General features: G+C 39.3%; 15 protein-coding genes and 2 long non-coding RNA genes across 32 annotated transcripts; 4 read left to right on the forward strand and 13 right to left on the reverse strand.

The window, feature by feature from the left end:
• Nucleotides 1–4,970: 4,970 nt before the first annotated feature.
• Nucleotides 4,971–49,361, forward strand: LOC109988237 (voltage-dependent T-type calcium channel subunit alpha-1H-like). Its single transcript, XM_065956261.1, has 35 exons — nt 4,971–5,264; nt 7,383–7,668; nt 14,180–14,274; nt 14,560–14,693; nt 15,062–15,159; nt 16,956–17,115; nt 20,418–20,730; nt 20,842–20,934; nt 21,039–21,621; nt 24,846–25,222; nt 26,816–26,967; nt 27,484–27,669; nt 27,963–28,080; nt 28,931–29,086; nt 29,877–29,964; nt 31,663–31,853; nt 33,558–33,869; nt 34,373–34,473; nt 34,836–34,959; nt 35,590–35,658; nt 35,844–36,028; nt 36,680–36,806; nt 37,614–37,739; nt 37,882–37,971; nt 38,401–38,593; nt 40,271–40,422; nt 40,551–40,660; nt 40,752–40,885; nt 40,964–41,034; nt 43,122–43,200; nt 43,544–43,665; nt 44,038–44,358; nt 44,444–44,594; nt 45,178–45,731; nt 46,758–49,361. The coding sequence occupies exons 1-35, from the start codon at nt 5,232–5,234 to the stop codon at nt 47,451–47,453; spliced, it is 6,780 nt and encodes a 2,259-aa protein (XP_065812333.1). The 5' UTR covers nt 4,971–5,231; the 3' UTR covers nt 47,454–49,361.
• A 316-nt stretch (nt 49,362–49,677) lies between these two features.
• Nucleotides 49,678–58,302, reverse strand: LOC109988238 (synaptogyrin-3). Its single transcript, XM_020639662.3, has 4 exons — nt 57,331–58,302; nt 55,250–55,484; nt 53,238–53,383; nt 49,678–50,647 (listed from the first exon to the last, which is right to left on the reverse strand). The coding sequence occupies exons 1-4, from the start codon at nt 57,433–57,435 to the stop codon at nt 50,420–50,422; spliced, it is 714 nt and encodes a 237-aa protein (XP_020495318.1). The 5' UTR covers nt 57,436–58,302; the 3' UTR covers nt 49,678–50,419.
• Nucleotides 58,303–58,671: 369 nt separating this feature from the next.
• zgc:136472 (uncharacterized protein LOC678514 homolog) lies at nt 58,672–65,477 on the reverse strand. Its single transcript, XM_020639665.3, has 11 exons — nt 65,180–65,477; nt 64,817–65,014; nt 63,709–63,833; nt 63,469–63,606; nt 63,059–63,166; nt 61,511–61,636; nt 61,182–61,379; nt 60,963–61,083; nt 59,460–59,641; nt 59,045–59,134; nt 58,672–58,919 (listed from the first exon to the last, which is right to left on the reverse strand). The coding sequence occupies exons 1-11, from the start codon at nt 65,358–65,360 to the stop codon at nt 58,836–58,838; spliced, it is 1,551 nt and encodes a 516-aa protein (XP_020495321.1). The 5' UTR covers nt 65,361–65,477; the 3' UTR covers nt 58,672–58,835.
• Nucleotides 65,478–65,741: 264 nt separating this feature from the next.
• Nucleotides 65,742–71,136, reverse strand: si:dkeyp-75b4.8 (lipopolysaccharide-induced tumor necrosis factor-alpha factor homolog). Of its 4 annotated transcripts, none has more exons than XM_065956307.1 (5): nt 71,029–71,136; nt 69,012–69,177; nt 67,918–68,025; nt 67,588–67,786; nt 65,742–67,465 (listed from the first exon to the last, which is right to left on the reverse strand). In XM_065956307.1, exons 2-5 carry the CDS (start codon nt 69,148–69,150, stop codon nt 67,360–67,362), a joined length of 552 nt encoding a protein of 183 aa, XP_065812379.1. In that variant the 5' UTR covers nt 69,151–69,177; nt 71,029–71,136; the 3' UTR covers nt 65,742–67,359. The 4 variants fall into 4 exon arrangements, with proteins under 4 accessions (XP_065812379.1, XP_065812386.1, XP_020495348.1 ...); XM_065956314.1 differs by having other exon boundaries at nt 67,918–68,022; nt 71,029–71,135; XM_020639692.3 differs by having other exon boundaries at nt 67,588–67,789; nt 71,029–71,134.
• A 1,088-nt stretch (nt 71,137–72,224) lies between these two features.
• On the reverse strand, nt 72,225–79,892 carry pdia2 (protein disulfide isomerase family A, member 2). Its single transcript, XM_020639727.3, has 11 exons — nt 79,555–79,892; nt 78,718–78,924; nt 77,084–77,217; nt 76,864–77,001; nt 76,145–76,261; nt 75,927–76,052; nt 75,603–75,797; nt 74,358–74,478; nt 73,759–73,940; nt 73,469–73,654; nt 72,225–73,382 (listed from the first exon to the last, which is right to left on the reverse strand). Exons 1-11 carry the CDS (start codon nt 79,841–79,843, stop codon nt 73,326–73,328), a joined length of 1,752 nt encoding a protein of 583 aa, XP_020495383.2. The 5' UTR covers nt 79,844–79,892; the 3' UTR covers nt 72,225–73,325.
• Nucleotides 79,893–81,110: 1,218 nt separating this feature from the next.
• On the reverse strand, nt 81,111–82,254 carry LOC109988239 (protein PERCC1). The gene is made up of 2 exons (XM_020639663.3): nt 82,141–82,254; nt 81,111–82,035 (listed from the first exon to the last, which is right to left on the reverse strand). The coding sequence occupies exon 2, from the start codon at nt 82,015–82,017 to the stop codon at nt 81,184–81,186; it is 834 nt and encodes a 277-aa protein (XP_020495319.2). The 5' UTR covers nt 82,018–82,035; nt 82,141–82,254; the 3' UTR covers nt 81,111–81,183.
• A 1,690-nt stretch (nt 82,255–83,944) lies between these two features.
• Nucleotides 83,945–87,797, reverse strand: LOC109988243 (toll-like receptor 2). The gene is made up of 2 exons (XM_020639666.3): nt 87,481–87,797; nt 83,945–87,298 (listed from the first exon to the last, which is right to left on the reverse strand). Exon 2 carries the CDS (start codon nt 87,287–87,289, stop codon nt 84,923–84,925), a length of 2,367 nt encoding a protein of 788 aa, XP_020495322.2. The 5' UTR covers nt 87,290–87,298; nt 87,481–87,797; the 3' UTR covers nt 83,945–84,922.
• Nucleotides 87,798–88,280: 483 nt separating this feature from the next.
• Nucleotides 88,281–113,860, reverse strand: tmem131l (transmembrane 131 like). Of its 2 annotated transcripts, none has more exons than XM_065956339.1 (34): nt 113,635–113,860; nt 112,837–112,910; nt 108,909–108,952; nt 106,295–106,366; nt 104,591–104,714; nt 104,379–104,495; nt 103,108–103,212; nt 101,282–101,359; nt 99,318–99,459; nt 98,927–98,985; nt 98,735–98,840; nt 98,516–98,618; nt 98,228–98,372; nt 97,927–98,097; nt 97,393–97,459; nt 97,186–97,309; nt 97,017–97,086; nt 96,808–96,917; nt 95,955–96,024; nt 95,638–95,771; nt 95,203–95,345; nt 94,668–94,854; nt 94,213–94,398; nt 93,633–93,782; nt 92,976–93,522; nt 92,749–92,861; nt 92,361–92,530; nt 92,053–92,259; nt 91,824–91,902; nt 91,231–91,337; nt 90,981–91,113; nt 90,320–90,390; nt 90,035–90,168; nt 88,281–88,841 (listed from the first exon to the last, which is right to left on the reverse strand). In XM_065956339.1, exons 1-34 carry the CDS (start codon nt 113,756–113,758, stop codon nt 88,530–88,532), a joined length of 4,578 nt encoding a protein of 1,525 aa, XP_065812411.1. In that variant the 5' UTR covers nt 113,759–113,860; the 3' UTR covers nt 88,281–88,529. The 2 variants fall into 2 exon arrangements, with proteins under 2 accessions (XP_065812411.1, XP_020495363.2); XM_020639707.3 differs by having other exon boundaries at nt 97,393–97,462.
• Nucleotides 113,861–116,022: 2,162 nt separating this feature from the next.
• Nucleotides 116,023–136,639, reverse strand: mnd1 (meiotic nuclear divisions 1 homolog (S. cerevisiae)). The gene is made up of 8 exons (XM_020639690.3): nt 136,478–136,639; nt 135,549–135,614; nt 133,656–133,713; nt 130,455–130,603; nt 128,455–128,529; nt 128,215–128,329; nt 120,019–120,063; nt 116,023–116,841 (listed from the first exon to the last, which is right to left on the reverse strand). The coding sequence occupies exons 1-8, from the start codon at nt 136,478–136,480 to the stop codon at nt 116,735–116,737; spliced, it is 618 nt and encodes a 205-aa protein (XP_020495346.2). The 5' UTR covers nt 136,481–136,639; the 3' UTR covers nt 116,023–116,734.
• A 410-nt stretch (nt 136,640–137,049) lies between these two features.
• Nucleotides 137,050–166,117, reverse strand: trim2a (tripartite motif containing 2a). Of its 6 annotated transcripts, none has more exons than XM_020639687.3 (12): nt 165,926–166,117; nt 147,933–148,111; nt 145,864–146,101; nt 144,682–144,833; nt 144,364–144,544; nt 141,127–141,850; nt 140,833–140,936; nt 140,440–140,607; nt 139,882–140,062; nt 139,419–139,489; nt 139,087–139,227; nt 137,050–138,752 (listed from the first exon to the last, which is right to left on the reverse strand). In XM_020639687.3, exons 2-12 carry the CDS (start codon nt 148,064–148,066, stop codon nt 138,600–138,602), a joined length of 2,247 nt encoding a protein of 748 aa, XP_020495343.1. In that variant the 5' UTR covers nt 148,067–148,111; nt 165,926–166,117; the 3' UTR covers nt 137,050–138,599. The 6 variants fall into 6 exon arrangements, with proteins under 6 accessions (XP_020495343.1, XP_020495339.1, XP_020495337.1 ...); XM_020639683.3 differs by having other exon boundaries at nt 165,877–166,117; XM_020639681.3 differs by lacking the exon at nt 165,926–166,117 and adding an exon at nt 158,782–158,962.
• A 7,848-nt stretch (nt 166,118–173,965) lies between these two features.
• fhdc1 (FH2 domain containing 1) lies at nt 173,966–206,945 on the reverse strand. Its single transcript, XM_020639668.3, has 12 exons — nt 206,797–206,945; nt 190,496–191,318; nt 188,914–188,975; nt 185,479–185,581; nt 185,284–185,369; nt 184,519–184,619; nt 183,703–183,773; nt 182,845–182,952; nt 182,003–182,073; nt 180,512–180,629; nt 180,191–180,355; nt 173,966–180,074 (listed from the first exon to the last, which is right to left on the reverse strand). Exons 2-12 carry the CDS (start codon nt 191,003–191,005, stop codon nt 177,903–177,905), a joined length of 3,567 nt encoding a protein of 1,188 aa, XP_020495324.2. The 5' UTR covers nt 191,006–191,318; nt 206,797–206,945; the 3' UTR covers nt 173,966–177,902.
• Nucleotides 206,946–208,057: 1,112 nt separating this feature from the next.
• Nucleotides 208,058–221,682, reverse strand: arfip1 (ADP-ribosylation factor interacting protein 1 (arfaptin 1)). 3 transcript variants are annotated; one of them, XM_020639695.3, is made up of 10 exons: nt 221,433–221,682; nt 220,307–220,692; nt 216,398–216,499; nt 214,449–214,557; nt 213,786–213,887; nt 212,162–212,253; nt 211,619–211,840; nt 211,057–211,214; nt 210,367–210,541; nt 208,058–210,281 (listed from the first exon to the last, which is right to left on the reverse strand). In XM_020639695.3, the coding sequence occupies exons 2-10, from the start codon at nt 220,688–220,690 to the stop codon at nt 210,126–210,128; spliced, it is 1,500 nt and encodes a 499-aa protein (XP_020495351.2). In that variant the 5' UTR covers nt 220,691–220,692; nt 221,433–221,682; the 3' UTR covers nt 208,058–210,125. The 3 variants fall into 3 exon arrangements, with proteins under 3 accessions (XP_020495351.2, XP_020495353.2, XP_020495352.2); XM_020639697.3 differs by lacking the exon at nt 220,307–220,692 and having other exon boundaries at nt 221,433–221,681; XM_020639696.3 differs by lacking the exon at nt 213,786–213,887 and having other exon boundaries at nt 221,433–221,681.
• Nucleotides 221,683–222,218: 536 nt separating this feature from the next.
• On the forward strand, nt 222,219–245,149 carry fam193a (family with sequence similarity 193 member A). 4 transcript variants are annotated; one of them, XM_065956405.1, is made up of 23 exons: nt 222,219–222,641; nt 224,287–224,361; nt 226,072–226,314; nt 231,644–231,819; nt 231,919–232,086; nt 232,433–232,679; nt 232,782–232,906; nt 233,097–233,244; nt 233,347–233,421; nt 233,539–233,613; nt 233,706–233,818; nt 233,933–234,175; nt 235,902–236,058; nt 236,211–236,357; nt 236,893–237,171; nt 237,462–237,684; nt 239,130–239,435; nt 240,665–240,947; nt 241,091–241,277; nt 241,387–241,626; nt 241,793–242,675; nt 243,536–243,617; nt 244,139–245,149. In XM_065956405.1, exons 1-23 carry the CDS (start codon nt 222,420–222,422, stop codon nt 244,230–244,232), a joined length of 4,791 nt encoding a protein of 1,596 aa, XP_065812477.1. In that variant the 5' UTR covers nt 222,219–222,419; the 3' UTR covers nt 244,233–245,149. The 4 variants fall into 4 exon arrangements, with proteins under 4 accessions (XP_065812477.1, XP_020495354.2, XP_065812491.1 ...); XM_020639698.3 differs by having other exon boundaries at nt 222,220–222,641; nt 239,130–239,483; XM_065956419.1 differs by lacking the exon at nt 236,211–236,357 and having other exon boundaries at nt 222,220–222,641; nt 239,130–239,483.
• Nucleotides 245,150–250,510: 5,361 nt separating this feature from the next.
• On the reverse strand, nt 250,511–253,931 carry tnip2 (TNFAIP3 interacting protein 2). Of its 2 annotated transcripts, none has more exons than XM_020639728.3 (6): nt 253,273–253,931; nt 252,547–252,849; nt 252,328–252,417; nt 251,949–252,212; nt 251,679–251,795; nt 250,511–251,572 (listed from the first exon to the last, which is right to left on the reverse strand). In XM_020639728.3, exons 1-6 carry the CDS (start codon nt 253,582–253,584, stop codon nt 251,291–251,293), a joined length of 1,368 nt encoding a protein of 455 aa, XP_020495384.1. In that variant the 5' UTR covers nt 253,585–253,931; the 3' UTR covers nt 250,511–251,290. The 2 variants fall into 2 exon arrangements, with proteins under 2 accessions (XP_020495384.1, XP_020495385.1); XM_020639729.3 differs by having other exon boundaries at nt 250,511–251,569; nt 253,273–253,930.
• A 2,154-nt stretch (nt 253,932–256,085) lies between these two features.
• LOC109988246 (uncharacterized) lies at nt 256,086–262,154 on the forward strand. Its single transcript, XR_002278141.3, has 3 exons — nt 256,086–256,409; nt 259,430–259,542; nt 262,005–262,154. It is a non-coding gene; the product is annotated as an uncharacterized lncRNA (long non-coding RNA).
• sfrp2 (secreted frizzled-related protein 2) lies at nt 257,966–260,932 on the reverse strand. The gene is made up of 3 exons (XM_020639669.3): nt 260,373–260,932; nt 260,086–260,166; nt 257,966–259,730 (listed from the first exon to the last, which is right to left on the reverse strand). Exons 1-3 carry the CDS (start codon nt 260,872–260,874, stop codon nt 259,426–259,428), a joined length of 888 nt encoding a protein of 295 aa, XP_020495325.1. The 5' UTR covers nt 260,875–260,932; the 3' UTR covers nt 257,966–259,425.
• A 10,484-nt stretch (nt 262,155–272,638) lies between the features above and the next one.
• On the forward strand, nt 272,639–273,244 carry LOC136179412 (uncharacterized). Its single transcript, XR_010666548.1, has 2 exons — nt 272,639–272,964; nt 273,076–273,244. It is a non-coding gene; the product is annotated as an uncharacterized lncRNA (long non-coding RNA).
• The last annotated feature ends 14,329 nt before the right edge of the window (nt 273,245–287,573 follow it).

A 287,573-nucleotide genomic window follows, 5' to 3' on the forward strand; every position in this document is an offset into this window, starting at 1 on the left:
AATGGTTACACCGCATTAGTCAGGCTGTAATACACTGAGACATTGCCCACATTTTTAAAACTGTATAAGCAGACACATTAAGGTAAAGACTCCGAGGCTGAAAAAAGACAGGTCTGGAGTCAACAAAGTCGGATAATTACTAATGTTTCCTTAACCCCTGCTCGGAAAATTGACACTTCAACATGATATGACACCGCTGACCACGCCATGTGTGTGTGTGGGTGTGCGCGCTCTTTTTAACCTCTTCATGTACTCCTTCTTTAACCAGGTCATGTGAAGCAGTAAGCAGAGGCTTGGTGTCATACAGCTCATGTGTTCCTGCACATTTGTGTGGACATGCTGTATGTACTGTATGTGTGTGCATTCACACCGGGATCAGCATGTGCCCTCAGGAGGTTTTTATGGCATTTTCAATGATTGATCAGGATTATTGATCTGTAATCCAATTCTTACAGAGTGTCCGTATTTGTCACAATGACATAGAATAAAACACTTCCACATATATAATGTTATGTGATGGTCACCATGGAAACACACCCAAGGGGCGCTTAGCACACACTGATAATAATGTTTGGCCTAGATACCCATCCTCAACCGATAACACAGGGAAAAGCATTTCTGACCGTGTGTGTACATGAGTGTGTGTGAGTGTGTGTGTGTGTGTGTGTGTGCACATGCTTATTCAGTGACTAATGTAAACCATCATTTGAACATCATACTGTCAGAGCTTGAGTAAAAAATGTATGAAATTATCCTGTGGAGCAGAATGAGTCTTGCTTGAGTTACACGAGACAGTAAGTGTGAGCAGGATGAGACGAGCTGGAAGCAGAGGGGGAAAAACGGATGGGAGTGGGAGTGGAATCACACAGCCAGGGAGACCCAATAACAACCAATTACTGCCAATGCACACACACACACACACACACACACACACACACACAGAAACACACAAATACACAGCGACTTCCAACAATGCTCATCAGTTTTCTTCTCTGTGAGAGTAAGATGTTTGCAGTGGAGGTCTGTATGTGTGTGTGTTTGTGCGGCTGAACGTGTCCTAGATATCTTAAACTGTGCTGTTGAGACACACTAAATGTTTGATGTGTGCTGCTGCTGTAAGAGCTATGATAGCAGAAGGAGTCTGTCTGCTGTGGGCGTTGATGGGGTATTGCACGGTGTTTCCCTGCTCGGAGAGGAAATCTCATCTTAGTTTATAGCCACAGCAGTAGGGTCTGCAAGTCCAGCAATTTAGTGAGGAGGTTTTTTTTCCCACAGTTTAGTACAGACATTCACAGCCATTTGTCCAAAAGAGTTCATCACTAAACAATAATAAATATTAAACAAAACTTACAGGTGTATAGCAAGGTGTTGCTGTTGCATGTTAGCGTTGGCAAATTCTGAAACCCTCACCAGAGAGTACGACTGCGGGAAACATGATTTTACAGGGAAAGAGACTTTGCCTACTAGACTACTAACTGGTATTTTTCATCTTGTGTGATCATTTCTCATGTTATTCATCAGGTAGCTTAAGATACCGATCTGCACCCATTGTTTCCTCTACAGTATAGATTAGGATACATTTAGATTTAAGTATTGGCTGAAACCAAGTACTCCTCAGTTAATAGTCTGATTAACAATTAGCAACTATTTTGGTTGGAAAAAACCGGTAATGGATTATATTTGCAAACTTTGATGAACATTACACTTTCTAGCACATTCACATTACCGCATTTTAGGCAGTAACAGAGGCCAACACTTAAATCAGTATTGGTATCAACTTCACTGAATGCTTATTTACCTCTAATGTATGTGTTAATTCACATTAACCCCTAACCCTGTTTTAGAGCATGACTGACTGCTGACTTCTCAATTAATAGGTGTCTTACGTTGTTACGAATCCCGTTTCCTCTATGTTGACGTAGACTCTAACCTAAACCCCGGAGAACACAACTACGGGAAACACTATCTTACAGGGGAGCAGACTTTAACCCAACACAAGCTCCCCTGTAGTCAAGATGACTTGCCCAACTTCAGTGGATTGAAACATACCTTCAAGTTCACTGAATGAATCTGAAACTACTCCAGTCCAACCAAGACCAATTGACGATAACTTATAATGTAACATCCAAAGAGTACCAAAATACATCTGGCAGAGCAATCGGCACTCAGTGCACTTTCTAGTATCTTAAGGATTTCAATTTGTTAGCTGTCCAAGGTGTAAACTAATGACTAGCATCATTCTTAATTATATAATGTCTGTCCCCAAATTATCCCAAGGGGACGATAAAAGTTATTTTACATTAATCGAGGAATGAGTGTTTAGCATGCTAACATGCTTAAGTTAGCAGGCTAAAAGATTTAAAAGCATAAAGCTAACATAAATTGAGCTAATAACAGCTAAGGAAGAGATGCAAATTGAAGTAGCATAAAGCTTTTTTCAGCAGTGGTATATGCACCTTTTTTCTAACTTCTGAAGGGTATTTACAGTGTGTATTTATAAGCCTGCAATACCCCAAGTACCAACCGTAATGCCATAAGGTGTAGCTAACAACCCCCTTAAGTTACATATTAAACGTGTGCCTGCCAATAGGTCAAATTAAAATATTGACTAAAACTTATTGTATTTCTGTTGACTTTCTCAAGTTTCTCTTCCTTTCTCTAGACATGTTCTATCTGTCTGTACCACTCTTGATTTTTATTTGGCTCAAGTTGAGTTCATATGCAATTGCTCCTCCATTAAATTCTGATTGACGTTAAGTCTGATCACACTTAGGGAATGTAGAGTTGAGCCTGGAAGTTCAAGATGTTTGAAATTTGTCCATGAACAGAGGGTAAGACCTTTTAATTTGAGGTCACAACATGGCTTTCCTCCAGCACAGCCAGTAGGATCTAATAATAGCAAAGTTCTCTATTTTTAATCCACCCAAATTTGTTTTCTAGTGTGTATTATGGCCCCTCTGAGTCACAACCGTGGGGCTCTTGTATTCTGTCTAATGGAGTGTAAACATTAAACATCCCCAGAATATTATATGGAGGCGATATGTAGAAATTAAACAAATTAACCAGGGAACATTTCAGAACTGTAAGCTGTTTTCTTAGACCTACTGTATACTGTACTTCTTATATTAGTTCCCAAAGTGGGATCCAGAGTGTGCTAAGGGGACTTTAGGGAATTGGATATAGCGCCCTTAGGAAAAATGAGCAGTAGTTGAGTTTCAGCACTATTTAAAGACGTTAAGGATGCCTATTCTGCCTTTTTCACTCTATGCCTTGTTGGCATCAACCCAATGTCAATTACTGTAGCCTAAATAATCACCTCTTTTCCCTTATGAGGGATTCTGAAAAAAACAAACTACAAATATTTATTTTCAACACATGATTAATAATGTTCCTAAACATACGTAAAAATGTCTAAGGGCACATTTCTGAATTCACATTATATACCACTTTTTAGGCTACCACTGTTCACAACAATTAATTATTTTTTGATCTGAGCGATTCTGAATGTTGGCCGATTTTACATTAAGTAGTTGAAATGTATTGCTTCCACAGTCTTTACCAGGAGCACATATCGTCCTGTGAAATGTAGTGTGTTGCATTAGATTAAATCTTCAATTAATGCATTTCAAAATGACTAGTTATTACACATCAACATATTAGATGTCATATACATCCAACAGTAATACAATCATAAAATGAACAAACATTGTTATGAACGCAATGCAATGTATATCTTTTGGTATAGGCTATAGCTACTCTTACCTATAGGTTGAGGATCTAGACATTTCTTGCATCATCATTATGCAAATGATATTCTCTACAGAACAGTATCTGTTATAAGTAATTCCTTGTCCTCTGAAACCTGACATGGCATAAGCTGATTCAAAGGTATTGTGCTGGAGCTCTGCCACATCCTTGGTTTTATTGAATCCACATCCCTGCTGAGTGACTGTGGACTATCATCCCTTGCATGACAGCATCACCCACCCAGCGCTCACACACACGTACACACACACACACACACACACACACACACGCACACACACACACACGCACGCACACACACACACACGCACGCACACACACACACACACACTCACTGTCCGGCGTCTTAGATTGGGGAGGCAACCGCCAGAGAGAGGGATAATGGGATGGGGAACAGGCTAAATACACTGTGAGGCGGAGGAGATGGGACAAGTCACATGCTCTCTCACTTGCTCTCTTGCTCCATCACTGTCAAGTTATCTAGTATTAAGAATACGACGACCCAGTTAAAACTTTCAAAATAAAGCTGTAATATAGTAGTGCCCCACTATATGGAAGCTATGTGTATGATACCAATGGAAGTAATTCAGTCCAACAACAGCAATATAACCTAACATTACATTTTAAAGGTAAGAATAAAATGAGTGAAGTGTCCTGACTCGGAGTTAGTTTTTTACTTACCGCATATTATTGCCAGCAGTCAAGTTCTCTCTCTTTTTTTAAGACAGTGACTTCCCCTAGGATAATTTGTATAACTAACACCAATGTTAAACTATCAATGAAAGTTGGAAGGAGTGTGAAAGTTTACAGAAAAGTCGAAAGAAAGGACTTCGTCAACCAGTATCTGTCAGCTAGTAATCTTAAAGCTATAGTAAACAAAACAAAAACTACCTACACATAGAGCCAAAACATTGGTGCACAAAATACTAAGTAATGCTGAACGAAAATGTAAGCTGAAATCCGTCTGTCAATTACCATTTCAAGAAGCTGCTGTGTTTGTTCAATATCTGTGTTAAGCGACTTGTTATTGCATTTAATTTAATACAGTTTTAAGAAGCTATTTTACAAGACTGTGGAATTTAGCTTCCGGGACGAGACTGTCTTATTTTGAAGGTAAAATTCGAGTTGAGCAGTCTGCCTCATTGTGGCTCGCTTGACGCGGCTCTCCCTCTCCCCGGTGCGCCTGAACTCCGGTACCTGACACCGCAGAGCGTGTCCAGCTGAGGGGACACAGACGCACGGAGAAACGCCTGGTTCTATTTAACTTTACTTTTCCCGGGTATATAAACTTCTGCGTCTCATTCCTCCCTCATTTTGCCCCTCTTTTCTTTTTTTCATCATCCCGACTGAAGGACTGAGTTTGGATATCGGCAAGGGGGGGGGGAGGAGGCAGAGTACCAACGGGCTGCTCTCAGATGGAGCAGCAGGGCTCCGGGAGCACAGGGCGCACGGCGGACCCGGAGTGAATGACGCTGGTGAATGGACGCTGCTCCAACCAGGTAAGGAGGGCAAAGTTTTCCCTTTTATGTTTTATGATGTACTTTTTTTTATTTGCTCTTCTTTCCCAGGTTTTGCGCTGAGGCTATAACGTGGCAATAGAAAATGTCCAGAATATGCTGATGTCGCTCGTAGTCAGTGGCGGGGTGTCTTCCACGAAAATTACAAAATGAAATAATAGCCTAGGTGATTGAAGTGTAGTTTATGTGGTAGGATTACTCTATGAATAGTTTTACACCTTATCTGACTTTATGGTATATCTATTAGGGTGCTTAATTTGATATCAAAAACATTTTGAGCCTTGCTCTTTTTTTTCCATTTGATATATATCCACAGTTGATTATTGGGTGAATCACACCTTTTCTCCTTTGTGTGCTCCCACACAAGCTAGAGCCCCATATGTCATTGGTAGGCTATGATACTGGTTGGCCTTCAGAAGGGTGTCACTGTATGTTTACAGTAAAAACTAAAGGTCAAATTTTTAAAATTTAAATTTTGTGGAGGTGCATATTTTGATGTTGTTTCATTGCTTACGATTTGGAGCAATCTATGCATTTAACAGAGCTTGATAGGGTTTCAGAGATCTTATAAATGTGTGAATATATTTGGTTCTGGGTACTGGTTGTGATTAAGTAAGAAAATTACATTTCCACATGCCCCGGCTATTAACAAAGGTTCATACTGACTTTAAGAACTGTTTTAAAAGAACTTATCAGCAGGCTTTTAACTGCACAGAAGAATGCTTTATTTTCCAATGGTCAATTGATGTCTGTCCAACAGCTACTATTCAAACACAACAAAAAGCCTTAAACTGTGTGGCTCTGGACTCCTCGCTCAGTCTAGGCTATGTGCCCATAATGGAAATTCACAGGGAAAAAAAAGATACTGGCAGATTCAATCTCATTATTTTCATCAAACACACTCACACTGATACACTCCTCCCTGTGCTGAGAACTTGCATTGCCAGCTCTCCTGTTGTCCTGTCACTCTGTAGGGGAGTATGTATCCCTGCATGGACTCATGGTTGGCTAGACTTCTATTGTCCCGAGTCTTCTTTATGTTCGTCATCCAAATAATCCAGCTCTTGCTCCAACTTGATAACAAATTGGTATCTTTGGAATTAATTTGCCAGAATCTCTCTGGGGATCAATAAGCAATTGGAATGAGCAGACTGTGGACCTGTGAGGAGTGTTTGCTGTGTACTCGTGACAGTGAGGACTGTGTCACATGCTCCATCTCCCATATTTTCCTGCCAAACGCCAATGATTACTGCACAATAAAGGGAAAAAAAACACGATGGCATTCTAAAGTAAAAAGGCTCCATAGCAAGAAATGAATCCACTATCATGGTCATGCTCTTAATTTATACTGAGATTATCTTTCAATTTGACATTTCCCGCTTGATATTCCAATGCTTCAAGAAATTCAAGTTAGTACTTAACAAATTAACCATGGCTGCTGGCGCTCCACAGTCACATATTACAGCTCCTTAAAATATACAAGTAACACTTTCCATCATGGATATAAAACTGTAAATGAAAAAAAGAAATAGCTGACAGTGTCGGTATTAGACTACACACTTTATTCTCCTCATTGCAATTTGAAAAAAATGTCTAAGCTACTTTATCTGTATGTCCAGATTGTTTAAAGCCAGTCTGGATTAAAGGCATCAGCAGTAATGGCCAGTTGTCATGACTGAATTGTACAGCTGTAGGATTAGAATAAAGGGGTCTTAATGCTTCCAGTTGCCTCCTCTGACTCTTGCGTTTGCACCTTTTCCTGTGTCTATTAGTGACTTCTGTTTGGGTTTATTTAGATTTATATTTCCTGCACAGAACTACTCCCCGGCAACGATTCTTCTACTGAAGGTCGCTTTTGGTTTCAGAGAAACGTTTTATTTCTTTTTCCTGTGTTGCTTTGCTGGAGGGTGAAGGGTCTCGTGGACAGGATAGCAGGCTTGTCAGTCAGCACAGTTCCGGTTGTTTTTGCGAAGCTGCAGTGCCAGCCGAAAGGCAACGCAACAGAAACACACACACATGACCACAGATAAACACACATACATGCATCCATATGTTGCAGTGTGCCTCTATGCCACCCCTTTTTTTTTTTTTTAATTTTAGGTTCAGGCTGTTCCCAGCACGGCCATGATGGGCACCCAGGACCCAGACCTGCATGAGCAGCGCAGAGGACCAACGCAGGAGGAAGGGGATGAGGAGGAGGAGGGGGAGAGGGTGCATGTGTCGGTTGAGAGAGAGGAGCGGGATGGGGATGGGGAGGAAGAAGAGGAGGAGGAGGAAGAGGAGGAAATAGAGGATCTGCCGTACCCCTCTCTAGCACCAGTGGTTCTCTTGGCTCTGACCCAAACCAGCCCACCCCGCTCTTGGTGCCTCCGAGCTGTCTGCCACCCATATCCTTCACCACCAGGGATTACACCTGAAATACTGCAAATGTGTGTGTGTATGTGTGTGTGTGTGTGTGTATGTGTGTGTGTCTGCGAATAAGTGTCTGCTGTTGGAGAGGGATTGTGTGTTTGTGTTTCCGCTCTGTACTTTCTCAAGGCTGTTGTACTGACAAGGCACCCCGCGCCTTAATGTTTACTTTACATCTAAACACAGGGATGATCGAAAGAAGGTCAGCGCTGGGTGTCAACGTGTGTGTATATGTAGGCTTGGCTTCAGGTATTTCCTCGGACCCATTAGCTATAGAAAAGGATGGCAAACATTTTTCCCTGATTGGAGGTTTCCATAGTGACAAGCCCTAATGAATCTCCAGGGTTACAGCCGCCTGTCAGTTGCATTGTTACCAGCCTCCAGTTTTACAGCAGAAGGAGTCACAAATAATAAAAAAACTCACTTCACCTCTCGCACTTTGCTCTGGTTCTGTCTTCATCGTCTCACCTCCCATTTCCCCCCATAGCTCTCACTCTCTGTCTCAGCCACTTCTGCTGTAGAAGTGGAGGTGTTATTGTGTGTGTGTGTGTGTGTGTGATTGTGTGTGAGCGTGCGTGTGTTAGCAGCTATGAATACTCTGAGGCATGCCTCAACGTCAGCAACACCTCAGGGATTTGTCAACCCTCTCCAAATTTAATATTTTCCACTAGTTTTGACTCTATTTGTGTGCATGCGTTCCTGTGTTTCTTCGCTTGTGCAGTTGTCATTGTGCGCCTGTCTGTGCTCATCTGCTAGTATTTGCCATCGTCAGCACTCTGTGTACTCCATAAAATATAAATACATAATTGCTGAATAAATAAAAAGTACACCAAGAGGATAAGAAAGGGAATAAACTACAAATGCCATGCTGCTCTGTAGCCTGCTGGGCCGTAACCAGAACCAACTTACCGGACACACTTACTAACACACACACAGACACAAACACACACACACAAACACACACACACACACACACACACACACACACACACACACACACACACACACACGCACACACACACACGCACATGCACACACACATATACACACACACACACACACACCAGCAAGTGAATGCCCTCACACAAGCGAGGGAATCTCCCATGGAGACGCTCTTTAGAGGAATCACCTGGTTGCTTGGCAACAGCGTAGGTCTGCCCCGATGGCCACGGTTACTTCCGATTGCAGTAGTTGTTTGTTTTTGTGTGTCGTCTGTCTGTCTTCCTACAGCTGTCCATACAGAACCCCTAATGGCATATGTCCATTTTATCTGCGTGATCTTCATACTTACAGTGTGTGTGTTTGTGTGTGTGTGTGTGGTTGTTTATGGGTTTTTGTGAGTGATCTGCGGAGGACGTAATGTGGGTGGACATTGTTCGACAAGGACATTAATGTGAGCCCAGTAGGGTGGGGGCAGTCCCCAAGAGCTGAAATTCACTTTTCCCTGAGGTGACCCCTGCTTCCTTTATGTTTTTTTTTTTCTCAGTACAAAACTAATTTCCTATCTCCTTTGCTCCCATCTCCTCCCTCTCTGAAAACACACTCATTCTTCTTTTGTGCCGTGTTTACAACGTACTGTACATCTCTCCACCCTGGTGCACATCTAACAAATTTATTTGGACCAAAAACAAGATTTGCTTTTGCTATTATATAACACTCTTGTTTTCCTTCCAGGCTACATTGATGTCTGTTATTTCCGGTGTCTTCGCTGTGAGAAGCCTCCTTTGTGAAGTGCTGAGCTTTCCATGTGGAAGTCATCACGCTCCTTTTAAGTGTAACATATGACACGCACAGAAGCACGTGCATGTATGTAGTGAGGTGCGGGGGAAGACACACATACTCAAACACACACTTGCACAGGACATTACTTATTCAGCAGAGCATGAAACATTCAGAGCGTTTCCTTTTGTTTAAAGCTGAGAAAAGCTGTATCTGTCACTCCTTTACAAGTTCCTTTCTCTTCCTTCCTCTCTTCTTCTACTCTGCATCTCTTTTTATTCTGTATTTCATCCCTCTTTACGCAATATCCATCCGCTGTCCTGCTTTTTATCCCCCTCTCTCTCCTTTTTTATAAACTGCCTCTTAATTGGGCTGAGGTGTATATGTGTGTCTGTGTGTGTGTCTGTGTGTGTGTGGGGGGGGGGGAGACAACGATAGATGGGAGGAGGTCTAACTCAAACTAGGGTGAGCTGTCAGAGTCATTCCAGCCAATTAGCATGATTCCAGCAAGTGTTTCCATGGTTACCAGCTGTCACACTCGTAGTGGGAGGAGCCAGAAGACTTGACAAACTTGACAGTAACTTTACTTGGTCTCTGTCTTAGGCACTCTCTCCCTCTCTCTTGCGCCAATAACACTGAAGCACACACATACTTCTGATCAAGCTTAACTAGGTTATTGTTTAATCAAATCTGTGTGTTTGGAGTGTGTAGATCCAAGCAGCAAAAAGCAGAGACTGAGGAAACTGGCAAGCAGGTCATTTATACACTGCATTTCCTATTTGAGGATTCCAACATAGACTTTAGATTTTTGGATTAATATCATCAATACATCGGTAATTTTTTTAATGCATCACAGAACAGATTAATTCTGCAAATAAAAACAATTTCTTGCTAAAATTTGAGGCTCCTCTAGTAGTGCCCTTTTTAAGGTTTAAGTCACTGTATTTATTGGAATAACAATGCAATAACTACAGACTTGATAAATGATGCTGCAAATAAAACCATTACTTCCTGTTTGGGTTTAGCTTTTATTTTCAAAAATATATTTTTTAAAGAAATTTAGTTTCAACTCTTTTTAATTTATCTTAATTTTTTTTTTTAATCAAAAACAACAACTATACATTCATTAATATTAGTATTTAAAAGGTAAATATGCTCTGTTTTGATGATTGGATAACGACAAAGCTTATAACAAGATAAGATAAGATAATCCTTTATTTATCCCGCAACGGGGACAACTACTGCTAGCAATCCTTACAATTGTTTTTGATCCTTATTTTGATTCTTTTTTTTCATCTGTTGTTTGGGAAAGACTAGCAGCAGACAGGAAACAAGCAAATAGAGATGTGCATTAAAGATTATGCAAAACTACTCGACTGAAACAAAACCAGGGTTGTTGTCAGAATTACATTTAGCTGATAATCGAGTGAAATATATACTCTTCACTAAAAAACATCAAATCATAAGAGTTATTCTGAAATACATATCCAATGTGTTTCTACAACAGGTCATTGTATACCAAGGCCCTGTCACACCACTTGTGCACCTTAGCTGCACAAGGTAGCCTCTGTTTTCTTTCTTTCTTTCTAAATGTAAAATTGAGTCATTATAAAGACTTTGATGTTATAAGCTAGCTGTTCTGCAATCTAATGTTAGTATGTGATTTGTGTGATGTTATTTTACTCCAAGTCATCAAGTCTACAATATGTATGTGGTAATAAGCTTGTAATTAATTGATTATGTACACTCTCCGTAAAGCTCTTCCAGGCCTTAAGTGGTCAAATGGGCCACTTGAGAGGTCCTCCTTCCTGGTCAATTTAAGAGTTAAGTAATAGGACAGTGCAAGTGCCACATTGCAATGATATTAAATAGCCAAAGGGACCTTTACAACATGCCCAGAAATTCTTCTTCCTAATGGTTCTTAACTGATTTATAAATCTGTAAGACCCAACCTTTAACCTTTTATAAGGGTGCCTTTGAGGCAGAGGTACCACTCTGTAAAACCGCAGGAGAAAAAAAAAATCGTATCCTGCTTGTATCCTGACGGCCTGTGTGTCCTGAGGGATGATCCTTTTAAGTTAATGAATGTTGCATATGAAAACGTTTCCGCACGCTGTATGTGTATCAGAGCCAAGGGTGGAGGATAATGCCAGAAAGATCAGGGTGATGTTATCTGATTTGATTTACAATGTCTAGCTGACCTTTATTACCTGTGTTGGCACTCGAGGAGAGAGAGTTGTAGAGGGGGAGATCATGGGAGATGAGGATGATGATGATAATGAAGAGGAGAAGGGGGTGGAGGATTCTTGAAGATGGGAGAGTGGAGGAGAGGTCTAGAAGATGAGGCAATTCGGAGGAGAAGTAGTGTGGAGGGGTCGTAATGTTTTCAGTTGTTTACACTCAAAGCTTGAATCGCAAGGGTCTTAACCTCTCTCTTTCTGCTGCTCCTTTTCTTTGTTTTCTGCATCAAGCCAGATCTTCACCTCATCTGTAATTGCACTTGTTTCTTCTTGTTCCTATCTCTTTTTATACTCCTTCACCTCTCTGTTGTATCTGAATCTCCATCCCTCCCCCTTCCAGCTCTCTGACAATGTTCGTTATTAAATGTAGATGTAGTTTTTGTGTTGGCTGAGACTCAGGTTCCTGACCGAGACCAAAGCCAAGGTCAGTCAGATGTGGGTGATGGCAGAAAAGAAAACCTGAGAGAGCCAAGGGGCAAAGCAGCTGGGAGAGAAAGAAGAACATGGAAAATGATAAGAGAGGCAAAGAAAAAAAAAAAAAAAGGAAAAAGAAATGCGAGAAATTATATGGAATGAAGATGGGAAATTATACGGCGCTATATAAAGGAAGAGGGATAGACAGAGTGCAGTAGGAGCGGAGCAGAGTGGAGCGTGGAGAAAAATAATTGGGCCAAAGAGAGGGGGAAAAGGGTGTAGAGAAAAATGAGAGATGATAGAGGGAAAGGTTTAGTGTGAGGAGGGGAGATGAAGGAAAAGCAACAGATGGAATAAAACAGAGAGAAGGAGGAGAGGACGTCCCCTCTGTGTATTATTCTCGATGTTGAATGATGGGCCGAGCGTGGAAAACTCCCATCTCATCCATCACTCACACCTTGACCCTGCCTCGTCTCGTGTTTAACTAAGCGCGTGTGAGTTTTCAGTTTATGTGTGTTTAATGAACATTCAGGGTTCTCTAAGCTGCTGTAATTTACAACAATAAAACGGGATTAAAACAATCCTCCTCAGCATTGAAGGATGCTTCAGCAAGAATTGTGCTGAAGGGCAGCATTTTCTTTTGTGCGTGTGTTTGTGTAAGTGTGTGTGTGTGTGTGTGTTTGTGTTTGTTTGTGTCAGTGTATGAGTGTTTGTTTGTGTACGTATTAATCGGATCCAGACCAGACAGGATGCAAGCGGATCGTGAAACTCAGAAGTCAGTTCCCACGGTGAGATGGGGGTTCCCATAGCAACCACAGCAAAGGGAGGACACTAGATTACCCCTGCTCCCTCACTCTCTCTCTCTCTCTGTCTCTCTCTCTCTCTCTCTCTCGCTCTCTGTCTCAAGGGTGATAAAGGATTGTACACTCATTAATTTTTCCGCCCTCTTGAGAGCAAAGTGTCCGGGAATGGGGACTCTGTGTGTCAGCGCATAGTGTGTATACATGTGTCATTGCGTATGTGTCCGTGTACATGCTCTTGGCTTTGTTATGTATGGGTCCTTGCTTCTTGAATACATTGCTGTCAACCGTTTGGCAGTTTTCGAATTTGCAAACAAATGCAAGCGTGTGTGTGCATTTGTTTGAATCCAACACAATCATTCCTTTAACACTCTACTTCAGACTATTTTCCCCATGTTTCAAACCCAATCCAGTTCTGTCTAGTTTGACAGTTAACAAGCAACAAACACCCGCCATACTCGAGTTTACACTTAGCCTGACTTCAAATGTGTTGCAGTCTGTTTCATGGTAGCTGTCTTTCTTCTGTAGTTGTGAACATGAAACATGTCAGAATGCCCTGTCAAAAGTTGTTCTTATAAATTAAACTTGATACATTTAAGCCTATTTTTGCAAGTTGCTACCCTATTAATTTTTTTTTTCAGGTTAGTGCATTTGGTTTTCTGCTCCCAAATGTGATTTTTCAAGCAGTGAGCCAAACATTCACGCATAGATTCACGCCTCCATGCATGCTCAGATGGATAGGTTCAGTCCTGTATTGTTTTTTGCACATCAATAAAATCATGGTTTCACCTTTCACATATACCTAAGTCTCATCAGGGTCACTTCAGACATTATCATTGCCTAATGTCTTAAGACAGAGGCGAGAAGAGTCAAGGGCAAACACTGAATAAAAGAGAGAAGCATAATTCATGCAGATGGCTCCATGCAGGGCAAGAAGGGGTCACTGAATGGTTTGATGAGAATGGAAACTATGTGAATAATTTTCTTTGGTCTTTACAGTAATCATATCTCAGTGGAAGACTCCAGAAAACATTGACCATGTTTCTATCATCTATTTGCATCAGGTGGTACATTTACTATCTGGAATTTTGAACCAGAATATTAATGTTTGGACAAGGATGAAGAACTCTGGGTTAAGCTGAAGTTGGATATACAGGCAGCAATCTACTCAACTTGTTATTGGCTGAGACTCTTGTCAAGTAATTAATTGATCAACATTTGCAAACACAGCTTCATGAAACGTGCCTATCTAGAATAGTGTGAATGTAATCAATGTTTAAACCCTGCTGTGTCGTTGAGCCTTAACTGTGTGTCACATGGTTTGAGCGTGTGAGCATTTTGGCTATCCTGCTGAACTGTGTGACTCTCGGGATGTTCCAGCCCTGTGACCACACGCCCTTCCTGCTGCAGGTAAAGCACACACACGCATTCACACACACACGCATTCACACACACACACATTCACACACATTAACTCACATAATTACAAACTAATTATGTTCCGCTGTGAGACTTTATTATCAAGGGTCTGAAAAGTTTTTGCTTTAATTTTTTCATACTTAATCTGTTGACGCTAATCCTCTTGGTGTGTGTGTTTGTGTGTGTGTGTGTGTGTGTGTGTTTGTGTGTGTGTGTGTGTGTGTGTGTGTGTGTGTGTGTGTGTTTGTGTGTGTGTGTGTGTACGCGTGCACAAAGGCTCTGGATGATGGCATCTTCGTGTTTTTCGCTGGGGAAATGGTAGTGAAGATGGTGGCCCTTGGGGTCATAGGTCAAAGCGGTTACCTTGGCGACACATGGAACAGATTGGACTTCTTCATTGTTCTAGTGGGGTGAGTGTTCGATGGGCTCACACATGGCCACGCGCACACGCACATGTGACATTAAATATGAGCCAAAAATGTGTGTATGTGTGTGTTTTGTGTAAAGCTTAGACACTTGTTTAATGCCAGTTAAATGTCAAGTGTGTGTGTGAGTGCACGTGGGTGTCGTGTGTTTGTGTGTGTGCGACGGCTCTGTAGAATGACAATGGCATCATTCGGTCCTTAGAGACAGAGACCTCAGTGATTGGTAGTTAAAAGGCGATATAGCCCTGAAACGCTGCTCTGCGTTCTACTGGATTCCCTGTAGACATTTAGGGTTTGCCAAGGTCAGGCTGATCAGGATGCCACTGACACAGCACTTGCTTTCCTTCCCTCAGAATGCTGGAGTACTCCCTTGATGGACACAACGTCAGCCTATCAGCAATCCGGACGGTCCGAGTTCTCCGCCCACTGCGAGCCATCAACAGAGTCCCCAGTGAGTTTCTCTCCTCTTTCCTCCAACTTACACCCACAGTGTATTACACCTTTTTTTGTCTTTCATTGTTCTGGCTCTGTGCTCAACCTCATTGTATTTTAAATTAAACAGTTACTGTGAGGTTAGAGTGCATACTTTAATTTTCAGAAGCTTTAAAGTGTGTTCACATCCAATTTGGGAGTTAGAAGCTCTCTTGACTTGAGGACAAAGCAGGTCAGAGATTGTGAAGAGAGAAGTGAGGTGGCAAAAAAATAGATTTTTATGTTCAAAGCGTGTAATGTTCTTGACTGGACAAGTCGTTGACCTGACAGCAATCCTACTCATTGTGTGTTTGACTCACTGAGGAGCAGATTTAAGCCTCCGAAACAAACACGAAGTGAAGCAGACTGCAGCACAGGGTTGACAGAGCATAAGAACGAACATGTAAATTGTCTGTTGTAGACTGTCGGTGCAAGGCAAATCTCCCATCGGCTATTCAACTCTCACAACATAGGTGTTACTGACTACACCATACATTTCACAAGTACCTGTTAGCTTAGGGGGGCTAATGCTACATTCATGCAGCCCTTTAACTGTACTTTTGGCTGTCATCAGTGACTTAATACGCAATATGATTTTAGGCAGATCCCTGACAAGCACGGCGTGAACTTTATCATTCTAACAACCTTTGTATTCAGTTTAAATGTTTGTTTATTTTTTAGCACCTTCAACAAAGTGCTGTCCGCCTGTATCCATGTAAATGTAGTTATATTTAGAGTTCAATACTCTGTTATCGCTCTTCCGTTGGCTGTTTATTTATATGGCTCACTGTGCTCCAGTCACATGATTAGGGAAATCTTACTCCTGCTACTCTAAGCTTAGACTGCCGCCCCTGAGGCAACTGTTTTTGGACTATTGATATTGATGACGTGATTTAAATAAAGGCAAGTCATTTGACTGACATAGGCCATATGGCTGTACGTGGATTAAAACTTTTAACACCAATTACTTCTAGTCGAGGTGGTTGTAGACTTCAGAGAGCCTTTGTCTGAGGTCACTAACAAATAAAATGACTGTGCAGGATTTCTTTCATCTAATTTGAACTTGTCCAGTCAAAATATGTTCCCTTAATTAGCGAAGCATGTGTAGAATGAGATGCACTTCCACCACTGATCATCTGATGTAGAACACCCTCAGCTGAAAGTCAGCAACCTTATTAGTCACAGCCAAGATATTGAATAATGTGTCTCTGTCCTTGTGCTCTCTGACCGCACTGTAAATTCCACTTCATTTCTTTAACTTACTCTAGATGCTGAACCTTTAACTGCTGCAGCTTTCTTTTTGATGGATGCATGTGTAAACAAATCAGGGCACAGGGAACAAAGTCATGGGAATCATTGTGATGCTCGTGTTGTTCTTAACAGCTCGATGCACACACCGGCCGGCCAACTTTTTTTCTTTTTTTTTTTTTAATCACACACTGTGACCTTGGCAGAGTCCAGGCGGAGTTCTTATAACACCGTCGAGAATGTCTGAAGTAGGCAAGTCTAAGAGCAGTAGAGGAAGATTTCAGATGTGTGCTCTTCAGCAGAGTGGAGTGGAGGCCAATTATCAGTGTTTGAACTCTAATTATTGCCCATTCAATAATTTAAAGCTGCTCCAGTTTCCTGCAGAATACATTAAGGGATTTTCTCCTGGATGTCCAACACTTCTTTTGACTGACAATTAGCTTTAAATGCAGATTTTGTTAGTTTTTTGTAATTTCCAGTTAATCATGGTGTTTTTGCTTTTTTGTGTGTTTTTGTGTGTGTTGGTAGGTATGCGTATCCTGGTCACCCTTCTCCTGGACACACTCCCCATGCTGGGCAACGTGCTGGCACTGTGCTTCTTTGTCTTCTTCATCTTCGGCATCGTTGGCGTACAGCTATGGGCGGGGCTTCTAAGGAACCGCTGTTTCATGGGAGAGGAAGTCAAGATGTGAGTTGCCATAGTGACAATGAGATGTCACCTCGTAGGATGCACTGGCCTCATTACTCTGAAACACGGTGTCAGAAGTTTGCTCACGACTGATTAGCGTCTTTCACCCAGCTGTTATTTGTAAGAGGGGATCAAAATCACAGATCATCTGATCCTGTTTGCTCTCTAATCAGCCCCATCTGGGTGGATGTGAACGTGCAAATGTGTATCCTACTGGAACCTCAAGCATTGCAGATCACAAATCAGGAGATTAAGGAGGCTAAGTAAATTCTTGTTGTTGTTATTCAGACACTCAGTGGCTGTTTCGGCACCCACCTTCAGAGTTTTACTGACGCTCCTGTTCTCTCCCACATGACCCCTCCTGCCAGGCCCCATCACTGTCTGATTGACACTGTCAGACACTCTCAGTCCTCCTCACATGGTCTCAAAACCCAGTCATATAGTATCACATAACATCACCTCCTGGCCTCACATCTGGTCAACCATTCTGCTTCGATATTAATCTAGAGATAGTGGCTTATGTGAGTTTAGGCTGCATTTGGGACAGTCTTTAAATTATGGTTCTGTGTGGATTAGTTAGATTAGATTACTACTATTAATTGTTATATAATCAGGGTGCAATTCATTTTATTATGTCCAATTTCAATGTTAAGTGAATAATAGTATTTTACTTGCCAATCACTATATAGCTATTATACTTTTTTTGGTTGGCCAGTAAAGCAGTGATAACGGGCTCTTGCTTATTTTACCCTTATTTGGCTGGAAGCGAGTGAAAATGTTCTACATTGGTATATAATATTATAGATACTTCTTTTACTAATGCTCATAATAGGAAACCTTGTGTTTTTTAGTTCTTTCAAAATGAAAAGCAAAAATTAAACAGGCACCAACATAATTTATATAACAATCTTGAAACACGTCTACTATTGTCTGACGACAGTATATGCCTCTATGAGCCATGGTCAACATCTTAGTAATTCAGGTCTAGCCCGGGGTTAGCCATAAATGACTTCAAGCCGAGACTTATTTTTCCATGCACTGCACAAAATACATTTTTGCTCCATGACTGCTAAGTAAACACCATAATTTCTTGGTTTATTACAGTTCAAGTGTAAATAGTAAGTGACACAGAGGCTTCACTCAGGCACATTCACGTAAGTGGTACTATATGATACTGATTTTCTGGTGATTTATTTGCAATTACCAGTCTTTACCTGAAGAAAACCATCATGCTTTTAAAATTATTGTCTGTTGAATTGACTCTTGGATCGATAAATTCTGATGCATTTTAGATAGTGTCCCAATGGATCAGGATTCTCAGGGTTCAGATCGGATAATCAATAACAGTGTTTGTTAGCCCCTCAACTAAGGACATTGACATTAAACACAACAGAGACCATTCTGTGAAAAACACATTTGCTGTAATGTTCTTTTTATCACTGAGACAATGTTAAACACAGAAGATGCTACACACATTAGCGGATGTGTGTGTCTGTGTACGGGCTTCTCCTGCAGCATGAGTTACCTGAGTTAAAGACCAGACAGAGAGTTTGCATTTATGGTATATTTCTTCAGTTTTTAGACCAAAGTTTCCATACACAATGAAATAGCAACCCTTTACGGCCGTTTATTGTGTGAAGCAGCAGTACATTTATTTGATAATATTATTATAATACATTCTCCGTCCATCCAAGGATCACAGGTCGTCTGAGCTGTGGGGGCTGATCTGAATGGCATTGGGATGTGTTACACTACTAGTTTCAGATAATCCAAGAATCTTAACGCTGATTGGCAACATGATGTCAAGCGTTTGTTCACTAAGTGTTTTTAGCTGTTAGCTGCTCTTTTGTGCAGATATCTATTTATAGAGATAAAACCATTGTTGTCCAACTACAGCTGATGGGATCCCATTCATGACTCCATATGGTCTGTTTTCATGCATACACCAAAGCCTGCTGATTTGTGATTGTTCATGACTACTTGGTTTGCAAACAGAAACCAGAAGACTTAAAGGAAAAATCCGACTTCCAAGTACAGATTATATTTTTTTTATTATAAAGAATCTGTAAATAGAGATTACATTTTTTACCATGAAATGTCCATAATATGATCCCTAGTTAGACAATAGAGATCATATTTTGGACATTTTATTATAGTAAGGTTTATTATGACTACAGCGTAGCGATATCAATTATGTTTGGATTTTAAGATCTTATTAGTGGAAACAACTTTCTAGCACTTTGTCAAACTCTCGTCATTTTTTGATGATGTTTTTTTTAATGTGGATTAGCAGAACAAAGCTCTATGCCCAAGACACAATCCTTGTGATAACATTTCAATCATGCTACAGCTGTTAACAGGAAAGGCAATATTGTGTTGTCATATGTTCATATCTGGTCATATAAACCTGCAGTCTGCATATTGAACAGAACCTTCCCTTCCATTGATTTTGTTTTCACTCTGTCGTTTGTATTTCTTTCCGCTTCATAAACAACAGAATGACCTTTTCTAATTAGAAGTGAGGGAGTCGCGCTCCTCTGTGACCCCTCTCTACAACACACATGATTGATTGTTTATCTCTCTGCTGTACTCGCCCCTCTTTCTTTTCTTCCCTTTCCTTCATTCGTGATTCTCTCTCTGTTTTCTCATTTCCTCCTTTACCACCCTGGTTTATTTCATATTTTTCTCTCTGTTTTATTCAATAAAAATGGCGTCTTTTAGGAATAAAAGGTCAAAGAAATTATTGATATTTCAAAAACTCTGTTGAACTTAACACGAATGTATCTAGTAATTTCTGTTTGAGACTCTTTAACGTTTTGAAATTTTATTTATCAGCATTTTTTAGAAATAAATGAATTTTCTAAATTTCAACAAATCCCATGTTAGGGATTATCCAACAATTAAGTGATTCAACTAGGTATTATTTTGCAGCCAGAGCCTGAAATTCCTCTGAGCCATAGCGCTCCAGTGTTTTTCAAAACACATAAGTGGTTCACATGATCATTCTTTTAAATGAGCATGGCTGCTGTAGTTTATGTTACACATACCCTGCTGTACTAAGTACCCACACACCAAATGTTGTGGCTGAAAACAGTCCCAAAGAACCCCAATGTTTGCACCTGTCTTTAAAAAGTACTGCTATAGTATTTTGGGACCTACTTTCTTAATGACTTCCATCTTCTTTAAGAATAGTGTGGCTGTGTTTGGCTCATAGCTTTCATTTGTGTACATCAATTGATATGTTTTATGCATGTGTAATAAATAAAATACAATTAATTTATTCACCTCTCACTCTTCTCCAGGCGATATAATATATCCTTCCTGAGTGGCTACTATCAGCCAGATGGCACAGACGACCACCCCTTCATCTGCTCAACAGATAGAGAAAATGGGATGCGTAGGTGCTCCGATGTTCCTCATCGCCATGTAGCCGGGGCTTCCTGCTTCCTGGGTGCTGAGGAGGCTCCTCCTGAGATCGGACCTACAGTGGATCAACCAGTGTCATGTGTAAACTGGTACCAGTATTACAACCAGTGTCGGGCCGGGGAAGTAAATCCACACAAAGGGGCTATTAATTTTGATAATATTGGATATGCCTGGATCGCCATTTTTCAGGTGAACGGTAGCAGGATTTGTGTGCACGGATTCACTTTTAATGCTTCTGTGATACAAACATGACACACCACACTTTGCCGCTTTTCTGAGTGTGTGCTTGCTTTCATACAGGTGATTACTCTGGAAGGCTGGGTCGACATCATGTACTACGTCATGGATGCACACTCTTTTTATAACTTCATCTACTTTATCTTTCTCATTATTGTAAGTTCACACAGGCACCCACTTACACGCACATTTAAAGTTACTTGTATTACAGCTTGATGTCATGCATTGTGCTCTGCGTATGTATATGCTGTCGTCACCAGGTGGGCTCCTTCTTCATGATCAACCTGTGCCTGGTCGTCATTGCAACCCAGTTTTCTGAAACTAAGCAGAGAGAACACGCCTTAATGAAATCGGAGCAGCACGCCCGACAGCTCCACCAATCAGCTTCCACTCTGGCCAGCGACAGCCAACCGGGAAGCTGCTATGAGGAGATCATCCGCTACCTGGCTCACCTTGGCCGCAAAGCATGTCGGCGGCTGTTGCGCTGCTATGCTCAGAAACGCACACAATTTCACTGTGTGTGTGTATGCAAGAAAGACCGGGGCGTAGGATCCGCAAGAGGGAGTGGAGTCGGGGAAATGAACGGACTTGCCCACAGGCACTCAGGCCACGCCCCCAACAACCTGTCACACCTTCATCAGCTCTATCATCATCATCAGCAGCATCATCAGCAGACTCAGCAGACTCAACAGTCGGAGCCGGGAGTCAGTAATGGAGGGAAGGGTTTTAATTATCCATTCATAGCACCGCTCTTCAGTCACCTGGATGCAAAGGACCAGAACCCGAAGAGGCCGGTTGCCATGGAAACTGTCAACAGACTGCCTCAGCTGGTGGTGGAGCATGGTGAGAACAAAGGGGATATTTGTTTGTGGCTGTGCGCATGCTCTCAAGGTTATATTTTGCCTACATAAGTCTTGCAGGAGTGGATGCAAAGATGTGAGGGCCATTGGCATAAAAACAATCTAGCACATATTCTAGCAACTTTAGCACTTTTATGCCTTGATAAGAAAAAGTTTTCTCTCTTGGTGTGTCTCTGTTTGGGTTTCAGAGAAATGCAGGTTTATATATATATATATTTTTTTTTTTTTTTCATTCAGTCCTTTGAGAAAATCTTTTTGGTTCAGCTTGTAACCCAAGTTACAAAAAAGCGCTTTCCCCCTCACTTCCCCTCAGTCACATTAAGCCATGCAAATCACAGACCTCTGATGCCTCCGTCACTGCAGAGGTGAATTAAATTAAGTTTTTTTTTGTGCTCAAAGCATTATAATAAGAAAGAAGGGGAACTTCAGAAGGCTTCAGTCTGCACCGTTTTTTTCTATTTCATTGGCAAGCTTTCAGTCATAGACCTTGATCAGGTTTACATGGCAAAACAGATAGCAAGAGCACAGTGGTGTTTTTATACTTCCAGGTAATTCGCCCAGAGTCAACACATCTGTGTATCTCTTACATAAGATCCCACCAGGGAATTGTAGTCCCATGGCCTTTTTGAAGTCTGAATATGGAGAATAAGGGACTAAATGTGTAAAAGACAAAAAACAGGCATACACACATTCAGAACAGATGCATACTCCATAAAAACAATGTGACAGATGTTTTCATGCCTAGAAACACAGTTGTTTAAAGAAGAGAATACATGCATGGAATTAGAGCATAACATTTAGATTAAGTCTCCAGACAGCTGATCCCACATCAGTTCTATCTGAATGTACTTTCTAGATCTCCTCCCTGTGTAACATGCTTTGATTCCCTGAAGCCTGAGGGCAGATAAAGGACACAATGTGGAAGTCAGGAAGTAATTACTCATGAAAATGACTTGCAGATCTTTGAGGATCTTTTCTTTATTCTTTGCGTTACGTGTGATAACAACCTTGATGGAAAATCTTTGACTTGTTTGAAAAATATGAACAGGTGCCACAGAGGTTAACCAAAGCATAATTAACACTTATTTTTCACAGATTTAGCAGGAGCATCTTCTTTAATGTTACCTGTTTAAGTTACTCTGAGTAAACCGTACACCATTTTTGACCTAAGAACTTAGAAAACACCTGAAATGTCCACTCACAACTCCCAGTTGGTCTTTAAGGTTTTAAAGTTGTTGATTTCCCGGATGTGAAGGGTTTAAAGGGTGCTTGATAAAACTGCTCTTCCATCAAATTGGAGAACTTACTTACACAGAGAAAGTGAAAATGGATTTTCAGATTATAGCTGGAGACTCCCAAGATATCCTGACTTTCTTAATCCTGGGTATAGGCCAAACTCTGAAAACACAACACACTTTGCAAATTTCACAGCCCTGGTTTCCAATGCATGTCTTCCATTAATGGTTTGTAGTCTCTATGAATGAATGATGTTGTCGGGACCATTTACCCCCTTCCTGCTTACCCATGTAAGCAGGAAGCTATGGCTTCATATGTAGGACAGTGGATTGAGTTGATAAAATGATAAGATAGTGTTGGGAGTGACATGCGTGAAACGACCTGCTGATTGGAGTTGAACCCAAAAGTCTTCACACATGGGGGCTGGGACATAAATCCTGCGCTCTGATGACAATTATTAAAAGAGAAAAAATATTTTAATAAAAAAATTAAAGAAATGAAAATCACCTTTATCAATTTAAGCCTGATGATAAAAATACCGTTTTCTATCTGGATTGTGTACTGATAATTTAACAAACAGATTTATACATGAATGTTTAACGCTATAATTCATTGCTTCGATTCAGCTGTGAGGATATGCTGAATGCGCTGACAGCTATAGAGTCTGAATTTACACATTTTGCCTGAAAAATATAAAACAATCAGTCAATTCAATTGTATTCGTACGGAAGCGTATTGCATTCATGTTGAGAATTTTTTTTTTGCCTGGTTTCTTGTTATAACGAGAAAAGATCTCGTTATAATGAGAAAAGATCTCGTAATAACAAGAAACCTCGTTATAACGAGATCTTTATCTCGTAATAAGGAGATCTTTTCTCGTAATAACAAGATCTTTTCTCGTTATAACGAGATCTTTATCTCGTAATAACGAGATCTTTTCTTGTTATAACGAGATCAAGATCTTTATCTCGTAATAAAACCAGGCAAAAAATTCTCCACATGAATGCAATACGCTTTCGTATATTTGTGTAGCGCCAATTCATATCAAATATTATCTTAAGACATCACAAAAAAGCAGGTCTAAACTGTACTCTTTGGTCGGTTTTGCACTTATTTTCTCAGACTCTGAGGAGCTCCTCCGGTCTCAGAAGACATTAAACTGTTTATAATCTGAATAGTACTATCATTGATTATAAAACTATTCTTGATGTGAAAAAAATCAGTTAAATAACAGAGGAAAGACCTCATTATTTAATAAAATTCACTTAAAACATTTATTGTATCCGGGACACTTCCCATGAACAAAAAGTTGAGTAGAAATAATTCAGTATGCTGTTTCATGCACTGGGGATGCTGGGCCCAAATTCTGAAAATCACAGTGTATTTTATGCATATGTAATGCAGAGCCATTTTCTTTTCTAAAGTCTGCCTGCCGAAAGTTTCCTCACTGCCCACATTGTCTAAAGACACACACCACAGAACGGCCAGATTGGATTTACTATATCAGTGTCCAGTGAAACATGAATTTGTTGTAATTGTGATGACAAGTGAACTGCTCGTGCAAGATTTGCGTTTGTTGTTATGTCATTGGAGCGTTCCTCCCGAGCTGCTTGCTAATGAATTCCGCTGAAATGTTCACTCCAAGCTCCTTCCCCCCAACACACACACACACACACACACACACACACACACACACACACACACACACACACACACACACACACACACAAATCCTCACATCCCTGTTCTAATAAAAGAACTCCCCCTCTGCACAAAAGCATCCCAACTGCTAAGTTGCTTCCATGTTATTGAATTTTGTCTCCTAGAAATGAAATGAAGGGGCTCTCCTATATCGAGCAGCCAATATATATTGTATGACGTAATGTCAACATACAGAATTAACTATTTACAATCCTCCTGTCACTGTGCATGTATGACCTTTCTGTAACACCTCTCCTTCTGTCCATCCAGGTGGGTGTGCTGGGCATCCTGCTATAACATTGCCAGGTGAAGTCCCAGTAGACTCCCCAGCATGCCCGTACTGCATGTACTACAACCAACTGGGCGACACTGAAAATGTTCGTGAGCAGATTGAAGACCAGCAGCATGGGTACAACAACTCGTGCCCTGGCAACAGTCCTTGTCATAGTAACAGCCCCTGCCATTGTAGCAGCCCCTGTCATGGTGATGCCCAGGTGTCTGAGCCAAAGAAAAGGCTGTTGGAGCGTTGCTGGGCGGGACCCCGAACCAAACTAGATCTCATTGTTGGCAGCAGATACTTCAACAGAGGAATCATGATTGCCATCCTTATAAACACACTGTCAATGGGCATTGAGTACCACGAACAGGTATGTTTGTGTTGAGGCTGCATGCTTTTGTGTGTGTATGTGCAATTTTACATGCGTTTATGTGACTTCAGTTGATTGGAAATGGATGTGCTAATCACTGTGTGCGGAATCAATGAAGTTACTCTCCAATCAACACTTACAGCAGCAGACACATGGGATCACAGGGTGTTTTGTGTGAGTGTGTGTTTGTGTGTGTGTGTGTGTGTGTGTGTGTGTGTGTGCGTGCGTGCGCGCGCACATGTATCGGGATATGGAGAAACTCATAACCTGAAGTGTTAATTAAATCGTGACCCTGGGACGGGAGAGAGAGTGAGCTGTGTAGAGACAGGGCAGAGTGAGAAAGGCGATCAGGATAGGTTGGGGGAGGAGGAGGAGATCTGACTTTGTGATTGGCTGAAATGCAAGACTAGACTGAGGGAGATGATGAAAGATTTCATTTGGCCTATTTCCTGTGCATTATGACAGATCCGGTTGGCCTTAACTTCTTGGAAGACTAAAAAATAAGACCAGCCCTATTTAAATACTTTTTTTACGATCTAAAGAGACCCAAACTAACAATGGAAATGTATTCAGTCATAGTAGTATATGACTACATTTCCCTCATAGCCTGATATGACTTTTCTTCTCTATGCTGTAGAAATCCACAGTTAACTAAACCTATTTAGTGTAAATAAAAAGGCATGCATTTTAGTGGGCAACATTCCCTCATTTCAGTCAACATGGCCAGAACAGCTCAGTCTGAAATACCTCTGGGACTTGTTTTCTGATCTCTGGAGAGTAACTCTGTGTCAGGCAGATGTCACTGAGCATGATCCGATACACATACTACATGTTTGCAATGCTTTGTTGGTCTGATCAATTTGTGAGAAATAAATCACAACGTCTGATTTCTAGATATGAAAGGAATGCCATCCAATGCCATAGCTACTTTTATGTTTCCAAAAGTTAAAAAAAAAAAAAACAGAGTACAATATATAAGACCTTGGTTAAACAGACAACTTTTTAAAAGTTTAGTTTGCCCTTTGTCCCTCTGAATTGACTCTTTTAACTGTGAGTCATATAATGTGAATATTCCCAAGGATAAATCCAAACAATTAATGCATTATTCAACAGTGTTCAAATAATCAATGAATGCCCCTGTAACATATTCAATGGTTAAAAAAGATCATTGTGTTTGAATGTGAAAGTATAAAAAAAAAAAAACACAAGCCAAGTTTAATTTATTAATTTAGATGAATTCCTGTTTTGTAATCTGCTGTATGCTTGTAATGCCTCTATGGTCCAGAGTGGGGCCCACCCAAAAAGTTGACAACCAGTACTCTTAGCATCTTCATTAGTATAAATAATGAAAGTACATTCACTCTCTCTTCTCCAAAGGACTGTGGGAAGAAGCTAGACTGTGTTCACATCCTGGGGCTGCTTCCCTTAGAGACTTTATCCACATAAACTGTTGCCTAGAGTAGCATTTAAGAATTCATAACTTGTTTATTTTACTGCCAATCTCGCTGCTAGTCTCCTTGTTATTGTTTATTTTCTCCATGTTCTTGCTCCATATCTGTGCATCGATCTCTTGTCTTTTTCTCTGCTCTTCAGCCGCAGGAGCTGACAGATGTTTTGGAGATCAGCAACATGGTGTTCACAAGTCTGTTCAGTTTGGAGATGCTGCTGAAGGTCATGGCTCTTGGGCTCTTTGGATACCTTAAGAACCCCTACAACGGCTTCGACAGCGTCATTGTCATCATCAGGTCAGATTCTGATAAAGGATCTTTTAGGCTGTCAGTTTGTTGGAAAGTTGTTGCCATGGAAGTGCCCTGTCATTTGAAAGTCCTCGGCAACATTGCATTTGCATCATCTGAGACTGTCACAGTGATGCTGGCTTTGGCAGTGAGGCCATTTAGTTGGACTCTCCCATTCCAGAGGGTCTGTATTCACTCCATTATGTAGTACTACAAGCTAAATTATGTATCCGCACTTGAAGGCTTTGCTTGTTTACTGTGCCAGTGCACACTCTTTTCACCTTCTTTATTGGCTGGTTAGTTGTAAACAACATTGGCCCATTTCCCTTTTTCACTTGCCACAGGCCACACGGAAATAATTTGAAGCTTTTTCCACCTTGCCAGGGGGCTTTTGTGGGTACAACTAGTGCCAACTTCAGAAGAGTGGCACCTCCGTTTTAGGACACAGATATTCCCTTGGTGCTCTGTGTATGACTTTTGCTTTCTGTTTATGATCTGTTTATTATCTGTGTGTGTGTGTTTTAGTGTGTGGGAGATTGTTGGTGAGGCAGAGGGAGGCTTGTCTGTGTTGCGTACCTTCCGACTGCTGAGAGTTTTGAAGCTGGTCCGGTTCCTTCCAGCACTGAGGAGGCAGCTGGTTGTGCTGATGAAGACAATGGACAATGTGGCCACGTTCTGCATGCTGCTGATGCTCTTCATATTCATATTCAGGTACCCTCTTTTCGCTAAATGTGATGATGCATTCTGAGACTCAAAAGCCAACTGTTTGCAGCGGAAATGATTCTGATTATACTGTACCTTACGAAAGTCATTCTCATTACAACCGACCTTTTCCTTCTTTGTTACAATAGATATTAGAACATGTACGAGAACATCATTGCTCACCCAGACTGCATTATTATGCACTATTCCTAACATCCAAATTAAAATGTAATGAAAGTAATGTTTTTTTCTCTGTCTTTCTTTTTTTTTTGTTTGTATGTGTGTCTGATTGTGTTTGCCAGTATCCTTGGTATGCATCTGTTTGGCTGTAAGTTTGGTTTGCAGGAGAACAGTGGAGACACTTTACCTGATAGGAAAAACTTTGACTCTCTGCTGTGGGCGACCGTCACTGTGTTTCAGGTCAGAGAAATGTCTGTTTATGAGCTCACATACACCAATAAACAACCAACACTATTCAATTTAGAAACATCTCTATGAATTACAGTCTAATGTAGCTTTTAATTTATTTGGCATGAGAGTGATATAGCAGCTGCTGCTGTCACACGTATTAGCGCTGATGATCTTACACGTTATTTCATTTGCTCCAATTTGGGAGAGCTGCACTCCACTTTTTCTATGAAATATAAAAACTCTCCCTGTGGGCAGGTGAGATACGCAAGCTGAGGGGGGAGGAAGAGTAATAAAATATGCACTCCACAGGAGCTCATTACACACTGATGAGCATCGTTACTGTTCAGCTGACAATGAGATATTAAAGGAGAAATATATACACAGTTTTTTACATGATTACACTCACTATCGCTTCTTTTAATGATGGTTGTATTTCTGTTTCATTTCTGTGTTTCTTTTCAGGATTTCTTATTTTGCCAGCTATGAGCATACTACTTGTAATCTGCAGTTATGATAGCAATAAACAAAGTATATGTACAACAAAATGACAGAAAAACAAAACAAAACAACCTTCAACCCTGCTTCCAAAATGTGTCTGTTTTTCCTTCTGGGCACTTTTTTTGGGGCCAAACAATCATAGTAAAATGTAATAAAGTGGTTTGAAAGTGGATAGGAGGTAAAATATTGTCAGATGGAGATATAAATGAAATCAGTTCAGATCAGCTCTCACATGTCAGTCGGGGTACAGCATCTATAAATGCGTCTCTTATAATTTAAAGTAGCATCTTCATATTTAAAATGATTCTATCTGGGGTAAAGTATGAACATTGTTTCATGTATTCCCACCTCCAACCAACAGATCCTCACCCAGGAGGACTGGAACGCAGTGCTGTATAACGGGATGGCCTCCACCACACCGCTGGCTGCCCTCTACTTCGTCGCCCTCATGACCTTCGGCAACTACGTCCTCTTCAACCTGCTAGTTGCCATTTTGGTGGAGGGCTTTCAAGCCGAAGTAAGGGCAAAGATGGGGTTTTCTATTCGAGCTACTTAGAGAATGAGGCGGAGAGAAGGGGACTAATTGAGCTCTGTTGTGTTGTTGATACCAAAGCTGCTTACACCGAAATAATCTCCACCATCCTGTCTGTGTGGCTGCTCCCCTCGCTCTCTTTATCCATCACTCTTTTTTTTCTCAGTTGTCCTCTCTTTCTCTATCTATCTCTCACTCTCTTTATCTATCCCCTTCTCTCTTTCTCCCTATCTTTCTCTCTTGCTGTTAGATACACACACACATACACACACCAAATACTCTCCAGGGGTGGGATGTGTTTGATATCGCCTGCCATTCACAGCTGGTGAGCTTTTGTTGTTTAGTTTTCATCTTTTATCTCCAGCATCAGAGAACACACTCTCTCTCTCTCTCTCTCTCTCTCTGTGACTTTCTCTCTCTCTCACACACACACACATACATACAAATGCACAGATACCCTTTGCCAAAGCTGTCTGCCTCCATCTTTCTGGCGTGAATTTTAATTAAATTCAGTAAAGCTTTATTGGCGTGACTACAGGGAATCGCTGCCAAAGCCATGCACATAACTCAACTAGAGAACACTGGAGATCCCCTCCGCCCGTCCCTTTGTCTCTGAGTCTTTCACTCTGCTCAAGCTCACATTTTTCACTTTTACAACAGTCAACAGACAGCGAGAAAAGGAAGGGGATGATGATGAAGATTATGTTCATGGTGCTGATACAGTTGCTGCGTGTGTGTGTGTGTGTGTGTGTGTGTGTGTGTGTGTGTTTTTCAGGGAGATGCAAACAGATCTGAGGCAGATGAAGAGAGACAATCTCTCTCTTACGAGGATGAGGAGAAGTTGAGAGAACTCTATGCTGCAGGTACAAACTCTTGGACAGAAATATCACTCACATACAATTACCCCATGGGATCTGTTTGGCATATTACAGCTTGGCTCCTTCTGTCAATGTTTTCACCTTTGAGGCCAACTTAATTTCTGATTTTACAAACAAACAAAACCTTTTCAAACAAACAGGAATGGTAAAATGATTTCCCAGAGTGCCTATGGACCTTTGTTCACTAACAAACTTTAACATACACCAGAGATTGGCTGCTAACATTTCCCTCTGCTCTGCTCACATTTACTGAAGAAACAGAGTAGGATTTTCTGGCACAACTTCGCCAACTACCAAAGTGCACAAAGAGTGAAGGGTTTGAAGAGGTCCAAAATCTCCAGCAACACTTGTAGTATGAAGATCAACTTCTTGAACTTTATTAGACCTTTATGGATGTCTAATAAAGTTAATAAAGCTGCTCACATTTACGCTCATTTTCTGTTTCTATTTTTTATTTTAATTGTTTTACCTTTCAGCTTTATTAGATAGAACAGCTGAAGAGAGACATGAATCAAAGGGCCGAGGTCAGGAGCCCAACCTGCAGCCGATGCATTAAAGGACTTTGCCTCAGTACATGGGGCAGCTGCTCTTCTGACTGAGCTAAACCAGGGTCCTACTTGATCTTTTTATTTGGAAAAAAAAACAGAATTAAGTCTGCATTGCAGTCTACATATTAGGTGATCTTGTAATGATATTACACATGTCCAATACAGCAGCCCTGAGTTCATAATGATCAAGAGAACTGTTCGGAAAACTATTCCGCTGACCTTTTGATGACACTTGATGTCAGCCTATAACAACCAATGAGAGCCTTTATTGAAAGGAGGGGCCACCCCTCTGTTCTGACTGCCAATTGCACTTGACTGCGACAATGACTGATGTCTCTTGTAGCCAATGAAATTCTCTAAACGTGGATATGCTGCTTCTATCAATACTTAGGGGGGATTTCTTTATGCACCCACTAAGGAGATTGATATAAAGTACGAGCGGTTTTCAGAACTGCATTAGAAGTCTTTTATTTACTTATTTTTAATAACAGGCTATCTGTCAATTTGTTGGAATGTTGTTGGCTGTGAGTCATGAATTATTTGGAGAAAACAGACTAATCTATCTAAAATCAGACATTAAACATCCCCATATAGGAGGAATGGAATTATCATTGTGCTCGACTATGAGACTGGCAGTTTTGTCCAGTACTCGACTGTATGAGGTCACCCCTAGGACCATGCAATGGAAAAGCAGCTTTAGTGTAACTGTTTGTTGGCCATGAGGTCTGTAGTCTTTTCTATCCCATCACCTGTTTTTAAAGAAGACTCCAAAAGCTCCAAAAAATATTTGGATACTTTCCAACTTTTTAGTTTGCTACATTTTCTGTCAGAGAGAATTCTGCTAACTTTAAATGATTTAATTCATTTAATTATTTTCAAATGTTCATTTGATTATAAATTGAACGTAAAAAAAAGTCTTGACATTTCGTAAATAATTAGATATTTCCTTGACAGTAATGAACCCTCCAGCCCCTTGTTACCCAAAAAGGGGCAGGGGGTTTATAAAATGGATGGATGGAAGAAAGTTCCTCAAATAAAATAAACAAGGAGTCATCTCTTTGTCTTTTGTTGTAGCAACAGGTTGAAAATGAAAATGTTCACGTGAGAATGTTTGTGTGCCTGTGTGTTTCTACAGAGCTCAAAATACAAGCAATGATGTTGAGCCCCAATGGTCTCCTGAACCCAAAAGCCTCCATGCCCCCCCCTCAACAGCCTCCTCTGCCCGTCATCACTCACACTGCAGCCACGCCCACCATAAACTCCAGCCAGTCACGCCGGGCGAGCGCTGCTTCCATGGACATCAACAGCATTGAGCGGAGGTCAACGGTGAGTCTGGGTCCCGGGCTTTTATAAAAATCATTGCCAAGTTATATATCTGTAATAAAGTTGATGAAGTGAGGAACTCAAACGGAGCAAGTTAACAAAATTAAAAAGCAGACAATGATTTATATTTGTTAAGAGGTGCTTTTGCAAGAAAAACAGTTGTTAGGACTTCACTGGAAGAAAACTCAAAGACCTTGGATGAGGACCTGAATACAAATTTAGTTCAGTTTATGTCTGTGGAAAAAAAAAATACAATTGTAACAGGCTTTTTTAATTTCAATGAGGAGAAGCATAACAACCTCAAAAGTGATCTTTCAAGGTACCACCAGGCAGAATTTTGTCTCAACAAAAGAGACACACTTTTTCGGCTAGCTTTAAAACCTAGCTCATCACTAAGTGCATTTCCTTCTTCATCAAACATTTGAAAAAAGGAATATTTTGTTACCAGCATTGTATTAGCTGGCAGTCTGCTTGTCAAAGACTTTTTTTTCCTGGCACATGGTCTTCTTTTCCTTGGCACATTACTACCGCTTACTGTTTATCAGTTGAGTCATATAGCCTTCCTCTGACTGAAAGACAAATGTTGATGTAATTGAGGAAATGCCAGATTGGGTTTATCATGACTGGTGGATTATGAAATAAATACTGGATGGTGTTAGATGTCCTTAGAATAGTGGCTGACTTGGATGTCACAACTATGCCCTTGCACAGGTTGTATTGGTTTGTTTTCTGTTTTTCCTTTTTGTGTGTAATGAGGTTTTCATGGGTCCTCTTTGTTTTGTGTAGCACAGATTTGACCCATATACGCTAGTCGAGCCAGGTTCCAACAATATTTAGTCTACAGCCTAATTGAGTCTGACTGGTTATCTTTTCTATTGACTGTCTTAGTGTATGTGTGTAAATGTGTCTGTTGCACGAGTGGAACCAGGAAAGTGTCCTATCAGCTCTGATCACATGGTGAAGGAGAAGAATGTGGTTTTCGAGGCGTGACAGAGAGTGTAACCTGTGCAGTGCAGGCAAAATCACACGCATTGCTGCTCTTTTCGACTGTCGCTGCCTGTTAATTGGTGGCATGATGCTGTCAGTGTTGGTGTTCTCTCCAGCTGTGGATGTTTGAGAGCTTAGCGGTGGGGAATTTCCACTGAAGTTTTGCCTCACCTTTTTTGTGCCATTTCAAGTGATTGTACTAATTTGCAGCGTTTCCTATAAAGCACATCTTCACGTCTTCACAGTACAATCACGTTTTTTTCATTTGTTCCTCTTGACATAATTTCAGGTTTCTGTGACTTCCTTAAAAAGCTTCTCCTGTCATTGCATTTTGCTCCTCTCTCTCAAACACGTTGGATCTATTTACACTGTTAGATAAAATGAAATAATGTCCTGCCACTTCCTCCTTCAATCTGTTTGTAATTTTAAGAAATGCCTGTATGTTGTTTGTTTATGCATCTTTGGCAGAAACTAGGAGTGTTTGTTGTAATGCAACCGATCTTCCTGCTAATAATTATTTGACAGAATTGTTGTCATATGAGAAAGAGATCCCACAGATATTATTATTTAAAATCATCCCTCAAGTTTCTCCTCGTGTGCAGGCTGGTAGAGCATAAAATCCTGACAAAATCCATCGTCAATGCATTGTTCCAAATCATGGCAACATGGCAGCTTAAATCTGTCAGAAATTTGTAACTAATTGTTCCTGTTTTTCCGCAGCTGTCTTCACAGTCTCTGTGGGACAGCGGGCCTGAGAGCCGTCGCTCCAGCTGGACCAGCATAGGCCGAGCCCCCAGCCTCCACAGGAAAAGCCAGTCAGGAGAGATGGAGTCCCTGCTGTCTGACACGCACACCAGCTCCATCCCGAGCAGCAGGGAGCAGTCTCTGGACCAGCCCGAGTACCTGCAGGTTCCCATGCTCCACCAGGCTGACTGCAACGGCACCTCCTTTCACCCTTCTGACCACTGCTTTGACGACGCGCCGCAAACCACACATTACAACAGTGACCAGGAGGACGAGGAGATTGAGGAGGTGCAGCTCTTTGCATTTTTGTCATGCATTTATGTGCAAACCTGAGAAGGAAATATATCAAAGTGGTTTATGTTGAGGTCAAAACAAAAAAAAAAAACATTTTAATTGTCACGCTTTGGTTATTTTCAGTCAACACAAGTAAATAAAGAACTTGTTTAGCTGTGCGCAAAAGTTGAAAAACTGCTGCTAATTAACTTGCCAAGGCATGAATTCCAATCTCTGTGACCTTAGACACTTGCATTACTTTGAAAAATTTTAATGAGCTTATTTCAAATTAATATCAGGCTGGAATTAACATGGGTAACATTGTTTGAAAACCTAGTTTTGATTTGAATTCATGCTACAACAGATAGCCTGCTTAATTTTTGTTCTTTTTAAACATTTTGGATGAATTGAACTATGTAAGTTATTGCCATATTCCTTCCTATTGGTGCATGTAGGTGAGCTCATTTTCTTATGCAAATAAATGTGTGTGTGTGTGTTTGTTTGTTTGTTCCCTTCAGAGTTTATGTAAGAAACTGAAGAAGATTCTGGAGCCATATGAACCACAGTGGTGCCTGGAGCATGAAGAGTGGGCTCTCTATCTGTTTTCTCCAAACAACCAGTAAATACACTACACACACACACGCACACGCACGCACACACACACACACACACACACACACACACACACACACACACACACACACACACACACATAGATAGAGCCCTCGGTATTCTCCTGAGTGGTGTAAATGGCTTAAGCCTCATCATGTGTGAAAATTCACGGCCGAGGTGTGAAGGATACCGCCAAGGCTTAGTAACACTCTTTTCACTTTTATCAATAAATCTGTCCGAGTGAAAATTTGCACATTATGTTGACAAATGCACTGATGTGTAATAATTACATGTAAAAAATGATGGAGGAGAAACTGAGTATGCTTTCTTTGACCTTCTCTCTTTCTCTTTCTCTCTCTCTCTTTTAAGTTTCAGGCAGTGGTGTCAGAAGATCATAGGTCACAAGATGTTTGATCACATCATCCTCCTCTTCATCTTCCTGAATTGCATCACCATTGCTCTTGAGAGGCCCGACATACACCCCAACAGCATGGTAACACACATGCCAACACATACAGTCACATGTTTTTCTCTCTGTACTTGTGAGGTTCCCCGTTTGCGTAATGTGTCTGACCTTTAACTTAAACATTTAAGATAGTCTTGATTTTGCACTGAGTCTGTAATTATTGTGTGGCCTGGCTTGTTTTAATGTATTTTGTTGATTTTAATGTCCTCATTGTTTTCAAAAGTGTTTTTTTTAAATGCATTTTTCCCTTAGGTTAAGCTATGTTAAATACACTTGCCTCACCTAAGCAACATTTCCATCAAGTTCAAACCTCAAACAGCCTTACAAAGCAGTGTGAAGGGGCTAACATGTTCTCAGAGCAAATGTTTAAAACAGTGAATCAGTCATCACAAACAGAGAATGACACACACAAACACGCACACCAAAACAACACAATCTGTTCACTTGCTAATCTGCTTTTTGCTGATGGAAGTGGGGATCATTATAAGAACATGTGCTGCACTCAGTATGCTTTTTATTATGTTTCTACAACAGAGGTAATGGATTTATTTCAGCTCATTATGTAACACGTTGCTGTGAGTTTGAATTCATAAGCAAAGCTGAAGCCACTGTGACTCGAAGCCCTTAAATTGACAGATGTGTGTGTGTGTTTGACAGGAGCGCGTGTTCCTCAGTGTGTCCAATTACATTTTCACTGTGATCTTCGTGGGCGAAATGATGATCAAGGTAACCATAACAAGACACGTCTCACTCCAAAGTCATTTTCTCTCCTTACTTGTAAATGGCACATTTTCCTCCCTGTTGGGGATCAGAATTGCTTTTAGTCACATTTTACACCTCATATTATTGTATTATGTTCGATAATTCAGCTGGAGCTCTGTGTTTCTCCATATGTGTGTGTGCGTGTTAAGGTGGTAGCTATGGGGTTGTACTTTGGAAAGGGTGTGTACCTGCAGAGCAGCTGGAACATTTTAGATGGAGTTTTGGTGTTTGTGTCTCTTGTGGACATCCTGGTCTCCATCGCATCAGCTGGCGGCAATCGAATCCTAGGCATCCTCCGAGTGCTCCGTCTACTCCGCACACTGAGGCCACTCAGGTAGGACGACTGGGTGTTTGTGATCACTGCATTGATAAAATATTGTGTTTTTGTAGGCTGGGAATTGTGGGGGAATTTACAGTACAATACGACAAGAGCCAATCTGATACGATTTGAAATGATAGACGGCCCACGATAACAATAATATCAGGATACGGTCATTCTGCAATAATTGATCAACGGCAAGACAATCATACAATAATACATTAAGATATCTGACTAACTGAAGCATATAAAGTGCCCCTTAACGGGTATAGTGCAGAATTGATCTATTCATGAACTTCATTTTGGTGTCAGCTTCACTTCTTATCATGCTTCTATTCTGACCTTCTTTTCACCGCTGTCATACTTTATCTGCTGTCCTCTTCTTCTTTTATCCCACTGTCCACTTATGCTTGGGCCATTCTTTTCGGTTCACGTCACCCTCATTCATGTCATAAGCCACATCGTGAGGAGTCATGAAGTAGTGACGCAGTGAGTCAAAACTGCGGAGAAATCTGTTTAGGGCTTCGTTTTTTACATTTGTTTACAGTGATTTGATAATTATATCACTCAAGTCAGGGCAGCAGTATATTGCCTTATTGATGTTTTGTTCAAACCCTAGTGTGTAGTGCATTTGTGATTGTGTGTGTTTGTGTGTGTGTGTCCCAGGGTGATAAGTCGAGCTCCTGGTCTAAAACTGGTGGTGGAAACTCTGATCACATCCCTCAGACCCATCGGGAACATCGTCCTTATCTGCTGTGCTTTTTTCATCGTGTTTGGAATTCTGGGGGTTCAGGTAAACATTTAAACTGTAAAGTCCCCGTTCATCCTCTGTTGTTTGAAGATATGCCTCATTATTTTGCATGGGAAAATACTCATTTTCACCCAGGATTATGTGCCCAAACATCCAAAGCTTGTTGTCTTTTCTGCTGCACGAGGACACTGTTCAGTCGACTCTAAAATATTCGAGGCGTATCTCAGAGAAAGCTCCAGGTAATAAAAAGTGAAGGGAAAAAATTGGGAGAAAATGCTAATGAGCTGCTGATTATGCGCCAGAAATCCCTGAAAGTAATTTTAAAAAAAACCCAATGCTTTAACTTTTAGGATTGTGCTGAGAATGTTTTTCCAATTAAATTCTAATTAATTTTTGTGGATTAATGAAATATAGTCATTTTAGATAATATTGATAAGTTTAACCATTTTCAAAAACGATTGATAAATTATGTACTAAATCAAAACTGCAAGATAACATGGCCCTATGGTCCAAAGAGTCAGAAGATAAGCATGTTGTTAAACAGTGCCTCCATAAAAGATCCATTTGATTAAAGGTGTATGAAAGGCAGGAATATATTAATTCTAAAGCTACTTTTTTTTCTAGTAATTGCTTTTTTACTTTCTTTCTTGTGAAACAGTGGATAATTTCACCTCTTTTCACCTCACATTGCTGTTTTATTGTACAACAAAACATCCACCTTTCCACACTCCAGGAAGCTTTGTTTAGCTTGACGTTACAGTTTGAGTCTTTGTGCGCACATCTGTCTTTGAATGGGTGTGTGTGTGTGTGTGTGTGTGTGTGTGTGTGTGTGTGTGTGTGTGTGTGCAGCTCTTTAAAGGGAAGTTCTTCTACTGTGACGGGCTTGATGTGAGTAACATCACCAACAAAACCCAGTGCCTGGAGGAAGGACACCGCTGGGCTCGACGGAAATACAACTTTGACAACCTGGGACAGGTTTGTCTGCCGCATTTACGCACACACACACACACACACACACACACACACACACACACACACGTCAAGGACTGCTCTGACACGTTTTCTGACTAAATGATTGACAGCGTGACATTGATTAATGTGTGTCCCTCTCCCTAAGGCGCTGATGTCACTCTTTGTGCTGTCATGTAAAGATGGCTGGGTCAGCATCATGTATGATGGTCTGGATGCTGTCGGAGTGGACCAGCAGGTGAAGACGCACACATAAAAGCACACACGTACACATACAGAGGATGAAAGAGGTTGTGGGAAATGAAAAATGAATAACAGGGGGACTTTTTCAGCCAGTGTTTATTGTATTTCACAGTATTTTGTTCCTGTTTTTTGTCAGTCTCAAGCACAATTTAAGTTGTTTTTTTTCCAGCAGAGAGGAGAAATATTTCAAGAGAGAAGGGAAGTGTAGGAAAAGAAAAGGCAGACAGATAAATAGATGTGGCTTGACAGTGCTTGCTGCTTCACTGCTGACTCAGGATTTACATTGTCTCCTTGTTTATGCTCTTCTTCCTCTCCCCCCTCATCACCCCCTGTCGTCACTCTTTGGTCCTCCTTTTTTTTTTAACATTTTGTCCCCCTGCCACCTCTTCTTCTTCTCTCCCTCCTCTTAATTCTCTCTCTGCAGCCAATAAGAAACAACAACCCTTGGATGCTGCTTTTTTTCATCTCTTTCCTGCTCATTGTCAGCTTCTTTGTGCTCAACATGTTCGTGGGCGTGGTGGTGGAGAACTTTCACAAGTGTCGGCAGGAGCAGGAGGAGGAGGAGGCACGGCTGAGGGAGGAGAAACGTCAGAAGCGGTTGGAGAAAAGGAGAAGAAGTGAGAAAACAGGAGGGGAATGGGGGAGAGGGAGTGCAAGACATGTACAACATATGGCTAAAAGTTTATGGAAACCTGAACATTACGGTGACAGTATATTTTGAACTCATCATCTGAAACCATGAGCATAAATCTGATTTGTTGCTTTCGTGAGGCTCTTATAATCAGTTGTTCTGACATCTTTCAAATCAGTTCTGTTTTGGCTGGAGCAGTTCTCATTTCTATGATGTAAAATTCCCTTTATAATACACATAAATCGCATATTCTTTTTTTGTTCAAATCATGGTTTTCTTAAGTTTCTTTAGAACAATGTCTGCTACAAAATAAACCATTGCAGATAAAGCACTGTGTAAATAATATAACAGAAGACAAAAGAGAAAATGTATTTTGAATAGCTTAGTGTTAAAAAACGAAGAGAATGTTCTTTTTTTTAATATCATATAGATACAAAATCAGACGTTTGATGTTGTAAATAATTCAAGTAAATCCACTAAGTCTCTCCTGCTATGATGAAATCTAACCGCTAAATAAAATAACCCTTTAAAAACCATCCACCTCTGAAATGCTTACAATCAGCACTTGAAACATGTTGGCAGCGTGACAGAGCTGTAGTGCAACTGGAGTGTGATGCGGTTTTGTGTTCAGAAGACATCCAGGATTAGTGAGATCTGGCACTGATGTTGAGCGATAAGTTCATCCCAAACGTGTTGGATTGGTTTGAAACCAAGGCTTTAAGCAGACTCGACAAGTTTTTCCAACAACAAATAGGAAATGTATTTATGGATCTTCCTTTTTGGTGCCAGACATTGTAAAGTTGAAATAGGAAATTCTTCACAAACTGCTGTATGCTAACTCACTGGAAGCTCTTGCATTGGAAAATAAGACAGGGGTATCCACATACTTTAGCAAATGGGCTGCATGTATAAAACACTTTTTTTTATTCTTTTGACCACTGAACACTTGAAGCTATACGTCAACATACTCCCATTCTCCCAGTAATGACTCTGCCATGCGAGGCTCATCATCATCTAATTCATTTACACACCAAAGGATAGTCCTGAATGTGACAATGTGCTCTGCCTCCTGAACTACAGCTGCCACATATATTATATTTAAATACATATATGTATTTATGTAACGTTACACACATGATAAACCTCTTCTTTTCCACATACATATTGTATGAGGACATGCATAATTTCTGTTCACATATGCTCTGATACACTCTTTACACTCCTGCACACGCTCTCTCTACCGCTTGTGTGTCTCTCCATCCTCCCCTCACTGCATTGTAATCTCTAGTAGTGCTTTTCTCTTTGTCAGTTAGATGTCTGGCAGTGGACACCAAGGGTTTCTGCCCAAAGACACCTTGAGGTGCCATGAAGTGTGTGTGTGTGTGTGATGGATAGGACTGAATTCCTGAGGTGGCACTTTTAGTTTTTGTACACACACACACACACACACACACACACACACACACACACACACATGCACACTCACACACACGTAGCAGTGCGCCACTTGGCACCCTCTTCATCAGTGACTTCATAGCTGATATCATATATTTCTCTCAGAAGCATTTTAATGGCCGTGTGTATATGCATGTGTGTGTGTGTGTGTGTGTGTGTGTGTGTGTGTGTGTGTGTGTGTGTGTGTGTGCGTGTGTGTGTCTCGTAGGGGCCCAGGAGAAGCCGTACTTCGCCGACTACTCCCCACTGCGTCGGTCCATCCACACCGTGTGCACAAGCAGCTACATGGATCTCTTTATCTGCGCCATCATCTTCACAAACCTCCTCACCATGAGCATGGAGCACTACAACCAGCCTAAGGTAACCATGGCAACACCTTCCACCACCTGCCCTAGAACCATAGTAATGAAGCGGGATGCAGCGGTACAGTACAGCCACAGCGGGCCCTTTTGAAGTGTGTGAGTTTCTTTTGTCTGTGTGTCCTGCAGTACCTCGAGGAGATTCTGAAGTACTGCAATTATGTCTTCACTGTGGTTTTTGTCATCGAGGCCATTCTCAAACTCATCGCTTTTGGCCTGCGCCGCTTTTTCAAAGAGAGGTATTCACGTGCTCTCACATGAATACAAAGAAACTCTCAAATATACATTTGCATCCTTGGAAAAAGTCAAATGGATTGTGTGTATGTTTAGATGGAACCAGCTGGACCTCGCCATTGTGTTGCTGTCCATTATGGGAATCACGCTGGAGGAAATAGAAATGAATGCCTCCCTGCCCATCAACCCCACCATCATACGCATTATGAGAGTCCTAAGAATAACAAGAGGTACACACAAAAACACAATGACCCACACTAACAGGACGCTTTGTGGCTGATAAGAGCTGACACATTGTCATGTTTCAGTGCTGAAGCTGTTGAAGATGGCTACAGGAATGAGAGCTCTGTTGGACACAGTCATGCAAGCTCTGCCTCAGGTAAGAGGCAGCACTGATGCTGTAATATATAAGGTGACTCTGCCCAGTTTCCAGATCTAAAGGACCACAGACAGCTTGTTTTGTTTAGCAATTTATCAGGGCTGGCACTGACCCCCCCTCCCCCCCCATATGATTTACTAACCTCACTGAAACCCCCAAAAGACTGTTCAGTGTAAAACCAGTGTCACCAAATACACACATTCTATTTTAAGCTGAAGGCTTATTGATGGTCTTTTAACTTTCAGAGAGGCTTTGGTGTCAGTGTTTTGCTACTGGGTATCTGTGAGAAGATAAAATATGAAAGAAAGTCCAGTCTGAAAGCCTATCATACATAAAGACACCACACAGAAATGTATTTTCCTTTGAGGCAGGATTGTAAAACCCTGTCAAGTTATCACAGCAGAAATATTTTTTCATTTCTGTTTAACTCCTCACTCTGAGAGAAGATCAACACAGTGGTACGAGCTACACTCAAAACAAATAATTAACCAGGTACGGGCCATTAAACAAATCTGATTGGCCAAGAGACAAGCATAGATGTCGTGGTTCACATTTACAATCCTCAGAGGATGCATTAGTAAGGCTTTTGTGATCCCTTAACTTTCATCTAGTGCCCTCATTAGGTCAGTGCTCTAATTCTGTTTGGGTTTTGATCAGATAAAAGCAAAAAAAAGCATTACCACTATCAACAACCTCAGCTTTAATATGTGTTAAAGGTATAGTAGACATAGACTGTAAGAAGTGGAGGTGGTAACTGAAATGACGTTTTGTTTGTAGATCAATGTTTTGAAGCCTCATTAGACATTTTATCTGTCCTCATCTTTGATTTTTGGAGCCACTATTGACCAAATTTAGACAAAGGGGTTCATGCACTGTCAAAAGTCTGTACTATTTGAGCATTAGCCAAGGCAGGAGTTCAAGATTCATGACTGTATTTATTGTCACTTACACAATACGATTTCAGCATACACAGGAGCGAAATATTACTCTCCTCCGATTAGGCAAACTTCTTGAAACTTACATTTTGAAGAAACAAATCAAATAAGAAAGTAGGGACATTTTGTAACTATTGTTACAAAACTATTGTAACTATTAGCTACATTTTAGACGATGGTAATGTAGCCACCTTACATCTTATCGTGTAATAAGGTGCTCATGAGTGCTTAATAATGATGAATGAGCAGCCAGTACGCTGCAGCTCTGTCTTATTGGAAAGGTTCCTTGTGTCTGGAGAGAGTTCCTGTGGTGGAAACAGCTTTAATCTTGTGAACACTTAATGTGAAAAGTGATTGGGGAATGAGAACGCTGAATGCTCTAGGGCAGGGGAAGTCCTCAGAAAGGATCCTCCACAGCTCCTGGGCCCAGTGGACCCTCAGGGGAACCTAAGAGAAATGAGACAGTAGAGAAAGAAAGGAGGAGGAGGAAGAACGGTGCAGGGTAAGAGTGAGATCTAACAAATATTCAGCGCAGAAATATATATTTAAAGACCGTTGTTCCTGCTGATGAACTGCAGCTACATTATATCCTCTCAAATGTGCATGTGTAAGTCCAAGATCACAGAGTACTATCCCTCTAATTACCCATGTCCTTCTTCATGTGTGATCCAACATACCTCTAAGAATCTCTAGTGTAGCAACATACTCTGCCTTTCCACCCAGGAATGTCTTCAAAGTGATGGATCATTGCTGGGGATTGAAACCTGGTGTTTGCAGTGCCGCGTTTCCCCTTGCACTTCATCTTGAAATTCTCCATACCTCATGGTAGAATGCAAGCCAAGTCCCTGTGAATTGCTTTGTAATTGTAATAAACAAGACAGTTTGTGGCTCATGAGGTCTGGATCCAGGCTCGTTTGTTTCTCTTTAACTTCAAATCTACAATCTAACTGAACTCCATGCTATTAGGATGGCTTCTTGTATTTTTAAGATGAATTAAACATCAATGCAATGAGGCTTAGCAGTCTCTAGCTACAGCCTCTTTTTATCTGTTTGCATGTTTGCGTCTCAACTGGTGTATACTGTACATGTGTTTTTTTTTCTGTGTAGCATACACTGAATATATCTGTGTGTGCGTGTAACATGTCCGTCTAGGTGGGGAATCTGGGTCTGCTCTTCATGTTGCTGTTCTTCATCTATGCAGCTCTGGGAGTTGAGCTCTTTGGAAAACTGGGTTAGTGTGTGTGTGCTAGACGTGCATGCATGTGCGCGAGTGTGCGTGGGTGTGAAAATGTGTGTGCACACATAAATTGATGCTGATGTTGTGTGTGTGTGTGTGTGTGTGTGTGTGTGTGTGTGTGTGTGTGTGTATGCCACAGCTGATACTGGAGAGATACCGCTGGATTATGTAACATGCATAAATTGTGTTGTTACTTATATTAATTATGTCAGTTTAGAATCGGTGTTGTAATCACAGCTCTAATCTGCACACAATTCTCCTTCATTCTCCCCCCTCGCCTTCTTCTTGCATACTTATTGCCTCTGATACGCTTTTCTTTGTCTTCATCCTCTTTCAGAGTGTTCAGAAGAAAACCCGTGTGAGGGTCTTAGTCGCCATGCTACTTTTGACAACTTTGGCATGGCTTTCCTCACACTCTTCAGGGTGTCTACCGGGGACAACTGGAATGGGATCATGAAGGTTATTTTCTTTTCTCTCATTTGCTCTGTGGGAGATTTATTAGGCAGAGGGATGGAGGGAAAAGTCTGTGTTTGTGTCAGTGCAAATGTGTGTGTCTGGCAGCATTAGTTAGGAGACAGGCCTAGCATTCAGCAGAGAGAAGATCACTGTTTATATTACGGACTAAAAGCTGCTGACATTAGAGGGTTAGGAGAGCGATTTATTCTTCTGTGACAGGCTCAAAGTCCTTTCATACTCTGAGCAATATCCCCCCCTGTTGGAGAAGAGAGGAAGTGCAACATAGAGAATTTATAGATCACCTTAAGAACCTTCATCTTTTTGACAGTTTTTCTTTGTAATCTCAATCCTGTTTTTTAAATTTACGTTGTCCAGGACACATTACGAGAGTGTCGCCCTCAGGAGCGCCATTGCCTCACCTACCTCCCCCTGATCTCCCCTGTGTACTTCGTCACCTTCGTCCTTACGGCTCAATTCGTGCTGGTCAACGTGGTTGTTGCTGTACTGATGAAGCACCTGGAGGACAGCAACAAGGAAGCACAGCTGGAGGAGATGGAGGAGAGGGAAGAGAAGAGAGAGATGGAAGAGAAGAAGGAGAGGGAAGAGAGGAGGGAGAGAGAGGAGGCCAACCGACGGCACAGCATGGCGTCTCTGGGCGGAGACCTACAGGGCCCAAACGCAGACATACCTGCCCAGGTAACGGACAAGCTGCGTGTTGTGTGAGGGGAAAGGGAGTGGAGGCGACAAAAACTTTGACAGTAATGATGATCTCATCTGGCAGGTGCAGGTGGAGGATGAGGAGTGTTCCCATGGCAACTTGCAGAGCATGGGACGCATGCTGTCTCTCCCCAGCGACAGCTATGTTCAGCCTCTCAGATGCTCCCCCTATCCTCCCATTGGCCAGGAGTCCTACTCCATCTACAGCTACTCAGGTAGTTTGGCTTTTTTTTATATATAGTCGACTGAATTAAAGAACAGTTTTCCATCTGCTGTAACCACCAACTGATGCTGTAAAGATTATTGCCTCCAGAAATAGCACAGAAAGCAGTTTAAGTGTGATAGAGTACAACCAGAGGCAGTGTCATTATAGACCTCAGAGGGAGATTTATTTTTTTAATGTATGTGACAAATTGGTAGGATTAGTGTATGCCTTTGAAGCATGTGTTTATCCACTACTGCTTCTATCCAACCTTGAGTATTTCCACTTTTGACATCACAATGGAAGGCACTTTTGAAAGATCCATCAAATGCAAACAGTTTTGCTGAGTTTTAGGTATACTGGAGTGTACCAGGGGTAATACAGGAGTTATTTTTTCCTCCTGTCCCATTCCAATTCAATAAAAATACTTGTGTATCGTCCCAATTTAGGAAGAATGACTCCTATCCCAATCCCATTTTGTTTCATTTTTTCATCCAAACTCTGGGAAGTTCTTGTTTAATTGAAATTGTAGCTCTACATTTTTTCTTCTCTCATCACTTTTTTCTACATAACCTTTGCCACATTATTTTCTGCAGGATCCATGTCGTCTCTGGGCTCCAGCGGCGGTGGCTCACTGCTGCAGGTTCCCGGTGCTCTGCCCACCATCAGCCACGCCTCACTGGGCTCTGGACGCAGCATGAGGCCGAAGATTTTCCTCAGCACCTCTCAGAGTATCGACAGACACTCTTCACACAGGCTGAGTCCGGCCAACAGCATAGAGGGATGCAGGTTGAGCCCGGCTCACAGAATAAACAGACTCAACTCAGCACACAGTATCGATGGATACAAGTTCAGCCCGGCTCATCGGATTAACAGACAGAGACTGAGCTCGACTCGCAGTATGGACGGATACAGACTGAACCCAGACCACAACACAGACAGACCCACACTCCTCTCCAGCCACAGTATAGACAGACATTCTTCACTCAGACTAAGTCCCACGTACAGTGCCAGCAGAAGCCCTTCTCATTGGCTCAGTCCTGAAGACAGTTTGGACAGAAACATGCTTAGTCCGTCCTATGTTCCTGAAAACTCCGCCTTAAGGAGACCGCCGTCCTTCCGCTCTTCAAGCAGACAGCTACAGAGACAGGTTCGTTCTTATCCAATTTCTTCTGTTTATTTCTCACACAAGGGCTTCAACTAAAAACATTTTTATTCATCTTAATTTCTGCTAATTATTGTCAGGATTCAAATTTATATTACGTTTATAAAGGAAATGTGAAAAAAGTCTCATCAATTCACTTTTAATAGTTTTCATCCACTCGATAGTCCAAAATCAAAATATTCTTTAAATACCTTCTGATAAAGAAATAAATCCTTACTTTAAAACAAACAGTTGAATTACTGCTTTAAAAAAATGTTTATTTATTTCAATAGCAATTTTTTTTGCAGCCAACTTATCCATTAAACAAGAACATTTTATAGTGGTGCAAAGAAAGTATAAAAAAGTATATTTTAGAAATCTATAAGCAGACTCTTGAGTATGCACACTACACAACGTTTGCTAAATGTTTATCTCAATTGTAAGGAAGACATGATTTGTAGTATCTCAATGTAAATGACAGAAACATTTGAATAACTTCTTTGTTTTTTTGTAAATTGATATGATATGCAATTAGACATTCAAGTCCAACCAACACTTACATGTCTTTAAGTAAATCAAAACAGTCATTAGTTGCTGTAAATGTGTCTCCTGCTTCCTAAATGACGGTGATGATACGGTTCAACATGGGTGACTAAATTCATCCCAGTTGTTTTGTACTAGAATGCATTTTAAAGTTCAAGGTTTGGATATATTCCAAACTACAATGTTTGAGTAAAATTTCCTTTTTCCTTTGTGGTTTTCCTTTTTAAGGCTAGATAGATGAAAAACAATGTCCACTTTAAATGACTCAGCAACTTAGACTCTTTAGCTTTATATTAGCTTCAAGATTGCAAAAAGAATACAAAACAGGACTGTGTATTTGTCTCCCAGTGTTTTACAGTTTTGTTGCTTCAGAAAGGGATTGCAGTTGAGAATTTGATCCTGGCATCTGTTAGGTGTTTATTTCTTATAAAACATACAACTCATAATCACTTTAAAGTTGTGTATTTGTGGCTCTGTCTATGTCTGCAGGAGGCAGTACGCTCTGACTCTGTGGATCAGAGCGGCTCAGCTGACGATCTGGCAGAGACTCACCTTACTGTTCCAGCTGTCTCTTCCACACCACAACGCCAGCGATCTTCCAGCGTACACACACTGAAATACGCACACGCCCAGAGGGTTATCTCATGCAGGAGCCACAGCCGCAGCCACAGTGAAAGCACTGGGCAGGAACATGTACCTGAGCCGACCATCTGCGATTCTGAAACAGATGTGGAGAAGAGGCCCGTCAGCCAGCAGAGCCTGTCCAGTCAGAAGGTCCCAAGCGGCGACTCCACATTATCAGCCCCGCTCTGTAGCTCCAGGGCAGTGAGCCCCGGTCCCAGCTCAGCCCCCAGCCCCCATTTAGACGCTGCAGATGAGGAAGTGAGCAGTATAAACAGTTCTGTTCACACACACTCACACACACAAACTCCAGCAGGCTCCTCACACAAAAGCAGACACCTTTCTCCGAGCCCCGGGGAGCACCGGAGCCGCCTCAGCCAATCAGTGTCTCCGGTGTCCAGCAGGAACAAGAAGCAGAGGATGAGTCCGCCGCCAGGAGAGGAGCCTGTTACTATAGCAACCCAGCTGATGAACAGCAGTGTTGAGCTGAGAAGGCGGACTCTGTCCTTCGATGCCACAACCCTCTCTCCTAATCTACCAGAGGGAAGTTCTGTGGAGGACTGAACAAACTCAGTGGGACAGGAGAGATCATTTTCTGACATGGTGGACCCTGGTGCCACTGGCGCACATAAGTGGGGGCGGAGCCACAGTCCAAAACAGGAAAGATACCTGTTACTATTTTTTAAGGACCCGCCAGACGCCTCATCCTGCCCAATCACTAGAATTTCACAGGGTGTTTGAGCAGGACTCTTCCAGGCCGAGTGTGTAGGTGTGTAGGAGTTCAAGGACCCATTGTGAAGTTTTTACACAATATGCACACAAGAAGATATTTCCTTTTCTTCTATCATAGTCCTAGCTTTAGTTCAAACACAGTAGCCCCCTTCCCCCTTCTATATTTACTCCAACACTAACCTGCCCCTTGCTTGATCTCCTCCTTCTACTCTCACTCTTAATCTTTTTCCTCACAACTCAAGCCTTGGTGAGAGTATGAGATAAAATACCACAGAGATGCAGCATGGAGTGAGCTAGTGTGTGATCTGCTCGTGTACTCAAAGATGTGTTGAAAAAGAGAAAAACACAGCTTCTGATTGCATCTTACGATTATTTAATTATTGCTCAAACAGTTTTGTTTCTTGATAGACTAGTTGTTTATATTTTGGTTTATAAAACATCAGAAATAATAGAAAAAGGCTCATCACATTTTTTTTTCAAGAACCTTTTTGTCCTATAATGTGCTCAATATCCAAAGACCCCCTCTATTCAAATGTTGAACAAGAGAACCCAGAATCGTTGCATTTTAGAAGATAAAACATCAAATACTCAGCATGTTCAATTATCAATAATGAAAATGAATCACTGATTCATTTTCTGTTCATTGTCTAACAAGTAAACAGTGTATAAGCTTAACATGGTTTTCCATTACTTTACCTTATATCCTGCCCTGATATCTAGAAGTATAGTTGAGTTTCACAAAAGCTGACAAAGGATTTCATTAGCCATTTATAATGGCACTCTTACATAAATTGGTGCAGGCACATTTTATTAGATAATTAATTCTACAAAAATAACAAATATAGTACAGAGCATTACAGCATCTTTTAAAAGTTAAGCAACATGAGAATTCTATATATTTAACCATGTGGCATTTTGTATGTTTATTAAGACTAATCTTTACATACCTCATAATCTACAGTAAACTGCCACTGGAGCCACCACTTTTTCGATCGTTCTTAAATTCCAGCCAAATTAAACATGGATATCTTTGTGGAATTTGAGAAACTCCTGCCCTTATATACATCCTACCCTGACAGATGGAAAGAAATACATTTGCACTAAGAGCCTCTGAGTAAATAATTGTCTGACCTCGGCTTTCATACTCTCTACCTCGCTTCTTTTCCTGACCCCATCTTTTTGAACATTCGGACTGCTAAGTTTCTCACTCACTCCCTCCACTTTCCTTTTCTCTGTCCTAGTATTCTCAGGGTAGAGGTAGTTCAGATGCAGGCGAGTGTGATGAAGCATGTGATTAGAGGTATACAGATTTAGACTGCCCCCTGCTGTCTGAAGCCGGAGCTGGTTCGTCTCTCCTGATGCGTAAAGACATTAAGCTGTACGGGGTGAAGTTTAGACAGATGCAGATGTACAGAAGGGCTTATTCAGGTGATTTTAAGGTGTGTAAAACTTTGTAGAAAAAGGCAAAGAGTATATTTTATTAACACAGCAGCAATGATGTGAGAACTACAAAGGGGAATTTATACATTTTTGAATGTCAACGTATCTGCTGGAAATGATGGATGATGAGGATGATAGTGTTATAGGATGTTGATTATAATGATGATGATGATTATAATGACGACTCTGGCTGATGCAAATGTTGATAACATTGGTCCGCCAGAATGAAAGCAGGGAATAAAATGCTCACTTGCTGTAACATGATTGGAAAGTGATGGAATAAAACCACTTCCTGACTGACTTTTATTTCCCTACATTACTTTGCTAAAGATATCTTCTTTCTCCACATATAAAGATGTAAAATGTGTGATTCACTCCTCCAATGTCCAAAAATAAAGCCAACACATCTGTCGCCTGCTGCTGCTAATGAATTCAACATTCATAAGCAACATTCACACTTTCTAATTATAATCTTCCAGCTGATGTTGTTTAATATGCCTAACACATCCTTGGATCTTGGTCTCAATACATAAAAACATTTTAAACACTTTCACACATAGCAGGAAGCGAAGTAAAAAAAAATGATGTGAACAAAGGCAGACGCAAAGCTCCGGTGTAGTGTGCGGTGTGTTAAAGGACCGATTTTATTTTTTATATTTCATTTTGCCACTTCAGCATATCACAATAAAATATTGAATCACATGAATATTTCACACTGAAACACTACAGCATTCTGAATGCATTCATCTGTCCTGCCTTTATTTCCTTGCCAAGAAAATATACCAAATTTACTGCATCTCATTTACTGACATTCCTATTTGTCAAGCTGCCTGTCCGTCTTAAATTTCAGCCAATGACAAGCCCCAGGTCTGCAAGCTTGTGATTGGTCACGGGGCAACAAGAGCCTCACTCTCTGTATCTCATTCTTGAAAGACCCTTTTCTAAGGCAAATGGAGCTTCTTCACTGATCTACATCTATGTTAATCTGCACCTCACCATATGAACATGCAGTCACAATGTGCATGTGTGTGTGTGTGTGTGTGGGGGGGAGGGGGGGGGGGTTCTTCCAAGTATACACGTGTTTCCAGGTGTGTTAGAGTGAGTACAGTTGTGTTTACGTGCGCTGATTTCTGTCTGTGTGCGTGAGTGACTGTGTGTGCATGAGCAGAGGACAGTTATTCTCGACACAAGAGAGTTACAACTAACCAAGCAGAGCTAGCAGTTGCCATGGTGAAAATAGATCATACATCACGTGACCTGAAATTCCCCCCAATCCAAAGAGAGGAGCGGGTCTGTGCCCGCGTCACTCTCAGTGTTGTTCTCGTGCTTCCTCTGTCTGACTGTCTGTCCGCCTGTCTCTAGAAGGCAGGAGCCATGGGTCTCTGCTGTGTGAGCTTTTGCGGGTCTAGGGTTTCAGTGAAGGGCGGGGCCTGATAGGGGTTGGTAGTTACAATGGTAGCTCCGCTTGCGATAGGGTATGGTGTGGCTCGAGCATTGCTAGGAGCGGGTTCCAGGTGTTGCCATGTGAACAAGTTTCGGCTGCTTCCATTTAGGAAGCGACGCAGCGCACTCAGAGTCAGCACAGCCTGTTAGTAACACACAAACAAACACACGTATTAGCAGAAGCTGTTAGTTACACTCTGTGTAAATACAAAGACCACTGATGGTACATCAACATAGACCACACGTGAAACCAAAATACATGGCTATGGGCGCTGACATATTGTACTGGCAGCGTTATTTTGACCAGCAGGATTAACTTTAAAAATGTAGAGAGAACAAATTCAGTTATTTTGGAAAATTCAATGACTGTATTGTTAGTTTTTCTTTATGTTTCTTTTTTTCCTTAACTTTTCTAATTCAGACACACACCTGAAGATCATGGAAGTGCTGCATGTGTCAACAAGCTGTCTAACATGACATTACATCTGCTTTAGATTCCACTAAATTTCTCAGAAAAATTAGCACTAAATCAGTAAAAACTATCACGACAGAATCCCTGTGTGAGAAAAATGTGACGTGTCCTTTAATTAGTACTAGATTAGCATATGACCTATCCTGTAGTCAGTCACCAGGGGGAGCTGGAAGTCTTTTGGCTTCAATTCCTGACAGATTTTTTTCCATCAATCTTGATATGCAATCTATGAAATTGGTTTACTATAATGATCAGGGGGTACAGTATTTGCTGTATACTGTAAATGGAAATCAGTCCATGTGAAGTTCAATCCTGGACCCATCAGCAGTTAAGATTCCGGAAATCAGCATTCTAGTGCAGCTTACGTAACTGGTCTGGTCATACACGTTGTCTCTAAACTTTAACCTAATTCTATATTTGCTAGTCAGACTGTAAATAATTCTGCTGCATGGTGAAAGGAAATCTTGCCACAGATATATTTTATTAGTCTTTCAAAGCACAGCTGTCTACATTACCTGTTTGACAAACTAGCATTGACCAGCATGGAAATCATGCTGGTCATACCAACCCCAGTTGCCAATGTGTTGCAACAGTAACAACCATGTAAAGAAGTCCTTCAAGGCTGTGCCTAGGTAGCACAAAATCAGTGCTAATGTCAATAATGCCAATGCTTATATGCTAGGTGTTAGGTGCTAGTGTGTTAACATGCTAATTTTGGCGGATAAGCAGGAATGACAATCTAGTTAATGCTGAAAGGAGAGCCTTTAGTTTTGCAGGTATTTGGCAATGAACATCATTGGCTGAATCTTTTGATGGCTCTTTAAAAAGTCAAAGGAAAACCAAGGTTTGTTGGATTCTTCCAAACGACCAGAAACGCATGTACAAATGTAATGGTAATCATTTCACAAAGTTGTTGAGAAACTTATTTTGGATTTAGAACATTGATGCCTTCACTAAATCAAGCCATTTATTGTGGAAATAAAAACAAAATAGAATAATTCCTATAATTGATTTAGTTCTCTGTCCAAGGCTATACATCCTCCATAAAAGAAGAATGGCATTATGTCTTCATGGAACAATAAAAAATGACTTCAAAGTTTAAAATAAGATCTTTTGTAAGATATTGTACTTCTTTGACACAATTACAGGTTAACTCCTCGACATTCTCTGACAGCAAGATGAATGGCTGCTTTAGGTTTGGTGGTAAGATTGCTATATTATGCACTGTGGGTTTTCAGTTGAAGATAAATCAGTCTGACTGGTCATGTTTTCATTTATTAAAGCAGGGAAGTCTGGCTGAGAGAAGGTCCTGTTTCCACACTCTTTCCTTGAAACCTTACAAAGAGCACTGGTGGCTAATCTGAAGTGTTTCTTTTTTGTTTGGTCAAAGTCAGACTCTAGCGTGAATAAGTCTTGAAGACATGAAACTCATTTGCAGATTTTTGCAGGTTCATTGATCTTGAAATAGATTGAGTTTTTTTTTCTTTTGTTTAAGATATATTTTGGGATTTTTGAGCCTTTATTAGAGAGACAGGACAATGGATAGAGTCAGAAATCAAGTAGAGAGAGTGGGGAATGATATCCAGGAAAGGAGCCACAGGCCAGATTCATACCCGGGCTGACAGCTTGGAGGACTGTAGCCTCTGTACATGGGGCACGCGCACTAACCACTGTGCCACCCACCAAAAGGGTTTTTGGTTTCATGGCCGAAATAAGGTCTGTGGTTATTGCAAGCTAAATAGATTTTCCCATTTGTCTTAAAAACGGTGATTGTTTGCAAATGGCTAAATGAGAATCAGCCAATTCTATAGCTTAGTATTATTAAATGAAACCTGACACTACAAACAAACTTTAGCGGTTCAATCTGAAATACACAGGTTGGACTTTGTTTGTGCACGTGTTTGTGCATGTGTGTTTGTGTGTTTGTGTGTGTGTGTGTGTGTGTGTGTGTGTGTGTGTGTGTGTGTCTGTGTGTGTTAGACTAGAGAGAGGGTGGGAGGGGTCCTGGGCAGGAGCCTTTGCTTGTCCTCCATGAAGGAAATACTCTTAAATCTGCTCATTTCCAGCAGACACTGATACCCCTGGAATACACGCACACACACACACACACACACACACACACACACACACACACACACACACACACACACACACACACATGATGATGGACACAAACACACATGAATGTAGACACAGGCGTAGGACACGTTTACACAGACAAACACGAACAGGTAAAAAAAAAAAAAGCATACAATACAGACCCAGGAAAGGATGGAGAAGAAGCAAAAAGCAATGGTGGCTCTGGCAGCATCCGAGCCCTGCGCCAATGGGAGCTCATCTGGAGAGGTCGACTGCCACTGATTGGCCAGAAAACAGAAGCCAACAAACCACAGGAAGCTGGCAAGACCTGGAGGTAGGGAAAAAATGTATCATCATCATTCACCTGTATGTTGCATACGTTTTTTTGAACTGTACTTTAATGAGTGAACCAAAGACTGTATAAAACATGAGCGCAGTCTAAATGATGTCACCCAGTGGTTTCTGAGCATTTTGAAGCCAAACAATAGCAATTGCCATAATGATAATGCAGATTCCAACTAAATTTGGATCTAGAAAAGGCAAAGAGCTCCTGTTGAGGTGGACCTAAAGCCTCCAGGCAAACAGCTACAACGTGCATCCGTCAGTCAAAATAGCTATGTCTTAATTAATGAAAGTGAAAGCATAACTTTTGCCCAACATAAAAAACCAACCAGATACATGATAAATCAACTCAACAGTTGTCTACATTAAACAAAGGAGATACAATTTTTAAGTTGCTGGTCGTTGCCTTTCCCTCTGCAAAGTCTTTCTGCTAAACTAATCTAAGCGAGGCAGTTAATGGCTGTAGCTTCATATTGGCTGTACAAAAAATTATAGTTAATAACACAACTCTTGTCAACTAAATACGAATGCATATTTTCTAAATATATTAAACTAGTGTTTCAAGTCTTTGAACAGTGGAACCAATAACCCAAATTGGGTTATGTCACGTATCTTGGCCATTTTTATAATCGTGGATTAGAAGGTCATGGTTTCAGCCTGTTGTCAAGAGGATTTAAAAAAAAAACTATGAGGAAGATTTCATGAGAATTGATTGGAAGTGTAGCATTGGCTTAAGAAGTATTTATGATACTTTCTAATCATGTATTTATGATACTTTCTAATCATGAACAGGCAATAATGACTGACGTAATTCATTAAAGCAACAATATGTAACTTTGCCACCTTAAAATAGTAGTTCCGAAGGTCAATTTGATCATACAATAACTTTTAACAGAGAGAATGGCGTCTTTCCAAAGTCCAGGTTGCCTGTTTACTGCACTATGTAACTTTGGCAGCGGGCCGAGGTCATCTTGCGAGAAGCTTGTACGTAAAAAAGCAAGAAGCCGGACATAAAGAAACCATCCGATGGTAGAGTGCACCTCCTTACAGATATTATTCATAACAGACTTGGATGTAACTTTAGGCTGTGTTGTTATCAACAATGTTTGGGACCACTTGATTACTGCGTATTCGGTGTCATCGTTGACTCATGTTTGGCAGCTTTATCGGGTGCAGAAGGTCATATAACATAAGTAATGTCTCAGTAGTTCATACAAACAAATCCTTCTTAAGTCAAAAAGTTGACTCTTTCTTTGTTGATCTTCTAGTTAGCTTTTTAAGTTTAGAAACTTTCAAACAACTAGCACAATAATGACCCTCTCCAATGAAGCCATTTAGCCACAGCCTAAAGATAGCATGGTAACAGTTGAATACGCACACAGATACTCCACATGCAAATCATTTTGCAGACATCGGGGTGAAGACACTTTGAGAGTCATATCTGTGAAAAAGCCTCAAATATTATGTTTGGTTTCTAACAATGTAATGACAGTTTGCACTCTCTGCTGTTAAACAAATGCAAGTTGTCTAAAAGGTGTCGTAACAGCACTGTGTCTTATGACTGTAATTTCACTCAGAGACCGTGACACCCACCAAACCTACATATTGTTGCTTGAACAAGGCCTCAGCAGAGGTCTATGCACTCTAAGAGTCTTTCTAGTTACTTTTTATTCTTAATACTGGATATTTCTTAATGTTATTCCGTCTTCAAAATGATACAGATGTTAACATTTTGCCATTTCTTTCGGATGTTCTTGCTTTTTCATGTTGAAGCCTAACTATAAATGTTTAGATTTCACTGCATATTCATTTAATTTTCTTTCAACAGTGGTCCATTTATAATTAAGTGTACCAGAAAAGACAAGGTCCAGCAGGACAGCACGTCTTCTGTCCTTGACGCTACTGATGGAGGGAAAGTAAACATCCAGGATTAGGAAAAAGATGCTGCCAAGGAAACAGGCCACGCCGATAGTGACTCCGTAGTTACAGGCGTCTGCGTTGTTGTTGAAGACGCAAAGCAAACGCTCACTGCCGATATTGATGTAGCCCTCGTTCACAATGCAGCTGAACACCACCATGGAGAAAACCTGCAGGGAAACACACATGTGTTGATTTATTATCTAACAGGCAGAAGAGAATGAACTCACACTGGAGTATGAATGCCTATCATTCCTCATAAAGGCCACAGATGAAACTGATTTACGATACAAACACAATGAAGTTTGTAATAGTTATTTTGGGTCTACAAACAACCAAGAATGGATATCAAAACTTTAGACAGGCTGCTTTAAACAGCTCACACTGAGGAAAAAAGAGGGAATTAAAAAAAACCTAAAAAATCAGCATCAGAGAAAAGCAGATCAGGGCCCGAGCAGAAGCGATCAATGAAAATACGTTCATAAGATTGTCTACTAACTATAGATTTTCCTCCATCCAAATTGGGATGAAGAACCATTCAAGGTGTCGTTGTTTGTTCACCCATGTTGCAAAAACAACAACATAATTCCAACTTTCCCTTCCTAAAATGTTTCTAGCCAGGCAGATATGTTCTGAGCGCTTGGTTATTATTTATGTATCAAACCTGCAAATGTATTGCCCCCCGGGGGAAAATAAAGTTTTTTGAATTGAATTAAATTCAATTGAAATGTGGCTTATTGTTTGTTTAGGTAATGCATGTATTCGGAATATGTTGTTGTTTATGTATTTGTGGTCATTTTATGTCGGTCTGTAGTTCTGCCCATTCAATCCATTTTCATTTAAAAAGAACACAATATGATGGACTTTTTCTCTCACTTAACACTTTACATAAAGAGCCTGTCTAGACAGCTCTCTTTGTGATGTTATTTAGAGACCCGACATGAATAGCTTTGTCAAGTACTTGGGAACAGTGGCAAAGAAAAACTTCTTTCAACAGGCAGAAACCTTGAGATGAACCTGAGTCATTGGTGAACACTGGACGGTCATGGAGCGACGAGATTGTGATTTTGAAGCTCTTCACGTAATTAGAAGGATGCACTTTGATTTCAGCTGCTTTGTGTCACATTTATTGAAATCATTGTCTTGATGTGTATTGTAACATGATCACTAAAGCATTTAAAAGCACATGACATTAAGGCTGCGGTTAGAGTAATTAAACCCAATCTAAACAACCATTATCAGCGGCTTAAACCTTTAAAAATCATAATCATTTTGTGGGTGATACATTTAAGGGCTATTTGAATTTGAAAAGTAAATGGTAACTTTTGTAGTTGAGTACAGATGCTTTAAATGTAAATTCTTGAAAAGCATGTAGGGCCTATGTATGCTTATTTTTTTTATTATTATTGTTTAAAGTGCTGACATGTTACAATTTGTATCTGTTTTTTCTTTAGATATCTTCTTTTTGACTTGATTTTGTTTCTCCTCCCTTGTTATGTTTCACTGCTTGGTGTGCTTTGTTGCAGATGTATCATGAAATGTAATTATAAGACAGACAGGGAGAAGGTTTCTGTCCCTCTTTTGAGCTGCGCCTCCTTTAAAAAACGAATTACTTCTTATATATTCCTTCAGGGCACAAATTAAACGCTGTGTGGTGACTCACCGCTGCACTGACATTACACAGAGAGGTGTTACATTCTGGCTAGCGGGCATTTTAATCAAACACATGAGCACCATCTAGACACAAAGAGGCTCCAGATAAACATATGGTAATCAGAAGCTGCTGCTGAAGCTCGAGCAGCATCACTCACATGATTTCTGATCATCCTTATCGATCTACAACACATCAGTAGTTAGATCTTAATTTAAAATCTGGAGTATCCTATATTAATCATGAGCTGGCTGTGTATGAACAAAGCGCGAGATATACCAAGACAATGTGAATGAAACAGAGCAGGTTGCAGGTAGGCCTGTCCATTCATAGAAACCTTTACGTTGCAGAGGATGCTCACTTACCCATGACATCAGCCTGAGGATGGTGCGGGGATGCGTGAAGAAGGCGACCGGATCAAAGTTGACGCTCCCGGCCTTCCCGGCGCCGTACGCGCCCGCTGGCTGCATCCCTCCGGCTTTCTGCTTCACCGACGGTCGCTGACAAAGAAGAGGAGACGGAGAGAGAGCTGCTCGGAGCGGCGGCGTCCTCCTCCAGCCTCCGTGTGAAGTCACAGCGCGTCACCGAGAGCTGAACACGCTGCACCGCAGAATACAGACTATAGGCTACAGACTATGTCTGCTCATTATGGCATTACATAGAAATCCTTAATGTAAAACCATGGATTTTTTTTCAACTCGTTTTTATTGTGTGTAGCCTATTGTTTTGCAATTGTATTTTTATTGTTCTATCTTTCTCTTTGTCTCTATTTCAGTATCCATTTTTTTCATTAAGGGAAATGCTAATAAACTTACCAATGCCACACAATACAATAGGCTAATTCAGGGCAGGCAATATTTAAAAAATAGTGCAGTAGGCCTATCTTCTTATTATTTTATTGGATTACATTTAGCCTAATCTAAAGTTATCTTATTAACAGCGGCAGGTTAGAGCTAGGTCGGTCGACTGCACCCCTACAAAGATTTTGTTAGACCCACCAATGATCAATTAATGATCAAAAGAAGCCAACCAGTTCCGTTTTCAATTAGCCTACTTTTGAGGGCTATAGCCTACTGCTATCCATGGTCCCTAAACCTCTCCACAACACGATTCACAGTATAGTAGCATCATCACAAGACTACGTCACTCACGTAAATGTAACCCAATAATAAACAGGGAGGGTCAAATATACACCTGCATATTTCATAGTTTTTCTGGTTATTTACACAAAATTGTCTGTTTCATGTTTTTCTGAGAGTTGAATTCCTTCTTCCTTTGTTTACTTCTTTGTTATTTCTATATACTCAGTTGCATATGTTATGGGTGTCCATTGTTTTGGCTAAGTTTTATTTTTTTCACACTCTGTGTGTGGCACACAAATTTGTACAGAGCCCCTAAAGTCCCAAAAATAAAATAAAAATGACAACAAAATGAACCTTCATGATGTGTCTCTTTTGTCATACATTTTGACTAACATGTCTAGAATCTTTTTTAACATGTAACTGCTGCTGACAAAGCTTTGCCCCACCCACCCCAGCCTCCTCCTTTGTTCGCCCTTATACGGGGGTTTAGCAATGTTTTGAATATGGACTGCAGTACCCATTTTAAATGCTACGTGTCAGAATTACATATTGCTCCTTTGACATCAAATATGACAACAGAGACCCAAGAAGTGAAATAAATAAAAGATGTCTTTTAAACCTCTGTGTTTTTGATCAAAAACTTTATTGGATTTGATATGTCTGACGGCTAAATACAACTTGATTTAGTAGAAAAATCCATCTGGTTTCAGAGAGATGCAAATAAAAGGTATCAAACACACACGCGCGCACACACATACACACTTTGCACTACTCTCTTTGTTTTTGGATTAAAGCTCCTCTTTGATTTTTTGGACTTTTTTTGCCTCTTCAGCTTTCAGGGCCTTCATGTACTTCCTCCTGTCCTCATCCTCCTGCAGACACAAAAAAAACAAGTTTATTTTTATCACAGAAAGAAAAAAGGAAGCTCATACATACTCAAACCATGGTGGTTGATGTTTTCTGTTCGTGTGACAGAGAATTTAGGAAGTTAATTTACCAGAACTCTGTATTTTTTGGCTTCCTCCATCTCTTCATCAATAAACTTAATCAGGTCCTTCAGCTTCCTTTTACCAGTGTAAACCACCACCTAATAGAAACACAGATATCACACACAATATTATTCCCTCAGCAATTGTTAACCCAACAGAACAGGGATAGGATATCAAACATCAAACTTTGGATAAGTTATTTTACTAATATTTGCTTCTCTAATGGGTATGACTTAAAGGGATTTATTAAACTACTGTATGTATCTATAATTTAAACAATGTATGCTCTTAATTCATAAGGGAAATAATGTCCCCAAAATCATCCCTCTACATTTTTTATGTCTTTACTGTGTCAAATTATCATAAACAGAAAAATATTGACAATAAAGATAAATGCTGCAAAATAACCAAAGGACTGCTTACCCTTTCAGCATACAGAGCAGGGAACAAGCAGAGAGATGGGTACGAGCCCAGCATCGACATATTGATGACATTAGCCGAGGCATCGATGCGAGCGATGACCGTGTCCTCTCGGTCCTTTAAGGCCTCAGCTAACTCTTCCCACAGAGGAAACACAGCGTGGGACGCTTTACTGTAAGGAAGATCTAAAACACACATTCAGTATGGGCCTCTACGTTCAAGTGGTGTGAACAAGTGATATAATAACAGTAGTTTAGCCCAGGAAGCAAGGATTGTCAACATGTCCTCACACCTCCCCAACAGAGTTTTTTATTGTCAATAACTCCTGAAACAACTTTGGATCTTTCTCCAAAACAAACGTGTGAAACAGTTGCACATACAGTGAGTCTTGCTTTCATTTAACTTATGCACTTATAACACGATGTAACCTTCCTTTTGACCATCATAATAATACTGCCGCTTGAGATCCCCATTGAGAAATAAGGTAAATGTGAGTTGTAAGAAGCTGATGCAAACACAACTGATACCACCATTTTATCTGATGATGTCTTAGCAACCAGTCTTTCACAAATGCAGCATACCATAGCAACATTATCAATCACAGGCAGTCATATATCTGGTTAACTGATAAAGGTCAGTTAAACAGTTACACTATTTAGCTCTAATTTTGTATCTTACTGATTCTTGTTTCTGGGTGAGAAGAAGGTCCATGAGAGCTTTTTGACGACAGCAGTTGCCTGCTTTAATAGTGTTAATAGGAGCAAAACAATGACCTTAAAGGTGCTAAAATTCTCCATACTGATTGCTTCCCCCCCCCAGTTATTTTAGTTTATCAGGTTGAGGCTGGTTAGAGCTTCTATTGCAGCCATGTCCTCAGAGGCAGATTTAGTTGCAGTTTATAAGTATATAAGCTTATTTGAAGAGTCTTCAAAGTCTTCTTAAGGTTTCTGCTGGAAAGTGAGTTTCATTTTACAATTGCGCCAATGAATGCATGTTCTAGCGAGACAACCGCAACCACCCACCCCACCCACCAACCCTTCCCTCTAAAACAAGCCTGATACTCAAAACGATACTCAACTTATGTGAGCGCATGAAACCATAGAAAGATGTTTTCATAACATGAAAGTGGCTGCGTGTTCACTTCTCAGCCAAGCCATGTTAGCACATGCCTATGATTGTAAACACTGAAACCGACACAAGAAGGAGGTAGAGCCGTTTGGTCAGTGAGCGTGCGTATCAGCATCACTCTGCTCACAAAGTCAGAGCAGAAAAAGCAGAAGACAGGGGTTCAATGACATTGTTTTTGTAACAACTCACTCTGTTATGTTCATTATATTTACCAGCCACTGTTGCTAGTAAGTAGAGCAAATTCACACCACACACAAGCATTTGGTGGGTGGAGGGTGCTAGTTTCCAACCCTGGTATTAACCCAGATTTGTTTATACCTGCAAATGATAAACTCCAAGCTTCCTGGACAGTATTTAAATTAAGGAGTATTGACTTACAGAAGAGGACAAAAACAGTCTTGTTGGGGTTAAAGGCCACTTCCTCCAGTGTCATTCCCACCAGCTCCTTCACCGGCTGCTCTTCCCATCCTTCAGGTATCTCCTCGCTCTGCATCTTAGGCTGTGATGTTAACATGAGCACAAACACATCATTTATATAAGGATTCGATTTTTTCCACTTCCTGTTATGTATCACAACCAGATGACAGTGTTGGTTACCTTAGCAGTGCCCTCCAGGTAGGATTGGCAGAATGTTTTAATGGTTTCTGCGTCCAGAGTTTCAGAGGGCAGGTGGTAGGTTATATGGTCTGTCAGGTTGACCAGTCGAATGAGAGGAGCCTCAAAATCCCGAACCCGGAAATACTCCATCAACCTGCCATTACGTGGCTCCTCAACGTTCACCCAAATAAACAAAATCTGGAAACACACACATGCAGAGTTGAAGTGCTCCAATGACGAACAAGAATATCATTCTAAAATGTGTTTGAAGGATGGTGTTTGAATCATTCTTGTGTGTGTGTGTGTGTGTGTGTCGTTGAACTCTATACCTTTAGCCTGAACGCTTCTGCAGTGTTGTGAAATGCAGAGTGGATCTCTTTGAAATCAGCAGAACTTTCTTTGATGAACAGCAGAGCGTGGTTTAACACAGGTGATGTTAATATCTGAGGGGCTGACTACAAGAGAGAATGACATGAAACCATTTAAGATAAGGTTGTGTTTTCTATAAATCAACATTAATGTTCTCAGCGGTTTTCACTGTTGGCTATTCAAAGTACTGAGAAGTAAAGGAGACCTATGGCAGTCAAAACTTAAAGGGATACTTCACCCATTTGCATCAAGCTTTGTATCATTAGAAACCTGGTAGTACTTTTGAATGGTCGTGCATCCCGCCCTCATTTCCCCCTGAGATGCGAAATCTTTGTATTTCTAAGTCTGAAAAGGAGCTTCTGATGACACAAAAATCATCATTTTGCGTCACTGGAAGCTAGTGCGGTTAGCAGGGTGAAACTACAACGCTAGTTCCTCATATTTTCAACCACTGAAGCTACAGACCAATCACAGATCAGTGGGTGGGAACTCATTCCCAGAAACGAAACTTAACGTCCGCCATATTGCTTGGAAGCTATGCTAACAGGCTCTATGGAGAAAGCTGATAATGCTGATAAAAGTATGTTTCAACTTCAAACTGATATGGATGAAGGGAATTTTGTAGGTCTTGTGCTCGAATCAGATGTTTTTGGCTATCTCTACGAGATGCAAAATAAAGTCAGCTTCCTCACAGCCGCCGACAGGCAGGCCTTATGTCTCGGCTGCTGCAGCAGGGACATAAGACCAGCCTGTCGGCAGCGGTGAGGACGATGAGCGGCCTGTCGGTGCTCTCACTGTTTGCCTATGGACACAGACATAGAGTCTGTTTTCTGGAATTTCTAAGATACCAATTCCTTCTGGAAGAAATCTGGGAATCAGTTGAGGAAACGGCTGTATGTGTTGAAGTAAATGTCTGTAAATAGAGAACCTTAGTGGGAGTGGCCTGCGGTGCTGTGCATTCTGGGATTTGGTGTCTTTCATCCACATGAGCCAAAAAGACACTTTCTGCCTTTTCTCGGTCAAGAAGGCCCCAACTTCAAAATTGATTTCACATTTCTACTCCATATATGACCCAATGTCAATACAGATTCATGTTTCAACAGGTATCACTGTAACTATTAAAATATGACACCATGCAAATCTAACAAACAGCTTGTTTTGTTATAGAAAGACAACTCCCCTTACTTAATCTGTTTAAGTAACACACAGTGCTCAGAAGGTGTAGACTTGAAACCTCAGTCGATAATAATAATAATCATTAACTGTGTCTATTTGCCAGATAGGCTGCCCTCCCTGGGTGCAGATTTTAAATGTGAGGGGGAAAATTTAAAAATCTGGTGAAAAAGCTTATATTTGTGATACTCATCACATTTACATGAAAAAGGGGGTACGACAAAGATCACACAAATTATTAATGTATAGATATCGAGAAGTATTCTATCTCGGTTAATTGATTACAAAAGAAGGCCACATAACATTTCCACATGTGAATCCATACTCTACTGTACCTTTCCAGTGTACTCAGTGACGGGATCCATCTGGTAGACGGTGATAAAAACGATGAGCTCCTCTTTAGCCGTCTGAGGCAACATTTTATAAGCCTGGGTGAGCTTAGACTGCAGCAGCCAAACATAGAAACGGTAACACACACACACACACACACACACACACACACACACACACACACACACACACACACACACACACAGATAAGAAGTGATGAACCTCCAGTTCTGAACTATCTAATACATTTCCTCTTCTTGATTTGATGGTTTTATGATTTAAATCCAGTCCTATTCCTCGTCATTTCATAAAAAAATTTAAAGGTATTGAGGAACGAGGCAACATTCACAGTACTCAGAAACATACATACCATTTCATCAGAGACGTGTTTGTGCCTGGCATGTATTCAAATTACCTTTTTAAGCAGAAATATAGTGTCATATGTGAGACCATATTTGCTGATAACTTCAATGTTCTGTGTCACAGCAAAATGAACATCAGGAAGGTCAGTTGCTGCAGCGTAGAACACTTGGATGTACTCCTGGTTCAGCTCCTACACACATATTTAAAAAAAAAAAAAAAAAAACTGATGTTCAGACAATTTGATGACAATTGCAACACCAATGAGGAGCTGAGGAAAACTGTTCTTACTCACCTTGAAGAAGCCAACCACTGTTAGTTCCTCTCTGGCTTCTATTTGGCTCAGATCAGTAATGAGGTCCGAAGCAGACCCCACTCTCCTTTTCAGCCAGGTCAAGATGGAGGCTGCACTCTGAGGAACTAAACCACAATCCAGCCAATCAGCTTTCCCCTTTACTATATACTTTAGCCAAACTACAAAGACCCAGCTCTTTCATGAACATCTTCACACTTAATGATACTGATGATGATTTTCATGATGATAATGACGGTTTGTGCTTTTGTTTGATAATGACAATGATGTTATTTAGGATGGTTTTCATGCTGATTAGAACTCTCAAGAACAGCTGTCGATGTTGTGTTATGCCTCTCTGCATTGCCTGTCAGCACCTGTGAAAGCTGTTGGTTCTAACTTACAGTACTGACGTTGTTTACTTCTTTCTAGACCCTTGCTTGTGTTGTTGTTACTCTCTGATGTACGTCGCTTTGGATAAAAGCGTCTTCTAAGTGAATTGTAGAATTGTACAAATGATTAAACAGCTTTATGGATATTACGCAAAAAGTTAAACACTTTAGGTAATGTGCCTAGTTGCATGTTTGCCACAAGTTAGAAAAAAGGATCAATTCGACTCTCATTTCCATGATTTAGCTATCCCTAGAGCCATGGAGGTGGTTAGCTTAGGGTCAGGAAACAGCTAGTGTGGCTGTTTTTAAGTATAAAGTATGTGTTAAGTGAAATGTTATAACCCAAGAGTTTAATCGGTACATTAACAGAAGCAAAACAAGTTGTCCTTTTACTCAAGTAACAAACTAGCCAACACATTTAAGTGTTTTTTCATGAGGTAAAAAGATAGGTTACAGCAGGATTCTAACAGACAGATTTTGGCTAATGTTGTTAGCCAGTAACCTACAGTGGGGCTATACTGATGATATGCGGGATGTATTGGATATTACTCCTTGCTTCAAAAGGCATAACATTCTACATTTAATTTACAAATTTGGCAATGTTTAGAAATAAATATATGTCTATACACAAACAAATGTGCTTTAATTGCTTACCATAGCCATTCAATTAAATGAATATACATATAAATTATGTACTGTTTTGTTTCCTTTGCACATACCAGGACAGGACACAGGGTTGTGTTTATCTCCAGAGATGTACAGCCTGATAGTGTGGTCTGTTGCATTTAGTTCTTCAGCCAGGTTCTTCTCATTTTTCACATCAATCACTGCCAGTTTGACCTCCGAGCCCTGAAGCTCTGCAGCAGCTCCTTCAAATGCCTCTGAGACCCGATGGCCTTCTACAGTCAGAGGAGCAGCTACACAAACACACAGAAAAACAGAAGCACTTTCAGTGAGTAGGAATTAAGAAAATAATAAATCGACTGCTGTGAAGTGGCTGTTTAGCTTTCTTTTTTGTTTGTTGTTGTGTCTTTCACATCTCAAACAAACATGTGGGTCAACCTGTTCTGTGTGTTACTTACAGAAGTACACCAGCAGCTGCTCATATTTTCTCAGTGCCCGTTTGAAATTTCCTTTCGTCAGCTGTAAAACCTCATCCTTCTCAGGGGATAAGTCGTATTCCTGTCCTTTAGGTTGTGTGTCAGCGGCGACAAACACACATAGACACAAAGCCCACACCCCCAGCAGCAACAGTGTCCTCATGACAGTTCAGACTGATGGATCAGGTGTCGAAAGAAGCTTCAGGTAGGTGTGGAGGGACGGGTGGAAGGGAGGAAATATATTAAGAGTCTTTGTGTGTGTGTGTGAGTATGTGTGTGTGTGTGTCTGTATCAGTGCTGAGCTTGTAGTTGTGAATGCTCTTGTTATCTGCCGACTAGACCCACCTGCCTGTTGCTGATTAACTTTGCTCTCTGAGCTTTGCTGTATCTCTGCTATTGGCTGCTGTTCCTATCAAGTATATCACTAATATCTAAATGCCCTTGTGCTAACACAGTTAGCCTAAACAAGGTCAAAGAAACACACACGCTCATAATGCTCTGTCACTAAAGCCTATTTTCACACATGTAGGAGTCACTCATAAGATAAAACAACCTCACACCTTTGTTAGAGTAACCAAGACACATTTTTATTTCTCTATCAACATGATAGAATGATAAATAACAATACAATGACAACATTTATATCTTAAAAAAGAAAGACTTATTTAGCAGGCATTCTGAGCATCATATTTCAGGTAATAACCGGGTATTTACAGCAGGTTTATATCACAGTATGTTAAGTTTATATCACTAGCGAAACAACTTCATAGGCCCATGTTTTTACATCCTGTAAGTGATGTACTTAGCAATTCATGATTTAGCTGAAATCATTAAAAATTCTTAATCATACATCTTTATTTACTTTGCATGAATCGAATTATAACCCGGTTTAAACTTAACTGATGTAAAAAAAAAAAAAAATTGCAGTTACAATTAAAATATTTAACGTAGCTATCGTCTTGTGCACCTCTTTGTTTTAAAATTTCTTTCAGTTCATTTGAGTTGTAGCAGTTTGTACCTTAAAGGAGCTTCACAGCCACACAGGTGTTCATGAAGCTCATGTTCAAGGTGGGCAAAGTTCAAACTGGAATTGTATCAGGTCATTTCACTTCCATCTACTTAATAAAATGATAACGGTGCTATATAAGCCAGCTTAAAATGTGCAATAAAGTAAATAGTATAGTGCAGGAGAGGTCAGTGGTGCATTCGGTGCATACTCAGACAGAAAAGATAACATGTCAAGTCAATGTGTTGTTGTTGGCTTTAACAAATAAAATCATGTCTGAAATCCAAGCTTGGTAAGTTGCCCATTTGATTATCAGTGTAAACATAAAATGTAACTTTGTATGCATTTAGAAGTAACACAGTTTGATCTTTTGATATTAAATATAGAAAATGCTTTTGTATATGTAAACTATGAACTAAATCCCGTAGCTGGAAAAGGTTAGGCCAAAAAATTGCTCTGTTCACTTTGGTTTAGCTGTTGTTGTAGAATATCCTGCACCCATTTGGTAAAGTAGTGCACAACTAAAACAAACTCTCTTACTCTGATATTGACATTGTCATTGAATTATAAACCCCAAAATACATTCTTACAAAAGTTCAATAGTGCAACAAGTGTTTTTGCCTTGTTTCTTCAGTGTCCAAGAAATGCCTGTTCGCTCTTTAAAGAACTCTTACATTTTCCAGAATTGTAAAACTCGACCATCTCAACAGTCAGAGATGGTATTTGAAAAGAAGGTTAGTAATAAAAAGTGAAAATAAAATGTTTTTAGGCATAACATATTAAAGACAGCAATTCTGACTGCCATAAATGCAAGCAAGGGTATCCTTGAATTTACAAGATTGTGACAACAGTGACCATACTTCTTAGAGTAAGTGTATATAATTTCAGAGGACACTTTTTAAAAAGCTCCTGCAGCTGAATTTACAGATCTGTCCTTCACTTTGATCAATATTTCCTTTAAAACCTTAAATAATATATATTTTTTATCACCTATATTCACTTTGACTTCACTGAGTAGCTTATGCAGTGAACTGTTTGCATTCCTATCGTACAACATACATTTTATTCATCCATACTGCGACAAAAATATCTTATGAATGTTATGAGATTTTGGGTTGATCCTTGGAGGAGAGGGGTCGTATTAATCCTGACAGTGTCATCTTGAGTTTGTGTACAGATGGTTTTCACAATGCGGGCAGGAATGATGTGCGTTCTGTAGGCTACGTACCATGAACGGGATCAGACAGCAACCGCAAATAAACCTGAAACACACACACACACACACACACACACACACACACACACATGCCAAGAGAAAACACAGATGAAGCTTTGTTTAGCACACTGACGTTAGAAATCATGCATGTGTGGGTTTGTGTCTCACCCCATCATGAAGAGAAGTAAACACATGCAGCAGGCAGCCGTCCCAGGCAGGTATGTGACTTTGGTGGTGACAACACGGTGGCAGTGCGGGCAGCGTACCACGGCTGGGACGTCTCCCAGATATGTCAATGCGACAGGAACAGGCTGCGGCTGGGTCACGACTGGCTGCGTTTGTCTGCCGCCAACAGACGATGATACACCTACTGGCATTCAGAGGGTACAAGAAGGATGGGGGGGGATATCAGGAAGAAAACAAGATGCAAATGAGTCATGATTTACCTTCTCAGTTTGTCTGATATGCATTCAAATTCAGAGTGTAGTAGATTTATACTTTGTGTAGTTGGATGGATTATGACTCCAGTGTTTCGTGAAGGTGATGTCACAGCAGTTGGCAGCCGAGGTGGAGTCAGGACAGGAAATGGATTCTGCTGGACTACTACTAGAAAGAAAAAGTGCTTACAGTATGCACGTATTTACATTTTATAAAGACAAAATACCTTTTTATTTTAAGTTTTCTTCGGGCCTTTTTGCATTTATTGATAGGACAGCTGAAGACAGTGGGAAAAAAGGGGAGAGCGTGGGGTTATACATCAAGGGGCCAAGGCTTGGAGTCAAAACAGCTTCATGTGTGCCTTCTATAATGACAACTTTCGAACTAATTATTTGTTCCATTTTATCTTGGGTTCACTTTAATTGTCTGGCTCAAACCTCACTCAGATTTGACTAATTTAATTCTTTTCTCCGTTTTTTTCTTTTACTTTGCTTTGTTGTGCTCGGTTTCTAACTTTTTTCCATCAAGCAAACAAATTAATTATTCTTAATTACTGCTGAACACAAAGGATGATAGATATACCCTCAAACAGTCTCCAAGAAACAGAAACTCAACTCCAGTAGAATAAGACTATTTTCATTTAAATCTACTCATGAATGCATCACAAAAAAAAGTTGACATTGACCAGTATTCAGTGTTTTGAGTTAGCAAACAACAAAACAGTGTGTCAAAGCAAACATGGCAGGTTTCCGTCACCTGACTAAGAGGCAAAAGAAACGTAACTTTTTTAATTATTAATTTTGGGACATTTGGTCTTGATTTAGAGGACAGCTGAATAGAGACAGGTAATGTAGGGAGGAGAGAGTGGGGTACGTGCTGGGATACGACTCTGCGAGGGATGCATCAATGACTGCAGTCTCTGTAATATGTAACGCATCCTCTACTAACCGAGCTCAACCATCGCCCCAGAAACATCAGTTCTTAATTTAATTAACACAAAGTCTGCTGTGTCTGGGTATTCTTATGGGATTATTTTTTAAAAACAGAGTAAGAAAGTTAAGCTCATAGAGCCAAAACAAAGACTGAGAGGTTGTTTTCAAATCACCTGACAGTGATAGAAGTGGTATTAAAAAGATGAGGGAGATTTCTTTTACCTGCTTCTCCGTAGGTGGGTGGAGGTGTTGGAGGAGAGTGGAGGGAGACATGATATGAAGGGGGAGGGGGGATGTTGTATCTTTCTATGTGCAGAGCAGGAGGGTGGAGACGTGCCTCCTCATATGAAGGGGGTTCCATCAGGGGATCATCCAGTCAGACAGGAAGCTAAAGAGAGGAGACAGCAGATCATTCACATGTAATGCAAACACAAACGCACACTTGTTTGACTTTTCGCAGCTTTTTTCTTCTTTGTGTTGCATTTTTTTTTCTACTTGATTCCTTCTAAGAGGTTATCATTTTAGACCTGGATTTATAACCCTTTAAATTCAATTCGATGCAAAGTTATGAAACAGAACAAGGAACAAGAGTTTAATGGGTTTTTTTTAAAATAACTGTCTTCACAAGTGTTCAGCTGTATTGAACACTTTCCATCCATAGGTATAATGAGCTCCGGTGACAACAGCAAGTGTTCAGCAGAGAAGATCAAAACAATCATTCCTCATTCACTGAGTGTGATCAAACTGCAACCCACTGATGAAGACAATGAGAACAGTGAGACGAAAGCTGTCAAAGATGATCTTTTTCTGACAACATGCAATAAGTTTTGTTTTACATCATTGTCTTGGGACAACACATTTATTACATTTTAATTCAGAAATTAGCTTTATTATTATTATTTTTAAATATAATGTTTCTTAATTCTAATTAGGTGTACTAAATTTAGTCTATCTCTCTATCTACTTATACAACAAACCAAAAAACAGAACACTTCAGAGACCAACAGTTGGCCTTGTGCTTTCAGATTCTGAATTTGTATGCAGAATCTGTAGAGGTTTAATAAATTCTAATGTAATACTTTTTCATTCATTAATTAATCCCACTAGGGGTAATTGTGGTTTATTGTTGAAAGGGGATGGCAGTGACTGTGCTGTTTTGTCACTGCTATCTGTCTTGTTGTCTTTCTCCTTGATGAAAAAGGTTCTCTAAACCCGCTTGTTTTTTATGATGTCACTGGACATGCAAGGTGAAAAAGTTTTTGGGAATCCCAGTCAAAAACTTTTTGACACAGCTCCTCTCTAGCATGAATTTACTGTCAAGACCAAAACCTCACACAACACAACAGTTTGTCTTAAATGTACCTGGATACATTACAAGGCTGACTCTGAATATAAATGAATTGTACAGTATGGAGCCATCATACAGAGGCTAAAGACTTGAATCTGATTGCTGTAGTTGAGTCTGATGCGCTTATACTCTTATTTTTGTGAGAATTTCTGGTGTCACCTCCTCCCTCCATTTTTATAAATCAGACAATAGTGAGGCACTCTTTAGATAATATTGTTTTCACCAGTTTTAACTGTGAGGGGCGCCGCAGACATTTAAAGACAGAGTATTTGTTTTTAGTTTTTAAGTCTGACATTAACACACTGTGACACTGTGTGACTGTTGCCAAGTGAAATGTGATACTGTTTAAAAAAAAGATGTTTTAATTCTTTGTCTGCTACTAAGTATTGCGTTGGATAACTTATATTTTTAAACTTCAGAGCACAGTTTATACAAAAGAACAGATATCATTTAGAGATATCAAATCTTTAAACTCTTATTAAAGTAGTTAAAGTATATTTGTTGTCTAAACTAGGTCATCATCTCCATAGATTCTTAGAATAACACGATAAGGTTCAAAATATCATAGAGTTATACCTAACATGTAACAAAGTAATCCTGAATCATGTCATCTCACTGCATTGCTTTACCTCAATCTGTGATTCCCTGCCAATATGATACCTAAAACCAACTGTAGCCATTAAACACACTTGTTGAAAGTAGCTGAGTCATTCCAGATCACACAAGACTCCTCTCTTATATAAACAAGAAGAAGTCCGGCCCTGGGTATCTGGTCCAAACAAGTACAGGTTTGCAATCCACATAGAATAAACTCCAAAAACTGCCTGCAGGGTATTAAATTTCCTCTTTTCAGTCATTCACAGTTGAGTTAGATGAAAGCAGTGGTCTTACCTGGGACGTTTAGGAAGATTGTCTGGCAGGAGGGAACACGTACCATATTGGTGACAGTGGTGACATCACAACCTGCTGAACCTGTTTTCCTCTGGAATTAGAAACATTTTACTTTCCACAGACTGAAAACCAGCTCTGTGTACTTGTTTACCTCGTCTATAGGCTTAGCTCAGAACTTTATATCTTTCACAACAGACATCTGTTCCTCTACTCTAAATTCTTCTGACAAACTGATCAACTTCATTTTTAGTACCGAAACTGACAACATATTAGGTTGTAATGTCTCGTTTTTCCTTAAATACATACAGGAATAAAACTACAAACCGAAATACAAATTAGGTCAAAACAAAAATTTGATCAAATATATGAAATTATTATTCACATTTTCATATATTTGATTTACTTAATTTATAAATACAAATATGTATTACACCCTGTAGCCCAACACCCACAGGGAGAGGCATGGAGGTTGGGTACATGCTAAACCAGGTAGCAGGTATAGGCTGGGGCCTAAGTATGCTATTCTCTTGGCAGCACAGATTGGTTTTAGGGACGTGGAACTGATGCAGGAGGTGGAGCACTACCAGCTAGATATAGTTGGGCTTACCTCAATGCACCAGAGGAGTTAATTTGAACCATAAATTCATTATTTTCAATGTTATTTTGAAAACACATGTGACTTTACAAAACATCTTTTCTGCATCAAATGATGCATCAATCTCGACATATGTTCTGAGCAAGTGTTAATGGACTTTTTTCATTATAGATGTATAACTATAATATATATCTATAAATAGTTTTTTCTCTCTCTGTATATACATGTATACTATCTATATACATAGATAGTATACACAGAATATAAACAGTATCGGCAGATGTATGTACTGTATGTATGTATGTATCAACATATTTATATCATTAACCACTCATTAATTATTGATTAGATTGGATTAGATTAGATTAAGTATTAACTTTGTCCACTAGAACGGATGAATTCAATCCTAATAACAATTTTGTCTAAACTGAAGAGGAGCTAATGCCTGACTTACAAATAAACTTAAAAAACACTTAGCAGAGTTTGATTTGAAAGACAATCACCAACCTTGCAGACAAAGAAATGTTTTGGTTGTCTGCTCAGCTGGTGGGATATTCAAAGCCTTGAGGAAAACACATATACACATTGAGTGAGGGACAGCTGTTTTTATACATCTTTATTTTGCACATTTATTACCACAGTGAAATCAGCATAAGTCTGGCAAATAAAAAACGATTATGTTCTTTCTCTTCTCAAACAATTTGACATTATCTTGAATACTCAAATTGAACCTTTTCTCTCCTTCATCCTCTCTCAAATACTACATGACGCTTTTTCTGGCAACAAACTGAGCTAATTTATTCTCAGTCATCATTTGGACCAGCATGTGTTTGTCTGTCTTGCAGATTTCATTCAGGAATATGAAACACGCACTTTGTTTCTGTCCTACATCTTGCTCTTTTCCCTTCACTGTATCAACTTTGTTGTTCTTTCTATCCACACTTCTTTCTTCACAGTTCAATACAATCTCTTCCTACTCTGTAATTTGTTCCTTTTTTTTTCAAATTGCTAAAGTAATGATTATGTTGACTTTTATGGTGCCAATATATCTCATTACACAATACTGATTTATTTAAACTTATGTGACAGGTCCATCGAGAACGTTGATGTTTATTGCGTTGTTATTAGGGACCCACAAACTTGTATTAGTCATTTAGAAATTCTTTATTTACGCCACACGGTGGTGTCAGTGAGTGAGAAACAGTGACATGCAGGAGTTTAGAGAAAATAAATGTTGTTGTGATGCTCGGGAGTGAGCGAGAACTCTGTTGTGTTTATTCAGCAGCTGAAAAAAGGCGTAGGCAGAGTGAATGAAGGTACTGGGTTCTTTGTTAAATGCATAAATAGACAAGACAAGTGAAACAGCCTTTCAGAGACTGCTCGCGTTTTCCGGCTGCAACACATAATTAATTTCTGTTTAAAAAAAGTCTTAGGAGGCAAATGTAACTTATTTATAGTAATTTACATTTATAGTAGGCTATAGAAAGCTCTATTGAGTTTATGTCAGAATTTTTAAAAGGGAGTATGTGTTATATAGAGTTGTGTTGTTTAAATATATAAGAATGAGGACACCCATTACTGTAAGCCTGTTTAATGAGTCATGTGTGGAACTCGCATGTATGTTTGTAAACCAACTTCATTTTAATATGAAAAAATTGAAAGATGCTAGGTTGATCCCGATTGGCTGGAAACCAAAGGGACATCACAGTTCATCTTTAGATGTCTTCTCGGTTGATCCATCTTCAGACTCATCAGCCTCCTACAGAGAGAAACATTTGATAGAAGGATGGTGAGTCAAGTAGATTCATTTTGATGAGAATAATACATAGTGGTAAAAATACAAACCTTGCTGTCATCATCAGTGTCTTCATCCTTCTTCTCTTCCTCCTCAGCACCACCATCATCATCATCGTCATCATCATTCAAGTCATCGTCATCCTCTTCATCACTCTCCTCTTTAGGCAACACTCCTCCGTTATCCAGGAATTTAGACATGGTCTCAAGATCTCTCTTTCCAGTGTAGTTTATCACCTGCAGGACAACAAAACAGGAGAATAAGAATGAAAATTACAGGACAGGATGAAATAAATCCCCGAATAAATCATCTCTGGAATTATGAGTGTATGTGTGAGTACCTCTTTTTTTTCACCAGCTGGGAAATATTGGAGCGTTGGGAAACTTTCAACAGAAACAGACTCCACCTCGTTCACTGTGGAGTCCATCTTTGCTATGATGATGTCGTCATTGTCTGCGTATTTTTCACCCAGCTGATCCCAGATGGGAGCCAGTTGTTTACAGTGTCCACACCATGGAGCATCTGCAGGCACACGCACGCACACAAAAACAATGTTAGAGGGTCAAACAGCTATATATCTGCAAATACGTAATTCACTGAAAAGGTAATTATTAGTTTGGCTAGCTGGGTCTTTTTTCTGGTTTTATACCATGAGACTTCTTTTCGCAACTAGTGGAGTTGCTCCATACTGGCATTCACAAAGAATGCAAATTTAAGGCTCTTACACTACACCCTTTTCTTATACACAATCTAAAGTGTGACCTGGGAAGCTCGGGGGTTGTACCCATTCAATTTAAATCTAATTTTAATGAAAAAATATTGATATAAAGAAATTGTTGTTGTGTTGGTGTTGTACAATATTTAGAAAGGGAAACCAGACATTTGAAATGAATGTTCCAATTTGACCTTTTTGTTGACAGTGCAGATAAACAGACTTACAGAACTCCACAAATACATTTTTGGTCGGGTCCAGAGCGACAGACTCAAAGTTTTTCCCCACCAGAACCTTGACCGGTAGTTTGTCCCAGTCTTCTGGGATGTCCTCAGAACGAAAGTAGGGCTGCAACACAACACAAGATTTTGGGTTTATTGTTGCTGTTTGACTAAATATGAAACATGTGCATTAATGTTGTTATATCTGTGGTTGTTATTAGTTGTATTGAGGTTTATTTTTTGCCTCAGACTGGCTTTGTTGGATTCATCAGTATATGTGCTCTCTGTTTGAGTGCCAATCACAGGAGGTGATCTCCTGCTTCAGCAGGTCATAGGCTACAACGGAAGTCATTCCTTATTTAATGAGCATGTTGAAGGTATTGCAACGAGTTAATTTATTAATTTATTGGCTTATTTTGACAGGGACAGTGTACAGCCACTTAGCTTTACCAGAGTTAGCTATAGCTAATTTACATCTGTAGTCCCTGGGCAGGAGACAGAGAAACATAATATACACTAAATCACATAACGACTATTTTTTTTTTTTGATCTTGATACCATTTATTTTTTAAAAAAGCTGCTAAGCAGAGAGTGCACCAGAGTAGTTGGGGGTTCGGTGCCTTGCTCAAGGGCACCTATCCAGCTACCAGACCAACTTCCAGATTTGATCCGCACCGGGACTTGAATCAGCGAACCTCCGGTTCCCAAACCAAGTCCCTACGGACTGAGCTACTGCCCCCCCTAGACTATACAACAGCATTAACTTCATCCATGTTGAAATTTACATATGATATTAAAACATTAATAATATGTTAATAGACTAGAAGAAGTACTCTTTAAAAACTACACAGTCACATATCTCCCCTTTCCTATGCTTCATTTTAGAATTTAGGAGATATAGGGGTGAATCGCCAGTTTATTTAACCTTGTTTTCTCCTGTTTTTGAAAGTTAAGGAGGTAAGTTGATTGTATTTGGGTTTATTTGATTTCTCAGGTTAGGCCATTTCGGTAAACTCTCCATTAGACTTGTTTTGTCTGTAATGTTGGCCCTGATTCACCTTGAAGTTAATTCCTGAGGGAATGATATGTAAATGTAACCTGATATACAATTTTTTTAAATTTAAATAATCTTTTATTTATAAGATCAAATTTGAGTTTCTGTGGCTGCTTGGGACTTGGGAAAATGTGTTTTTTTTCATGTTGTGTCTGAGTCACCTTTAGACAGGGCTAAACAATGTGTGTCTGTGTTACCTTAGCAGTGCCATCCAGAACAGCCTGACACAACTCTCCCAGTGACTCTGCTGTCAGATCCCCAGAAGCAATGGCAAACTTCTTTCCTGTCTCCATGTTGACAATGCGTGAAGTTGGGGCGTCTTTCTCTGACACGCCGAAATATTTCAGCACATGAGAAAGAGCTTCAGTCACATCTATTGAAATGAATAGCATCTATGAAAAACAGAAGGGACAAAAAAAACAAGACAAAAGCAACAATGGTTAATGAAGTTTTATGTGATTCTGTTGATACATTATTTCTAAAGACACTCTCAAACAGATTGCTATGGATCATTCTATTACCTTGCCCTTGAACTTTTTGGCCACAGCCTTGGATTCTTCTATCAGAGACGTCTGACTGTCCACAGATGAGTTGATGAACAACAGACTGTGCAGGCGGATGTTGGAGGAGAAGATCTTATCTGCAATCTGAAATAAAAAGAGATTATCATTTGAATAGAATTTTGGATTTATGTTAGTTTGTAAACATTTTTATTTGTCTACATATGTGTGCGTTTTACCTCTTGGCTGAATGGGATGATCAGCAGCAGACTTTTTTCATTGATGAAGTCGATCAGATTTTTTTTGTCCAGTGTCCCATCTTCAGACAACGCAAAGTCTGCTCTGCCTTCATCAAACTAACAAAACACACACACAAGAAACCTTAGGTATCATGGGGAAAAAAAATGTACACAGATGTAACTCAACACTTCACAAGTACTTTGAGAGATTTGGCAAATTATGACATAACACAAAATAACATATTGACCTGGTGATCCTGGTAACTGTCCTGACCTGTCCTATTATAATGATTAAAACAATTATTTCCTCATATTATATATAGATAATAAAAATGAACGTTGCTTAAGCCTTGTCCCTCTTCTAAACAAAAGCCCTCAATCTAAATCTTAAAGTTCAATATAATATTTTGAAGGAGCTAGATCAAATACATTTCTGCCCAATCTCAATCTCCACACTAACAGTACTTTCCCACTCTCAAACATAGGCTACTCAAATAAAGTCGAACATAAACCCCTAAATGTAAACAAAGCAGGCTAAGATGTGACAGAGAAATATGCAAATATGTCGATTTTTGAGGGCTCATAATTGTCTTTCTATATGCACCTCCTCTAAACACTAGATGGCAGCAACACTAACATCATGACTCCTTGTACAAGGGATTTTTCTTTCTGTGATAAAAATGACTGTGTATTTTACTTAGTATCAAAACTATTCATACCTTTTTGAAGAGCACCACTGTGTTGGCTTTCGCCTCATACTTCTGGAAAACCTCAGGACTGGCTGACAGAGCAAACTCAGTGTCAGTAACATCTAAAGCGAGTTCCTTGAACGTCTTGGCCGCCTCGCTCTCCAGATTCTGACACAAATATCAACATTTTAACATAAGAATACAATCTTAAGATTTATTTAGTGAGACAGATAAATTAAGATACACATACCTCAAAGAATCCCACAACAGTTATGTTATGGGAATCGATAAACTGAGCTGCAGAGTCGGTGGATTCAAGCACTGCAGCACCAGGGCCCATGCGACGCTTCATCCACTGGATTATTCCCTCTAATGACCTCTTACCTTAAAAAAAAAAAAAACACACAACACAAACAAATCAAGTTATGCAACAGTTCTTTCATGTGTGTTAATAGAATATGACTTGGGATTAAAACAGGTTAAGAAGTGAATTAAATTAAATTAAAATGCTGTTGTGTGACCGATTAGGCTGAGGTGTGTTTAAATCACACAACAAACTCTAAACATGTAAGTTACACGATTATACTTTATACACACTATGACTCAGACATGGCATTTAAAGTCATGATTTGAACTGTAAATGTACTTTACTGTAGGTACTTATGACAATTATTCATTAAAATTGCTTTGGTTTTGTTGTTTTTAAATGTGTTTGACAAATGAGTCAAACTTGACTGGACTACAAAACAGCATTAAAGGACCAGTTTAACATTTTGGGAAATAGTCAAACATGTGCTTTTATTCTTGTCGTTAGATGACAACATTGATGCGTTATGTGCGCAAAAAAAATGAAGCGTAGCAGCCAGTTAGCCAAGATTAGAATAAATGCCCTAAACAGAGAGAAACAACTAGCCTTGCATGCTCTTAGTTCAACAAATATTGCTCGCCTGTGGGCGTTGATGCCGGAGCCAGATTGTTATCTTAATTTAGCATCGAGACTGAACAAAGAGTCAACTGTCATGGCCTACTTGCTAGTTAAAAAACTGCCACCATTACATTTTAATAACTATAGTGATTGTTTTTAATTTCTAAAGTTAATGATAGTTCCTGCTGAGAGACTCCTTGTGTGTCTTTAAGCTAATATGAAGCATACAGGAAGCGTGGTTTTGTACAAGATCCAGTTCATAAATGAAAGGAAAATATTTGTGGGGAGTATTTACCCTTTCCTGCTTGGAGTTTATTGAGAAAATCACTTTCTTATGTTTGTATTTTACTATTGTAAAGTGATACCGTAATTATAAATCTACAGCCAGTACTTAGCTAGTCTATGGGTTGGGTAATGTTTTTATTTATTTATTAATTTGTCTGTTGTATTACACTTAACAACAAAGTACCTACAGTACATACAGTGAGTATTGATTGTACATACAGTGAGTATTGATTGAATGATTGGTCTTTACACTAAGCTCGGCAAATCTTAACATATCTGAAGAAAAGCATAAACGTCCACTTCACAAATAGTATCTATATACTTTGAATTCCTGAACAATTGGGATAAAGAAGCATATTTTTCAGTCAAACTGTTTTGACTTGATGCTAAAAGACAACGAATGACACAAGAAAATGAACAGATGAGATCATCATATAACTGAAGGATCTGAAAGCTGGTAGACAGGTTCAGTGAGGGAAAGTAAACCCAAACAAACAAACAAACAGACACACACACACACACACACACACATACACTCTAGCCACAGAGGTGACTGTTCAGGTAACACTCAGGCTTAGTGGTGACATTGGCACATATAGCTGTGAATTTGAAAAGCTGAACAGCAGCTTCAACCGTGTCTGAAAAGTGTATCTCTGTGTGTAGTATATGTTTACCGGTGTAGTCAAAAGGCTGCTTGCGATCTCCTTTGACGAACAGTTTCAACGTGGGGAAGCCTTTGATGTCAAACTCATCAGCCAGCTCCTTCTCCTCTGTGACATCCACTTTGGCCAAACGCACAGCAGGTTCCTCCGTCTTGAGCTTCCCGGCAGCCTCGGCGTAAACCGGCTCCAGCGTTTTACAGTGACCACACCAGGGAGCATCTGCACAAACACACAAACACACATAATATAGTTATCTTCTTTATGCAGCATTGGACTGAAACAACATGCAGCCTCTCCACAGTCCTCTGCTCTTAGCCAGTCACGGCCAGATAAACATGGAAATAAGCTGCTGATAGCAACAGTGGCAGTTGGGACAAGCTTTCCTTTATTCCCTTTGCTCGTTTCCTTGTTGGGACCTCTGCCCTCGCTGTGCTGAACTCATCTGTGGGAGAATTGACCCAAGAGAACATCTGGACAGGAGAGGCCATGTGTGCACATTTGTATGATAACGCCTCAGTACTTCTGAGGGGTAGAGCAGAAAGACATCAAAGAAAACTGCAACAGTTTTACATTCATTCTGCGAAACAACTCAATTTTAACTAAGTTAACGTTTCATGTGGCTTTGGTTCATCTCCCGTGGCTTTCTTCAGCTTCATTGTAGTTTTTGCAGCACAGGAATTAACTTTTTGATTTTCTTTTTCTATTTAATTTGTGCATTACTCCATTAATTATGTGTAAATAAGAAAATGAGGAGCACTCTATTTTAGCTAAATATATGTTGTTGTTTGGTGTAAAAACAATATTGCTGTTTAACAATAGTAACAATAACAATGGTACAGTGATACTTACAGAATTCGACAAGTAAAAACTGGGTTTCACTGAGAGCTCTGGCAAAGTTGTTGATGTGGAGAACCATGACATCTTTCTCCTCCTCTATCTCCTCCGTTTTCTCTTTCTTTGGTGCCTCCTCTTCTTCTTCCTCCTCCTCGTCCGTCTCTCCTGGAGGATCTGATGATGTCTTTTCTTCATCTATTTCGGTCTCTTGGTCAGTTTTGGCGTCATTGTCATCGGCCCTGGTGCAGGAGGCCCACAGCAGCAGGCCAAGCAGGGTTATGGACAGAAGAGTGCGTGTCCTCATGTTTGCTGCTCTGGCCTACCTCCGCTCAGGTAACAGCACCTACAGTACATGTGTCACTGAGAGATCGTACCTTTATTTGTGTAAGATGAAGAGTGTGTGTCGAAATGTAACTGGCCTTCCTGCTAAGCCAATCAGATGATGCACCTGCAGGGGACTTTTTCCAGTCTTAGCCAATCAAATGTTGCCCTGTAGATTCTGAAACAGGGAAACTGGCTGATTAACTGTTCACTTCTTTAGCCCTGTCCTTTCTGGAAACTGTTTCTTGATCATTTACTTAATTGTGGTCCAAACAAATTACCCAGATAGAAGCATGTGTACACTGTTTTTATGTTCTCTTTCAACAGTGTCGCTGCTCTCTTTAGGCCTTATTAGACCCCCGTTTACATAAAAACAGCAAGAGCACAGTTGTTGGATCTCCATATCCCTTTGCTTGTTAAATGATCATATTTGTTTTTTATGTTTACTCTGCAAACACTTTCAACCGACTCTCCTGTAAATGTCTCTCCACATTGTGGTTTATCTGAACTGCTGGGCTGCTTTAACGATAAAAAGTAATTGTTGGCACTGAAACCTACTGTTACTGTCACTGCTGTTTGTCTATATCTGAAGAAAGTAAATATCTCAAAAAACTTGATGCACAAAAACAAGGCATTCTGCATCACTGGCACTTGGGGTGTTGGAGGAAATATGTTTTTTGGAATTAAGGTGAAATGGATCTTTCAACCAAGATTCACATGAACGGAGGAACTTTCGCGTCGTGTCATTTTTGGCACCCCTTGTGGAAAAGTGGTAGCTCTCATCTTTCGATTTTTGTCCTGTAAATGCATAATGCTCAAAGGAGCCACAGGTTGGATTTCGAAACCTGGGCTGCCCCACTTAGAGGTCTTAAGCCTCTGTATGTGGGGTGCACACACTAACCAATAGGCCCCCTAAAGCCCCATGTTTGTTTGTTTGTTTTTAACAACAAATGTCACTCTGCTTTCTTATAACAGTCAGATGTATCATCACTGAGAACTTCTGCAGTGAAAAAAAATAAAAAAAATGAAAGGGCTGTTTGGGCAGTGCACAGTGAATAACTTAGTTTGACATCTACCCTGAGGCAGCATTAATACTTTAAAAAAAAACTATAAAGAAATAATCAATCCTGTCCCTAATGGTCTTCTTTGCTTTTTTAGGTCAGTAAATGACGTCAGTATTAATTCCCGCCTGTTTGATAACCACCCAAAAACTCCTTACAAGAGCTGTAAAGAACTCTGCACAAAACATATTGATTTTCTTTTCTTTTTATTAAACTTTTCACAAATATATATCAAGTTCAAAGGTCAAAGTATTTTGTATGTTTAGCGCTGCATGTGTGTGCTCTCCGTCAGTGTATGTGTGAGCTCCGGGTTTGGATCCCAGTTTGCCAGCAGGTCGCTGAAGTCTGGCTGAGCACTGTCCAGGGTGTGTGTGTTGTGGTGTGGCAGCAGGTTGTAGTGGATCTGTGTGATAGCGTCCGTGTGTGTGCTGTCCTGTAAAAGGTTCTCACTGTTTGCTTGTGCGACATCAGAGGTGTTAAAACCAACAAGCAGAGAGCAGCATGGGATCGGCTCAGTCCAGAAACTAAGCGGGAGATGTCGCTTTATCATGGGGCGCCCTCTCCCGCGGCCCTGACTCTGACCCCTTTGGTCAAACAGTTCAGCCAGGGGCCCCAAACCACTGTTGCTTTTTGGATGCCTGACCTCCTGATCATCCGCACAAGTAACAAAGCAGTTTTCCTGCTCCTCTGGACTTTCTGCTCTTGCGATTTTCAGGAGATCGTCGTAATACCGCAGGCGTCCGCTGCCTGTCACAGTGACCGAGTCGCTGTAGATGTTGCAGGCCTCTTGATCGCTGGAGCAGCGACCAAAATACCGCTGTACATCATGGCTTATGAGGTCTGCAAACCTCAGAAGCTGCTTGGTCACATCTAAGAAAACATCCTCTAAACCTTCCTCCTCTTCCTCTTGAGCTTCTGATTCTTCATCCTCCTCCTCGTCCTCATCTACTTCTTTTTCTTCTTCCTCGTCCTGCGCCTCTGGCTTGTCCTCTTGCATCTGTTCTTCTTCCTGGGATGGAGAGTGTTTGAAAAACAGAGGGAAGTAGGATGGAGTCTGGGCCCGGACGAGGAAGTTTGTCACCACGCCTGCAGCCATTTGTTGTTTGTTTTTTAACTGGAGAACAAGTCACAGAAGAGAAAAAGTTAAGAAATGAACTGGAAATCAGTTTCTTAGAAGGATACAAATGTAAAGCTTTATTCCTTCAGAAATGCACTCTACCTGCAAGGTCAGTTGAATTTTTGCTGTAGTCAGAAGCAAGATCTCTCAAGGGTCATTGAAGGATCCCCTTTTTCTGATTGTATGTGTGTGCATGTAATACAGGACTGTCAGGATCGTCTCTGTATATATACCTCCGCACATCACCGCAGACGTGTGTGCCTCCTGTCTGAGGAGGACGCTTCCAGAACAAATATTTGCATGCTGTATTGGTCAAACACACTTTGTTTACTTTATCACTGGGCAACCGGGGAGGGGGTCCAAAGCTAATGGATCGTCTGCTAGGGGATAGTGAAGAGTTGTTATACATACAAACACACACATATCATTGCTTTTTCCGTCCCTGTTATCAGGCTAGTTAAAGTATAAAAGAGCATGAAATCAAATCATACGCTGTTTTGACTTTTAGAGGGGGGACACTCTGAACTGACAACAGACTGAGAAACAACACAACCTCATGAGGCACGAATCAACTATAAAACAGACAGGACGTTCAGCTCTTTGCATGGCACTTTACGTGAAATTAAAGGACAAGGATGGATTGGCCTGTTTTTCAGGGATTGAAATAAAAAAAAGGTAACAAAACAGTAGTTATTCTCCCCATAAACATTAGTTGGCGATTTTACTCCAGCTCTTAATCGGCACCATCCCTTTGTAATGGTTTTGACCTTCTTAGTCACTTTTAACATTTCGACCCCGACTTATTTTTTTCTCATGGGGTGTTCTGCAACTCTCATTGCCTGTATCCTCCTGTTTTCCATCTATAATGTTCTGCTTGGCAAAATGATCCTGAATTGGGGTGCCAGTTTAGCCCACACCCCATGTACAAAGGCTGAGTCCTCATTGCCTAGGTTCCAGGTTCAGAACAGACAGGAACAGAAATCTTTTAATTGCAGTCAGAACTTGATAACTTCATACACATAAAAAAAACAAAAAAACAAAGGAGAGCGTACTTCCTCCCCCCAGCTCCTCCTGCACTGCTGCCCAGTCTCTCAACCAGTTATCCAAATATATCAGACCTTGTGCAAAAAAACATTGGAATAACATACAACAATAATCTGAAGTCTGATGGTCAGGTTAACTCAGTTGTCAAATACAACTTCTATATACTGTACTTCTATAAATATAACTTCTCCTAGATCAGAAACACATGAGAGTTCAGAAGTTCATCCTGTCAAGTATCAAGTCATCCATGCTCTGATGTCCTCAAGATTCAATTATTGTGAGGGCTACACCCTGTACTTTGGTATCACCCACACCTTCATACACAGCTGACGGAAAACTGGAGCCTTACCTCTATGTGGACGTTAAAAAGTGTATATTAATTCTGCACTAGCATCTTTGTGGGATTAAATTCCTCATGTGTACAGCTCCTGTTTGTTTCTAAAGCCCTGTATAATGACATGTAGTTTGTTTTTTTTACAGACCTTCTTTCTCCCACTGATCAAGGCTTTATTATCTATGCCCAGATGAAAGTGATAACAGATTCCACCGACATCTGCAACTCTGTAAATATGTGCATGTGCGTTAGTTTATACATGCACATCCAGTATGAATGTGTATTTCTGTGCTTGTGTGTGTGTGTGTGTGTGTGTGTGTGTGTTATCAGGACATTCTGACTCCCCTGGCCTGCCTGTCATCAGTATCCAGGCTTCCATGTTGATTTTGGGACTAAAGATCAATAGCAGCAATATGTCAGCTCTCAAGAGGCCGACAATGAATTACACACGCTTTTAGGCACACAAGCACATGGTCACACATGGTGCATTAACACAAAACAGACAAAATACACACACACACAGCTTGGTTATTTGTTTATAAAGTAAATATTTTTAATGTGAACAAAATCATTACAGAAAAAGAGGTTAAATCAATGTTTCATAAAGTAGCTTTTAAAGAGTTTTTTTTTGTAGGTAACAAATACATTAGAAAACCAAAGTACAGCTGTTTATATAAACTAAATGTATCATGTACACAGCGTTTCAAATTGTATTCATGATGATCAGTTTCTCTGGAATTCTTTTAGGATAATTTGTGTTTGTCAACCATTTTTTAACTTACATTTAACATACTCTCAACTATATCCAACATTTTACTTTCACCCTACACCTTTTTTTTTTTGTTCATAAAAAATTGAAAATAAAAAGTAGATCAAAAGTACACAGAAACTGGTCTCAGGGTAACCATGATGGAGCACTTGTGCATCCCTAAAAGCATCTCAGTTAAATGTATAGGTCAGGTGTTGTAATGTTGTGAAATGAAATAAAAAAAAATTGTTAACATAAACTTTGAGTAATGGATACCCAAGAGATCCAGTTCTGTTGCTATAATAAGCTGGCACATGTACAAGCTGCTGGACAATTAACCCCTTAATACAGTTGCAATGAAAGAGCAAAAGAGCTCTAGTTGTATTTTCTGACTGCATTTTTATTTATTTTGGGAGCATCTATATGAGGAAGTCAAATGCACTGGCTGATTCTAATTCTGATTAGCACTTCTCTAGTCTTCTGACTACTCAAAGCGCTTTTTTCACCGCATGTCAAACCTACCCATTCACACACTGATGGCAGAGGTTGCTACCATCAAAAGTAACTAATCCCATTAATACACATGAATACACCACCGAATAAGCAGCGGGAGCAATTTGGGCTTAATTGTCTTGCCAAAGGACACATCGGACATGTTTCTACAGGAGCTGGGCATCAAACCCCCAACCTTCCGCTTGAGAGACGACTGACTCTACCAACAGAGCCACAGTCGCCCTGTATTAGCCCACAGTGTCTCTTTAAAAGTTTGTATCATCTGTCTCAGGTCTCATAATAGCTGTTCTCAGGCTCTGCCAGAATCTAGGGATCTGGTTGTCATCATCAGGCCACTCCAGGTACGTCCTGGAGTTCATGACCCTCCGCAGCTTACAGAACTTTTTAGGGATGCTATCTTTGTCTATGGGCTCCAACAGAATCAGCACAACTGTGTCCTCGTTATGATCGAACAGTCTAAAATGAGTGTAATCTAGCTCGTACTTGCACCATTCACTCATTACAAAATGCTTAGAGATGACAAACAGTGTTCTGTGACTCCTCTCTATGGCATCCATGATGTTGTCCAGGATCCAGCCTCCGGGAATAAAGTCTCTCTTGTGAAGGCAGAGCCGGAGATGAGGCTCAGCCTGCTCAAGCTCTGGGATCAGGTGTGCATCAACCCACCCAGAGTCCATTTCACTGTAGGACACAAAAGCATCAAACTCTAGCTCTCCCTTCTTCAGCTTTGGCTTCCTCTTAGCTCTTAGCCAGGTCCAGGTCATCTTTAAATACCACAAAACGTTGAATTTGAAACACAAACCTGCAATGAGAAGAATCACTGCAACAATCGCTAAACAGAGTAAAGAAAAAGCTAAAGCTGTATGACACTCAAACACAGACAACCTCACATCTCCCACACTCTCTCCTCTCTCAGCGTCTGGGGAGTCGCAGATGTACGACTTGAACTCATCCCCGATTGTGACCCGATGGTTTGTCGGGTCACTTGTCATGAAAGCTACAAAGTCGCATGAACAGACATACGTGTCAGAACTGGCCTCCAGACTCTTGAGGTTATCATAACCATTTAAAATATCTCTGCTGAGCGTGTGTAAGTCGTTGTTTTGAATGGAGAGCACTGCGAGATGAGGATAGAAACCCCCATCTGGCAAACAGTGTAGCTTGTTTCCAGAGATGTATAAGTCTGTGAGAAAAGGCAGCTCGATGTTGAACACTGTCAAGGCATTGTGCGACAGATCGAGAATGCGTAAACTCACCGGCAAACAAGCGGTCACTTTAGTTAAACGTGATGATGAAAGGTTCAAAAACTGTAGACTGGGTGGCCAGTAACAGGACTCAGGAGTACTGTCAAACGTATTTCCACTCATGTCGATGTTTTCAAGCTTTTCCAGTTTGTTGAAGAGCCGGCTGTTTATTACCATCAGGTGGTTCCGGCTGACATTGAGGGTGTGCAGACTCTGTAGAGCACCTTTGCCGTCACACATCATTTTGCTAAGAGCCAGATCTGTTAAATAGTTTTCACTTAAGTCCAAATACTCCATTTGTGAGAAAAGGACAGAGGACTCACAAGGTATGGCAAACATCTTGCAGTTTACAATAGAAACCCGACGCACTACCTTCAGCAGAGGTTCCAGGAAATTTGGGGCTGGAAAAGTGTAAAACTGAGGGATGTCGATATTTTTGAAAACAGCCTCCTCCAAGTGTTGAATGTTAAGTCGAGTTGGGAAAAAGAATTCAAAACTCAAGAAGAGCGTTATATCTTCAAGTGTAAACATAGTTATATTTGAGTCTGACAATTGATTGATAAGTGCCAAACAGGCTGCAAATGTCATGATCATATTTTTAAAAGCGATTCTTCTGGTTCCACTTTCTGAGACCACATGAAATGGTAACATCTGAGCTATTGAAAAGAACCGTGTGTCGGTGAAAGTCAGGGTTGTGTTTGCGTGAACGACATCGGACAAAATCGTTTCTATCATTGATGATTCTGCCGGACGCGGAAAATACAGACTGAGTGTTACGAACTGAATTGGCCCGATTTGTCTCAAGCTACCTTCCCCATAATCCTCAAGGTTGGGTCCGTCAAAAACTACTTCTTCAAGATGACTGAGGCCGGAAAAGTCACTTTTTCTGAGATTTTGAAAGTTTGGTCCTCCAAAAAAAAGGCTCTTTAATCTCTTCAGTGGCTCGAAGAGATTGCCTTGACCTAACACTGTGTATGTGTTCCCTAAAAGATTCAAATGCTGCAGAGAATAAAGGTTCTTGAACCATCCAGCAGACAAATTCCCCAATCTGTTAAAGGACAAGTCCAGTTTCTCCAATGTAGCCAGCTTGACAAATGCTTGCTCGTGGATTGTGTTGATTTTGTTGTTACTCATGATCAAAGACCGTAAACTGGCATATCCATCAAAATCACTGTTACCTATTGTCTTTAACATGTTGAATGATAGATCGAGTTCCGTGATGAGCTTTGAAGGGGCTGCAGGGACGTCGCTGAGATTTTGTCTGGAGCAGTCACAGGATGTTGGTTCACAGCTGTGACACTGAGGTCTTGAAGATGAGAAGCTTTGATGCATAAGCAGGACAAACATGAGATAGGTCAGGAGTTTCATCTTGAGCCACTAGAAAAAAAAAAATATATATTTGTTTCATACCAAATTTAAGCCTATCCATTCAAATTCGTTATGTCTTTGTACAACCTGAAAGTTTATCTAATCAAAACAGAAAGCCTGCAATACTACCAGTAGCTTACTTTACACTGAAGTGTGTCAGGGGAATAGAGGTAATACAAAAATAAACATACCTTAATGAGTCCTTTATGTCTTGCAGGTTCAATGCTTGTCGATGTTCAACAGTCAAGGCATGACTGAATGAGGAATTAACTCGTTCATATGTTTCCTGGCAGCTTCTCTAACATGCTAATTATTTCCTTTTCAGATGATTGGTAACCATGGGGAAATAGTTAAAAACAAAAAGGAGAAGATGAGCTTTGGATCATGAGATGAGTCACTTGTTTGTTTGGTTCATCCGTTCAGCTGAGATGTGTGGAGCGCAGGCTGAGCCAAAATCAGGATGTGGATTTAAGTCAGCACCTCAAACAGAGCAGTGCATTCCCTCTGTCATTCCCTTTGATGGACAATAAAGGTTTGAATCAGTGGGTTACAGGTTTCTAACGGAGTGTTTTTGAGTTTTCTGCAACTAACATGGAAGAGGAAGTTGGAATCATTTCACATCAAATCACATAGCAGCAGTATTTCTGAGGTCAAGTATCGAAAGTCTCAAGTCTTATGTTTAGATTTGAGGTGATATGAAGTTCACATGAATGCAGGAACAATCAAAGTGGCTGCCATGCTTTTGTTCCAACAATAGCTTAGCCAGCAGACTTCTCTTTCGTGATTCAAGTTTTCATATGCTTAAAGCTTTATGCTTGTGTGGAAAATTAAAAATAATTGATACAAATGAAGAACAGTCGGTGGAAGACGGCAGACTTTTGAGATGGTCTGAGAAAGTAAGAGAGAAAGTAGGACAGACAGGTATATGGATAAAGAGTCATTACTTAAATATGACAAACCGGTAATGTTGTAGAAAAATAACTACTTCAAGTACAAAATCTTTTTTTTTATTTTCTATGATCAAAACTGCAAAACATCTAGAAAAATATACAACAAATGCTTAACCTTTCACAACATTTAACATTTGAAAATGGGAACATAAAAGAAAAGGAATATTCACATTTCCCCCAATAATGATAAAAGAACATTCATTTTCATTTCCTTTCTTTTACATATCAATGTTTTATACGTTTGCACTTATTGTTAAGGTCTGCCATTTCCTCTTTTTTTTTTTTCCCTTTCAAACATCTCCGCAGTAGCCAGAGTCGTTTGAGAGCTGTGAGTTGGAGCTGCGGTTTGAAGAAGAGTTCCAAATGTCCAGGTTCATGTGCGGGCCGAATGGGTTGAAGCTGGAATACTGGATGGGAGCGCACCTCCCCTCTGTCTCCCGGCTGAAGGGAGAATGAGGAGGGGTGATGGGGGAGACGGGGGAAATCGGGGCTGATCGCTCAGGTTGGAAGTGGTGGCTCTGGTAGGGTTCGCTCTGAGGGGTCCAGATGGACCCAAACAGGCTGGACATGGGAGATAGGCTGCGGGTCCCAGAGAAGTATGGCTGTGGAGGACAAGAGAGATGACGATATAAGCTGTCAAACACTTTTTGATCTATTATAGATGGACTGTGCACTGTCTGAAGCAGTTTTCAAAAGACGTATAACACTTCCATGATATTTTCTGACCTTACCTGCGACTGTGTTAATACAATTTTGCTGTCTGCTCCCTGCAGGGATACCTGGCCTAGGTTTCACTTTTTCAGGTTTGCTATCTTGTCTCTCCCTTTTTGGCTAAAACAAAATGACCTCCCTTCTCTAGTGAAGATGCCAGAGTTCCTCCTATTCCTCAACAAAATGTCTCTTCCAGAGTCGTAGTAAACACTGCTTTAATTCCATGTCAGTGTTTCCCACAGAATGAAACTATACCTGTGGCGGGGGCGAAGGTAAGGAAGACATGGGGGGGGGGGGGGTTCTTGTTGATTGAAAGTATTTTCTATAAATAAATAATCACATTACCCTATTTGTATTAGATTTGGTTTTAAATCACATTAATTGTGCTTTAATCTCTACACAACAGGTGGGCGTTGAGCAGGGATGCCGTTGAGTTAATCATTCTTGCTGCACAAAATGATTAAATCAACGGCATTAGGAGGATCATGTTCAATATGAGGCGTTGCACCACAATCATTCATTCGAAGAGGAAGGCAACAGTTCTCTCTCCCTTTATCTGCAGAGCATCCAGACGCTACACTCAAATGCCGACTGTATACGGATTAAAATCTAAATGCAAATGTGGAGAGCAAATATACCTGGGCAGCCCATACACGCTATGTGTGGGATATACCTCATGTATTGTCCCCTTCCCCCAGCCCGTTGTACCCTGTTTAATTCCCCGAAACACTTTGAAAATAACAATCATAATAATAAAAAAAACATAGATGTTTAATAAAGTAAGTTTCTTTTAACACTTAGCAATATGGATTTTAGTTATATCTGTATAACTATCGTCTAATAACATCAGCCCACCAGCAGTTTGCTTCATTATTTCATTAACAAGAAAAACTGAAAAAGCAATTAACGTTGCTTTATATCGTTAATTGCTTATTCCACACTAGACAGCTTGTTTTAAACTACATGTGTTAACTGGCCCTCTTATGTGTTGCTGTGGTAACAGGGATATCGAAGCAAATTTATTTATTTATTTTTTAAATGTAGCAGAGAAGCATCCAGGTAGTTCTGTAGTGTGAATGATCACCTTGCCGCCCACACAGGCTGCTGTGTCCCAGGTTGAGGGTGATTCCTGAGACTGTTCTTCACTCCAGCTGGTCTGACTGCAGTGTGCATTCTGGCCCTCTTGACTGGGATAACTACTCGGAAATGTTCCATTACCTGAAAGATTATTAGGAAAAAAAAACACAACAACTTAAAAAACAAACTTTAATCCAGAGTAGAGTCAATGATGTTTCAGTAACTTTTCTTACTAATTTATATTCTTCATTTTCCTCTAATTTAAATATAGAACTCATTCCTGAGTTAGTACCTATGTAGTTGTTTCCCTCACTGTAGGTGTAGGGACTGTTGCAGTGGCTGTTGGCATTACTCCAAGTAAACCTGCAGGAAACAAGGGAACATTTGATGCAACAGTTTCAACACGAAGAGATAAAACTTCAACATGGAACTGCTCAACCATAAAGACACATCAAGTGAAGCACAGGGAAGGTCTTTATTCAAACTGTAAACCAGGATCATTTCCCTCAACACAGAAGAACTACGTCGTGTGTGTGTTTGGTTGGTTTTATTAGCTGTGTCCATTATGTCCATTACACACATAAATAAAGTTACACAATAGCAAATTTGACGACATATTTGCGCCACAGCAAATATGAATATTAAAAGTCTAACATAATGTTGTTGTTGCTATGGTTAGAAAGTCATTTCTGAAGTGTAGCTTACATTCAGGGTAAGATTTTTGACACATTAAATCCAAAAGTCAGCCTCTTATTGTCTATGTTTCATTAGCAGCTCTAAACATTGAGCTCTTCAGATCGTCTTATATCCAACTCTATTCATCAGCTTCTTTTCGGTGCTGGGTTTCTTAGTAAGAGCGGAGTTTCACACGAAAGAGATCTGTATTACTAGATTTTATTGTAAAAAACAGTTTTTTGGGTTGAGCTTTGACAAAAGTGCATTCAGAAACCTACCCATTGTATGCTGCGGTGGTTGCTGGCTGAGGTATGTAGGGCAGAGCTTCAGTGGTGTTGTATCTGAACTCATTGGTGAGTGGGATGGAGGGAGCGGACCATGTCTCCTCAGGCAAATACTGACCTGTCAGATCTGGAGGATACATGACAACTCTTCAGTACATATCAGAGGTCATGCACACATCTTTTTTTGTTGACGTCACAGACAGATGTACCCTAAAAGAAGTATGTCTTTTTACTGTGACTATACCTGTGTTTCTGTCTAGTCCGGCAGCAACAGCAGCAAAACTTGGGGTGAAGCTGGGAGTTGTGGGTTCTGGGCTTTGGCAAACTTCTTTACGGTACAAGCTGTTCATGCTACAAAGATAAAGAGTCACGAGTTAGACAGGGCAGGGATACAATTTTTTTAATATATTTTTAATATTTAATGTTGGCTTTCCTCAAACAACAGTGTTTATAATGGGAACATTCTCATCAGCGGCCATGATGTGCAAAAGCAAATAAACTGAAAGCTTAATTTGTACTCTGTTAAGTCTCTGATGCTATTTTGTAGCATTGAAGAAACGCTTTGCTGTCCAACATAGATGTTTATTTACATCTACAACATTAAAGGACTTTTTAGTTAAATTTTTACTCACCATTTTTAAATTGATCTGAAACAGTTGTCAGTAGCATCTATGTTCATAGAAAATTAATTTAACTTCAATTTGACAGAAATTTGACACCTACAGGTATTCCTATGTTCTTAACTATTGGTTAAAAAGGAAACTTGTTTCTGTGGAGTTTCATACAATCTTCAGAGCCACTTCTTGTATGCATATGAGTGCGTGTGCGTGTGCTTACCTGAGAGCCTTGTAGTTTGTATTCATGCTCTGGTAGCAGTCTCGTTCTACTGGGTAGACGCCATACTGCATGGATTCCCCTGTGGGAGGAAAAACATGACCAACAAGATACCGTAATTATAGTGACACACATTGTTATTTCAACACTGATTTTGAACTTCCACAATCAAACTTCATAGTCGTTCAAAAGCTATTCTGTCTCTTTGAGATGGTGCACAGGTATTTCTCACTTTTTTTAGATGAGGTAGTGCATGCGTGTGTCCTGGCACTGGGGTCTTTGTCGCCTTCCATGCTGCTGGCGCTGCTCCAGCTGCCCCAGCTCCCCCTGCTGGCTCTCACACTGCCTGACGAGCTGCCAGAGTCTGAACCCGACTCACACACTCCTCTGCTGCACCGCTCGGTGGCACACTTCCGCCGTGTACGAGCTGGAAACACACCTGATAAACATGGACAGGAAGAGTGATATTAGCTTTAGGCATCACTGTCAGGTTATTAAAGCAGCAGAGAGAGAACAGTGACAGGTCAGGATGAAACCAACCATTCTGATTGAGGGCGCTCTCAGTACTCTGTCCGGGCTTTGGTGCTTCTGGCTTGGGGCCGTTGCAGCAGCGGTTCCTGTTGCGGGTCCCACTGATGTTCCGGTCCCCTGTTTTCCATTCAGATTCTTTCTCCCTCTCTTGCATCGCTACAACATTGTGCTCAGGAGCACTATGGCAATAATCAGGAAGAAACAATGAGGGCAGGGATTCTAAATGTTTGGAGCTTTATCACAATGTCTGTGCTTTATGTTGTTTAATGTAGCAATTTGTTCAGTTTGTATTGTTACACAACCAAGAAAAATATCACATAATATTTCACTGTAGAATGATGACAAGATGAACATTTACAAGAGGATTTTTTAAAAGAATAGTGAAAATGGGGTCTACCTGGAGAAGTTTTCTGTCTTCCTGCGACTCCTCTTTCCCTTATTATTTACTGGTACAGTGCCAGTCTCAGCACTCTGTGCTTTCTTTTTCTGCCCTTTGCCGTCTTCTCTTAACTAAATAGAGATAAAATGAAGACATGATGTTTTTTTTGTTCATTAAAAGACATATGCTTTGCTTTACATGTCTAAATGTATAAATAAGGTCAAAACGTTGAAAACTATCTTTACCTCCATTTGAGCATTGTCCCTTTTCTCAGAGTCGATCTTCTCTGCAAAGTGCTTAGCGCAGCTGTTCTCTATAGGACTGCACACCAACAAGCCTGGTCTGGGTCCTGGACTTAACGTGACGTTATCTGGGAAACCAGCAGGCATTTCCATGGGAAACATAACTGCTACGCTATCTTCTATAGTGCTTTGGGGGTCTTCTTTAAAGTCTGCAGGTATCTTTTTGTCCAGCTCGCTAATGAAAGCTGGTTCGTTGTTGTTGCAGACATCAGGGTCTGGGGTCAGGGGAGAGTCCGGTGTTAAGTCTTCATGGTCTTCATCCAGCAACAGAGCTTCAGCGGCTGCTGCGGATGAGCTGGACTTGTATTTGGTGTAATAGAGTGAAACTTTGTGTTTCTTTTGTGACTGGGATGGGGTGACAAGTGATCCTTTCTTTGAGGACTGAGGACGTGGGGCGGGGCTGTTGGCCAGGGCTGGAGAGCCCCGCCCTTTACCTTTATCTGAGGTGTGACCCGTGTCCACATAGCTCTTACAACTGCCCTTCGTTTTACTGCATAAGCAAGAAACAAAGATGCAAAATGAAGTATACAATAAAATACACTTACAGTATTAATCCAAAAGTTCATAGTCAACACGTGAGTCTCTGAGAAGTAGACATACTTGACTCCATTGGGTGTGATATTATTGACGGGGCCGTTATCCTGGGAGAGGACAGAGCTGTGGTTGCTCCTGATGCTGGGTGTGGAGAACTCATTCAGGATATACTGGGCCTGATGGAAGGCCATCAGACACACACCAAACAGTGAGAAGCTGAAACACAAACATGCAGCAGATATTTAGGGATAACTCCTCAAATACACCTAGAAAATTAAAATATAGTACCTGGTCTAAAACAGTAAAAACTGTGATTGGTTAATGTTTTTAGTGAAGGACCATCAGACACTGCTTTTGTTTTTAAAACACATACTTTTCACATACTTGTTGTTAAAGTGTCTGTTTTTTTAATCACATGATTCAAATTGGCAATTAAAGGGACAAAAAGCTTTGATAGCTGTCAGTCCTGTGGGATCTCACTGTTTGAATACTACTCATACATATAACATTCCTCATAAGCAAAAAGAAGCAGATTTTAACCTCCTTTATATTTGTGAAGACAAAAAACTGGAAAAATATGATAACACACAGACATTCCTAAAACATGTTGATGAGAGAGCTCATCACCGTAATAACTTATATCTACCAGGTGAAAATGAGGGTGACCACCCAGAACGTTTCCTCCCAGCTGGGGCCAGGGACCACCTGAGCGCAGAGAGGCAGCATGTGGTGAGGCAGCGTCACATTCAGGGTGAAAGGGAAAGAGGTGCCTCTTGATGTCACCAGGGTAAGATCCCGGATCACCCAGGATGAGGTGAAGTCTGGAGTGAACCTGAGGACACACGCAGACAGAGACAATGAGAGACAAAAAATGGACAGGAGTAAAGGGAATACAGAACAAGATAATAAAAGAGAAGAGGGAGATAGAAATAGGACAAAAGTGTTGAAGAGGAAGTAGAGAGGAAAGAGAAATTGAGAAATAGATGTATGCCCTGCCTCAGCAATAAATAAAAACCTTGTTTAATTTAGACTCAGCATAAATGAGGCCACATGGAAATATTATTTAAAAATAAAAAGGTGCAATCCACTGTGCAAACTTACGCAATGGTGATTTCAGAGGAGGAGTTGTGGTCGAGGCTAAATGGGCGACACTGCAGAACCTCAAATCCAAACCCCTGACACTTGTATCCATTTATATTCATGGACATGACGGTGAGAGGAAGCTCTCCTGCATTCTCCACTTTAAAACTCTTTCTGATGGCGAAGAGCGGCTTGTCGGTGCGCAGGCCTAGGTGTAAAAAAAACAGGAACTTTATATGTTTGTCACCGTTTTTATGTTAATGGTAAATATTCACAAGTGAACTTTGTTGCTCTACAGTCAAACAGTGATATTAACAGGGATTTGATTTACAAAAAAGCAGGAAAACATTAATGCAGAACATTTGATGCCAATTTTCTTTTAAAGGTTGACGATATTTGGACAACTGGACGGTGTGCCCAGGTTTAGTCTATTTATGGGGAACACTATCAGGAACAAATAAAGTCTTGTGGTTCAACTATTCAAGTTATGAAATCGAGAGATCCGTATAAATCTGGAGTAATCACACCCCTGTTTCAAGTTTAAGGTTAATCTCACCATCACGACACTCCATTAGAGTCGACTGAGGAACATTGAAGCGCAGCGACGCACCAGGGCCGGGCAGTTTGCCTCCGACTCTCAGGAGCTCTTTGGCCCCATGACCCTGCACTGTCATCATGTCAAACACTGTCACGTTGTTTCTGAAACACAGTTAAAAAAATCTGTTAAGATCATGTTTCAAAGAACCGTCATTGCACTCAATGTTATGTATTAAATAGTGTTGCCAAATTACCCAAAACACACCATAATGAATGACCAATAAATTTCATTTCACAGGTTTAGTTTTAAGGTCCCTGCATCATGCATGCTGGCTCACCAAAGTTTTGTACGAGTTTGCTTTCAAACGGTCAAGATTTTTTTACGAGATGATAAAACCAGATATACATATTGAAAATGCATGAACAAACACATCTTAGTGATATTAATGATTACCTGATGATGAGAATGGTAGAGCTGCGTTTGTGCTCAGAGGGAGTAAAGACTACAGCGACTTCTCTTGCCTCCCAGGGCTGCAGCAGCAGACGCACAACGCCCTCTCCTGTTTGGTCCTCCACACTGTTCCGCACCTGAACACAAACACACAGGAAGAAATGAGGTAAAAAGCAGCTTAAAAAAAATTACTGAAAAATGACAATTACAGTGTTGTCCATGTGTTTAAGATAACAAATAGGATAAGAAAAATTTAAAGTTAATAAAACAACATTCCAAGTTTGCCATTAGATTATTCCCCAGGATTTCTCAGGATTTACCTTTGGAGGAGAGGCCAACAGAGAAAACTCTGAAGTGCTGATGTTGACCGAGAAAGGGCTGACATCAAACCTGCCAATCAAAAAAGAAAACACAGTTAGACAAATCAATAACAAGAAGGTGTTATCAGAGGGGCACAGGGCTTCAGACAGATGAATAACGCTTTTCTGTATCAAACAAATACCATCAATTCCAGAATACAAGTGTCACCGGGACACAAGATTTCTGTTTTTTTTTGCTCAGAGGACAAAAGAGGTTCAAACTGTCTCAATGTGCAGTGATTTCAATTTTGTTAAGCAAATTTTACAACATGCAGTTTCTGTGCAGCTCTTTCTAGTACCATCAGTTTTCTCCAAGGCAAGTTTGCAATCCTGCTAGCTATGTAGTACAATAGTTTAAGGGTTCTGTAAGCTGAGAGCTAAAGTACTGACCCACAGCCTGTGACCAATTTACCCCAAGTTGCGCAACCCACCCCCTTAGGTTCACTTGTCTTAAATTGAGGATTTTTTTAAAAACTCAATCTAGTACTCCACAATGTCTATTGTCTTAGCAGTATACCAGTGCTTTCTTTAAATGCATGGTTATGACCTAATGCGGGAAAAAAGTTTAAAAAGGGTTAGGGTTAAGTCATCAAGTTTTGCGTAGCCAAGCAACTGCTTACAATACACAATGAATGGTGGCGAATCTTCAGTTGCATCCAGTGGGTGCTGGTGGCGGCTGCACTTTCGGTCTTGATGGTTCATGTCACGGCATTTTACACTGGTATAATGGTCGCACATTCATATAGGATGCAACACACTTTTTAGATGAAATAATGGATATCTTGTGCACCCAATTTTTGGTTCTCTTGCTTACCATTTGGTTAGGAGGTCGAGGGCCTCCAGGGGGGCAGGGTACTGAGAGAGGCATCGAATCTCAACAGAAACCACTGAAGAAGTAGGATTTTTCAACGTAAATGTCTTCACCTGGAGGGAATGAAATCAATAAAGTAAGTAAAAATTTGATAATTTGTGAGCAGAAAATGTTTTTAATTTTTTGGTTGGGGATTGTGAAGTTTTGCCCACCTTGCTCTCATTAACAGGTGTAGCACCAAAGTCCAGAGGATGGGACGTCTCTAGAGGGAGTCTTGGCCACCTGAGAAGAGAAAAGAGACTTCCAAGATCAAACACTGTACAATCAGAAATGACATGACACACATTGGTATGAAAAACAAAGCTGTGATTTGAGACTGACCTGCAGGGCAGTTTCTCTTTGTGGTTCCTCCAGCGGGAGCAGAGTTCAGCAGCCAGTTTGCTGTCTGTGGCCCAAGTCGAGGTAAAAAAGTCTGGGAGGAGGGTTTGCTGCCACTCTGAACGACCTGATGAGACAAAAATGTAAATGAACGAAAGAAAACTCAACCTTTTCTCTCACATAAAGGATTTTTTAGGTGCACTATCTCACCTGTTTCAGACAGTCTGAGTGGGCAGGGTCTTCCGCACTCTCTTTCCGCTTCAAACACCACCTCCCCCTGCTGACAGACACGTCATTTATTAACACATTCAATCATGTCCAGTGTTTACAAACGTAACACAATCATGCTTTCATAAATGCACAAAACTCAACCTGGTGAAATGTCTGTGTGAAGTCAGGGTGAGCCGATGTGTAAACACAGCAGGAAATATTCAGGAATATTCACATCGTGTTAGCAGACAGGACGGATGACGTTTACATCATGTGACCAGTGCAACCTTCTTGCACAAAATAAAGCTGTTCTTTTCATTTTGTTCACTGATACAGTGAGTAAGTTCAATTACATGTCGCATTAATGTGGTGTCCCTAACATGTGTCCCTATTCACACATGTCCCTAACTTGTCATTAGGGAAATGTGTGAATAAATGACTCAGGAACATTTCAGGGACAGACAGTATGACGTTTTCAGGGGTGCATGGGTGAAAAGAGCTCAATACATTCATCCAATAGAGCTGGTTATTTACCTTAGAAGGAGTAGAGTGAAAGTAAAGGGGAATGTGCAGCGCTGTGCCCAGGCTGGTTTCCAGACTCAGGGTGGAAAGCTGGTTGACAGGAAGGGACCTGCTGATCAACTGGAGGGACAGGATATGCCAGCAGCCTTGAGGAACCAGCAGTGGACTGCTAAAGTTCACCACCTGACAGACAGGGGGCAGCAGAGACTGTAGTGTCAAACCCAGTCCACAACTTTGTAATGCAGTGCGCTAAGGCACTGAGTTAATGTTTTCTGATAGGTTTTATATCATCACATGAAGCAGTGATGCTCACCTTCATCACTCCCTGCAGCTTCTGTGAGAGGCTGACGTTCAGCACAGTGAGAGGAAGACTGAGGGAGTTTGTCAACCACAGATCCACCTGGGCAGCGTCCCTTTGTTTCAGCTGGACCATGCTGGATAAATCCCCAACGGTTCGTCTGGAGAGGAGGAAAAAATGGGATTTGAGATTTTCAGTATCTGTATTCAGGGGCCTTGTCACCAAGTAGAAGAACAATTTGCTTAACTGTAATAATTTCCAAACAACAACTTGAGTGTGCAATGGCGAAAAACTCCAAATTACCCTTGTGCGATATGGAATCCCGGGAAGTTGTTAGTTGTCTGGTTTCCCAGAAAATTTAAACCGATATGACTTGTGCATTTCCTTTCGTGGCCGGGCAACGAACCTGAAACGAGACACAGAAGTCTTGTTGATAAAAAAGTTCAAGACATTTGGGTCAAATGCCATTTCACTTATTATAGGCTTTGGCAAGAAATGATTAGAAGTTAAGTGATTAGTCACCTCTGCAGGCAAGTGTAGCCCCTTCAGTGAAGTTCTTTGCTTCTGGTCTCAGGAGAACTTGATTAAATTCCAGGCTGGCCTCCACTTTTGATAACACCTGCATGTCCTGGGGAGATAAATCATCTTGTTAGAGTCTATAAATTGCTTCCTGTAACACACACATAATAGAAAAATAAAGGACAAACTTCTTACCTCTATGTAGAGCATCTTGCCTCCAGAATTTAACAAATGAACTCCTAGCCTCAGTTCCCCTGTAAAAAGAAAAAAGAAAAAGTGAGACAAATAAAATCAGTGTACAGTATATTATATAAAATCATAAAATTAATCATTATATGGGATCCTGATGTATAAATGTACTTAATCTGCTATTGGAAAGTCTCCTTTACATTACTTTGATGTCAATAAGGAAAATTTGCTTGGTAAGACAGAAAGCAAATCTTGAGAAAAGCAATGATAATAAGTAAATCATAAAAATGACCTCCATTTTAACTACAAATCCCTCAGAATTAAGCTGTCTGCTCTTCAGAAGTGATGATGTCTCATTGGCCTCCAGACACAGGATCATGAGTTATAAAAAACCCACCTATGCCAGCGGGGGCCATCAGAAGCACCAAAATGTGCTCAATGACGTAGGGTTTGAGCTTGTCCAGGTCAGCGGGCCGTTCGCCTCGTGCAGACAGATTAATCTGCAGACTGAGGCGCTCCTCACTCTGGAGGCAGGAGCCCTGAAACGGGACAGGAGAGTCGCATCAGTCATGCACCAAACAGGACGAAAAGCATGGGAGCATGAGGAGATATTTGAGAGATAAGACATTCAGTAAATGGAAACAGAAACTAAGACAAACAAGACAATAAAAGAAAAGGGGTCATTTGGATGTTTAAGAGACAAAGTGTAATATATACAGGTGCAGCTCACAGAATTTGAAAACGTGGAAAAGTCTGTGGTATAACTGCTTAATTGGCCGGCTAACTCATCTAACCTGAACCTCATAGAGAGTGTTTGGGGTATTGTCGAGAGTAAGATGAGAGACACCAGACCCAACAATAAGAGATGAAGGCTGCCATCAAAGCAACTTGGGCTTCCATAACACCTCAGCAGTGCCACATGCTGATTGCCTCCACGCCACGTTGATGCAGCAATTCTATTCAAAATGAGCCTCGACCAAGTATTGAGAGCCTAAATGAACACACTTTTAAGAAGGGTCGACATTTCTGTATTATAATCTCTATTTAATTAATTGGTTTTATGTAATATTCTAATAGTTTGAGATCTTGGGTTTTTGACTAATTATAGCCATGAACTACAAAATCAGCTGTAAATCATAATCTTAAAAATTCTAAAAGAAAGGGCTTGGAATATTTCAATCTAGAATAAATGTTTTACTTTTTGAATAAGATTATTTAAAAAAAATCTAACTGTTTTCACAATACTTGAACTAATATGAACTCACCAGTGTAAATAAAAACTGTTAAAAAATATTTAATATTCTTATTGAAACATGGGAAGATAGAAATAAGCTGGCAGCAGCCCACTTCAACCCCCTTAACCACCCATACCCTGTGAGTTACACTCTACAGAAGCCGACAAGTCAATGCTGGGAGAGTGCAAATTTCCCCGTAAACCAGTGGATGAATCTGCTCTTGACGACCTGTCGACAGAAGCCCTGGCCTGGAGCCATGGGGGCTCAAGGATGCAATAGCAAACCTAATCCCCATGAAACCAAGACTACTTCTAACTTCCTTCAAGGTTTGTTTGGTCTATTTACAGCGTAGACTCTGACCAAAGGCCAGTCCTTGATTTTATTAATGAAGTTCTTTAAAACGAACCAGCAGCAGGTGTTGATCTTGGAATGTCACAGCTGTGAGAACTTAAGGTTTCAGTTTGTATCATCACCACATTACTGCTGTCTGCAGATGACTTTTGCATCATGTTTATTGCACCACATTATCACATGGAACCAGACGTCAATTATGGAGTCTCTTGAGAAATTTTAAATCTAGCGGAAGATCTCCCCCTCCTCAGGGGCTCTGCCAAAAACAGAAGGCAGAGGGCCAGTAAGTTTGAAACTTAGAAGAGTGGGTGAAACGAGAGCCGTGAAAAAGACTCTTTGTATGAACAAGCTAAAAATAATGCAGGATTATACGTCATTAACATTTAAATAGTTAAACTCTCTTTGTACTCCCCTTTTTCCTCAGAAACAGCTCATTGTTTTCTTATTAACAAGTTAAATTCCTACAGTGTATATTATCTGAGTAAAATAGTTTATTTCTGTCTCCATTTGAAGAAGTTGGGGAATCATCTCTTATGGAAAACGTCATTGCACAAACTGAAATCAAAGGTTTACTGAAATAATCTGATTATTCATAGTTTGTGTTTTTTTCATTATGAAGAAATAGTAGATGCAATTTAAGAATTTCTGAGGTAATTAAACGTGTGTAAACTGAAACAAAACATATAAGACACATATATTTAGTGTAAACAGGATATGCGAGTACATCTTAGAATCTGTGAGGCGAGGTTCTTTCAGTAAATGTAATCTTAAATACCTGAGGATTGTTGAACAAACTCTTGGGTAAGCTGCACTCCAGGAGTAGACCAAGTATGGTGATGTTAGAGGCATCTTCCTGCAGGAGGCACAGAATGACAATATAAATGGGGAAAAGGCCTTTAGAAAAACAAATGATTGTCATCAATGTTTACATCCAGCATTGTCATTAGCATTGAAGAATATGTAGAAACATCAGCAATGACACTTATCTTTTTCCTTTTACACCCTACATGACCCTTCATGACCATTAGTAACTACAAAGCCAAATTTAACTGAACTCTCCGGATACACGCTGTCATGCGCAAATTATAGAAACGCAACCTTCTACAGAGCAGCATTGGTTGGTTTGGTTGCTAAGTGAGCAAATCATTTAAAGCAATTAAACAACTTTCTACACTCACAGATCTGCAAACACAGACTTCTTAACAACTGAAAACTGTGGTTGTAAACTTCTGAAATCTTTGAATGAGGATTCAATGTTGTCAAGTTCATCACTAATTCTAATCATGATCATTTTAGACCAACTATATTTAACCAAATATCTGCAGTTAAACCTGTCTGTCAAAGGCTGTCAGTTATACATCTTGAACAACTACAGCATCCACAAATAATATGCAAAACCCCTGACAGGCAACTTAACACTTAATACAAATATAACCAAGAATTTAACTTGTTTTATCTTGATAAAATAAAATTGAAGTAAACCACGATAGGCTGTTGGTTTAAAATGTTTGTAGGTATTAGATTATAAACATTGAATAGTGGGCATGTCATTTTACAAGGAACAGCTGACGACAACACAATGATGCTGATGGCCACATAATTAGATAATTTAAGATATAATTAGATAATCTGCAACTAAAAAATAAAGATTTTAGTTAAATAGGCACAATGTTTTTGTCTCAATTGGTTGGGGCAAGCTAGGATAAGCACACTTCACATGTTTTTTGCAGGAAGAAAAACATGATTGGATTCAGTCTCTTGAATATACCCTCATTTAGCTATAAAGTGTTTAACAGGTACATAAAATGATCTGAAATTTTGGGTTCTTTTTTATTCAATCTCTAACATTCTCATTTAGTATCATGCTCCACTATCAAACTCCCCTCACACTTTTATGCACACCCATTTATCATAAGCTTTTAAATATCTAATGGCCAGACAAAGTGTTTTAGCCTTTAAATATCACGTGAGGCAAGTGCAGAAAAGGCTGATGAGGAACCCAATGAGGATGATAAGAACATAATATAATATAAGAATATTTTAGTTAAGCATATGATTAAAAGGGAAACTTGCTGAGAGATTCTAAGTCTGCATTCAGCACAAGCAGCAGCTGTCTGAGTGATTGTGGAAGCTGAAGTGTCTCTACACTCGGCCAAGATGACATTTTGCAACTGCTACCCCACTTCCTGTTGTGTGGGCGAGAATTCCTCTCAGATCTCTCGCACTTCTTCAAAGAGCGTGAACTGAATTTGTCAATGTAGTGGTGTTTCTGTAAGGCTTTAAAACGTGTTCAAATGAATGTGCATAAGCATGAGTATTTTTTAAAAGGGTGCGGGTGAGATATATTCTGTATGCAAACGAATAAAGAACAAATAAAAAAAATAATGTGAGATTATTCATGCTGACTGCACGTATATTAAGTCATTTTATGACAACAAGCGCTCGTCAGTGTGTATCACAAGGCTTTCTGTGTTCATGTATGCAGCCGTCTGTTTATCTGGGCTGGAAGGAAAGGGGAAATCAGCTGTTTCCAATGATGACCTCGTACTCACTTATATGCATAGACTGCACAAACTAACACACAGCAGTTGTTATACATACCTGAGTTTGGGTCAGCTTAATGCTCTGGATGTGAGGGAATATCAACGAACTGTCTTTTCTTTGGACAGACTTTAATGAACCCTGGTGAACTCCCACACCAAATACCTGGAAAACAAGCATAGTTACCATTAAGAAAAAGATTATGAACAGCACATTAGTTATTATTACAAGAACTGACAGTGTAGAAGCAAACAAATGTCTGAACTGAACTTCCACAGGAGCTTGTAACACATTAGCTGGTGTTTTGTGTTTCTAAATAAAGAAGGTCCATTTCTTATAATGTAGCAGCACAGATGATGTCGCATTTTCCAAACTGTTACAATTATGTTTGACCTGTTGTTATGTTCTTAAAATAAGGAGGGCACTTTGTAGGTTACAGAACACTTCTAATGCTACCTGGAGTAGGATTTAATATTAACATAAAACTGAAAACAAACAGCTGATTTAGCCAAATAAAGTTTGTAATCTATCAGTGGGTGGTGTTAAAAATACACCAAGATGCCTAGAGAATCTATGTATAAAGTAAAACCCTACTTTATTATATATTTTGACAGGAATTGGTACGTGCCCAACTTAGTGGTGAGCAGAAAACCTAATTTTAGCTATATAAAAAGATTTGGGGTTATGGTTTAATGGCAGACAATAATGACTTATACAGTACAAATAGTAGAAAAGCAAATGAATTTCTGAAACTTAACAGGTCTTTGAATGATGTGAAGGAAATGGGACTGTTAAAGGCAGTGTATGCATGTTTGGGTGTGTTGTTTACATATGAGAAACAGTGGCCCAAGTTCAACGTGGAACAGGTGAAACATGAAACACCTCTAAGTTGATTTCATTACATTTTTTTTCATATTGCAGTTTGACACAGGTCCAGTTTTACCACTGGTAAACGTTGAAACCAGCATTATAACAACTTAAATTAAGATTTTAAAGACATTGAAATCACACAATAGTTAAACACTCAAGAGACAGCACAACCAGTTCAAGAGGAATAACAACAAGGACTCAAAGACTGGAGAGTAAACCTATCAAGAGGATGCAGCAGTTAGAGGCAGGCAAAGTGCAAGTTACCACACTGTCTTCTAATTATTTCAGTAACACAGTAAACAGGCACAGATCTCTTGAGGTGAAGTAAACGCAGTGTTTTATGTTAAAGGCAATGGTATATAAACTGAATAAATGTTTTTTTCATGTAAAAAGAAAAACACCACTCTGATGCGGAGTGTCTATGAGTAAAACTTACACAGCCATGACTGATGTAAACTGACCTGGTATGAGAGAAGCCCATTGGCTGATGTGTTTATAAATAATGTGTTTTCTACATTGCCCTCCTCAGATGGCAAGAAAATTAGTTTGAAAGATGCCTTCCCTCTGGGTGGGATTACCTAGGACAGGATAGGAGACAGGAGAAGTTAGTTCAGATTTTGTTTTACAGGTAAGACAATTCTGCTTGAACACACAGATGAACACACACACTCACTCTTCTGTGAAAGAAGGGTATGTAAAAATGCCTGCTGGATGTAAACATTGACAGCAGTGTCACAGGAACATCCTGGCTGGGATTTTGTATATATATGGTTTCAGCTCTTGCCAGCCCCAGCGGCCTGAAACGACAGACAGAACAGCATCTTAAACAAAGGGCTCTCAATGAAACAGACACATTTGAAATTAGATTTGCATTAGGACTGAAGCAGTTGCAGTGGTGAAAGTTAATTTAAGGAAGTAACATTTTCCCATGTCAAATGATCATTTATTTAATGCTAGATATTAAAAAAAAACATTTACCATAATTTATTTCCTTTGTTGTGTTGCACCACAATTAGAGCAACATTTAATATGTAAACCATCAAAGCCAGGAAACAAAATCATTCAAATATGTCCATTTGCATTTTGAAGACTAGAGAAGAGAGGCCTTTAATCCATCCTGAGTCAGTGTTCATAAGGAAGAGATTAACCGAGTAAATTGGTCACTGAATAACTATGTTTTGCATTGTGTCAATATGGGAAAAGCTTTAGGAGTAAAAGCTGACAAGTTGATTGGGTCTTTTCAAAGAAAATACTATTGAAAAAATAACTTCACCATGTACGGGTACTATAACTACACTCAATGCATTTTATTTTAAAGATCATTGATTGAAACCACACTGGAGCTTCTTCCACTTCCTGTTTGTTTTTGAAAGTGTGAATTTACTTTCACTTTAGGCAAATGAAACGCCCACTCAGCAGAAAAACATGGACAGGTCAAAGTAGACATTTCCTTTTTTGGTTTGATGTTCATAACATGAGCAGTATTTTTGGCTTTTTTGTCAAACAGCATACTGCCGACATTCATTCGTTTGCTAACCTGTCAAAACACAGTCTGCTTCAAATGTTGTGTGAAATCCATCAGTAAACAGCATCTAGCCACACAGACAAGCATACTGCTGCTACATTACATAAGCTGCATCATTGTATATAATTCAACATTAAGTTAATCAGTTAGTTTTTGATTCCATTAGTTTAAAACTAATGATTTTGTCAAAGCTTCAGGATTATTTACTGGTGATTGCTTTTGATCTGACAGTATAAATAGAAATGCTCCCACAGTTTGCACAAAAAAAAAAAGAGCACAACACTGTGGGGACTTTGTTTGCACTATTTAAGTGTCCAAATATTTTTCCAGTACTTTTTGGTGACTTGCCTGCTTCATGGATTCCAAAAGTACGGAACAAAATGCTACAAAATAGACGCAGCTTGTGAATTTTTTGTATTAAATAGGCAATGGGGATTGCCTTCCAACCATAGCATTACGTCTAATGTTCTGGGAGTATGGAGACAAACAGTGAAGTTCTTGACCCTTCTGACTGAGGTCAACCATCTCCACTATGTGTCTGGATGCTGGGAAAGGAAGCCTACTGCCATACTTGGATATCCTGTCTGTTTTTAGGGCTGAGGGCCCCCAGCTTTATGAATGTTCCCTTTTCTTAATACTGATCACAGCGACAGGTGTTTGAAGGTCACTGTCTTATTCTAATTTGAATTAAGTACGGTAAGTGTAGTTTTAAACTTACTCAAGACTAAGAGGAGTTGAAATGAGGGATAGTTGTTATTGGGTGTAGTAAAGTATTTCGTCATTGAAGCTGAAAATGAATAAGCTGTCGGCATGTCAGAGCATGTAAAACCAAGTCTAGTGAACAGGACTTACTGCGTCCCAAACTCCAACGTCGGGGGCTGAAAATTCAAGGTCCTCCCATTCTCCCGTGTATATGGAGAGGAGCTGGTGGGGAAAAAAAACAACATTAGCACAGTATTTATATCTCATTAGTATTTTCCCAACATTTTGAGACAAGAAAACAGCGTCCTGTTTTCCAACAGGGCATGTGACGGTTCACATGGATGCATTTACAGGCAACTATTACTGCCCCAAGACAGAGGTCAAACCACTATTAAAGAAGTTAATTATGCACAATGAATAACAGGAGATTGCAACACAGTAATGTTCACAATTCACAGAAACAGGGCTGCAGGGTTGTCAGCCTTGTCCACACATAGTGAGTCTTTTAAATGTACATTTCCCCCTCTATTGTTTGAGAAAAAGATCCTGCAATTTATCACTTTTGCTTTTAACACAAAAAAACTTTCTGAATATGTTGTGCAGTGATGAAAAAAAAGGACAATGAATTAATTAATTTAGCTGTTCTCAGAAACGAAAGAGTAATACTGCCTCATGGTAAAAATTAAAAATCCCCTTTCTCTCTTCCTGCTGTAGATTAAGTTCATTATCGCAAATTCAAAACCATAACTCTACAAACAAACACAAGTTGCCGGTGTGGTTTTACATGATAAGACGAGGGACAGTGTCTCATTGATTGCATAACAAGAGCTCTTCTCTATCCCTCTCACTGCAGTTGTAATTGTTAGTTAATTCCTAACCTGTCATAAAGTATAACTTCAAACAGCGTGAGTCAGAGCAGAAAAGCTGTGTGGGTGAGCATTTGAGGGGTCAGATGTGAAGTGGAAATGAGGTTGTCTGCCTCTGAGGAGTGTTGAGTGACGGCATAGAGCTGCTAAAGATCATCTAGCATGCTTGTTTTCATTTTGGTTTTAACATTTTATAATTGTTCATCTAATTAAAAGCAGATACTTGGGCAAGCACAAACTAACTACAACACAAATATATTTTTAAAAGCAGGTGCACTCTCCTAAATGTCTAGTATTTCTTATCGATTTCTTTTAGTTTCAGCTCCTCATGTACTTCTTTCAAAGGAAGATGAGGGCTTTAAGCTGGGCATAGGTTTAAGTATTTTCTCCAAATTCAACAGCAGCTGCCCTGAGAGAAAAACTTCACCTCTCTCAACAGGCGTACCGCTGAGTTGTTTCCAAAGGGTTCTGTCCACTGCCACAGCACAAAAATAACAAGTTATGTTTGGCGCTATTTGATCCCCTGGATCTAACTCAAATAAAGTCAATGTTAGCAGTGACCTCAGCCGTGCTCCATGGGAGAGGTTAGGATCAGTGGAGAGTTTGGGTCACCTTGTGTTGATACGCTCTTGTAAATACAGGCAAGAGAGTTACAACTTTTTATTTCTTATGCCATAGTATTTACAATAATCTGCAGATATGGATAGTTTTGTTTGAGGAAATATATATTTAAAACAGCTCAAAAGGAAGAGAGATGAGACGTTTTGACACTGGGCTGGACTGAGAAAGAGATATCTTTGACCTCTGTATCTGCAGCCTGCTTTGCTCCTCAGGCTGGGAGAGAGTGATGGCAGGCCTGCTGAGTGCCTGATAACCCAGGCACGAGAGGGCTCGCAACCCACAGCTCGACAGGTCAACCAGTAGTACCTCTAACCCTCGATTAGAAAAGCCCATATTCCCACACTGCTCAGTATCACTATGGGGCTATTAGAGTCATGTTACTCAGACTTTGGAAAAGCTCCCTCCAGAGCCAAACAAGACGTGACTAGTACTGTTCACGAGTAAAAAGCTGACTTCAGCTTGACCATGAGCAAACCTCCGGAAATGAAAGTATTGTAATCCTATCCTTATCCTAGTACGTTATTAAATGTTAAAGACAATACTCACTAGAAATACCAGTTAAATCATTGTTGTTTATTAAAATCTTGTAGAGAAGAGTCAGCCAAACTGTACTTTGGGTGCTGGGAACATACTTGTAGCTTTAGGCATATGATGGGCTGGGCTCTTTACATTACTGGCATGGCTTCTCTAGAAAGATAAAGACAGAAGGAGCCAACGCAAACAGTTGGATATGTATGCTTAACTTGAAAAAGAAATAAGTATTTAACATCAGTAAAAGGGACTGATCTGTTTATGAGCAGGCTGCACTTAATGAATTGTTGCTAATTTTCTGCAAACAATTATTTTCTGAAAAAAAAAAAAAAAAACAAGAACAAAAACAGCTGAGAAAGACAGAGCACCCCCCCCCTCCTTTTTCTTTCAAGGAGTTTCTAAAATTAGTCAGGAATTCAGTTCTGTGCCTCTCTAACACACGCCCCCAAAACTCTCCCAGTCACACACACCCCCCTCACTCCCCAACATAAACAACATCTCCTTCATACATTTTAAGACTTTTGGAAAGCTTGGCTTTGGCCAAGTAACCAAAGCAAATGCCATTCATGAACAAGTGGAAACCTTTCATCAACTTCCACCATTCCTTTGTCTCTTGTGTCTTTTCATCTGGGTCTTCTTACTGCCATGTATGACAGTCATCTCTCACTCAAGGTGTGATAAGTAATCAAATGTGTGAAAACAAAACAACAGAGCAGTCTCAGAAATCTGAAATAAGAAATGGGTACCTGTCTTCAATTGGAAGACCATCTTTTCTTCGCTCCTTCTCTATCTGAAAATGGAAGAAAAATACACATAAGTCAGTGTGATCAAAACAGCACATTGCAACTCTTTCTACATTCACACTGTGGCCTAGAAAGAGTCATATCAGGAGGCTGCTTAAGTCAAATCAAGTTAATACTAAAAACTAGTGGTAGTGTGTAAGTGGTAATGAACCTTGACAGAAAAAACTACTATTGGAAAAATGTTCACAGTGCAAGAGTTTATATTTGTTTATATCTTCAACAAAGCCAAAGGTTTTATGTTGCATAAAATATAATTTCACTGTAAATAAAACAAGTATCCCAAGTAGGAAACTCGCATAGCCTCAGGAAAATAAAACTGTCATTGCATCTTTTTCGACTCTCAGGGTTAGAAAGCAGGCAGCAATTTCTGCAAGTGTTGGTAGATTATATTACAGTTCTCAGAATAAAACAAGGAACATCCAGTTTGATGTCCTATCCATGTTCACACAGTGGTCGGTCAAGCAGGATAAGTGACGCTTTTATGACGATCTGCAGCAACAAGTTGTAATAAGGCTATAATTAAACAAACCGCTATACAAAGCAGCAGATGGCTGCTGACATAGAGATTTCATTTTTACTTTGTCTTATAAAACAAACAGTAATGTATATAACTAGACTTCAAATGATCATTCTAATAATACACCTTGTGTTGGTTTAGTGAGTTTATCAGAAATCTGTATCCATCTGCCAATCAGCTAATTAAGATGCTTTGCTTGTGGTTGGGGAAATTTTTATTGAACAAAACAAAAATAAACATCAATAAAATATGTACATTTGTGTTTTCTCAATTTGCAGCATAAATAACATTTCCTTTTTGGAGCATCATTTCAGAAAGTCATTTGATTATCACAAATCAAGTTAACTGAATTTCTTGTGAAAATCGAGTTAAGATTGACCATGTTCACACTGCAAGGCATTGCCTAACCAGGTTACACTTTGTCTGTCAACATACTGCATGTACTGAGTGTTGTTTTGGTTCACTCTTCCAGAGGGGGAAGTGGACTGATCAGTCAAATTGAGGTGATCACTGTGCTTATCCTCTGCATGTTCATATGTATTGAATCTATCCTGATGGATAGCTCAGTTTGGCACTGACCCGAGAGTGAGAGTAATCTTTTCAACATATTTTTAAATGCAGTAAAACAATTATGAGGGATGAACATTTCCATTATTATTAAATGTGGCATATTGAGTAACCCAATTAAAATAACAAGAGAGCACTTCCAACAGCAGTTCAAACACTGGTGAAGTGTACTAGGCTATGTTCTTCATGTATGGCCGACAGAGATAAGCTTTTAGTCTCTTCAAACACAGATCATACAGTTTCCATAGGAACAATCCTTGGCCTTATAGCTAAATCATGTCCACACCACTAACAACTGTAAAGCGGGACACATAATTATAGTGACTGCAATAAACACTACTATGAATCTTCAGTTGACATGCTATCTCCTCGAACCTTTCCACCTGTTTTCTTCCTAACCCGTCCGTGTTGAACACTAAGCCCAACACACAGCTTAAAGAAGTAAAATAAAAATAAATCTTGAAAGCAGGTATCTGATGCTTTGCAATCTCTAATCTGAAGACAAGTTCAGCAATGACACCATTTGCTTCCGTTAGCCAGTAATGCTTTAGACATTCTTATTCTTAAGAGCAAGAAACTCTCTTTTATATGTATTCAGTTGACTGTATCTTAAGGTGTAGGATTGTATTATGGCAATCAATATAATATGCTATAATATGGTGTCATACCAGGCTTCTTGATTGCAGTTAATAAGCAAAAAACACACATTTCTATTTAAATATCTACTAAAAGTTTCTCAATCGTCGTACTTTAAATTTTGCAGAGACAGACTTTGATCTACTGATTCTTTCTATCGTTACACGACCACTGTCTTAATATGGCAAAACGTGCATGTTTTCAGCATTAAAATTTCCAACCAATAGATCTCTGTATTATATCCTATAACACCCCCAACACCTTCATAGCTGGGCTTAACTGAAAGAGCCAAAACAGATTTTCCAGCTGATTAGGCTCAACAATGACAGAACACATTCTAGTGCAGCTTGTTGCAGCAGGTGAGCCGGTAATACACGACGAATATTCATTGGAGCATTTGCAAAATCATTTAATTCTATTAACAGGGGTTAAGAAACTGCTTTGGTCTCTAGGGTCTCTCCTAGGTGTATCTGTTAGGAGGGACGGCCTGCATGATCAATTAAACGAAACAAACACAAAACCAATTTCACTTAACTTCAACAAAAGAGTTTCCCCCCCTTTTGTTAGTAATTTTAATTGTGACTTCAGAACAACATCTGTTTTCCTTAAAGAATCAGGCTAAGTTTTAAATGTTTGTGTAATGTTATTTCATAAAGTTTAAAAATGATGCCATAAAGATACTTCAATGGAGGTACAACTCCAAATGGATGTCACTAGTCTATAACACAAATTGGGTAATGAAAGTGATAGAAAACTGTATCTTACAATGAGGAGGAGACTGGAAAGCACCTAGTTAGATTTACAGCCAATCCAAACATGTGAACCCTAATCAAATCCAAAACTGGGAGTAAATGTTACAAGAGATTTATGAGGTGAAAAATAGAAAAAATGACTTAACTCTAGTTACAGACAATATCTGCTTAGTGATGATCACTGCAGCCTAAACTTGACCTCCAGTTTGATATTTACTCTGCGTTATGACACTGCATCTCCTGCATCACTACAGTAGCTACATACAGTATGCTATTTAACCAGCAGCTGCACTCTAATAAAGAGGAAATAAAGACACCCATGTCATGCTCTATTTCACATGGCCCATGTAACTGAGACAGCAGCATTCACTGCTGCCTATCTAAACATGACACCTAACAATGTCAACATTTCTGCCATCTGCCAACTGGTCAGTCAGGTAGAGATGAGTGGAAAATGTATATCCAAGCACTGACAACAACCCCAGGCCTCTTCCCTTTCTTTTAATCAACAAAATTTCAAAAGCAAATATATTAACACCTCCTGCGTCATCGCTTGTGTTTCTATGGTTATTTCTGCAGTGTGTAGATTGCACACGAGTATTACAGCAATACAATGAACTAAATATAAACATGTGTGATATGCAAAACTACCTTTATTTGATTTTTATGTAAATACATAACTATTTATAAAATGTCCCTGAGGTCAATTGATCATGCCTAAAAGATACATACTTAATGTTGAAACTACTTGGATGCAATGTCATAATATTTTCTACTTGTATTCAAGGCAACCAAATCATTCCTTTTACACCTGTTAACAAAGGCCTGCAGAAAAAAAAAAAGCCACACCCCCCTCAGGTAACATGACAGTCAGCTGTTGACCTCATCACAGGTTATAAGTAAACAATGAACTCCTGCCTTGTGTGCTTGTCCTCTACTTCTTGACTACATCACAATCACACCGGCATACTTGATCATTTTTTAATTTAGGATATCTCGAGTCAGATTGCAAGAAAAATCCTGCACAACACAAACTACAGAGTGGTTGGCGGGCTGCAGACTCAACAACATAATGGACACTATGTACAAAAGAAAACAAGGAGGAGCCACATGGCAGGTGGCCTCCCACTCTGGTTTCATTTCAGTATTTAACTATGAATTAGGTAGCTTGATAACTACATAATGTGTAAAAAAAAAAATGGTGTGATCACAAAGCTGTTCACTCACTGATATTTCCTGAGGTATACAAAACTGCACAACTCATCGACAATGAGTAAAACACAATGGGGGGTACACTAACCCACACGTGTTCTTGCATGAGGCTACAGATGAGTTATTTGCGTTTACACACAAAAAAATACAACATAAACACAGCCAAGAGAGAAATTAAAAGATTTACCTGAAGTGGGACTAATGGGTCTGCATCCTCTGGTTGCCAGACCTCGACCACGCTGGTGGACATCTGACTCAGAGCTTTTGTGGGAGCAGCAAAAAAACCAATACATCAACACACAAATCAACAATGATGTTTGATGTTTAAAGCAACAGTGGGAAGAAAAACGAGTTGGGGAAACGGGGTTTGGAGCTTTTAAAGTGCACAGGACCAACCCCCCCCTCCTCTGTTTACTACTCATAAATGAATACACTTGAACGGCGTGAATGTTAATCAATCAGACAAGTGAGGAAATGACTTGGACTCGGGCAGGCTGACAAAGGCTGTTTGCTAGCTTCATGATTAGCAGGCAGGTTAGCTCTGGTGGCTAACGAACTTGGGACTGGCAGTAATGCAGCACAGACGTCTCCTTTAGCCATGTAGAGTAATTATTGTATCTAAAATGACAGCAATAACAGCAAAGTGTCGCTTTTAAGTCCACGCAATGCGACACTTCCCTGCCTGGTTTCAGTGAAACATTTACACCAAAAAGCAGAACAGGGAACTGGCAGCTAGCGTGAAACTAGCAGGCTGACAAAAAAAAAAAAAAGAACATGTTTAATATTGTGGGAAAATAATAACGACTCAAGCGTATTCAACAGAATATTTTTCGCCAATTTTACTTCGGCAAAGTTGTTCGGATAATTTAGCCTGACGAGCATTTTTCCTTGTTAAAATGTCTGGTTGTCATGTTCAGGTTAGGCTAACTCAACGCTGCACCTCCGGAGTGGAAAATAACAAAAAAAAAAAAGGTGAGTAACAAACCTTGCAGCTGTGCCCCTCCGTGCTGTACGCAGGGTAAAAGCAATTGTAGTATTCCGAGTAGTATATTGATCCACGTTTTCCTGTGACAGTGGCTGCCTTGTTGGAAGTCCTGAAGCCCCGCCATGCTGCCCTCTCTCTCTCTCTCTCTCTCTCTTTCTCTCTCTCTCTCAGCTAGCAGCCTTACCTTGTGTTTCGCTGCGTTGCTCTTTCGCTCGCTCTCTCTCTCTCTCTCTCTCTCTTTCTCTACCGAGCAGCAGAAACAGAAACAGCAGCAGCAGCAGCAGCAGCTCCCTCCCTCTGCTCCCCCTTCCCTGCCTCCTCAAACACACTGTACAGTGAGAGCAGACACCACTCACACTTTGTACAAAGCTGTCTGTCTGTGTGTTTCTGCTGAAGGTAAACCGAACAAAGTTAACCCACCCACCCCCCCCCAAAAAAAAGGGATGATACAAAGGTACACTTGTTTAATGCACCCTGGTTGAAAGGAACTAAAATACAAAATAGATGTAATAATACTGAACATGAGTACTTCCACCTCAAGACTTCCATCCCACACATTTTAGAGGGAAACATTATCAAGTGAAGTCAACTTATTTTGAAAACAAAATCACATTAGTTACACTCGTCTATATTATATAACATTTCATTATATTGCACTATATTATATTATATAACTGCACTCTGCATTACTGTGGTACAACACTGCCTCTCTTCTCTGCTGTTTTACATTACTTGCTGCTATTTTATCATACCAAGTCACTTTAATCACTTGTCACTTTATCTTGTCATTCTCTACAAATACTGCTTAATTCCCCCCAGTTAATTTCATCATTCATTTTGTACTTGTATATACCCCGTTTTTATTTTTATTTATCTTATCTATTCTGTTTAATGTGTATTTTGAGCGTTCTTGTCTGTGCTGCTGTAACGCCCAAATTTCCCCTCTGGGGATCAATAAATTATTATCCTATCCTATCCTTATCCTACATTAAATTAAAGGGGAAACTTGCCCACTCTTTAACTCCATTACCTGTACAAGCCAATAACAGTTAATAAAAGTGTACACAAGAAGTAGTAAAACATGTTTCAACTGGAAGATATCTTTAAAGATTGTTCCAGTGGTTGGAAGCATTTCGGCCTTACACCTTTCAAGACAGCAGTGTCACGTTGGGGCTTCCAACATGATCGACATGTTTATAAATTGATTGCAGTTCCCACTTTAAGAGATTGCCTTTCAAACTAACTGGCTTTGTTTCTGGCATAATTGTTAAGAGGCTCAAGAGTTTTGATAAGTAAAAAAAAAAAAAAAAAAAGAAATCGAACCCCAGATCTTGTTTTGTGACCATTCAGAGGGGGCTGCACTTTTATAGGGAACAATGAACTTAAATACTGAATCTAATATGTAGCAGCTAAAGCTATTTAACTAGAAAATTCAACCAGCTTCTTTTACTTGTTTAATATATTTTTATTTAATGTAGCATTGGTTAATAGGAACTTTTAGTATGTTAAACACAATAAAAGCTATTTCTGTCTCCATTATATGAATGTATGCCATTAACTTAAGGTCAGGTGAAAATCCTCAGTCAGTGTCATTACTGCATTTCTAATCTCTTGTAAGGACAAAACCTTTAACCAAATAAGCTGCAATTATCAGCAGTGTTTAAGTTAGTGCTAGTGAGGTAAAACAAGGTATGCAAGACCATCTAGCAGAGCTTTTGACATTTAGCATGTCAGGCTCATGAATCATTGTACAGGTCGGGCAGGTACACACATGAACATACACTCAGGTTACTCTTCAGTGGGTGTGTCAGTTCCTCAAAACAATACTGCAGCACTGCAGTATTAACTTTGCTTTTACTGAATCAGCGTTGCGATTCTAAGAAGGGATGCCACATCTAACATTAATGAGAAGGGACCATTTTTAAGAAAATTGCATCTGCATATTGTTCAGTATCAGGTTATACTTACCAGTTAAAACAGATGCATTAGGAAGTGTAATGAATAGAAAATCATCAACTGTCTTAAATCAGTAGACTGCAGGATGTTTGATGTATAAACAATTTCCACTTAAATTGTTTCTTAAGGTATTTCTAACATGTTCCTTTCTGATGGTTAAAATATTGTGCTTTAGAAAGACTAGAAACTGATGAGTAGTACAAACAAGCACCAATCACATTTGATATTTAAATAATGAAACCCAGACACATCAGCAGCTAGGTCACCAGGTAAAAACAGAACACACCAATGACCTGTTTTGCATCTGTTTTGACAGAGGAAAATAAGCAGGGAAATAGCCATTCTAGGAATGTCATGACAACACAGCTCTTGTCTGTGTGCAGCTCTGACTTCGTTTCAGTGACAACTTCAAGAATTGAAGCACAAAAGATGTGACATATGCAAACACATTTTTAAACTGCACTCTAGGTTTTAGAAGAACCACAGTTACAGCAACATCTTGTAAAACTCAAACACTGTATTTGCAACACAAGAAAAAGAGGTTTTGCACAAGTGAATCTACTTAAAATGTTTACAGCACTTGTAGACATGTCTTACACATGGAACATCTCATAAAATGTCAGATCAGTCCCTGTGCACTTTCTGGGAATTAAGAGGACTATGTAGCTCATCAAATCAAGTTCCTTTCCATTCTAACAAAATAAGACTAGGAAACATAGGGGGGAAAGTGCACAAGCATTTGATTCCAAACCATCTGTTTGAACCGTATAAATTACATCTTTGGCTAAACAGATGTGTTAAGTCTTGATTCCTTTCCATCATCAACTTGAGGCTCTCAGTTTTCATGCAAACAGGTGTCCCAAAAGTCAGGCTGGTAGATTGTGTTCATCATAGGACCTTCACCACTCTAATGGTTCTCTTCTCTGGTTGCACCAAAGCAACAGATCAACTGATAAGGTCCATCTGCCACAGAAGAAATACTGATATCGGGCCTTCTTAAAAGCTTACCCTGGGCCATTCATACGAATAATGCTACATTTCAGTTCATTCTAACACAGAGATCATAAACTTGAATTGCTGAGATCAAGAAACTGGCTTCAAACTGAAGAATAAAAACAATGAAGTCTGGTAGAAGAGTTGGCAGTCAGTCCATATAGTCAAAGTCCTCAGGGATCCCAAAGGCTTTATTAATGCGGCTGTCATCAAAGGAAAACTTCTTTTTAGTCCACGACTTGATGGCAAAGACATTATCTGAAAACAGAAATCTGTGTTTAATGAATGGAAAAAGCCGCCAGTGTGTTATGTGGTATTATAGACACATTCAGTCTGGGATTAGGAGAATAATCTTGGACTTGAGAACGTTGATTGAGTCCAAGAACAAACCATCGGTCTAAATGAGTCGAAATCATGAGTCTAAAGTGCCTTTCGATTTTGCCTTATAAAGTCACTGTACTTGAGTTCTGATAAGACGGTTTAACAGCTTAAATAATAAACTGTCAGGGCTTGTGTGCGAGTCTTAATGTGTGGGTGTGTTGCAGAGTGATAAGGCTAATGGTTAAAGCAGCACTTTTTGGGTTTTTTAAATGTAAGGTATTCTGTCACAGAGCAAGTAGCAGCAACAAATGCTTCAATACATCATTGGTCTCATTGCTCCGAGGCACTTGCTTTATGCTTTTTTGGTGTTAAGTAACATTTACCACCAGAGACAATCTCCCACATCAAAAAATAATTTTGGGAATCAGGGTGAGTGGGTGGGTCTCCACTAGGTTCTGGCACTTCATGCACAAATCGAGAGGAAAAAAAAAAAAAAAACCCTCTTTAAATTTGTTTTGAAGACTGCAAAACGCGCTGTGGCACGTTAACTGATTGAAACTCAAACCGGTTTGATTTATCCCTATCTCAAAAACCATCAAGAGGAGGCTGAATATTCAGGAAACTATATTAATAATCCTTAGTCAAAGAGTCTAACATTTTGACTGATTTAGGCTATGTATTAGCTTTAATCTTGGCAAATTCTTTGATCCCCAATAATATCCCTAATGAAGGCTTCAAATATAATCCCACGTCTATTTCCTTCAAAACTGTAGTTTAAGGCACTAACACCAACAGTAATCTGTTTAGTAAGCTAATGACCTAAAATGGTTTACTTCAAACATTTGCTTTAGTATGATGCTTAACCAACCTTGTTAATCGAATAAAACCGTTTTGTATATTTGTTAACAGAAGGTCATAAAAGTGTCATTTCAAAACACAACCACATCAAGTGTATACCTGTGAGTACACAATGACTTTCATTTGATTGAATGTATTTTATATCATACATCCAGTGGACTTGCTGTTCTTCAACATGGTTATTACTAAAAACTGACAATAGGCCTATGTTCTCTCTATAAACGTTTATGTCACATTCAATACTGATTTTATACTGGAAGTCAGGGACACATTTTCTCTCTCAAAATGATTCATGAGACAAGCCTTAAACTCCAAAACTGTCAACAATTTCAAAGGTGAATCAAATATTGACTTATCACTTAATACGTTTATTAAAAGCTTAAGTCAATAGAGTCTAAATCATGCTACTGCCAGTGCCTTTCAATTTTTCAACACATGCAGCAACACATGCTTCAATACATAATACTTAAGACTTTGTGGTAATTGCTTTGTAAGTGGTGTGAATTTCAGCTCTCCAAAGTGTTAATAAATCTCCCTTCATGAAGCTGATGGTGTGCCTTTGCTGAGCTGAAAACAGACACGAGTGTGTTAAGAAATGAACTGATGGCTAATTTAGAGAAGTGATAAAATAGAGCTGTGGGTTGCATTAGGACAGCTGAACATTACAGCTTGTTGTAAAATATTGTTCTTTAGTTCTGAGGAAACAGTTATACATACTGTTAGGAAACACTTCTCTGCAATTGCTACCCAATATGTTCTTGTTCCACAAAGTCCACCCTGAGTGAGGGAAGTAAAAGTCATGGAAGCAGAAGATATGACTCATAGTCTCTGAAAGTGAACATAATTACATGGAGGTGAAGCAAAACTGTGCCTACAGCTGACAGGGTGACTCTGTTGACCAGCAACAGGCAATGTTGACCTGAAAGAGTTGAAAGACCACAGGCCCGGCTGGTTACCATGATCCCAAAAGGTCAGCTGTCTCCAAGGTTACAGCTTAGGTCAATGAATGCACACACAGAGCTTAAAGTGTTGACTCCTGGGAGGCTGCTTGCACTTTAACAGAGAGATCAATAGAAAAAGCCCTGCCACAGTGATTCTGAAGTTATTTCTGTACTCAATACTCAAGAGGGAACTTTGTGCAATAACTGTAGAGTCAAATTTAAACTTTTTTTTTAGAATTTTGATCACAGATTCATTCTTAGTAAATTCCTCAAAATGAAAGTACGTAATAATTGATGCTTGAAGCTCCTCAGTGTGAGTTTATTTATCTGTTACCTGTTTTCTATATATTTTTTGCGTACCTCCAATATTACCAACAGTTATCAAAGCGAGATAAATCTGTACGCTGCTACTTCTTGTAGCAGTGGCCGCCATAACAGAGCCGACATGTTTTCTTGTTGATGTAGAAACACCAGATATTATGTCAAGTCTGCTACATTAAGGAAGCGGGAACTGCTACTCGAAGCTGTCATACTGTTTGCTGTGTGTGCTGCTGTGATAAAAAAAAACGTCATGAAAATTAAACTTTGATACATTAGCTCGTCGCTAAACATATTCTCCTCCTCAGGTCTCTTTCGCCCATTCGTCTTGACTACGGCCAACTCAGAGTTCCTTTTCATTGGGAGTTGGGTCAGAGTAGCAGAGCGAATCACTCCCATGAATCCTTGCCAGCCTCGACGTCAACTTTTGTTATTGTTCTAATTGAGAGCCCCCTGGCGATGAAATGTGCATACTGTGCGTTTAATTGTGAGATGACAATTTTGTCTTTTGGACTCTGTTGGTTTGAAAAAAATCAACAAAAGTTCTGCTGCAATTTCCATGACATTTTATAAACCGATAAATGAAGTCCACATTTACTGGTTATTTATTGTGTTGTTTTGCAGCCCAGCAAATGAATATATTTAATATTGATATTTTACCTCATGAATCTATTGTTTGGTCTTGAACATCAAAACATGTGCATGACAATTCTCCAAAACCCAAACTGATGTTGCACAACAAATCTTTTTGTCTGTGTAATGATTCCAAACCCTGATTTATTTAAACTGATTTACTATTTTGAAAGACAACAATACCAGGAAAGTCTTCCCTCTGAGAAGCTAGAACAGTCAGATGTTCAGCATTTTTTCTTGAAAAGTGACTTAAATGATTATTAGAATAGTTTTGGCAGATTGTCTTTTCTGCTGATAAAACATCAATGATTGTAGCTCCACAATAACTAAAATGTGCATGAACTAAAGGAATAAGTTAACTCACCTGTCCACCTGGAAACAGCTTCTTTTGCTACAACATTTGTTTTTCCTGCAAAACAAATTCATGATCAATAAGTGCATCAAACATTATACTGTATGTGCAAGATTTTTTTATGATTTCATTATTATTTGTCATATGACATCAACATTATGTTGAGGTTTCAACACATTTAAGAAGGAAAATGTTAGCTCAGCAAACATCTCTCAGAACACGTTACCAGCTCGTTTAAATTATGGAAATTAAATGACACTTTACATACGTCAAAGTAATTCTTTAAGAGTACAAGCAAAAGTGACAGTAACACTTTACTGCATTCAACGACTTGAAATAGTTGTTTCACAAAATAAGAGAACATCATCCATCTGTCCCTTTTTGCGGTAAAAATTCATACGTTAATATGTTTATGTTTTGTGAGCCATGTTTATGAGCCAAACTCAAATGCTGTGCGAGTGAGAAATAGGACAAACTAAGTCATGCTTAATGTTAAAACCAAGCTGAAAGTCGACTACAGAGACACTGTTTTCTGCAACAAATGAAATGTTAAAAAAATAAAATAAGGAAAGTGAAAGTATGTAAATAAAGGTCTGAAACAAACAATATCCTTTCAGGAGAAAAGGATGTGATGGTTAGAAAGTTGAAGGAACACTTCATAAAAAAAGTGATGATTAAGTATAAACTAAGGGGGGCACTTTAGCTTACACCTCTCTGTAAATTGTAACAACCCATTTAAGATCCTAGAGCTGAACAATGAGCTCAAACAGCTTTGCTCTCAAGTTTTGAGACATATTTGATGACAAAACAGAAACCTACCACTAAAGCAGGTAACAGTGTGAAGTCGTAAACACCTGGAATGATGGCTTAACCTTTCACCAGAGGACATGTCTCTTCTGTTTCTTCAAAAGACTCATTTTGGCTGCTGTGCTGAGGAGAGTGGGCTGCTGCATCCTTAAATCCAGCCAATAAAAGCTATTTTAGGCTGGGCTCAATTTACAGCAGGTTTTGGCAGAAAATCCAAATGCTGATCTGGTCAAGAGACATGTCCAGTCGCAATGTTCGGCAAAAATATCTGCTGCAGTTGTCACAACTCATGCCAAATGTTGCACAAGTCCAAAGGTCATTGAAGCATTAACTGATGATGAAACACTGAAGACAAATGATATTCACACAATAATAAAGAGCAGCTGCATGTGGGAGGGAATGAATTGAATAACTTCTGACTCATAGACCTGGATATGTTATGATCCACATTATGGATACTAATTCTGATGCCAAGAAGAATCCTAACTAAAGAGTATATGAGAAAAGCACGGGCAAGTCTTAACCTGAACCAAATACAGCAAGCAGCTGTCAACGACAACTCAACTCTGTTTGCTTTCTACAACTGTAAATGGGCCAATTTTATAATCTCATGCCACTTGCCATCTGTTAAAATGGCACTGGTACGATTGCATGAAACATTTTTCAAGTACAATTAATATATACAATATAAAGAATATCTCACATAAAATAGTCATTTGCACAGCCGCAGGTAAATAAATCAAAGTTGAATACTTATTGATGAAATCCATCAATAAGAAATGTAGATTAAATACCACAGGAAAGATGGGAATAAAATCAGAAAAATAGCTCTCCTTTGTAAATAATTATTTAACCATAATAAATATGGTGTTGTAATAGTTTTAAATAAGTTGTGTGAATTTGTGATCATCGTCTTAACTCTGATTTATGTTTACTCAGACAGTCTCATACCTGCCTTGCACATGATTACAGCTGGGATTTCATTGCCCAACCCATGTTTGTTGGTTTTTGACTCCACCTGTTACCACAGCAGCGTGTTGGTAAATTTGGGTGTGGTGGCCATTGCTAAACATTTTTAGCCGACAAATCGAATCACAACATCAAAAAGTTGTCTGTCCACTTGTTGGCAGCACCGATAATACATTCAGTGTTAATCACAGTAGGCATTACTTTGCTTTAATTTGTACTTTAGGCCGACTTGACAGGAACAATTAAAGCCTTATATCCATGTGTATTCGTTTTTAAATGTTGCAATAAGTTGGATTTGCGAAAGCATTTTGTGGTTTTTAAGTTGCTATGTTGCCAAAACATTATTTCCAAGAGTGAGGCAATCGGTGTCAAACATGCTTCAGGCAGTAGATATCTCAAAGAAATGCACAACACAATACTTTCTAAATGAAGTCAAACACATTATTTAAGGGGAAAATGCCAATTGTGGTTACCCTACTTTTGACTTATCCTTTAATAAAAGAACATATTTAGTGTATCAGTGTGTTTGAACCAAACATTGATAAGCTCTATTGTTATTTATCTCCAAAGACTGGTATTATTTCTCCAAAAATAACTCAAATCTCTCACTAAATTGTTTAAGCATAGGGAAATAACAATTACATACATGTGATTTAAAGCTGTACTATTGTGGTGAAAAGCTATTCAGATCTGGGAAGTAGTAATAACAAACTTTTACAAAACTACTGCGGCATCGACATGTCAATACGCACGTGTGAATTGCAAAACTGAAGTACATATTGAACCATGTGCTGACTGTAGTGTTGCATAAATTAAATGGGAGTGAAGTATCAAAGTATACAGAAACAACCCCCACTAAACAAGTGTCAAAGTATCAAAAACAAAATGTACTCTAAGAATTCAAAACCACCTTTAACTGAGTGGTAAAATAACAACATCCTAGGACATAGGGTCTCCCAGTGTTAATGTTATTTTAACATTACTACTGGGTTACTGGGTACACATGGTATCCCTGTTTCTTAAACACCACAACAAAAAAACATCACATTGACCCTGGGTCAATTTGACATAATATTAAGTTGGTGCTATCTTAGATTTTTGTGGGTACTTTAGCCAACAGTAACCCAACAGTGATGAAAAAGTAACACTCACAATTGAACAAACCAACCCACTGGTAATAGCTAAACTGACCCGACAAGGTCAATTTTAAACCACAAACTGTAGAAAAGATGGATCCAGTCTCAGCGATGTACCATTGGATTCTGGATTGGACACCGCCATAATGAAACGCAATCGCCACCTCACTTTCGAACAATATAGAAACAGGCGAAGAAGTGGAGTTAAGGCGAGCCTTTAGCCTTCTAGCTAACAACGATGTGCTCACCTCCTGTCAGTCAAATCAGCCACGGCCCAAGCATGGTTGGAAATAAAAAAAAGAAAAAAAAAGTGTAACTGCCACTGTGGCTGTTGGATTAAAAAAAATCTACCAGCTGCTCTTAGTTTTTTAATAGCCACTTTATTTTAACTGGCAACATTGTGTAATGATGACATATAAGGCTTGTAGTATTCAAGTAAAAGGCTATTTTATGAAGAAAGATGTTTATTAAAGAAAATACTAATATGATCTTTTTATTTTGAGGCTGGGTAGAGTTTTCAATGCATGTCCTTAAAGGTTGATTTAGCTGAAACTTCTGCTAAACCACGATTGAGAGGCAAGATAATCCACTTATTGTTTAAGAAAGGAAAATGTGAGTTTAATTTTGTGATCGCCCATATGAAGCGTGAACCCCCCCCCCCATCATCCCTCTCAAACAAGTCTGTGCAATACTCAACTCGCGTCTGCATGATAAGGGAGGAAGGTGTTTTTATGAGTCACTGAGTGTTGTAGCCTCTATCTAAATCTGTGAGGTTTGAAGTTTTGTTTCTCTCCTGCGTTCGTATTTCAGGCGTCTGTGTTGTGTTTAGCTGCTACCACTGAACACGCCCGACTTCCTGATACAGCTTTTTAACAAAAAAAAAGCTCTTCGAAGAGATAGTAATTGGGGACACTATTGTGAGGAACTTGTCTGGTTTTAATCCAGCTCTCCAGTGTTAAATGTTCATTTATTCGAGAATTTTTACATCAAAATAACTGTGTTTTCTCTTCTTGTAAAACGTTTCACATGTCTGATGACTCATCCTAGACTCAAGGCAGGGCATTTACTAATTTTTTCGACCAATTAAACAATTAAATAGCTTTGTTGAAGCTAACAATCTCATGAAACTCATCCCAATGTTATGTTCCACCTTCTATCTTGTTAGACACTCTCTAAGTTCAGTTTCATGGGAACTTTAAGACAAGCAAGTCACCAGTTTAAACACACCTTGAGCAGGTAGACCCGCTGTGACGGACACATCCGTGCTGCGCTGGGCTCAAGTGACACAGAGTCAAGCTGTTTCTGCAGAAAGCCTATCACTGATCTGTTAGAGCAGAACCAGCAGAGGACAGGATTCAATCTAAGTTGTTTTCTGTCATGACTCACCTGCATTTGGCCAATGGAGGGTCTAAATTCAGATTTTACTTTGAGCCTCAATATAATCAAAATGGATGAGTTGTGATCCTTGATCACAGTCCAACAATGTCCTCAACAGATCTATCTCTTAGCATAAGATATAACGAGCGATGTTAGTTATTTCAGCTTTTTGAACTCAATTCAAGTCTCACTGAGGTAGATGGTTATCTCTACTAAGGTGTGTGTGTGTGTGTGTGTGTGTGTGTGTGTGTGTGTGTGGTGTAGAAATAAGTTGAAGAGAAAAAAAAGGCAAGTTGAGACAGATGATTTTTTTAAAACAAAGCACAAAAGACTAAAAGTTAGAGGAAGTTCTCTACTCAATAAATCTTGGGTTTATCTAATTACGTAAGGCATAATCGGTATTGCTGATCTGTATCAAATTATATAACTTTCACTGTGTGTCATACATGTTGAAGCGAACACTTTTTAGTTAAGAGTCTGAAACTTTGCCATAGCATGAACTTATAGAAGAAACATCCCGAACCAATGAGGGTGGAAGGGGATCGACTTTTACTAGATCAACACAAATCCAGGCCATGATTCAGAAAGCAGCTCCACAGAGTGAACAACACTAGTGTTCAGACAGATGTTTATTAACCCTTAGAATAGAGATAAACCTCTTAAACTTTAAAGTAAATAACATATGACCAGTATGGCTTCATATTTATAGAGAAACCTGCAGGTTAGATTTTTTACATTCACACTAAACATTGTCTGATAATGGCTGTTGAATTAGTTAATCGTTGATCATTTTAAACGTGTTACTGCACAATGGGGCACACATCTGGAAGTCAAAAGTGGCTGATTCAGTTCAGCTGCTACAAATTTCTTTTTTCCTTTCTTTTCTTTTTACATTGTGTCACGTAACGTCACACAGGAGACTCGTGTAACCTGACTCTGCCTTAGCTCAATGTGCAGGAGTAAGTGGTAGTGACTCAGTCTGAGCTGTCATGTTGTATTGTATTTATATTGTTTCGAGAGTCTTAATGTAATTTGACCAGTTCAGAAGGTTCAATATGGAAACTTTGTGTCTGTTTTTTTAAGCTGTCAATGGTCAATAATAAAGATATACAATTCTGAATATGACATATTGTTTTAATAAAACAATATGTCCTATCTTAGTAGTAGAGAATGATAGAGGTGATAAACTGTTTTAAGAGGGTAGCTTTAAGTACTCAATTTTAACAATTTAAAGGGTTTTAAATGAAAAAATTAACAGCAGGCCAGTGTGGGGACTCATTAATGTATGCTTGGTGTAACATTGGGAGTTGCAGGTGAACCCAACAGATATTTTTATGACAACACACATGTCACATGTGTCCATTAAGTCACACACACGCTTTACCACAGGTCATCTGTAACCTGAACAGGAGTCATTGCAGGATTGTTCTCATACCGATAAGAGCTGTGAACATTGTGTGGAAACAGTAGACTTCTAGCCAGTGGCCTTGCATTCATGTTTTTAAAAGCCTATTACTCTAAACTGGTAAGAGCTGAGAGGTCAGAGGTTAATTCAGGCTGCAATACAAACTGACATGCAAGTCTTCAGATTAGACCAGGTAGAAAGGATGTCTCTGTTTCAGCAGGAAGTCAAACAGTTGACATTTTCTATCTTCTATCAACATGCAACCAGTTTGTGGTTCAAGCTGACATTTAGACCTGACGTAAAAGTGCATCTCAAGCACATACAGTGACCACTTGTGATAGTTTTTTTTTTACTTTCACTTAGTCTTCATGTTTGAGTCTAACTGTGAGAGGCTGTGACTCTGCTGCTACACAGAGAAATAAGTGTACGTTCTGAGAAGTGCAGAGATCAGTCATTGTTTGAGAATTGAGAGACTGTTTGAGGTTTGATGTTTGCGTATTTCATTATTTTGTAGAAGAGACAAAGAAACAGCTGTGGCTTCTTAATGTAAATAATGAAGGTCACAGTCGTAAGAATGTCTGTAAAAGGATCATCTCAAGTAAGGGTGGAAAATCAGCAATATAAAAAAATGAATTTCACATTGTATGAAAAAAATTTTCTGGGATGCCTGGTTTGGAGCTCAATACACAAGTTACACTTTATCCCAGGTGGGTCAATAAGACTGATAGTACTTGGCTGGCTTTTATGGGCTAAACCCTAACAATCGGCAGAACATGACCGAGCAGCAGCCCCCTAAATTCACCAACGGTTCGACTGTATCCATACTAAAGCAAAGTTATGTACAAAAAAAAAGATCTTCAGTGTTCAGTATCCATGATCAGTTAAGATTTTTTGTTAAATATTGGTACTTCAGATTTAAGCTACTGTGTAAGTCCCACTAGTTTCTAAGTCGCAGTCTGTTTTCGGGGGTTTCCCAGAAAGAAAAAAAAGCTGTCTTCCTGTGTGAAGACTTTCTATTGTATTCAGCAAAGTCTAAAACAAGCAGTTTCTGTGTCGCTCTTTTAGTACAGTCCGTTTTCGCTTTGTGGAGTTTGCACTCTTACTAGCAACACTACAGTAGTTGAGCTCTAAGCCTACGATGAAAGTTGTGTAATACCGACAGCCCACGAGTCTCGCTGCCCGACTCCGCTGGTCACTCGTTAACTTTAATATAGCAGTCACTCACTCAAAAGAGCACACAACAAGATTTATTTACTGGACCATATACCACTGTGTTCTTTATATGCATGATTATGACCCCATCAGGGAGAAAAGATGTTAAAAAGCCTCGCAGACAGCCTGTATCTCAGACAACAATGAATGGGGGATGAATTTTCAATCGTGTCAGATCGCCTGCAGTGTGTGATGGCGGCAGCTGAACTTGTGGTTATGACAGCGCGTGCAGTCAACATTTTAAACTGGTATATTGGTCGAACCGGTGTATAAAACGCAGCCAACATTTTACATTACAAAAAAGGGTATTAAAAGCCTTATACACAAGATTTTACGGTAAATATGACAGCTTTTGAAAATACAAACATTAATATTAGTTATTACCATGTGAATATACATAAAGAACATAATAAATAACCTGACATTATTCAAATAGGGTAATGTTTTTTTATGTTTTCAATAAACAACCACATAGAGTTTTCAACAGGCTCAGCACATATTTTAAAAGTACATAATTGTAATCAAGAAGGCCAAAATCATGATTAAAAGTTCAAGCGGTAATAAACCACATCATTTACAAAAAGCATGTAGGTTACCTTCATACTAATTCTGGGATGTTTCAGATTCTCAGAGCATAAATCATTTTGCAATGAGATCAGAACATAAATTAGAAATATGCCAGGAAAAAAACCCTACTCAAAACGAAAAACAAACAGGTCGTTGAAAATCCTGTTTCATACCCTAAAATGATCCTCACACATAAAACAGCCATCGTTAGTCGTCAGAAGGCTTTAAAGAAGGTCTGAATACAACCGAATTAATCAAAGAGCACTGTGAGAATAAGTCCTAGAACCCAAAGAGGTGTTTGCATTTTTGCACTTACAGCTCCCTCGCCTGGGAGTGGATGGGTTTTTAATTAAAATCCTTAAATAAAATGTTAAGCTTGTTTAACGCAGGCTTCAAATATTTCTCCTTGTTGGTCATTTGTAGATTATCTTGCTGAACAGAATGTGTAAGTAGTGTAAACCTTGGCAAAGAGCTAATTTTCTGCAATAATCCGAATCCAAATCTTTTCAATGAAGGTTTCTAACAACACAGCAACAGCAGATATCCCCTTTGTGAAAATCACAACTAAATACTTGAATGACTTCAGCGTCATTGATCATGGGCTCAAACATTTTATTTCAAAGCGTTTGTGTTGTGTTCTATAATATTAAACCAGGCTGGGTTTCTCTTGTCTGTAATTGTAAAGGACCAGATTCAGATTAATTTAAAAAACAGTCATGTTACGTGTGTACTCACTTATCTCCTCTACGACTTCTGGGTCACACTCTCTATATTTCTCCAAGTCGGCCTGCAGCTGAGTTTTCTCTTCTCTCAGAGCCTTCAGCTCCTTCAGCAGAGAGCTTCTCTCTTTCTGCACACAAACAAGCAGATCATGTTTTTGAGCATAGAATCCTTATTCACACAGATTATTCACTTCTTTAAATATATAACGTTTCATTTAAAACAGATGTACTTGAAATATTGAAATGTTCTTACAGTATCTTCACGTCCCAACTTTGCCTTTTCAACCGCTTTCTCTAGAGACACCTTTCGCTGCTTCGCTTCAGAATCCTTTAAAATAAAACAATATTTAAATCAGGCAGAAAAATATCCAAACATCCAACATATTCCTCTACCATACAGTTGACACAACATGACTTTTCAGGACAAAAATATTTTGGTGAAATTGTTCAAGAGACTAACAAATAATCCTCTGAAAGGCAGATGAACACTGGTTAGAGAAAGCAGGAGATAAACCAGAATCAGCTATTTTTAAGTGCTATGTAAACACCGTCTAAATCTGGATTGAAGGCTTTACAGGCATTAATCATTAATTACTAGTTAAGAAGTTTTCCTGTGTCTTGTAGTTTATTACACTTAAACATTTTCAATCAAAGCATTAGGAATAAAAATGTAAACTGACGTTTTAAAGGTAAAATATCCAACATTTGAAACATTAACATAACAGATATCAAATATATCCAAACTGAATATATTGTTGAATAATGCATTTTTAAAAAGGAGTGAATTCAAACTCCTGCTGGGCTTGTTGTTGTCTGTGATCATACGGGACACGATAGCGCTTCCTTTAGCTTGTTTATGTTTTGCTCGGAGGCTCAAACATGTTTGACTCATGTGAACAACTCCCCGTCCAGTAGTTAGCCCTATTGCACCACCACAAGGGGGAAGAGAGATAGCCCCGTCCAGTCAGGGATGCTGTTAGTAGATGTTTGATGGCGGAGTTTCCTCCCAGGTGAACATTTCAACATTTCTGAAGTTGCCTTACACATAAAATAATCCTAATCTGCTCCACTGGGTGGGACAAACAAATGATCAATCTTACAACAGTAACCAATCAGCAGCTACATCAGCACTGAAATCATTGGAGCAATGCATCCCTCCATGCCTGTATGCTGTAATGCCTCTGGTAAAATAACACGTCATTACTTTGTGACAGATTGCTGCTAAACAGAATTCACTTCTGTCGCAGAAATCTGGTGTCCACTATTCTCAGAGGAGTCACCACCCTCACACCATCTGTCCCGCTGAGCAACAGGAGAGAAAAGTGGGACACAACAGACACGGAGGAATTCAAAGATGAGACAAATGTCTCAACAACACATGAGTTTATCAAAGTGAGGGTTAATATTTGTGTTTCGGTTGTTTATATTGAATAACAAATATTTTTATATTTAAATTATTTTTGTAGGATTTTGTTTCAGAGTGATTTTCATTCAAGTCAGTTTTTACAACTAATTCTTGTCAAAACTTTTATACTTATTATTATAATTGTATTACTGTCCAAAACCTTTTCTTAAACTCAACTTAAAATAAAAACAAGACTTTACAAAAAACTAAATCTGTATTGTGCGTTAACAAAACTAGCTCAAATGAAATGATAAAGAAAATGTCTTCAGCTTCAGTTTTCCAAACTGTACTTACGTCTGCTCATAACATCCGTGTGGCAATTAAAAGTACAATTCAGAGTGCTGTCCGTTACTTCTTACTTTTGACAGTCATTCAGGATTCAGCAGCCAGCTGTTATACGCTGTGAAGGAGTTGAGCGGGTTTTCATTACTTTAGCTTTGTCAGTCAACTTCTTATACATGTCGAGTACTTCGGGTGGATATTATCTCCCTTTTTGAGGCTGTGACTGTTTTCACCATGGTTTTCTTTTGTGGATGATTGGGTCAGTCTTCTTTTGCTTTTAATTATTATTATTTTGTTTGAATGCTAGGATGTTTGGAGTTTTTATTACACAATACTTTTTCTGTCCATTTGGGTCTCGCCTGACAAGTGTCCCGTATTACAAAAACAAACAACTAAAGCTAATTAAAAATAAACTTAAATTAAACAAAACAGACATATCAGCATGAACAATTTATCAAAAATAAACTGAAATTGAAAACAGAAGAAAGAAAAAGATATACATGTCAAATTTAAAGACTAATGAAAATGTTGAAACTATTAAAATGTTGATCGTGATTCAAGCTAACTTGTTTTTTCAGCTCGTCCAGTTTGTTCTTGCGAGCGTTCAGGGCTTTGCTGGGAAAGGCCCAGTAGTAGTTGGAGGTTCCCACTCTCTCACAGTCCACCATGTTGTCATCCACCAGGCTCTGCAGCACATCTTTCACTGTCATGGGAGCTGAAAAGGAGCAGAGAGAGGAAAATAAAACACACACCTTCCACATGACAAAGGGCATTCCCAGCAGATATGATGCTATTTGTGGACCTGAGATTTCATTTGAGGATGACTGGTTTATGGTGAAGTATTATAGTAACAAGCTCAGAATACTTTTGACATCATAAGACGCAACTGGAGGTAAAATAATGCAATCTGAGGTTTTAAAACCACAAGTCAACATCCGGTCTCATTTTTACTGCTGGAAAGAATAACCACTCAAACGTTCACAAAACTAAACCCACACATCTGCAGCCTCTCGGCCTAGTTGTGTTCTTATCTAAGAGAGCAATGCATGAGAGGATGTAGTAAAGCAGGAGGCTTCATCTTGAACAGTGTCAGCGGTGAAATGTGATACTTCTCCCACACGTTTGCTCAGCCAGTCCACGATGAAGCTGAAAGAACTCATCTGCTGAGCTACGCTGAGTCCTGAGGGGATGTGAGACAGCAGCAAAAATGTAAACGAGCATGGGGAATGACCGTCCTGTCTTTTTAAATCTTTTATCGCTTTAAATAGCGCTCTGTCCTTTTTCAACTTCAGACTATTCTATCTTTTAATGATTACCTGTATGTTATTCATTACGTTTTTTTCATTAGGGGTGAGATCACTCCCTTGGCTCCATCTACAGAAACCTTTGCCCAGAACACAGAACTCTTGTTGCCCCTCCCCCCTTCCCTCAATAACTATATAGTTCCCCGAGTAAAGGGTTCTTAAACATGTGCTTTCAATCACAGCAACACAATCCAGTCTTTTCCAGATTCATGTATGTACACTTTCAAACCAAGAAGTTAAAGCTGGACGATATGGACCAAAAATCACATCTCTATATCTTTAAGCTGACTGGTGATACACCATATATATGTAAATATAAATATATATATATATATATATATATACACACATATATATATATATACACATATATATATATATATTGATGTTTTTTCTGTTATGTAACTGTGATCTCAATATTAACAAAAAACAAAGTCAGTTCTAAGTTAAATTAACATGAGCCAAGTGCTAAATGTCACAAAGGCACCTTTATGAACAGCCAGCTGCACAATGTCAACATGTACAGTAAAAATGTCATAAAGTACCCGTTTGTGAAATGAAAAATAATAAAATTACATGAAAATGTAAATAAAGTTAAATAAATAAAAATTACACATGCAGCTGTGTATTTTGTCATGCAGGCAGGTTTTGAGTTTTACTCGGAGAGGGAGAGAGGCGTGGCATAATGAAGAGAGAGACGGACAGTGAGAGGAGTGAGAGGCCAACAGGCAGCTCTACGATACAAACGTAAATTGTTATTCTAACATAACATAATCTGTATCCATATCACCATATTGTCTTAGTCCATATCATGCTCTTAAAAACTCAATATATCGCCCAGCCCTACAAGAAATCCCTCCTCAGCTCACCCAAACACACACAACACTTATTTTATTCCAATGCAGAGTTCATCACTTCAAGATCAAAGTTGATATTTTGAGAAATTCCTCCCTCTCTCCTTTTGTCATCAGTCTCCATGTTTGTATTGAGATCATCTGCTCTACTTAATAATCAAAAAAAGGTTTTAGCAGTTCTTTAGGCTAGGAGATCACAGCCATTGATAGGACTGTTTTTGTTTACACAAACGCTATCAAACTCACATTTCAAGGCTCGATATTTAGGTCCCTGTGTTTTGCTTTCAATCAGAATTTTCCTGGAAATGTTATGGGGAGAACTAATGATCCTCGCTCTGTACGTGTTTGGAGGTAGTAACAGAGGCGTTTCAGGGGCAAGACGGGATTGGTGGAGCTAGACGGGAAGTGCAGTACTGTGTGTGTGTGTGTGCATGTTTGACTGTGTGTATGTGGAGCTCCCGCTGGGCCAGGCTTCTGCAATGTGGTCAGGCAATTTGAATTCACAGACTGGGACATCAATATGACGCCATTGTGGAATCAAATGAAGGTCTTAAGGAGTAATGACAGCAGAGTCTTGTTTCAGGCAGTAGCTACGTGGTTAGTGCACGTGCCCCATGTACAGATGCTATAGCCCTCCAAGCGGGTGGCCCAGGTTCAAATCCGACATGTGGCAACTTTTCCACACGTCTTTCTCCACCTTCTCACTCTCCCTGATTTGTGACTCTATTGACTGTACTGTCTCTAAATAAAGATGTTATTTACCCTATTCACTCTTTAACAAGTACACTCAGGTTCTATCCTTAACTTTCTATCCCAAACTAAATGTAAGAAAGACACTTAAAGCAAGTGCCATTAAGCCATTGTTTGTTTGGGATGTTGTTTTAGTGAATCAAATAGAAAGGAATCTAGTAACCTACTTTATCAGGAAAGTAGGATCCACTTGTGGTGTAACAGAACATGCGGATACAATCCCAGTTGGCTTCCAGTGACCCCCATACTAATCCCCATACTGGAGGTTTTCAACACCACACGGTATCAGTTTTCAGACAGAACATTCCCATAGTGTTAGCATTAGCCAGGCTGATAGTCCAGCTTCTAAACTGCTGGAGCGGTGGGAGAGCTGGGTTAAGTGGAGAAGAGCCAAAGTAGCAGACACTATTGTACTGCGACTGGACAGCAGTTGATTGAGTGTCAAGTTGTTGTCTTGAATATTGAATATTTGAACTATAATGACTGTACTGTATATCTACCAAGTATATCTACTCTCCTTATTAAGTCCTAAATTACGTTTTGTGAGACTTCTCCATGCTGTCCATCTGGTTGTTTGGTGGATTAAAACTTGAACACATTTAATAATAACCAAACATTCAATGTCTTTATGTTTTCTCTAAAAATCACTGAAGTGATTTCTGTTCAGACTCAGCTCTGACGTTCATCATTCCCTCTCCTTAAAATTGGTTTAGAATTTATTACATTTTTGAGAAACACATAAAAACAGATCTTCACTTTTTAAAGCAGGGAGCAAACCTGAACACTTGCTTGACCAGCTTGAACATACAATAAGGGAGCAGACAACTTAGAAGTTAAGAGTTAAAGACACAGTACTCACAAATGCCCTTTTGCTTAGGCGCGATCTTCTCAATGTCTTTCAGCTGAAACACATCTTTCTACAAAGAAGTTGAAAGAAAATGTTAAAGGGGAACCATTTTCATGATGAAATAGAAAAAGGAAGTATTTATTTACTTTGAGACATAAACACAAAGCATAGGTCAACAAGTCCTGGGTCAGAGAGCAGAAAGTCATTAGTCAATGCGTGATGCCCGATGCGTCTTCCTCCAACCTCTCCAATCTACTTTTAACAAGATTTAGAGAGACCAGCCCCTTCAGAACCAGATCTCACTGGAGCAGATTCCAAGCCACATGAACAGCATACCTAAAACCTTATTTCCCCATTTCAAGATGCTCTTTGGGGACAGATAGCAAGAGTAAGTTCTGTGTATGGGTCATAGAGTGATGACTAACTTCCAGTATTTAAAAAAATAATAGTATCAGGGAAGCTAAAAATCTTTTAAACCCTCCAAAGTGACATATTGCCTTACAAAACTTACTACTTTTCTTTTTAATGGTGTAAAAAAGGTTTTGGCAGGTGATTTGTTTTTGTCCATGGCTCAATGTGTCAAAGTGTTTCTTGTTATAGTTTGGCCCCAATAGTACTTCAGCACTACCTAAATACATATTTAATTAATTTGTATTTATTAGTTATTTTGATATACTACAAATTATTTTCCATATATTGCATTTTATTTACAGTGTATGATTTTCCCTCATTGTTCTGAATGTTGTAAAGTGAGTGTTTAAGTTTAATAAATGCATGTGATGCAGATAAAAGTCAATGACTAATGTTTATTCATAATTGTGATCCATAAATTAATCAAAAATAAGCGTGATTATGTTTTATTCCATAATCGAGCGGTCCTAGTAAACAGTATCATTATTACTTTGACACAGGGTGTAGGAGCCATGTTTAGGAGTTATGAAGTGGAAGATACAAATTGCTCCAGCAGATGTCACCTTTGGGTTCAGGTCATACACTTCCTTGGTGGGAACTTTCACTGGGGTGTCAGGCGTTGCAAGACGGAGAGCACAAACACTTTTTTTTTGACCACTAGGCCACGCTACGTCATACGATGTAACACGGAGTGAAGTGAATCATTGTGTGGAAATGCATGGTCAATTGTTGGAATCTCGCATGAAAGTTATGAAGACCATTTTGGAATGAGGATAAATCCTCCATAAATGAAGAAGACATTGGACTGTCTTATATCACAAGAGTCTCAGGAGTGAAGCCATGGGCAAGCGCGTCAATTAATAAAATAGCCGGTGTAACACAGCTGCTCAGTGGCTTAAAGTTTAGGCTTAGTTAGCAGACACACATTTCCTTTTTCTGTGCTTTCTGTCTGCTTTGATTGAATTGTAATGATAATGTAATTTCATTCCTCCTTCAAGAGTTTTAAATGCTCTGGTATATTACACCCAAGAAACAAAATACTTAAAGCACGCTTTGAATAATATTTTGCAGTAACATTGTCTACTCTGACCATGTTGGGCCAGTTCAGTTATAAGATGACTTTATGTGGTTTTCTGTGCATGCGACATGGGTGTTTGTATCAGATCAGAGAAAACCACAAAGTCATGCTTGTCTTCTAAAGTAACCCTGCTCTGTGTCTGCGGCAGGTTTTTAAAACAAGTGTCACACATGTGTCAAGTCTTTACAGGCCCAGTTATGTGTTTGAAATAGTTTGCTTCTTCAGCAAAAGACAGCAGCCCAAAACAACATTCAATCAACAGGTTTTCAGACGGAGTAAAAACAGCAAACGTATAAAATGCTCACTCATAAAATAACATATTGGATTTCAAATATTATTATTTTTTAGTTTATTTAGACTAAGGTGTTTTTTTTTTATTAAAGCTGTGATGTAATCACATGCAATGGAAAGCTCACCGTTTCAAAGAAAATCTCCATCATGCGAGTTCTCTTCTCCTCCAAACTAAGTCCTTTCTTCTTTGACTGTAACAGATATTTTAATGTAAAATACAATACAAACACCAACATTATAGCTAAATGATTACCAAGAAATGATCATGCAACAAGGATCAAAACATGTCAAGGGTTCAACAACACGCATGTGCAGCAATTTTAAATATGAATGTTAAATAAATGCCCTCACTGCTTGTTTCCTGCACATCCTTCTGTCTCATCGTTATTGTAATACAGTGCCATTTGATTAATTATGTTATTCTACACTAAAATAAACAAGTAAATACCATTACAACAGTGTTTCAAGCAGCTCTGTAGTGAATAACTCAAATAAATCACTATATTCTAACATACAGTAGTTAAAATACAAATACGATGAAACCACTTTTTTTTTCCTATGGGCACTTTAATTCCATTTGGCATTACAAATATAAGCAAGACAATTAAAAACAAATAATTTAACAGAACTGTGTAGATAAATGTATGATACAAGAATCCAACAACACGCATGTGCAGTAATTTTAAATATGAATGTTAAATAAAAGCCCTCACTGCTGTTTCCTGCACGTCCTTCTGTCTCATCGTTGTTGTAATACAGCGTGCGGCCACCAGAGGCAGTGTCGTCCTACACTACACGGCGAAGAATGAACGCTGACTACACAAGTGGAGCGATTACTAGCGTACATGCAATACATGATATACGGCAAATACCTACAATGTGACGAGTAACTGAGTTGTCTGTTGTTTATTGTGTAATACAGATACTTCTGTGCTCATATGTGACTGCGAGTTTGTGGAAAGTGAGTGCTACGTTTACCACGAGCAATGAGCGAGTAAGCGTCGGTCGCCTCTTGACTTTTGTAACACATCAACTGCAAGAAACATTTACTTACCATGTTGTAACGGTGGCTGGATCAGCAACTTCAACTTTCGTTAAGTTATTTTTTCCGTTTTTGCTGTAAAATTGCGTTGTTTTATCGTTGTGACGTTAATCCAAACAAGAATCAGTTCACAACCTGAATTTCCCGCGGATGCCTGTCACGGGGGTTCTGGTGCCTTCACTGCTCCTCGTACACTCTATTATATACATCTTTGGACTGCAGAGCTACAATGAACCAGAGGAATTGCGTGTGCTAAATTTACTGTACAGCCGAAGCCTAGCGTTTTATCACACTTTTCTTCATCGAAGAAACACGTTTCATATCCAAGTTAATTGAGTTTGTTGAACCTGATTATGTTTGGCAACGTGTAGGCTCTTTGTCGGTTCAGTATTGATAATTTTCGATTGCACGCAAAGGCAGCATCCCTCAATCAACGTGGAGGGTTGAGTTCTTACGCCCTCTGCTGTCTATTATGATACATTGTTCAAATAGTCAAAACAGGTACACATACAATGACTAACCAATCCATTCTGTATGTCAGGAACATCAATTCATTTAGAAAACACTCATTATCATTTCATGGATTAATACCACACATTAGCCAATTTATTAATTATGTTATTCTACACTAAAATAAACAAGTAAATACCATTATAACAGTGTTTCAAGCAGCTCTGTAGTGAATAACTCAAATAAATCACTATATTCTAACATACAGTAGTTAAAATACAAATACGATGAAACCAATTTTTTTTTCTTTTCTATGGGCACTTTAATTCCATTTGGCATTACAAATATAAGCAACACAATTAAAAACAAATAATTTAACAGAACTGTGTAGAAAATGTATGATCCAATTCATTATAACCAGGAATGAAAACTGTGTGCTTGAAGACAAACATGTTTGGACCAAGGCTCCCTATTGTGCATTTTTTTTTTTTTTTTTTTTTAAACACGCAGCTCAACTAATGAGATACAGTTGCATCAGTTTACTTTAAAATAGACTATTCTCTTTTTTAAGTTAGTAGTTCTACAGATTCTTTTATTTAAGGAAAGGTGCACATAGTGGAGTGACGTTGATGACAGTTCTGCTCCACAGAAGAAAAGCATTGCAGCTCATTATTTAAATTCTAGGATGGTTGCACAGTAATCACAGCAGATTGTAAATTAAGAGGCTTCATTCACATAACACCCAAACACACTTCATACATTCACAGAAACACACACTGCAGATTGTAAGTCAACGTATCGAATGGCTTTTGTTTGGTACATCAGTTGATCACCACAAACACACACAATCACATTATGTGTTATTTGTAAAACCAATTAAGCAGAAGTTATCAGCACACTTTAATAAACACCTGTTGGCTACTTTTCAGTGATGACATATAACATCCAATAGTTATTTTTTCCACATACAGGTAGAAGTATTATTCAAATAAGTGCGTTGATTCAAAGTTTCTTATGCTCTAATGCTGTTGTTTCTTATCAGCCAGAAGTAGATTTTTATAGTGGACACTAGCTTTTCTGGTGTATATAAGTGTAAACAGCATGCACAGAGATGCATAATCATGCCTTATGTTACCCTGCTACCTACAGTGTTATTTCAACGTGAACAGGCTTAATGTGAAAACTCTTAAAAGCTGCAGTTACTGGAAATAGAAATTGATTTCCTTCATCATTGATGTGACTAAGTTGCTTCTTTACTTTAATATCAGTCTCATGTAACACAGTGTCATACCTGTATTTTAATGAACAAGTTCCATCTTTACACCCATCCCACAACACATCTAAAGTCAAACATATGTACAATTGTTGAAGTATGATTCTTAGAAACTGTGTAGTTAAGATGAAACTTAAGGAAAGTAACGAGTGTCTCCTCAAAGCACCAATCAGCATCAGCTGTCTGTGAAAGTCAGAGATCCTCTTGTTTTATTCAAACCACAAATAACTCTCTCTTGTTTGTCCAGTGTCAGAGGTGATGCCACGGACAAACACATGGAGAACAGTCAGACAGATGGCACGACGACAACAAGGAAGAAACGGGTGAGCGGATGAGAGCAAATTTGCCGGTCGCCCGACACTAACAAGTCCATGTGAGTAGATATATACACTGTACACTGAGTAAGATGGGCTACTGCAGGTAGCGGTAAACTTTGAAGCAGTGGTTGCCAGAATCTGCAACCACAACGTGTCCGTCCGAGGTCAGAGCCAGTCCCTGCGGGCCATACAGCGGGTCTGCTGAGGTGTTGATGTAGGACAGGAATGAACCGCTGCCATCAAACACCTGAAAGAGAGAGAGGGAGAAACACCAAAGTATTGTTGTGTTTATATTTGCATAAAAGGAGAAAACCAGCAGATGCTTTGCCTCGCTCATCATTAACACTTTATATTAATGAGCATGTCTGCAAATTATGCGTCAATATCACTGAGTTTAGCATGACGAGGCCATGTGAATAACTTCTGTGGCTCAATTATAATTTAGCTCTCAATCAGAATGACATCTTTATATGTTAAAATAATTTTGCCACAAAGACACACCCTGAAATCCAGACTATAAAACCAGCAGGTGGAAGAGTCGACCTTGTCTTTTTTATTATTTCAGACCTATTGACACTGACCTGTATCCTGCTGTTGCCCCAGTCTGCCACTATGATGTTTCCATTGACATCCACTGCCACTCCTGTGGGAGCGTTGAACTGCCCGTTACCCTCACCGTTAGAACCAAACTTCAGCAGGAATTCCCCTTCTGTGTTGAACACCTGGGATTTCAGTATCAACGTGGTAGAAAAAGGGAGACATTCATTTGAGTTACAACAAACAGACGAAACAATAAACACAACATGTAAAGTATTACATCAACTTAAACATGGTTTAGTTAATTAAAAGCTGCTTATCAGAGACTCTGTACACCTGTGATGCACAGATTCCGTTGTTCCTTTACTGCACTTACTTTGACTGAGTGGTTGTGGAAATCTGTCACTATGATTTCATTGTTGTTGTTGACAGCAGCAAAGTGAGGACCTGAATAAAACAAAGTGACAACAAAGACTCTCGTTGACCTCATGGAGGGTGATTTTAAAGAACATGCACAATAATACAAATACTACTGCAACAAATAACAGAAAAAATGTGAGTGAACTAGAATATTGGTATCTTATGATGCTGTACAACATGCTGTTTATAAGGACAGAGGAGCTAGTGTTTTATGAATTCAAAATTTAATCCATGGAGAATTAAACAAGCATCAAATGTATGCCCTAAATGGTTCTTATCTCTTATTCTAAAGGTTTTTAAGGACTTTGGGTTCCTGGTTTGGCATTCGTCTTCATTCCACATGCAGGTGTGATCTGGTTGTAGAGAGAGAGCGAGAGAGAGAGAGAGAGAGAGACGGTAGGGGGCAGTGCACATATTACCATTGAGTGTACCTGCAAACTGCCTGTCGCCGTTGCCACGATTACCAAATTTGGTGACAAGCTTGCCGTTGACCTGAAAGATGAAGACGCAACAGGCCTTGTTGTCCACCACGATGACGTGTCCGTTTTTGTCCACTGACACACCTTTAGGACCCATCAGCTTCCCCGAGCCGATCTTGTTCTAAAGGGAAAAAATACTGTCACATTTTATCACTGTACTGACATTTAACTGTTTTAAATGGAAAGTAAAAAGACAGCAGGGCAATTTCTGTCAACACATCTAAAAAGGGGGGAAAACATTACTTCAAAACATGTGGTTAATTGTTCTGGTAATTTTTTAGGCAAATATGTCAAACATGCTCCCTTAAGCTTCTTAGATATGAGAAATCCCTGAACACTCAGTAAATGTGCATGAGTTTAGAAAATTGGAATGGAGAATGTTCAGGCTACAAAACCAAAAATAAATAACATTTACTTTGAATACCATGTTTAAATCTCTTTAGGGATAGTATACCATGTCGATGTATTTACAGAAGCAGCCTAAATCACCTGACTCACCTTAAACTTGCCTTCACTTGAGAAGATGCTGACCCATTTGTTATCGTAGTCAGCGATGATGATGTCACCGTTTGGGTGGACGGCCACACCCGTTGGCCGCTGCAGTTGACCCGGTGTTCTGCCTCGGACCCCGAACCGGCTTTTGAACAAACCATCGTTTGAGAAAATCTGTAGCACAAAAACACATCCAAGGAAAGCTCTTTTTAAAGACGGTTCCGTGTGATCTCAAGAAGTTCGACTCAACAAATGTCCAAAACACGCACTGAACAGAAAGAGACGGTGAAGTGCAGAGGCAGCATTGTTCAAGGAAAGAGTGCTTCACCAATGACTTATTAAACAGGTCACTGACTTCTGCTATATCTGGCTGCTGAGAGCACAGGATGTTGTTTTTACCTGGACGCACTGGTTGTTGCTGTCTGCTATCAGAACCTTTCCCAAAGCGGAGGCAGCCACTCCCTGCAGGTTTGTGAACTCTCCTTTGTTTCGGCCTTTTGTCCCTGGAAAATATATACATATTAGTAGACGGATGATGCAATCTCCTCTCATCTTACATTTAAATCAGAGACTGTATCATATATCTGATTTAATATTTCATGTGCTACAGTAACATTTGGCTGGTATAAAACAAACAAACAGCAACTACAGGTTTGATATCAAGACCTTGTTACAAATTCTCTGTTTTCCTACCGATCCTGAATATGAGGTCGTCCTCGATGGGGTTCTCTTTCCTCCTCCCACTGCTGTACATACTGGCTGGCCTCTTTATGGCCTTCTGCTTGATGTGACCACTTCCTGGAGACTTCAGCCTCTTCTTCATGCCGTCTGAAGTCGGGGACACATCTATGGACTTGGTGGCCTTCACCTTAAAGGGGCTTCCTTTGATATGTTGGTCGTATAACCGCAGTGATAAATGAAAAGTCCCCTCTTTTGGTGCAGTGAACAGAAACTCATAAGTGCCATTCTTATTGTCCAGAATCTCTCCTTCACCTTTGCTCCCGTCAGGTGAAGAGATTTCCGCCCTGATGACTGCGTTTCCCATCTTGCACAGCTCTCTGTCTTTGTCTTTAGTGGTTATGGTGATGGAGGTGGGTACTCCTACCACACAATGTCGCAGCCCTTCACCTGTAGCTATAGTCTCAGAGGCCACGGCGTTAGTTGTCACAATAGTGCCCAGGTTGTGGATGGACTTTTTGAGTCCCTCCGTCTCCACGTTGAAGTCCAGCTGGTCGTTCTCTCCGGGCTGCAGAGGAAGCTCCTGGCTAGCGAGCTCCATGAGACGTTCACTCATCTGTTTCTTTACCAGCAGCACCTCGGCCTCGCTGCCGTGGCTCAGAGCCTGCTCCGTGAAGTTACAGCTGCTGTTGATGCCGTCCTGACCCTGCAGCAGGCTGTCCAGCTGGGCCTGGAGCACCTGCAAAAACAAACACCAGGGGGCAGCAGAGTTATTCTGTTGTTAGGTAGACAAGTGTTTCCCAGGCTTTAAGCTTGAAATAATAGATTGTAAATTAAAGTGAAGCCAATGCGAAAGTGCAATAATATTATTTGGATCACTGTGTGTGTGTGTGTGTGTGTGTGTGTGTGTGTGTGTGTGTGTGTGTGTGTGTGTGTGTGTGTGTGTGTGTGTGTGTGTGTGTGTGTGTGTATTTAATCATCTAGCGACCCCACAGTATTGTCATGATCGTGCGAGTTTAAAAGCCCAGGTTGGCCCAGGAAGCTGCTCCAAACTGCATTTAATGAAATATATCACCACATGATGTTTCAGTCACTGTCTGATAAAGGCCTAAGGCCTGAAACATCATGTGGTGATATATTTCATTAAATTATAATAGGCAAACAACAGGAGAAGTCCTCACACACAGATTCCCTGAAGTTACTTTCACAGTCACTGACATAACGCTCGGTTGAACAGAGACATCTGTAGTGATGTTGGCAGGTCAGAAAAAAACTTTTTTAACAGAATCATTTTTTAAATGTTTTATTATTAGGGGACCTCTATCCTTGATCCTACATGTAAACATCTAAAAAGAAATCTACACAAAGCAAAACTTCAGCTCCTTCTAGTCTGCAGATGTGACTTAAACTAAGACCGTTTTATTTGACCAGCAACTTGATAAAAACAGCTTCATATCTCTATGAGAACAGGTACTGCTGTTCTTTCAGAGACTGATAACATGCAGGTCTTCAATTTCCTTTACACATTACTCTATTTAAAATAGTCGCATAAAAATACGATTTTTAAAAATCACTTTTTTCTTCTCATTGGTGAAATACATGACTTCATGAAACATCTTTCAAAGATTCATGCTTTATTCATCATGTGTCTTTCATTATTTATAAATGTAAATGATCGCAGTAGAAAGTGTTGCAGCTAGTGCTCATAATAAGCTAACAAAAGTCCCATTTAGATCATGACATCTGTTCGTATGCTATAATTTAAGAGCTATAAAGAAGTCCTTTGTTGCTAATTACTTCACTATTTCATCCTGATAAAAGAACCCGGACAGACTCACCCCAATCTCGCCATCACACTCCTCTTCTTCTACAACAGCAGCAAGAGAGGCCATGTAGACATTAATGTCAAACTGGAGTCAAGTAAGTCCTCAAAGCGACTTCCACTTTAAGGTCTGAAAACTTAAGAGACTGTCCTGAGAAACTGTAAAAGCAGAGCTCTAGCTCCGGAGTAAATAGAGGATTGAGTGTTTGCCGCATGAAGAAGAGCAAAGCTGTGTTCTGCTCCCTCACTGCACATGACACACCCAAATCATCCTAACTGTATATGTAAAGCACTGGCTCCATCTAGCTTCAAGCCACAACACAGCTGAACAACATATTCTCCCCCCCCCCCCAGTTTTGATGGCACACCAGCCACTGAATTGTTAATCATCAGTGACGCAGATCCCTGAGGGGGTGGCAATCACTGAGAACCAGACTGTATGATTGGTTGTCTGGATTTGGGTGGTGCACCAGCCCCCATGCCTTGTTAATCGCCTATCAGACCATCTGAGTCCTCTGACACATAGATCAGCAAAAACAGCCTGATGAGTGGCCTGTGACTGCTATTCAGTAAATGTTTTGTTCATTGAATTTCTTATTTGATTTCTTGTGATTCCAAAAACTCTTTTTACGAGCTGTTTGAATTTTGTCAATGTTAAACCTAGAACTATCCTGTGTCCACTCAAACCTCTAAGTATACAGCTCATAACAAAACATGTCCATTGTATTTCAATTTCCTATACAGAAAAAATCTGCCTTCTGCACCATCATGCAAGTAAACAAACTGTTAAGCATAAAAACATATATGAAAAAAATGTGTCTGCATTTTTAAATTGAAAATAAAAAAAACATTTGAACTATAACCCCTGTTGTGGTACACTTTCAGTACCCAAAAACCCCACTAGGGGGCAGTGGCAAACATGAATAACTGTGCATCAAAGCTTCTGGGTAATACAGCCACAATAAAAGTTATAAGTGTTACAAAGTGCTTTAACCAAAATGAAAACTCAACAACTTACTTAAGGCAGCATTCAAGGGGAAAAAAAGCTAAGAAACATGACTTAAAATATGGAAAAACCCTATCCACATCCACAAACTCCTTTTAGTGCAGGGATTACTGCTGGAAAAATCTAAATCAATTGTTTAGAATCAATCGAAATTCCAAAGTAAGAATTTCACAGTGTTCATGATGTGGTTCAAATTCTTCAGAAAACCGTTTATAAACATTATAAATTATTCACTGTCTGGAGAAAATTAGTTCTACTCTGCAGCTTTGAAAGTAGAAAAGAAATGAATACTGGAAACAATTTGGATTGCCACAATCCTAAAAACTCTTAAATGTCTCTTCCTGTATGTCTGATTCATCACTGATTACCTCTGCATGTGTTTCAGAGTAGATCAGATTTTTTTTTCCAGATGATTTTAGTTTACCTTCTGCTTGAGGCCATAGTTGACTTCCAGCTCCATGAGTAAAACACTCTTGCGCACATTGAGAGTCTTCTGCAGCTCATCAAAGGTTGTGTGGATGCCATCCTCAATGGAGCTCTTTTGATTGGTCAGCTGCTGCAGGATCTCTGACAGCGTCTGCAACGCTGAGTCGATCTCTGGCAACCTAGGAGCAAGAGAGGAAAAATAAGAAACGAGCAGAACATTTTTTATGTAGGGAGTACAGAGTCAAATGACAGAGTACACATATCAAGTAGGATTGTGTTTCCCATTAACGCTGCTATCAAGGACTAATATGCACACCTCTTCTTAACAGCATCGAGCTGGTCCTGTAATGAGGCCTTGTGTTGTTCCACTACATCTTTCAGAGGCACAGTTGGGTGTTCTCCGTGTTCTCCGCTCGTACACTCCTGACACATGGCCGTCTCACATGGAGGACAGTAAAACTCCATGACCTAAGCAGCAGGAAAGACCTCAAGATTAGACTCAAATATAGGGTGGGGGTTACATACAAACTCTTGTAGCCACATTTGGATCAATTTTTGGGCGGACTGAAATATCTACTGGACAATAACTGATGGGATGCCAAGAAATACAGGACAGCTTTTTATATTCCCAAGAGAATGTAACACTGAGTTTTCGTCTAACACCATGAGCACGTTAACTTTTGGTTTAGACTTTTGGATTGCTATGAGATTTGGTACACATTCAGCTAGCTAGTTGAAGACTCCTACACTGTATAAATTTCAAACCATTTCCGTTAAACTTAAAATTATTTTTTAGCGTGAAATTTGAAATGCATTACAAATGCCCAAATACAGTTTTTACAGTATTTGAATAAGGAGTTAAGACATGGATAAACAGAACTTACTCCCATTAAAAACAATCTAAAACAGAAGGGATAGAAGCAATAGGTAGAACATGGTACATACAAATATCATTTTTGCCTTTGTCTGTATATGTCCTAATTGTCTCTTTTGCATATTGTGGAGCTATCCCCCAATATTTCTTACTTTAATCCCACAATTAGAAAAAATAAATAATTATTATCAATCTTCTATATTGGTCTATATTGGTTGATAAAAGCTTTTCAAAAACAGTAAAAGTTAGTCTTATAGCGAACTATCACATCACTTTAAAGTTTTAAGTTACTACCAATGACCTTGACATCTGAGCTGTTTGTTATCTTTTTTCATCGCACTTGGAGCAATGATTAAGAACGATTATCACCGCATTGCTTGTGTAACTAATTAGAGGAAACTGAATGTTTGAATTTGGTGGCTTATGGGTCAAACGTTTATGTTAAGGACCAGCTATCATATACTTTCCTTGAAAATCTCTGAATTTATTAGACATACCAGTTTTTTATGTCACATTTGTTGAGCATCTTCAGGTTAAATGAGGTAACAAATTGTTATGTGTATTCATGTGAGTGAGAGGGAGGAGGTCAAATGTAAGGGCAGAAAAAGTGCGTGAGTCTCTTACGTTGCCTCCATGGTTGGGGCAGGACAGCAGTTGTCCTGCAGCCACAGTTGTGATGTTGTTGAGGGCGGCGGCCTCCTGGCTGCAGCTGTCCGGCGCCCGCTGCAGCACGTCCATCAGGTTGGTGATGAAGAAGTTATTCTGCAACGCCGCCACACCTTTCTCCGGCAGGATGGAGGTCTGGCGGCACACGGGGCAGGACAGTGTGAGGCTGTGGGCCGGGATGTAATTCTGAAGGCACCTGGAGGAGGAGAGCAGCAGGAACACTGAGTGAACTGAACACTGCGAGTGGGAGCAGCCTGTAATCAGACGGATCACAGACGGAGAGTCTGCAAGGAGACGTAGGTGGTGTGGTAGATGGAACAGGAAAGACAGGGGACTTCGTTATCTTTAAACAGAGAGATTCACAGACAGATATGCAGTTATGACTGTGAATACCACAAGATTTTCTTAAACCGGGAAGTTTCTTAACATAGAAAATAAATCAAGCTTCACAAATCTATTACAGGGTTATGGTTTGGATTGTTAGTGATTAGACATGTGCTGGGGGTATTTTCGGCTTTTCTTTTGTAAACAAGAGTTGTGGGAATGTGCTGTCAATCTTAAAGTACAGTCACTGGTATAGAGGTGTTCAATATGTCAGACTTTACATTTCACTGCACATCTGTATGAGCATGTGACAAATAAAAAATCTTGAATCTTGAAAATATCATAACAGTGATACACGGGTGCATTCGTGGGAGAGGAAGGTCATAAACCGCTTGAGATCTCCAGGAAACAACTGGAAAGTACTCGTTATCACAGGAGAACAAAGTAAATAATATGTGTGGATGCATGTCCACCTCTGTAACATGTAAGAGAGAAATGACTGTAATAAAAGTCGAAACAGCTCCACTGTTCAATGTATCCGAATAATGACCCTCCAGAAGCAACCAGAGCGAGGGGACAGACAGGCACAGTCCACACTTTCTCTTTGTGTCCGGAACAAAGGCGGACTGTCCGGGAGGATGACACCAACATACAAAACTCACACTCATTACAAGATCCAGATATTACTACTCCTGGATCTCAGTGGGAAATGTAACCAAATGCATTTACTTTCCATCTTTTAAAACTAAGTCCTGCTCTTGGGAAAGAGGGAAAGAAGTTACTCACTTCCACTCGTCAGATACGATAGTTATCAGGTTACAATTGTTCACAGCCTTTCTGTCTTTTCAAAACTACTTGAGATCTCCATATTGGGACATTTTGAATGTCTGTGTCTCATTAACAGAAGGATTAAGTGTTCCCTTACAGGCTTAGAGAATTGTCCTACTTCTTGATCCACATTTTCACAAAGTTGTTTAACAAGGCTCATAAAAAGTGGACCTTCCAGAGATATGTGATGTGATGCTGTAGATAACATTGTTTAGTTACTCATCGTCAACTTGAGCAAATCCCAAAATAAAGTGCAGCATATGAATAAAAAGCAATGGTAATATTTTTATTTTATTAGCATGGAAGGTTTCCCGTTGCTCATGCAGTGGTGTCATTTCTTCTTTGTCTGTTGTTTATTCTTTAATGTGACATTCTGTATCCTGCTGTCTGGGCCAGGATGCCCATGTACAAGAGATTTTGTATTTCAAAGGAAATATTCCTGGTAAAATAAAGCTTTAATGAAATAAAATATGATAAAAACTATTGATCCCTAACCCTGATATATGTATATATTACAGTAAAGCACTGGCAGGAACCATTTTTCTACATAACGAGTGCTTTTCTATTTGCTACGTTTTTGTATCAAAAGGAGTTTTTCAGATTCGATTCTCAGATATTCTGAAATGTACAACTTTTATTTGTAGATGACAATTGTTGCAGTGTGATATTGATATTTTCTCTCAAGTTAAATATCTGAACACAACTACATCTCTAATTATTATGCAGTAAACTCACAGTAGTACTTGTCTATTTTTCCATTATTCATTTGCATATTGAAACTCCAGAACTTTTTCTCATGTCTGTCTGATTTACAAAATAAAATGCAGGATTGGCTAATCATCCCTATACAAGAACAACATTGTAACTCCACTCACCTCTCACAGAAGGTGTGTAGGCAGGGCAGGACTTTGGGGTTCTCGTAGCGGTCCAGACATATGCTGCAGATCAGGAACTGCTTGTCGATCTGACGGACCACTGGGCTGGGAAGAGTTGAGCCTTCACTGGCCATCCTAAAACTCTGACATACGAGTCCCTCTTCCTCTTACCCTGCACCCTGCAGAGGGGAACAGAGGGAGGACGAGATGAGTCAGGTCATAGCAAAACAAAAATACACGGTGTGTGATCAAACACACAGCTGAGAACCATGGAGAGGAGTGGAGATGTGTGGTTTGTAAAGATCAAAGGTCAAAGCAAAGTGTCTTTCCTTCTTTCTATCCTCTTAGTGAGAGAGGAAACAAACAGACACATTAAGAAGCTCCTGTTGTTAAAGGCTTTGTCTGAAAACCATACAAACAAAGTAAGAAACACCCTTACTGAGTATAGGCCAAACAGATAAAAAAAAAAAAAAAAAATCTGCTAGATGTTTTTCTTTTGGTAATAAAAAAAAACTCATTTAAATATGATAATAATTTCCTTAAGTCAACATACCAAAAGCCCTGACCACATACAACAGCTGAGAGGTTGTAGATGAGGTCATTGCTTCAACAGCAGATGTTTGCAAAAGTGAAATTTGGATGAAAACACTAAAGTAAAGTCAGAGTTTATCTATGAAGCCCGTTTAAAACAACAACAGTCGACCAAAGTGCTGTAACATAACAACACGATGCCAAATCAAAAGATGTAGATGATGAAAATGAACATTTATATATAAATAAGAGCATATAGTTTAAAAAACTCCAGTGTGTCAAACTCAACTGGAATTAATAGCCAACAAAAAGGTATTTAAAACTTTCAAAGGACAGAACAGTTGTAATATTAAGAGGTAGAATATCCACAGATCAGGAGCAAATGATCAAATCATAAAGTTTCTCTCAAAGGTTTTGAGATTGGGGGCCATCTTTAGTTTGATATCCAAATCATGATACATCCAAACATGCCAACATGTGCCCACGTCCAGCAGTTTTGAGGAGTTGCTTTACCATCAAGGTGTCGGATTAATGCATTAGCTTTTTAAAATACATTTGTGATTATTGCACATTTGTTACACTTTTGCACAAATTCAGCTCTGATGGATTTCAGCAGGTTCAGTCCACGACCAAAGAGGTATGCTACCTTCTAAGATCTTTTCATATGATTAATCTTAAATGGATTTACTCATATGATCCACCAGGTTTATCAGTACAGGACAGACCTTATCAAAAGGATTTAGGTGCTGCCAGATGTGAATGATTCCCATACAGTACATCCTGTTTCTTTGGATATGTGAAAATCAATTCAGAGTTTCAGTGATCTTTGGCCTTTCAGTGGGGTTTTGTTTATGATAATATAAAATCAGGATTAAACATTCAATTTCCCACAGATATGCTAAACTGAGCTTTCAGAATCAGTTTGTTTTGGGTGATAAAATCGGTGCATTCCTAGTGTTTAAAAGCATAGAGAGAAACAACTATTCATCACAATTACAGAAAAGAGCGAGGAAAAAAACATTTTGTAACCTCTTCAAGGCTCTTAACCATAGTAAAAACAGAGCAGGAATACGTGCAGCAGCAGCTGAGGCTGGATGTTTCCCTCAAAAGAGCACTCTAACTAATTAATATTTCATCATAAAGTGAAAGCAGGGCACACTATGTTCAGCTCTCATCAGCAAGAGACAGAAATCAGAACCTACAGAAATAAACACTAACACTGTCCACTATCTAACGTCCACATATTCTTCATACCTGAGCAGTAGTCTTCCTCCCTGCCCAGTTTTATGTGAGACATCTTCTTACAGCGTCCTCGTGTCTGACTCCTCTGTAACGCTATCTGGCAGCTAACTTAGACACAAAAAGTGTGTCAGTGCTTTTATTGTCCCCTCACATTGGAGATCAGCACAGAAACAGGCCACCTCTGCTGCTGAGAGGAAACCCTGCGGGACTGGGATTCTTTCTACAGTGCACTCATGCACTGCATGTGTTCCAACGCACCTCCTCAATCTTCTCCCTCTATCTATCTCGCTCTGAAAGCTGACCAAGTAACACAACATGCGGGGATGTTAGGAGCCTTAAAACAGAGATTTAAGAATAGAAACTGCTCGTAGAATGATGTACTGAAGGTGTCAAGTTGACTGGGAACAAAGATAATTCAAGGCTCGCATGTGATGTTTTTTGTTTTTTTTTGCTTTCAGTTGCCAAACAGTTCAGCTTTAGAGAGCGTGTCTTGCAATGGAAACAGAAACAGAAACGTACTATGGCAGCAGAATACTGACTCAGAAAGAAAAACCCGCAAGTGTCGACCACTTAGTCAACATTTGTCCAAGCCTGTAAGCTAAAACCAGCTTCAGAAGCAATATCACCATTCAAAATACACTAAATGATAACCAATGTAAACACTGCACGCAAGCACAGACACGCACTAACTAATGCTCAAGTGTTAAGGTGTATGTTAATGACTTACCAGCTCCTCACAGAAGATTAAGCAAACGAGCAGAGCTTCAAATATGTCACTGATTATGAATCCATACAGACAGACACAAAAGGACAACAGAAGCAGCCCCCGCGCTGACGGTGCACAAGGTCGCAGCAGCCGCACACACACACAAAAAAAAAAACTCAGCTCTTACATAATCAGACCCACACAAGCTGAGCGGAATAATTCCTGCTGGATTGAGCTGTCTCCTCGTACGCAATCAGCGGGGTATACACACACGAGGAAGGGAAATGTTATTGGAGGAAATCAAATGGGATAAGAGGAAGTTTGAATTTTGTTTTCTTCATGCAGTGACAACCAAAATAAAAAAAAGTTACAATGATGAAGAACTGTAGGATAAAGAACTGTCTAGAATTGATTTAAAAAGGCTGATAGCATTATTTTTAGGATAGACTTAGTGCTGCATCTAGAGGCGGATCAACAGGCGTCATCCACTCCAGAGCCCACACTGAAACACTGGCTCCATGTGAGCGTAGTAGGAAGATTTTTTTTTTGTTGCCCGTAAACCTGCCTTCAGGTCATATCAGCCCGGAAATGAGATGATGCTTCCCTGCAGGTATCAGCCAGCAGTCAAACAGGAGCCGACGACAGGATGTGTGTGAGTGTGTGTGTGTGTGTGTGTGTGTGTGTGTGTGTGTGTGAACGACACACAGCTCCTCTGTGTGTTTTTGGGTGTGTTCACACACGTGAGCCAAGTTGAGGAGGGGCGATTTGTCCAGATTGTATTTCAGTTTTTACATCATCTCTTCCCCTCCCTCCCTCTTTCTCCTTTACTCTCCCTCATCACTTCCTCTCCTCCAATCACTCTTGTTTTTGGCTCAGTCTGTCTCATCCATTCATCCTCCTCCTCCCTCTCTCTCTCTCTCCCTCCCTCCCTCTCTCTTTCTCTCTCTCTCTCTCTCTCGTTCTCTCCCTCTCTGAATAAATGCTGGCTCACTGCAGTGCAGCAAGCGTGTGCAGCATCAGGAGTATGTGACTGGCTGAGGGCTGATGATCTAACAAATGGGAGGAAAAAAAGGGGGACAGCACTTATGGGTCCAATCCAGGCCAAAAAGTTGAAGCCAAAGGGATTTTTCTGAGCACAAATCTGTGTGTGTGTGTGTGTCTGTGTGTGTGTATGTGTGTGTGTGGGTGTGTGCATACTGCTGACTCACTGTGCAGTGAGAGACTCATTAAAAACAAGGGTGTAAGGGAAGGTCAATGGCAAAACAAGATAAAAGAGAACGAAGATGAAGATAACTGATGATTAGGTTTGAGGGGAAAAGTATAACAGAAAGAGGTGCTCTAATCAGATCTGTGCATGAAAACATTACATCACAAACACATACTCTGTTCATTATGTTACTGTGACGTTTGACATATTAGTTGGTCAAATGTTGAAAAAAGTATTAACCTCTAATTCCTTCATACTATCTCAAAATAATAATAAATAATAATGAAGAGAAGCTTACTTTCTTTCTTGAGAAATGACAGAAAAAAAACAGATAAAGGACAGGGGTAATGGTGCACCATCTTACTGCACTGCACATCTCTGTCTGTTAATACAAACTCTATAACACTGCATTTACAAGAACAGATATCCTGAATCATGTAAGCAAAGCCTGAACCTGCAATAAAACCCTGACCTTCTGGATGAAGCTCTAACTAATAGTGCGTGATAGTCATAGACTGTATAAAACATGGACGTAGTGTCAGCGAGGTCAACATCATGGGTTTCTGGAGAGACATTATGAGGAGTGATAGCGGTCACCATGATTAAAATGTGGACTATGTAACTTTTTGTCAATCTACTAAAAGGCTACGAGGTGTAGTTGAGGCAGGTCTTAAGCATCCAGGCAAACAGCTACAACACTTCCATCTGTCAGTCAACATATCCACATCCCAATCATGGCTAGTTATACAAAAAAAACCTCGACACAGATGAGTTGTAGAAATATTCAGCCACTTACAGTTTTCACCAAAAAGATATGAGCGAGGGACTAAACCTGATTTTTGTAGGATTCACATATGTTTTCTTTGCTTTTAAAATGGGTATTTTAATGCAGGGATTCCTTGATTTTTGCCGCCGGAGGCAAGTGGACACTCAAGGAACTGCAGTTTTTTGCATTTCTACATTAGCCTCATTTTTTTACTTTGCTAGGTTGTTGCTGGGTGTTCATTATCTGTTTCAAAGAGACCCTTGTTGCACACCTCAGTGAATATAGAAATAAGTAATGTATTCTAATTGTTTTCAGTGTTGTTCCAGATTGTTAAATAGCTTACCTAGTCTCTGAAACAGGTCTGGTGTTTCACTCAGTCACAGCTGTTTCATCTGGTTGGAGAAACAATCAATGCTAGTACGTTTTAGAAAATGTTTTAGAATAAGAGGGTTCATGGCCTGCTTAGCTAGCTAGCTACTTTGCTACATTCATGAAACCAGCCGCAAGGGTGTAAAAGTTGTTGTCAGAATGTGAATAACAACGCCCAAATTTAAACTTTTCTTCAATCAAAGTTAAGAATTTTGATGGCTTCTGGTGCCTTACATCGCATAGCTTCAATATCAACTAAACTGCCATCAGGTGAATGAGTGTGAACCGGTCTCTGACTCACTGATAAAAAATATGGAACAAAATGACTCGTCCTCCCTATACAGAGTTTGGATACACAAATCTGATAACTTAATTCAATACAACGATCATCTTAAATCTAATTATATGCACCATGTCTATTGTTTGAAAAATAAAACATAGAATGTATAGGATCATTAAAAAAAAAAAAACACAGAAATACAATTTTCTTTGATGTCTTTGAACTCTCGAAAGATGATAAACAAACTCTGAAGTGGGTTAAAGATCAAAGTCCGACTAGTCTACTTGAAGAAATGCAATAATAACAAAGTACTTCATCCAGTACAGATCTACCCCCGGGGGGGCATGTCGACAGGGATTGGGGGAGAGAAAGGTGGGCTTAGCATCAAGCACGTGTTCAAGATTAGGAAGGGGATAAAATATGCATGGTTAACCAGAGGGCTTTGTTTTGAACCGTAGTATCTGTGGATTGATTTAATTCCATTTTTGTTAGATTCAAGAGAAGGTAGACATGATGTATAATAAATAATCCATGTTCCATTGTGTTTGAAGCCATAATTACTACCGTACTTTACCATATCAGATAGTTTTTTTTTCCTGTTAGGGGTTCTAGTGTAAATACTAAATTTACAGTATTAACAATGATGATGGTATTACTATTCTATACGAGATTAGCTGCAGACAGACAGAAATGCACACACCAAGCAACAACCCCCGTTTGTCGAGTGTCCACTTGAGGCTGGCGGCAGAAGCACCGGAAGTCACATACACACCCATTCAAAACAGCAGAAATTAACATGTTTACAGGCTGGTAAAAAAAAAAAAAAAAGATCAGCACTTTTGTATGAAGGATAAGAGTTGGTCACAGTAAGTGGCGTAGCTGACTTGACTGACGGGTGTTGCTGTTTGTCAGGAGGCTTAAGACCAGCCTTTTAGCCTGACTCGTTCATTTGACTGAAAGTTAGATTGAGACAGCATTTCCAGCATGGTGACTGACCACCATCGACTGGCTTCCAAAGCCCCCTCCAGTAACCAAAGGGTGACATCACTCAGGCTTTATCCATTATTATTTACAGTCTATAGCAAACACTCACACTCAAGGACTAAACACACAACGCCCTCCAAGCCTATGCCAGGTGGTGATTATATAAATACAGTGAGGGGGGTTTCCAATGTTTTTCAGTTGTTCCTTTCATCTATAACAGGGCTTACATAAAAAAAAATGTTTGAGATAAATTGAATGGACTTCTAAATCTTTAAAGTGTGGAAACCAATTGATGTTTGGACATAATTTCAAAGATTTAGTTAATTAGGCGGTCATTAGCAGCTTGATTTAAATTAATCTTGTGTTTGCCTCTGCAGATTTTGCCATTTTACATCTACCAGTTTAAAACAAATTAACTAAACAGTTTGTTTTAATTATTTTCTCCTATTTCATTTTGTAAATTACACGAGTTGATCTGAACAGAGCTTTTTCAAACATTTCTTTATTCCTGGCAGCTCTGAGGCTGTTCCAGTGATCTCATCTCAACTGCTGCCAAACTCAGAGAGCTGTGAGTCAGTCAGAGGAGTGAGGCCCAGAAAGAGAGGAACTGATCACATTATGGATGAAAGATGAAAACATAATTGCAGAAAAGTCTATAGTGCAGATGTTTGACATCAAACAGATAAGACTGACAATATTGTAATTATTTTATGCGTTTATGATAAACAATGAGAAATCAGTATGTTATTATCACCAGCGATATGTTTTGAATGTACGCTAGATAACAAAAACATCGTGCCATAGTAACAACACTGGTGATCAATTCCACAGGTTATTTTTGATGAGTTGTTGTAGAGGCCGCCTTCAATTTGGATAATGCAAATCTTGTTCATACAATGGCATCCTAACAGCCACCAGCTTCTATGGCAAACAACATACTGCTACAATCACTTTGTCTTAGCGAAAGGAAAGATATGCAATCTGAATGTGGAGTCTCCAACCTGCCTCTAGAAATCCAGAAATTAAACTGGGCCCTGTTTTGACCTCCAATATTAACATACAGGTCTTTATTAAGGGCTTAATAAAAAGGTATTTGTTATTTTCAGGTGGTGATAAAATGTTATATTATATCGAGTGTGGAAACACAGCATGAAAAGAGGCCCTGTGAACATGTCACTTTATCTTACATTTTAAAAGGAGTTATATTTCAGATTGAATAGTGTGATTTCAGACTGTAGGCTTATTGATTTGTGATGTTAGCTGCACCAAAACATATTAGGTTAGGAGACTGAGGAACTAAACCTTAAACTTAACTTTAAACTGGAAGCAAGAGGGGGCTGTCTCTGTCTGATATGTTTAATTTGTACAAACAACAATGTAGAATTTGGAGGCAAATCACCGTAATAGAGAGCTAAAATTAGCTAATTAACATTGATTTAAGATGAAACTGATGGGAAGTTCAGCAGTTTAGTCACAAACAAATATTTTCGACAATTTTCTTTATTGATGTGGTGATGACTTTTGAGAAAGGTAAATGGATGAAAAGAAATTTAAAAAAAACACCCCGACCAAACCTGGATTTATACCAATTAAATGGAAAGCTATCCCATATTTATACACTTATCTCAAAACCACAAACAGGAATCTTTAGATTTGCACTGGATGAAAAGACAGTTGATCCCCATTGTCTCTTGGATAAACCGCCAAAGCCATCGAATGTCCATAGATAAACATTGCATTCTCTTCGTATGCTGTTGCTCCCAATTTCAAATCTTTTTTTGCTAAGCTAGGGTAATTGCAGCCTTGTCCCAGTTCTGTAAGACTTGTATTACCTTTCATTCAGGCAAAAGTTTCCAAATGTTTATTACACTGAAAATCCCCATAATCACGAGAGGAAAACAAAGTGAAGGCTACACTTACTGTGTTGACATTGATGAGTACAAAATACACAACATCATCATTATAACTTTGTTGACAATGTCAAATTACTGTTGCAGTTTGTAATTAAAGTCGTTTGGTTTAAATAAATTCAACTCTAAAACCGAATCATCTGTTCATTAGGTTTATTTCCACGGTCATCACAACTCTTCATCGGGTGCTTCTACAATGAACAAGCCAACAATTGTATGTCATACTTCACTATTTATTAAGGGCTCTCCTGTTCTCTGTTTTAGTAGAATCGGGGGCTTTAGCATGCCTTTAATGTTAGATAAGGAGACATAAGCCGCACCCCACATCACCCCTCCCACTCGAAGTCAGAAAAACCAGCAGCATCTCTTACAAACCAATAATAATGGTGAACGAGTTTATATATCCGCTGTAGCAGTTTTCACGAGAAATAAATGCATATATATCTTTAATGAGAGCCCTGTAGTTGTCCTGTTGTTTTCCCATCTCATAGGTTTGTTTGGTTACATTTCAATGTTGCATAGAAAGGTCGTACTCTGAGTGGATAAGGAAACCCATGTCAATGTGTCACCCTGTTTTATACAGTATATCTGCCAACCGTGCACTCTGGTGCCACAAGATAAGACCAAGCTCTGCCTGGTCTGAGTGCATGTATGTTAACTATCGGCCTCAAATTAAAGACTACAGATGTGCTAACGTTGGGCCTTTGGAAACTGTCCATGCTGCACATCTGTCAACCAGAATTTAGAGAAGATAAACATTGTGGTCTCCTGTCCAGTTGAAAAGCAACAAAGGATATTAAATGGCACTTAAGGTTCCCATACTATGTTTTGACATCCATTTACAGTTAGCAGAAAATAATAAGAAGTAGTAAAAACAAAATTCTGCAATCTGTTAAAACAAATCATACACAAATTTAATATATTTCAATTGATATTTATCAAAAAGATTAACATTCTTTTTTTATTTTAATGGGAGTATACACTATTTTGGACCCAAACCACTCACAGCTTAGCACAAATATCAAAAACAGAGGGAAACAGCAGGCCTATGTCTATCTTAATGGAAACATAATCTGCCTGCCAGTACCTTCAAATTACATTTTAACACCAACATTATCAAATAAAAAAAAGGTATTTATCAGGTTATTTATTTTTTATTTTTTTTGGGGTACAGGAAGCAAAGCAAAGAAACCAAATATTTCTGTTTTTCAGTGGACTGTTTGGTAGCGTAGTACCTGCTACCAAACAGCAGAGACCCCTCTAAGTAACTGAAAGATAAAAGAAATGTGAAGAGATATAAATACTTAACAGGACAGTTGTTGAGTGCCAGAGCCAGGCTACCCGTTTCTACATGTTTTTTTTTTGCTTAGCTAGGCTAAGCTAACACGCTTCTGAATGGGGATTTTGTACCTGACAGAGTGAGAGCTGTTACGTTCTCTTATCATAACTCTTTGCTAGAACTGTACAATTCATCTCAATATCATAGTTATCCAGATATGAGCACTCATAATAAACATACTACATTGTTTTACTTGTTGTGTGGAGGCCTAATTATAATGGCTTTGTTTTTAAACCACTTTGATGTAGTCAGATGTAGCTCAGGCTAGCGATCTTTTACCCTCAGATTAATAGATGCCAATTTACTGTTGAAAAAAACCCAGCTTTTTGAATTTATGTTGGATTTAAGTAGGTCATGTTTCACACACAGGTATGAAGTGAAACAAAAAGAAAAGCAAAATGACTTAAAATCGTAATTCAAAGCTAATATGAACTTTTGAATCTTAGTTAATTCATTTAAACTCATCGTTATCACTGCACATCACATATTTATTTCTCATTTCATGCAGGCCTATACTCTTTGTCAGGGAGAAAATAAGCACATTTCTCAGCAGAGTGAGAAGATAATTTGATGTTAGTTGTTTGTTATAAATGTATGTTTGGCAGTCATTAAAGAGGATCAGCTTTTAGGGTACGAGCTGTCCCTTTGCTTTTTTACTTAGAACCGGATCCTGAGAGGAGCTGTGATGCCGATTGGTTCTCGTCTTATTACAGAAAAAAGTCAGTGTTGTGATTTTTTGTGCATCATCTCATTACCTCAACAGCTTCAATGATGCTGCAAGATTTCTTATTTCATTACATCAGCAGCTGATACATTGACTACTTTTGTGTTGTTAGTTTATTCTCTGTGGATTTGAACCTTCTTAAATAGAAGACATACAAACACTTAAATCTGTCAATAAATTGAACCATAAATTAAATAGGTGACCAAATCGAGGGTCTGAAGAAAGACAGAATTTAAAGCCATTGCAGGCAATCTTTGAGTCACATTATTAACGTGACATGACTTTTTCATAAAGATACAGAATACAAAAACAGTTTTAAACAGATGAGCTGAAGTCACTGAGCATGACAGACAGGAAGGAGGAAATGAGAGGAAAGTCACATTTTCTTGCGTGCGTACAGTTCATTAAACTCCAGCACAGAAAGCACCTTGAAGCACGTACGTTGAGAGTAAACAATATGAATGTTTGCGATATAAACCACTTAATATTGAACTGGAGCTGGAACATGTATTCATAGTGTTGGCTCACAAAACTTCCAGTTTAATATCCTGGATTTACAGAGGCATCTTTTAATCATCATCTTTCCTGGTCTAGAAGCCAAACAACACAAACAGACACACAACCACTTTAATTACCGGTACATCATATTCTGAATGGAGACTTTCCTAAAGCATTATTTAGAGTGTTTGTGTTCTTCCTTTTCATCATGACTTTTTTTGTTTTTTCTTCCATCATTAACCCACTCTTTCCATTCCTCCTCTCCTTTTTTGAATTCTAAACATCCCACTTACTTCAGTTCCATGGCTGCTGTTTCCCCTATCTTCTCTCTTCGGTTAAAAACAAATGCTGCCCCCCCCGTCACTTAATCCTTCCCGTCTCTGATATTCACAGTGGTTTGTGCAGCAGGCAGAGAGGAGAGCACATGTCAGAGGCCGGAGCTGTTACAATAATCCAAACAGACTGACAGGGAGGCTCTGGGTGAGCACAGACAGGGGAGGAGGGACGGGCCTGTGTGTGGTGTAAAGGGAAATGCAAGGACCAATAAGAGGGTCAATGAAGGCAGGAGGAGGCGGGGTTAAAATCTTCTGTGGCTACTCTTTAACCTCAGAGAGGGCAAGAGTTCCAGACGCACGATGGGAGAAACTGATAAGGAGTGAAGGTGTACATGTCCACAGGGCGTCTGAGGGAGACTGAAAGAAAGGGTCACCAAATATTCCAATCGGAGCAGAACTATTTCATAATTTCAGCCCCTGGTGTAACAGCATGGCAACATATCTCTTTGTACTTCATTCTTGACTTTTCCTTTTAAATAAATACCTAAAAGAAAAAGTTTACTCTGATTCAATGTCAACAACTTTATCTCCATTTCCAAGAAAGGCCCAAAGAGTACATAAGACCTGTTTTTCTCTTAAGCAAGCTGCATTGACATCATTCTTTAGGGACACTAGTTGACATTTTTTAAGTTTAGACCTCCTCCCTAAAAAGGATTGAAATATGACATAACGATGTAAAATTAACATATTGTTTTGATTGCAGTTTCGCAGACTCCATTATGTAAGAGACAACAGCTTGCCAAAGTCACAGTAAAAGATACAAGATGGTCAAGAAAATGATCACAAAAAGCAACAATGAAAATATGTATTACAGTGCAGTCAGATGCAGGAACATGATGTGTAAAACCAAAGTTAATCAAGCATGTTGCTATCTTGCCTGTAGTGCACTGTGGTGAAGCTGGTAAACAAGACGACAGAGATGATGTAACAAATCTGAAGAGCTTGACTTTTGGTATTTATAACACAAAACAAGCCAAATCAACCCTCCTTTGGAAACCAGAACAATACTTTCTTTGAAATCCCTCGCCCTTTCCCACCAATGATCATTACAAATAAGTTGTTTTTGAATTATCATATCAAACAATGTAGATAGTATATAACTGATCCAATCCATTTAGTACTGATGTCCTATGACCCCTGTGTCTAAGTCCTTAACAAACTGAACCACCCTGAAGCCCATCCATTGGTCAACAAAATCTTCACCTCTTCAGTAACACAGCACTACACAAGCCTGTCAGCTACAGATACCTCCCAAGTTCCTCCATGTTATATATTGTCCAAAACAGTCAAGACCTTTGACCAAATGAAACTGGCAAAATAAGGCTCAAAGTTCATTCTTCTTCCATGAAACTATCCAATTTATTCATTGTCCTTTACTTTATATCACACACATATGAGCACTATAGGGACTTACTGTATTTCTCTTCTTTGTCATTCTGTAAGTATTTGATATTTTTACCAAATAAAACAGTTTGAATGCCTTTTTTCTGTATTGCATATAAAAAAAAATGTAAAATCAGCATCTTTACTTATTTTATGACCCTGAGTTTAACTATCCAGTTTCATGATAGTAAAATGGACATCCTGTTCCGACACAAAAAGAGACAACAGCCCCTATCATGATCAAATAATTTCTTCACTGAATCTTGTAAAAGAAATATTGGTGTTTCACAATTGCATGAATCAGTCAGTCTGTTTTTTTTAGGCTGTACACACACTACCACATATACACACACAATATCCTACAAACAGGAACACATGTACAGAACATAGCACAGATATGCATGCCCCCTGATAGTTTCTTATTTCTTGAAAGCTTTAATCTTGTTGGCAGGCCACAAACTATGTTTGTTGTAATTATCTAAATGTGTTTTTGCTCTATGCACATCCACATCCACTTCACTGGGTCACTTAGAGCACAGAAAATGGCTCTGTGTAGAAACTAATTCAATAATTTTTATCTGATATGTCAATTATATGTAACCAAGTAAAACAGACCAGATGTAAGATTTGAATCTACAGCTGTGCATTTTGAAGCTCAAACGATATACTGAACATTAAACACAACCAAACCAATGACATCATTTAAAGGCTTTATATGCGATTTTTTGATCCAGCAGATGTCGCCCTTGAGCACCAGCATGAAACCAAAACAACTTGCGCTGCATTGCTGTGTTAGCATGCTAATGCTAGCGATCTTTATTATGCTCGTATCTTCACACTGCATGTAAATCTACCCGAAATGACCGTGCTCTAGAAACGCAGTTAAGCAGTGAGTACAGTATGTTGTTGTTCTTTTCTCTAGACCCTCAATTAAACAACTTTTATTCGCGAGGGGAGGAGCCAGCTGCCATCCCGGCGATGTCAACAAACTGAAAATATGACTCGGGAAAACATCACAGACAGTGGGACTCGGGTGTTACACCGATTGTAGACAGTCATTACTCAGTTATTTTCAGAGGATATACTTGATTTCTATTACATTTAAGTGTGAAAATTTTTTAAGCTAAGTTATCTTGAGATCATGTAAATGTGTATGAACCAGCGGTGAAACAATTAGAGAAGACTGTTAGTAAAGAAAAAAAAAATTTTAAGTAAAAATGTTGAACAAAATTTCCAAAGTTTTTGAGATTTGTATACTTAAAACTACTACAGTGATCCAGGCCAAGTACAAGTCTGCAAGTCTGTTTCAGAATCAAAACATTATTTTAGCAAGTCTAGGAAAATACTTTGTAGCCATAAAGGTTTTTATAAATATACCAGACTGTAGGGAAGGTAGGGTTATTTTTACCTTTGCGTCTCTCATTCCCTCAGGCAAAGTAAACAAAAACAAAGTTTCTTTACGTAAATGTAAAAAGCCAGACAGAATGAATCCATGAAAAGGGAGGAGAGAAAGTTCACAAACAAAGCAACTCAACTCTGCAATGTTTGCTATCATTAATATTCCACTTTCTACCAAGTGTTTTTAGTAACTCACCATTGCTTTCAGATAACAACAAAATGCTGAAATGAGAATGTTTACTGGACCACTGTACAAACTTTAATTCAGTGCAATTCTTTTAATTGAAACAGGACATTGGAATGTTTTGACTACTGTTCACAGCAACATGGTGAGGAGGAGGTATATTAAAGATGCTGATCCTGGCTGGAACGTGACATGCACGGTTTGTTATGACAGAGGCTGTCTGAGAAAGCAGAGCACAGAAGGTATTTGTGGCTACAAAAATAAAAAATGTCTGGAGGAGGCTTCAAGTTTTTGCAGGAACCATCTCCATATAGTGTATTTTCAAAACGGTAAAAGGCTTCAGAAATGGTAAAGTTAGATTTTATAGTGTGTTCATCAGGGTACAAATAATAAATCAGTAAACCAGTTCTGTATGTGGATCAAGAGAACGTTAATTTTCAACAATCTTGACAGACACGAAAGCATTTAAGATCTCCATGGAGTCACATCCACCCACAGCATGTTTTCACTTACTGCTAATCAGCCCTCTCACGACTCCATGTACTGACTGTGCTTGACAGCGTCCTGGCTCCTCTGGGTTTTTATTCTCACCTCGTAATTCCCATCATATATCAAAAGCAGACATCAGAGAAAATAAATGAAATCTTCTCTGTGTAGGTGTTTAGTACCTTTAAGATATCAAGCGGAAACATTAAACATTCACTACAGTAGCTTATCAAATGTGAGGATTGTTCAATTCCCTTTAATAGTTGTTGCACATTGAAATATATATATATATATATATATATATATATATATATATATATTTTTTTTTTTACCCGACTGTTTAAAGATGTTGTATACTATATTTTATGGAGACTTCGAATTTGTGCTGGGCTGTTTTAGTAGCTACAGAAAGAGGAATACATCAACTTTTTTTGAGAGGGTCGATACAACCCTAAAGTCGGTGTGTTATGTACACAGGTGGAGCCAAAAGATTCTAAAGCTTAGCGTAAAGAACAGTGGGTTAGCGCTAGCCTGGCTGAAGCCCATATGAACTTAATCTCACTTTCTCCACTCTGACCCCCCAATATAATGGTAGGGGAAACACTGATGTGTATTGTATCCCCCATATTATATCAGACTTCAAGTTAAACATAAGCAAAGTTTAACTGAGCAAAAGTGAGAAAATACGCAAGAAGTGGAAAATAAACCTTTAGATCACGCACTGATTCTTTTACAGAAATGAATTCCCAAACAGATAAATATAGTTATTTGAATTGAATTAAAATGTGAATGAATCATCAGTTCAGTAGATCAATGTTACATGCATTTTGTCATTCTATTAATCAAGCTGATATGTCTTACAGTTTAGGCAGCGTCACTGAATGATACACAGCTTTCTCACTGCTTGTAGCTGTTGTGTTCCAGTAAACTTTCAATCCGTAACACACAAACACACAGCGACTTCCACAAATCCCTTTTCACTCAGACACACAGAGCTACTACTCACATCAAGAGTCACTAAGCTGGCTGATGTCCAATCATGATCAATCAGCTTTAACCAGCCAGACGTAGCTGTAGAGCCTCAGCCGAGCTCACAGCACAGAGCTCATTGATCCCTGGTGGTTAGAGAGTCACAGGGCAGCAGGTCAGCCTGATCTGCAGGGCTTCAGTCACTCTACTCCCTGAAGACAAACGTCAATACAAACACCAGCGGACATTGCAATGGAAAGAGATGCTTTATCTGGACAAACAAATGTTCATGGTCCAATCAACAGACCAATCAGCTCATCTGGTCTTGTACAGACTAGTTGAAGCCCTTAACCTAGTATGGGCTGGCTTAAGTAAACTTAAATACAATGACTATACATACCTTAGAGCCAATTTAGTAGTTAATGATTAGTGGTATAGATAATGGATGGATGATGGATGGATGTAACCCTTGATACTTAATTACCGATATGTCAGACCAAACACAAGTGTAGTTTGAGAGGCCGTATGATATACATGTCAGAAGTCATTGCTACTTTGTCATAGGTTTCTATTTAATTGCTTCAGGAGGCATTTTGTTTTTTCAGTCCTTTGAGTTACAAAAAGAGCCTATCAACTAGTTTATGTTTAAAAAATAGTTCTGTCAATGTACCAAGTGTATCTATGAAATTCATTGCGTGTGTGTGTAAACACAGCTGGCCAATAAATCTGATTCTGATGAAATCAACAAGAGTGGATTTACAGTACAAGCATCTATTGAGCCTTTATGTTTGACATGTAAGCAATATGACAAGTCAGCCAACCATGACAGGTAGGGTAAGTGTACATTCAGCATTACTTCAGTGCAATGAGCCATCTTTATGGTTGTAGTGTTTTTCATTATTAGGATCATTGCAGTGCTGCAGCTGCAGCGCCGTGTACCTCGGCTGCAGCACCGTGTACTGCAGAGGTGATGCAGCTTTTACTTATCGATCTCGACTTTCTGTTCCCATAATTACTCACGACTACATTCAAATATCTCGAATGTCCCAGTGACTGAAAAAAATGCCACACACACACACACACACACACACACACACACACACACACACACACACACACACACACACACACACACACACACACACACACACACACACACACACACACACACACACACACACACACACACACACACACACACACACACACACACACACACACACACACACACACACACACACACACACACACGTTTAAGGTATTATAGTAACAACTTAACATTATATTGAATAAATAATGTGCACAGAGTTTAACCAATAAAGTAACTAAGTAGAAAAAGATCCATAATAAATGTATATAAAATGTCCCACACATTGCAAACAATGCTTCGTCTTTCAGTTGATACATGTTCAGAAAGTTTAACATTGTTGCTTAAAATTTAGAATACTTTGCTTTTTTCTACCCCACTCATAACTCATAACGCTAAAATAAACTGTCTTTAAAACCAGCTAAATCTGCGACACAAGTTCACTTAAGTTAGGTTACAGAGTCCACACTGAAGTTGAAGCTAGCTAGTTTCAACCTAAAGCCATGTTGATGTTTGGTTGCAATCTGAGCCAAAGTGTGTCATAAAGTCCAGACCCACAAAAAATGATCACAAAAAAGAATGTTTCCCACTACCTGTAGCCAATACTGTAGTGTGTCGTCTTCCATGCCCAGTTTTCTTTGAATAATTTGCTGTCCATAAGCTGAGAGGCTTAACACCTTCAACAGGTAATGTTGATAGAGGACAACTAGAAACAAAGGCTGTGTCTGAAATCATCATATATAGTACACGTAGATGGAAATTGGCCATTGACCATCCTTGCCTACACCAGAGCACTCTTGTTTCTCTACTTTTCTTAAATAGATTAATGACACTTTTTCATCACAGATATTTGTCATATCATAGTGGAAAACTGAACATATGAAAACAACAACACATAACTCCATTCCAACAATTCTTGCAGCTGCAACAACTGATCAATAGTAACTGAATCAACACACAACAATATTGATAACCAATCAATAAAGTGAAGCCATGTCCGGCCAAGGCAAGTATTAAAATCTGAGGAATCCAACCAAATCTACACTTCTTTCCAAGTTCATCTACAAATGATACACTAGTCAACTAGAACTACATAGTGTATCTTTAATTGCACAAAAACACACTTCCAGATGAAGTATTCTGACAGTAAACCTAATTGGTGTATTAATGTGGAGTGTATTGTCACCAAATGTAGCCTAAACTTCCCAAGTCAACAGATAAACGTATTCCATAGGCCCTAAACTCAGCACGTGCATCAATAGGCAGAGAGGTTTATTCAAGTATTCAAAGATTGAAGATGCTGAAACACACATTCATGAGCCCGGTGCTTGTCATGCTGCAGGTTTCTGCATGGGACACTATTCACAGGCAAGTCTATGCACATGCATATTTAATGTCCATCCAGAAATACAATCAAGCATTTTAACACTTCTGTTAAATAATGTAATGACCTCAAACTCTTTCATTTAAAACAAGTTTGACCCAATATGGATAGGCTATACTGTGGGTCAGAAAAAGAAAAACACTGAGTTCAGAAATCACTCACCTAAATGTTATCTTATCTGCCGGTGCGACGCACGAGGATGTAACCTTACCGGACTCTCTTGGGACTTTGTCCGGTGTGTCTGCGGTGTGTGATTCTGTCCTCTTTGAGAACACCGTCCTGTCTGCAGCTCTGCTATGTGTGATTCTCTCCTCCTTGAGAACACCGTCCTGTCTGCAGCTCTGCGTGCACTCACTCCCGGTTCATTTACTGAAGTCTCCGCCGACTGTAAAACAGACCACCGCCGCCGCTGCCGCCGCCGGATGCAGTCAGAGCTGATCCAGCCCGGAAACAAACTTCATCAATATTACATTCACGTGTAAAAATAGCCTCGGCATTTATCCATGCATTATTTCTGCTGTTCTCTGCCATGGTTATACAAGCTTTGTTTTTTCTTTAGGTTATTAATTTATACAACAAAGTTTTAGCAAACTGTTTATGTGAGAAGTAGCCTATATATAATAAATAAAAACAGTTACACGGATTGAGTCACAACAAAACAAATCAGACTGGTATTTTTTTTTTATATGACATACATGGAAAATAAATGAAGAGACAATACACTTGTAGAGATTCAAAAGAGACTGAAAAGTAATTATGTACCAGAGGTTTCCAATAACAAACGACCCCACAGAATTCAGATTTTTGAGTGCTATTTTGTAACTGAATCAATGGTTGGATCAATATCCTATTTGTTTCCAATAACAAAAGCCACACATCAGTCACCACAGATTTTGGCTTTATGTGCACCTTTGACCTCTGTCTCTCTATGTTTACATTACATTACATTACAGATAGATTAAATTACTAGCCTACATGACATTTTCAGGGGAAAGAAAATCTAATCTCTTAAATACCCTGAACAGGTCTTCCTGTTTCCTCTACAAGCTAACCCACTGCTGATGTGATTTTCTTTCTCTTTTTTTTATATTAAAAAAGTCAGACTTTTGCCTTACATAAATGCACTACACTATACTAAGTAAATAGGCTATATATTAAACACATGAACAAATACAGTTAAAGATTGTAAGCTTCTCTGATTCTAACAGGACATCCCAGCACCAGCATTAACTGTTTTTTTTCCAGTCAGGCCCCTCCCCTCTAATGAGGGAGGCTGTTGCTGTGACAACCCTGCATTATGCAGCCACCAATGAAAGACTCTTTTCAGATTAAAAAAAGAAAAGAAAAGAAAGAAAGTAGAAAAAAAAGTTATTTGCATTCCTTTTCCATTAAAGATTTTGTGTGATAGAAAAACGGCGCGATGAGGTTTATTGTGTGGTTTGTATCAGAGGAGGAGGAGGAGGAAGAGGAAGAGGAGGGGAGGCTGAACTTGAAGCATCTTAAGGCCTCAAAGAAAACTAGTGCACTGTGTGTGTGTGTGTGTGTGTGTGTGTGTGTGTCAGTGTGTGCATGCCACAGTCAAAGGGCACCTGCTTAACATGCAGTGCACAATCACAGGCTCAGTGCAAATATTTCTGGTCGTTTCAGCACTCCACCTCTGTGATAACTTCATAAAAACAACTTAAATCATAGTTAAAGCAGAACAAACTTAACTTTAATTTATCTCCATAATAAAAAAGGGTAAACAAATCCACTGCATATTTGTTCTTTGGTTTTGATAATTAAACACATAATGAAGCAGGCTGTTAAAACTCAATACTCATTATCAAACTTTGGATGTCAGGGGAAAAATCGATACTGGTGTTTTTGCCTTGAGTGATTTTAATAAAGAATCAAATCAGAGCTTCAAAGAAGAACCAGTTGATAACCTGCACCACACTGTCTCATAAGTATTTAATCAAACAAAGCTGCATGTTTCACACTTTTAGAGACAAACCAGAGATAGTTTGATCATAATGCCTTCCTGCTCTGCTCTCAATGCCTGCACCTGCTGTCATCAGTCCAGCAGAGCATGGCGGGATTAGCACAGACGCTACTGAATGGCTGCTGAATAATTGACCAACTTCTTTTGTCTCTCTCACGCTGTTTTGATTGAGCATATGTTTAGGAGCCATTTGAAATGAAAGTTTGCTTCGGGAGAGGTTATTATGGGGCCTCTTCTAAAGTGAATCAGTTCTGGCTGCAAGGCCCAGTAAACAATCACATTTAGAAAGACAGAGTAGCGTTATTAGTGAACAATAACAGATGCTTTTTTCTGAAGATAAATCCTACTTACTGTACAGAAATAAAGGATCTGGGTTTTCTTTACTTAATACAGTGGTCTAGAGTCATTTTAAACATTATTTTAAACATTGTACAGTTTTAGGTAGGCCTACTTGTACTTTACCTGAGTTTACTTCTACTCCATTATGACATGGAAGCCCTGAGTAGAAATATATCCATATACTTAATTTACTCCATTTTCCTGTGATAGCGAGTAATTTTCTGTTGTTCTATTGAGATCTTGACCTACTTTACTCGAGATAACAACAATAGTTTTCCCATGAGGCTATAACTCGATTGATCTCATTGTCTTGAGGTCATTTTACAATGACAAGTGAATGGACTAGAAACTATAGACGACATACATAAAGACATGAACATATTTAGAGACTTCATTTAGACATATTTTTATTTTACATAATGATGCTGGGATGATGACGGTTGAACTTGGTGCCATAGTTTGCTAGTAATGGTTGAGTCATATAATTACAATTTCATTTGTAGATTGGCTTTAAAAATATTCAAACGCTAGCAGCTTGGTGTGGACTCCTAAGTCCAACAAGAAGCATGCTAATTGCTAACGTGGTGAGACCTTGTTAACTCAAAATTTAGGAAAACAAGCGTGATGAAGACAATGAAGAGGTGGACTTCCTGAACAAGCTTCATCACTGTAGTGAACATCATGAGCTGAAAATAAGCTACGTCTGCTCTGTGCTGTGTCACTCAGGATGATTTCAGGTAGGCTATACATCTTGTAAACAGTTGTTAGCCAGCATGACTTGCATTTTGCTGTTTTCATGCTAACGTTTGATGAATGTCCCTTTGTATGAAGTATTAAGGCCTAACTAAAGCACTGCAGTCATTTTTTGTTCACAGATTGATTCTTTTATAAATCCACAGATGCTTTTTGTTTTGGTTTGATTAAGATAGTGATTGTTTTTCAATAATGTACAGAATTCATTTTGCCTGTGTCATACAATCAGAAATGGGCATTTCCACAATGTAGGCTACTTTGGATAACTAAGTCTAGGTCTCTGTAGTGATATTACTGTTTTGGCAGAAATTATGAGCCCCGGCCCCTGCTACAAACAACCCAGCACTTCATAAGTAATTGTCATGACCCCTTTAAGTATCTTTATTTTCCTTAAGCAATGTTTTATTGCATTTATTACCCTCCAAGTATAGCTCCATTTGTATTCTTACCTTATCATTATTTAGAATCATTTTCTTTTAATGTAGGGCTTTAACTAGGAACAGATTTTACTCTGTTAATTATGAAAAAGCAAAATATTTAAATAGACTTCTTTAACCGCTGGCTACAGCATGGGATTTGTATCTGAAATTGATCTTGACTCTTCTTGAAATTTTATGCATCTTCTTTTTTTATGGTATTAAGTAAATAATCTCTTAGTTCAGCAGTTTAAAATAAGAAAAACAAATTAAGCATTGCATCGTCAAACTGTAAGTTGGAGTTGAGCTTAGATGTAGCTCTGACAGCCTCCTTTGATTGAAAATATGAATATAGTGGAGCACCGATAGCCTAGTGGTTATGTCGCGAGCCCCATGTACAGAGGTTATTGTCCCCTGACTGTCGGTTCAAATGACGGTTCTGACCCCAGCCCTTTGCTGTAAGTCATCCCCCACTTTCTCTTCCCAACGTTTTCTGTCTCTCTTCAGCTGTCCTATATAATAAAGGCAAAAGATCCAAAAAGGCTGTTTGAAAAAAAAAAAGAATATTATCTGAGCCACAGATTATTCCTTTGATTGTTCATTTAGTCTATGCACAGTCATAAATTATTACTGTAAGACATCTGTGTTAATATTTCCCAGAATGCAATGTTTCTTCAAATTCTTTGTTATACCCTACCTCCAATACAACAACAAATGATGTATCACAGACAAGCAGCAAATTGTCACATGTGTCAAGAAACAACCAGACGGATTTTTTTGCTCAAAAAGTGCAAACTGTGAATCAATCATCGAAATAGTTGCCGCTCAGTTTTCAGTTCTTTAGGGACTGTTCTCTGGCTCTCTACTTCAGTGTTGTCCTGTCTCTGAGTGTGTGAAAAACAACTTGGCCTTACAGGAAAAGGAAGTAGTTCATCACATCAGTGCAGATTGTAAAACATTGCAGCTCACCCGATGCCCGCATGTCCTAGAGTTGTGTTTCTTTCACCGTGCGTCTTCAGGTTCAGTGGTACCTTGATTTCACCACGTGTTTGAGATTTATAGATCTGAAGGAAAGGGGAAAAAACAACATCTTCATCACAAACTCTTATCTCTCCTTCACAATGACAAATAAGGATTTTGTTTCATTATATTTCACAAACATTTAACAAAACGGACACATAAGAAAAATAGAGTAATAACAGAGAAAGAAACAAAGACTTAAACAAACATATACATAACATCTAACAATAGAGACCGGTGATACTGGTCGTGAAGGTCTGTAATTAGTGTCAGGCCATGTTCAGGTTCTGCATGTGCATGTGTGAGTGTGGTTGGGGGGGAGGGGGGGGTGCTTAGTTGGTAGTGGTGTTAGGAGGGTGTAAGGATGGGTGATGTAAGTAGGACTCATACAGAAAATTTGGCCTCCAGAAACCACAAAAGTGGCCCCCCAAGGACACAAGTGGAGAGGGGAAAGAGAAGAAATATATGAATAAGTAAAAAATCTAAATAAATACATAGAGGAAGTCTCTTAATCAGATTGGCTGTTAACAGTATCTCTGTGTCACTCTATGGATGTCTCATTGATTTCCCCAGTAGCTGTGGTAGAATGAGTCCCTGCATGTTGAGGAAATGCTGTAGAGGCTGTAGCACAAATATGTGGTACGTTGATGTATTGTTTTTGCTTAAAGGTCAGAGGGAATCAGTGACGAGAATCAGAAGTGACAATGTGTCCTTTGCAGTGACAGTGGGAGTAAGGTCATGTAAGGGACCCTGGAGTAAAACCATGAACAGACCTTCATCTGAAACCAAATGGTCCCTGACAAATAAACTAAAGATTGCACCAAAAAAAATAGGAATGGAAATCACAGGGTAACTGTATGATGCATAGCGATACAATACTAGGCTATATGATCAGTGGCCCACGATAACAAATATCACGTTACAGGGGTTTCAGCAATAATTGATATATTTCAGCACGATTATAAAGTCATATATCACAATATCTGATTAACTAAAATATATAAAATGCCTGTGAAGAAGTAAAGTGGATGATTAATGCATATAATCACTGCAGTTTGGTGTCAGCTTCACCTATTATCCCGTTTCATCCTCGATGTTCTTTTCATTGCTGCCTGATGTTGTCCCACTATCTTCTTCTATTTCTTCTTCTTTTATTCCACTGTAAACTTCTACGTCGATCAATTACCTTCTCTTAATGTTTCTCTGATTCATGTCATAAGAGCCACCATGAGGTGTCATGACGTGATGACGTGATGTGGTCAGAGTTTTCACTAAAATGTTGATATTTTGCACCAGCAGTTGGATAATTGTATCTCAGGAGTCAGGATGACAATATAAATATTGCCGTATTGATATTTTGTCCCACCCCAAATACGAAAATGTATTTAATTGGTCACAGCATCACTTTTCTGGCAAACATGCAAACCTTTAGACTTCGAAGGTTGTAAAATACTCAGAAGAAGATTTGCCCATTGCCCAGAAAGCATTGTGGTCTTAAATATACTCATAACACACATGGAAGTTGTGACTCACTCCTTCTAGGGACGGTCCTGCTGAGACTTCCTTCCTGTCCAGGTTGTTGTTCGATCCCACTTGTCTTTCTTCATGATGCATACAGCAGGCAGGAAAACATCCTGGAGCTGCTCTTTAATCCATAAACCCCACCCCCGTCAAAATATTCCCAAATCTGGAAACATCCTCCCTCACTGGGTGAAGATGTGACAACCAGAGAGAGAGAGAGTAAGTATCGTGCTCTTCAGGTGTTAGTGTGAGCTGCAGGATAAGGAGGGATTGAGAGAAGCATAATCCCTCGCACATGGCTACAGCACCTTTCATGTACAGATAAACGTGCCAAGTCACGAGCACATCTCATGCTAACAGTGAGCAGGAGACAGGACAATGCTGCTCGCATGAAGGCCTACAAAATATTTACTAAATATAGTATATTTATTTAACTATTTGTATATCTTTGTCCCATTACACCTGGCTGTTTGTCTATTATGTTTTATTTCTAAAAGATCCCAAAAAGAAGTAGCAGTTATATTCTAAAATACTTATTTGTTGTTGACTCAAAACACCACAGGTCGGTTATACACATGAAAAAAAACCTATTTCTAACTTGTGAAATATTTTTTCTCGTATCATATTGTCTGGCCCTCTGTGGTAACTTTAGCTCTGATTGTGGACATACAAAATACACATGATGCCACAGCTCTTAATGGAGAAAATAGAAGACAAATGGAAAAAAGGCAGAAATATGATGGGAAACGTCTGTCCTGTAATACTATAAAGTTACTACAGGGGGGAAAATGTGTAAAAAATCAATAAAACAAAATTCAATAAAATATAATCATATTAAACTATAATAATAATCAATAATGACAGAACTCTTGAGTGCTTTTTATTATACTTATACATGATTAGGTAAATAAAGGTAGATTTTATTTGTGATAGTGAATATTCTTACTTTGTTATTTTTACTGTATTTTATTTTAACTTTGTTTAATCTCTTAAAGTGAGGTTTTGAGATAAGCCCTCATGGGGTCTACCTCACCTGCAGATGTGTTTTATTCTTGTTTTATTTTTCTGTTTTGTGCAAATTAACTAAACTAAACTAAATGATAGAATAACACCTTTACCACGTTTAGGATAAAATAAAGTGTAAAATTCCAGATCATGCCATTTTTTGCGTTCATTCTGGTAAACTTGGCCTTTTTCTTTTACTGAAGGCATGGACTCCCATAATGGTGATGCGTTTAAATTATAAAAGGATTCTTCATCCTCTCTGCTCTTAAAGTAATAGGCCTAATGGCGATTTTTAAATAAGTTTCAAAGTGCTTTTGAAAATATTTCAAAACATACTGCAAAGTAAAAAATGAAACATAATATAATCATAATTTTGAGGGAAAATCCAGTTGTTTTACCTCTATAAAGAAACAAACCATAGAAATAGCCGAGGACGGAATTACTGCCAGGAGTGCGCACACATGAGAGCCTCTGCTGCCCTCTGGTGGTTTAAAGGCAGAGGTGCAACACTCCAGTCTCTTCTCACCTGCTCAAGACTTTTTGTACTGTTTTTGTTCATCCCAGGAGCTTCACTAGCAATGTTCATACATATTGGTTTTGATAATTTTGTTAACCTTGAATAATATCTGAAAAAGAGCTACAGAAAAACCTAGCTGTTTAAAATAGATGTTCTATCTGGACATTTACCCTACATGTAAATACCCTATATATTATATATTATCCTATTTATAGGCTACATTTGATCACAATTTAAGTTATTATTTTTTGATCACGTTATAGTTCTACTTTCCTTTTTTTTACACTGTGCAATTATCTTACAGGGCAATGTTTTAAATATATATATTTTATTTATTTATCTTAAAATAATAGTAAGCACAAATTTTTTTTCATGCATGCAATTATTCAAAAATGGCAATATCTATGAATAAAACAAAAGAATAGTGTACATGTTTTTTTTTATTATGATTACTAAGCTTTAAATAGATTACCAAATTTCTCCACATCTTTGACTCTTTAGCTGCTAAATAATTTAGTTGTCTCAGTGATTGTATGTTATTTGAACTTTTTTTTTGCATGCTTGTTTGAATGCAGATTTGGCATTAATGGCCACTTTCTTCATTTTAATTCAACCTGAAGAAAAGTAAAGAAATCCAGATCTATAAGATAGTAGAACAAGATTCATGATTCATTCTCATATTACAAAATGTGTGATCCATTCAAAGAAACAAAACGTTTTCCGTTTACACAGCAACATGTGGTTTTATTTATTTCTCAGATGTCATCATCAGAAATATGAACAGCAGTAATTTAACAACAAAGTTGCTGCCCTGTGGTTGAGTGTTCAGTGACAATGCATTGCTCATTGTAGTGATCAGTCTTTTCTTTTCACCATGAGTCTTCAGATTGTAAAGGTCCGAGCGGAGTGGAGACATGGAGCACCTGTGGACATCAGATGAAAAAGCAACAGTAGACAAGTCAAGATTGTTTTCACAAAGTCAAAGAAAAACCTTGGAGCCATTTCTTTCCTGTGCACAGAAGACGTCCTCTGGGGAACACGGAATCATACCAGATTAAGTTTTTCTGGAGATTGTAAAATCAGAACGGTTTGTGGACGGCATTGACCTTTGGGTTTACAGGACATCAAGTAAGTAATGGTTATTGATGTTTGGACTGTTACCATGGGAACCACCCCCGCAACAAGGAAGCTGTGGTGAAAAGGAGAGAAAGTATTCAAATTCCTCGGCAGAAAAGCCAGTCAAATGTAATGTAAAGGGCATCCATTGTAATGCTGGGCCTTTTAAAGAGGTGGCAGCAGGGGGCATTGTGGGACACACAATGAGAACAGACAGTGCACAGCATCATCCCTTATAGTATAAACTTTGTGTGGGTGGACAGCTGTGTGAACTAAGTTGGTGAGTCCATTTTTAAATTAACTTGATCCATTATCCAAATATTAACAAAATTAGCAATCCAAAAGTAAACCTTATAGCTGTATTGTTTTCTTTTGTTCTATTAATCTAGTTTTTATTTACGCTAAAGGCACATGTTCAAGGTTGAAAGTTTACATTTTCTTGTTTTTCTTTATTCGAAACTGCTTAAAGGGTGAGAGAGCAGAAATTAGTTAACATCTAATAGTTAGACTATCTTAACTCAACTTACCAGAGCGATCAGATTTACCAGAGCGATCATGTTAAATGTGAATTCTCATATTTTCTCAATTTTAGCTCGATTAGTCCCATACAGATTGTCAGAAGTCATAGCTTTAGAGTTAAAAAGTTGGTGGATTTATCTGTGATTGGGAAGAATAAAAAGCAACAAGAAAACCACTTTCCTCTATGATGTCAATATCGATATCTTTAGGTCTTTAATGTTTGTGAAACAAAAGGTCTTGAAAATACTTCTACTCTGGCTTTTTATCACTTTTATTATGAACCAAGAAAATACAAGTCAGATTGTATGATAATGGGAGTTGATGTTGGATGAAGCCCCTCCATTAGTTTACATGATAAAGGTGTGAAAAGAGGTCTAAATTAAGGCCTCCTGAAGACCACACACACAGCGTCGTGTCACACTGCACCCTTTTGTGTCACCACCTTCATTTGCATTACAGTGAAGAGGAAGACACACTGCCTGTCAACACAGCGTAGGGCGGGACTCTCAACATTTGACTATACATATGGATGCTTTGAACATTGAATGTGTGTTGTAGAATCACATATGACGTCATCTTTTAATGCTATGTAAACATATTGATAGTCTAAAAAATACTAGGTCTGTACACTATGTAGAAGTGAATCACTAACCAGTGGTCTCACTGTTTCAGTTCAGTGTGATGACATGTAGGACAAGTGTCTACTTTCTTTTATTTCTTTTTTTTATAATTCATGAGTTTCTACTGGTGGTGGAATGGCTGCATTAAGCTTTAAGGCAATGAGCAGGTTTGAGTGTTGTTGCCGTCAAGGCAATGGCACAATGCAGTTTAAAAGGCAAGTGGTGTGAAATGGTGGACAGGGCAGAATGAAGCTCCAGTTTGTTTCTTCTTACATTTCAGTTACATTCAAGCGAAGCGATTAAAAAGAGAAGATAACTTATGATGTCTGAAGAGCAAAGACAGTTGCTTGAAAACACTCTACAGTGTTCTGAATGTGTTTACAGAATAATGAAAGACTCTTCTCACTAAGATGAAAAGATTAGATCTGCTACATGATTAAAGAGCTTTTTAACCTGTCGCTAAAGTCTGAAGGATATCTCTGGTGGTCTGCAATTTACAGCTTAGGCTTGTTTTAAACTATATAGGACTTCAGTGTATTACATGGAACTAGAAGCCATATTTAACTACCTAGCTTAAAGCAGCTCACTGCTACATCAAACATGACCATTGCTCTGCTTGGTTTATACATATTTTAGCCAACACCCCTTGGAAATAAAAAAATAAACTACTATGTGTAATACAAATTTCACATTTTTTTTCACATCTATTCTCTTTGGACAAGGAAAAAATTGTACAATATGAGAAATGGGTTAAAAGATCAACAGCTAATCATAGCATTCAGTACTACGTTAGCTAGGGAGATGCTAAATGCTAACATTACATTTGAAAGTGTTTACAATGCAATAAGACTTTTAACAGTCTGAATTCTGTTAAAACAATATATTTGATGACACATTATCTACGATCCCATAAGCTTAAGCTATGAATTTCCAGCTTTACTATCAAACTGTTAAACACAATAAAATTGCAATGTTAGCTTGACATTAGCTGTTATTTGAAGGTGGCTAATAATTTATCAAATGTCATGTTTTAACTTGATTTATGGATCATATATCCCTCAGGGTTTTAACTAGACATTGTATTTTTAGGTGCTTTTAGCCATTAGCCTCATGTCAGAGGACAATGGATGCTTAGGCTGGAACTTTAGTCTCATCTTGAAAAAAATAACTGATGACTTAGGAAATAAATACAAACAGCAGTAAGTGTTCATAGACCAGAGTGTAGATGCTTAGCACTGTGACTTCAATGCAATTACAAATGAGGGGTAAAGACTGGCACTCGGCTGATTTATGACTAACTTGGTCAATGTTATAGGACAGGAAAGGGAAAACCTCAAGAAGAAAATATCAGATAACTACATTCACAGTATAAGGATCATGTCCTGTTGATCTGACTGTTACAAATAAAGTGTATTATTATTATCGTTTGGTGTTGTTTCAGGCGCGCTCCATGCTTTTCTTTCAAAGCATTGAGTGTTGTTAGTGTATAAGCCTACAGTATACAAGAAACATTTCCTACGTGCATGTCTACTCCGTGATAATATGGAGGAGTTCTAACACATTTACAAACTTCTGACAAACACAAGGTACAATACGTACCACAGTTGGAATACACTGGTTTATAATCTGTGACATTATATATTGTAGTAACATTAATGTATCAGGTATTTATAAAAGTGACATTGCAGTTTTTGACCAGGTCATATGATTTTAACTGTCAAATTAACGTTTTTTTTTTTTTTACATTTTCCTGCTGGGACAAGGCCACTGCGATCTCTCTGAGGTAACAAGCAAAAAGAAAAAAAAGACGCAAAAATAGAGCGATACTCTACAGTAGACTGCCACACAAAGAAAATACACCATAACAGCAGCAAGTAAAGGTACAATAACGTGTAAACCTGAATGAAAGAGAGACTGAAGCTCAGTCTCTAGTTGTCAGAGCTAACTAGCAGCATTGTATAGTCAGTAGTGTTCAACACTGACGTCCATCACAGACATAAGCATGTGCTGTAAATAGACAGCTAAGCAGGCAAAGAAAAATACATTTGCCATTTGTCAGTTTAGTTTAACCCCAAACCCTGGAAAACAACAAAATGAGCTGGGAACAACAACTTTTTTTTGTTCCAAAGCTGGAACATGTTGGGCAGTTCAGTGCATGTTGCTCTTTGCATTTCATAAACCTGATAGTCAGCTACTTAGGGAACCTTACAGGGTAAGAAAAGCTTAATGTGATTTTTCTAGATTCTTGTCTTTTGCATGATATGAGAGCATAAGAGTGCACTTTGATGTGATAAAAGAGCAAATATTTATATACATCAAGTCAAGGAAAAGGCTCTTTTTCTGTTTGTCTTTTAAAGTCAGTATCCACCAAGTTTGTTTTATTTCCAGGTTGGTTTAGTACTTCTGCTGGGCGTCATAGAGTCTTTAGACGGGACAGCCTTTTCCAAAGCGTTAGTAGTCTTTCGGATATCTTCACGTGTGGGGAGTGGTGGCGGAGTCTCGCTGACGAAGGCACTGCTCCTGGATACTTTCACACTTTGTACTCGTCGCAGGTTTGTCCCTTGTGGGCGCTCCTCGCCATTAGCAACTGATGGCGAGAACCTTGTTTGCTTCACAGAGGTATGTCGATTGAGAATGGAAGGGGTGCCAGCCGGAGTGGTTGGGGTGGACGGCACCCCCAGCTCTTTCTTTGTCCTGGTAGTGGAAGCGACGGTGTTGCGGGCAAAGCTCGGTACATCAGAGTTGTTTCTTGCACTGAGAGTGTTACAGCTGCTGTTCTCTGAAGAAGCTCCAGCCTGTGTCTGGGCTTGAGCCTGAGCCTGAGCCTGAGCCTGAGCCAGCGCTCTCATGGTGGAGCGGCACATCTTCTCCTCAGGTGGAGGCTTAGGGATGTTCCTCACTGGTTTTGTGCTCGGCTTATGGACAGAAGCCTTTTTCTGAGTTGCATCGTTTGCCCATCTTGAAAAGGTGCCTGTCAGGCTACTTCCCCTCTGAGCTTTTGACTCATCAGGAGGAAGGCTGGAGTGTCGAAGAGGTCTCGTGGTCTTTTCGCTCCTTCCTCTCGGTGGAGTGCTCTGGTCCCGAAGAGGACGTTGTGATTCTCCACTGTCATGCGCTGAAGGTCTCTCGGCTCTTTTGATGCTTCCTGTTCTTGTTATCTTAGAGATGGGTAGAACTTTCCGCATGCTCAGGTTCTCTGTGCTGGTAAGTGTCCGCACACCATGACCTCCGCTAGATTTGGTTGCTTTGCCAGCTTTGCTCTTGGTATGAGCTGGTTTTCTGCTGTTTCTTTGAGTGTCTCTCACAGAACTTGGTTTTCCCTCAGCAGTGTCGCAGCTCTCAGTGTCCCACTCCTCTGTGGTAGCAGACGGAGTCATGGATGCTGCATCCACACATTTGAGCTCTGAAACAGGCTGGTCATTGGGAGACATGTAGTCCAAATTAGAGGACAGGGAGCTTGGATCCTGCTGGTTCTCCTGTTCTTTGCTTCTGAAATGAAGTCCCTCTTTCATTAGAAATGAACTTTCAGTCTCAGAGTAATCAAAGGTGACAGAGCAGTCTGTTTCCGAGCAGTCTACAATATAAAACACTGGTTTCTGTTTTGATGCAGAGGTATCTAGAGGGAGGGGGGTATCGCATGTTGTTGATGACAATGTACTGTGGTCTTCTTCTTCTTTTTCTCTCTCAGGAGAGATACCAACCTGCTGATGAAGATCTAATGTGCCTTCCAAGGCCGCCTTGGCATCTGCGCCTCTTTCCAAAACTCTATTACGTACAAGGTTGTCAAGCCTTAAGGGAAGTCTTCGTTGCTCCCTTTCTAAATCAGTCACCACGACATCCCCATGGTTCACAAAGTTCATATGATTGCTGTTATTGTTTGGGCTTGGTAGGTCAAAAGCTTGAGGACCTGGAACCAAAGTGTGCTTCTCCACACTAACATTCATGTGGCTGGAAATGGTTGGATTAGGAAGATTGACAGGCTTTTGAAAGACAGAAAATGAACGAGGCAGGGCGCTGCTCTCAGACAATGAAGAGTATTTATTATTGTTGATGCTGTAAGGATGGTTATCATATGGACCAGGGGAAGAAAACACTGCCAGTGGGCTGATAAGCTCAGTTTCTGCATGTGGAGATCGCACCGTTCTGTCGCGGTCCAACTCTCGGTTGTCATCCTGAGCTGAGATCCAGGGGATTGTCCTCCGCTGCACTGTGCGGCCTGTCCGAGGTAGGCTGTTAAATTTGGAATAGTCAGAGGGATTCCCAGAGCCACCAAATATCTCCAGGTAACCTTTGAGTTCTCTGTCTGCTATAGAGGTCATGGTGTGCCGGTGGCGACGGGCGCTGGCAGAGCGTCCCATTGGGCTGTGCGGACTCTCAGACCTCTGCTGAAAAAAGTCCAGCAGACCTTCCTTAGTGAGCATCTCCACGTCATTCTCGCTGCTGCTCCGACCAAAACTCTGATCTGCACCTGACCAAGCGAAACGCTTTTCCTCCAACTCCCTCAGACGACGCTCTCTGGCTGCTTCCTTCAACTCACGATCCATGTTGTCCTGAGGGAAATAGCGAGGTTAAAAAAAACTTTGCAGGTGGGCGGATACCAAAATATAATAGCAAAATCACAACAGACTTGAAAAATAGACAAAGGAATTATTGCCTTAAAACACACCTTGACAGCTTTCTTGAACTTAATGCAGAAGTCTTGAAAGATGCGGAAGCACTCATCCAGCTTGAAGGTGTCCTTGTCTTCACAAAAGAAATCGATGAGAGCGTTTCCCTCTTTACGCAGATCCAGCCTGCGTCTCTTCAAGTCCTGAAGCCTCTGTGTTGAACTCTGAGACAGGACATTTTTTATTAACAAAATGTCTTACACTTTTATAGATGTCATCATCTATAGGACATGAGTCAGCAGAGCCAGTGATGTACAGTGGCCCGCATCCAAGTAGTTATGTAATATTTGTAATATATTATATAAGTACTGCTGCTTTACCTGCAGAAAGGGTTCCAGCTGCTGCAGCAGCTCCTGGTCTCCTTGAATTTTCTCCTCCAGAGATTTAATCCGAACATATAGAGAGGAAAACTCCACCTCAATGTTTTCCACTGAGACCCTACATGAAAATATCAAAACAGAGACATTTTGATCATGAAAAAGTGCTTAGAAGCAACATTGGAGATGGCTTGCATGATAATCAGATTGCTAACAAACACTGCTTAGTGACAATATTCAACAGCATTTTGAAGAAAGATCCCAGACTGTCATCAGGAGAAATGAATGTACTTATCCCAAGGGAGGGAGGGAGAGAGAGAGAGAGAGAAAGGGGAAGGGAGGAGTACTCTCATCTCTGGTGCAGAAGCTGTGCTAACTGCATTCAGAGATGACCTTGTGAAGCTGACAGAGCCTGACAGCCTTTAGCATCAGCCTGCATTCTAAAAAATGACTCTCCAAGTGCTGCACTTAGGTTAGATGTCAGCTTGTGTAATAACTTTAGATGTGCTGTCAATTAGATTATAAATAAAAATGTTAAAACCACACTGGTAATCAAATTTTTCAAAGTTGGGGTCATTTACAGAACAAGGAAATAATGAATAAAAGAAACACATAGCACAAATGTACCCACCACTTATTTGTCAGAGGCCACTATGTGTTACATTATCAATCAATCAATCAATTTTTATTTGTATAGTGTCAACTCATAACAAGTGTTATCTCGAGACACTTTACAAAAAGCAGGTAAAATACCTTATTTATTGCTATGTTACAAAGACCCGGCCAATCCATCATGAGCACTTTTAGCAAAGCAGCAAAAGTTACAGTGGTAAGAAAAATGATGTAGGTGTTTTCAGACCAAACAGTTCTGGGGACTTTTTGAAGAGGAACTATTCACTGAGGAGTTCCCTGAGAACTACAAACCATGGGGACTTTTTTTCTGTCTGCATTCAGAGCGCCATGGTGATGGCTGATATGAACCTTGACATAAGCCGACAGACAGTTGCTAGAGCAACGTCACTTAAGTGAAAAATGGGAACTGAACATTTCGGAGGCCGCTGTGGTGGGAGCTGTGTGTTTGTTGTGTGTGATTGGGTTTATGAATACAACTGAGTTCACCAATTTACAAATTTGAATTTGGTGAAACTGAACAACCTTTGATGGAGCAAAAAGTCCCCACCTTCCAGCCTGCTTAATACCATAATATTCTGTAAGGGAAGGTTAGAGTGACTATGGCCTCGTTCACACATGCACTTTTTTAGATAATTTCAGGACACTTAGGTCCTGATATTTTCAGGAACATGCCTTTCACCTATTCACCTCAAAGCAGGAGATTTTCTGTTACAGATGTGCTTTCATAACTCCAAATACTCCATCATCAGCCCACTTTCGCCGGCAGTCACTGTTTCAGACTTTACACATTTTAAGAGGGGGCTGGTAGGAAACAGTCCAGATAGAGTGGAGACATTTTTCAAATTGTCACAAATAGTTTACCTGGATGCTCTCTGGACATCCTGGAGTTTCTCTGGAAACCTGAGCAGATTCTCGTCCTTTTTCTTTGCCTCCTGTGTGGAGAGAGCACAGATGATCAGACACATTTATAATCCATATGTTCGTTACTGCTCGGTTTTAAGTAGCATCATTGCGGTGTGAAGGGGCCTGCCTTTGTTTGGTTATATAAGAGCTTGGCAAGCTTCTCTTGACTCTTTTCTGTTTCCTGTTACCATCTGCTGTCCACCTGCCCTCCTGTTAACTCAACACTTGACTGTTTACAAGCACCACTTCTGTGAAACGTTTATATAAAACTTATTCTAAACGATGTGTGATTTGTTTCACTGAAATGTGTCCTGTCCTCCTTTGTTGTGATTTTGTGTAATTTAAACCACATGCTTTCTGATATGAAATATCAATAAAGTATATCTTATCTCTTTAAAAAGGTTTTCACAGTCCAATACTTATATATTATATAAATATAGTACATTATCAATATACAGTACATTTAGTACATTAGCTTCTTAAGAAGTGAAAATAGCTTAAAATAAAGAAGTCAATCTTTAGAAGTTATTACCATTTTTCTATAAAAGTACAACAGAAAAAGTTTACCTTAAATAAACTAAATAAGAAGTAACCCTGCAACTAACAGTACCCTTGCAACGTTATTAGCATTCAGTTTATTGCTAACATAGTGAGAGTGTTAGCATTTTGTCAAAGCCCAACTCTGCTTTGTTGGATGGATTTAATAAAGATGTACTTGTTATAACTCTATTGTGATCATCAATGTTACAATTCAAAACAATACAGGATCATCATGTAGTATAACTTCAGTTTTTACTAACCATTGCGACAAAGTGCAACAGGTTCATCCCTGGCTTGTTTGCCTTAGTGTCAGCTAATGAGAGGAGAGATGACAACTTGAAACCAGCAGCGTTTCCTGCGTAGCCACCCTGAGGAACATCGGAAGAAATCAATTAAATGGCAATCAGTTTTTCTTTTTTAAATGACGCTGCTGCAGTTCTATATTGAACCTGTGACAAAAGCCCCATGTAAAGACCAAAACATGACTTAATCTGCAAACAAGTATAGCCTCTGTAGCTAAAGCCTGGTGTAGCTTATTCATTTTGGTCATAGACCTCATTTAAATAAAGTTGTAAAGAATTAGGTCAACATTTAAGTAATATACTTATTTTTCTTTCTTCCTGGGAGTTAGATAAGTAGATGATCTATACTGCTATTCTGTCTATGCGGGAAACTAGAGCAACAGCTTATTAGCATAGCTTAGCATTAAGGCTAAGGTGGATGTAAACCGATAGCCTTAGGTTTGAAGGATCAGCCTAATACCACCTTGATAAAATGACCAAATGTGATCCAATATATAAATTATACAGGTTATGAGGTGTTGCAGAATTAAGATATAGTAATACTAGCTTTTACTCATCTCGTTGTTTTCTGTCTTTACCTCATGCTCCATCTGTTCCAGCTTGATAAACAAAACTGGTGAAGAAAATAACTAGTATACCATATATAACGACTATAAGCTGATTTGAACTGACATAGTACATAATTATTCAGGGTTAAACTGAAACATTTTTAGTTTTGGTCTGTTAAAAATGCCAAATACAAAACCTGCCCCTATCCCTTGAATAAGACAGATTTTGTATTTGAATGCATCAAAGGAACATAACTGTTGCACTTACAGCGTTCAGGATGTTTCCGGCCTGCAGCACCAAATGCAGAATAGCATGAAGCTCCTCACAGTTCATCAGATCTATAGGAAGGGATCAATATAAACTCAATAAAAGATTTCAGAGCAGATTACACCTGCCCATTACACACTACTTTACTGTAGTTCACCACCACCATACACAGTTATAACAACCACCCACTCCAAATTCAAATCAAGTGCATTTTTTGCATTTGACCTTCTGAATTTTTAGTACAAACAAAAAAATGTGAAATGCTTTTAAAGTTGTAACTAATAAATGTCTGAGAAAGTTCAAAAGCATTTGTCTCATGCAGTGTTTTAACGGATGGCTCTGCAATGCAGTGAGAAGGTCAAAGTACAGTAGAGAGGAGGTTTAAGAAAAAAGTCCAAGACAGCACAGAGAGGCAAGGCAGAGTGACTCAGCTAAAACCACACAGGCTCCAGTGATGGCACATTCCAATCAGCTGTAACTTCACTGCTGTACTCTTCTTTTAGTTTATGTGAAATGTCAATTAACCTGACATCACATTAAATAAAGTAGAAGATGAGGTCTACTGAAACTAAACAAAAAGGGGGCCGTCTTTCAAACTTTGGTTTACTGTATGTATCATTACATAGTGTACATTTAAAATACAACTATCAGAACAATACATCAAACAGTACAAAGAGGAAACAGTGTTGTCTTTCCAGCCTTTATCTCTGGTTAGGCCACTGACATCTCAAATATCTAGGTTACCTGTCATGGCACATGTTAATGTGTGTGTCTGTGTGTGTGTTTGTAAATGTTGCACATGCTAAGTGTTATTACCTTTAGTGGCAACACGGACAACATCGATCTCATTGCTCATGACATTACAAGAAGGGAAGAACTCTTCATGAAGCACCATGGCCTCGATCCGAACCTCAAACCTGTTGCAGATGAAGCAGAGAGGGGTTCATTCTGTTAGACTACGAGGTGGATCTGATTCTGTGGGCAGTGATCAGACAGAAAAGGGAGGTGACAGGCTTTCAATTTAGAGGATGATGGATGAGGAACATGTATTTAAACTGAGTGGCAGTTGGATCTGACTGATGCAGCTACAGATACTCCTACCCATTTTAGTCAAATTACTCTAACCAATACTTCTTGTGTAGTATTTTATTTACTTATCATTGTAAAACTTCTCTGTCATACAACCAGTAGCGAATGCATCTGCATTACACTAACATTGCTATAATGTGTTATCACTCAGTGTTGTGCAAAAAGATACAAAAAAGTGACTTAAATCTTTGCAGCTAGCATCAATTCAACAATTTGAAATAGATTTGGATTAGTCACTCTTAGCTAACTCTGGTAGCAATTGAATTCATGTCATCAATAAATGTGCACTGGCCTATACAATGAAAACATACAGAAACTATCATTTGATACGAGGACATGTCAGTGAGGACAGCAGCACAAGTTTGATTGAAAGTTCCCCATAATGAAGTCTGAACATTGCAAACACGTTCTCTTTTCTTTAACTTTCAAACAACTTCACATTTCCCTTTGAGTTAAGTACACTATGTACACACCATAGAAAAATCAACCTACCGAGGCACCTGGATCAAGAGGAACATAAAGGAATCGACCAGTGTCAGCTTGTCTGGGTCTCCTTGAAACGACTGGAGCTTCTTGATCTGTTTGAAAAGATTAAAAAAAGGAGGAAGCTCAGCATGCTCTCTTGTTGTCTATGTACCGGTACATTCACTGTTCTTTTATAATCAGGGAAAGTGAAAGAACACAAACCTCCTCTGCGTCTGGCAGGAGCCTCAGCAGGTCTTTGAGCAGCTCTGCTCCGTAATTCTTTCCTTCTCCTTGTCGTATGTCCTCAACAATGGAGCTGTTGGACCTGGAAGTTGGATATTTTGATTCAGTTGGATTGCAAATAACACAGGTGCTCTATTATGATGCTTTCATGAGATTACAAAGGCTGTCTGGCTTAGCAATATTCAATGTTCAATAGATTATCACTAAACATTGTCCCATATTTGATTTTGTTTCACTGCAATCAGAAGCCAAGGAGATGCTGTAATTGCAAACACATAACCATTGGGTGCTAATGCTAAATATGACAAATGTCAGACAATGTAATAGGACTTTTTGTTTTCAACACAAACAGCAGTTTAATCGTGTTCTTGAGCATCACCAACTCGACTGACAAAATTGACAAAAACCCTAGTTTTACCACTCGTTACATGGGAGTAGCTGCTCCTCTGCTGCCTCAAGATTAACATTTTTTGTGCTTTTTTATTCTACGCAACATTCACGTTTAATTCAATAAAACCATTTTTAAACCAATAAGAACAACAAATAAACAAATCAGGCAGCTGCAGACCAGCAATATAGAAACGTATTGAATATCACAGACTTCCTCCGAATACAGTCACACCCTTGCTGTGTCTCTGAGGATGACTGTACTGAAAATATGCACTTTAACTTAATTGACTTGACTAATAAAACAGGTCTACACATGAGTCTTTGAGTTACAGAAAACTCCAGTCACCTCAAATTAGTAACTACTTGATGAAGTCACTGATCGCAATGAGTCCTGACTCACTGCAGTACAGCTGACAGTCAAATGTCATTAAAATACAGTGGGGAGCAATGCAAATACACTGTGGTACAACTCAAACACTGTTCTGTTCTCTTCCCCAGACGACTTCTGTAACACAACACTGAGTCTGGCTGAACACAACTTGAGAGTTCCAGAACCAATTAATTATGAACAATGGAGAGCTAAGTAAGCCTATTACTATAGCTGACACAGATTTGGACCCTAATCTCCAATAGTTATAAATCTTTTTAATGGAATCCTTAACAGTCTCGCTCAAAAACACAACCTTCAACCGAAAAGGTTTTTTAAGATACAAGTCTCATTTTCTGGAAAAGCTAAACCTGGCTCTAGTGTTAGATACAAACCAAGACTTATTTCTCTTAGGAACGATCTTATTTCATCTTATGCAGTCTTTCCTGAGTCTCAAAGTACCTCCAGATATTTAAACAACAACTTGTAGAGAGAAGAATTTGAATTAAAATGTAAGATAGCTCACTGCCATCCTCATGGTGGAAAAAGCTGTCTTTCCTCAATAGACAGATATCAATATTTATGCAGAAAGTTATTGACCACCAGCTACATGCCACTACCCACCCCTCACCAAGACACTATGCATTTCATATTTTTCACTGTTGTGGTCCTCATAATCCTTTAAGACTGAATAAGCTCTAACACTTTTACACAACCACACTGAGTTTCACAACAGAGGCCCCACAGAAAACAAATGATTATACTGTAAATACAGAAAGGTTACAGAAGAACAGCTCATTTCTTTATTGGTAAAAACTGGACTGGGGTACATTACTTTTTAACACATCTATTTTGATTTTAGAGCAAGAGTTTTGCATAATAAATGTGTATAATTAGGTGCATTGCTGAGTTGATTGACAGGTGGGTGCATTGTAGCTGTTTGCTAGTCGGCTAAAGCTAGGGTTGGGTATCGTTTTTTTTTTTTTCGATACCAGTCTTCAATCAATACTTAAAAGAGGGTGGTGCCTAAATCGATACTTTTAAAAAGAAAAAAACAAAACAAGACCATGGTCGTCGACATTAAAAAGCCTTTAATTGGAAAACTCACTTTGAAAAACTTAAATTTGAGCTCTATAATAACTATTTAAATTAAAAAAATATATATTTATCATAAAAAATTCACATAATTAATAAAACCTAACCCAACAACAATGAATTACACCCACCCCATTGACCGCATGTCAACGGCACAGCCTGGTTATTTTAATTATCTTGGACTTAGGACAAGCGAGACATAATTTTAAACACACCTCTAGCAGGTAGACCCATTGAAATGGAGATGTCAGTCCGTACTTCCCTGGGCTCAAGTGAAATCCAGCCAAGCCATTAGAGCACATAGCTTTGTGAACAGTGAGCCACTTACACCCTCTCTGACACAAAGTGGCGTAGCCCTATGGTCAGTGAGCGTTAAGGACCGTCTGGCTCTAAAGTCAGAGCGGAACACTCATCAGACCTGGATTCAATTTAGGTCACAAATCACTCTTTCACATTAACTTCGTTTACCCGCCACTGTAGCCTGTAGGTTGAGAAAATTTACCGGCTTTGCATCAGGCATTTTGCTATGTGTTTTAACTAGCAAAGCTAACACTAAGCTAACAATTACCTGCTGTCGTCTATGTGTAGCATTAAAGATAAATATAAAGATAAACTTTATTGATCCCCCGTGGGGGAAATTTGTGCATTACAGCAGCTCCAGAAAACAGGGGACAGGAATATAATTATAAAAAATAAAAATAGAAGTTAAAAATCAAACATATTTACATCAGTTAAATAAAAATGATTAATGTTAATGATGTTTACTCTTGTCGTGGTCCATTTGATAATGCTTCTGTTGCCTGTAATGTCCGTTTCTGCAAAACAGATTTCTAAGTTTAGCTGCTACTAGCCAGTGTATTCAGTTAGCTGTACAGCTAGTAGTTATGGGTAACTTGATCCACCTGCTCTGGGAGCACTGGGTATTTAGGGAGGGTTCGTGCTTACACCACTCAGTTGCACAAGAGACTCAAGACAATGAATACATTTCACCAAACTTGTTTGTCTTTGTGTCCCCCTGTAGGCTTGTAGCACTTTCTTTATAATGACAGAAGCTTTTTTCTAATACATTTCCTTTGTTTCTGTATTTTTCATGTTTTACTAAGTTATTGTTTTTGTTTGGATTATTGAGTGTTTTGTTGAATTTGCATTATTTCTGAATTTTCAAACACATTTTTACTGATAAAGATCGTTATCCATTACAGCTCGTTCGCCTTTATATACCACCATAATCAACTCTTCATAAAGCAAAAGTCATCTTTATGTCATTTGCTCCTGTACCTTGACAACTTTCTCTCTCTGTAAGACACGTCTAATCTTGCCATGGTCATTAACTGATATGCAGGAAACATTGTGATGTTTGCAAAAAACACTCTTCAACCCCCTCATCAAGTCATCAAATAAAAACAACTCCTTCAAGACATCAGCCACGTTGACGATCTCTGTCAAGGAGCTTCAAAGCAGCTCTGGAAACCTGACTCAGCATTTTCTGTTGTGTTGGTTGAAGTCACCTTTACATATGTCCACCCTTCCCTCGGGGGAGTGAAACAGTTGGAATGACTTACTTCTTGAACTGCTTCAGGAAAATGCCCACATTCATCCCCCTTTTGGAGTCAAGAATACTGACCTGAAAACAAATGAAAGACATCACACATTACAAATGATTGTGTTGTAGATTTTGAATAAACACGCTCAAATCCTGTGTACATCTGCACACACTCCCTTCCTCTAAACATTGCAGGTTGTTGTTGCTTTTGTAACCTACACAACATCCCCCCCCCCACCCCATCACCACTACATTGCATAGTTATCCTATGGGACAGTGCAATTCCACTGGGCCTCCCTCATTAACAAAAGCTTGAACTGCTTCCCTTGAGGGGTGACTGTACATGACTGTAGAGTATGTACATATAAAAGACTCCCTCAACAAGACCTCATTACAGCTTTTAAAAAGGTTAGGAAAATAGTCCAGCTAAAGTGGAGGAATAAAAAAAACAGAAAGCTTATGAAAGTCATTTACTTTAATAAAAAAAAATACAAAATAAAAATAAAATAATAAATTGATTGGAAAAATAGAAAATGGTTACAACACAACAGAAATGGACGATGATGAGTGACCATGACCATGTATAATGACTCATCAAAATGGTATTGACATTGTTATATTTCCTACACAATTTAAGTTTCCTACACAATATATTTCTTACAAGATCTAAGGTGTGTTGGTGTTTTTTATATATTTTTTTCACATCTGTAGGCTTATGTGTTTTTTTATGATACATAAAAACTGTTTATAATTTTAATTGCCCAAGCAGGAAAAGAGATGAAAATCAGCATGACCTCTAAACTCCCTGTGTAGTGCATCAGTAAAAATAGTTCTCTGAAAACTGCTCACACTTTGAGACTTGAGTCTTAATTGTCCCGACGCAGGTATTGCTAACCGTTTCACATGTTTATTTCCAGGAGTCAATAATGACGTAAGATAAGATTGTTTTTTTGTTACAAACACAAATAATATTTGACGCTCAAAGCAAAGTTGTAACTGAGCACCAGTTACCTAACATGTCCCTGCACTGACATCTTGGGGGGGGGGGGGGGGGGGGGGGGGGGGGGCAGCAGCATTATTTACAGTAGCATTGTGTGATGATGAATCTGGGACTTTCTAATCCTGGTGTGCTCAGAAGCTTAGGTAACCTGCTCGATCTTGCACATGTTTGAGAAAACAATGGCTGTTGATGTAAGAGTTTGAAGGCATCAGACACCCATATTCCCCCTAATCAAGATTCCGTATCTTCTAAATCTGAAATTTGTTACGACAAAACTATGAACAAATATTTTCAGTTACAGGTATAAGAGCATTTCAGGTCCGACATTGACTACTTAATGATCTCTATTTTGTGCCCCTTCATACATTTACATCCTGTACTGTTTGTGTGACTGGTGTTTCTATATGTACCCATTACCTGATTAAATAGTGGTAATGTTAAATCAACTTTAGTGGCAAGTCCTCTGTAATGACTATACTGACTTCCCTCACAGAGGTTTAATGGTGATTTAATCTCTATGCAATCACTGTCAACACTGTCAATACACATTTTCTATTGTTGCTACTGTAGGTCTTAAAACAGAATCATGACAACCACTCACGTCCTCCTTGCTGCTCTCCTTGAAGGAGCGGGCCCGGGACACACGTGTCGAGGTCCCTGTAGCCGGCGTCGGCCCACGTACTCCCGAAGACGCATCCTCCTGCTGCCCAAACAGCTCCTCCACTGACCGAACATCAATCTGGTATTGCTGCTGCCGCACTGCCAGAGTCCAGATGTTCGGCTTTTCTCTGACCCTCTCCTCAGGTATTGGCTTCCAGAAGAAGCTGCGGACACGGCGCTTCTTTCTTGTGTTCTGGTTGCTGGATGTGATTGCGGGAGGTGGAGGAGGAGGAGGCACATCTGGAGGAAGTGGGGGTGGAAGGGGAGGAGGTGGGGGAGCTTTGTGGCTGGAGGTGTCGGGGTCATCGCTGAGGGAAGGTATGTTGGCGTGAGTGTGTGCGGACATAGAGGACAGGTCGGAGGTGGTGACAGAAGAGGTGGTGCAGCTGCTTCCCTCACTGCTGCAGCTCTCTGGCTCATTGGTTGTGGATGGAAAACTCATAACAAGCATTACAGGGAATAGACGCCACCATATGAGCTCTAATGTTATGTATTTAATACTTCATCCTTTTTCAAATGATTTCCAAAGAGCTAACTTTTCTTCTTTAAGGTGCATCAATTCACTCAAATAATCCGAGTGCTGCAGTGTATGTCCTCTAATTGAAGAAGAAGTTAGGTGTCCCCTCATCTAGTCACAATGAAGGGGAGCATGTCCTTTGATTCTGTCTGTCTCCATCACTCAGCTGGTCAGCCAACGTGCTGAGCAGAGCCTTTGAAGGTTACCTCCCAGGGGCAGAGGGTGGAGGTCGGCGATGGCCATGGAGCTACAAGAGCTACAAAAACAACACAGGACAGTATTATATAGAGGAAGTCATGCGTGTTGTCAAGGACAAATTCGGAAATTAGCGGAAATTAAGGGGTGCAAGAGATCAAAAGAGAAGGGGTACACGGTCAAAAGGGCTTACAATGAAGGAAATGGCAAATCCAGTTTTTTTTTGTAATTTGTGGAGGGCTTTGAAGTCAGGCTGTGGAGTGAATAATGGTCTGAGACATTTTACTCACAACTTAGATTCGGTTACACAATTTGGTATCATTTTCAAGTTCTCATATTACGAACCAATAACAAAGAAAACAAGTCAATCTCATTGTTGTCTTATAACAGGTACATTCAAATAAACTGCATTCTTGCTCTATGTTTCAGATGGTATGTCCACTTAGGTCTAGTTTAGTTTTATTGATTTAGTTTCTTGCAGAGAAAGTCTGAAATGAACTCCAGTCAAGTGTAAAGTAACAACTGCTTAAATCATGTTGACACATTTACTGACTTATGCTTGTGGCCAATCAGCATCCAGTAGTGCCTGTCCCTTTATGGAAAACAGCAGGTGGTCTCTAATGTTTTTAGATCAACATCATCTGTTGCCAGAGGAAAGGGCCTGTTGCACAGCAACACCATTTACTAACATTCCAGAGCCACAGCAAAAATTATGTACGATGCTTTGTGAGGTCATGATTGAACATACGCCACTTGCAACTCAAGAAGACATTCAAAAATGTTATAGTTCTGGAGAGCATGTGTAAATTGCCTTATGCCATATAGAGAATTCAAATCCGCTCCAATACATCAATTATATCTTAACACCTGCAGAGCTCAGCTGATAGTACTGTCTGCCTGGGTATGTTGGAGATAATAGAAGCCCCATACAGTGATTATCTACCACCAATTATACATACCGATTAAAAACAGTTGCACAATTATTGCAAACTATTTGATTAATAATCAAACAACTGTTGAGAAACACATCTGAACACAAGCTCCCTGGAATATCTTAAGTTTTACCAGTCGAAGTCTTGACCACTTTATTTTGAAACACTAGTCTTTAAAAACATCAGAGAATAATTTGAACTCATAAGTGCTTATTGATTCTTGCATTGGATAACTCAACCACTCTGCAACCTTGCAGACCAGAAGAGGAAAGGAAGTAAAGGAAGTAGAAAAGGAGTGCCTGAGCCTCCCCTCTCTCTTTTTCAAGTCAACATTACCACTGATGCTCTCAGTTGGAGGGAAACTGGTCCTGTTTCAGGACAGCTCATCACTCAGCACCACAGTTGACATGGCGACAGTGATCTGATACTCTTCTTGGCCTCAACAAAAGAAACAACTAATGTTTCTGACAAAAAAACAAACATGCGAGAACATCAGAGACATGGTGGTGGATGGAAATGAGTACATTATTTCAAGCACTTAAACAGAAATAATTTGGTGTCAGTGCAGAGTAACAGCTTCCAGATCGGTCAAGGTTTTGTCTTTCATTGGCATTCATTCAGATAAAACAATTTTAAGTTGGTATCAAAGGCTTGATAAGTGTCTTTTTGATTACTTTTATTATCACCCCTCTGCCTCTTACACAACTCTTTAACATCTTAGTGACAATCTCCCATTTGTCAGCAGCCTTGTCCATCTGATACCCAGAGTTTATAACTAATTTATAAAGCAGACGTCACAACCGGCCTCAGGTTGCCAACATCAGCCAGTGCTCTCAGCTATACTGTCCTCAGAGCTGGGCTACACCGTGACTCATGTCTAATTCAATAGATTGTGAGAACATCTGACCTCACACTGAGTCAGCTCTACCTGTGGTGCTTAAAACATGGCTACGCTAACCGATGCTTTGGAGAAACTGTGGAACAAAAACACTTGAACTGTTATTGGCTCACCCTTTGCTTTATTCTAACTTTTATTTGCGCTCTGCCAGCTGATTTAAAACTCCTGTGAGGAAGTTTTAGTTAAGCATTTAAATTCTTTTAAATTACTTCTATAATGTAATTTTTGAATGACAGTAGCTGCTGCCATAAGGTTATTTCCATGGCAAAGATTCACAAAGAGGACAAGATCAATGTCCACAGGGGTTGCTCCTGAAAACGAATTGTTCCCGACAGGAGCTTTGAATTTATAGCTCAGAAATAGATGTATTTTTCTTATTGGACTGTTATACGAGAAGTTTAACACAACTCTCTTCTGTAAGCTAAATATAAAACTTTAGCTAGGAGGCAGTTAGCTTAGGTTAGCTTACTTAAGCATACAAAGGGCTGGAGAAGTGCTAACTCGGCTGTTTAAGAAAAGATATATTGGTTTAATAAGTATACTATTTTTAGAGGTGTACTTACAAACCTTTGTACAGAGCAAAGCAAACTCCCCCTTAGTGTTCATGATCAGCTAACCTTTACCTAACTCTACGTCCTCTGACTCCATATTTGACAGACATTTATTAGACTAACAACAATATTCTTGTTAAACTCTTGTTTGAGAGTGCCAAAATACATTCCCCATTACGTTCTCTTTCCCATTACTAGCTGCGTTAACAATAAATGTTCCAGCAAGCTGCTGTAGAGCTTCATGAACTTTAAAAACAATCAAATAGGATCATAATAAAATGTGTTCATTGATCATTTTTTAGCTGCTAGGGGATTTTTTTAGCCTAAGGGAAGAGCCTAACAGCATCCGTGTTGTATATTTTTGCAACACTAGCCATATTTGATTTTAAAAGTAATAGTGGTATCAACACGTTAACTAGTGTTTTTCTCAAAATGTCTAGCTTGCCTGGTTAAGTCTGAAGTACTCCTGCAACAAATTGTAAATGTCATGCATTATTCTTTGATTTGAATTTAAACAAAATATCATTTTATAATAATCAAACTTCTATTGATGATAGGCATATTTTGTTTCTGTTTTCATGGGGCCAAGCCAGCTGTTTCCAGCCTATGCTAATCTAGCTAAGGTCACTGTCATGTCCAGCTCTGTGTCTTAGGTTATGTTTTAATTTCTACTTGTATTATTTCCTGTTTTGGGTCACTAACCTCTCCTCTCGTTTCAGATCCTTCACTTCCTGCCCTCATGTGTTTCCCACCTGTGTGATTGTCTGCCCCGCCCTGATTGTTCCCAGCTGCATCTCGTTGTCTTCCCCCTCACCTTAGTATTTAGTCTGTGGCTTCCCTTCCTTCTGTGCCAGTTCGTCTTTGACACCTGTGTGAAGCATACAAGCCTTTTGTTTCCTCTTGGATCACTTTTTTGCATTCTGTCTGCTTGTAAGAAGTAAAGACTGTTTTTTTTCCCCCTAACCAAAGACTGTGTTTTGAGTCGTGCTTTTGAGTTCAATTACCTGTGGTTTTGTTACAGTCACTAGCCTAATCGTAGCTTTATATTCCCCCTACAAAAGTAATAATCTTCTAAACTTAACTTCTTTAAGAAAGCAAGTTATTGCAATCCCTTAAATGTAAAAAAAAGTCTCCCGAAATGGAACATTTGGAGAAAAGTCTTCCCAGTAAATAGTAGACATTTGAGTGTTGTGTTAATGTTCTCAGGCTGCAGGTAGAGTAGTTCTGACACTGGCACTGATTTATTTGAGGTATTTCATATTCATTTTATTATATTTTGAACTCTAAGGGGGAAGGGGACAAAAACACACATTGAGGCTGTGACTGACATCATTTGCTTAAAATGATTTACAGAGAAGGGAGCACAGCGGTCAGTAACACTAGACAGAAAAGCCCTGAGGGAGAGAAGTGTAGCTCTATTTGGTGGTTTCCAGGTTCCTCTCATCCACCTGCTGCCATGAATGGACACAGACAGATTCATCTAAAGGTCCACCTGTTGTCTACCCTGAAGCATTCCTGCTCCTTTCAGTCTTCATTAATGAAAGAAACACCCCACCCACTGTCATTAGTCTTTGATCGCTGACACAGCCCAGGACAACACATATAACACATAAGCTGTCTTCAACAGCAGTGGAGTTGGGACCTCTCCCAGTCTGGTCTATTTGTATACCAGTAACTGAGATCCCCACCCAGGCAAAGACCCAAGTCTTTTTATTACATTCAATGGGCCTCATTCACATATGTATTAAAATTGTTCTTAAATTTGTTCTTAAAAAAGTTCCTAAGAAAAACCATCTGATCCATGACTTGTTCTTAATCAAGTGTTCTGAAATTAATGAAGGCCATGTCCTCGTGGCTTGTGCATGTTTTTCCTAAAAAGCATAGAAAAACAGCTATTTTCTGCCCATATAAGGGCATGTGACTGCAGGGCAGTGTGCACATAGCACACACACACAGAAGTTACACCGGATCAAAAAAAGAAGTCAAGAAATCTGTAATGCTCAAGTTAAAATCTTTAACCGGTTGAGCACTGGACACCAAGTTAGAAATACTGAAGTAGTCTTAAAGTGGATGTTGCTGCTCAAAGTGAAATCCAAACAGGCTGATTTAATTATATGATATTTAATAGTGTAAGAAGTGGCAAACCAGATGAAATGAAAAATAACTGGAAACCAAAGAGACATAAGTAAGTTCTCACATTTCAAATTCGAAAGAACTATAGTTTGCAGAAAGTAACATTTATTCTAAAAGCGGCCATACAAAAGATTTGTCATTAACATACCTGTAAAGGTACATTTGTATTATTATTTCATTAAAAATGATTTCCTAAGTGCTGTGTTTATTTATATACTTTAAGTACAGTTTACTCAAATCAAAAATCACCTGATTGAAATGTAAGCTGACCATAATTAAATCGTGTATTAGTACATGTTATTTAGTAATATAAAATTGCAAAATCAAGTAAAACACAATAACATAGCCTATTATTTTGCACAACAACAAATTCCTTTTTCAGAACTGTTGGTGAATGAGGACCAAAGTTATTAGGTCAGGTAAGGATCCTCTCATTTCCTAACACCTGAGTCTGCGTGTCAGTGCTGCAACAAAGTCATTTTTCCATTACAGACTAATCTTCTGAATATTTTCTTGATTAAGCCTACCATGTAAAGCACTTTGTGACCTTTGTCTGTGAATAAGTGCTAATACATAAACGTACTTACAATTTTTCAATCTATAAAGTCTTGAAAAATGGGATTGTGACATTTTCAGAAGTCTTTTTATGTTTAACGGTCAGTCCAAAACCCTTTTATTCAACCTCAACAGTAAACTAAGATGAATTCAAAGAATGAAATGTAAGTAGCTGAAACCAATATTTTATTTCAAATTGCTGTTATCAGTAACACATAACCTATTAAATCACTTAGAATATCAGATTAATGGAGTACAGTCTTAATACCATGTGGGGTCATGTAAAACACCTACAAATAATTAAGATCATGTCAGACTTTTTTCTTCTTCTTTAAAAGTTTCATACAAGAAGTAACTGTCAACAAAAATCCTGGGAGCCAGAAAGTCCAACACAAATAAAATACATTCACACAATTGGGTATTGCTGAGGGTCAACGTGCCTCCGGCTGTTATAATAATCCCCTGTTGCTGACTTCCTGTTAAATTCCCTGAGGGTCAGTGAACACCCCACAGGGCCTAGGTCTTTCACTCACACCGTTGGGGCAAAGATGTACGAACACAAGGTATTTTGCCAATCCTGCTACATCATCATTACCATGGGAACGCTCGTTAGCAGAGGGAAGTTTAGTGTAGGTCTCAGTGGGATGTCGTCGTCAGAGACTATTGTTTTTCATCCCCCCCGACAACCTTGATCTCTACTTGTCAAAACGGTGGTGAGGGGGCAGTCAGTGGCAGTATTGTTATGGCACTAAGAGTTTTTTTTCTTGTAAGGGGACCTTATTATTATTTATAAGTTCTTATGATATAATAAAAATGTTAAATTGGGATAAATTAAAAAAGTGGTCAAACATTTTATTGGCACACTTCACCTTTGTTTTTCCTTTAATTTGCCACCCACCTGTAGGGTCAAATATAAAAAATTGATGCACAGTCAGAAGAAGATCTGACATGTTTTCAGTGTCTCTGGTCAATAGTTCTGTAGCATATAGGTTTTTCACAGGTCGGGGTTGCTAATCCTAAATCCATACAGCCACTAATTCTGTTTTCTGTTGGGTTTTGGGGATAGTTTCTGAGCCCTCTCCCCTAAACTATTGTCTTCCAAGATTACAGTCTCATACCACATAAGGCAAGACAGGTTTTGGGATATGTACAAGCTGTCATGGCACATGAAGCCCAACCGACTCCTGCTAGAGTGTAGGAAACTGCAACCAAAGCCAGCATTTCCTACCAGCAGCGCGAGACACACATTTGCATGGTAACACATTAAATATAGATCTACACAGTCAGATAGGCTACTCCATGCATGTTGTCCTGGCTTGCTGTGGCTAAACTCGATAAACAACTTAAGCAAACGACATGTTTTAATCTAAATGACAAACAGTGTACCCAATGCACAGCCTGTAATTTCTCAGGTGCGCACGGTTGCAGGAATTGACAATGAATGATTTATTTTTCAATATAAATGTTTTCTTCTATTTCGTAGAGTTCTTTTAACCTCCAAAGAGTTTTTAAACTTTTCAAGCTCATCACAAGGTCATCACACTAAATCCTTCCCCTCTTGGGATATCTTTCATGGCTGTTCTGTTAACCAGTGATTATCCTATCTGAGAGATATTTAAACAAAATCTTTCTTTCGCTCTCCCATCCATACAACTTTACAATCCATCAACCCAACCACCATGAAAGTAATAACCCCATTTATGGCTCCCAGGAATATTTGGCCATAGCTTCTATTTAAAAAGGTTTCAAACAGATGAAACCAATAGCTCCAAGTCTCGCTGCAACTAATAATGTTAAACACATAGCCACACATTGTTTACATTTTACCAAGTTGATTGTGATTCTGTATCAGTGTGCTTTGCAATACTCCCTCAATCAAAATAGCTGCTCAACTTCAACCTCAACATAATCAGTCCTCCCCTTTTCATCAATATCAACCCTTGCTAATGCTAATGTGACTGGATCAGCCTATTATTATACTTAGATGTTACTTCTATTGCTGCAATTTTACCATTATTACTGACATTGTATCTATAATCTATCTTAATCATTGTTGCTATCTTGCTCTGTCACACCCATGTCTGGTATACAATAATAAGTACACGCTGGCTAGGACATTGGCATGTCTTCATTTATAAAGCTTTTCTGGGAAGGATTCTGAAGGATGGAATCCACAACCTTCATTGGTTGAACATTGTGCAATTTGTTGTTCCCAAAGTGAGAACTGAGTTGGGGGAGAAAGTTTTAAAGGTCCCATATTATGTTTTTTTCTGGTTTTATATGCCCTTTAGTGTGTTTTCCAAGTGTCCTGTGCATGTTTAGGCACATCTATGTGCAAAAATTAAAAGTCTGCGGAAACGCGGCTTCTCCTACTTCCTCCTGTTAGCTGTAGCATTAGCCGCATGTAACGCTCGGTTCTAGCCCCCCTCAATAAAAATGTGTCAGTCCGACGTCATTATCAGTGTGAGATCACTGATCTAAAACCATTGGCTCGTTGTGGCAAGCCCTGCAGCTCATGTTGAAATTTCCGAGAAGCGTGCTGAGCAACCACGGCCCACGTGGGGTCTAACAGTGTGGGCTCAGCAGAGCGTAGCTGACAGACTCAGAGCGTAGAGGGAGCAAGGAGGAGCAGTACATTAGCTATTGTGAACGTACAAAAGTAGGTACATAGATGAAATATACGAACCCCAAAAAGGGCATAATATGGGCTCTTTAAGGTTTTCTGCACATTTTGCTTGGAACAACCTGCAGTCTGATTTTAAACTGCAAAACTTAGTTACCCTGAATGTTTTTGAATCCGTAGTGAAGAGTCCTGAATCCAAACTTTCTATATGTAACTTTTTTAGCTGATGATTTTATGTGTACTGTATGAGTTTGAGTGTTTTTGTTGTTGAAACTGTGTGTTGCTGCTATTCTTGGCCAGGTCTCTCTTAAAAAAGAGATCTCTTATATCAATGGGACTAGCCTGAATATATAAAGGTTAAATCAAAAATAATACTACCATGGAGATGACACACAACTACGACTAAGAGTGGAGCATTCTTTGCAAGAGTACCCGCAGACAGACACACTGTTGCCAAAAACTCCACTTTCATACACAGCAGATATGAATTGACACCTTTTAGGGGATATGTAGCAAACAGAGATGAATGTTTCAGCCCAGTGGCTCTTGGCATCCGCAGAGTGGCTGCAGTTTATCATTCGGATGTAGCAGAAGGTGACAACTTGCAGCAGGATCACTAATGTATGCAAACTATATAAATCTGTTCTGTTACATAAATCCCATTAACCCTAAATCCTTGACCACGTACAAAATGCAACATGGGCCAATAAAGTGTCAGTAAAGTTATGTATGAAAACATCTCCCTTCTTGCAGTCTGTGTTATTCAGAAAAAAATGTGCTGCAAGTGACAGACTACAGATCAAATGACCAATGAGGTGCTGGTTATTCCTCACCTTGTGCACTAGCTGCTAACCGCACCACTATTACAGAACTAACACATTATCAAAAGGAGTCTAATTGGGAAACACTGTGGACAATGAGCTCATTATTCAGGAAATCCAGGATTTATGAAATACCTTCAGAGATTGAACACTTGGTACCGTCATGTCTGTGTTTTCTGAGTGAACCCTGGCAGAACCTGACTGTGTGAATTATTCACGTCCACATGAATAAAGTAACCCCTCTTCTAACTCAACTGTTGATGTCCTGAATGGATAGACACTAAGTGGTGCTGACCCAGAGGCAACTCACCTGTGTAACCTTATGGCTACATTTATAGTGCAGTAAGCAACATGTTCAAAAGAAAGATGAGGAAACATAACGACAGGATCTGAACTCTAGAAAAAAGATACTTTTATGTTGAGGCAGGATTTTTGGAGGGCTTGTGAAATTGACTGAAAAATGTTTTATTACCATGTTAAACGCAATTTAAAGCTTTTTCAGTGTCATATGGGAAAAGAATGAATTACAGAAATGAAAACTAGTATGCCCTAAAACAAGCTAGAAATTAAAATACTTGTGACCTTTGTAAATAGCATTTTTTTTTTTTTTTAAATGGACTTGAGCTTGTATAGCGCTTTTCTTGTTAAGGCTGTACTATTTACATTAGGGGTGTCAGAAAAGACTGGTATGATTTAAATTGTGTTATCATTATTTTTTTTGTTCCAATATCGTCTACATGCTTAACATTGTGGCAGTTGTTCTATTCTGAGTTCTGTTTAATCTCAGGACCTCCTGTTGTTCACAGCCCTGTAATCTGTCATCTTTACAACATAAAGATAAAGTAAAAAAAAAAGCACACATCTCGGCACACAGCATGAAGGCTTGTGAAACAAACACATGCTAAACATAGTGTTCGTTTACGATGTCGTGGTATATATTGAATCATTAACCCTGTACCGTGGTGAATATGGTGGAGGTGGATATTTCACACCAAACAATGAAATAAATTCTTCATTTGCTCTTTGCTCTTGCTCATGTTCACACGTCCTCTTTAAAGGATCAATAATTTGAAACACTCAAGCTTTCAACCCGTCTCCCCTGGCAATGGATGAGCTAATACATCAATGAACATGTCAGTAGTCCGTCCACAAGCTGTCTAATAAGATAACCCTTAATGTAGTTCTCTTACACTTCCTCTACCAACCTCTCCACGTATACTGTGACAGAGTTTATAGCACAGCTTTCCCCCAAAACGACACTGTATTAAGTTAAAAGTTAAAACCAGAGCACATTACTGAAGGCCAAAGACTTGACTGAAAACTACTGTTTGTGAGATAACACTTCAAATTAATGTTACAGAATTAGGTTACGGTACATTTTTTATTTTGGCCAGTTTGCTGCATGTTCAGTCCAACAACAGCCAAAAACTTTCATGCGTGATACAGTAGGCTTTGAATGCAGGATTAACATTTCCCGAGCAAAACACAACAGTTCCTTTCAAATCTGGTATTAAGGAGATTATTACATGGAATTGTTTGTCTAGAGTGAGGAATGAATTACTAATAAGGCCAAGGTACAGTTCATGGCACCTAATGTATTGTGAAACTGACCTTCCAATACTGACTGACATGGATCCCTTATATCCTGAATGGCAGAGGATGCTCTCTGTCACAAGTAGGTTAATTCTTTTCAATTTAGAGACATTTATTAGTGCAACTTAGATGTTGTTAAGAAGCAGGATGTTGTAAAAAATGGTTAATTGAAAAGAAGAATCCTCCAAACAGCCTCTTCTTGTCTGCAAAATACTGTAAACTGATCAACCGTCAGTCCTGCTGGTTTTTCAGCATGGCAATTATACCCACCTGAAAACTGTCCCCAATGTTCCTCTGCATTGACTCAAAATGGCCCACAATTAAAAAATGTTACTATAAATAGAGCACAGTCTGCCTCCCATCCCACTCTGCATCAAAGTCCCATTCAGAGGGAAGCTGTCCACTGGTGATCGTTTTTTTATTCATTTTATTTATTCATGTTCTCTAAGTGAGCAAGAAATGGAGGATTGTCATATTTCTTACAACAGTATCTGATAAAAACAAGTTATTCTGTAAATAAAATAAAATGTAATTACATTGTTGGTCAAAGAAACATATTTTGATCACTGCATTTAATTAACAATGAAAACTGTAAATGTTCCTATGAATAACTGTGTGTCTGATCTGTATCTGTGAGCACCCTCCTTGTATTTAGTTTTTTAACAAAAACTTATCAGGTCAGAATCAAAAAGCCAATCAGTGTTAGCCTGCACTTGACTAGCCAATCACAGCAACCTTGGCTGTGTCCAACATCACACACTACTGACGATATAGTGCACTATATGGTTTGTACTAGTGTTCCCAATTCAAGTGATCACTGATTTTGATGTTGTCTTTTGTTTTGGTTGGTTAATTCTGGGGGAAATGAGCGCAGGAGGAGGGCCCCAGTTTGAATGTTGTGTTTACAAGCTGCAACAAACGATGCAACTGACTCTACCTGTAAAGTCAAAGAATTAAAGCATCATTCCACAAAATACTGTACTGGAGAACAATCTCGTGGTGATGCGTATTTATTGAAGTAAAACAGAGTTGTTTCTTTTATGTTTTGCTGTAACCAAAACACCTGCAGAGAAAGAAAGATTTTGTAAAGTCTGTGTGTGACACAGCAGCCCCTAACAACTTATCCTACCAGCTTAGCATAAATCTGCTAATAACAGCCTGCGTCTGAAAAGAGGTTTTCAGATTTTCAAGATTAAAGCTGCCAGTTTACAGAGCACGCACGGCTGTCCTGTCAATAACTGTTTAAACAGGCTTAAGACAGGTATAGTTAAGACCAATATGAATGACTATCACCTGTAACACAGTTTATGTCACACATGTTCATTAACTGTAACTGCAGATGTCATTCATCTAACCATTGAACTAACAAGAGGCCCTTTCTAAATCTGATTCAAACAAACAAGAATCTGTGTTTATCCTCTTATCAACTGACCAAGCAGAAAAAATGTTTCAACGTCACACTCATTAAAATTATGTTGCCAAACAGCTGATCATATAGAACCATAAATCATATATGGAACAGAAATTGTTCCAATGTAGGACACAATAAGTACTTTTTTTGCGATAAAAAATAATTAGAAGATTAAATCATCGTATCATCATGTATGATATGATTGATAAAACCTCAAACATTTGAGATTCACAAGAAAACAGATGAACGGGTGCTCCCATGGGTGTTGGATGTTATGGACCCATCAAAGACGGCCTTAACATGTAAAACATTAACTGTATGTGTGCAATGTATTTGGAAGTCTTTGCTGGGAGGTACTGCTGGCTACACCGGATTTGCCAAGAAATAATTTACAGAGCATTCTCAAATGTCGGTACAAAGAATAAAACTGTAAAATATGGAAACTGGCGCTCTGTTAAAATCATCTACCAGCTAAAAAGATAGGTTTGTAAAAATGGGTCTTAAGACAGGATTTAAGCAGAAACCGATGCGCTGAACAAATAGAAAGTGGAAGACTGTTCCAGAGCTGAGGTGCAATCACAGCAAAAGATTGATCAGCCTTTGACCAATGGCTCTGGACACTGTGAGCAGGCCTAATGCAGCTCATCTAGAGGTCTTCTTGGGCAGTAAGGCGTAGTAGGAAGCTCACTTAAATATTCAGGTGTATGTTATGAGTAATATTTTAAAATGAATGAAAAAAAAGGAAATTGGCAATCCATGCAGTGAAGCTAGGGGGTGGTGGAGAATCCAGAGAAAAAGTAAACCAGGTGAAATTAAAACCAAGAGGTAATGGCAGGGAGAAGCGACGCCGCAGACAGAGTACACCTTCTGGAGGTCTGCAGATCAAAATACAGGGCTTTGAATCTTCTTCTGTTTATTCTATTGTTAACAGGTGATCAGTGTCTGGCCTGCAGCACACCACCGCGTCTCTATCACCTCTGGCTTTGCTCTCCGATTGTTGCTTCAGCAATCTGAGCCTGTTGCCAAGATTAGCTTTAGGCAAATTTCACTTTGCTTTCTTTCCCAGTCCTGTGCAGCAGTGAACTGACGTCTGCCAAAGAGGCTTACAGATTAATCACAGTGTTATGAGCTCTGTAAGACCCCCACTGAATGATTTAGTAAAAACTCGGCTCTGCTGCGGGCTTAAACCAACAGATGCGGAGTAAGGCGCAGGTGGTTGTATAAAGGTGGAAAATAAAACCGCTGCTTCGGTTGCCATAAAGACGACAGCAGGGAAACAGAAGGGATTGCAAACATGTTTACATGGCAGCTGTGGGGAAAAGGGCTTGCCCAAGGGCACAGAGGCACTCCAGGCTTCATTATAAGAATTCACTTTGATACCCTAGAAACACAGAGAGCATGTACATGGATCTCATTACAAAAACAACACAGGAGACACTGAGCAAAGTTCCTAAAAACTATTTCTTAAGTAACAAATCGTGGGCCAATGGAATATATGTCAAAATTGTATTTTCTTCCTTAAAATTAGTATTCTTTCAAGTCACCTCTTCAAAGATACTATTATCTGACATTCTTTCCTGATTTCAATAAAGTTCATTATTCTATTAAATTTCATTTCATGCCATCTACAAAAAAAACTGTTATTATTGCCAAAATTGTATTGATTCAAGTCTTAACCCCCTCCTTCTTTCATTACACACACTGTGTCCAGCCCTCTGACAGCGGCTCTGACACACACTGAGAGGTAGAGACAACATGTGGAGAGAGAATATGAGGAGCGACACGTGTCACCATGAACTTCACAGATTAACTTGTGGCTTGCAATTTTGTTACTTATAACCTCCTCAACCATCTCTAATGACGTCCACATTTTGGATTAGTTTGCATGAACAGCCCATTGTAACTTCTGATTAAATGAAAAGCTCACCGTCTTCAGCTGCCTGTGACTAACACCGCACTTCAACCGCGTGTGCGCTTGCAGGTGGAGCCGCTAAAAGTAAGCAATCGAGGCATATTCACTCCATTAACAGTCCGTATATGTGGCCACAGCATTAATGAGCTGATGCCTCATTTAAAATCTGACTCACGTAAAGGAGCGTCTGCCTCAAGCGTCGTGTCGGGAAACGAGAAAACTGGCATATTTTGTTTGGCTCAAACAACAGAGAAGTGTTAGCATGACGTGATGCAGCAGGTCACTTGATTTGCATCGCACGTCCTGCATTATGAGCATTGCACATCACAATCAGGAGGGTGAAACAATATATGCTTCAGCCCTATAACTCCTAGCCTACATTTCACCTATGGATTGAGGCCTGTATATATTTCTTTCACTTCATTGCGATGTAGCCAGATGAAACTGAAAATAGCAATCAGCTACTATCGGTTTAGTTATGCTTTTTCTATTCATTTTGGATTCTGGCGACACATTTTGCATAGTTTACTAGTGTTACACAGGTATTGTTTAAAACATGAAGCACTTTATAGCTAAGACTTGGGTGGTAACATGGGTGGGAGTTTGGGGCGTGACATAAGAAAAAAGCCACCAAAGAACTTTTTATTTTGTACCTAATTTCTTTACGTCATGTTTTCTTTCCTTTTTCGGTTTTTCCAATGCAGACTCAAATTTAATTTACAAGATAGGGTCCAATTTTCAGGCTATAAAGACGGCTCCAGTTGACCCACCTCCGCAACAACTATTCAGCCCCTCTTTGCTCCCACAGAAATAAATCAAGCCCCCAATGTCCCCCTCCTCGGGATGACGTCAGAGACTTGAGTTTTCCGTGTGTCTCTCCGCTTCCATAGCAACGAGAAAGGGGGGGGGGGGGCGCCCTCTCCCTTGACCTGACCCGGGAAGTCTTTTTTTCCACGGGGGTATTGTTCCCGACACTTGAATGGATTGCCCTCTAATTCATCCCGGCATGCATAAAAAAAAGTGCATAAAAGTGTACAAAAGCCGGGGTCTGAGGTGCCGAATAAAAACCAACAGGGTCAGAGTGTTGTAGACATGAAGAAGAGAGCTGGGGATGAGGCACACAATGCTGTGTGTGAATCCACAACAACCACCCATACACTAAAACACTGCTTTTTTTATTTAGTCACTCAAGGCAAAAATAGCGTAAAAAAAAAAAAAAAGCTTAATTTTAAGCTTGAGTGAGTTTTGTTAAATAATTGGCTATAAATGAATATTGACTTAAAACATGTTGAACTTTATGATTTGTTATTGAACACCAAACAATGAGTAACAGCACAATAATAATGTAAAATCACTTGCTACATTCTGTCCATATATAAATGTATGGATCATGGAAGTGGGCACATTATATATTCAGGCGAAATGTTTTCCCACAGCCATTGACAAAAATGCTCCTCTTAAAGTGACAACTAGAAATATTTAGCAATAACAGATTTAGCTCATCGTGAAGTATTTATAGGCTCTCACTACTATGTAACAGTGACTATAACATATTTTGGTATTGACATCAAAGGGTCATTTTTTTATGTGATTCAATGAGTCAACAAAGACAGCTTAATTAAATGTGGCAAAACTAAAACATGAAAACTTTCAATGGAAGATATTACTTCAATATCTCCAGTGTTCTTTTAGCCTACGAATAATTGAGTTAAAGTTGAACTAAGTAACATTTCTTAGCCAAATGAATATGAACAAGTTCTTAAATTAAATCTTTAAAATTGTGTCAATAAGCGTATCGGTTCCTTGCAAAGCATACAGAGCAACAGATTCAGGCCTCAAACTACAATAAATGCTCATAATGATGTAATTTGGGATCCTAACTGCATTGCAGGACACCTTGGTGTCACTTAAATGCTCAAAGATAAAATAAAACAGTATGCTGATAGGAGGATATAACGCTCCCTGCTTTGCTAACATGGATACACAGAGTGCACTTTCACAGTGCAATGACTTTTCACAGCAGAGTAACAGCGGGTCGTTACATGAATCTCACATCCACACACAGCAGGATGCGGCGGCGGTGCCTTCCTGCTTCACTTACCGGAGGGATGAGAAGCTTCGTTGGGACACCGACACCGCTGGGGTTAGTGGTCGATACTTTTCAGAGGAGAAAATCTGCGTGTTTCAGGTTATCAAGCAGTCAGGTGAGATGCTGCTGGTGGCCTGGCCGACCTGCAGTGGAGATGCATTGAGCAGCAGCAGGCGGCACTAGTGTTGTGAGCTTCCTCGTTCGTGATTGGGCCAGGTGGAACAGGCGCGCTCGCGTGCACCCTGCGCGCGCTACTTGCAGCGTGCCTTGCGGACAATAGTGCAATAACAGTTTCCAGTGATACAGGCTCAGGTGGGCTTGTGTAACAGGTATAATTTTTTTATAAGGTTTGAGTTGTGATAAAAAAAAAAAGTCACAAGACCAAAGTACATTTAACTAATAATAACACATTTGGCTATTTGTACTTTCTTTAACATTTTGATTTTATGCCAGGGAAAACATAAACTATAAGCTATGTGAAGATAGTTTAACTTGGCTTTATTTGTTAAACTTGTAACAGAATAGTCCTAAATAAACACTATGTTTATAATATTTGATTGAAGTAGGCTAAGTAGTTCTATCAAGACTGTTTTAAAAATACCAACACTTTAAATTTTTCTATTATTCAGGAAAATATTTTTACCTCTGCCTTTATATTTTTGCGTGTTCAGATTTAAAAATCTTCTAACATGTGTCAACTTCAACATAACCTTGTGTAGTAGGAATGCATCTTACTTTTTTTTCCCACTTATTTTTTGTAAAATCTTCATGGGCCCTCATTATTTTGAAAACACTTAAAATGCCACTGTAAGTATGGTTCAAGTACCGTAATTCTATTTGCTTAACACACTGCTCTGAAGAGCCACAGAGATAAAAGACAACACTGAGGCAGCAATCAACATCCTCACAGCTTTTCAAAGGATTATCCAGATCCTGTCAAATGAAGGCTGTACCTGTGGGTGTGGTGGGTTTGTGATTATGAACACCTAAAGGTAAATATAAAAGCACCTGAGGACTTGTATCAACATGAGTCGATTCAGATCCATATGTCAACAGAATATTAACCACCACTGTCAATACATAGATTTACAGGTTTATACAAGAACAGGTTTAATTGAACTATATTTTCTCACATGGGATGTCAAAGCTTATCTTGGCCCCATATTGCCCGTATTTAATTTAACCCTATGTTACACAGACTGACTAAAAAGCTTTTCCTTGCCATATATGTCTTCATTGGAAAGTTGCAGCACAAAAACAGTCAAAAAACCTCTGAAGATGCTCAAAATAATCTTTTATTTTCCCAAAGAAGTTACACGACATTCAGAATACTTTCTTAACTCAACATTTGTTGTAAATGTTTCATTATTAAAAAGGTAGAGATCCACTAAGCACATCATTCTGGAGGTCTCGAGGGAATAAAAAAAGCCAAACTGCAGCATTGGTCACTGACTACATACTCGAGGTAAAATAGAGAAAATTACAAATATATATCCATCTATTTTAGGGAAACAGTAGATTGATGTAAAAGATTAACTCCCTCAAACTGCTATCATAGTACAAAGTGAGGATGACACAGCAGGTTATCAAAACCAGCATACAATATGTGTCCTCTGAGAAAAATATACTTTTATATAGTCCAATGAAAGAATCCGTTAGCAGCTCAGGCAAAGGATGCGGGTCTTTCAAATTTGCTAAAAAGTTTTTCAAGTTAATTGCATTTTGGTTTTCAACTTACATATCATACATGATTTTTTTTTTTTTGTAATTAGTCTCAAATGCGTAAATGGTAGTATGTGCAATATGGATAAATATCTTTGAGAAGAGCAAGTCCTAAAAATACATGAGAACTTTGTGAAGTTACTGGTGCACTTGTTTTTAACGGAGCTTTTATTTTGTGCAATGTGGAGTGTATTAGGATGTAAAGTTGAATAGGCTCTATATGTACATCCTTAGTCCAAGTCTGTGTGTGCATGTGTGTATGTTTGGTCCTTTCTCTTCCTTTAAGAGAGTTGGTCCCGAAAAACTGGTAATGAGAGCGCCTGTTTAATAACAATATAATATAAGGACTAGGTCTATCAGCACAGAGGGGGAGAGGAACAATTCAAGAATCCAAGGCACATTAAGTCACATAAGGCTGGTCCTTCATTTTCTCTGGAAAAAAAACAACATTTTGACCTATTCAGTCATGTGCCTGAATTGAGACAGAAATAGGCAAATGCTTAAAAAAAAAAAAGAGGGTGATGTCAAATATAAGTGGTATAATCATATCACAATATTCATGATTTGTTTTGAAAAGCCACTTTCTCTTCCATTTGAATATCAGTTTTAAATATACCGTTTGGCATTTTGGGTAATACTCTTTTTCTCCCTCCAGAGTTGGATGAGAAGATTGCTATAACTCTTATATCAGTACATTAAATGTGAATTTAGAGATTGCAGCTGGTTAGCCTAGCTTAGCATAATAACAGGAATCAGTAGGAAGCTGCTAGCCTGGCTCTATCCTAAGCTGTGAAAAAAAAACTCCCATAAACCCTCAACTTTATTCTTTTTAAACTTAGTTTTTTTGCTTGAATGAGGTAAACAGGACTTTTTATCCTTGTTTTCAGTCTTAATGCTAAGCTAAGCTCCAAAAAAGCAGCTGGCAGCTGAATCATTATATTTAATATACAAATATGAAAGTGGTGTTGATCTTCTTATCCAACGCTCAGCAAGACAGCAATTAAGTGATTTCCCAATATGTCGACTACCACTTCAATCAGAGTCAATTAGCTTTTTATTTGCATGATCAAGAAGCTTGAAGCCTGCTGTTGTGATCAGTATATCAGGACAGTTTTAAAGTCAAATCATTAAATAAATCATGTTCAGAGTCTTCTCAAGTGTCCAGATTCAAAACTATAAAGCATTCATCTTTGTTTGAGTAGGGCTGATAAAAAGTAATGCAAATAATGGCAGTCGTTTTGATCCTGTCGATGCCCTTACAGAGCTGACATGGGGAGATACAACATTCATTTGCTGGAGTAGAAAAGGCCATTTTACAGTTTCCAAATGAGTTTACTGCAACTCCTGTTTTACTGATGTGTCAAACAATATAAAAGTGCATTTCCTACATTTTCAAATAACTGCAATATGAAAAGGATTATTTAACATCAAGAGCAAAACAGATTGTGGGATTTTGTCTTTTTCATGTTTTGCATGAGTCATAAGACTTAGAATTCTGAAAGTTTGAAAGGCAGTGACAGGAGAGCTGAAGAAAGGAGGAAGGAGGGGAGTTCCTGTAGTTTTTGTAGAATTTGACATTTCCTGTCAAACTGAGCCATTGTGGCTTCATAAATGAGTGATTAGTGCTCTTCTAGCCACGATGGACTGTCCCCACCTGGCATTTTCAACTTGATGTGGAACTGCTTGAGTGTCTGTTCCAGCTGCTGTTGGTTTCCAGCGTAGTACGCAGCGATGGCATTGTGGAACAGGATGAGCTGGTTGTGCAATACTTTCACCTGTTTGCATACACAGAGAAACAAAAACATGAGCACACATGAATTTAACAGCCATTATGAAGAGCAGAATTAGTGTCTTGCTGACCTTGTTCTCTTCCAAGAACTTCAGCTTGACAGAGACGTCGGTTCGCATCCTCTCGTACTTCTCCCGGTGGATCTGGAACTGCTGCTGTGACTGTTCTATCTTGGGCATGGTGGTGGCATCACGTGGCCCCAGATTCAACTCCTCCAAATCTGTACGGTACGCATCATACTCAACTCTAGAAGTGTGTGATGCAAATGAAAGAATGTCAGAGACATGTTATACGTGTGTAGATAGGGTTACAGATATTTAAAAAAAATCAAGAAGTAACAAGTAATTTCTTTCGACTGGTTGTCTTTGCAATTTTTTTTTAAGAAGGAAGAAAAACATTAATAAACTTAAGACCTCACGGGTAAAACTGACAAGAGGCTTAAGGAAAACTTAACTTATACATACATACGCTGTGTGATATTTTAATACAGGATACAGGCTCATTTATATATCTTCTTGAATCTGAATGCACATGTAAGCTTTTGTGCGGAGCATTCTTGATTTGAAGAAAAAGTCAATTTTGTTAGTTTCTGAATTTAAAACTCTAACTTCTAAAATGTAACTTCAAACTTTACATTTTCTTTTGTTCAACAAAATGCCACAAGTTTTATTCATCACCAGAGAGACTTCTGACGATGGCCCAGTCCTTACATTTTCGAAGACAAGAACAGTGGAACCCACATATTGTCATGTATAACCTACCTGGCAAATTCATACTGTTTGATGTTAAGCATGGTGTCCTCAATCGTTTTGTCAACAAGAGTGTTAACACTGGCGATAAAAAAGGTGATTGCACCCAGCAGTGTCTCTCCATTTTTGGACAAAAGTTTTTGGGTGTCAGCGTTGTAGCTAAACTCCTCCTGAAGAACAGAGATAAGATTGTTTGATGATCATGATTAAACAGTAATTATGAATGTATAGCTGATCAAATACATACATGCTTCTGTGATGTAAAACTACTGAAGCGTATGCTGTGATTTGAACTTCATAAAATGAATTTAGTATTTGAAACGTTAACCATTATTGATAAATCCTACAATACTATTAGAGTACTCAGGAAGTGATTTAGGACCTCCTAGAAGGCTTAAATTGTCTCTTTACTGCCATTTAAACTGCTCACTTTAAAGCATGTAAAGATTGTACGATGCTGATAATTGCATAAACAACATCTATAAACAGTGACACTAAACTGCCATCTAATAATAAAAAAAAAGATTATTAATTGGGAACATAAAAAGTATATCTGAATGATATATGGACTCACATGGAGTTCTGGGGACTTGAGGCTGAGGTCAGCAAAGGCGTCGCCCAGCTGCCTTTGTGTCTGCATCATCTGAGAAAGCTGATTGGCCAGTGTCTGAGCCAGCTTGATTACATGCTGGTACTTTCTCTTGTTGTCACGGAGGACTTCGATTTGAGCCTCCAGGTCCATGTCCACAGTCCTCGAGCCCCGGCCCAGCTTCTCTGACAGGATCTGCCTCGTGCACTGCGGAGGACAGCATGCTAATGATCACACATACATACTGATAAGAGCTTTAGACCAATTTGAAACATCAGGAATGACTGGTTGGTTGAAAATACTCCTCCAAGAGAGAAAAAAATGTTGACTGTAAAGAGACAATCACATGGACAGGGTGTCTAAAGCAAGAAAACAAGCAACAATATGTGCAAGTTAGTTTGAGGTATAGTGAACTTTTTTTTTGCAAACAGAGGATAACACATTGAGGACAAAAGGTGTAAAAAAAAAATACAGAAAGAAGAGGGGAGGTAGAGGAAGGACTTTAAAAATTAAGACACAGATGATTACTTTATATGTGTTGATGCTCCACTTTCTCACAAGATCCAGTTTCTCCATGGCTGGACTCTTTAAGTCATCTGACAGGACCACTGCTCCTGCGCCTGAACAATCAAAAGTAATTTCATTTAATGAGTGATTATGTTATTAGACTGCAGGTTAGAGAGCTGGGGTAAAAAATTCAAGGTGGTACGACTGAAACGTTATGATTATCAAACAGTGTGAAGGGATTGTCAAGTTTACATTAATACAGAGCACATACTACAATCTAATGACATCTTGATTTTTTTCTATTTAGATAAAATCATAGAAATTATTAGTCACAACTGACAACTCCTTTAGTGCCCAAAGTTATGTGAAGTGCAGGAGGGGGAATACGGAAGAATATCGAGCCTCAAAACTGACAAAGCCTCAAAGGTTATAAGACGAGTCAAAGGAATAGCTGAATACTAAATAATATCATTTTTTTTTAGTTTAACCATGAAATAGTAGGTCAAAAAGAAAATTTTAAACGTCATGCTTTTGGTGGAATGCTAATGCTAACATAGCTAGCAATCTAATGCTTCCTTTTAAAGTACATTTATTCTTCAAATGTAATCAGGTTGGAAAATAAATCACAGACTTCATGGTGTTATCATTAAAATAAGGCTACGTAATGTCTGTTGTTATTTTAAACAAACTAAACTAGAAACTAAACTAGCCCTACGGAAAAGCTAACAAAGTGAGCGAGCTAAAAAATGTGCTTTTCATTTTTAGCTAAAAAATTAACTTGCTAAAACCATTAGCCGGCTAACAAAGTGTTTAAGTTAAACTTTTTTTTTGATACTTTACGCAGTAATGCCAAAACAGTAACACACTGCAGTAACTATAGGAGTACAAATATCAGTTGACTGCTGTAGTTTAATAAATAATGATGGATTTAGTGAGCTAGCTTACTTGCGCTGACAGACTGGTGGTCATGTTTTGTGACCCATGTTTTTAGTTTCAGGTCTTTTTTCACCTAAAGGTGTTAACATGTATAAAGATTTAACTTTTTTTCCCCTCCAACTGCCTGGACATTGGAGGCAAAGTATTATATATATTGGTTATTCTTTCTTAAATGTAACTAATAAGTCGACTATAACCCAGTGTATTGATATAGTCAGCTATGTTTGTGTTTGACAAGCTTTTAATACATGTGCCAGTTTTGGGCTCCATAGAAAGACACTAGGGGGTGACAACTTTTGCAAAGACAAAAGGTAATAAGCAGGAAAACCCACTGAGATTAAATGTGCAAGCAGTTTTTTTTCCCATCCAAGCAGATGCTTTAGGAATCAAGAGGTTGCATCACATCTAGAAATCTTTAGATCTAGATCTTAGGAAAACGACTCTAAGGATTATGCAAACACTTGTCATTAGTAGCATCAAAGCAGAAATCTTCTTAAAGACTTATTCAAAGGTAAAAGTTCAGAGTGGCTAAAGGCAAGAAAGGAGAAGAAGAAAGGTTTGATTCTGAATGCAGGACAGCCTGTAGGAACAAGGAGCAAGGTATCAGACTGATGAAAAACAAGACAGGCACCAAAGACTGTGGTTATGTCAGTGTGAAAGAAGAGACTGATTCAGTGTCATCTGTTTCATACTCCTTCACTGCTGGTACCTTTCTCAGCCTGACTATCGCTGGCAGAGCGTGCCAGGCGGCTAGCAACAGCCAAGCTGGGAGCTACAGATGCCACGGGAGATGTGGGCAGGCTTGCTGACCCTGGGAGATATTCACAGTTACAGTTGGAGTCATTAGATTGTCACCATCTCAGCCAACATAAGTTTAAAGGAAAGTTTCTCATGGATGCTGATTTCTTTGTTTGTTTTGATTGGGTTTTTTCACCGAGTGGCTCAGTGGATGAGCGTGTGACTAAACCAGAGTAAACAACGTGGAAAGTAGCCATGGCAACAATGTGGTAAGTCGGTGACACATCTCAGTCCTCCAAGGGTAGATTTATATTTGCATTTACAATAAGGGAATCATGATGAAAAGGAAAGGAGGGTTACAACATGGACATCAAAGGAAACTCATTTAAATTCAATTGAATGTCCACCTTTACACATTCAAATCAGTGCCTTTCAAATTTCAGAGATTAAAAATAAAGCAAGTCACTGTGAATTATAGAAAGTCTGTTTAAATACAGAAGGCTGCAGAGCAGTCACAAAATGAGGCCTGATTCTGATAAAGCTGCTTTGTCACAAAACCTAGATGACCGAAGAGCAGGAAAAAAAAAAACTGAAATAAGAGTAGCACAGTTAAAGTTGGGTGTGAAGGTTTTACCTCTGTATGGTCCTGATTCAATGATGCCCTCTGCTGTTGAAGTGAAGTTACTGGAGATGACACAGGACTCTGAGAGGTTCAGGGCCACAGGTCCACTGGGGTAAGAGTCCTACAGGGAAAGTCAAACAGATTTTATATCAAAAGTCTAAGTGGTGCCTCTTAAACATGCATATACATACATACATATTTTTTTTGTATGTGTGTTTGTAACTTGAAAGAAAAGACTGGAAATTATAGATTTAGACCAACTTTAAAGAAAAATATAATTGAAGATCTTTTTTTAAATATCTTTTATAGGTTTGCAACTAAAGGAGATAAGAGATGCATCGATAGTTATGCAAAGAAACAAATCAACACAGAAACATAAACACAACACAGAGCTAGTCAGTACATTTAGCTAGAAACAGGCTTTGTTTTTTAAAGCCATGTAATCAGAGACTCTCCTCAACCAGACAGCCTGTTAAAACTTGATATAAGCGTGAACAGTAACACAAAAGTGTGTCTTATCTGCTGAAGCTGGTTTGACAAGCAGTGCTTGTCTGTGTTGCTTGCCTGCATGCCGGACTCATATGGCGATTAAGTATTAATAAGTTTATAATACGTAATATAAAATATAATTGAAGATCTTTTTTTTTTATATATATGAACGTTATGCTCAGCATGAACCTGGTTTTTGCTAGTATGTTTTATTATCAGGCACTGAATCAATAACCTATGAATACAGAGCCTTTACATTCCAATTATTTTCTGTTAAAACAGCCGAAACTGAATAAAAATGGTCCATATAATCCCCTCAATCCTAACATTCGTACTAGGCCTGGGTTATATCACAAAAAACGTTACCACAACAAAAATGTGGATCAGTCGATATCGATAAATCATCATTATTTATTTTTAATTGAAAGGCTTATTTTACCTGCTGAGTGAAAGTTGAAGAAACCAGGTAGTGTATCGTGGTTTAATTATTCTTATTTTCAGAACATGACAAACTCTACTTGAACAGAGGAACATATCCCAATCATAAGCACAGTGCTGGGAAAAACGCTGAGATGACAGTTTGCTGCTGGGCAGTAACACTTGCTGGTCCGCTGCTTGCTGAGGATCCACACTAAGCTGCTCTCTGTGTTCTAACGGGTCATATTGTTTCAAATGGTGGAAAATGTTTTTGGTGTTGCCAGTTTTAGCCTCACGTCTTCTGGAATATTATAAGTTTAAATCTATCAAATGTTTGGTATATTTATATTGAGAGAAACAATATCAATTACCGTATTATGTTATGAATTATATCTCGATAATTTTATCACCCAGACTTAGTTTGTACTGTTGGTCAAAACTACAGAAGAACATTTTAGCTATGGCCCAAATACTTTCCATTATATTTTAGATTGAAAAAAAAAAAAAGATTTGAATGTCTGCTGAAATAAAAATAACATTTTTTAAAACATTTTTTCTTATCAATAAGCCTTAGAGACTAGTGTTATTTTTTGTTAAGCCAATTCAATGAAAGATGTCATTTCCGCATCAATGAGAGATAAAATAGTCAGAACAAAGGAGAGTTCTGTTGAGAAAATCAGCAGATTTAATGAAAGGACTTTGAATCCTCTTCCAGGTTTAATGTACAGAACCAGTAGATGCACTTTGTCTGAGACGATGATGAAGTTTCACAAGATGCTTTTCTAGAAAAGATGTCATATTTGCACTATAAACCTGCTGCTGCCCATCTTTTATTTCTTTATTAATATATTATAACACACATTTTAGTTTATAGTCATTATGTCACTGTTGTATCTTTTTATTGCTTTTATCCGTCATGTTTCTAAATTTAGCTTTTAATGTTGTCATTACTAATCCTTAATGTGATGCTGTTTGCCTGAAGAATCACCAATCAATAAAATATGTTGTCCCACTACAAGGACATTACAGTGTCTTGTTCTTTCACAAGCCCTTACCCTCTGAAAGACCGTCTCAGGGCTCTGATCCAGGTCTCCGTTGCTGGTGACTGGGATCTCTGCGGCTGAGCTTCTACTGGGCTCCTCAGCCATGGTGCTCTCCTTTAGGTTGGAGGAGAGAAATGAAGAAAGTCATTCTTTAAAAGCTCTACCCAAACAAGTTCAAAAGAAACAAGGATGCAGGTTCCACTAGTGAGGCACCGCAGTTGTTGGCTGCCATCTTGTGGCCAGAATAGAAGATATTGGGCTTGGCCAGATTTCAATACTGTTGATAATAACTTTTCTGTATGAATATGTTTTAAGTTAAACATGATCCAATGAACACAATTCCATCATTTAACACTGAGATATGTTTATTTATTTTTTTCTTAACATATGCTCTATTTTGTTCAGTCCGTCGTTTTTCAAAGATTTCTTTCATTAATTTTACATCATTCAATTCCAAGTGGTTGAAGTTACGACATTAACCAGGAAAGACGCTGAAGGTCTTAAGCAACAACTGACATCAACTTTCATCACTCCCCTATTTTACAACACTTTTTTTTAGTGAAGTGCTAAAAAACAGGCATCAAAGTTAGTTTTTACCAAGAGCATCAAAGCCATCTTTCAGGACAGAAATAATTTTAAGGCTGTCAGAACTTTTTATGTTTTGATCCTTTTCAAAACCACATCTTAAAGAACGATATAACCATTGATATTTTTAATGGTCGACACCATCTAAAAGTACCACAGCAGAAAGAGAGGGAGCTATTCAAATTCACAGGTTAACAAACTGATGTTGCTCATGCTCTTTTGGCATCTGATAAATATGCAAAAATGATGTTCATGTCTTTTACAAACAGGGAAGTGGATGTGACACCGTCTATATCGCACATTGAAATCAACAATGAGCTGATTGTGCAGGAGTTTCAAGAAAAGTCTTATAGATAACCTAGGACATTTTTTTGTTGGCATTAGTATCTTTTTAGTTGTGCTAGAATCACATCAAAGTTTACATTTCTGTTATAGTGACACCCCTCCAGCTTTCCTCCATAGAAATGTCTGGGCGAGACAATATCAGGTTTGTTTCCTGGCAACTAAAAGGCTTAATCATGGTTTTCAGTGACATCTATTCATTTCAGACTACATTCAACCTCGTGTTTCTGGTTTGTAACTGGTTGTTTTGTTGTCTATCCTGTGATGCAGAAACACATATGGAACAAGATTTCCCTCAGCCTCTGGTGAAAATAACAACCATGTGGACAGACCTGTTCTAATATGCATGAACACAAAATCAATCGTGTTCTCTTAATCGTCTCAGAGGATTAAAATGACACTGATATGTTGGCTTGGCTTAGTTTGCAGTTGCTGCACAGTCATGTGTTGGCTCTTAGCAGGCAGCCACAGGGTGGAGCCAACACTTGTTCAGACTATAGTAACGTGGCAGCCTGTAGTTGCAGGCTGATCATACATCTGTGCTTTTTTTTTGGTCCAACTTCCGTGACTTAATCACATTGGACTTGTGAACTAGGACAATGACCGAAGCACTATAAAGCTTCACTTGCTAGCTTTGTGAGGCTTTACAGTGTAAAGCTGGTCAATGATGATCAGTGGCACGCCTTGCAGAAGGGTGTACAATTCAGAATATGTAGAAATCAATATGTCTGAATTTGTATCTTTGAATTAGATCCTTTACCAACATGTGGAGCTTGGCCAGTCTCTTAATAATGCAAACAGCTGCCAGATCACCTGGAAACAGGATCTGGGTCTAGTCTTAACAGACTAACAGACTTTTTGTTTCACTGTCGAAAAAAAAAAAAGGGTGGGTAACCTTCAAATATTCCAAACAAATGTAAAATTAACATTTAAGCTTTGAGATGAAATCTGTTATTTATCTTAACCTACTATTTTGTCTTTACAGACCGCCATGTGTTGAATTATCCTTGTTAATAGAAGAACGTGAGATACATAAACATAAATATGTTAAGATTTCAATCTGAGGTTTTCACCTTCTGAAATAAGTAACAGTGAGAATAAAATATCAAGTCTTGCTTGGCCTATAAATGGAAATAACAATAATGAAATAATATTAAAAACAAAGATCTGATGATAGCATCATGAAAAAAAAACTGTAACTGGAGTCTAATTGGGATTTATATCGAGATACATGTAGATTCAGTATTGTTCTTTGTTGACAGTGTGTCATCTGAGACTGCTCGTTTTCTTATTTAGGTTTTAAATCTGTTCCAGAAGAAGAAATTCAAATGGAGAGGAGAAGGTGTGTTCATTTTAACTGAAGATTTCTGATATGCCAAATCAGATGTAAACACATGAAAACGACCAAAGCAGAGTGGTTAAATGATTTCATGTGTAAGAAAGACTCTACTGGGTCTTGTGTCATGTGACAGCCACATAAATACTTAATCGCCATATGAGCCCGGCATGCAGGCAAGCAACACAGACAAGCACTGCTTGTCAAACCAGCTTCAGCAGATAAGACACACTTTTGTGTTACTGTTCACGCTTATATCAAGTTTTAACAGGCTGTCTGGTTGAGGAGAGTCTCTGATTACATGGCTTAAAAAAACAAAGCCTGTTTCTAGCTAAATGTACTGACTAGCTCTGTGTTGTGTTTATGTTTCTGTGTTGATTTGTTTCTTTGCAGTTGAAGCATAACTATCGATGCATCTCTTATCTCCTTTAGTTGCAAACCTATAGTGGGCCTGATTCAGCTTCAGATCCAGAGATGATCAGGGTTCTGTGAGCCAAAATGACCCCGACCCACCACCTGCAACCACTCTGCTAATAGAGACAGCTGCTGGAGCACAGAGAGAAGCAAAGTGGCTGCAAATTAATCAGGCATAAGAAGGGGCAAGGTATGGCATGCCATAGTGTGCTGCTCCCTATAGTCCAGTATCCTGGATACGAGCTGACATGACGTAGGAGGAAGGCATAACAACAATGAGCTAATTGTCCGATTGGCTGTGTCAGCTGAAAAGGAAAGAATCATGTCTTGCCTTTTAAACTACGGCGGAACGTGACACATCCATGTTGCAAAATGCTAGGTTTAAAACAGCAAAAAAATGTCTTAAGGTCAACCATTCTGAATTTTAGGATTATTAAATGAAGAACGTAAGAGAGAAAGTCATGATTTACAATTCTTGCAATTGAGTGTGCAGCGCTGGCTCTTTGCCTGACACAGAACATGAATCAACAGCCTGGGGAGTCACACATTCCAGCAACACCAGAAATGTGGGACTGCTCGCCTGAGAAAGTGCAGTCCAAACGTGTCTCGCCATGTGACTGACAGCCTGGAAAACTCAAGAGTTCAACTTCAAAACATTGCGAGGAATAGTCTCATTTAGACATCATGTACATGTTGACTTACACACACAGGGTCCGTGTCAAATCAAAGGCAAAAATGTAGAAAACTAGAAAAATGTGGGCTGATTACTGACTTTCACATTATATAAACACACTTATTGCATCGAAAATATACAGAAAAGATCAATCCGTCCCAGAAATCACTGAGTCGAAGCCAGCATGAACACAGAGCAAAGGGAAGATATGAAGACCTGATCATCCATAATTACATGGAGCACCTAATAGAGCAAGTAAAAGAAAGAAATCCAGTAAATGCACCGTCAACAAAAAGCAACAGCTACACCAGCGTTACATCTTTAAAACCTCCAGCAAAGCAGAATGAAGCCGGCTAACAATGAACACTTGGGAAAGAAAAACCAACACATCACTTAGCAGAATAAGTTCATGTAGTTGATTATCTCAGACAGAGAGCTTCACAACTAAATTCAATATAATTATAGCATAGGAAAGAGACCACCACCACCATCACAGCAAAAAGTTTGAAATAGCAATCCAGCAAGGAAGCGCTTAAGGAGGCTGATTGTCCACATTAATGGCAAACATCACCTTTGTTTCAGTGGGAGATTCGCCGCTCTCCTCTGGTGTTTCAGCTCTTTCAACCTGATGATTTGTCTCCTGTTCCCCACTTTCTACACTGACTTGCACGCGTGTGGCCTCACCATCCCTGCATGTCACCTCACTCTCAGTCTGAACTCCCTCATCCCGCTCCTCCACATCCCTGTCACTGTCTTCTGCACATTCTTCAGGACTGTCAATATCAATGTCGTACAGCGCTTCATCTCTGTTATCTTCTCCGCTACTGTCGTCTAAAATCTCCTGTTTCATTTCCAACTTCAAACCCTCCTCTGCTTTTTCAGCCTCCTTATAATCCACCCGAGGGTCCTCGGCTGAGGTCTTCCCCGAGTCAGCTTCAAGACTAACTTCAGACATACCTGAAAACAGACAGATAGGAAGGTATGAAATGACCTGAATGAGCCAGATTGTGCCTGGTTGGAAGAATATCCACCCCCACCATGATGTGACTTTTTATTGTATTTCATTCTGCCTGGACATTAGACATGTCCTTGCTAATTTTGAAGAAAACAAGACAATTCAAAAGGCATTATTACGAATAAAGGTCTACATAAATTAAAATAATTTATAGGTGAATATGACAAATAGAAAATATCATGTGTCATAATACATTAAAATGTAATTTTCTTGTTTAATATAGATAAACAAATGTAGGCTTAGCTGGTAAAGCTACTTTTCTCATTTCAACACAACACACCGGGTTTGGTACATTACCTGTTGCAGCTTTAATCACGTGACAAGCAAGGACGTCTAAAACCCGATATTACATTTTAAAATGCGAGTATGAACACATGTTAATGTTATTGTTAAACTGCATGGTTCCGCTGAGGATGAATCGTGTATTGGGAGGCAAAGATTCAATAATCCTGACGTGGTTTTGCCACCCAGTCAATTGTAATAAACTGTCCACTTGTTGACGTGTTGTTTGCTAAAGCTAACGAAGCTAAACAGCAAAAAGAGCAGAAACGAAATGATAAAAACTGTGTGTGTGTGTGTGTGGGGCGCAAACAAAATGGTTAACATCATTTTATAATTCCGCCAGATATTCAACACAACGCCCTACGAGAATGGCGATGATGAAAACTTAAGTTAACATTACCTCTCTGTGGCCGTGGCTAACTATTTAGCCGTGAACAGTGGGGCTGTGAGTAGTTCACAAATCCTCGGTCGCTCGCCGTACTGTGCGTTTATTTAAAAAAGGTTGTGCGCCTTCTCTTAATGCAAATGTTGCATAGATTATCTACCAATTCTTCATCTGTGAACCTTAGCTCTGCTCAGGCACACTAGACCTGCTTTACGAACCCCGGAAAAAGTGGAGCAGATCTCCTGTGGGGCCTCTCTCTTGTCATCAGATGCGATCTCCCCCTGCTGTTCAAATGTGCGTATTGCAGTTTGTGTATAATGACTAAAATTGGCTAATTTAATATTTTAACAGATTCTTTTGATAATATTTATATATTATTATTATTATTATTATTATTATTATTATATTATATCATATTATATTATATTATATTATATTATATTATATTATATTATATTATATTATATTATTACTATTATTATTATATTATATTATATTATTATTATTATTATTATTATTATTATTATTATTATTATTATTATTATTATTATTATACTATATTATTATTATAATAATAATTATTATTATTATATATACATAGTAAAATATATCAGAAAATTCGCCGACTCATCAGCTGTTCAAACTTTTTTCTTAAACGTTAAATTCAAACTACAATTTCCTCCCACTGGATTTCTTCCCCCCCCCCACACACACACATAAACTCAATTTCCCACAAGCCCCGAGATGGGTTACGCACAGTTACGTTGCAACGCAGGCTGAAGCCGAGTTGGGGGCAGTCCAGTTAGGAGGCCATATTGGAATCTATGAAATCGGCTTGCACTTTGATGGAACTGAGTGTCTGTCGTTTTGGGAGTCTCTAAATCCGCTCTCCCCGGATTTTTACAACCGAGTGATTGCGCCGGGCATTCCACCTGAGACCCCGCCAAGTCTGGACGGCAAAGTTGTCTCGCTTCTCTTGTGTGTGGGGGAGAACAAAAAAAAATGAGTCCAACCGATGCTAAACGAGGGGCTAAACGCAGGAAGAACAAGCGGGGCGGTGGCAGTAGCTGCAGTGCTGTCTGCAACACCAGCAGTGGCAAGGCCGGGGTTGCTTCGGCCCTAGGCTGTGCGGGAACAGCATCACCTGCCTCTGTCGTCAGTTTTTTAACACCTGGCAGCACAGGCAACGGGACTATAGCCTCCATCACTGGCTTAAACGGAGAGGTAAGACTGTCACACCTGTGCGTTGAGCCGCTGGATGTGCAGACGTGTTTTATCAATGACACAAATCTGATTTGAGGCCCGACACCGATGCGAGTAACACGGCTAGCTCACACTACTCTACGCGTCGTAACATGAATTTAACTCACTCAGTGAACGCGTCTGCTGCTAAAAGAAACTCAGTCGAACACCTTTTGTCATCTACTAAATCACCCAGGTGATCAAATATGTCACGCTGTCATAAGTGTGTTGACTCAAACTATCGTAAACACACAAGACGCCGAGACCATCATCGTTAGCTCGAGTCCAGAGATCGTAGCTGAATAAACAACTTTAAACATCGCGGGGGGTATTATTTTGAGCTCTTAAAAAGTTCACTGAGGTGGGGATTACATTGGCAATGTCAAGATTACCTGGACGTGCTTACAAGCTTCACCACAGTAGAAGATAGGCCGCTTTTACATGTATAAACATGTAGGCTAGCTAATGCTAACAGTTAAGAGGACTAACAACTTCAGCCACATCGGGCCTTGGTGTGTTTATAAAAGCCGAGCTTACATTTAGCTTTCTTTATAAAGGTTCGTCTTGGGCTCAACTTGATTGTGTTTGTTAGAATACACGCCTTTTAAAACCCGCTGTCTGGCTTTAGATAGCCAAGACATGCCTTTTGAAGTTATAACTAAAACAGAAACTTTAATTGACTCTTTGAGGTGTTTTACTTACTTCTGTTTTATTAGTTTCTCATTGGTGTTGGTTTGAAAGTAAGGTGCAAGCTTTTTTTTGGGGGGGGGGGGGGGTCACAGAATCGTAAGTGTAGCCTATAATTGTGTATTTATTGTGTGTTAAAGGATAATGCGCCTCAGTCAAATCGTTGTTGAATGTAATCAGTCAGTGTATTAACTTTTACACTGTGCAAAACATACTCCCCTCCCAACCAACGAGCACACATATTGTGACCTCTCCCTCTCCATCAAGTGTGACATCATTGTATAAAGGTGTAAGTTTGTCCTCACGTTTTAGCTTTGTTGTTGTAGTTTTTATTTTATTTTTACATCATAGGTTCGCAAAGCATGTATATAGTAGAGGTTAAACACAGCTATCCACCTTTTTGAGTTGTATTCAAACCCTACGCTCACATTGTCTTTATTACATTTAATCAGCCAGGTTTATTCAAATTGATAAAAGAGCATACACAGGTTTAAAGAGATACTACTCCTAGAAAAAGTGTTTAATCATGATACGGCTTGCCTTACTCTAGTCTAACCCTTACTCTTACTCTCTCTCTTAGTTTAACCCTCTTAATACTGGCTTCAGACACATTGTGTTTATGTTATACTTCACCTGCCTAGCCTGGGCAGGCCTGACAGTATTGCCTGCCTGGCACCTGCATGGAAAGTGAACCAGATGCAGATAGTTTGGGAACTACGTAATATTGCTCCTCACTTCACCAATTAAAGGTTTAAAATGGGATATTAATTAACTTACACATCAAGTAATTCAGCCAAAGGTCCTTAACGAATTGATACATCTCTATGATGGAGGAATCACTTGTGTATGACGTCTTTATGAAGTTTTTCCACATTTAGCTACTTATCAAACTAATAAGGGGTCGGTTCTATGTAAACACTGAGCTGTTCTTATCCCTTAGGTCAAAGTGAACAACAGCATTACACCCCAGTTCACGGAAGGACCAGTGAATGCTGACTTCTCTGGAGTCCTTCAGGTAAATGTACTTTAGATGTTACATAAGTTTATTGAAGGGCACTGTCAAGTTCTTCTTCTGTAGTTATGTTATGTCCATCTACTTAATATCATTTAAATGTTATTGACAGAAGGTAAGGAACGCTAAAATGGAATGGCCACAAAAAGTTTGATTAATCAGGTCCCTGTTTAATAGCACTTATTCACTATCATATTCGAAACATTCAGTGATTGGACTGACACCTCGTCACAGACATGAAGTATATTCAATTCTGATTATTTACGTTCAGGCCACACTTCTTAAACATGATCATTGTCTGTAAACTCAATCTTAGCCGCACTGATAATGTAGCTTCCTGTTTGCCATATTTCAAGGAAAGTCATGAAAACATTTTCTGAAAGATGAGAATTGGCTTCAATTACAAATTAATTTACCCTGTGACAGTGATTTGGGGACGCAGAATGACATTCTACGAACATAGAAACGAACTACACAGAAAACCCAGAATACATCACCAAGACAGTTGATGATGACATTATATTTATTTGAACATATTTTGTTCTGTTTACATGCATGCTAAATAAGTTATCAGTAAGACGCTTACTGCCTACAATTAAGACAACTGGTTTAGCACAAATGTTAAATCAAATAATCCACCTGATGCTCCAGAATCATTGACTCTTCACCTGTGCTTCATTATGTTTGTGTAAACCCATCTGGATGTTTTTGGTAATATACAAATGGTGCTGGTGTTATGCTTTTGCAGTAATCAAATATAGCGGTCAAATATTTGAACAATCTGGTTTGTTGCTCTTCTTTCTTTATTTCTTGTTTTTTTTTTTTTTGTCTGTCAGAAAACAAAAGTCACACATAAAGGACAAAGTCAGCAAAGATATAAATTGTCCCACTTTTTAAAATGCATCTCCAATATTTATCCTGGTTTTAACTTTTATCACGTTCCTGGTCGTGGAGCTTATTAAGAAATGCTGAGGCTTTTCAGGTCGGGTAGAATCAGTTCTATCTGAACCAGTTTGCGTGCCCTGTTGGTTTGCAGTGATAACTGGTCTCATATCTGGTAAACCGAGGGGTGTTCAAACAGCCATGTGGGGGTATCTTAAAAAGAGCGAAAAGAGACTGTGGCACAGTGGTAGAGTCAGTCATCTCTGAAAGGGTGGGGGTTCGATCCCCAGCTCTTGCAGCCATATGTCCATTGTATCCTTGAGTAAGACGCTTAACCCCAAGTTGCTCCCATTGTTTCAGCGGCGTATAAATGTATGTGAATGTGTATGAATTTGATGAGCTACTTCTGATGGCCACTTGGCATAACAGCCTCTGCCATCAGAGTGTGATGGGTGTGATTTGTTAGGTGTGACCTGCAGTGTAAAAGCTCTGAGTAGTCAGAAGACTAGAAAATAGCTATACAAGCTCAAGTCCATTTACCATTAAAACTGCCTACCTTCTCTGGTCAAAACAAATACAGACCACTCAGACTGGAATCCATACTGTCCTTACTATCTGATGATATATTAAGGTCATTTTATGATTTAATTCACTAGATATCTTGCACATTGTAATAGTAGCCAAATGAAGATTCACATTCTATTTAGATTTAACCCTGTTGTATAGCCTTTTGAAAATTTCATCAAACAGTAGCTTTGCACATGCTATATTGACTGTCCTGTTGATTTTTAAAATGTTCTCTTTCTGCTTCTTCCTACATTCTCCTCACAGACCCCATTCACGTTCGGCCTGAACCAGCGGGCCCCCTACACGGCCGGTGATCGATGCCTCTTATGCCGATGTGAGCGTAAAGAGATTTCCATGCCTTCAGAGGCAGGGATCTCGGGCCAGAACGGTACCTCACAGCTCAACAAAACACCCAGTCCCCTCCAGCTGCCTCTGTGGGTGTGTTCTGACTGCAGGCGCACAGTGGAGAAGGAGGACCGACACACGGCTCTGGAACAGTCGTTAGGGGTAAGTCACCTGGGTATGAAAAGTTGTGGTGTTGGAGTGGAGGCATTATAGGCTAAAGGACTTTCAGTCCACTTGTTCTTTGTAAGAATCCATTGCTTTAAAACGTATCTGTGGTTGCACTGATGCCAAAAGTCTGCAGTTCAACTCATACAGCTGTGGTCAGTAATCACTGGATGATGTAGCTCTTGTTTCCACCTAAATCTCTTTGCCAGCACTGACAAATGCTGCAAACTGACATTTATTACTATTATAAGAAGTTCTAAATAACATACTATCATTTCATATATTTACCCTTTTTCACTTTCAAAGAATAAAATAATATCAAGGGCAGTCGACGTGAATTATCAATCATGAAATCATTATTTGTATAGCATCAAATCATAACAAGTGTCTCGAGATGCTTTACAAAAGAGCGCAATGGGATAATGAGAAGGCATTGTATTCCTTGCGTTCCTGTTGTCCACACTTCCTTGCCGCTGAAGTGGGATTGGAGCAGGCCGTGCATGAATGAGAACGGCGATGGTTGTGGGGACGACACAGTCCGATGGGGCTGACTGAGCGTCGGGTGTTGGTTGGTTGGGACGGCACAATCAGATCGTGGAGGCTGGGCGTCGGGCGGTGGTTGAGGGACGACACGGTCCGATGTTAGTGGCTGGGCATCAGGGACGTCGTGTGGTAGTAGTGCCAGATCACCTCGCCGTCTACCCGAGAGCCTGGCTTCTGCTGCCGGGAAAAGGCCTACTGGTCGTTAATCTTCTGATACATGAAGACTACATTTGTGTATTCGGAGACGCTGGATGTCTTGGATGTGCTTGAATGTAAATAACCTGTCAGGTTTCTGTTGTATGGATGCCATAGTGTCTCAGACTAATGTCTTCTCATGTAAAGATCTTCTTTATGTTAGACAGCCTGTCCGTGTGCTTAGCTAGCTCTAGAACACCAGCTAAAAACCTGAAAAATCACTTCACAGTAATTACTTTTTCAATGCAATACAGAGTCGCTTCTCCACCTCTGAGATTATACTGTAAAGGTGGGACTATTTCCTGTAATTCATAGGATTAATGACTATTACTTACTTCTATAGTATAGTAAATATTGATATGGCAATATATCGTCGTCCTGACTTGTGTATCACATGGCTGGTGCGAAATATTGATATTTTAATTTAAAAAAAGATGTGGCTCTATAAACAGATTTCACTGTTTATTTGACTCTCTGCGTCACTACTTCATGACACCTTAAGGTGGTGCTTTTGACATGAATGAGGATGACATGAACACACGGCAGTAAAGTGCTTAAATATTGCAGTTTGCCTTAAAGAGGTATCAGATGTTGTTTTGTTTGATTCTATGATTGTCTTGCAATATACCAAATATTGTAGAATCACTGTATCATGATATTATTGGCTTATCATATCGTCACATGTCGTATCACGAGTCACCCTCCGATTCCCAACCCTAATTACTACACAGCGAATTCGAAGAGGAGACACTTACCTCTAGGGATGTAAAGATTAATCGTAAAATCGTGATAAATCGTTTCAAAGGTGTGAAGATTCACATTGGTACTCTGAAAAATTAATCCCAATAATATCGTGAGCGTCAGCAGCTGTAGAGCAAGATTTTGAAATTGAGGACGCACCACCGTCTTTTAGGTGTGGAAGCAGTTTGGCTTCCCCAAGACAGTAAATGAAAGAGATGAGAAGATAACAGAAAAGACAAAAACTGTGTGCAAATATTGCAAGAAGACAGGGAACTACACAAATAGCACAGCCAACATGATGCAGCATTTAATCGACACCACAATGAGAAGCTCCAGTCACCTCCCCTTGTTGTGAGAAAAAAAAACATCAGAAGGCCAAACCACACTGACAAGTGGGTTTGCAGCCCCTAAAGGAATCTTTTTCAGTCAGAATGTGAATAAATTATGAGAGAATCGTATTGTGAACCCAGTATCGTGAATCGTATTGTGAGTTGAGTGAATCGTTACTTCCCTACTCACCTCTATTTCCTTGTATTGTTTGTTTCCATATCAGGTCAGATTAACAGTGCCGTATGATTAAGTCTGTTTCTTTCCGTCTAGACTTTAACCAATAAACATTGCAGCATTTATTTTTCACCAAGCAGAGCTTAAAGCTGATTGTCAGAACTATGACTGGACTCCTGGGCTGTGAATTGGCTCTACTTTTGCTGTGTGTGACCTGAGCCTTAAGTAAACTCATAATGTGTTGTCTTCACTCATAACTACAAGTAGTGTCATTTGTAGTGTAAAATCTGTCCCAATTTTTCTGTTAATACATTTGTGTCATGTCTCTGAATAAGGGGAAGTTTCATGAATTATATCTGACCTATTGGACCGGGAAATTAAATCACTGAATAGGATTAAGTCTGTATGTTATAGAGGAATGTCTAAAAAGTCATAGTTTGTACTGGTAGAATTGATGTAAAGTGTGCTGGGTGCAGCAGTTCTGTCCTATAATAACTTAAGGGCACTTCCCTGTTTGTCAATTTTTGTAGTATTAAAATAATATAGTAGAATTGCTTAACAAGTTCTGCCTGCTTTAAATTTGTACAAGCACAAATGTTTTCTTAACACTTACAGTATTAGTGATATTAACTCATAACCTTCATTGGTACTTTTAGTAGTGTTCGTATTCATTTGATCAGACTTCAATGACGTCTTGTCTGGTACGTCAGAGGGTTTGAGTTTCCTCAGTAGTGGGTGTGACTGCCTCAGCCCTGTTGTTTGTCTTGGGTTTGGTTTCCTCATAATGTATTGTTCCATTGCATCCTCAGTTGGATACTATGCTGATTTAATATCATTGCATTTTGGTAATATCTAATCTGTTTAACTCTAAAACAGCTGCAGAAAGCTTTTCTGAAACAGAAAGCTTCAATAGTTTGACTAAGGTTCCTTAAGAAACCTGAGAGGCTAATATCTTAGCTGCAGAGGTTTGGGACTGACTGCTAAACCCAGTACTCCAAAACATGTGATTTAAATAGTACAGTGGTGGGATATTGTTGGTATAACAGCTTCTTGAACAGACTTGCTCCAAAGATTTGCTCATCTGTACTGTACTTACCTGCACCTTCTACTTCATTGTTGTCTGCTCACGGCTTGGCTTCTGTCTCAGCCTTATAGCTGTTACAGTGATGAGAAATGTATTGTTTAGACCTAACAATGTCCAGACCACTTCAACTTACATCATTGGCTACATAAACACGTTAGTTCTTCATAGCAGGTTGGTCATCTGTAGGAGTAGAAAGGCCATTGCACACTGAGTCATTTTCTTCTTCGGAAATTGATGCACATTGAAAAGCAAGTACGATCCCATGTTGGGTCAATCATGTTTGCACACTGGCTCCGAAACTTTGGCCCGTCATATTTAGTTGGGAACAGGTGTGCGTTTTTTTTTCTGTGTGTCAGTAGTGTCCCCCCCATACTGTCAGCCGCTGTTAAAGATCAATTGCATTGCAGAAACTGGTGTTCTCCTTTTAAAAGTGTGGTTCCAGTATAAAGAGCGGAGAATCAAACCGCACCACTGATATTCCAGAAAAATACACCTGGAAGCGATCAGGATTATTCTGCTGATTCATTACTAAGAGGAAAAACTTTCCTTTATTGACACGTGAAACTTTACTCGCTCTTGTCTCGTTTTAATGTGGATGGACCCCCCATTCTGCTTTACGAATTTTCACAATTAATAGAAAAATAAAGGCATCAGACTCAGTGTGCAAGGTGTCTGTGCATAAAGTTATCCCCCGCCCCCCCGGATTATGGATCTGAAAAACACGGACTTGGTGTGCAAAGGCCTTAAAGAGGTCATGTTATGCCCTTTTTGGGGTTCGTATATTTAATCTATGTACCTACTAAGTATGTTCACAATAGCTAAAGTTTGAAAAAAGTGTCTGTTTTCATGTACTGCCGCTCCATGCACCGGCTCACTTCTGACTCTCTCTAAGGCTCTGAAGTGCCCACGTTCAGAGTCCCCACGTGTGCCAAGTCTGATCTGATTGATCGGTCTGTTGACTCTAGCGTAATTGGTCAGTCGCTCAGCACGGTTCTCGGAAATGTCACGCCCCTTTTACCATATTGGGAATGCAGCCACTTTGGATCCGAGCAGAGCAAAAACATTAGCACCTTAGCACTACTGTGCTACCGCAGGCTACGGCATATCGTGGGCGTGCTACAGAAGTTAATGGGCCTGCAACATGAGCTGCAGGGCTTGCCACAACGAGCCAATGGGCTTAGATCAGTGATATCACACTGACAAGACGTCACACTGGCAACATTTTTATCGAGGGGGGCTAGAACCGAGCGTTATATGCAGCTAATGCTACAGCTAACAGGAGGACGTAGGAGAAGCTGCGTTTCCGCAGACTTTGTATTTTTGCACATAGATGTGCCTAAACATGCACAGGACACTTGGAAAACACACTTTTTACACAAGAGCATATAAAACCAGAAAAAGCATAATATGACCCCTTTAAGAAAAGGCTGATATATTTAAATATTGCATTTGTTTAATGATGCTGTACCCATTCTCAGAGACTGCATTTTGTCTACTAATGAAGGCACATTTCAATGCCTTTGTTCAGAGAGCATAGACAGGTGGAAAAGTGATGTTTGAAGATATAGATATAAAGGCAGATGCCCTCTGTTATTGGATATAAATAGACGTCTTTATCTCAGAGTGGAAGTAAATGGTAGCATGTTGTTTATACAATTACAATTTCTCTTGAATTGCAAAAAAAAGGTAAACAATTGTCTTGCCAAATACCCATATATCTCAATATATTTCAAAGTAGCGTCTGTATCAAGATTTGTATTGTATCACAGAAATATTGCCGATGTTCAGCACTAGTCATGTGATGTGCCATTGCAGAATGTTTTGGAATTGACATTGGAATCTTCTTTGGTCCAACAAGTAACACAGTAATAGATTCGTCACTGAAAGGTCCTCGGAGAACCATCCGGATCGTGTTGATTTTGTGACCTCTGTGGCAGCAATGAACTCCTTGTTGATTCTACTTTCTTTTATCAGTAAAATGTGTCATTCATCATCATCTTCGTTGTGGAACATGTAAAATAAAATTGTTTTAGCTACATGCTTTTAATCACTTCATCTGACACCTTCCCCGTGGCAGGGGATTCAGGCTTTAATAATAATAACAATATAGAAATAGTCTACCTTGTCGCTGAACTTGTTTGCTTCAGTCGCTCATGAGTATTAATTTTGGTCTTTTTAAGAAGCTGTTAAAATGTTTTCTCTCTTGAAGTATGACAATAAATATTTATCTTCTTCTGCTGTTTTTCATATTTCCTACAGAGCCAGGACTTCCTTCTGCACATGCCTGTGGGTAACGGAAACATAAGCCAGGAGGCAGCTACGGGGGACAGACTGACCACTGCTGTGCCTACACTACCCATGCTCCCTGCCCCGGATCTCACCGCACCATTGCCTGCTGACACCATGTGCAGCTGCGACGCCTGCAACGAGAGACGGTCAGTTCACATGGATTGCAACCGAATGATCTTTATTTTTTTGTTGTTGTTTAATCTTCCTTTTTAAAGTAGTGTTTTCTGTTGTCTGTTGAAATACAGGGAGATCTCTGCTGGGTCAGAGAGGGAGACCCAGCAGCTACAGAACCACTGGTCAGAGGTTCGGTACCTGGTGCGCTGCATCTACCGTCAGACAGGAACTTCATTAGCAGATGACCACGACCAGCCTCTGGAGAGAGACAAGGACGGCATGAAGGAGCTGGTTGATAGGTAAAACTGCTGTGTGTGTGTTTGTCCACTAGGGGTCTCTGTTGAGCTACTACAGCCTCCTCTGGATACAGGAAATAAGCCTTTGTAAAAACAATCAGAAAGCAATCATGTCAATGAGCTTCTTTTCTGTAACCAGTCACGTTTGGTCCATAAAATCCCATGTTTATTTCCTTGATATCATGAATGTCCGATTGATCTTTGGCTGTGACTCACTGTGGGAAGTTATATTGAAAAGAATATCAACAGGAGGCTTTCTCTTTGGTTTTCTTGGTTTGGGTTCTCTTTATGCCAACATGTCCAGAGCATAATATGTCAGCATTTTTATGATATTCTTTCCACTCAATAGACTCTGTGAGAAGGACCCATACCAGCTATATCAACGGCTGGAGCAGCAGGCTCGCGAATACGTCTTAGAAATGAAGTTGCGGCTACTGAAGCACCTTTCTAAAGGTTCCAAGACGCCAGGTGCTGTGGGAAATGTAGGTGCAGCCCAGGGTCCCCCTCAGGCCTACCAGATCATCTCCCTGCTGCTAGAGGAGTACAGCGCCCTTTGTCAAGCTGCACGCACCATCAGCAGCTTCCTGCTCACCCTGGTACGAGTACTAGCCGTCCTGCAGCTGGCATGGGAAGCTATTCACAGAGGATTTTAATTGTGTTTCCAGCTATGATTCTTACTTGTGTTTCCTGTATTCCAGGAGAATGAGCACCTCCAGAAATTCCAGGTGACGTGGGAGCTGCACAACAAGCACCTTTTTGAGAATCTGGTGTTCTCTGAACCGATGTTGCACAGCAGTTTACCTGCACTGGTTGCACAGCTGAAGTAAGATATACTTTTACTCATTTACAGACAGAAGTAATGACTCCATTTTTGCTGTAGACCCAAAATAAACTACAGTTTTACACTTCTGTTTCAAGAATTGTTGATGCAAGTTAACACAGATCCACAAATCTTTCTTTAATGAAATTACCAGATTTTTTAAACTTGTCTTTTTCGGCACCCCTTTTTTCAGCCATGGCACAGCCTCGCATGATACATACAATGAAGACATGTACAGGACCTTGTTAGAAAGCTACCAGCAGCTGCAGCAGGAGATGGCTTCAGTGGCGGCTGAATGGCAGGAATGTGAGAAGAGGATTGATGACTATGTAGACGAACAGGTAACACATTAAAGACCACATTAAAGACAAAACACGAAATGAAAATGATTTTTGCGTGGGGGGGAATCACTAGTTGGAGCTTTAAGGATTTCTCTTTTGCAGCTGCTTTTTAAGGTGGAGGGTCAGAGTCTCACTAACCAAAGAACAGAGCCGCACAAGTCCTTGATAAGCAAAAACGTAAGATGCTTAAAAATGTAATACAAATCAACTTAGTGAGCTTTTTTCTTCTCTTGGTATTTTGAATTCTTTCATTTCTATAAGTTCATGTCCGTTTCATTACCTGTCCGTTTCCAGACTTTGAAGACGAAGCAGCGGATGCTGAAGGAGGACTGGGAGTTCTTTAAGCAGAGAAGATTTATAGAAGAACAGGTACACTACAAGAATACGCTGCCATCATGGTTAAAGGTTAAAATGTGCATTTCTGTGCTTCACAGCCCTTTTTCATTTTCTTCTCTTTAAAGTTGCCTAGCAGCAAAAAATGCCCCTCTGGAAACAGCAACGTCACAGACACTATGAGAATGCTCTCATCTCGGCTCGGTATTCCAGACTGTCCAAACTGCAACTATAGAAGACGGTAAGTTTCCATGATTCAACCGAGTTTTTATCTGCCCTGGCGTCGGTTTAAAAAAGTGAAAATAAATGTGAAACTGCCTTTATTGACAAATGAATCACTCGTACCTTCTCACAGGTGCACATGTGACGACTGTAGTCTCTCCCACATCCTGACGTGTGGCATCATGGACTCTCCCATCGCTGAGGACCTCCACATTAAGCTCCCTCTGCAGGGTGAACCTCGTCGGGATTACCTGGCAGAGGTTCACCCTCCAAGTCTCTCCTCGGGCAGTTCAGCATCGGGCTCCAACTCCAGTTCTCCCATCACCATTCAGCAGCATCCACGGCTCATTCTGCCCGAAGGGGACACCAACACCTTGTGAGTCACCTGTGCCATCAAATGGTTATTTATAACACACACACACACGCAAGCTAACATGCCAGCAGTGTGGACGTGAGGCGCCCATCAGCAGAGTTGAAAAATTGACATTTCCTAGAACTTAATCCTCGTGCCCGAAAGAACCTCTGCCCAACGGCACATGTCCATGCACTTCTCTCTCTTTGCACGTGAGCAGTTCAGTAAAATATGATTTACTTGATTTATTTACTTTATAATTTATTTGAGTCATATTCTATGGTTACGATGTGACATTTAGAGGTTGCTGTCACATGTGGGAGTGTCCTTGGGCAAGACACTGAACCCCTGTCTGCAGCAGTGGTGTGCGTGTGAATGGTAGCCTCTGCCATCAGTGTGTGAATGACTGATTTTGACCCTTTGAGTTCAGAAGACTTGAAAAGCCCTTTACAAGTTCAAGTCCATTTACCCTTTAAATGACAAACCTCAGCGCCTGAGCATGTATTACGGTACATGGTAAACTTGTGTGGACTAACGCGTGTTGGTAACTAAATAACATACAAAGAGTTTGCAACCCCAAAATACTGTTTACTGAGGCAACAAGAAAGAGAAAGAGGCAGACAGCTTAGAGACTGTAAGCACTCACATAATGAAAAAGTCACCAATGGTCATTATTGTTGGGTAACTTATCATTCCTTCAGGAGTCAGGCAGAATACAGCTCAAGGGATTTAAGCAGTACACTTCACCATTTCTTTTATTTGATTTATTCATAAGTTACAGAGTATAAATAACTGCTGCATTTGTTATTTGATTAGATCATTTAATATGTTCTCAGTTTTTACTTAACAAGTATAAAGACACCACCATTAGTTATGGCATAAAAATACACAAGACTCCAGGAAATGGTTTTGACACTCCAAACTAAACAGGTCTGTCATGAACTTACAGGCACAAAAACAACATTGTGTGCAGAGAGAGAGAAGGCAGAGAACAAGAGGAAGATCCACAAAAAATGATGTTGTGTTTGCATTGCTGTTTTTACACAAATGAAGTTCCTAATGGATAAATAAAGTTCTTTAGAATAATGAATATCTCCCATAACTGTTTAAAAAGAAAGGGGCATAGTATACTATGCTATAACTATACAAGAAAGTTTTACCACACAAAAGAGTTAAGCGGCTTTGCAAGTGCCCCCCCCCCCCCCCCAAGGTGAAGTTCATTTTATTTACCGTAATTGTATTTTCTATATAATGCCAGATCACAACAAAAGTCATTTCAGGATACCACCTTGTCATTTTATTAAACAAACTAAATGCCTTACGTTATTTACACGATGACGGCATGTCATTTCTGTCTCTACATGGTTAAGCGTTTACAATTCTCCTCTGCTCTCTGTATCGCAGACACGTGCGTGCACACACAGGTGAGCACAATCTCACCAGCAGACAGAGAGCATAGGTTGGAAAATATGTCGTATGTGCCCCCCCCCCCCCCCCCCCCCCCCCCCCAAAAAAAAAAAGCTGTAAACCTAGGTGAAACACTGCATTCACTGAGTAAACAATTTCAGAATTAAGCTTGTGTGTGAAAACTCAATATTTTGGATACATGTCTATCCCTTTGTAACAAACCTTTGACTCGGTTAAGTCTTGTGTATAATATATAAAGATATTAACACACTTCTCTTATAGATAATATATATTTTTTTTTTTACTTCCCCCTAACCTGACACTCACTTTCATCTCCTTTCAGTATTAGTGATGATGACGAAGTGCCTCCATTGTCCAGTAAGTTCGGGGACATCTACCCTATGTGTGGTTATGAGGACAACAGTGTTGTGACGTCTGCTGTGAACGGCCTCCATAATGACATCAACGGGGAAGCTGAAAACGTCGCACTAAAGGCAGGGGTAAGTTCTAAAAAAGCCCAAGATTAGTTTTCAATTTTCCCTGCCGAGTTTCCCTATGATGAATCTTGTATTCATTATGAGTGGGTAACCGGTAATATGGGAAAAGTTGCTACCTACTGGAGTCTTCATTGCTCAACTCATTTCTGTTGCAGTCTCCTCCCATCACCAGCAGCAGCAGCTCATCAGAGGGTGATGAGGAGGAGGCTGACGGAGAGGTCGGTCAGGAGCAGCGAGTGCAGCAGGAGGAGCTTTCCTCAGTTAACACCAATAGTCCTCCACCGTCTTACAGCCACCAACAGGTGCTTTCACACTTGTACCTACCTTGCTGTGTTGTGGTTGTTATTTGGTTATTATGGTTATTATTTCAAAGCACGTTCTAAGTGAAAAGGAACGATCAAAAACGTTGCTATCTATTGTCATTATTCAGCAGTGGAGGCAAGGACTTTTTGGTTTAGGGGTTATATCAAGAGTAGCTTCTTTTTGGGCTGAGGATTTAAATGTTAACTTAAAAAAATACTTGTTCTGGTACTGAGCAAAGTGTGTCCAAGTACTGTAGAGAGCTGAGAGCAAACTTTGAATTATGAATCAAAACACTCTTCAATTAAAGGTCTGATATATTGTTTTGTCAGACCAACAATTGACCAAATAAAAACTGGGATAAACACATAATCTCCATGTGAGAAGTGTACCTGTACTTCACTATATATATATATATATATATATATATATATATATATATAAAAAAAATAATGATGACTTAGGTAAGGAAGAGAAGCACGTCAACTCAAAAATAAAACTCAACAATATTTCCTGACTTTGTGTTACCGCTCTCAGGTAGAACAGCTCCAGCATGCCTGCGAGTGCCACGTGTGCAACCAGGATCCCAGCACCTCCGCCCTGGGCCCCGCCACATGCCTGCCCCCCAGTCCTCTCCACGCTACACCTCCTCCCACTGTAGGACACCAGTTCTTCACAGACAGCAAGACTCCCCCTGCCCACCCTGCCCTCCACCTCTACCCCCACATCCATGGCCACCTGCCCCTACACAACTTCTCACGACCTCTTCTGCACCCCACACTCTACCCCCCCAGTCCTCCTCTCTCACACAACAAGGTGAGGAATCACGCCTTACAGTTGAACTAAGTGTTTCCTTCTTGCTTTCTTTAGACAGTAAGTAAGTGGTAAGAGACTCTTTAGGGGAAAATGTTATTTATTTCCTTATCACTGGGGATTTTTTAAGGTTCCAGGAACAATACTGAGCTTTATTGTCTTTCAGTTTCACCTAGTAACAGTTTAACAATCCTCCACAAGGGGGCAGATTAAAGTCAACAAATTAATTTAACAAAATCTTAGAAGTCCTTTACTAATGTGCCACATTCTTCTTCTCTTTTATTCATTTTAAGCCTCTGCCCCCAAACCCAACATCAAACCACTCAGCAGCAAAACAGCCGGCCTTCAGCCCCTCGTTACCCGAGCACGTTTACCAGAATTGTTTTGGCGGTGCAGGCGGAGCAGGCGACTGGAATAGCTCGCTGCAGTGCCTCTCCCTCAAGTTTGAGAACCTGTGGGATGCTGCAGTGATGAAGAGCTGGAATCCGTCTGTGCTGTTGCCTGAATCCCTGCCAGGTGAGCCTGCAGAAGTGTGTATGTGGAGCTCCCACTGTGTGTTTACACGCTGTGCATGTCCCGCTTACGCAACGCTGTAACACATTGTGATTCCACATACTGGGACGCTGACAACAGAACTTCATTATGGCGATGTTGCAGAATTGCAATCTGTAAAAGGGGTTTCTGACACCAAGATGAGAGTCTCACTAAGCATCCAATGAAAACTGTCTGGACACAATTTTTTATAATGATGGAAATACAGCCCATTTCACTGTTTAGAACATTTCTAAAGCCTGTGTGGGGCTGGCCAATCACATTTTGATTGACAACTCTCTGACTGTCAACTTAGTGCTGCTCTAAACTGTATGAATTCATTTTCTGAGTCAGAATCAGCAGAGAAAGTAAAACCCCGGCCATTACAATGAGTTTCAATTGATAACTGAAGGGACATTTTAGTTAGCAATTACCATTCACATGCAACTGTAGCTGAGAAGCCCCCTTTTTTCAGAAGGGATTGGCTGAGCCACTGAATTCACGTCCTGCCTTTTAATGCTTACCAAAGCACAAATTTGACCTACAGATAAAAAGACAAAGGTCCCTTAAGTCAGCACAGGCCACTGCAAAAGAGATTCTTTAGTAAGTTTGAAGCAGGGAAGCTTAGTGACTCTTGTGTTCCTGTTCAGTATGTTGTCTCTCTTTCTGTTCCTCCTCTACTCGACTAATCCGGTGCATACAGCGCTGTAAGAACCGCATTCGTCAACAGAGCTGTAAATCGTCGTTATATTTGAACTAACCTTCTATGAAAAATGAACACTTGGGACTATGAAAGAAAATTGATGTGGATTTTCATTTTAAAGTTTGCACAATGTCCCATCTGTTATCATGGAGAACACAGGCTTTATGACCCATACATGCAGCCAGTCAGCAGAGGAACAATAAATATGTTGGCTTCACTTTTGGGGAGCAGTTGTGCAGTCCATCATTCATATAGTCTAGGGTCGCAATGTGAAATGGTAGCTAGTGTTAGGGCCTCTGAAAAAGCCCCAAACTAAACTCTTACTGTCATCAATAAAAAACTACAAAGGTAAACCGGCATGCTAGTGGCCATAAATAATCATCCATGGCCAGCTATATTTTAGCCGTTTAGGAAGCTGGTGCTGAGTGTAAATAACTGAAAAGCTGGCTTATGACTTTTGTGATTGGAATACAAAATGAATAACTTCAGAAATATCAGGGCCTAACCCACTTTAAATCTAACATCAGCAAAATGTCCAGAAACTAAAATGACACCATTTCACATTTGGATTTAAACTTAGATTTGATACTTTTAAGATGCTGAATATTTTGTAAGTAAGACCCTTTATTAATGTGTAAAATCCTATGGCAGATTTGGACTTTCATAGGCTTTACTAAAAGTCTCGTTAAGTCACAACCCTGACAAATCTCTCATTCCTCATCAACAGGTGACATGCTTGGCCCGCCCCTCGCTGACGTGCCCCTCCCTCCCACATCATCTATCGGCCCCCAAGGGGATCACCCTTCTCTGCCCACCCCTCTCCCTCCTTCCTCCTCCACTCCCTCGTCATTGTCATCGTCTTCATCCTCGTCATCGTGCTCCTCTTCAGAAGCCAAAGAGCAGAAGAAGAACGGCGCCAAGAAGAAGTGTCTCTACAATTTCCAGGATGCCTTTATGGAGACCAACCGAGTGGTGATGGCCACCTCGGCCTCCACGTCCTCCGTGTCCTGCACTGCCACCACTGTCCAGTCAAGTAATAACCCACCCATCCACCTAGCATCCAAAAGACCCAACTCTTTAGGTAATACAGGAAGTAGGATCAGTGCTTGAGTTTGAACTGTTTACGGGGCTTTTCTTTGACTTAATGATGGTTCAACCCAGAGTCATTAGAGGGGTGTGACACTCATTGTTTAACTCATCAGGAAATGTCCATGGTATTTTTGCTTTCATAGTTTCGAGTGGCAAGAATACATTACTCACTAAGAAAGAAGGACTTGATGATTCTTGTTAATCATCTGTAGCATTTCTTCATCAAGTTGGTTGTTCTGTCATAATGGTTTAAGGTAGTTACTTGGATTGGACACCCGGATGTGCTGTGTGAGGCATGTGTTCATTTTCCTCCAATTATAGATGTGATTTTTTTTTTTTTTTATTGCAAGATTTAATATTATCATTCTATGTCGTAGTAGATTTTCCAGGAGTGCATGTCAAGCAATCATTATCATCTTAGTAAACTGTAGACACAAACAACAATTCAATAACATATCTACAACACAATATTTTTTACATTATAAAATGAAACAAATTATTGATTTGCACACTAAATATCACTTATATTTCAGTAAAACATAATACTATACAGCATGTACAGATAAGAAGCTAAATCAAATGGTTCTTCTTTTAACACTTTTAATGAATCATAATATCTTATTTAATTTAAGAATTTATATTAACTATAGTTATAATTGGAGTTATGCATGATTTTCCATATTTTTAAGCTTAACTCCATCTTAAACCAAACTTTAAGACATCGCTGCAGGGTTTCTCAGGGCAGCAGGTGGTGAACGTTACTTTCAGCACTTGGACGAGAGTTGACAATATCCTTGTGTAGCCTACAAATATTCATAAGATTGTTTTCATCCTTAAAATCAAAACATGTACTGTAGTGTTGTATATAAGTGTATCATAAGTGACATTTGTCTATTTAACAGCAACAATAAATCTGGTTAGCAGCTAGCAAACAAGACTCATGTCCACTCCAAAATTTAAACCTAGCTTTCCCAAGTTGGTACTTATCACTATTGTACAGGGATCTATTAATAAACTTAGTTTTTCAAATCTATTTTAATTCAGTTTGACTTCAACAAAAGTGTTAATGTTCCATTATTTTTTGGTGAATTTGTAATGGTAACTGTGTGTTTTAAAGTTTTGTATCAGATAACGAAACAAGGTTCTCACTGACTATGTCTTTGTCTCCTCCAGACGATGTATTTCACAATCTAGGTGAAGAGGACCATAGACAAACTGCTCCAGCCCCCCCTAGAAGCTGCCCTTCAGGACTAACACCCCTCCCTCCTCTCTCTGGCCCAACCATGCCCCCAGCACCCACCACGCAACTTCCCACAATGGGATCACAGCCCTTTCCAAAAATGGCCGCTCCCGCCCCAGACTTCATGGATGCCCATCAGGGCCTATGCCTCCCGCCTGCTGAGCCTCCAGCCTCCACATTAGATGGTCCTGTCAGTGCCCCACCTAGTGTTTGCAGGTGAGAGCTCTACTACATCCTGCAAGCTCGGAAACATGGAAACCCATTGATCACTGAATGACAGAGACCGTTTATTTGGAAAGACGCTATTGTTTTTGTTGTAAGTACTGCAGGGACCAGTTTTAAGTATCATTCCTTTTCAGTGATCCTGACTGTGAAGGACATCGCTGTGAGGGGAACGGGACGTACGAGCACCCGCCATATGATGGAGAGGAGAGTCAGGACGAGGACAGCTGCTCTGAGCACAGCTCCTCCACCTCAACGTCCACCAACCAGAAAGAAGGAAAGTACTGTGACTGCTGCTACTGCGAGTTCTTTGGCCACGGCGGGGTAAGTCTGATTTACAGAGAAAAATGGAAATACTGCCTTTACCCGCATAATTGAGAAAAATTGTAAGAATTGTGCAGATTAATTTAATCATACTCGGTTTTATTCCCAGCCTCCTGCTGCCCCTACCAGTCGAAACTATGCAGAGATGCGAGAAAAGCTGCGCTTGCGTCTGACAAAACGTAAGGAGGAGCAGCCCAAACGTGAGGAGCATCAGCTGATAATAGAGCGAGATGGAGGGGTGGAGGACCACAGGCGGGTGGAGGACCTGTTGCAGTTCATAAACAGTGCTGACAATAAACCTGCATCTAGTTCTAAGGCAGCCAAACGGGCCAGGCATAAACAAAAGAAGGTAACTGTCATTGTTTTTTAGAAGTCTTTAATGGTTGCATTGTAAAACCTGTATGCCCATAGAAATATAGTAACACACAAGTTCTAATCAACATGTCTTTACAACTAGGTTTTTCTGTGTGTCAAACTTCACAGTGCTAAAAGTGTACATCTCTGTCTATTTATAGATGGAGGAGAAGGCCCGTATGGAGGCAGAGGCCCGTGAAAGGGAGGAGAAGCAGTTGTTGGAAGAGCAGCAACGGCGGCAACAGCAGGAAGAGGAAGAGGCAGCGCTTCAAAAGGAATTGCTCCGGCTGCAGGCGCTGCAGCAGCATCGTGCTGCCAAGAAGAAAAAGAAAGAGAAAGCAAAGGAAAACACCGCTCCCACTCAAAACAACCCACAGCCCCTCAAACAGACAGCTCAGAACGTCCTTGATAATCTTCAGAATGGAAAGTCACAATTGCTTCATACTCTCATCTGTCTCCCCGATCAGAAGGAAAGCCGGTTTGACACCGTGACCCGACCCAACACACTGCACTGCCCTAAACTCACCAGTGAGAAGGGGTTACCTTCTGAGACCAACATCCCCAACTCTCCAGCCATCCTCCATAATGGCACTTCTTCATCACAGCTCGAGGTTAACGGCAAAGTTAAAACAAAACACTCTGCTAAAGTGGCTCACTGTGAGGCTGCTGTGAAGAAGGCCCCAGAGTTACCCAAAAACTCAGAAGTGACAGCAAAGCTAGCTAATGGAACCGCTACAACAGACACCAAAGCAATGCGGATCAGGCAGACTGAGGCGCTGGCTCCTCTCCCAACCACAGAACCAAGGAGGGAGGACAGGAGTTGTAACAGAAGCAACAGTGGAAAGAGGCAGCAGCAACAACCGCTGACCCAAATAAAGGAAGACAGGAGAAGTCCACCTGTGTCAAACCCTTCTCCTCCTCCAGCACCCCAGTCCGAGCAGAGCCAACAGAACGGCAAACCTCCAAGTGCAGAGTCCCCGCAGCCTAAGGGCAAGACCAAGAAGAACAAGAAGAAGAAGGGGGACAAGACAAACAGCTCAATAGGTTGGTTTTTGCATTACTCACAATTAGATGCTGTAAATTCAGCATATAGCTCATGTCCAATAGTTTTGTTCTAATATTAGTCCCAACCAGCCTATCGGACCAGATAGGTTCCACAGCCGTCATGCTAAGTGAAAGTGAAGTCCTTAAGAAAAACAGGGTTCAGCCATGTATCTATTTCCTCCCTTGTCTCTTGGGTATTCTGTGCTATAAACATGGCTTCACAGCTCAGTTACTCAATGTGTGCATTTGTCAGATCGCTGCCGTCATTGACCTCTTGCTGCTGTCCCATGGGAACTTTGAGTTGCTTATAGCAGCTTTAATTAGTCTCAAATAATTATGTTGCACTTGGGCCCATATGGCCAATTGTTCTGACAACATGGCTTTGCAATAGTCTTTTCTACCGACAAGATACTTCAAGCACAATGAGTTTACATTTGTATGAAATGTGCTATACAAATAAAATTGAATTGAATACAAGTGAAATCCTCCCATACAGAATATCAAGTAATGTCAACACATCCAACCCCAAAAGATGCTTGACCTCATTCTGGCCTTTAAACCTGCTTGAATAACACAAAAAGCCAGGCCGGTTTGTAGATACTGTCTGAACAATCTGTTTGAGAACCTGCATCCTGTGCAAATTCCACAAAATTGAAAATATTTAAAAAGAAAATGTACAAAGGATCTCTGATGTCCCTGGTTTTTGTTTTTTTTTCAACTGTAGTGTTGCCTACTTGGGAGTCCGTGGCAGTGTATTGGATGCATATATGAATTTAATTAACATTTCTGAGTTCTTCTCAGAGAGGACATTTACTAAGAGATATACAAAATGATCATTGATGTATGTTGTTTTGTTTCAGATGATGTATTCTTGCCCAAAGACATCGACCTGGATAGCACTGAAATGGATGAAACGGAGAGGGAGGTGGAATATTTCAAAAGGTATGTTTGTACTTTAATATCTATTTATGTCAAATGGTGATGAAAACATTTCTAAAACTATTTTCTGTCTGTATTAGTCTTAAAGGTACTTTTTCAAAGTTTCGACCAGTAGGGCTGTGGAGTAATGTTGTCATTGGACTGCCCAGTTTTGTCTGTAATCCATACATTCACATGGAAGGAGATTTATACTGTTTTTTTGTTATTTATAAGGGAGATGGCAATGCAACAAATGTGCAATAAGTGTGAGCAACAGCAATACTGAAGATGACTGCTAGAAAAAAACAAATGGAGTAAAATTGTAGGTTTTATAACAACCTAAAAGGTTTCCTCTCCCATAGGAGAAAAGTCTTTTACATAAAGAAATACATTCAACACCTTTGTTAGGCCCCAGGGTTACACAATATGTGCTCTGAGGTGAAACAACTTCCTAAGAAAACTCCACTAGGTAACTTTATTAAACTTATTTTTTAGCCTGTGTAACTTTCTACAAGGTTAACGTTTTTTATATTGTTTTGTCACAGATTTTGCTTGGATTCTGCTCGACAGACTCGCCAGCGGCTCTCCATCAACTGGTCAAACTTTAGTCTGAAGAAAGCTACCTTTGCTGCACATTGAGGACATTTGTTGGTGACTGTCAGGACACAATCAGTACCTTAACAGCTATATCGATCCACATGGTTTCCCTCCACCCATCCCTTTACCTCCACCCAGCTGTTGACCTCCCAGACTTTTCTCCTGCTGTGCCCAAATCACACCCTCGCTGCCTTGCTTTTTGTTCTCATCGCTGTGTGGTTCCAACACAGACCCATCTGGACTGATCCACCTGCAGAACTTAAACTAAAAATGAAATGACACAAAAAGAATCACAAAACTGCTACTTTGCATCTGATTAACTTACCTTGCGTGCTTGTGTGCTTTTAGTCTGAGTTAGGCATTTCTCTTGACTGTAAAGCCATGGTCTGAAACTATTTTCTTATAATGGCTTAACTGTTGTCAAAAGATGCTTAATATGTCTGGATGGTTTCCTTAAAAAGAGAGTCTAAGGAAACTTAAAAAAAGAGAAATGTAATGAATTAAAAGCTGTATTTGAGATATTGTGGCTTACTATCCCATCGTTTCCCGTTCCTCGCACGGCATCTCATCCACATGATTGACAAGGGAATGGGCTTGGTCAGCTGGTCTCCACTCCCTGCCCCCAACACCACCATCATCTCCACCCTATTTCACAGAAAGGAGGAAAGCATAATACTTGACAATGTTCTTTTTTTTGGTTTTTAAGTACTGTTTAACAAACTGTTGAGTAAAAGTGTACCAGTTACAGTTTTTGTTTTCTTTCTTTTGACCTGTAGCCAGCTTGTATCAGAATACTTTCAGAATGAAATTGAAAAAGAACAATACTCACACTATCAATCTGTTATAGAGTGTATATTGTATTAACACTGAAGCCAAACTGGCTACTTTTAACATATTGTTAAGTAATATTAAATCTTGTCTTTCTTTTTTGAAAGATGGAATACAGTAGTATGGCAGGATTATGTGTCTTGTGTCAAATCTTATTTCCTTCACACAGTAGAAATGGTCAATAGACAGTTAAACTACACAACATTTAGCAGGAATTCAACAAGATACAGCTTGTTGATGAGTGAGTTTTAAGGATGCTGATGAACAGATCAATCTCAGCTCATACATGTTTATGGTAAGTCCACAATAGATGCAATAGTGACTGACAGAGTTCCACAAGGTTAGGTGCTTGAACCCATGTAATTTACCATATATACCATATGCTCACTCAGTTTAATATCATAGGAACATTTTGTTACTATAAGACAGACCCAGGCTAGTTTACTTTCAGAGCCTTTCTATAGAATAACACTCAATGGTTTTTTAATGTTTTCATTCTTTTTCCTAGCCAAAATAACCTGCTGTGACTTACTATTTAAAATAAAAAATATTTATATTAATGCTCCTCTCAGCAAGAGTGCAAGTAAGCACTGAATCTGGAAGCTTAAATGCTGTTTTTCCAGGTTTGTTGGTCAGAAATCTGAATTCTGACATGTTTTTTTTTTTATATCACTGCTTGATTAATCATAAACCAATTCCTAGTTAACGTTACTGTTTGATATCATCTCCCCAAATGATAGGAAAGTGTCATGAAATTGCTCAAAGTGACAAACAAGGGAATCACGTGAAATAGGGTTTAAAAGTCACATATCACACTCCTTTTAACAAGTTTAAATAAGTCTCAGAGCTCCCCAAAACATGTCTATGAAGTTTCTTGCCAAAAATCCGCTCTGATCCTGTATTTTATCATGCCTTTAAACCCCTCTATTTCAGCCCTGTTCAGAACAGGCTGCTTCTGTGTATATAGCTTTAAATGCAAGTGGGCTGGGTTCTACCACCCCCTCTGGAAGGACTTTGGTGGCTTGGGCTTTTCTTGCACCATGCCCTATTGTATAGAGAAGGCAGCCTAGGAGGGCAGAACAAACAATTAAGCTGTTGGAATGTCACCCACCTGGTGGAGGGGTTACTGCCCTTTATGATGTCACAAATGGAAAATCTCCAAACAGCCTGTTTGAGTACACATTTTCTGAAAGGTGTTGTAGGCAAAAACGGAGAGGTTGAACTTTTCTCACAATTGGGAGGTTTGTAGACGGACTAGGAACACATATTAGTGTTTGAAACACATGGTAAAGTGTAGACTGCATAATATGTGACCCTAAAGGAGGTCAATTTTTTTATAAACGGAAGACAAAACAACCACTATTATGTAAGTCAGATCAGTTATTGATAGATTGGAGAGAGAGATGTTAAAGTGGAAGACACTAACATTTCTAGGTTATGGTCATTTTAGCTAGCTAACTGTGTTAGTTAATTAAATGCTCATGTGAGTTCTTAAGACTAACCTCTCAGAGATCAAGAGTTATCAAAATGTTTCTTAACCTTGAAAATGTTCTCATATCTCTGGATTATTAGTATCTTTTGGTATTTTAGTTGCTATTTAGACAAGAAATCATTAAATTAAAATTGTCAAATTTCCATTGTTGATATGATCTGCAAACACAGTAATACAACATTAAAACAAAGTTTGAGCTTCCCATTGTGAACCCAATAGAAAAACGGGTGCTTTTTGAACAAGACAAAAAGTCTACTGTTTACCCCAAATGTGTATCCTACTTGCTGCTCTGCACATCTGCGGCTGAGCACAAGGTTGCAGAATGAGTTGAATATCATAAACCTTTAGGGGAACTCACCGTCATTATTCATGAACTGTGACATAGGCATGTAGATCCCAAGATTCAGATTCAAGTGAGTCCCTTTAAAAAAAATGGTAGGGGCTACTAAAGGCATTTACATGTAGCTCAATTTCATTTATGCACATGAAGTTCTAGGGGAAATTATTTTCACACTATTATGAAATCAAGTACATCCCCTCAGGTAGAGTGAGCGAGAAATGAGGTCATGTTTGGTTTATCTAGATGAAGATAGTTAAGACATACCTTTCACTGAGCCAGACAAATTGTACACCAGCAGAGGTAAAATATATTTGTATGCTTACGAAAGAGGGTAAACGACATGTTTATGATATCAATGACTGCTGGGATTCTCTTTATAACATAAATTGTCTAAAAGTAAACTCAACTTGATGTGTAACTTTAGGAGTAAACTAAAATTTCAGAGAAGGAATGACCCTGTGTTTTAGTTTGTAGTTTGAGTTGCTAAAATGTTCTCTCCCCTTTTTTTAACTTCACATAGATATGCCCACAATTTTAAATATTATGAAATGAAATGAAATATTACATGTTTGTTGTAAAACTGACAAAGAAAAAGAAAACTACAATGGTATAAACAGCAGTTTTTGCAAAAAGGAAGCGAGGAACAGTTATGCCCATCACAGTGGCTGCTTCCTCTTAACTTTTTCAAGAGCGACTACTTGTACAAAAAAAAAAAACTGAAATGGTGCGATTTTACAAGAAAAATATCCCCTCTAACAAATTTGATGAATGAAAGACTTGTGGTGAATGTACCTGATACAACAGATGACAAAAAGTTTTGGTTTGTGAGAGCACCATCCGAGAAGATATGAGTCATAATTTATTTTAGGTATGAATGACTGCTGGTCTGTGTATGTAGAGCGGGCTCACTCTAAGTCACAGGTGATGTAAGATCGGATCTACCACAATTCAGCAAATGCCCCCAAAAATTACGCTAACGTAGACAGGTAAAAAAAAAAAAAAAGAGAAGTCAGAGCAATATGTCTGAGATACAAATGTGAGCTGTGATCTACATAAAAAGGCACAGATTTGTGTTCAGTAGATATACTCAGAGATTAGAGCCACTTCATTCAACTCTTTCTTTCAGTCAATAATAGACTTATTATGTCTTTAAAAGTCATTGGAGATGTGTTCCTTGTACCCTCCTTTCCTTGTTTTGATCTTTTCTGCAAGAAAAACACAATGGTGCACTAAGAGCAGTCTTTCAATGACAGGAGTGAGCACAAATATTATTAAAAGGGATCACAGCTGCCTTGTAGCTTGTAATAACAATGTTGATCTTTTCATTGTCAACTGCCTGGAGCGCTTTGGGATCATATACTCTTGTAAATGAGGGAATCTCGCCATGTTTTCCCAGATACAATCTAACAAAATCCTGTTTTTGATGGCTAAAACCTTGAAACCCGTTCCCCAAAACCTTGAAGGAAACAGCCAGCTTTATCACCTACTACCTGAATCATATTATGTTAACTTAAAATGCGCAAGACGACAGCACTCTGTTTTCAGATATAACTTGTCTGCTTTTTTGGGAATTCCCTCGTGATGGCGGGAAATTCCCATTCTTTTAGGATACAAGATTAAAGGCTTTATCTATCCCTTCTGTATTTGTCTGGATAACTGTCAGGCTGAAGTGTTCCCTTTGTGTCACTATATGATAGCTACATCGGTACATCCTGATGATTTGAAACCTCTTTTTTTAACAGGAACTGGTCTACCATCGTCACCTGATTTTTTACCACTTATGCTTAAATGTCTTAGAAAAATTCCCAGAATCAGGTGGGGATATGTGACCTACTTTTTCCACCCTTAAAGAGGTGGGTAGAGCTTTTGTGTGTGTGTGGAAGTTCAGTCACTTATAGACCCTCTTTTAAAGAGTGGGTGTGCTAGCTGGGGGAGAATCCCCTGCAGCTTGTGGTCTTTTAAGGGCCTGTGTGTATTTCTATAGTGCATGTGGTTGGTTTGTAGATGAGAGAATAAAATTGCCCTTTCAAGCAAAATTGGAACCAATCAATCTATAGGCACATTTACTGAGGCCAAGTTGGTGTGGGATGCAAATGAGATAAATGTGTTGTAAAAAATCAGCCGCGACCTATAGTCACCAGTTTGCTGATGAGTAAGTTAGCATGTGATTCTGCTTGCTGTCATTTTTTTTTTTTTTAGCCCTTGGGGACGTAGGCTCAAGCACAATATGCAAACTGTTTCAAAGTGTTTCTTCAAAACCTTTAGGTTTGACAATTTTTCTCAAATAAGGTGTCGTAAATTCATTTCATTCCAGTTTTGGTAGACTTGAAATTACCCACAAATATTAATTCTCTATAAATTTTAGATTTTTTTCAGATTGTTTGCAACTTTCAAAAAAGAACATATGTTGGCCTTTCTAAAGAGAACTTGACGCAAAAGTTTTTGGTTGAAAACCCCTCTTATGTCTTTGCCACAAATAATAGGCTAGCCGAATCAGCTGTTAAGCATGCTAACTAGCTAGATTGGCTGTGCTCAGGTATTACAAATTTCTCAGTCCCTTTTGAAGTTCATATTTGTCAGTTACCTCTTGTTGTATACACATGACAGGGTAAAATGTTAAAACTGGACTTTTGCTTGGCAAATTCTTTGAGACCTGACAGGTTCAGGCTACAGGGTCCTGTTCAGCTTCCTAAGCTAATTTAACAAGCTGCTTTTCATAGCGTCATACATGAGCGCTTTCACATATCAATATATTGTCAGAAAGAACAGTAAGTAATATTGTTAAAAAGCCTATTTTCCAAAATGTTAAACATTCACTCAAATGGAGGTAGGGAATATAAGAAAGCTAGAATGGGCTTGTTTTTACCTTCATGTTTGCTAATATTAGCTCGCAAGCTAAGGACCATTCCAGAAGAAGTATGGCTCTGGCAACAAAACCAATGAGAATAGTACATTTATGAATAGTGTTTATTTTTAGGAGGCTAATTCAGATTTTTTTGTATTCTAAAACTTTTCATGGACTTGCTTTGAATGAGATATCGAATTAAAAAAATGCAACAAAAGGGGAAAGTATTCACTCACACAAAGAACACAGTTGTTAAGCAGCTACATCTCTGCTTTGCACCGCAACTACATGTCTACTTCCTTTTGAACAGGGGATGTCCAGCTTCCTGTGCTTACTACACCGACCCATGACAAATGATTCACCAAACATCAACATGCTTGTTCTGTTTGTGTCAAAGTGATACTTGACAGTGTCATACGACAGACTGTTTGGTCTCAGACCCACAGGCAGATATCGAGGGTTGTTGGGTGTAACTTGAGCCAGTGTCTTTCACTGGTCTTCTCAGTATATCCCTGTAGTGTTTTTGCTTCAGCCAAACAACAGCTGGGAATATGGCTGTCACAGTACAGCGTGCCCATTCAGGCAATGCAGTGAAGGGGTTTTCCAACGCGCACAAGCACACACACGTGACACAAATGGACACACACACACAAACACACATTGAAAAAGACAGGCACATAGATTAAGTAGCGCCAACACTTTGGTGGTTAAGCTATGATCTGTGGTTTCAGCTCCAGGCTCCAGACTTGAAAAGTACAACACAGCATGCAATAATAAAACATATTTATAACTATATAAATCACCATAACTTCAAGTGTGTGTGATACGTTTTTTTTTTTATTACAAAAATAATGTGCCAGCTCAAAAAAAAAGCATTTTGTCAGTTGGGATGTGATCTTAACAGTTTCCAGTTGTAATGTATTTCACTTTTTCTATTCCTAAAATGACCCCCCCCATACAAAAAACAGCTTTAATGTAAAAGACAACAAAAGAATTTAACTCAAATTATATGCCTTTTCCATTTTTTATGCACATCGAATAAATATTAAAATAATAGTTTATGTTAAATCTGTTATTAAGAATATATAATTTACAGGAGAGAAAAATGCAAAGTTCAACCAAAAATAAACTAATAGATGCGCAAAGTCAACTACATGTCTGGATCCAACATTAGAAGCTTATGCATCACGATCTCTTAGTCGTATGAGCATATGATTACTTTTTGGCTAAAAGTAAGAAAGTGCAATAGGTTGTAATTTGACAAACTGAGGTATTTCAAAGGGTGCATCAAAATGCACATCCCGGTCACAATAACATCCTGTATTACGACAGGCGAACACTAAAAACCAGACACTGGAAATACACAGGCTGAGAAAATCCACACAAAGTCATTTCCCATGCAAAAGGGGAACTTTGGCTGAAGCTGTTTGTCCATAGTGAAGTAAACTGTACAACCCAGTTGTTTCATTTTAAGTCAAGACTCTCTGACCTGGAATCTCCATCCAGGCTATTTTCTGACGTGTAGTGCTGCTCTACAGTGTTCAGTTATTGTCAGCGAGATATATCTTTCTTTTCTTAATGAGTGTTGTTTCTGGTTATAGTTTGGCACACTCCTCACAATGGTTCAGGTACTCTGTTGCGTGTGTTTCACTGAATGTGGCGAGGCAGCGCGGGCACTGCAACTCTGACAGGCCCGGGCATTCGCTCCAGGCAGGTTTTGCTGTTGATGCTGCTGCTGCTGCAGGCTGTTTCTGCATCTCAGCAGGGCTCCTTAATAAAGGCTCTGAAGAGTCCTTGTGTCGCCTCGAGGAGATTCTGTGTCCTATGTGCACACGACACATGGGAACCACTTCTCTGCTCTCCCTGCTGGCTTCCTGCTGAGGACAGTCACAGTCAGGATTGCATAAGCCAACGCATAGAGGAGTCAAAAAAGCAAGTGAAAGTGTCTTGAAGTACATCTTTGTGTAAGGGCTGTCGTCTCACCTGTTTGTGTAGCTGTCGTTTTAACTGATAAACCTGCTCCTTCAGATCTTCCATCTGGCCCTGTGCTCGCTCTCTGTCAGTACGCTCAGACTTAAAGTCCTCTACATAGATTAGAACCTGGGGAAGGAAGAAAATATTTACTCTACATATCTCTTCAAATTTGTTTTCAAGTTTTTAAACACTTCAGTTGCTAGAAAGCTGAATACAACAAAACTTGTGCAAATAAGTGTGTACTTTGCAAACTACAGAGATGTGGGGAGCCCGCCGTACCTGCTGCTCCAGAGTCTGGATGCGCTCTCGATCTTGCCTCCTTGTCTCCTCTGCTTCTCTCCCAAGCCGCTCACACTCATTCATCCTCTCTTCTAGTAAGCCGTTGAGCCTGGAAATTTCATGATGAAGCAACCCTGTGCTTGCAGAGCCGATCCCAGGAATCAAGCCCTGCCCAGAGGTCTCCTTCAGCCTCTGACACAATCCTCTGATGTAGTCCTCCCTGCTGGAATCGTACTTTTGCCACTGAGTATTCAGACCTTGTACCTTAAAAAATTAAACATCGATTAACTCGTCTCTTTAAATGTTTATTTTTGTGGCAACCTGATTTGATTGCAGGGACAAAATGTCAGAAAAACATGTGTTCTAGGTAAGTACTTACATATGCTACACGCTGCTTTAGCTTTTGATTTTCCTCCTGAAGTTGATGGATTTGGGAGTTGTTACATCCAATATCAGAGGACTGTGTCATCTGTAAAGTGGTTAAAGAGAAGTTACAACAGGTTGTAAACTGATGAAAAGCTTAAATAAATTCAGGGACCAGTCACCCCTAGAAAGCCTTAAGTGTACAACATCAGTTGAACACAGCCGAGACACACACCTCCTTAGTTTTTCGCTGCTGAGCCTCATCCTCAACCTCTCCTCCCCCCTTCTTGTCTTTCTCCATTCTGACCAGCAGCTCCTGGCACACCTTCACCGTTGCTGTGAGCTGGCTGCGCAGTTGGTCCGCCTCTTCGACCAGGGATGAGCAGAGTACGGCTCTGGTCGCCTCTGACCGCTCCTTCTCCTCAAGGGTGTAGCGCAGCCTCTGGATCTCCTGGTCCTTCTCGTGGCCCGGCTGACACCTGACACTTTCTAGTTCCAGCTCCTTCTCTCTGAGCTGCATGGTTAGACGCTGGATCTCCTGAGAGGAAGACAGATTAGTTGTATGGTGCATTTGGTGTATTTACAAAAACTGTTAATAGGCTACATGCAATCAAAAAAAAAATAAAGTTATATCTTTTATTTATTTACATTTATTCTGTGTTGGATTTTTTTATCACTCTCAAATCAGTTTGCATTTCTGTGGGTGTATTTGAACATTTATTTCATTGGAGACTCCTAAGAATGCATGTGTTAAATTATAACCTTGAGCAGGGTGACAATTTTGATAAAGCTTTCAATAAGGCAAAATAAGGATTTAAGGGCTTTAAAGTGTATTAGCCTATTTATTAAAAGGAAGTAAATGTTGTTTCTTTGCCACTTGGCTTTTTTTTTCTCGCCTAAGTCTAACAACACTTCATTTGCAATTTACAACATAATTAAAAGTGTTCATTGCGTATTTTACCTCTTCTTGACGAGATGCCTTGAACTCCACATCGTTTCTCTTCTGTTTCAGTTTGCATATTTCTTTGCACAGGCTATCCAACAGAGACTTGGAGGGTCCTATGTGCATGGACTCGTTATCTCCCACGTTCATGTAGATCATCTCATACCTCCCCAGCCTTGCTTTTAAATCTGCAATGATATTGTCCTTTACGTAGATCTGTTTGTTCAAAAGCTCCATTTCCTGTCGCGTCTCATGATACAGAGACGTGAGCATGCTGTAACTTCTGTCCTTCACCATATCGTTATCCGTGTTTACGCTTAAGTTATCCATTGCCCGGCTCCGTAGATCTTACAGAAGGTTCAGACTTGTAATAAACCAGCATTTGACGCCTCTGCTTCGAGACCCTGTGACTACAAAAATGTACCGAGATCAATTGTGTTGAAGCTTGTGTCGACAATAATATCCCCGGACAGTGTTGGGGATTTCCTGGGGAACTTCCCCGCGGACTTTTTTTTTTTTTTTTTTTTTTTTTTACGATTCGTCAAACTGAGCCAGTCGATCGTCATTTGGAAGGTAAAGGGGTTTTATAGCCTTGTTGGCATAAATGGTAAAGAAAATACAGCAAAAGACATTTAAAATACAGTCAAAGAAAAGTTTAAGTTGGGCGCTACACACAGCCAAAAGTAAGTAGTCGTGCTGCCTTCATGGTCGTCGGAAACGTAGGGTACTAACGCGAAAGGTGCGATTTGTCGAAAGCACCTTGTTGCTATTGGTTAGCACATTAGAAAAAATATCTGTCACATGCATGTTAAATAAAGAAGACGCTGGTTGTTGTTGTTTTTTTTATTTGGGTCTCAAAGGTTGTTCGTGGAGAGGGAAACTTTGCATGCATCATGGAGGAAACGTTTTACAGGGTAAAAAGTTACAACTAGGTGCCAACAACACTCTTTTCATGCAGCTTCAATAGATTATCTCCCCAAAAAACACTACAGATACCAGCTTCAAATATATCATTAAGTCCCACGTGTAAGTGGCTTATGTTTCCTGGAGTGATATTCACTCATCATAATAAATTAAATTTTAAAAAGGTTGTTAACAGGGTTTCCACAAATTGTGCCCCCCTAATCGACACATCAAGTTAAGCTGGAGTGTCAGCAAATTCCCCACTTCATAAATTACTTTAGTTTGTTTTTGTTCATCTTTAACCAAGATAAGCTTCATTTCTCATAGCCCTGAACGCATCATGAGGTCTCTTCAGCACTGTAACAGCCGGGATTGCGCAGTTACGGCCATGCCGGTGAGTGTTTTCATGTAGGCTTGCATGTCACAGTGACTCATGCAGTATGAACACTCATTGGCTTTTTAAACAATCATTGGGGACCTTTTTGCGTCCTGAAATGTTGGGAAAGAAACTGCATCCGTTACAGAAACAAATTACACATGCCTAGGACCTACAGTAATAAGTTATATTTATAGCTTTGACTCCATACAGTCATTGTGACCCCTTGATGCTACTTCTGCTCTCACTTAGGCCAATATTCTTTTGGTTGTGTTTTCTCCATGATATCATACTGTAACCAGTAACTGTAACATTTGGATTCCACAAAATATACAGGCATTAAATTAACCATCACTTCCTTTTGGGAAAATAGCTGAAAATAGCTGAGCGCTAATCCTGTTAATGGTCAAACGGTAATTTGGGATTTTCTTGCCAAAAATCCACCCTGATCATGTAGGTTATTTTATTTTCTGAACAGGCTGTTCCTGTGTCTACAGCTTTAAATGCAGGTGAGTTTTGTGCGACCTCGCCCCTCTGAGGGCTTGGGTGGCAAGGGCTTTCTTGCACCATTCCTGGTTGCTTAAGGTGAGAAGGCAGCCTCAGCAGGCAGAACAAATACTGTGTTTTTTTTAGGGTTGTGCACAAAGGGTGAACAAATACTGTGTTTTTTTTAGGGGTGTGCACAAAGGGTTACTGCCCTTTGTGATGTTACAAAGGGAAAATCTCCAAACAGCCTGCACACACATTTTCTGAAAAGAATATATTTTTCTCATAATTGGGGGGGGGGGGACCAGCTAGGGACACATATTAGTGTTTGGAAAATATGGGTAAGTGTATTTCACATAATATGTGATCTTTAAATAAAGCCGTTTCAAATAAAACCAATACAATTTATTAAAAATAAAATTTACTTCACAATGACCTTGCAATTGCAGTGTAAGTCTTTTTTTTAAAAGGAAAGGTGCAATGAATATAGGCTAGTATAGTAGGCTACAGAGATGACAAAGGATATAAGCACTGTGAAGTATCCATGATAAAGTGTGGACATGTTTTATAATGTTGACTACATATACATCTGGTAAAAAAAAAACATAACCATAATTATTTAGAATATTGAGTATCTATCTAAAGCCAGTCTTTTCTCTGCCCTTGAATTCATGATACATTCACACATGTAGGTCTACAGCCCTCTGCAGTAGTATAATGCAATATACGTGAACACATACTCTTTGTAACCTAATCTCCATTCTCTTTAGTGGTTAGACCCTGGACTACTATGCTGATCAAAATGAAACTAATGTCTAGACTGTAGGTGTAGACTGTTGAGTAAAATACTTGAGTTGTCCAAGAGGCCTCATCAGTTGTACTTGTCCTGGAGAGTCCCAGACAATTCTTTGTCAATCACCGAGTGATAGTGACATATAAGGGCTGTGAAGGTGAGTCATTGAGGTCACAAATCAGTCATGTGATAGCCAGGAGTCACATGAATCAAGATGTAAAGTGTGTAAAAATGTTGAGTAGGTGTGGCATAGAAGGTGATCAAATTATTTTTTAAAGACGCAGTTACCTTCGTTTTCAATACAATACTTTATTGTCCCCCAGGGGGAAATTTGTTGTCACAGCTTTGCACAGTTGGTACACAGGTATACTTATATGATAACATGGGAAGAAACATGTAAAAAAACAGGAAACACATAGACAATGAAAGAGGCCAGTCAGAGTGGACACTTATCAATAACTGATGGAGCAAAGCTCTTTTTAAAGCGAGCCCTCTTCCAGGTCAGAGTTCTGTATCTCCGACCTGCTTCGAGAAAGCAGAACAGATGGCAGAACAGAAAGGAGTGGATTGAGTGGGTGAGAGGGGTCCTGGTCTCTGGTGAGTGCTCTGTGAGTCCAGTGCTTTGTATTTCAGATGTGAGAGGTTTTTGTTATAGGTAGACCAATGATATGCAATTCAGAAGACAGCAGCAAGGTTACCAAAATGTAATGAATGCTTGCACATTTGAAGCTGCGACCTCCAAACCTTCAGGACACTGCTCAAAGTTTTTCTTTTTTTTAACCAGTTGGTGTCGTTCCAGAAATGTAACATTTTATTGCACTACTTCCTTACAACAGAGTTTGATAAACAGCCCTGTAAAGTATCTAGTTGTACCATTTTTGATGATCAATTTTAAGTCAGTCCTTTACATCATATTATGTTTTGTTTTTTTAACGGCATTTTCACTGTTTTCTCATATTTATATACATACAGTAAATGAGCACTCCGACTACTATCATGAAGATTACTGTTATGCAACAGCTAATATTTATGTCTATCATTGTTTGGGGAAATATATGAATCGCAAAATGACTAAAGGCATGCTATGTAGGCTATGTAGGCTATTAATACAAATAAGCACTTAGGCTAAGGCTCATAAACAAAAACAACCACAAAACAAGCAAAACTATATAACCACCAGAAGAAAAACAAAAAATGTTTTTGAGTGTTTCAGGAAGAGAAAGTCTTGTGAGCAAAGACAGAAAGTGACCTTTAGACTTCCTCTTTTATTTATAAATATGCCTGTTGTAATATTTCAAAAACACCCATGGATACCAGCAATCTGTGAGTAGTAAAAACATCAGAAAATAACTGGTAAACAAATTGGTAAACAAAACTAGATACGGTTGTTTATGTAGTCTGAATATTTTATAAGGAAAAACATGCAGATAATAAAAACCAGTTACAAAAGAATTAATGCATAAATAATTGAATTAAAACAATTAGGTGTGTACAAAAACCCTAATGCTAAGTACCAACACAATCTGCCATCTTGTAGGCCAGTGGTTCCCAAAGTTGGGGTCGTGAGCCATAAATAGGGGGGGCAACATGAGATGCCTTCCAAAAGAGAAAACCTTAAAAAAAAAAATCAACAATTTAAAATGGTATATTTTACAAATTACTGTGAATATATATATTTATAAAAATGTAGTTCCATTTTAAATAAAGCACATCAAGTGAAATTAAAGTAATGTGTAAAAAATCCTTAAACAGTTTGCACATGGCAGTGTTCGTGTCTGCTGCTCTTTACACAGAAAGATGCAAACACCTGTGGGTCTATTTATGAAGTTTTGTATCTCCACTCAGCGCTGAAGTCTATACATGGACATTAATTTATTCTGCTTCTAGCCTTTCTTTAAATAAATTGGTATATAAAATAATTGTATGCGTGCTTGAAGGTGGGCTATGTTATATGCCTCAGTCACTTTCAGGGATATTGGGGGTCCCCAGTCTCTGGCACCCTTATTTTTGGGATCGTGTACTGAAAAGTTCTGGAAAATAACTCAAGGCTGTTTTCACTACTGAAATCCACTAGATGGCAGCATTTGATAATTAACTTGTATTTTTTTCCTCTTGTGAGTTCTGTTTCCTTTTCCAAACAATAAAAAAAGTCATTTCAAGCATGTTGTTGCTTTTAATCGCTGAAAACTTTTATACAAGAATAAAAGACAGTATGTTATTTACACAGTAATACTTTTAAAACAATACTTTACATTGCACACATACACATCCCATAATTATCTGTGCTTAACAAGTTACTGCTCATCAAATCAACACTATCAACCATTAAGTTCAGATATTCTATGTTTATACCAAAACTTTTGTCACACAAACAGAAGGATCCAAACCAAAACTTAAAAAACATAAAATGAAATGTGTAAGTTGGGGAGTAGAAAAATATGTGTTTTGTGGTAGAAAAGCGGTGGCTCAAGTACAAAACAATGACCAACAGTATTAAAATGTTGAAGAGGAAGAGAATATAGCCAGCTATCTCTCATTTTTTGCTTGAGAAAACAGTAGAAAAGAAAAATACAAAAAAAATTTCGTCTTTGAACATCACACTGGGATCACAGCTTCACTCAATATGCAACACACACACAAACACACACACACACACACAGATGAATACATTTTCTGCGATGTAAATACAGCATACCTTACATTCCAAACTAAAGGTTTTTACTTGAACACTTGAATCATGTAGACCAAGCAGTTGTGGGATTTAAATCTTTTTTTGTTGTTGTTGTCAGTCCTTGAGTTTTGAACAGACTCAGAAAACAAGCAACTGGTGATATTTAACACTGTTAAAGAAAGGCCCAATGATGCAGGCTTTATATTTTTGGGTTATGACACAGATGACGGAGGAAACAAAGGCACGAGAAAAACCAGGAGAAAAAGACTGAACTCTCTCCTGGCAGTATTTAACAGTAGGCCACATCTGCCAGTGATTTTTTTTCGGAGTCAATCATTTTTAATCCCAGATTCAAAGCTCTGCTTGTTTTCACTATAAGATGTAATTAGTCATTCCTGTACACCTGGGACTCCAGCTGGGTGCAATTAACTGCAATTAATGAGGTGACAGCGGAGACTGCTCCCCAGGAATACAAAGAGCCACGTAAATCTGACCACTGGGGGGCACCAACTGCCAACTCAGTGCAAAATGAGTGGGAGTCATTGTTTGAACTTCACAAATATCCCCTTTTTTCTGATGCAGGTATCAGTGTGCCCAGATAAAGTCATGTTTTAAATGGGCTTCTTGGTGAATGTTACTTGAGTGTATTTTATTGACACATAGAACCCTAAAGAAAATGAATATCCACAAGAATTATTGTTGCAGATAGGCAAAAACATTAACGAGTCACCTGCAGATGTGTTTTGATTAGGCCTACTTAAAAGTTGTTTTCTTTTCAAAGGCCAAAGAAACATCTTCACAGGAATCTAGAGAAGAACAAAAACTATTATTGCAACTTTTGTGACTACTTGACGAAGATAAATGGAAAGATCTCAACAAAACGTGCTTCTCAAAAAGTTGACAAATAGGCCTATGCTCTTTTTTTTTGTGTGTGTGTCCTTTCTAGCACTGCAGCTTGCGGATACTGCGAGTAATCCTCTTGAACTCCCGCCGTCCCTTCTGCCATCGCTTGAGAGACGTGATGACCAGCTCTCCGTCCATCTTCTGGCCCATGACCAGGTAGGCGGCATTGATGTCGTTCATCTCCTCGCACACACACTGCAGGCCGTCCTTCAGCCACAGCACGGTCTTCCTCAGGTCGCGCTCCGTCACGCCGTTCAGCTTGTAGATGGTCTTGCTCTTGGTCTCTGGCACTATCTTGGTGTCTCCGTTAATGTAGAAGATCTCCTTCACTTTGATCTTCAGGGCTTATAGTGCAAGCAGGAGAGAAAGTAAGGAATGGAGACTGGAAATGTTTACAGAGAGTGTATGGACATCATCCTACTTGACATGTTGCTCTAATGAAAGCCATGTGAGAAGCTCAAGGTCTGTGTATGGCATATGGTTTAGAGCCAAAAATGCATGCAGTATGGGAGATAAAAGGGGGACAGAAGTCCTGGTTGCAATTCACATCTTTTCTTTAGACTTTACATTCAATGAGGCAAATTTAACATTAAAAAAATATATATCTCTATGTTGCCTAAAATCTCCTGAAATCTTTCTTTATGACCTCTTTGAAACTGCACTGCTCTATTTTTTTTTTTTTAAAGTGGATGTACTTACCAAAGTCATTTTTGCAAAGATTGTCAACAATTTCGTTGTCGTTATCATCTGTTTCCTTGCAAGCGTCGCACACTCTTGGCACTAAAACATAAATTAGACATATTTATAGTTACAAAATCCTCCATAATTCAACACTACCCTTTTCGCGCATACATCCTATGCAGCATCAACAATAGGCCTACAAAATGTATTTTCAAATATTTGCCATTCCGTGCAAAATAAATATGGGATTCATGCACAAGACTTGGAAATTAAAAAGTCTAAAATGCAGTTTTACGTCGTCTTACCTTCTTTAGTGGCTGGTGCAAAGGTCTCCATGCCTGCAGGCGGAATGCACAAGTCATTATCGAGTGGGAATCGGTTGCAGTCCAGCATACTCGGCCACGGGAACCCAAACGCGGACATCACGGGCTCGCATCCGTTCTTGACGCTCTCGCACAGAGATCTGCACGGCTGGATGGGCTCGTCCAAGTCATCCAGACACACGGGAGCGAAAAGCGAGCAGAGGAACTTTCTCGTGTCGGGGTTGCACTGCCTCCGTACCAGCGGGATCCAGGACGAAGCTTGCTGCAGAACTTCGTTCATGGTTTCGTGTCCGAGCAGGTTTGGGAGACGCATCTCCGTGTACTCGATATCGTGGCACAGGAGGAAATTTGCAGGGATTGGCTTGCAGTTGTTCTTTTTGGGGAAGAATTCATGCTGGCCAAAGTTGTATAATCCGTGGATAGCTTCCATGCATGGGAATGTTATTACCAACAAAACGGTCACTGTAGAGACAAAAGCTCTCATTTTGTTTGCGCGTAAAACCTGAATGGTACAAATGTGAAATCAGGAGCTGCTCAGCATCAGTCAGTGTGGAGGGAGTCTCTGTCAGTGGACAGCTCTTACTGTAACAACAGGTTTTCTTCCAGGCTTGTCTGGGAGGAGTCTGAATGTTGTGCATAAAGACTCCCCTTGAACACTTGGTTTTCTAGTTTCCATAGGTCAAAAAAAGCCACATTTGTATTTATTGCTCCTTGGGTCTTTTAGACATGTTTGATTTTATGTTATAACTCAAGAGTTTTTATTTATCACTATAACTGTTTTCCCCTCCTTAATTCATCTCCCACCCTTCATGGAAATAATAACAAAACGTGTCAGACACTTTTCCTCATTACGCTCAAATCAACAGAAATATGACCTGTGTGATCCTTCACCTTGCTGTGTTGTTTTTTTTTTTTTTTTTTTGCCTGTGCTGTAAAATAGTTTGGAAATGTTGTCAGAAAGGGTATTTAGCTCGGTTCAGTGAAGCGTTAATTTCCCATCATTAGTAGTTTAGCAGGGACATTCTCCGGGCAGGGCTGGCTCATGCCACATGATGAAATATTGTTTGCCCCACTTTGAGAGGCAGAGCAGCACTCAGCACACCCATGGGGGGAAACCCAATCTGCCTCCTCTTGCTCTACAGGCCCCCCTTCAGCTTCATTCTGCTCTGCAGACAGCAGTGTGGTTCTTCTCAGCACTGACCTCCCTCTTGCTGAAATGAGCAAACACTTAAATCTTGTTTGTGGAATATTTTAGTGAGAAGTTTTAGCCCACCTAAATTACAGAAACATATTTCCAATCATATTTTTAGTTTTCCAGATTTAGAGAAGTCTGTCACCAAGATTCCTGCTGCATATATAGAAGACCCAAGTGCCATATATCCATTAATTTTTTCCATTTGTGCATGATAACAAGTCATTTCCAATTATTTTCTAGAGCACTGAATCTCATCAGGTCATCACTCAGGCCTTAAAGACAGATCGAGACTAACTGTGCCAGATTATTCCTTTTGCAGTCTGTAAACTGTGTCACACTACTAGCCTTACCTTGAAGAACTTTGAACGTGATTTTGTTCTTGTGTCATGGACTGACCTGTTTTCTCTTTTTGTGTGCAGCCTGCCTGTGAGCCTCACCTCCTTGCTTTGGATTTTTATTTGGCCTTGCTGCTTTTTGAGTTTTCCTGCGCCAGCCCGTCCTCTGTTGCCACTAACTGCCTTAAGCCTTTTATTTTGCTACAAGCTACATTAAAACGTTTTAAAGACTGACTTTTGTTTCCGTGTTCTGCATACTGGGGTCCAAACCCTAAAACTCAAACATAACACTTCTCTCATTATCTTCAGATAACGTTGGGTTTCCTGTGGAACCTAATTAATTTCAGTAATTTTTCTTATTATCTCAGGATAGCTGTTTTTTTGTCAATAACATGTTCACAAACAACATACACTTTTTAGTGATCTAAAATAAAATCAGTAGGTTTGTCACTGAACCCGCTGTTACTCACACTAATGAGGGTACTTAACTCTTTGGATATAAGATGAATAAATAAAGATCTTGAGAAAACAACCAGAAATTACCCTTTATTTGTCGGAAAACAGAGTTAAACGTTTACAATAAAGTGTATGGATGCATGTCCACTTATAGGGCCTCCGTTACTACCACCTAAATGTTATAAAAATAATCTGTGTTGCTATTAAATCATCAGCAACATGTTTCCTTTCAGACCTAAAAAATTGATGATTGTAGATTTATTCAAAGAATAAAGTGTCCCTTGTTGATATCTATTCTGTATTCTCACAGTTCAGTCTTGTAAACCTTTAAACTGTCACCCACTCAGGTCCTCTCTTTAGGGTTAATTCCCTTTAAGGAGCAGGAGGAACAAAACAATCATTTGATTTAAAGGCATAGTTATAATGCATTAAACCTGCCTTTAAAGTTTAAAGCTCCTGAGGAGAACTTTACAAGAGCATACTTTGGCAAAAGGTGTCACTTTTTAATGTTTTTTTTCTGCATTTAAAACAAGACTGAATAAGAAAGTGAGTCCATCTTCTGTGTATAAATGTGCTGCATCTAAATGTTTATACTTAAGTGTTGTCCTTGACTGGTTTCGTGTAGCGTCATAAATCCACAATATTGTTTGACAGTAAAGCAAATGTACTGCTTTTAGACTATACAGGAGAGCAGAGCTGTACTAAGAGGACATTTTATAACTGCAGAGTGACAAACTTTAAATATGTTCCCTCTATAATCAAAGTGTTGATTTACACAAAAAAAACAAAAAAACAGGATTTGCAACTTATCTTAACCTGTTCCATGTAGACAGCTTAAGTGCTGAAAATATGTGGGATGAGATAAGTATGCTATTGTCTGCAGATCTTTGGTCTCGTGTTATTGTAAGATTTCTAGTTAAAGCTACGTTGAAGGATAAAAATATGTCTTTCAAGAGTTTGCAGCCAGAGCGTCAAAAAGGACTTCTTTAAAAATGACTCAACGGATCGTGTTGTATGGGATGTGTTGCTTTAGGTAGCAGTCAGACATGAAGTCCATTGACTCATAGATCCAGAAGTTTTGAGTTACAAATCCATAACCGAAGCAAAACTATGCACTTTGATTAATAATAATACAAAAGGATAAAAACATAGAACACTCAAGGAAAACCATAGCATCATTTATAAAGTAATGGTGGTTTCTGACTAACTTAACCAGGATCATGCCAGAGGACATCAGGATGCTAAACTGTATTTTTCTTGCAATCCTTCTACAATACTGGACTGAAAAAAAAAAAACCTGGACTGGCTTCTGGCTTTATTCAAATGAGTAACAGGGTTGAATTTCTCTCATACAGTCAAGGTTTGTTGTGAACGCAGCTTCGAAGCGTTGAAGCAGAGACCTTTAGTGTTTCAGTCAGAGTCAAAGGTTTAACTGACTTTTAAAAGGGCAACTCTCCCCCTATCATCCCCTTTTCTTGAGAGTGTGTTTGTTCTATTTAGTTCTTTGTAGAAACGCTTTTACGGACATTTTAGGGACTGGAGCCCCCCTGTTAACCTGCAACTGGACTCCCCTAAGCTAAGCAGCAGGTCAGCGAGCTAAACTCTACCTGTGGTGAGAGAGGTCACATGTTAACCTCTCATGTGACCCACACGTGATCAGCGATTTATAAACTTACAATCCAATCTAATTTTCTGTTTAAAGCAAATTTAAAAACAACAAATGTTGACCGAAGTGTTGTACAATGTCACATAAAAACAAAAAACAACAAAAATCCTATGACCAAGCATAGAAAATTCAACACCAAAAAGTGATAAATAACTTGTGAATATGCTGTAAATACAAACTCTTATGGCATGCAATGGGGAATGAGATGTACATAAGGTAGTAAATAAATCGAAAAGAAAGAAACCTATAAATTATGGAAAGAGTCCAAAAGATGATAAATATACTACAGTAAGAATGAGATCAAACCTTACTAACCCAAAGACTTCATTTTCCCAAAATACTGATAATGTACTGTCTGTATTAAAGACACAGTTTCATGGAAAGTTAGGGTAAGAGGAAAGCTGATCCTAGGCCTGTGCTTAAAGTCACCCCAGCAGGTTCTCATTACATCTTCATCTGAAAATGAAACACAGCTTGTCTGGTCTTCTATCTGTAGCCCAATAACCCTTCTTTCTTTAGCTTTCTACTACCCTTCACCATTAAACCAAGCCAATTTTATACCAAGACTAAAGGACCAGACTTTTGTTTACAGTCTGTATAATGTATAGTAAATTGGTCTAAATAATACCGAACCTCTGTGTTTGAGGAATCAGTTTATTGAAGGTCAGTAAAGACGAATCTCTCATTCCGAGAAGCATCAAAGCCATCAGCGCTGCAATAATTTGAACCAAACCAACCATGTTTTAGAACAGTCTCTTCTTGGCTGAATTCCAGTTTTCTGCAGACAGGCTGCCAAGTTTTACACAGGATCTTAAGATTGTGGAAAAATGATTTGCGATCACAACAGATTACAGGATTGCTCTGGCCTTATTCCATAATTTTCTTATTGTTAAAGCTTCTGTGAGGAACTTTCAGGTTGTGTGGATTTTAACGACCCCTCTGGACAAAACAGGACCGTTTATATCGTCACTGATATTCATATTGTCCTGTAGATGCAAAATTATTTGTATTTTTTAAAGGAAGAATGTGCAAAAATTGTATTTATAAATATCCTAAATGTCTCTCTGAGTCATGGCTGTCGACAATGAGTGAGAATCCGGCTGTGTTGTTGTTGGAGCCGTGTTTACATCAGGTTTATATGAGCGGGACGGCCAACTCCTCTCCTTGTCTATAAAAGCTGTTTTAGCCAAGGCCTAGAGAAAAAAAAGAATAACATAAATAAATAACATAATAACAGTAGCCTACACACTGCTCATTTTGATGTCACGTTAGCGTTTCAACTCACGGTCATTCCATGTCAAATTATATGCAATGTAATGCTAGTGTGCTAACATTAGCCTGCTAACATAACAATACCGGCAACAGGCAATTGCAGCTCGAGCAAAGGACAATTTTGTTCTGCTGCTTGCGCTTGACTCCTGCCTGCGTACTCGCATGCAGAGGGGTTGGAGGTGTGCTGCTGTAGGAGAGCGGAGGCTTCAGAATGGCGGAGGTGCTGCCAAACAGCAGTTTGTTTTGGTTTCATGCTGGTGCTCAAGAGCGACATCTACTGGATCAAAAAGTCACACATTCTTCCTTCAACAAAAAGTCACACATCTTTATTTTAAATGTCTAACATGCTATAAATCTTTGACGGGGAAAAAAAACTTTGCTTCAGAAGTATGCTGTTAATCTCCTCTTCTGACACCTACCCCAGAGATGACATGCTTATTAAATAATTACATAGAAATAATTAATCATCCCTCCAATCTTCCTGTTTGCTTTTGCAGGTCATAAAGACCCCCTAGTATATTCAGTCTGTTTCAGAACCAGCTAAAAACTCCTCACAGAAGCTTTAACACATGCCGTGAAAAGACCAAAGTTATCATACTAACAAGTAATGCATGGGTAGTCAAAGCAAGATATAGCTTATCATGTATTTGTCTTCCTGTTGACCTTTGTAACTATTTAAATAAAAAAAAATCCCCCACTGTTTGACTGGTATGACTGGTATTTAAATGCCATGAATATGGGTGCTGACTATCAGTTCCACATTAACTTTCCTGCTACCATATATACTCAGCAGTGCACCTGCTGTTTCATGAAATGCAGCTATGTTTTTGCGACTTGATTTTTGTAAATCGTTTGACTTCAGTAGAAACAAATTGGCTTGAGTCTGAGTACCATTAGTATTTCTCATACTGGCTCAAGAAGAAGAGTTTGAGAAATGAAAACAAAATAATGGGCCATCTAATATGTCTACAGATGAGAAAAGTGAGATAATCTCTGGAATTTGTTTTCATAAAAATGATGTACAAGACTGACTGTTCTATCTAGTTTTTTTTTAATGCAAGTCACAAGTCTTCACTTTGAGGAACACAAGTCTTCATATTAATCTTCCCAGCCCCTTTCGCTGCACACTGAGAAGCAACAATTCAGCTCTGAACACAGTCCTTTGGAGCACTAATGAGCTTGTTAACTTCAATCATTGCTTCTACATTGACATTTGGGAAAGAATTTATCCCATCCAAGAGGAATTAATCTTATTAGCGCGCCAAAGTTATATAGATTGTGCCCGCTTGGCGTAAGGGATGTTGCTATTGTACAAGTCTAATTGACTCAGTGTGGGGTTTCAGAGCAGCTGTGGGACACGTAGACGACTACAGCAGACTTTTGGATGGACAGATGAATTTTATTTGAGATATATTGTATATATCTAAAATATAAATGTAGGTTACAGCTTGAAGATATTAGCACAGCTTAGCATAAGAGACTGAAATGGGGAAGTAGATGTTATTTAGGTTTTATGGTTAGTTATGTGGCAGAGGAACAGTGCACTTGTTTATTTTTACAGATAGAATGTACTATAACACGTTAAGTTGGCCACATTATGGACTCATCTCTTACTCGTAAGTATGGAATTTTGGTCAGTGGCTCTTTGATTCAGAAAGTACTCAAATTAGCGAAACTAAATATTAAACACTTTTGGGCCTGATACACAACAGGATTGTGAAGCTTTTGTGCCTGCTAAAGCTGTGCAAATGGATAAAGAAAACGGTGTAATTCACAGAACACATGCAGGGGATTGAATACAACCCTGACTGCACAGCAGAGCAAACAGCGTCTCTGTGTGTCGCTGGATGCAGTAAGACAAATGAGCCGTCATGCAGTCTTCTTGGTAAATGGATGTAAATGGTCCCAAAAAGACCAAACCAGACTCTTTTGCTCTTTGCACTAGATCACTTGACTTCAACAGCACATCAAAATAAAAAATACGATAGAGGACACCATTCATGAATGATGCAAGAAGGGTAGCCACAGCTTCATATTTTTGTAGCATTGGACCACCGAAATGGTTGCTGTATTAAAAGACTTGGAAACAAAAAGGAGGGCGATATTAACCTTCTCATATTACTTTTGGCAAGAGAGCAATGAAATGCATTTCTCAAAATCTCAAGCTATTTCTCTTTTGGGTCGTTAAGACCACCTGTATAATCCATATGGAACAATCTCTGTATTCAGAGGCTGGTCAAAACAACAAAGTCAGATTTGCACTGCAAAAAAAAAAAACCTCATTATACCGTAAAATACTACATTGAGTCAGGCAGGTTAATGCCTCCAGGATGTCCTCTGTAGGACCCTCCTCTTTGACCCCTCACTGATCCTGACGCTGGAAGATTCACAGTGAAGGGTACCATGCGGATATTTTACAACTAAGACCAAAGTACAAGCAGCTCTGTTGTCAGAGAAGTGTTTTCTTAATGACCTGTACCTGATCTTCACCCGATGTGGAGAGGGGCCCCCCACAGTGCAACTTCACACATTCTTCACCAAAGGACTGCTGCTGTTCTTCTCTTAATGACTTACTGAGCGTTTATGAATGAATCTTTACTATGAATGGAAATTAGTAGGAAGTTTAATCTGGTTACATAAAAATACATTATACATCTATCTGTTATTTAACATTTATTTTATTTGTATCTGTGGAAAATACATGCAAGATCTCCTCACCTTTATACTCAATGAAAGTATAAAGAGCATTAAATATATAATAGGTTGTTTGCAGAGGCAGTGTCTGTGATTCAAATCAAGCAGTTTTATTATTTTCCATTTATCAGTGTTGAAAAACAAAACTTTTGTCACTGTTTGCTATTACATCATTTAGAGCTCTTGTCATTCTGAAACAAAGTTATCCAGTTCTTTTTTCCATTTCAGCTCATTTTCTGTAATAAAATCTCTGCATAAAATAAAAACAACTTTATTAAAATGTAAATCAACACATTGGATGTGAGTGGAAAAAGAATAAGGCACCTGGTTTCCTCCCTCCATTAAGTCAAGTTTTTATGCAGATTGACTAAAGACAAGTTCTCCATGGTAAAATCAAATTACAGGTCTGGTCATGGATCATTTACCTTTTGAAAGTTTATGCTGTTAAATATAATCTTGCATACCTTTTATCATAGTGATTTGGGGTATAGAAATAAAGTAAAAAATCATCATCATTTAATTTTAGCAACGGTGGCAGAAAGTGACCGACAGTGACCCCTGGAATACCAGACACTGGCTCAAGTGTAAATAAAGGTTAAGTATTCATTCACAGATGTGAGACTACAACAGGGACACGGTTTGTGTCGAGGTAGAGTTTAGGATTTGGTGTTCCCTGAGGAGAAACAGACTTTACATGAAGTTCAACCCAATCTCAGAACATACTCTGTGGTGCAATCTCTATTTTTCAAAACAGCCATTTCTACAGTTCTAAGAATGGGATGAAGTCTTCAGACAAAATCCTGTAAATAAATTGCTTACTTTTTAAATTTTTCCTGCCTGCCCCCTCGTCAACATTCCGCATATAATCAAGGTGAGCCAATTTGAGAACGCAGTAGGAACTATTCAGGAAAATTCACCGCAAGCAATCAGTAGGGGGTGATGGCATTTATATCCTGCAACTTGTGCAAGACTGGTGCGATCTCTTTGCACATAATGAACGTTCTTCATTATGTTCCCTGTTTGGAGGCATGTTCTTCTGTGATTCATTTTTTTAAATCCTAAATCAAATTAAATGTCTTGATCATGATCATCAATCTATATTCAAGCACCTTTCTTTATCTTTTTTACTTTGAAGACTTTTCCATAATCTCATGTCTGGCATTTTTGTTCCACTACTATGAACAGTTTACTTTAAAGCTAAATTCAGAAGCTGACTTATTCTCCTCTATAGAGGCAGACACTTTTGTCAAAGTGCCATCTATTAAAGTTAAGTCGACTCATAGACCCAACAACATGCCATATTCCTTCCCTGTTGTTTTCATATAAAGAGGCAACATTAAAACCGCATGTGTTAAATTCTTCTTCATTTTAACAGGGGAAACACATCTTAAATGTAATCAGAGGGATCACCAAGCTCTTTGTTATTCCTCAGTTCACTCCAAGAAGAGAGTGTGTTAGCACCTACTTACAGTAGTATCACTACCTTGTGAATACAGTATGTGTGTGTGTGTGTGTGTACTTGTTCATGTTTGTTTCTAATGGTGTGCAGAGGCAGTTGGAACAAGCCTGCGGCGTTACACATTAAACCTGCAGAGTCCTGCTGAGAGGACGAGGAAAAAGAACCTGAGTAATCCTTAACTCTTCAGGGGGGAGACTTCACTGCATTTACACTTAAAAACTGGCCTCACATTACCTGAATGATGGCTCCCCTTTAACACCAAGGGTTTTTCTATCCTGACACCCCCCCCCCCCCCCCACCCCATCACCCCAAAAATAACCTCTATGTATTCTCTTTTTCCATTCTGGTTGTATTTATTAAAAGACAGATGAAACCGGGGCCCAGTGACAATGTTTTGGGGCATCATCCCTCCAACACATGGCTCATGACCAGAAAGTAAACATGGCTGTGCTTATCTTTCACCATGGCGGGTAATTTGATAATCTGCAAATCTTCGCTTGACAGTCCTGGTCAAACTATGGTGGTGGCACAATATTGAGTTATCATGTTCCAACCAAAACATCACCCTGGCTCTGCCTTATTCTGCCAGAAATGACGTATGCCATATCAAATGACACATCCAGTGTATACAAACCTAAATGTAACATCTATTCTAATCCATTCCATGCATGATGTGTAGCTTTTAAGGCTGCTTTTACAACTGAAATGGCGAGCGAGAAGTGCCAAACTAGCTCAGTGTCAACATGACGAGACTGCTCTGTTTGTCTGATTTCTTAAGACAAAGCTTTGTCTGCCAGAGTAGCATTATAATAAAAAATCACATTGCTTCATTATATTTTGAAAAAAACTAAACAAAAACAAGCTGGAACTCTGTATTCATAGAGAACACAGACTGAAAGTGAGACCAAAATAGTTGGTGCCCCCGCGCTGACTGGCCACAGTACAGAGCATATCTCCACCTCCCCCATGTTAGCAGTTGGGACATGGCTCAAACTACAAAACTAAACTACACGTCATGTACATTTTTCTCAAGCATTTTTGTCATTATATTTCGTTCTTATTGTGCTGCTATATGTCCAAGAGTTAATTTTATAGAAGTTTAATTTGAATGAGTCATTTTACGCTAAAAAAACAGAGACACATTCTGGTGGAGGGCTGCAGAGGTGTATTGTTGAAATTTTATAGAGAGCAAAGGTAGCTCCACAACTTTGTGTTTTTGAACTGCACAAGACACTTGTTAACATTTATATATGGATTCTATAATTGCTTTATGTAACATTTGACCTTGGCTATCTTAATCTGCCTGTCTGTTCGTCAGTCTTTGACATTATAGCGCTATGTATCAGAACTTTAAGAACGAAAGCAGAGTCACAGTTTTTGAAGTTGCAAGTAAACTGAAGGTACTTATTCTTGATGCTTCTATAATCAGCAGATAATCCTCAGAGTGAAGGGATAAAATGAGCTCCACATGGGACACTGCTTATAGTCTTGCATGACCACTTTCATACTCCTGGAAACTGCAGCCGCACGCACGCACGCACGCACGCACGCACGCACGCACGCACGCACGCACGCACGCACGCACGCACGCACGCACGCACGCACGCACGCACGCACGCACGCACACACACAAACTTTTCCGCCTTTCCTTCTGTGTCCCACATCTGTGTCTACGGCCCTAATTGTTTAATACCTCTCCCCTTCCAACCTCGCTGTGCAGCCGAGGCACTAATAGGCCCGTCAAAGAACTGCCGGGGCCTCTCTCATTCTTGTTTCCCTGAGCTCACTGATGGAGATTTCCCTGGTCAGTGGATGAACTCATGCTTCTCACCACCTGTATTAATTCCACATTGTTTGGCTTGACTGCAGAAATAAGTTTGTGTAGAAGGTGGCAAATGATTTTTGAAAACAACTTGATGAAAACTATGTTAGGAAAAAAAGGGGGGGGAGGGGGCGGGGGGGTTCTGTCTGTTTCAGTCTTTTCCTTGATTAACGCATGTGTTGATGTTTGACAAAAACTCTCCAGATGTCCCAAAAAAAAAAAAAAAAAAACTGGCACAACTACAAATTGACAAGCAGACTAAAGTTGATGTTACCAACAAAGACACTGGGAAAAAAAGGAAAAAGCTGAGGTAGGAAAAATGTGACCCTAAAGTAGTTTGAACCCCTTCATCCTCCTAATGTCCCTCCAGACAAAAATGGATGGACTCGTTTTGGACTACAATGGAGAAAAGCTGTCAGAGCCACCTTGTCTACGTCGTGTCAGACGCAACAGTTTGAACCTGAGGTTGGGGCATGAATCTTCACCCCTGAGCCAGCCTTGACATTCTGTTCCCAGATGGTGCCTCCCCTGCTGTGGACTATGCCCCAAAGGGGGACTGGCATCTCAGCCAGACCCATCCATCACAAGAGAACCAGGCCCCTTATAGCAGGAGCAGAGGCCCCAGTAGGGAGCACCTGCCCTTGTGTCCCCCCACAAGTGCATTTAATACTTCACTGCTTTCCTGAGGGGTTAGAGGTCAATTTAGGGTGTGAAGCAACTTTGCATGTCCAGAGACACTCTTTTAAGGTAACATTCACACTCAGGTCTGCAGTTAAAATCTATTAGGCCTCATGTTACAAGCAGGTCAAAGGTGGAGGTATTATTAAGGTTGAGAAAAGGCCACACAAGCTACAGACAAATCAGTGACACTTAAATCATCAGCAGTGGAGACAAACTAATGTGGGCTGAGAGCATGAAACATGAACAAATGGACACTTTAAGAAAACAAAATGGAAAGCTGCAAAGCAAAGATCAATTGCCCTAAAAAGGAAAGGGGAAAAAAATCTTCTTCTTCACTCCGACCAGCTTTCATACAAAAGAACTGCACTCCTCCCAGTTTTTTGGTCCATCTGTTTTGAATATTGTGGCCAAAAAACATCACTGATTTGATTGGACACAAATGTGATGCTTGAGGCTCCTTCAAACATCCAAAGCCTGTTTGACCCTCCTTCTCTTGCCCTCCTCCAACAAGACTCCTTTCCTCTCTCCCCAGTGGTCTTGTTCAAGGGGCTCCAGACCCAACTGCATGTGTATATTTATATGTGTGTGTGTCTGCGTGTGTGTAAGTATTAGAGGGAGGGGGGGAGGGGGGGGGGGGGGGGGGGGTGTTGAGGAGTCTTATACTAGCTTTTTGGCAGCCAGCTAATGTCTATACTATGGGGAATATTGTTTCATTTTATGTAGTTTTTCTTGTGTTACCGTGTTTGTGGGTGCTCTCAGTCTTTTATCTGGATTTTATTTCAATGTTACTGTTTGTCTTGGTTGTACGCATAGGCTGTAAATATTAATGGACGAAGCCTGAGTTACTTCACCCATCTGTCTCAGCCTAACTTTCAGTCAACCTAACCACAGGCTGAGAGCTGGAGCTGAGGTGGGTTTTAAGCCTCCTGACAAACTGCTGGGCCCGGGCCCACCTGTCAATCATGTCAGCTACGCGCCTAACTGGAAAAAACAGGTATCGTTAATAAAACCAAAATGGATGTATTATAAAAAATAATTCATCCCCCATTCACTGTGTGCCCATGAGGACAATAACTAATCAGACCTATTTCATTTTTTTTACCAGGCTGTAAAGCCAGGCTGTGGAGCCAGCCTCAAGCGGACACTTGACGAACTTTGCACTTCGGCATTGGCTTCATTTTTCAAAACTGAAGGTTGCCGCTTGTTAGAACAGCACTATAGTCAATGTGAGTTGTTTTTGAATATGCTTTATGAATAAACTTGACTTGGCTGGACTACACGGCTGAAAATTTGTCATTTTAGTATTACACCACCTGTTGGCTAAAACAGTTACTCTGAAAAGTTTTAGGTCAGCTTTGATTCCCAAAATTCACATCTTTCCTTCAAAATATGCAAGCTTTTGTCTAAACATGCTGCTTTTATTTGAGGAACAGGGACAGATAGTTGTTTGTTTGTTTGTGGCATGCAGCTACCACACTTTGGTTGGATGTCATTCATATAAAAATGTAACCACTGGTGTCAAATGGAAGCTGAACCATATTTTGTTGTGTTTGTTTTATCAAAGAGTTTGGTAATGAACAAAATGTTGAAATTATTTCAATTTAAAACTATCCAGGCTATAGTTGTTGAAACATTTAATTTGAAACCGCAATTGTCAACAGAACAGAACAGTGAGAGAACGTCCAAAGTCATTATGATGGTAACCATTCACACGTGTTCCCTGTGTCACCTCTGATACTTTTGACAGATGCATTTAATAAGAAGTTGATGGTGGATTTTGTTTAGTTTTAACTAGCCTACTTGTGAATGGTTTCTTTTTGTTTCTTTGTATTATATTTTTGAAAAGTTTTCCTCTGTTTTATTTTAAACCAAAAGATTTGCAAGTAACTACTAAAGGTGTAAAAGTAATGGAGTAAAAAGTACATTGTTAAAAATCTGAAATGCTGAATAACAATAGAGTAATCACAATAAAGAAATACGTCAACAAGAACAAATATTTTAAAATCACACCTGGGAACAATCTTAGAGTAAATATCTTGTACACTGGATTAGATAGGTTGGCAATGTGTTTTTCCTTATTTCTATGTAGTGAAACGCTACAGTTGTTAGAGATGAAAAATGAGCCTTGTTAAAAATCTGGAAAAAATCTACCAAACAACCAGCCGCTTTTTTTACATGCTCCATAAGCCCATCCTCACTTAAAAAAACCCAGTTCCCCTCTCTGCTTAGCTATCCCACATAATGTCTGTGTTAATCTCCATCAGAACCAGGCACAGCAGTGCACTCTGGCATACATCATCCCACACACTTGTCAAACATCTGAAAAGAAGATAGAATCCTGTTCCACATGGTTCTGATAAAAACAGAGGTAGGCCTTGGTCAGCACAGTTTACTCTTTCTTGCTCTTTGATTAATTCTGTGTTCTGTGTTTCCTTTGAAAAGTAACAACAAGGCTGAGGGAAAACTGGCTGTTAGTGAAACACAGGATCAAATTGGTCTTCACTATTAATAAATCATGATTGTTAACATTTCTTTCTTCTGCTGTCAAATGTGCCCCCTTTTGTTTTTTGGGGGGAGGGTGGGGGGGAGTTAGAAGAGAGGGGAAACAGAAAACATTTGGATTGTTTCCAGCTTGCAAATGAAGCGTAAAGCATGTTCTCCATGTTTATACAATCTTTCGGCCAAAGAGCTTAGATGAACATACACTTTTTTTGAAAATATGGAGACTCTGCACATATGTTGATTGTCTGGACTCAAAGGACCAAGTGGTGATTTATGATACTGATGATGATAATTGTAAAATCCTGCTTATTGAACAGATTGTGGCTCTTCTCTCAACCCAAAGCACATCTTAATTCAGTAAAGTTTATACAGTGAAGACACACAATGACGTTTACATCAAATCACAACTTACATTTGTAAGAACATGTTTTTTGTTTCTGATTGTATACCTGTTACACTAGTGCTGTATTGAAGAATACTTACAAGCTAAACTGAGATACTGAACATCGTAAACGTTTATAAACATTATTTGTTTTCTGGTTGAAGTTAGTCCTAAACAAGTTTAATCCTTGGAGCTGCTGGCAAGGCTAATGACTGTTTTCTTCCAGGTTGGTTTTTCACTACAGGGAAGAAGCACATGTCTTGATATGCGAGGCGGCTGTCGTCGTCTCTCAAACGGAAGGTCGAGGGTTCGATTCCCAGCTTCTGCAGCAACATGTCCGATGTGTCCTTGGGCAAGACAATGAACCCCGAATTGCTCCCGCTGCTTTGTCGGCGGTGTATGAATGCAAATGAATGGGATTAGTTACTTCTGATGGTCTCACTACATAGCAACCTCTGCCATCAGTGTGTGAATGGGTAGGTGTGACATGCGGTGTAAAAGCGCAGAAGACTAGAAAAGTGCAATGTAAGCTCAAGTCCATTCACCAACCATTTGATATGAGAGGGAAAAGATGCAAAGAAACAAAAACACTTTGAGTTAAAAATGACTTCATACAATGAATTATAGTCTAAATCTTTATGGAAATCAAGAACTATTCAATCCAAGAAAAACTGAACCCCATTACGTATCTTCAGGCGAATGATGATTTTTTTTGTGAGTTATTTTTATCCCTGGTCTGACAGGTCTATGTTGGTTAGTAACAAAGAAAAATCAATGTTTAATCTTCTCATGCCTTCCTGCAGATCTTTGACAAGGTTCAATACTAGAGAGGTTAAAAGCAGATTGTCCTGTCTGTAAGAGTTTGCCGACTGTTGGTAGGCAAAGTAATCAAACAAAGACTTTTGTAGTAGAAAAGAATACACATACTCATACTGCACTAAACTTGCTTATTAGGCTCGTTTAATTTTTTCTGTTCATGTTTAGTCTATAATCAAAACCATCATTTACGTAAAACAACTGTAGAAGACCTCCTCTTTGCTCTTGTTGGTAAGGCTGTAATAACTTTGACTCACAACAGGTGGAATTTGTTATGAAAATCTCATGCAACCAATCTGCATTACATACACAGGGATTTTTTTTTTTTTTTTACTGTTATGTAAAAGTCTAAAACTCACTTTACTTTTGCACCAAACTAAATAAAGAGGATCAGACTGTTGCGTACACTGTAACCTACATTTTATCACATTTTCCATTAGTGCGGGTTAGTATGTGAGTTTACACACAGAAAACAAATCATGTCAACCACTGTTCTTTTATGCTCTTCAGGTCCTTCAAGTAATATTCTGAAAAACAAAAAAACCCAGAAATTTCCGCAATCCATCACACCCTTTAACCCTGGAAATTACAGCTTTGAAACAATTTATCCTAAAACAAACTGTCACTGTGAAGGCAAAACCTTTCATCCTCCAAAGGAACTTTGCCTAAATTCCTTCAGTGCATCATAAAACCACAAATCTCCAAACAAGCAAGAACCACAATACAGAACTAGTTTTGATGCAAATGCATTTCTCCATAGAAAGCTTATAAAGTTACAAATGAAACATGTATTTTATTTGTTAAGATGCCTACTCAGCCAGTCTGCACAATAGACGATAATCTTTCTCTTTGTTTTGCAGGATAAGACATCTCAGGGAGAACACCTCTGAGCTCATTAATCACTTTGACTAGTAATGATCTCATTTAGAAGACTATGCATGAATGAAGAGTCGAGATCGTTATGCTCATCTTCATTGGGCCTCTCTGAGGATATACAGTATGTTCCACCAGTATAAGCTACACTGATATGCATGGAATCAAAGCTTGATTATCAACTTTGTAAATCGTAAAAATGCCCTGTGGTAGCATTATTGGATTAATTCTATGATGTTTGGTAAAGTGTACCACCTAATGATAACCTACACTGACTGGGTAAGCCCTTATGATTGAAAAAGCCCTTTAACCTGGATCCAGACATCTGATTTTCAGACATTAAAAGGATATTGCTATTCCAAAATCCTATATCATTCAATTTTCTTTGATTAAAAAGTTTTATCTAGGCTATGCTTACTGGTAATGCAACTTCTGAGTAGGTTCGGTCTTGTTTGTGTAATCATGGTTGGAGTTTGGGGAAACGGGATTTCCCCACATGGAATGCTCCTTGAAAAATCACATTTCTTAGCCATCTATTCACACAGGTTTCTAACATCACAATCTTACATTTTGTATATCTCTTAGACTAAAACAGAAATGAAGACAATTAGGAAGTCAGGAAAAAGTGGTTATCATTTCTGAATATGAACATTCAAAATTCTACCCTCAGTTTTTTCAGTATTGAGTCTTCAAAGTTTCAATTTTGCATGGTGTTTCATTTATAATTTTTGTTTAATAGCAATATCAAGCACCAAGCGTTGTATTTCAGCATACGAAGCATAACAAAGCATACAAAGAACAGAGAGAAGAAGGATGAGAGGGTTAAGGTGGGCCCAGCAACTTATGCTTTGCTCCTTACCAGGTTGATGCAACCCCCTTTGGGATTTCTGCAAGCTTTACAAATCTGCCAAATCAGACCTGGAATTTTCTCAAGTATGTATTGTACAAAAATGTCTTGATTTGTCTTTTTAATGAATGTTACATTATTTGAGCCCTTCTGACCTCTCAAAGCAAACTCAATTGCCTGACTGACATTTATTATTTGATAAAGGTCCGTGGAGCAGCTCTTTACTCCAGTCGTTTGTGCTATTGTGCTGTGTGCTGAGCTTGTTTTGCCAGATCACCTGATATGGTGAAAGGTCTCTGCCATCACTGTGATCCCAAGGCCAAGGACCCGCTGTAATTACAAATACAGAGTAGTGCAGACTGCAGAGCTTGTCAAAACCCAGTGAGGTTTGAACTGAGTCAATAAATAATTACGCACCTATCAATGCTTACAGGTCCCCACTCCCAGCTTGTATGGTACGAGGCCCTACTGTTTATTGTCTCTCATGAAAGTATCTGATAAAGACTTTAGCTCCTCAGCTCATATGTTCCCTGAGGGCAGCACATTTGTATTAACAGCAGACAAAGTGGAGCCAAGCTGAATCTGTATGTCTTTACTCTTTACTTAGGGAGGCAAAATTCTCCGATGTTTAGATCACTGTTACAAGCTGCAAAATTTAAAAAAAAAAGTCTCTACAGCTGTAAGAGTGTTGTTTTCTATAAAATGTGTTCATAAATTTAAAGCTAATTAGCCAGATTTGTAAGGAAAACATCAGAGTTCATGAGGTTAAGATGATACTTTTCTGCAGGATATTCCCTTTTCCCCCTTTATTTATTATAGTATTTGGAAAGCAATATAACATTGAATCATCTTTAAATAAGATTTAAAAAAAAAAATTGAAATTAAAATAAGAATCTAAACTTAATTTCTAAAGAAAGGCACTCACCACTGCTGGATGCTATATTTCCCCCTACTTCCTGATTTTCTTTTGTTTTTCTTTTAAGTTATATTTTTGGACCATTTCCGCCTTTATTGATAGGACAGCTCAACAGAGACCAGGAATGTTGGGAGAAGAGAGTGGGGGATGACATGCAGAAAAAGGGCCGAGGTCCCATCGAACCCTCGGCCACTGAGATGAGGACTACAGCCATAAGGGAAATGTCAGTGAAGAGCTTGGATAGGGGGTGTAATGCGGACCTAAGACAGACAACAGATGGACGTAGCTTTAAAAACATAAAGAATTCAATGTTGAAATCGAGTATGTCCTAGGATTAAAATAACTCCTATTCCTCAAGGGATTTAATTGAGATTTTATTAGAAGTGCATATTTAAAAGAGGGAGGCAAATAATGATCTCTATTAAACAGTTTTTAATATTTCCAAGGAAAAACCAAAGAACAATGTTGCCTTTCTTTGGTTATTAAAGTTAAACCAACCTTGAGAGAATTTTTCAATAGAAGCTGCAACCAATTTCAATAAGAGAGTGTTTCATTTTCTACACACGTTTGTAATGAAACATTAAATAATTAAATACAGATTTGAACATCTGCTCTCATTCAAAGCACTGCAATAGAAGAATAAAACGATGAAGGACTTGGCTGCCTTTTGAGTTTTATTCCAGAAGTGAGTTATGAAACAAACCTCAAATTAAATATGAAATTACATTATATCCAAATGACAACTTCGCCTTGCACCTTCCATTTGAGACTAAACCCATGAGTCTCAAACCATAAAACCATAAAACCAGAGACATAGAACCAATTTAAGTATCACCTACAGATGAATACATGTAGATGTATTTTTAGAGTTTAACCAAATTGTTCTTGCCAGTGGTCGCTTTATTTCCCTTCTCACTATTCTTTAATAAATTCCATCTGCACAATATGAATACATTCTTCTTGGATGACAATGAAACATTTGTCCACCCAATATATAATTCCACTTCTGCCACTTAAAATTCTGACCTTGAAGATTTGATTCATAAGTCTCTTTGCTGTAAAGCAGCATTGATTCATTGTTTGTGAAGCAAATACTTGGAAACACTCATAGGAGCTCAAACCACATAAAGCACCAAATACATTTTTGGACTCTAATGAGTGAGCTATTGTCATCATTGATGAAAACTTCACTTTCTGTGAGTGCGCCTCACCACAGAACTTGGGCAAATACATTTCTCTGACAAAAGATTTGGTGTTCAAACATGAACAAAGACGATAAATCACAGAGAGTGGATCCAGAAGAATTTAGGAGTCGGGGCTCCTAAGAATTTCTCTCCCCTCTTGGGTTAAGGGATTTCTAAAAGGAGATAAATGGATAAGCATGGCTCCTCTGAAGCACTTTATCACAATGACTTTTAATTACCTTTTCTGTGGCTTGTCTTTCACACAGTCCAATCTGAAAATATATCATCTGTACTTTGTAGACATCGAGCACTGTTAGCTCCTCCAGTGCATGGTGAAAGAAGTCAGAGGCCCAGACTGTCAGCGTGTACTCTGTCTGCTGCTCGAGTCCAGGGCTTGAGTCAGGGTAACCACACCAGTGTATCGGTCAATGGCAAAGGTAACATTGGTGCTGCTGTTGTCTGGAAGGCTACAGGTGATGGTAGAGCTCAGGTCTGCGTCATTCACAGTCACCTGGTTCACCATGAAACCTGCTGGAAGATCTGCAGTCAGAAAGAAGACAATAAATCACAAAGATTATGAGACAAGGACCAGAAACATCATTTAAGACAACTTTTGAAAGCAGTCAGTGGTGGGGGTTGGTCTTCCCCTCTGCTATGAGCACAGGCCCATGGAAATCGGTGACAGGCTGGTTATTCTCCCTCTCCTGAGGTGTTAAGACGGTAAACAAACGATTCCACTGAATACAATGGCAATATAGGTGTCATTTACTTCCATAAATTATCTTTTCCAAATAGTTAGGTAAGACTTTTTGTTGACAAATGAGGATAGAGTACTTATATGAGGGGATGATCTTGCGGTCCAAGCAGACACTGGCTGCAAGAATCCCACAAATAGAGCATAAAATGAATGCTCCATTAGTGTCCCAAAACAACGCAGTACTCACTGCTTTCAACATCAGACACAAACACCTGCAGAAATGATAGGAGTCATAATAAAAAGATCACAACAAAATATACGATGTACCTGCTTGGTATTTCTAATCTCAGAAAGTTTAAATGTTTACCTGACTGATGTACATAGGTGTTGTGTACCTGCCCCTTCTAAACAGCTGTTCTACTTACACAAAGAGTGTTGAGCGGCATTGTCGTTTGCAATCAGCAGACTGATGGAGACTCTGCAGTGAGCTGTCTCGAGCCTGTTAAGGCGAGGACCACCAGCAAGATGGGAGCGCTCACCTCAAAGGTAATGGAGTTATATTTCTGCACATGGATCTCACCCCCATGAGAGGTATAGACAAAGTTGGTCCAAAAATACTGTGCACACAGAACAACTAAAACTTGCTTCAAGTCAAAGTTCAAGTCAAAACTTGGCCATTCTTTTTTTTCTGACAACCTGGACTTGTGATTAATCTTTTTTAGTGAAAGAAGAATAAAATGAGTAGAAGTAAGGAAAAGGAAAACTTTTCATCTTTTGAAAAAGGTGTTGACAGCAGACCTCTGGGTCTGTGGTCACTATTTTAGCTTTCGAAAGTGTATTGGAGTGTGTGGGTAATGCATTACGTTCAAAAAGGGTTTTTTGTTCTGGAGCAGAATAAGATCAAATCAGGAAGGCAACAATTATATTTCTTTAGGAAATACTTGTATATATACAACAAGATGAATCACATTACTCGGAGGGGCATTTTGAAAGAATTAACAAAAGTCTGAAAATAGCATGGAATACAAGTTCTGATTGGTTAGACATAAACAATGGTGAGGAGTAGAAATCAAAGTTTATTTCTGGATGCTTTTGTGGAAAATAAAATGCATGAGTGAATGAGAATTTGTGTAATTAGCATAACTTAAATGATGAAAGCATGCATGACGTTCCTGCAAGAATGCCAGCTGCTAATCATAACCAGTGAACTCCAGAAATAACTTTGGACCTAAAGCAGCAGAAAGAAAGAAGAACAATGACTGATGACAACACAAACCAACCCATAGGAATGTAGAAAAGGCATAATATGCTTAAACAATGATAAACGTGTGATGATTATGATTATGGTAGGAGGGTATAATACAACAGTCTCCCAATTTAATGCACTAAGATTGATCCATTATCTATACCCCTTTTCCTTTTTGGGGACGGAGGGGAGCTGGAGCCGATCCCAGCTGTCATTGGGCGAGAGGCGGGGTACATCCTGTACTGTATGCCAGTCAACACCAGGGCTGACATATAGAGACAGACAACCAGCCACACTCACATTCACACCTACGGGCAATTTAGAGTCACCAATTGACCTAACGAGCATGTCTTTGGACTGTGGGAGGAACCCGCAGGACCCAGACATAACCCACTCATGCACGGCGAGAACATGCAAAATCCACACAGAGAGGCTCCTGTCCGACAGGGATTCCAACCAGAAACCTCCAGTGTGAGGCAACATCGCTAACGACTCCATTAAGATTGATGTCTGTATCAACTTTTTAGAAGAATCATCCTCGAGTTGTCCAAATATTTCAGTTTGTCCTTAATGAATGGTGTACTATCCCAACACACCAGCAGCCTCATTTGAAAACAGTGCTTAAAATCCAAACTGAAAGTGTTTGTATGCACAAAATGTAATGAAATCAGGTTTATTCAACCATGAGCACATGCACCAGCACGCATAATTGTCTTTATAAATCACAGGACATATGCACACAAGGATCAACCTCATCCGACCTTTAATCATCAGTGCAAAGCACTTCATGAATGAAATGAATAAAAATGATAGGGCAGATCAAAGGTTCCTAATAGATGATTGTAACAACGACTGGAGTTGCTTGTGTATGAAGTGGAGATCACATTGTTTGTTTGCAAGGAGCGTCATAAACAATAAAAAAAATTGACAGACACCAGGGTGCTGCAGCAGTCACATGTCTTCCAGCAGTATCAATCAGCCGACATTTAGCATAACACACAGATGTTTTAACAGGACCAACACTCATTTCTTTACAGAATTTCAGAGTGCTCACGTCAATCTGTGGTCCGCCCCTGCTTAAGGATATTTTTTTTAAACAAGACTGAACACAAGTTTTTGATGAAATGGTTTTATCATGTCACTTGGCCTTTCAATGATTGATTATGAAGATATGTAATGATTGTATAAGAGCTGTCCAACTTCATGTCCCATCGTCTATTTACAAAATAAAATACATGCAGGTGATGAAGATGAGCCAAGTATATGAAGGCAGAGTGTGTGAAGCAGACGCTGTGGATTCTCTGTGGTCCTTACAGCACAGTATTTTTTGTTAAAACATCATAATTAGTGATATATGAGCAGAATTAGGAGATTAAAAAAACTACTCTGTTCTGCAATTGTTTCATGGTTTTTTGATACATGCAACCATCAAATTAAGATACAGTCCTCTATGCCTAAGGGGAGTGTGAAGGTGAAACTAAAGCTGGTGAAATATTTTGATAACAGTTTATGAAGAAATGCTTTTATCTTTCATATACGTGTATTGGTATATTGGTATATAAGATACTTGTGGATTAAGGCTCAAAGCACTCGTGTATAAATAAAACCGTTCGCTTTAATATTTATGATGACGTGGATCTGTCAATAATATTTGATATTAAGGGAAATTCAATGTGTGTGAGACATCAATATAGCACCTGGCTGTAATTCACAATCTCACCTTCTGTGTTGCCAATTTCACCCAGCTCCAAAATGTTTGTATGCGTGAGCCAGATTTTCAGGGCCAGTTCTGTGCCTATTCAACGTTTACAGGTAAGACCCAAGGTGACATAAATGCTGTTCACATGACTAAATATGAATTACATTTTTTAATATTACGCTCAAAGAGGTCACAGAGTATCCATTACAACTTCAACAGTAGCTGACTGTTCATAATGAAAACACAAGTACTATAAAATAACACTGTGGAAAGATGCAGCCCCCAATGGGCCAATCTTTCTGCTTTAATCTCTGCTGACTAAAGAGACTGAAGCCAGATTTAATCTTTAATAGCAGCACAGACCATGACAATGAAAATATCGTCCTGTCAACATAACGTATACTGCTACAGATATAGATACATATTAAGAGCTTGACTTCCAAATTCATTCTAAGCCAGATACATTTTTCTCCACATATTTGAGTATTTCCTAATAAGCCGTGTTTCACTCTGGCACAGTACAGGCGTACAGGCTTCCTGTTATTAGAATATTTCATTCTTATATGTAATTGTCCATCATAATGTTGACTGGACAAATATTACGATTTAACTTGTGAAAGCAGTTTACTACTTAACAGCATAGCTGAATAGTTTAAATGTAATGACTGTATGCCCCTGAGAGAGTGAAAGCAAACAGTGGAGAAGTGCAGAGGGAGCAGTCAGCAGAGGTTAGATATACTGTTGCTGAAACCTCTTAAAGTCCACTGCTTCCCCTACATAAATCACTGTGCTGAATAATGCTGCCTTCAGACCTTCAATTCTCCACAGCTTTGGCTGTGAAGCATGACAAGAAAGAGGAGAATAAGAAATGAATAAAATGGTCTGTGTTTCATCGAGAACGTAGAAGACTGCTGCCTAAGTTCTGTTTTTGGAAGTTTTTAGATTTTTCTTTTTACAACCCTTTAGAAGTCTGATATAGGCCTAAAGACTTAAACTCTGCAGATACAAGATCGACTGCAGATCGAATGGAGTTTGGTTCAACCATCGGTGGATTAAAGAGGGATGTTACATGATTTTATGGAATATTTGAATAAGGGTAATTAATCATTTATTAAAAATCAAAGAGTTCATGCAAATATCATTCCATCCTAAAAAAATAAATTTTTCAAATGTGTTCTTTTTTTTTTTTTACCAGCGCCTGGTTTGCGGTACTACCACCGTGGAACATCTGAAAACTTTTTGCAAAATGCCATAAAAAAATAAAAGGAGAAAGCATTAGTGGCGGTTTCTGGTAAAACAGATGGGTTTTGTTATTCAGTGTTTATATTAACGCAGCACTTTAAGGATACTGATTTTTTACAATTATTTGAATAATTTCCAGCGATAACGAGTAGTATTTTTGCTCAGGAAACTTTGCTGTTTTTAGATCAGAGACGTTCTTCTGTATAGTCAAGCTTCTGTGTGGATTTTCATCCCTGTCCCCATTGTGTTTTTCCATGAAGCACTTTGTAATTGTATGATTTAAAAAAAAAGATCACTTTATAATAGTTATATTTGTCACTCAATGCAGACCTTAAACATGTGTCCACATGGTAATTATGAAACTAAGTGTGACATATGACCTGCAGTTTTTTGTCTCACTCATCAGCTCATGACTGTGATCGATTGCAGTGTTTGTCACTGCTTTTCCCAACTTCTTCTCCCACACATAACAACACGATTCTCTGATTTATGACTATGAAGAAAAGATATTGTGATGTGATTAACCAGCTTAGATGAGGCATGTAAACACTAAAGTGTTTCACTATTATCCATGTAGTTAAAAGATGACGGTTGAACACAAAGCTACTCATTAAATATTGCATCATGTATCAAAACAAGCAATGATCCATATTAACTCAGTCACACCACTCACACCACAAACATGTATGCTTGGAGACCTCCACAGCTTCAGTGATGTTTCCTCAAAGAACACAAAATGCTCCTCTCTGTTTGCATGGTCATAAAAAAGTCATCATGACTTATTGAATTAAATTAAATGCACCATCTTATAAAGAATGGATCACTGAAGCAATGGAAATAATCAGGATGGAAAAGGTTGCTTTCAGGCTGTAAAATAGTGAGGAAGAATACACAGAAACATGGGCTTCGTTGGAAAAATATTTGACATCAGTAAAGCAATGAATAACAACAAAAATAATAAAATAGCAAAAAACACAAATAAGGAATATGCATTTATAAGATCAAATAAATATTGTGTGTTCGTGTGTGTATATGCAGTATGTGTATGTAAGTGTATACATATTTATACCATGATCATTCCAGCTTGATTTAGCGTTTGCAAAATGATTTATCTCTTGACCCGGCAAGTGGCTCTTTTTTTCTTCATCCTTTTATTTGATTACAATTCCATTTCTACTCGTTTCTTTTTATGGTTAAATGAACTGTACGAACCTGTATGTTAACAAATGTTCTTTGATTTGAATATGATTAGTTGAATGACTGACTTTTAAAAAAATATATATAGGCTACTATTTTATTTACTTTTAATTTTTAAGGAGTGGGGTGGGTCTGGAACTTGGGACTGGTTCGATGGATGGAGGCGGGAAGGGCTTGGTGATGTTTTTTTGTTTTGTTCTGGTCTTCTTTTTGTTTTGTCTTGCTTTATTTCATTTTGTGCTAGATAACCGTTCATTAGATTTTGATTCTACTGTTAACTTTTTGATTTGTTCCTCTCTATGGTATGATGTTTATTTGTATTTTCCTTTTAGGCGTTAATGTTTTTTGTGGGTGATAACGTGGAGCGTCTCCCATGACGACGATGAGAAGTGTTACACCTGTTCAGTAGGTCAGCATCGATCGTTGATTCGACTCACTGTTGGAAGGGTTTGACAGCCCACTCACACCCCACATTCAGTTTTAAGACAACACTACATGCGGCGGACCCTCCATGCAAAGTGGATCTGGGAGTGTAATAGGGTGAGGTGTAGGGAGTGGTTTGAGAAAGGCCACAAGTGCGTGTGTTCAATTTAGACACTACATACAGCCCAATTGATTTCATAAAAAATGTATACAATGAAACAAACATTTGCTCAACAAAGAGAAACATAGTAAATGCAGATTAACACAGAATTTATCTCTCACATTTGTTGACATGTGCATCTTCTTTCTTGAAAACTGGAGACCAACAAACGCACAGAAAAATGGTTATCTTTGGAGGAACATTGGGCGGAAAAAAAGCACCACAAACTCTAATCAAATAAGACGGGTGGGAGAGCGAGCTAACCTGCCAGACACAGCGATTCAAGGAGACAGATGAAAACATGGTGCCTATTGGCACATATGGCTTGGATTATGGAAAGCATCATAAGCGAGGACCTTTCAGAACTCCCAGAGGAGCTGTGGGCTTGCTGTTCTTGGACAATTCTCACCCCCAAGAATGTAAGTTCACATCTAACCCCCGCCCCGTACAGATCCTGCTGCCACATGCCCCCCCACCCTCCAGCATTTTAAAAGACTTGTTCTGTCCATACGCTGAGAAGGAACAGGATTTAGGAGCCCCAGAGCATAAAGTGTTAAAATAAACAGCACTGATGTGTAGATTTGTGAATATGATGTGGGGTCAGATGAATGACATCTGCTAAACAGTGAATATAAAGCACACGAAAAAGACACAAATTGACAAATTTATCAACCCAAAATAAGTCTAAAATAAAGAAAAATCTTTGCAAACATGGACATAAATAAACCCCCTGGTTGTGAAGAAATGGCTTGTTGTGTTAGGCTGTGCCATAAGGTTTGTGAGTTTTAAGTCTTAGGAAAGTATTTAATTCAAGTGTTAAAAGCTGAAAAACAAAACTCTAAAATGTGATTTGTGCATCTGTTACGCTTAACCACCAAAAACTAGTATGTGGGAAAGAGCCTTCCCTTTTCAAATTTTTGATTAATAATTTAGTTTTTTCCATCTACAGAATTACATTTCCAAACTGAATGCAGGGAATTAAGCAATAGATGCTCAAAATGTCCTCAAGGAGAACCCCCAGACTCCCATGAGCCTTATACGGTGTGTATCAGGGATTAAAAACACTAGTCATGTGGTATCTGTAATCTATGACTAGTAACCTCTGTTCACCCAAGTTCCTCTTCTAAAACTTTTACCAGCCAGCCGACTCTTATTTGTCAGGCTAGAAGTGGCCCTGCAGGGTTTAAGCTAGGGCTGTCTGGCCAAAGAACACATGCTAATGCTGCCATCTAGGCTCCTGTAGGAGGAATACTGAAACTTGATTTAAAATGTATCCAAAGGGAACCATATCAGTATTTTATAGCCTGCTGCTATGGATCTACCCAACTCAAACTGCTACAACTATTAATATCAGCCTTACGTCTATTATCATTATAAATGTTAATGTGAGTCTTAGAACTGCTCGACTTCAACTGCAAT

This window comes from Labrus bergylta, chromosome 1 (genome assembly GCF_963930695.1).
Source record: "Labrus bergylta chromosome 1, fLabBer1.1, whole genome shotgun sequence".
NCBI lineage: Eukaryota > Metazoa > Chordata > Actinopteri > Labriformes > Labridae > Labrus > Labrus bergylta.

What these genes read in the sequence shown, in the direction of transcription:
- trim2a (XM_020639687.3), bottom strand. Translation starts at nt 148,066, where the DNA reads ATGGCCAGTGAAGGCTCAACTCTTCCCAGCCCAGTGGTCCGTCAGATC. An exon ending in CGACCTCATATTCAGGATCG is followed by an intron (nt 140,937 to 141,126) that starts GTAGGAAAACAG and finishes TATATTTTCCAG; the next exon opens with GGACAAAAGGCCGAAACAAA. An exon ending in GTTTGCAGGTACACTCAATG is followed by an intron (nt 139,490 to 139,881) that starts GTAATATGTGCA and finishes TGTTTTATTCAG; the next exon opens with GTCCTCACTTTGCTGCTGTC.
- si:dkeyp-75b4.8 (XM_020639692.3), bottom strand. Translation starts at nt 69,150, where the DNA reads ATGGAACCCCCTTCATATGAGGAGGCACGTCTCCACCCTCCTGCTCTG. An exon ending in ACCCACCTACGGAGAAGCAG is followed by an intron (nt 68,026 to 69,011) that starts GTAAAAGAAATC and finishes TTTTCTTTCTAG; the next exon opens with TAGTAGTCCAGCAGAATCCA. An exon ending in AATCCATCCAACTACACAAA is followed by an intron (nt 67,790 to 67,917) that starts GTATAAATCTAC and finishes TCTGAATGCCAG; the next exon opens with TAGGTGTATCATCGTCTGTT.
- zgc:136472 (XM_020639665.3), bottom strand. Translation starts at nt 65,360, where the DNA reads ATGAGGACACTGTTGCTGCTGGGGGTGTGGGCTTTGTGTCTATGTGTG. An exon ending in CTATATTTCTGCTTAAAAAG is followed by an intron (nt 63,167 to 63,468) that starts GTAATTTGAATA and finishes TGGCTGCTGCAG; the next exon opens with TCTAAGCTCACCCAGGCTTA. An exon ending in TCACTGAGTACACTGGAAAG is followed by an intron (nt 61,637 to 63,058) that starts GTACAGTAGAGT and finishes TCTCTCTTGTAG; the next exon opens with TCAGCCCCTCAGATATTAAC.
- sfrp2 (XM_020639669.3), bottom strand. Translation starts at nt 260,874, where the DNA reads ATGAGAGCTTTTGTCTCTACAGTGACCGTTTTGTTGGTAATAACATTC. An exon ending in TGCACCAGCCACTAAAGAAG is followed by an intron (nt 260,167 to 260,372) that starts GTAAGACGACGT and finishes TTTATGTTTTAG; the next exon opens with TGCCAAGAGTGTGCGACGCT. An exon ending in TCTTTGCAAAAATGACTTTG is followed by an intron (nt 259,731 to 260,085) that starts GTAAGTACATCC and finishes TTGCACTATAAG; the next exon opens with CCCTGAAGATCAAAGTGAAG.
- fam193a (XM_020639698.3), top strand. Translation starts at nt 222,420, where the DNA reads ATGAGTCCAACCGATGCTAAACGAGGGGCTAAACGCAGGAAGAACAAG. An exon ending in GCACTGGTTGCACAGCTGAA is followed by an intron (nt 232,907 to 233,096) that starts GTAAGATATACT and finishes CCCTTTTTTCAG; the next exon opens with CCATGGCACAGCCTCGCATG. An exon ending in GAGGTGGAATATTTCAAAAG is followed by an intron (nt 243,618 to 244,138) that starts GTATGTTTGTAC and finishes GTTTTGTCACAG; the next exon opens with ATTTTGCTTGGATTCTGCTC.
- LOC109988237 (XM_065956261.1), top strand. Translation starts at nt 5,232, where the DNA reads ATGACGCTGGTGAATGGACGCTGCTCCAACCAG. An exon ending in CGACCGTCACTGTGTTTCAG is followed by an intron (nt 28,081 to 28,930) that starts GTCAGAGAAATG and finishes TCCAACCAACAG; the next exon opens with ATCCTCACCCAGGAGGACTG. An exon ending in TGGGCGAAATGATGATCAAG is followed by an intron (nt 35,659 to 35,843) that starts GTAACCATAACA and finishes GTGCGTGTTAAG; the next exon opens with GTGGTAGCTATGGGGTTGTA.
- tnip2 (XM_020639728.3), bottom strand. Translation starts at nt 253,584, where the DNA reads ATGGATAACTTAAGCGTAAACACGGATAACGATATGGTGAAGGACAGA. An exon ending in TCCAGACTCTGGAGCAGCAG is followed by an intron (nt 251,796 to 251,948) that starts GTACGGCGGGCT and finishes TTCCTTCCCCAG; the next exon opens with GTTCTAATCTATGTAGAGGA. An exon ending in AACGACAGCTACACAAACAG is followed by an intron (nt 251,573 to 251,678) that starts GTGAGACGACAG and finishes GACTGTCCTCAG; the next exon opens with CAGGAAGCCAGCAGGGAGAG.
- arfip1 (XM_020639695.3), bottom strand. Translation starts at nt 220,690, where the DNA reads ATGTCTGAAGTTAGTCTTGAAGCTGACTCGGGGAAGACCTCAGCCGAG. An exon ending in AATCTCCCACTGAAACAAAG is followed by an intron (nt 216,500 to 220,306) that starts GTGATGTTTGCC and finishes TCCAACCTAAAG; the next exon opens with GAGAGCACCATGGCTGAGGA. An exon ending in TCAAGTCCCCAGAACTCCAT is followed by an intron (nt 211,215 to 211,618) that starts GTGAGTCCATAT and finishes TCTGTTCTTCAG; the next exon opens with GAGGAGTTTAGCTACAACGC.
- pdia2 (XM_020639727.3), bottom strand. Translation starts at nt 79,843, where the DNA reads ATGAGGACACGCACTCTTCTGTCCATAACCCTGCTTGGCCTGCTGCTG. An exon ending in GCAGCCTTTTGACTACACCG is followed by an intron (nt 77,218 to 78,717) that starts GTAAACATATAC and finishes TTTTTTTTTAAG; the next exon opens with GTAAGAGGTCATTAGAGGGA. An exon ending in CAGTGGTGCTCTTCAAAAAG is followed by an intron (nt 76,262 to 76,863) that starts GTATGAATAGTT and finishes GTGTTTTGTTAG; the next exon opens with TTTGATGAAGGCAGAGCAGA.
- fhdc1 (XM_020639668.3), bottom strand. Translation starts at nt 191,005, where the DNA reads ATGCTTGTTATGAGTTTTCCATCCACAACCAATGAGCCAGAGAGCTGC. An exon ending in GATGTCCAGAGAGCATCCAG is followed by an intron (nt 180,630 to 182,002) that starts GTAAACTATTTG and finishes ATTTTCATGTAG; the next exon opens with GGTCTCAGTGGAAAACATTG. An exon ending in AGCTGGAACCCTTTCTGCAG is followed by an intron (nt 180,356 to 180,511) that starts GTAAAGCAGCAG and finishes GTCCTGTCTCAG; the next exon opens with AGTTCAACACAGAGGCTTCA.
- LOC109988239 (XM_020639663.3), bottom strand. Translation starts at nt 82,017, where the DNA reads ATGGCTGCAGGCGTGGTGACAAACTTCCTCGTCCGGGCCCAGACTCCA.
- tmem131l (XM_020639707.3), bottom strand. Translation starts at nt 113,758, where the DNA reads ATGGCGGGGCTTCAGGACTTCCAACAAGGCAGCCACTGTCACAGGAAA. An exon ending in CGGAGGGGCACAGCTGCAAG is followed by an intron (nt 112,911 to 113,634) that starts GTTTGTTACTCA and finishes CTCCCACAAAAG; the next exon opens with CTCTGAGTCAGATGTCCACC. An exon ending in ATGGGCTTCTCTCATACCAG is followed by an intron (nt 103,213 to 104,378) that starts GTCAGTTTACAT and finishes CTTGTTTTCCAG; the next exon opens with GTATTTGGTGTGGGAGTTCA.
- mnd1 (XM_020639690.3), bottom strand. An exon ending in GCCTAAGCAAAAGGGCATTT is followed by an intron (nt 130,604 to 133,655) that starts GTGAGTACTGTG and finishes GCTCCTTTTCAG; the next exon opens with CTCCCATGACAGTGAAAGAT. An exon ending in AGAAGTCGTAGAGGAGATAA is followed by an intron (nt 120,064 to 128,214) that starts GTGAGTACACAC and finishes TTTGTTTTGCAG; the next exon opens with GAAAAACAAATGTTGTAGCA.
- LOC109988243 (XM_020639666.3), bottom strand. Translation starts at nt 87,289, where the DNA reads ATGAAACTCCTGACCTATCTCATGTTTGTCCTGCTTATGCATCAAAGC.
- LOC109988238 (XM_020639662.3), bottom strand. Translation starts at nt 57,435, where the DNA reads ATGCAGCCAGCGGGCGCGTACGGCGCCGGGAAGGCCGGGAGCGTCAAC. An exon ending in GCTGGACCTTGTCTTTTCTG is followed by an intron (nt 53,384 to 55,249) that starts GTACACTTAATT and finishes CCCTACCTCCAG; the next exon opens with GTCTTGCCAGCTTCCTGTGG. An exon ending in TCTTCTCCATCCTTTCCTGG is followed by an intron (nt 50,648 to 53,237) that starts GTCTGTATTGTA and finishes TGTTACTAACAG; the next exon opens with GCTGTGCTGACTCTGAGTGC.